Source organism: Notamacropus eugenii, chromosome 2 (assembly GCF_028372415.1).
Source record: "Notamacropus eugenii isolate mMacEug1 chromosome 2, mMacEug1.pri_v2, whole genome shotgun sequence".
In the NCBI taxonomy this organism is placed as follows: domain Eukaryota; kingdom Metazoa; phylum Chordata; class Mammalia; order Diprotodontia; family Macropodidae; genus Notamacropus; species Notamacropus eugenii.
Window position 1 is genome coordinate 515,625,434 of NC_092873.1, and position 242,052 is coordinate 515,867,485.

General features: G+C 41.6%; 2 long non-coding RNA genes and 1 pseudogene across 2 annotated transcripts; 2 read left to right on the top strand and 1 right to left on the bottom strand.

The window, feature by feature from the left end:
- Positions 1-662: 662 nt before the first annotated feature.
- Positions 663-1,685, top strand: LOC140524225 (uncharacterized). Its single transcript, XR_011973616.1, has 2 exons — positions 663-807; positions 1,065-1,685. It is a non-coding gene; the product is annotated as an uncharacterized lncRNA (long non-coding RNA).
- Positions 1,686-65,316: 63,631 nt separating this feature from the next.
- On the bottom strand, positions 65,317-70,789 carry LOC140530205 (uncharacterized). The gene is made up of 3 exons (XR_011975846.1): positions 70,683-70,789; positions 65,861-65,930; positions 65,317-65,395 (listed from the first exon to the last, which is right to left on the bottom strand). It is a non-coding gene; the product is annotated as an uncharacterized lncRNA (long non-coding RNA).
- Positions 70,790-95,826: 25,037 nt separating this feature from the next.
- On the top strand, positions 95,827-209,998 carry LOC140523239 (2-amino-3-ketobutyrate coenzyme A ligase, mitochondrial pseudogene; annotated as a pseudogene).
- The last annotated feature ends 32,054 nt before the right edge of the window (positions 209,999-242,052 follow it).

Here is a 242,052-nt window from a genome sequence, read left to right on the forward strand (position 1 = left end):
TTGAATGTACAAGCTGTTTGAATGATCCCTCTACCATTGCACTGAGAGCACCTTGATGGTGGGCCCATCTTTTTGCCTTTTTTTGTGTCCCTAGTACTTATCACAATGCCTGACACACAGTAGGAGCTTAATAAATGATTGTTGATGTATCAGAAATTAGCTGCTAACTTATCACAGAAGAGATTCCTGCATTGGATGGAAGGTCCAATTAAATATATACTTCCTTTTAGCTCTAAAATTCCAATTTATTGGTTATCTAATGGCTGGATTGTTCAGGGGAATAAATTCCTCAAGGCTACTGTAAGGGAGAGATGGAGCTGAAGTAGGAAGGCTGTTTGCCTGCTTCTCAAGTTAAGGCTTTTCTTCTCATGACACCATCCCATTCATCCTTTCTGTTAAGCCTTACCTCTGGCCTTGGTGACTGGCATACACACAATGTGCACAATGGGTGGGCCAAGGCTGCTGATTTATGGGCCTGTTTGGGATGTAAAATTTTGCCAAGTCTGACCTTTTGGCCCTGACCCAGAGGAGGAAGGATGTACAGGATTGTTGCAGGACAAGTACCACCATGGTGGGCTCTGTGGGGAATCAGTATGAAGGGCTCTGGCAGGGAAGAGCTGAGACCCAGTGCCCTGAATCACTTCAATTTTTCTCTTCTTTAGACATTCTGGGTAAACCCCGTACCTGCTGCTGACATGGAACAAGTGTCTATTTTATCTGCTGTAGGGAGGAATGTCTAAATAGAAATCTGTCAGATGGACTTGAGTGAGGCTCTGAGCTTCTGAAGACAGGTGGTGGGTGACCCAGGTCTGTGATTGCAAATCAGGAAAAAACAATGAAAACTTGGGGAGGGGGGAGGGCGGAAGGGAGGGGGGTAGGGGAGGAGAGAAATCATAGAGGGAAGGCATGAGGGAAAACATGGTTAGGGTCAGCAAATCTTGGAATGTTCAACAGAGGGGAAAACAGGCACTGGTATCCAGAAGAGTCATTTTAGGATTTTGGGAACCTTGGACTTGACCTGTAAGGTTCTTTCCAGCTAGAAATTGAGTCTGTTTATTTTACAGATGAGAAAACTGAGGCTCAAAGATAAAAAAATGAAAACTCTGCAAAGAACAGCAAACAAGGAAGATACTCATCGAGGAGGCATGGCTGAACAAATGGTGGGGCACAGTTGTAATGGTATGTCAATTACTGGGCTATAAAAAGCAGCGAGGTGGCTCAGTGGATGGAGTGCAAGATCTGGAGCATGGTGACAAGGGAAATGCATGGAAAGACATACACACACACACTGATGCAAAGTGAAGAAAGAAGATCTGGGAAAATGCAGCGATGACAACAAAAATGCAAAAACAAACAACAACAACAGAGCAGTAGAAAAGAAATACTTTGAAATTCTAAAGAATAAGCCTGGCCTCCAGAAGAGGAGTGAGAAGTCCTGTCTCCCTGCTTCCTTCACAGAATTGGGTATCCACGAGTGTGGCATATGGAATTTGATTGCAGCTTTTCATCTGATACTTATTTTTAGTGATTTTTCCTTCTCTTTTTTTCTCTTTTCTCCACTTTCTTTGAAAAGATCCTTAGTTGTAAACAAAGTCCCTCTGTGAAGGGACAAGGCTAGAATATAGTGGAGAATCTTGGCAATGTAAAAACAAGATATCAATAAAATATGTCATGATTTGAACTCAGGAAGAGGAGTTTTATTGACTTGATACACTATGGTGACACCTAGCTCATGAGTTCCAGGTCTTCAAATTCTAAGCCCAGAAGTCAGGGCTAAGTCAATTCGTAGATAACCAATTCACACTTGTTTATATCAGAAGCTCCTTGATTCTATTACCTTAGCTTCTAAGATCTTCCCTCCACAAATTTACCTTACATATATTTTGTATGTATGTATGAAGATCCTTGAAGGTAGAAACTTTTGATTTTGTCTTGGTACTTAATACGGGTCCTTATTAAGTGCTCATCAGTTGATTGATTGTATTCAGTTATGTGTGTATACATTATTCTCTGCACCCTGCCCTCCTGCCCCTATGCACCAACAGAACGGAAGCTCCTTAAGGCAGGGACTTCTTGACCATCACTGACACCAGTTCCCACCATGGTGCATAACAGACCTTCAGTAAATGCTTATTAATCAATCAGTTTCATTGGAGCATGTCTTCTCTCTACCAGTACAGGTTGTCATCCTTCCACAAATTAACAGATGAATCCAAAAGCTGCTATGACTGAGAAAATAATCCCTGCTCTTAAGCGGAGTGCCTGGCTCATAGTTGGCACTTAATAAATATTTATTGAATGATAGATCTAGCAAGGGCACAAGACAAATATAAGTATACTACTCAGTACTAAAAATAACTGGTGCTTATGTGACCTATTAAGATGTTGGAAAGCATTTTATATATAGTAGAATATCACTGAAATCTCATAATAACATTGCAAATTAAGTTGGAAGTTGAGTCATTTGAGTCATCGTGACCCAATGGAAAGTTCACTGCCTTGAGAGTCAGAGAACCTTGGTTCAAGGCTCTTCCCTAATCTTCTGACATTATTACCTTTGGGAAATAGAGTCATCACTGTAATTACTATAGATTTGACTTAATTCATTATAAAGACTCTTCTAATACTGCATGTTGTTTGGGAAAGCTTTTTCAGCACTAATACCGGGACTTGAAATTCTGAGGCAGGGTGGCTAAGTGGTTAGTCTCAAGATGTTCAGATACATCAGTCTTTCTTTTAGATCCAAATAAGAAAAAGGTAATAAAAATAGCTCTACAACTTCCAAAGTCTTTCCTCACAACCACCCTTTTGGGCAAGGATCGCCTTCTTCATTTTAGAGATGGAGCCCAGTATGGGAAAAGGACTTGACCAAGGTCACAAAGATCATTGTCAGCAGGGCCAGAATTTGAACAAAGATCCCTTGAGTCCAGGCTTAGTGACTTTACTAATTTTCTTGTGTAGGAGTTCACTCAGGTACTTAAAGGTTCAAGATTGTCTCAGCTCTGAGTGGTCTAAAGTAACCCTGCACTTGGCTGGAGAGCTGCCTGCCCACTTGGGAATCCTGGTCACATTCCCAGAACAGATCTGGGTGGCAGTATGCCATGTGTGAGAGCAGAGGGAACACATGGAGAGGTTGTCTGCTTCCAGCAGATTGGGTCTGAAGCTTGGGAAATCTTCCTTATCCATCTACCCTTGGGCTGACTCTGATTTTGGAATCTTTTTCAAAGGCAAAACACAGGAAGGCTATAGAATTAGCTTTGTTAGCCAGGATGAGAGAAGCTTTTGTCCTGGGGAGGAAAGGACAGGTCTCCATATCCAGCACAGATTCATCCAGGCCAGGGTGAAACATAAATTAGACTGGAAGACAGTAGGCGATGAGGGAAATGAACCCAGTGGAGAGCAATGACAAGTCTAGTATCAAACTGAACTCCCCTCCCTTGAGAGAGATCTGATATAGTCATCTATCCATAGAGACATAACCTCACAGAATGTCAGAGGCAGGAGGGACAGTGAAGAACAATTATGAGAGTGGGTGTCTGCTGGCTCAGTCACCCAATCCCATTTAAGGTAACTAGTAAGTCTTGATACCTTGGTTAAGTGCTAATACCTGAAGGGAAACAATCACTCTATCAAAGGCCTTAAACTCAGAGAAAAAAGGAAGAAAGTGCTTACAAACACTGATAAACAAAATGGTGCCACATAGGAAGTATATTGCCTGGAGAGATTCAGTCATGTCTTCTGGGGGGTTTAGCTGTCTGACTCTCCATGACCCCATTTGAAGTTCTCCTGGTAGATATACTGGAGGGGTTTGCCATGTACTTCTCCAGCTCATTTTACAGATGAGGAAACTGAGGCAAATAGGGTCAAGTGACTTGCCTAGGCTCACACAGCTATTAATTGTCTGAGGTTGGATTTGAACTCAGGTTGATGAGTCACCCTGATTGCAGGCCCAGGGCTCTGTGCAGTGTGGGGCCCTTAACTGCCCTTCTATTAAATAGGAGCTGCCAGTTAACCCTTTGCCACATGGGCTTCCTAAGTCAGAGCCACACTCTCCCCTAGACATTATTTGGACTTGTGGGAAGATATAGCTCACACTTTGGGGTGGTGGAGATGTGTTGTACCAATTGTGCTTCTAACTTTAGCTTAGCAAATTCTTGTTTGTAAATGTTAATTAAGTCTGGTTTGGACAATTGATATCAGCTGATAATCAGAGGAGATGGGGACACATCAGCTATAGTTGGATGAACCCTTTGGGCTGTTATCCTGACAAACCTGAGGGGAGAAATAGCTAAATGCTTTCTTGGTAGCCAGCCTGAAAGTGGCAGTAGAATAGCGAGCTAGGGCTTGTGAGGTACTGCGAGTGTCAGAGCAGGGAGGGGCCTGAGAACAGGGATTGGCAGTGCTGGACTACTGGATCTCAGAGATTATTGAGTCCAAACCTTTTATTTTATTGATAGGGAAACAGAGCCCCTGAGAGGGGAAGACACATGCTGAAGGTCTCCTGACTCCTGGTCTGCCTAATTTTGTGTTGTCTCTGGCTCCTTCCATCCCTCATGGGAGGACCCAGTCTCAGTCATCCTTGTGTAGCCAGGCCAGTGGGAAGGCCTGTCTGGGACTGCCATGGAAGCTGGGAGGAGCAGTAACAGTCTGTTTCTCTGCAGAGCTTGGCTTCCCTGGATGTCAGGCCTGTGGAAAAAGCAATTCCTCATTGAGTAAACAAAGATAATTTTACTCTGCTCCTGTGTTTTTACTTTAAAAGGGCACAAAGAGTGAGCTCTCCAATTATGGGAGGACAGGAAGAACATCCAAGCTTCCCAGAACTTGGGGACGTGGCCTGGCTCACAGTAGACCCAGGTTGTCTGACCTTGACTTGCCACTCATGGCTTCTCCACTGGGTGATTTGTTTCCTGGCACACGCTCCACTGTAGTGATTCCAAACCTTCCACCTTCTTCCATTGTCCCCTCCAACTCTGCCCCTTTCCCCCAGAAGCCTTCCTTTACCCTTGGAGGTCTACTTTGGCTCATAGTTCAATAAATCACTGAGCAGGACCTTAGTCCAACCCCCTGATTTTACAAATGGGGATAGTAAAGTGCTTTGCCTGAGGTCACACACGTAACAAGTGGTGGGGCTGATATTTGAGCCAGAACTGGTACTGAAAGCCAGGTCTGCCTGAAAGTCCAGCATGCTTTCCTCTTTATCATGGTGGTTGACTTTTTAAGCCATCTTCCATGGGTGCCTTCTCTCCCTGCCTCATATTTCCACACACTTCTGTACTTGTACCCGCCCTTTCTCTTCTGTCTTAGAGGAAGAGGGATCTCTCCTTTTTGAGATGAGCATATTCGTCTGGGGAGAAGCATTGTGGGGGAGTTGAAAGGGCCCCAGACTGGGAGTCCAAGGGCCTGCTCTGGAATCCTAAATCTATGACTTTCCATGATCTTGGGAAAGTCTCTCCATCTCTCTGTGTCCAACATGGGGTTGGATGAAATGCCTTCGAGGTCCTGTTCAGTTTTAAATCCACAAACCTGTGATCCTAGGTCCTTTCTTGGACTTCTCAGATTCCTCCTCTGTAGGGTTGGCACAGACTCCCCCAAAGTCTCCTCCAGCTCTGTCTTCCCACGGTGCTAAATACCTATTTAACGTATAGAGCGATTGCCAGATTACAACGTAAGCTCTTTGATAGCAGGGCTGCTTTTGCTTTGACTTTATATACTCAGAAATTAGTGAGAGATTAATAAATGTTTACTGACTGGCTTACTGTCTTCCCCCTCCCCCCACCACTGAAAGTTCATTGTCCTTGACAGACAAAAAATAAAATAATAATCTAACACTTCCTCGTCATGTCAGGAGTCATCATTGTCTTGTTCACCCTCAAACAATGATCCTGGTCCTTTTTGGATGTTCTTCTCTCCCCCAGTATAGATGAGAAGCCAATAAATATTCCCAACAAATCCCCCACCTCTTTTGTCATCCTCTACTTTCCTTGCTGTCCTCAGCTCATTGCCAAGTATGGGAATATCCATCCTATGTTACTGTCTTTTCTTCTGTCTTCTGTACTTATCTTTTCAAAAAATTCAGCTGCCTATTTTTGAGTCATTTCACTTCAGGTCTCAGTTTCTCCAACTGCTAAGTAAGGGGGGGGTGTATGTGTGCTAAATGGCCTTGTCTTCTTGTCCACGATCCTAAGAGGGTCCTGGGATGCCTTTCAATCATACAGAAAACTTGTGCAAAAGTGTGAAGGTTGGGGTCTATCCAGAATGGATCCTTGAGAAGCTTTATGAGGGGGAGTGATGTGAATCAGTGTGGAGATGGCTGGCTTGAGCCAGATTGTGGAAGTCCAAAGGCTGAAAAGTTTGCCTTTTACCTTGAGACAAGAGGAATCCATCAAATCATTTTGAGCCAGGAAGCTTATTTTGACTTCTTTACAGAGGATGCATTTGACAGGGAAGAAGAGATTGGAGGCAGAGAGACCCACTGGGAAGTTGTTGAAATAGTCCAAGGATGAGTTGATGAGGGTAAAAGTGGTTGTGTGAGAGAAATAAACACGGGAAGGATATTATGTGCATTGATTCAACAATATCTATTGGCAATGAAAGCAAAGGAGAAGGGAGACGGTGACCGTGAACAAATGGGACAAAGGTAATGCATGGAACAGTAATGAGGAGCGGGTAGAGGTGTTAAGATCAGAAGTTCCATTGGGATATATTGGATTTATTAGGATGCTATGGGACATCCAAGGGAAGTAGATGGTAATTTGGGACCGGTACTCAGGAGAGAGTGGGGACTGGATGTATAGATTTGGGAGTTATCTGCGGAGAGATGATTGAACCTATTTTATTGTTCAGCCATTTTTAGTTGTGTCTAACTCTTTATAGCCCCTTTGGGGTTTTCTTGGCAAAGATCCTGGAGTAATTTGCCATTCACTTCTCCAGCTAAGATAAGGCAAACAGGGTTAAGTGACTTGCCCAGGGTCACACTGCTAGTAAGCGTCTGAGGCCAGATTTGACCTCAGAAAGATGTGTCTCCTGATTCCAGGCCCAGCACTCTTATCTACTGCACCGCCTAACTGCCCTAAACTGAACCCATAAGAATAGACAAGAACCTGGAGAGAGAGAGAAGAGCAAATATAAGACATAGTAAAAATATTCCTTATATCACCTATTTTTTGTCATGAATTTTTGGAAAGCAGATCTGTACATTTCCCCCTTCAGTAATGGATAAACAGTCTTTCTCCACATTTCTTTAGCATGTGAATTATAATACAAGGACAAAACTGGAAAAAAATGGGAGGAAAAGAAATATTGGTTTCAAGAATCCATTGCCTGGCCCTCTCTGTGCCCCCAGGTCACCAAGACCCTGTTTTTCACCCATTATTTTCTGGGAGGTCAAGAAGAGTGTGGGGAGGGAGACAAGAATCTGGGGAGTGAACTCAATTTCCATTCCTCAGAAGGACACCGGCTTCTTTTGTCATTGTCTCTGGACAATATTTCAGAGCAATCAGTTGCGTTCACTCTCGATTTAACCATGACCCTCAAGCCACATGTATCTTTCTTCTCCAGGGAAGGGCATCTGTTCTTTCCTTTCCACAGCAGAATCCTAGTCCAAGAAGGGTGGGGGAGGTGGGATTGCACAAGAAGGTTGGGGTTGATTGCACAACAAGATGACCAGGACTGATCCAAAGCTTAGGTGAAGCAGACACTGGCAAGCAAGACTTCTTCCTAGTCCCTGGATCAAAAGTCTCTCCCCAGCTAGTTTTGCTTCAAGTGCCCAAGAACTATTCTTTTAGGCAAAAAGGCAACATGGTGAGATGGGAAAGAGGCTGGTATTTGGAGTTAGAGGACCTGGAATAAAATAACTCTGCTATTTATTACCTGTATAACTTTGGGCAGGTCATTTTAACCCCTCTTGGTTTCAGTTTCTCTATCTGTAAAATGAGGAGAGTGGACTAGATGGCCTCTAAGATACCTCCCAGCTCCAGATCTATGATCTTATGAACTTCCAAAGATCCCCATTCTCATTTTTTGGGCAGCTCTAATTGTTAGGAAGCTCTTTTCACCCATAACTAATCCTTTTCCTCCAAGACAATCCTTCTGGGACTTGAAGACAGCTCTCATGCCCCACCTAAAATTTCTTGTTACAAATTTCCCACATCAATGATATATAGCAGGTATAGATGATCTCTCAAGAAGCCGATCTAGTACAGAGGAAACAGTCATGCATCTGAAATCAGATAGTCTGAGTCTAGATTCTATAGATTCTGTGTTTTATACTAAGTTGACATGAGGTCTGTGGAGAGATTTCATAGGAAGTCTGTGAACCTGGATAGAAAAAAAATGCATCTCTAGTTTTACTAATCTCTAACTGAAATTGAGCATTTATTAGAGTTATGAATATAGGTGACAAGCCATGATTGTGAGAAGCATCTGGAGGCTTCCCTATATTAATTATCAAAGGGATCCAGAACACACATAATATTAATAACCCTCAGTCTAGAACTTACAAACTCCAGAATCCTTCCCAGACATCATTCTTTCTTTTTATTTCTGAACAAGAACTTCATGAGCCTTGGGGTGCTATAGAAATGGAAGGAGTTTCTGTGGTAATTAGTATCACTCCTTCTCAGATCCCTCATTGTAGTGGGGCAGTGGCACTGGGGCTCAAGCTGCACATGTTTCTACCAGTCTGGGAAAGGCTTTAGGTCTGAGGCCAATGACAGTCTGAGGACTAACCTAGCTACATTTGGAGAGTATCACAGCACAGAAATGGGTGTTTCAGCTATGGACACTCTTGGAGAGTATCTACTAAGTTCTAGAAGGATGACAACCTGTCCAGGTGAAAGGTTGGCTTACATCAAACAAAAGAGCAAAATCTTGAACTGTTAATGAGTATTATTAGAAGTATTTTAATGAAGGAGCTTCAGGAGGCAGGGTAGTATAGTGGATAGAGTCATTCTCGAAGATAGAGAGTCTCACCTCTGATATACACTGACTGTATATTGACACCTGGTAAGTCACACTTCTTACTGGCCTGGGTAATTCTCTAGGACTATAAGTTATAGACAAGGTGCTAACCTGCATCAGTAGAGGGACTTTGCTCATAGGGGAATTTTCCCATGCCAATGACATCAAGGGTATAGACCCTGTATTAAGAAACTAATCTAGTATAGAGGAAATAGCCCTGGATCTGGAATTAGATGGTCTGGATCTAGCTTGTGGCTGTTACTTACTAAATTCTGTGACTTAGGCTAGGTACCTTGTGGTTGGATGAACATGGCCAGACCCCTAGGGCCCCGGGCAACTCTTCCAAGACTAACTTACAGGGAGTGAATGATCCGTGCCTGTGGAGGCATTTTCAGTCCCAAGAGTTTCTCTGTAAATGAAATTCTAGGCCTGTACACACGTAAAATGCAAGACTGTGTGCTGAGTGCTGGGCATGCAAAGACAAAGCAGAGACCCAGGTCCCAAGGACAGCAGCAACTAGAACAATAATAACGATGGGAAATTAAGTAGTACTTTCAGGTTTGCAAAATTACATATGTGTGTGTGTGTCTGTGTGTGTGTGTGTGTGTGTGTGTGTGTGTGTAGACACACACACACACATATATATTTGTCGGTTTCTTTTAGTGATTTCAGTTGTCTGACTGTGAACCCATTCAGGGTGTTCTTGGCAAAGATACTGGAGTGGTTTTTGCCTTTTCTTTGTCCAGTTCATTTTACAGATGATGAAACTGAGGCAAACAGGGTGAAGTGACTTGCCCAGGGTCACACAACTAGTACAGTCTCAGGTCAGATTTGGTCTTCCTGTGTTGCAGGTCCTGCACTCTATCCACAGAGCCACCTAGCTGCCCTATGTATGCATACACAGCTTTATAGATATGTAAAAATGTGGAAACATAATATACACATATTTAAAGATAGAAAGATAGATGGAGGGAGCTAGTTATTTAGGTAGATTGATCCACCATTGACTCAGCACTCACCATGACCCTGGCCTTGTCTAATCTTTCGATCGTGAGCTCTGTGAGATCAGGCTGTCTTTTGTCTCTTTTGGTATCCTCAGTGCTTAGCATGGTGGATGGCACACAGTAGGTGCTTAGTAAATGTTTCATGACTGATTCATTAAATACAAACACAAGTCATCAAGATATTCCCACCCTCAAGGATCCTGCATTCCAATGAGGGAAGATATCCCAGGAGTAGCTGGAAAGTTGGCAAGGTTAGTGTGGGGGGCATGAGCAGACACATGGCTAGAGATGCCCATGAAGTAGTAGGGGAGGCCTGGAATCCAGCCAGACAAGGCTAGAGCTGGTTTAGGAGAGGTCGAGGTGGCAAATTTCTATTCTTAAGTGATGCAGGGAAACCCTCGAGGACAAAAGATGCTCTGGAAAGGTGACACAACAGGTGTGCCTGTCATGAATGAGGAAACAGGCTCAGCTAGGTTTAGTGACTTGCCCAGGGCCACGCCAAAGAGAAGGGCAGGCAGTTCATTGGGAGGAGAGCTCTGTGCAGGAAAAGCCCCTTGTCCTGTTTACTCTCAGGGCCAGTCTTGAGACCTCCTCCTGCTGAATCTGTAATGGCAGCAGACAGAGGGAGCCCTCCTACCCTTGGCCTTGGCTACTTCGGGAGAGTCCATGAACCTTCTATTCACCCAGAAAGGAGGACACTTGGGAAAGTAGGCCAGGAAAGGAGGAGACTCCCTTCTCTGAAAGGGATGTTTCTCATTATCAGACCCCAGTTGTTGCCATGTCTCCAGGGAGCCAGGTTTCCTGGGGTGCACCCCGGGTCACCCATCTCTGGAGCATCCGTGGGCTTGCAAGGGACCTTCGGGGGACCCGCCTGTCTGTCTTGATGGTTGTCAGTGAGCTTGGACTAGGGCTGGGATCTGAGGTGTAAACAGGATCCAGGTAAACAGGAGTGATGTCCTTCAAGATTGTTACAGGAAGAGAAGGTTTCTCTTTGTCCTGCTTGGTTCCAGAGTGATGGGGGGATGTCATAGAAGCACATCAAGTCTGAAAGTCAGGCAGACCTTGGTGCCAACCAGAGCTGTCTCCAGGTAGACAAGGGAGCTGCCCTCCCAGAAGGTCTCCAAGCAAGGTCTGGGGCACCACTTGTCCAGCAGCTTATGATGAAGATTCCTTTTGGGTCCCTTTTGGCTTTGAAACTCTGATTCTGAAAAGTCCTTTATAGTTAATTCCTTCACGATTATGAAACCTCTAATGTATGCAGAACAACTGTGTAAGGTGCTGGGGAGGGAATGGGCACAGGACTGACACAATAGCTCACATTTATATTTTTATAACCTTTAAGGCTAGAAAGCATTTTCCTCCCCGTGCCCTGGTGCTGTTGGCAGTACAAGTGTTATGCATGTTTTCAGGAAGGATCAGTGACCTGCCTGTGGTCACACAGGTGTGGAATATTGGAGAGGAAACGCCACTCTCCCCTTCCCCCAACTTGTAGTTTAATTAGATAATAAGACACACAGTAAATCCTAAGAATGGGTAGAATGGAGATATGGTGGAATTAGCCCTGGCTGTGGAGTCAGAGGACCTGGGTGACCTTGATCTTGTAACTTGACCTCTCTGGGCCTCAAAATGAAGGGGGTTAGACAAAATGGCCTTGGAGGTCCCTGTTGGTTCCAAAGCTCTGCTCCAATAGGGCCAGTTCTCTGACCAATTTATACCCCAAACAATCCTCACTGCAGAATTGTGATTCGGAGTATTAAGGCAGAAGTATTCTTGGGAGGCACACAATGCTATCCGACATCTCCCAATGAAGGTTATTACTGCCTGGTAAAGCAAGGCAGGCATCCAAGATGAGGCAGCATGTATCAAGGTTCCGTACAACCACTTAGTGCACCATTTGTTACTGGACCAAGGCCTTAGATGCTTAGAACTGAAAGGGATTTTGTGAGGCACCCTGGCCAATCCCTGCATCTTACAGAAGAGGAACTGAGGTGCAGAGTGCGTGGCAGAGCCAGGGTTCAGAACCAGGTCCACTGAGTCCAAGGTCTTTCTGTTCCACTTTGCTGTGTCCCTGAGTCTCAGTTTCCTTGTCTCTAAAAAGAAGAGTTCAGAGGAAATGCTCTTCAGCTCCTTCCACCTCTCAATGCTTTGATTTAAGCTTTCGTACATCTTTCATAATTTCTTATTTATTATTTTGCTATTAAGTGGTCCCATATGGAAAAAGAAAGTCAGGGGTTGACAAGGGTGGAGGCCTCAGTCTCATCTTTGGCTGTAGCAAGTCCAGCGTTGGCTTGGTTGGGACCTTCAAGGCCAGAGGAGGCCCCAGCCTGCTGGTAAACTCAGGAGCAGCATGGCTGTTCATGTGATGTCATTATGCATCCTTCCCTCCTCATGGTGGCAGATTTATGGCTTTTCCCCTCATAAAATCCCTGATATTCTGCCAAAATGGGGCCAGCTGGAGCTTGGGGCAAAAAAAGGAAAAGATTTAAAGAGAGCCTAGCCATTTTCAAGTCTTTGATTTTGTTGGGGCTAGTGGAAAGAGACCTAGCCTAGGAATCAGGAGACCCAGGCCTGCCAGTAACGCAACATAGGATCTTGGACAAGTCCTTTGCCATCTCTGGGCCTGGGTTTGATAAAATGAAAGTGGTGACTGATGTGAATTTTGAGATCCCTCCCAGCTCTGACAAGCTTCATGGCCGCTCACAGAAGAGAGGAGCTGGGAGTCCCTGTTCTGCCCTCCTTCCTCCTTTTCTAAAGAGCCAAAATTTTTGGTCTTGGTTCAGGTACTTATCACTAAATGACCTTCCCTATGAAAAGTTCTGTTCTGGAGAAAAGATCCTAGAAAACGTCACAGAGAACAAAGGTCGGCAGGGCCCTGTGAGATTCAGGCCCTGCCTGACATTCAAGGCCCACTATGCTTAGCTTTCCAGCTCTATCTTATATTAGTTTATAATAATATACGTATTTTATAATAATATAATTACACAGAATGTAAAAGTTGGCAGAGTACTTCGATACCATCTTCTACTTGGCATTCAAGGCCTTCCATAACCTACCTTTCCAACTCTATCTTATATTAATTTAATCACCTGGTCAATGTTGTTCCTCCCAGGAGTATTGATAATATGGAATCTGACTTCCAGTCAGTCAGTCAGTCAACAAGCATTTATTAAGCACCTAGTTTGTGTCAGACCCTGGACATACAAAGTCAGAAATAGTCTCAGACCTCAAGAAGGTCACATTTTAATTGAGTCAATGACGTGCCAACAACCAGGTGCATAAAAATAGAGAGTGACTGGAAGGGGTGGGTGGGGAGAAGAGCTGGGGTATGAAAGACCTCTCCCAGAAAGAAGGGATCTGAGCTGGGTCTTGAAGAATGTCCAGTTTGATAAGAGGTCCAGTAGAACATTCCAGACTGGGGAGGGGGGCAGTCATGGAAAGATGCAGAGAGCAGAGGAGTCTGTGTAGGGAAAACAGTAAGCATATCAGGGAAACTGGATCTCAGAGGACATGGAGAGGTCAGAGGGTCCATGCCTTGAAGGGTTTTAGAAACTCAGCTGAGGCTTTTACATTGAATCCTGGAGGCGATACTCCCATGTGGAATGGGGATAGGGGTGACGTGATCAGATGGGCACTTTGGGAGGATAACTTTGGCAGCTGAGGATGGGGAGTGGAGAGACGTGACTCACGTAGCTGTTTCCAGAGAACTTACCATTACAGCAAAGGGTTCTGGGTAGTCTAGACACTGCTACCCTGGAGAGTGTGGGTATGGCATCCCTTAGTGTTCCTACTCCTTGGCTTTTATAGTTGTAAGAAATAAAAATGTCTCGATGAAACAAGAAGATGCAAGGTAATTAACCCATTCTTTAATGAAAGTCCTTTGTCCAGTCCTGTTCAGGTCTCTGAGTGGGCAGAAGTGCTGAGTGTCAAGCTCTTCTATGATGCTCAGAGAGCCAGCAAACTTTCTATCCCTCATCTCTGCCTCTGGGTACTGGGCAGTGCCAAGTTAGTGGCAAAGATTGTATGGATTTGTGCATTGACTCGGTCAAAATCAGCTCTGATCTCCCACCTACTGAGTAATTCCCACACCGCCATGACTTGTGCTATTTCGTTAAGTCTCAGTCATGGAGACCTTAGTTGGCATCACCCTCATCTCATTAAATAGCTGGTATTTAAATAGCAATGTAAGGCTGCAAAGTGCTTTACAGATGTGATCTCATTTTAGAAAGGAATTGACTTTCTACAGAACAGAGAGGCATGCTTAGATACCGTATGCAACAAGTTTACCCAGTGTAGAATCTCTAATTAAATAGCACACACCAATAAGGGAACAATGAATGATAAAACATCTACTGAGTAACTGTGAGTCTTCCGCCATCCTTGGCAGCCTATGGTATCTTGTGAGAACTGGAACTCATGAAAATTGGTGTTTCTTCTTCTCTCTTGAAGGTCTGGTCACTGACTAGATCCTTCTGACCACTCCCTGTATCCTTTAAGGTTCTACTCAAATGCTATCCTTCCTGGAAGCCTCCTCTAATCACTTCTACCCCCCAGTGCAGTAATGGCCTCCTCCTCATGTCTCACACAGTACTTTCTCAGTCCCTCTCTAATGGACTTTTCATGTACCATTGTTAATGCAATAAACTCCAGTGATTTCTCATTATCTCCAGCATCAAATATAAAATCCCCTGCTGGGTTTTTTAATGAATCCCATAACCAGTTCCCTTTCTACCACTACAGTCTTTTTATAATTTTCTCCCTTCCACGTACTCTACAATCTAGTGATGCTGTCCTCCTTGCTGTTCCTTGAATGACACTATCTCCAAATCTGTGAATTTACCCTGGTTGTCCCCTTGTGGTCCCCCATGCTCCCTCCTTGTCTTTCTCTCTCTCTTGGCTTCCTTCAAGTCCCAAATGAAATCATGTTTTGTCTTTTTTTGTACCCCCAGAGCTTAGCACAGTGACTGGTACATAGCAGATGTTTCATAAATGTTTCTTGACTTGACTAATTGGTTGACATTTTACCCCTCTCTGAGACTATAAGTCATGGGAGGGCAGGGAACTATATCTGATATAAACTTTTTAGACTTCTCCTGAACTTTGCATATTGTTCAGTACACACTAGGTGCTTAACAAATGTTTGCTAAAAGGGGCTAAAATCTCCATTCCCTCTGAACCAGAGAGCCCCGGGTGTGTCAAATGTTACAGTGACATCAAGGACAAAAAAGAAAGGTCTTTAAATATTTATAGCTGTATTTTTTTTTTTTGCAGTAGCAAATAATTGGAAGCCAAGTAGTTGTCCAGTGATTGGAGAATAACTAACCAAGTTGTGTAGTTACATGAATGCAATGGGATTACTGAGCTGCAAGAAACCATGGCCAAGAAGAGGGGAAAAACATGAATGGATGCAAGGAATGGAACAACTTATAATGATTGCACACGTGTCAACGGAAAGAATTTTAACAAACACCCCTAAATAGAATCCTGTGTAATGATTATAATGAGCAAGTTTGTGCCAAAGCACAAGGGATTTGATTTTCCATTATGAGAAAATGCATCTTCCTTCATCCTTTGAGGACATAGGGAGAGGAATTCTGGGGTGGCACATTGCATGTGGTGTAAGACTCAGTTGAGGTGTTGGTCAGTTTTGCCGAGTTCATTTTCCCTGTCTCATTCTTTGTTACAAAGCACTGCTCTCTGGGAAGGGGAGGGAGGAGGGACACACTTGGAAAGGAAAGTGATGTAAACCACCAAGGATTTCAATATGAATTTTAAAAAGAGAAAGTCAGGGACAAAAATCACATAGGGTGAGAAAACATGTAAAGGAGAGGAGCTCCATGGAGAGATAGACAGTTTATCCAGAGTGATGATATCATGGATCCCTTGAGACACTGAAGTAACTCATGAAGATCCATGTATGAAGGCAGGGAGGGGCAGAAATCTGGACTAGAAGAGGGAGGGAACGCCTGAACCACTGAAGTCATAGATTGGGGCATAAATTAGCATGTTTTTATGTTTTGACTATCCCCCAGTTGTTGCTCCCTTCTTCATCCGTTTCAAAATGTTACCTGCATTTTGTTATTTTTTTATGCTCTGAAATCCCATGACTTTAGAAAGTTACAGCCCCGAGGCAGCCACAGTACACTCAGGTGAATGGGCTCACAGGCACGCACTCACTCCCTTCTTTGAAAGGTCAGTTTAGTCAGTTTCTTGATGGCTCCACTCACCACCCCTGTGACTTGCCGGACCAAAAGACCACTCTCTGATTATCCTTTCCCTTACGCAGAGTGTTCCAAAGTACAGTTTTAAGCTATTAAAGTTTCGAACTGTACTAAGACCTTTGGAACTCTCTCTCTCTCTCTCTCTCTCTCTCTCTCTGTATGTGTGTGTGTGTGTGTGCGTGTGTGAGAGAGACAGACAGACAGAGAGAGACAGAAAGAGAGAAATAGAGACACAGAGACACAGACAGGGAGGAGGAGGAGAGAGAGAGAGACAAAGAGAGAGAGAGAGAGACAGAGAGAGAGAGACAGAGAGAGAGAGAGACAGAGAGAGACAGAGAGAGACAGAGAGAGAATAGAGAATCAAAGAAGGGATAAGAGTTTTGCTTTGGGGTGGATGGGAAAATGATAGCTGATGATGGAGAGAAGGCAGAGTACCCCCAGTCTCATATCTTATCTATTCCCACCACAAGCTGAATGGCCTTGGTTCTAGAGATAATAAAACAAAAATGACTTTTGGGGAGTTGAAACCCAAGGAGATTTGAAACAAGTGCTCGGCGGCCATTGTTGAATCCAAATCTCCTGGCCCAGATGAATGACAGCTTCAGGTCCTGAGACACCTGGCTGATGTAAAGGCTGAACCTCTGTCAGAGCTGTTTGAAGAATCATGGGAAAAGGGAGAAATGCGGCAGCATGTAGAAGGGTGCTCCTAATTTTGGAGGTGAATAGAATAGAGGCTGGATAACCCCATGTCAGGGATGCTACGGTGGGCATCTCTTCCAACTCTCTGATTGATTCTAGAATTCTGGAGCCATAGGTCCTCTGTCACGACTGTTGGTTGGATGCCTACACTTGGTTTGCTCATAAGTATGTCCAAAGGGAACTCACCATCTTTGCCCTTACAACTGCTCGTCTCCAAATTGCTTATTTCTATAGCTGCAATACTATTCTCTCAGTCCCTCAGGTTCATCAATTAGGGTCTTAATCATAGTGTCATTTCTCTATTAATTTTTGTTGTTGAGTTGTTTTTTAGTTGTGTACAACTCTTCATGATCCCATTTAGGGTTTTCCTGGCAGAGATAAGGGAATTATTTGCCATTTCTTCCACCAACTAATTTTACAGATGAGGAAACTGAGGCAAATTGGGTTAAGTGACTTGCCCAGGGTTACACAGCTAGTGTCTGAAGCCAGATTTGAAATCCTGACTCTATCCACCATCCAGCTGCCTCTGTTGATTATATCTTATTAATTCTGTATGTAGCATGTTCATATATAGTTGTTTGCCTGTTTTCTCTCCCACTAGATTGTAATCTCCTTGAAACAGGAACTATCTTTTGCCTTTCTTTGTATCCCTAGCACTTGGCACAATGCCTGGTACATATATTGTAGGTGCTTAATAAATGCTTACACACTGATTGTATTATATTCCCAGAGGAGAATATAAGTTCCCTGAGGGTAGGGTCTGCTTTCTTTTTGTCTTTAAATGGTACCCAGCACAGAATTAAATGTATTGTTAGTGTCTGGCACACAGTAGGCACTTAATTCTTGCTGACTGATTAATTAAAGGAGAGATCACTGTAACTAGTGTGGTCTGAAGAGATTTCCTGAAGGAATGATTCCAGCTAGGTTTCTGAGAGGAGATAGAATTTTTCTCAGAGACGTGTCTCATATACATGTATATGTGTATGTATGTGTATATACATCCATATACATATGTGTATATATGCATGTATATGTGTGTATATATACACATCCATGTATATATGCACACACACATATACTCTTATATGGAGTCAAGGGTTTATTCTTGTTGTGTGGGCCTGAATATCTTTCTTCTACACATTTACCACTGGTTTTCCCAACTGCATACAACAATGACCACTGCAATTTTTCAAAAAAAGATCTACATGTTTCCAGTTTGATTGAATAATTGGAATACCGAGCCACACCCCAGGAAAACAGGAATTTGCTGAAATAAACTGTTTTATTTGGAAAAATATCTCCAATGTCGATATGGATTAATTGTCAAAAATCCTTCAAAAGGCAACATGGCTTATTGTTAGGAACCCTGGACATCTGAGGTTCCAATACTTGCCCTGATACTTACTAGGAAAGTCATTTCCCTCTCTGGTTTGCAGTTTTCTCATATACAAAGTGATGTTCAATGACCTCTAAAGGACCTTCTTGTCTGTGAAATCATAAGATTTCAGTGCCAGACAGGGCACAATTCCATATATGACCTTGGTCAAGTCCCTTCTGTTTCTTAGAGTTTAATTTCCTCACCTACAAAATGAGAGCAAAGATCCCTGCTCAGCTTCCCTTCTGGGGTGTTGTGAGGAAAAATGAGATCATGATAGTGGACATCTAGACAAAATATGGGTCTGTTGTGAAGCAGTGTATGAATGGGAGGGGTTATTAGCCTTTTTAGAATGCCCACATTCTTATTTGTTCATTTTACTATTCATTTCTTAAAAAGACAGTTCTGAATACTCTCCCTCCCTCCCACTGCTCCCCCGCCCACTGAGAAGTCAAGCCAAGTCAATCATCAATTATACAGGTGAGACCATGCAAAACATGTTTTCATATTAACCCTATTATAAAGCAAAAACAAGAAAAATAAGGACAGGAAAGTATGCTTCAATCTGCGCTCAGATCTCTTCAGTTCTCTTTCTGGAGGTGGATGATGCGTTTTTCATCCTGAGTGCTTTGGCACTGTCTTAGATCTTTGTACTTATCAGAGTAGCTAAGTCACTCACAGCTCATCATCCTTACAATATCGCTCTTGTTACAGACGTAGATCTCCTGGTCCTGGTTCCCTTGATGCTGCATTGGTTCATAGAAGTCTTCCTAAGTTTTTCTGAAATTACGCTGCAGTTTTTTATAGTACTGTAATACTCCATCACAATCAAACGCCGCCACTTGTTCAGGCATTCCCCAAAGGATGGACATACCCTCAATTTCAAATTCATTGCCCCCACAAAAAGAGTGACTATAAAAGTTTTGCATATACAGGTAATTTTTCCTTCTTTTTTGATCTCTTTGGGATATAGACCTAGTAGTAGTATTTCTGGGTCAAAGGTTATGCACGATTTTATAGTTCCAAATTGTTCTCCAGAATGACTGCATGAGTTTACAACTCCACCAACAGTATGTTAGTGTCCCAATTTTTCCATGTTGAGGGATCATTTTTCTTAAAGACAAAAGGTTGTGTGTGTGTGTGTGTGTGTGTGTGTGTGTGTGAGAGAGAGAAAGAGAGAGAGAGAGAGAGAGAGAGAGAGAGAGAGAGAGAGAGAGAGAGAGAGAGAGAGAGAGAGAGAGAGATCCAAACAAATAGCAGGAAGACACTGAAATAAAGGAGGAAATTCTGAGGATGCTACAGTTTGGAGGCCTGAGAGAACTCTATTGGGGAATTGATATCAAGCGTTCAAGCCAACAAGGTATATCCTTTTCTTTCTTTACTTGTGCTACAAATTACATTTTACCTAGAAGAAAAAGGAAAAAAGGCACAAAGAAAAAGGGAATAGAGAAGGAAGGATGAAAAGAATGAAGGAGGAAGGAATAAAGAAAAAAGAAAGGAGGAAAAGAAGGAAGGACGAAGAGAGAAAAGTAGGATGGAATGATTGAGGAAAGGAAGAAAAAATCAAGACAGAAAGTAAGGATTGCTGAAGAAGGACTGATGAAAGGAAGAAGAGGATGAAGAAAGAATGATAAGAAAAGGAAGGGAGAAGTAAAGAAGACTTCAACTATGGGAGAGGCATTTCAGGTTAGTAGAAACAGGGAAGGGAGTCAGGATATCTGGGCTCTGGTTCTGTCTCTGTTACTAAGTTGCTTTGTGACCCTGGGAAAGTCCCTTCACCTTTCTGGGCCTCAGTTTCTTTATTTGTAAAATGAAGGTCTGAACAAGATAATTTCTAAGGCTCCTTCTAGTTGCAGCATTCTGCAGTTTTCTACCTGGCCTTTTCATTCCTCCATTTCCCTTTCCCCCAATAAATAAAAAAAAGCTTGGTATACTTAAAAGGGGAAATTTAATCAGAATTTTTCTGATTCATATATACTTAACCAAACAAAATCTTGCTTTCTAAGAGCCCTTTGATGTCTGAGCTGACTCAAGGAGCTTTTTTACGGGTGTTTGAAAGTCTTTTTTCTTCGAAACAGGAAACCAAGTTTTGGCAAGAGAGAGAGAGAGAGAGAAATTAAAACACCCAAGGGCTGGGGGGTTGGTTTGTTTGGAAAATCGGAACCAAATCTGGCAAGAGGTGCCCTGGACCTCCCTGGACCAGGTTGTCTGGAAAGGGGAGCTCTCACTGGTTTGCCAGCTCTCACTGCTGGGATTCTGGGCCTGAGTTAAGAGAAAGCAGGAGGCTCTCAGAGGATTCCTGAGCCATTTTAGGGTCAGTTAGAGGTATTTTGTGCTCAGCTTCTCATCTCAGACCTGCCCTGTTCAAGATGGCTGGCAGCCCAGGGCTCCTAGTGATCACTAATAAAAATATTTTTCACAAGAAGGTTGGCTTTCTCTTGAAGAGTAGGAACAGGAGGGTAAAGTTTCAGTTCACATTTTGAAACATTAAAAACGTTCTTCAAGCCAGGTAATTTTAGAAAATAAACAGTCTCCAAAATTTGCTGACCTCAAGAATGGGGTGGAGGTCACCTGGGTCAGTTGACTCTGGATGATGCTGAGAGTGGTAGACTCAATTTTTAGATACGTCTCTGTTGCCTCTGCTTGACATTCAAGGCCTGTCAACAACCTGTTGCCATCTTACCTTAGCCCAGAGAAGTCCCCCTTCACAAACTCTACAGGCCAGGCAAACTGAAGAATTCCTTTCTCTGGTCCAACCCCAATGGCCTGTCTCGTAGAACACTTCCATGTTTCTAAAAGCAATTTACTTACATTATTGACCTCCCAGCAATCCGTGAAGGAGGTGCTGTGATGATTCCCACTTTACAGATGAAGTTACATAGCTAGTCATTGTCAGCGACAGGTTTTGAACCCAGAGCTTTTAGACTCCAATTCAAACATTCTGTCAACTATGACATAGTTTCTTTTGTGTAGATCATGACTAGTTTTGTTTTCTCTGTTTCTCTAGTATAAACTCTTTGAGGTTGTGCTGGGTCTTGTTTTGTCTTTTTCTGGCCTGGAATTTCTGTTGTGTTGGGAAGGGATGGTCCTGTGACCCAGACAGTGAGAGGCTGAGATTTTTCCAGAGACATACAATCAGAATTTATCAGGGGCTCGACTTGAACCCAGATCATCCTGAATTCAAAGCTGACCCCCAGCCCCTCTGCTGCTGCCTAACATTAAAATATAAGTGGGTCTGCAGGAAATATTTGTAAAATGACTTCCTGATCCAAGGAAGTCTGTTTCAGGACAGATGCCCACCTCCAGACAGAGAATTGCTTCATGTTCAGGGTGTGAAAAATGAGACCAGAGGCAATGTTTTCAGTTAAAATTTTAGCAATGCACGATGGTGGAAAGTGAGAAAGGCTTTACCCCGCTGCTGTTTGGGGTAAATGGATCCCATGTGTGGAGCCCACCCGTTCCTCTTCGTGCTCAGCCAACACGATTTTCTAAAGAAGGGGAAATCTAGAGTTGCTTTTGCCAAGTCAGTAAATTCAAGCATTGGGCCTGAATCCTTATCTGTCTTACTGAGTGTGTGACCTTGAGCAAGTCACTTGTTTCTGTCTCTCATTTTCCTGCTCTGAAAAAAATGAAGGCATGGGGCTTAATTAAACCCCCCAAAGCATTTATTAAACATCTGCTATGTCCCAGACATTGATACAAAGGAAAAAAAATAGATGGGTCTTGCTTTCAAGGAATGTCTATTGTATTTGAAGAAACAACACGAACATAGATAAATAAATATGCTATTATATACAAAGAATTTTCCAGTGGGAGGCAAGAAGGCTCTAGGGGCTTTTTGAAGGGAACCATGTTTGAGGTGAACTTTAAAAGAAGTAAGGTTTTCTAGGAGGTGGAGATGAGGAGAGAGGGCATTCCTCAGAGAGTATAATAAGCCTGGAAATCCAGGCGGCAGCCAGATGGTGAAGGACTAACATGAGATCCCAGTTTACCTTTGGGCTGGAGGAACAGATTAGGACTGAAAGTGCTTCGTAAACCTCTGAGTGCTGCATCAATGCAAGGAGTCCTGAAGGGTGCCAGAGAGTTCAGGCAGAGGCCCTCACCTCATGCAAGCCACCTGCTTGCATGCATCTTGATGTTCAGTGGAAGGCAGGTGTACATACATCAAATGCAGGTCCCACCCAAGCACCCTACACACCAACTGCCATCCCATGCCCTTTGAATTAAATGGAATGGCAGACATCTGGCCAACCTGGGTGATGGCCAGCTGTAACACTTTGAGAACGGCCTTCATGAGCTCAAATGGTCCTCCAGTCGCCAGTCTCTCCAGCTTCTGTGTGTCATTGCTGTTCAGTCATTTTAGTTGTGTCTGACTCTCTGTGAACCCCTTTGGGGTTTTCTGGGCAAAGATCATGGAGTGGTTTGCCATTTGCTTCTCCAACTCCTGCTACAGATAAAGAAACTGAGGCAAGCAGGATGAAGTGATTTGCCCAGGGTCACACAGCTAGTGAGTGCCCAAGGCCAGATTTGAACATAGATCTTTCTGACTCTAGGCCCACGGCTGTACGTACTACGGCACCGCCTAGCCACCCCATCCTGCTTCTACTGCCAGGGCAATCATTCGAAAGGACTGCTCTGGTCAGGACCCTCCCCTGGATAAAAACTTCCCTGTTCCTAGTGGAAAAGTCCAAGCTTCTTAGGTTGTTGTTCAAGGCCTCCAAAATCCAGCCTCAAAATCTTTTCCAACTTTATCTTCCCTTTCTTCCACTCCTAGACTTGACACAAGAGCAAAGCCTCACTTGAATCCATGTCACACTCTCGTTAAGACATCCCCCTTGTGATGTCAGTGGTCCTTTTAGAGGATGAAGGATGAACAACCAACCAAGCCAAACTCTACAGCCCACGGCTCCATGGATTGGTTGGTTGGATGTTGTCCTTTGCCTTATGACCAAAACGACATCACCGTGATAAAGTGAAATTCCAGTGTGTCTGACTGTGGCTGCTCAGACCAATATGAACTCAGAATGCTCTACCACAGGTTGGGCACAGACAGTCTGTGTGAATATCTGGGGTGGATATCCCAAATTTGTGCATCCTGTGTTTACTTTGTGATGTCTCAATTCTGCTTTGCTCGAAGAGCACAGCACCCTTCTTGATGTGGGCATGCCATGCTGAGAGGTCCTGTGTCAGTGTCTCCCATGTTGCACAGTCAAATCCAAAGTTCTTGAGAGAAACCTTGAGGTAGTTCACCTGTGATTCACCCAGGAGAGGCAGAGGGCTGCTCCTAGAGATAGGAAGACCTGAATTCGTCTTACTTCTCACATTTATCAGCTGTGTGAGCCAGTATAAGTCCCTTAATGCCTTTGAGTCTCAGTTTTCAAATCTATAAAAAAGAGTGTACTAGGTATCCGTGGAAGCTATGTCACAGGGTCATTGCAAAGGTCAAAGGAGATAATGTGTGGGATGTGCTTTGAAAGCTTTGAAGCACTAGACAATGTGAATGTAGTGGTATGTGCCTTAATGGTGTAAGATTGCACTAAGACTTTTGGGACACCCTTTGTACATGTCAGCTATTGTAATTATTCATTCCCCCACACCTTTCCTCTACCCTTTGTCTCTACCTGCAACATTCAGCACCATCTCTACCTATTGAAATACTGTCCATCCTCTGAAGTCCAGCACAAGTGACCAATCAGCCTCCAAGACATTCCTCTCCCCTTAATTGGGAAAGAGCTTTTCTTCTTTAGACCTAGAACAGCCTGTCCTAGCTTTTAAATTTGTATGATGTGGTATGATCCATCCAACATTCATTCATTCATTCATTTGTTCATTCATAGTAAGCTCTTTGAGGGTAGGGGCTGACATGGTTTTTGTATATTTTGCGTTTCTATCCCCAGTGATTAGTGAGATTTTTGGCACATCTTAATAAACGCATTTATTTTCTCCCTCCCTCCCTCCCTCCCTTCCCCTTTCCCTTCCTTCCTTCCTTCCTTCCTTCCTCCCTTCCTCCCTCCAATGCTGATTAAGTACTTCTGGGGTGCAGGATACTGTGCTGGGTGCAGGAAGGTTAAGTAAGACATGGTCCCTGCTTTTTTGTCACTTACAGCCCACTAACATCATCCTCTGGTGAGTAATTGGGCTATGGAGGTAACCCTCCATTTAGCAGTGATGTGCCACTGAAGCACAAGCTCTGTCAGACCCTGACAAGTTGGAAAGTCTTAGGATACAAGCCTGTGACAGATTGTGTGTGTGTGTGTGTGTGTGTGTGTGTGTGTGTGTGTGCGCACCTGTGTGTCCATTTTGGAAAAGCTCGTCATAAGACACTGGACTGTCAGGGGATGATTAATCTCCCCCTCCTTTTCCCTCCCCTGTCCTTCCCTGCCCTTCCCTCCCCCTCCAGGAAGAGCTACTCAAAGCTTTCTACGAAGATCTTGAGGGTGGTGGCTCTATTGGAATCCATGGAATCCATTGATGTATTTCTTGCAGATGAAGGGTCATCTCCACAGTCCTATGAGTTGATAGAAAATGTTAGTGAATTAATTTGAAGGAAGGGTATGATGAGAAAGAATCAGAGGGTCTTAGATTCAGATGTATAAGAAACCTCAGAGATCATCTGGTTTAATTCCTTCACTTGACATAATTATATCCCGCCCCGCCCCGCTGCCCCATTCACCTACTCGATAAATTCCAGTGGCTCCCTATTACCTCCAGGATCAAATTCAAAATCTTTTGTTTCGATATAAAGCTCTTCCAGGTGTGTCCCAGAGCCAGTCTGAACTGGTTACTTTCAGATAAGAATTTATACTTCCGAAATGGACAAATACAACAAATCTGGCCTTGATTTATTGTTTAGTTGGTTGTTCAGACTTAAGAAAATGTGGAGAAAATGGTAATGGCGCAGATTTAACTTAAAAGTGTGCTGTGCATGCATTTCTTTTTAAAAGCTGGTTGTTAAACATTTTCCAGCCTACCCTTCCTGGTACCTTTCTAACTCCCTTATCTTCTTACATTTTATTTCCCTCCACCAACTCTATGTTACAGTTACATTGGCCTTCTTTCTGTTCTTCACATGGCATTCCATCTCCTTATTTTTGTACCACTGTCCCCCCAGGCTGGAATGCTCTCCTTTTCCCCTTCTCCTCTTTTCCTAGCTTGCTTTAACACCTGACCCAAAGGCTACCTTCTCCCAGAAGTCTTTGTTAAGCATTGCGAGTATCTTTCCCTCTGAGACTGCCTTTCATCCACTCTGGGCATAAATCTTAGAAGTGCCTATTTATGCCTGTTCTCTTACATGTTAGAATGGAAGCCCCTTATGAGCAGCGATTATTTTTACCTTTCTTTCTGTCCTTGGTGTTTAGCTCTAGCAACACAATAAGGAATCAGTAAATGCTTGTGGGTTGATCAAAACGTTGAAGGAGGATAATTATTTGTTTCCCTTCCTAAGCTATAAACTCCATGAAGGCAGGACTGCGTGCCTTTTTAAAATCTTTGCATGCACCTCTATGCATGTGTTGCTTAGCAAATGCTTATTTAATTGAACATAATTAGCTATGGATTTGAGCTGAAATAGAAAATAACTATTAGCCTTTTCAACAATGGGAGAAACTTTTCTAGGATTAGGTATATTGAGAGAAGCTTAACCTTTAACAGGTTAAGCTTGGATTACTGTGTCTGAGTATAGTAATACTGAGATGGCCTCTGACAATGCCACCCCTTTAAAAGACAGAAAGGGTTTTGGGCCCTGATATGAGGGGACCCACCTGAATGTGTCCCAGGAGGGACAGACTGTCAATCTACCACATCTCTTTGACCTTTTCAATATATCTAATGATTTTCTAACTTTTATCCTAATTATTGCTGTATGACTTCCCTTCCAGTAGATTGTAAACTTCCCAAAGTAAAGGACTGAGTGAGTCATTTTTTCATCTTTGTATCCCTAGCAGTTTTTCACTTAAGTAAGTGCTAAGGTAAGTGTTAAATACCCAAGTAAGTACTTAAGAAAGCATTCTATACATAACGTAATATTTAATAAATGTTGTTGACTTGCATGCAGAAGACATGAGGGGCAACCATATAAATTCATCTACAAACTTGTAAGACAGAGTATGTATGAAGGGCTTTAGAAGCTAAATGGAGGAGTCTGAATTTTATCCTGATGGTTGTAGGCAGCCCTTGAAGCTCATTTTGCAAAGGAATGATGTGGTCAGACTTATATAAGTGTATAAATAACAACATGAGAAAGCCCAAGTGTTCAGTGAGGGGTACAGACAGTTAGGCTGGTAGTGGTTCAAGGGAAAATCCCTGTGAATTGAAGTAGTCAGGGCACATTTCCTAGAGGAGGTGTGACTTGAGCTGGGCATTGAGGGATAATAGACTGAATTGGATGGGATGAAAAGAACTATAATGTATGTGGGAGGAAAGATGTACTACAGAAAGAAAGATACGTGGTCAGCAATGGAAGTGAGCTGACCAGCTTCCTTTGCTTTGTCCCAGATGCTTTTAAACTATGTTTGGTGAAGGGGAGAAATGATGGATATTCTAGATCACACGTGTGATCTATTTCTATGTGCACAACATAACTTCTTTGGAGTCAGGGGCTGTTTCTTTTTTGTTTTTGTATCTCTAGAACCCAGCACCAAACCTCCCTTTCAGTAGATGGGAAATAAATGTTTGTATAGTCAGAGACGTGGTTGAGCCTGGATTTGAATTCAGGTTTTTGTCTCAAAACCTAGTGCTTATTCTTCTACTTGGCATGCTTCTCTGGTTAGCACTTTATTATTCCTGACATCTTCATTCTATTTTCTGTTTCCATGGAGCCCCCATTGGTCCCATTTATCCTGGGACTGCTTACTCTTCTTGGCCATTAACCCTTGTATTCTGATGATCTAATGGGGTGACATGAGAATTGCTATGGGGAAGGAGAATTTGCCTTGATGTAGCACCAGGCAGGTGGCAAGGAACAGCTGGATCTTGAGGATGAAAACTGAAAAACACATGTATTGCAAGCTATTGGATGCCATTGCTCTCATATAACCCATAAAAGTCCCTATTTCTTCTCTTACTGAGCAAAAAGTTTTTGTTAGGACCCATGGTACCTTCTGGAAGTCTACTTATGCTAGATCCCAAAGCTAAATGAGCATGGTGGCTTGAAGTATTTTTGCCTACTAACTAGGAAGCTATTAAGTGATTTCCTAACACTTTTTCTCTGCAATAAATCCAACCCTAGTCAGAAAGTGAGCCTGAGAAGGAAACTCTGGGTTTTTATAGGCAACAAAGCCCAGGATCCAACCTTTAACGACTACAAGAAACACCAGGAAAGGAGAATAACAAATTAATTCCTCGCCCACGCTGCCAGCCGCCTTCGATGGGATGACATGGAAGTTGTAGGTATTCAATGAAAGAGAAAAATCAAGATTTCTTAAGTTGAGTGGGAGCAAGGAGGTGGATCTGACTGTTCATCATCAGTTTTTTTGTATTTTTTTTTTTTTAACAAAAAGAATGTAGAGCTTTAAATTTGGAGGGAGAGGACTTGAGTTTGTCTTTTGGGTATTAGCTTTGAAACCATAAGCTTAGGCTCCTATCTGTAAAATGGGACTAATATCTATACTACCTATAGAGCTCTTATCAGGAAAGTGCTTTGAAACTAGAAATGCTTTGTGGAGGTAAACTATCATTACTTCTTACCATTTCCACTGTCTTCTAAGAATCCTACTTTATTGTTTAAAAATAATTTCTCAATTGTTTATTGAAATCTATCATAATTAATTATATATAATTAATATATTTATATAATATATTTTTATAGATATAAAATTTATATATATAATTTATATATAATAATTGATACATATAATTAATAATTATAAAAATTATTAGTGGTCTTTTACAAATATTCAGTCGTTTCCAGCTATGCTGCCATATCCTCCATCTCTTCCCTTGTAACAATGAAAAATAATTAAATAAAATTAATCAACATAGCCACTAAGCCTGTCTGCCATGACTCCTGCCATGTTACACACCCTTGGTCCCTCATCTGTTCAGTAAAAGGAGTATGGTTACATTTCCTCATTTCTTCTTCAGGGTCCAGGTTGACTGTTCTAATGACAGAACACTTTGATTCATTTTGTTACTCTTTTTGTTTATATTGTTGCTAAAATGGTTTAGCTATTTTTCCTTATTCTTCTTACTCCACTGTGCATCAGTTAAATCAGATCTGACCTCTTTGGGGTAAATGCCTTGCAGCTCAATTGCTAGGCTAAGGATAGGTAGGTAGAGCTGTACACTGGCATCACGGAAGCCAGCTTGAGAAAAGCCACAGAGACTAGGGAAGGCAAGATGAGTGAGACATAGTAATGGAGAGGATGTAGCAAGGTGGAAGAGTGGATAGGCTGCTGAACTGGGAGTCAGGAAGACCTGAGTTCCAATCCTCCCTTTGATACTTTCTAGCTATCTGACCCTGGACAAGTCGCTTCATCCTCTTTGTCTCAGTTTCCTCATCTGCAAAATGAATGGAGAGGGAGATGGCAACTACTCTAGTAAATTTGCCAAGAAAACTCCAAATGTAGTCACTGAATCTGGAATGAGTGACCAACAATAACAGTGGATTGGGATAGGGAAGACTTGAGGCAGGGAGTCTAGTTACATGGCCAGGTAAGTGGTGATGAGAGACTGAGCAAGAATCTACAGGCATGTAGAGATGTTGTGAAGGTAGGAATGATGAAGTTGGCCACTTGGTGGATATGTGAGGTAAGTGGGAGAGAGGTGTCAGGGAGGATGATAATGTTGTGGATCTCAGTGATGGGAAGATAACGGTACCTCTGACAGAAATAAGGGGAATTCAGAAGTGGGGGGACAGATTTGGGGGAAGGATGATGAGTTCTATTCTGTACACTGAGATGCCTACAGGGCACTTCCTGTTTGAGATGTTCCCCAGGATCAGTTGGGTATCCGGGATGGGAACTCAGTAAAGAGCTGAGGGCTGGATATATAGATATGGAAATCATCTCCAAAGAGCTGATAATGGAGCCCATGAGAGCTGATGAGGCCATCAAGGGAGAATGTATAGTGAAAAAAGAGAAGAGAGAAGAGGAGAGAAGAGAAGAGGAGAAGAGAGAAGAGTAGGGGAGAGGAAAGGAAGGGAAGGGAGAGGAGAAGCCCATCAGGAATTAGGGAGCACAGAAGAGGCATCAAACCTGCTGCCTGCATGTCAAAGGTCCCAGCAGCTCTCTGCCATGTGGCTTGAACTAGATTAAAATGTAGTTGGGAAATATTGAACAAAATAAGGAAAAATGCAATAAAATATAAAAAATATTGTGTTTTAAAACTCAGTCGAGGGATCCTTTTGTCTGGATTCACGTTGAGTTTGTTGCTGCTGATGAAAAGGACACTTGTGTCATATGCTGTTGTTTTCTTCAGCCCCATTCCTAGAATTATAACATGGGTAAGGTAATCTTCTCTGAGGCTCCTGTTGTATACACACACACACACACATATGCATACACATGGATGTATATGCACACACATGCACATATACATGCACACACACTGGAGGGAGAAGGGTGGAGAATAGACAGAATAATCTAAAAGATTCTTCCTGGTTCTAAATTTATGTTTCCATGGATTTCCCCATATTTGCACCTGTACTGCCTCCCTGCTCAGTGATCCAGAAATGATGAAACTGTTTTAGCAGCTTTGAGACAGAAGCGTAATAATCTAGGAGTGGTCTTAGAACAGGGGAGGTCAGGGCTGGGAGGGGCCTGAGGACAGGGGATGTCAGGGTGGGAGGGGCCTGAGGACAGGGGATGTCAGGGTGGGAGGGGCCTGAGGACAGGGGATGTCAGGGGTGGGAGGGGCCTGAGGACAGGGGATGTCAGGGGTGGGAGGGGTCTTAGAACAGGTGATGTCAGGGGTGGGCGGGGCCTGAGGACAGGTGATGTCAGGGCTGGGAGGGGCCTGAGGACAGGTGATGTCAGGGTTGGGCAAGATCTTAGATTTATAGAATAGACTATGATGACTGAAGTCGCTGGCATCTGTGAGATCTAATTTAACTCTCCTCTACTGTGCAGACAAGAAAGTTGATGCTCGGAGGGGCAGTGACTTACCTGAGGCCATATAGCCAGTCTTCAGCTGACCCTTATTCTTCTAACTCTCAGGCATAAGAATTTACAATGAAGCCCTTCTGGGAGAGCTGATTTTGCTCTCTCTCTCTCTCTCTCTCTCTCCCCCCCCCCCCCTTTCTCTCTCCTTCCATCCTTATTAACTTGTTACTCTTGATAATGCTGTCTGTTTTTTAGATCTTTCCCTTTCCCAGTAACTGTCTGACCAAAGAGACAGGAGACAAGAGAACAGGAAAAATATGTCTCCCATCTCCTGTCTCTCTTTGCCTCCCAGGGTCGGGCAGCTGGCTGCCTGCCTCTGGAAATGAATTAGTAACTTTGAGATAGGCAAGCTGGATAGGACTCATGGTCCCATCTCTGCCAGGTCAGGAGAAAACAATGCTCTCTCCTTGTGGGAACAATTACTTCCCACAGAATTTCAATTAAAGCGAGCAAGGAGAAAGCTGGACTCCTGAGGGAGGGCCCTGAACCTTTCCTTGTTGCTGACAGCTTCTCCTCAGTGCCAGAAGGGAATGGCCCCCATCTGGTTCGGCCTCGCCAGAACTCCACCAGGCTGGGGTGCATTCTAGTCCTGGTCAGGTTTGCTGATTTGTCTCCTCAGATGGGAAGCCTCCCACAGCCTCCATGAAGAGAGCTGAGCTTGTGTAGCATTGGGGAATTGGGGAGTTTGCAGATTGGAAGGGGACCCAAAGAGGCCCCAGTCTGATACATTCTCTCTATTGATGTGTAAGCTGAGGCCCAGAGATGGTGGACAGCAGGGCAGAAGTCACCCAGGGAGTAACAACACAAGACAAAGGCTCCTGACTCTTCATTACAGCACACAAAAGCCAGGTGAACTCTTGTTGAGTTGTTGAGTGTTGAGTTGTTTTTCAGTCACGTCCAACCCTTTGTGACCCTATGTGGGGTTTTCTTGGCAGAGATATTGGCAGGGTTTGCTATTTCCTTTTCCAGCTCATTTTACAGATGAAGAAACTGAGGTCAACAGGGTGAAATGGTTTGCCTGGGGTCTCATAGCTAGTAAATGTCTGAGGCCAACCTCAATGCCCAGGAGGGGTGAGGGCTCTTAGGGACCATCTAATTCAACCCTCTCATAGTTCAGATGGAAACAATAAGACTAAAAGAACAGAAGTCATATGGCTAGTGGTGACAGATCTGAGGCTTGAACCTTGCTTTCCAACCTAAAAGTCCAGTGAGATCAGCATAGGCATCACAGCAGGGGACCTCAGAAGGCATCTCTTCCAAGCAAGATTCTTGTTTGCAAATAGGTCCCACAAGTGGTCATCGTTCAGCCTCTGCCTGGAAGTGTTCAGGGTTGGGGAACTCACTACTAGCTGAAGCAGCCGATTTTGTTTTTGATCACCTCTCATAATTAAGAAGGTCTCTAAAACTTTTCCCCATTGGTCTTGGTTCTGCCTTCTGAGGTCAAGCAAAGCTAGTCTAACCTTTCCACATACCTAAAATACAGCATCTAAAGAGGACCTAAAGATGGCATAAGCTGGCATGGCTTCTTGTAGTGTGTTCTTGAAGAGGACCAGTGACATCCAAAGGGTGATCATGTCTTTGACTTGCAAGTGAATTGGATGTAAATGAGGCAAGACTGCAGCAAAGGCATCGGTCTCACTCTCCTCCAGGAACATCTGAGTCCAGTGGCAAGACAAAGGTCAGGACAACTGGAGATGATCTGAGATGCAGCAGAAGACCTCAGCCTTTTTGAGCTAAGGTCTTTCCCAGGTCTCAGTTTGTCTGAGGGAACTCCCATTCAGTGATTGAAGGCTAGGTAAGAAATGAGGCAAAAGATGGTCTAGTTTGCTTACTCAAAAAAAAAAAAAAATCAAACTGGGAGAGGAAGACATTCTGTGTATCTGGCCAGAACAGAAAAAATGGTTATTTCTACTCTGACCCATCTAAACTGAAACAATCAACGTAGTAATTAAGGATTTAATGCATGAACAAATGAATGAATGATGAAGTATTTATTAAGTGCTCAACCAGGTTCTATGCAGAGTACCAGGATTTTAGGACACTTTCATCCCGGAATAAAACAAAATGTAAACAATCCCTGTGCCCAAAAAGCTTTCATTCTGTTGTGTTGGGGGTAAGGGGACAAAACATGTAAAAAAAAAATGCAACATATATTACGGTCACACTGTGTGATCCTGGGCTAGCAGCAAACTTGCAAAGGTTTGCAAAATGTTGCAAATCAAGCAACAAACCCTTTTTAGTAGGGTAGTGACTGAATAATAATTACTCAATACTTTAGTAACTAACTACTAAATATAGTAATTAATTGGTTATTAATTATAACAGATACAGGAGGCACTCAAGGAAAAAAATGGAGCAGATACTTCCCTCAGGGAGCTTACATTTTCTCAATAGGGAAAGTATGAAAAAATATACATATATTCACATGCACACGTGTACATTAAACATATATTAAATACTTTATATTAAACACTGGGTAATATTTTCTTTTAGAAGGAAGATACTAAAAAGTAGGAGATCCAGGAAGAACTCCCTGTATAAGGCAGTGTTCAGTCTGAACCTTGAATACAGCTAGGGATTCCAATATGTGGAAATGAGGAGAGAGAACTTTCCAAACATAGAGGAAAGCCTGGAAAAAGATCAGAGACCCCAGAGGAATTTTGTGAATGAGAAATAGTGAATAGAACAGTTTGGCTGGAACACAGAGTGAGTGAGGGGAGTGGCGTGATAGATCTATCCTAGACAAAGAGAAGTGATGAGACATGTCTAAGGTCACACAAATGGTAAATAGGAGGACCCAAGTTCTCTGACTCCAAACCAAGGGCTTTTTCTACTATAGATCATTGGCTCTCATTCTCAAGCTAGATGTGACGTAAATATTTAGGCAAAATCTTTACTGTTTCCAAAAGGCTTCATTTTTAAAAGTTGTTGTTCCTGGCAAATAGTAGGTGAATAATAAATGTTTGTTAACTTGACTTTCTTCATTCAAATCTAACTTATTTGGGGAGAAGAGAAAACTTTAATTAGGATCACATGTGAGGGTCGGACAAATTAGCCTCTAAGGTCCATTCAGTCATCCGATTCTGTAATTCTGTCTGTGAATGAATGAATGAATGGAAATCACCCATACTGAAACACCACATTCCTTCCTCTGTGTTGTTTTTTTGGCCCTTCTGTGTGTGGTTTCTCTCAAATTTTGACTTTTGCTGTTCAGTTGTTTTCAGTCACATCTGCCTCTTCCTGACCCCGTTTGGGGTTTTCTTGGCATAGATACTAGAGTGGTTTACCATTTCCTTTTCCAACTCATTTTATAGATAAGGAAACTGAGGCAAATTGGGTGAAGTGACTTGTGCAGGTTCGGACAGCTGGTAAATGTCTGTGGCCAGATTTGAACTCTCTATCCATGATGGCACCCCCAACTGCTTCCCCTAGCAGCTTTTGACTAGCAGTTGGTAAACATGGATTCTACTTTAATCATGTCTTACTAGTTGTGAAATTTCTGAATTAGAGTTTGATCAGCATGATATCTTGAATTCCTGACTCCAGTTATGTTTTCAGATCCTGTCACCCAAGTTTCTCCTCCCAAATTATTTAGTTACTTATACCCTATGGATTAAGCTCTCAGCTATACTATAAGTTTTATTAGAATCCCTACTGTGAGGTGAATGACAGCACATGTTTATTAAATGCCTATCCTGTATAGAGCTCTGAACTTGGTAGGAGAGGAGATAGAATGAGGTCTCTCCCCTCATGGATTTCATAGGGAGCTGTACAACTTTGTGGAATTCTGGAGCTAAGAGGGACCGCAGGGCCCATCAAGTCTAACCCTCTCATTTTTACAAATGAGAAAACAGAGACTAAGTGAGTGGTAAAGTGACTTGCCCCAGACCACACAACTGGTTAACATTGGAGGCAGGACTTAAACTCAGCTCTTTCTGATTCCAAGTTCAGCAGTCTGTGTGCTATTCTACCGAGGTACCCTATTACACAATAGATGCATTAATCATTAATAACTCCTATTTCTAGAGCACTGTAAGGTTTGAGAAGTATGTTACACATCTTGTCTCATTCAGTCCTTATAACAACCCTGTCAGATTTATTTCCATTTTATGAGGAAATTGTGACTAAGAGAAGTTAAGGCAATTGCCCCCAGGGCATTACTCATAAGTATCTGAGGTAGGATTTGAATTCACATTTTCCTGACAACAAAACCAGCACTCTAGATGATGTAACACTTGGAAAGACATCAGAGAAAGACTGTGGGAGACAGTTCATGAAAACATTGTTACTGATTGAGGTCAGTGATTGTTTTGGGCTTTATAAGATGGGAATACAAAAGACAAATAGGAAAAGGGAGGATATTCTAGATACAGGGAATGTGATGAATAAGGTGTGTACATATAGGGTGTTTGAGGAGAGAGTGAAAAATCCGTCTTGGCTGAACTTGTAGAAGGGAATCATATGAGAAAGATGGTGGGGATGGATACCTGTGGAGGGCCTTGAATACTAGGGAGCATTGTCGAACTAAACTTGATATGTGGACACCAGGAAGGCAGGGAAGTACTTTAGTACTTTGAGCAAAGGAGTGACAACAATGTTGTTCTTGCAGCCATTAGACAAATGGGTTGGAGAAAGGAGATAAAGGAAGCAAGAAGGAGGTAATCATAATAGTTCAAGCATGTACCAGTGAAGTAATGTACTGTGGTGTGGTAGATAAAGTGGGGGCTTGGAACCAGGAAGACCAGAGTTCGAATCCCACATCAGATGTGTGGCTTATGCTCTCTGACCCTTAGTTTCCTCATCTGCAAATGGGGATTCATTTTTATGATTTAATGTTCTCCCTTTCAGCTGTAAGTCAATACTCTTTCCTTTTCTCTGGCTTCAGAGACACCATCCCATCCTTTCCTCCTTTGTTCTTATCTTCATATGAACATCCTGATTGGTGAAGGTGAGAAAGGAGAAGAGGGGATGCATCCAGAGATGGTTCAGTAGGGAAATCAATAGGACTTGTAATTGGGGACTTGAATGAATTGATGCAGAATGAAAAAAAAGAACTAGGAAAATAATCTATGAAATTACTTTAGTTGTAGAAATGAAAAGAGATTGAATATTATACAATTAAAATGACCCATCCTGGCACTGGAGAAAAGATTTCCTTTCTTTGGAGAGGTGGTGGACTCTGGATGCAGAATGTTGCACACACCATCAGATGTATAATGAACTTAGAACCCAGAAGGCTTGAGTTCAAAACTCACCCCAGATAATTAATACTTGTGTGACTTAAACTCTCTGACCTCATGCAAAATGAAGAATTCCAATTCCTTATTCCTGGTGATTTTGCTAAACTATTTTTCTTTAGTTCAAGGGCAATAGTCATAGGATTTTAGATTTAAAACCAGAGGGAACCTCAGAAATTAATCCAATTCACAGCATTTTACAGATGAGGAAACTGACTTGTTCAAAGTGATCCTGGTTGTAAGTGTCCTATGCTTCAGCCCTGGACAGCTCTCAGCCACTGCCTGCCAGGATATGTGCGTCCCTCATGGAACACAGTAGTGCTTGTGAGGCTGAAAAATGCACCTTTTAATCTCCTCTGAATCCCTGCTATCTTCTGCCCTCCATGGACTCACTCTGGTTGTATTATTGCACTATTATATATTTCACATTTTTGTTTCCAAATAGAAAAGTAGTGGCACCGAGTGACATGAATCTCTTCAGATACCCAGCAGCAGGGACTGTGGGCTGAGATGGTCAGAGAAATATTCATGGACACATGAACTAGGTCTGGTGAAGGACAAGTGAGATGGGAAGTGGGAAGCAGGTGAGTAGAAGCTAAGACGTGGGGAAAAATAATAATTGCAGCAATAATAATCATAACACTATTGACAATAATTTACATTGAAATACTGATCTTTAGCTACAAAGAGTTTTTGCCTGTGGTATTTAACTCAATTTATAACTCATAGACACAGGTCTGCCTAACCCTGCTCTTCTAAAAATCATCAGAGGTTCCTTACTGTTCAACCAGGAAAGTTCATCACCCTCTGCCTAGGATTCAATGGTCTCTACAATTTGGGACCCCATTTTTCTCATGAGACTCCTTTCCACAAACACATTTTCCAGTCAGACTGCAGTCCTCATTGTTCCCCAAGTATACTTGGCACTTTACTGCATTCATACTTTAGTCAATATCCTCCAAGATCTGGAGCCATTAGAGAGTGGTAGAAATTGAGCTATATCTGCAGCTGGAAGACCTGAGTTCAAATCCTACTCTTGGAATTTATTACCTGGATGACCTTGGGCAAGTTAACCACTCTGGCCACTGTTTCCTTCTCCAGAAATAAAGGCATTGGACTAGATGACTCCTGAGGTCCCAATCTTTCTGACTGGGATGCAGGCAGCCAGTTCAGGCTTTGTCAGAAGCATCATTACACAACATAACTAGAAACTTCGTGCCTCCTCCATTAGACCATGAACTCTGTGAAGATAGGGACCATACTTTTGCCTTTCTCTGTATCCCTAGCATGTAGCACAGTGCCTGGCACTTAGCAGGTGCTTAATAAATACTTGTTGCCAGGCCATGATCCCACTTCCTTAGCCCAGCTGTTTTGTACCCTGTATTCTCATCCTTTGATGGCGTTACTCAGTCCATTTTTCTTCCTGGGATGTCCTTAATCCTTCTCTTCACGTGTTCACATGCTCCCTGTCCTTTAAAGCCTACTATCTCCTCCAGGAGCCTCCCCCCATTACCCTGCCCCATCAATAATGGCCCTCTTCCTCTTCTCTTACACAGTACTTTATAGCTCTCTGATCCACTTACCGTGTAATGGGTGTTGTCGTTGTCTATGTGACCAGGCCTACTGGGCTTATTGATCTATATTGGGAAGGGACCTCAGGAGCCATCTAGTCCATGAACCCAGGCCCTCTTAATTTGTAGGTAGAATACTGGGCTTAGAATCAGGAGGACTCATCTTCCTGAGTTCAAATCAGGCCTCAGACCTAGTAAGGGTCACACACTTACTAGCTGTGTGACCCTGGAAAAGTCACTGAACCCTGTTTGCCTCATCTGTAAAATGGGCTGGAGAAGGAAATGGTAGATCACTTCAGTACCTTTGCCAAGGAAACTCCAAATGGGGTCACAGAGAATCGGACACAGCTAAAATGAAAGAACCACAACCACCTCTGAATTCAGTGCCAGCTCTTTTCTCTTGTACCATTCTTCCTCCTTCTGCCAATCTTTCTTACAGCCTATGATTCGGGGACTCCCTCTTCTTGGCATCTGTTCCAACATCTAGATTGATGCTAGTAGCAAACAGGCTCAATCCAATTGGACAGGCATTAAGTTCCCACTATGGCAGGTACTGCATTAGATGCATAAGTACAAAAGAGTTTCCTCAAAGAGTTTCCAGTTTAGTTGGGGAAGAGAACATGTGATCTGAGAAGTATAGACATGGCTGAGAAGGGAAAGGGCACTAGAAATGGGGGTGGTGTTCCCAAAGGTTGCCTGTAGAATGTGGACTATGAAGGGAGTCTTGAGGGAAGTGAGAATTGGGGAAGATCATAGATTTAGCTCTGGAAGTCAACAAGTTATTTACTAAGGGCCTGTTGTGGGCCAGGTACCAGAGATACAAAGAAAAACAAAGTAAAACAAAAACATGTCCCTGCCCCCTGGGAGCTTGGATTCTAAGAGTGGAGACAAAACCTCTTGTAGAGAGGAAAGAGTTGAGCCCTAGAGAGATGAAGCAATGTACCTAAAGTCACAGGAGTGACTGTTCTTGGTAGGAGGATTCAAACCCAGATCCTCTGGTTCCAAGGCCAGGAGATTTGCTGGTACACCACCCGCTTCCTTTCTAAAGATGCTCTTCCCAGATCCCACAAAGGGCTATCTAGTTTTGAGAGAGACAAGCCAACACATGAGGTATGGGTCCTGTTGGGGACTGTGGTATGGGGCTGGGAACTGGACAGCACTTGGGCCCAACCAGAGATGCTGAAGCTCCCCTCAATGTCTAACGCTGGACATGTTTGAGTTTTCCAAATGGTGCAGACCATGGCCAAAAAAGGGGGGTGGGCTGTCTGGAGGCAGGATACCAAGGAGGGAGCTAGCTGCGAGAAGGTATTTCAATAACCACCAGCTGCTGCCTTTGATTAATCATTCCAGAAAGAGCTGACTAGAGACCAAAGGGCCCAGGGGACTCTGGAGCAACATTCACTCTGACAAATCAGGGAGGGTTGAAGAGATAAATGAAGACAAATTACAGTCTCCCCCTTTCCCCTCCCTCCTTCCCTCCCATTACTCTGCAGCAGCCCCTTCCCCTCACTGCTATAGGCTGCAAGGCCAGGAGTTAGCCTTTCTGCCGAGGTGATGGAAACCAGACCTTTGGTGGGAGGGAACTGTCGGCCAGCCTGCTCTTGCCAACTGGAAGCCAGGCAAAGCTCGCCTTTTTTTGGCTTCTTAATTAGTTTTGTTATCTCCTTGTTCTTGCTGTCATCATAAACTACACCCCAATTCCCCCTGCCCTGGAAGTGGTTGAGAGGCTCTTATTGCTTTGCAGGCACCAAGGACACCCTCTCCTTCCAGGCCCTGTTCTCCCCAGGCAGGTAAGATGCTAGCTTCCCTTAGACACCACTTTGGAGGGTCCCCTTCCTCCCCCAAAACATTCGTTGCTCTTTTTTCCCTCACTCAGGATGTCCCTGATTCCTGGAAGCCTATGGAAGACATTTCTGCTTGGCATGTTAAGACTTCTTTAGAAGGATCCCTAAGGCATTGAGTGGGATGGAGAGCAGGGCTGAATGTCAGGAAGAGCTAAATGTGAATCCTGCCTCTGACCCTTATAGGCTAAGAGACTCTGGGCAAATCACTCAGGCTGTTTGACACTTGGGTAACTCCCTAAAACATATCTACTAAGCTACAGATGGAGTTGCTATTGGATCTCCACCAATAAAGTCACAGAGTCTTAACTTAATTAGGATGACCTAGCTCCGTTTTGGTCTTATCTCCTAACTCTTGGTTTTCAGACTGTCCTCCTTGACTGGTGCAGTTTCCCTCCTCACCTCATCCTTCCCTGGATTTCTTTAAGGCTCAGCTAAGGTTCTGCAAGAAGCCTTTCCTAACCTTAGTACTGACTGATTACATCCCATTTACTCTGTGTGTGCGTGTGCGTGTGTTTATGTGTATACAATATTTTTGCATGTTGTCTCTCTTATTAGTTTGTGAGTTCCTTAAGAATCAAGGAGATTGGATTTTTAAGAACCCTTCTTTGTATCTATCGTACTTAGAGCATAGTGCTTAGAACATAGAAGGAATTAAATAAATTGAAATGGCTTGACTGACTGGTCCTTACACTTCAGCCAAATGGGTCTTCTTATCATCTCTTAAGTAGGTCGCTGATCACTCATCACTCCTCTTGCCTGAAATACCCATCACCCTTTGCCTTTTTGAAACTTTCCAGTCTCAGTGATGTGTTACCTGCTCCCCAATCCATGACCCCTTGGTCCTCAATGTCTACACTTTGTGCTTGGCATTTATACACCATCCCAGAACAAGAGCTGGAAGAGCCCTTAGAGATTATGATGGCCAGCTTAGTAAAGTTTCAGATGAGAAAATGGAGGTCCAGAGAAGTTACTTGTTTAAGTTTACAAATTGTATGGAATGATGATGATAACAGTGATGACTGGAAGGCCTTCAGCACATGGAACAATCTCCATGATGAGCCCATGGATGGATGTGGACAAGAACTGGAGTGGTCATGAATCTGCATCACTAGAAAGACCAGCCAGATCCAGGAGATTAGATTCATTTGACTAAAGCATAAAGTGATAATATCAATACGGATAATTGGTTTTCATATAACACATCTAAATTATTGATTTCTTTTTATACCCAGTTATCTCTCTCTCCCACAGAACCTTCTTTCCTCACATGAATGAGAAAAATAATACCTAACATTTATACAGTACCTACTATGTGCCAGGTACTGTGATAAATGCTCTACAAATATTACCTCGTTTGGTCCTCACAACAACCCTGCAAGCTGGTGGTGTTAGTACCCCCATTTTGCTGGTGAAGAAGCTAGTTAAGTGATTGTCCAGGATCGCAGTTAAAATGTTTGAGGCACAGTTTGCTCTCAGATCTTACTCTAAATCTTGATTCTATGTGACCTCCCACCTCCCTGAGGGCTTCAATACTCTTACCAGTAAAATGAGGGAGTCATGTTAAATGGTTCTAAGGTCATTTCCAGTCCTAAATCTCTGATCCCTTGATCCTGCGACCTTGGCTTAAATCTTGACTCTTTTACCTACTTCCCATTTGGGTCTAGGCTGCTCACTAAGACCGGCAGGCCTCAGCTTCCTTTCTCCATTTCAGAGAGTGTGACAAATCTTAGAGATCATTGAGTCCAACTCCAGCATGTTATGATTCTGTTGAGAGAGAATGACTAAGACACGGCTAAGTCTGATCTGCCCAGATAGACTATAACCTTCCTAAGGGCAAGAACTTTGTTTTTATCAACTCCCAGTGTCTTGGGGGGAGAGGTACCTTCATATAATAATGATGGTTCAAGGCTCAGCTTGGTGGTGCAGTGGGCAGAGAGGAATTTGGAATTAGGGAGACCCAAGTTCAGATTGTGAGAATCAAATGAGAAAACGTGTAAAGTGCTCTGCAGAGCTTAACGTACTGGATAAATGCTGCTTCTTCTCCCTCCTCCTCCTCCTCTGAGGTAGGGTTCTCTAGCATGAATTATCCCTCCCCATCCAATGGACTAGCTGAGGCCCAGAAAAGTTCTCTGACTTTCCCAAGGTCTCAAAGCTAGTACATGTCCGAGACCTCATCTTGTGTTCTACCCCTCTGCCCCTACTGTTTGCTCTCTAGCTGGAGAGACCAACCTGACCCAGACACAAAGGAGTTAACCATTGGCTGTTATTACAATGTTATTCCAGTGTCAGAGTGAGGGGCCCAGGCCAGGAGCACAGCACAGTGCAGGGAAGGGAGGGCGTCCAAATCTTTCTTGCAGAGAGGACAGGAAGTCAAGGTCCCATGCTGATCACTCCTCTCCTCAAACACAGCTGACAAACCAATTGGCCCTGAAGGGCTGGGGGATTTGTGTGTGTATGAGAGATGGGGGATGGGGAGGAGTAGAAATGCTCCATTTTTCTTTCCTTAGAAGCGCACTTCTGATCAACCATTCCAGCAATTCTTGTTTGGGGTTTTCAAACTTTAGAAACATGTAAACTCTCAGGTCAAGCTTTGCACAGACCCCAGTGACTGAAGTATTCTTTTAAGTTCTGTTCATCCTGCCCAAGTCAGGAGTCCCAACAATGCTGCAAATTCATTCTGTCACCTTAAGCAAGTCACTTCCTCCCTTCGTGCCTCAGTTTCCTTCTTTGCTAAATGAGGGTTTGGAACAAGTTGACCTGAGTTGGGAAGAATCAGAATTCAAGGACTGAATTTAAATTTGGCCTCAGATGCTTATTAGATAAGTCATTTTGAACAAGTTACTTAACTGCTTGCTTTCAGCCTCAGTTTCCCTAACTGTAAAATGAGAACACTGATCTTTCTGAATTGCAGTGAGGATAAAATGAGATGATGTTCATAAAATGCTTTACAAACTATAATGTGCTATAGAATTATTATCATCCACATTCCAGCACTAATTTGCTGTGTGACTTTGGCCAGTCACTTTATACTTCTGGGTCTCATAATATCTTTACTATCTCCGTCAACATCTAGGGATGTCCAAGGGTTGGATGCGATACTTAAGCTGCATTCTTAGCATCAGAGAGTTAGAACTGGGAAATACCTTTAGGAATCTTCTTTTCCCACCAGCAGAGTGAGGCATTGACTTGCACAAGGTTAACCATATTGTGTATTTTTAGAATGTATATGCCCGCCCATTTGCCTCCCCCAGTTTCACTGTAAGCCCCGTGAAGGCAGGAATTGTTTTTCCTTTGTGTATTCCCAGCTGTTACCTTAGGGCCAGGCATATAATAGGTATTTAATAAAAGCTTGTTGATTTATTGATTTTACTTGATGATATCATAGCTAGAACCTTTTCTCACTCAGAGTAAATAATATGAAACATGCCTTCATTTCAATTTAGATGAAAGTAGAATGAAGAATCTGATTTGGGGAGAAAATATCTTTTTGTGGTGAGGACCATCCTTCGTTGTCAAAGAAAACCATGCCATCAGAGAAATGATGAAGACTTGCACTTGACTTTGTTTTGAGTGAGTGAGGGCTGTGCAAGTCACCAGGCTCACTTCTCCTCCAGAACCATCTGAATCCAGTGACCAGATATTCATCAGGATGACTGGAGATGACCCAGGATGAGGCACTTGGGGTTAAGTGACTTGCCCAAGGTCACACAGCTAGTGAGTGTCAAGTGTCTGAAGTGAGATTTGAACTCAGGTCCTCCTTACTCCTGCATTGGTGCTCTGTCCACTGCACCACCTAGATGCCCTCGAAGGCCATGAAAGGAAGGTGAAGGTGGTCTTTTTCAGTGGTATACTATTTTTTAAAATTAATTAGGCACTAAGTTGCTAAAAGTCCCCTATGAATTTAGCAGCCTAGACATAGTCCTGGTTGCCTTTTGCTAGGTATAGCTTCGTACCTGAGTTTTGTGTAATTTCTGCTATATTACTCTATGGAGGTCATTGTAACACATGAACCATGATGTTCTTTCTTTCTATTGGGATTGGAGTGAGGTGGGATGGGAGGGAGGAACTTCTTGGAGTCTCCCCAATACTCTTTTCTCACATCTATCCCTCCTACCTACCCCCACTCCACTTTCCTTACTCCCATCCCCAGTTGTGTTTGCTGGAGATCTAAGATTATTTTCAGTTTCTAACATAATATGTGATTTTTCCTGAGACTTTGAGTTCATAAAGAGCTCTGAAATCCAAGCCTGGAGCCCAGGTGGTTTCACGGATGTTTCAAATGCTCTATTTACTTTGAGGTAAGAGGATCATTCTCATCTTTTAAAAAAATCATTTCAAGCCTTGGCCAAGTCCTGGACACACAAAAGAGAGAACATTCTGGGAGAACCACAAGTAGTTATGGTTTACATCTTGGACTGAATCAACTCCCTACCCAGAGAGGATAATTTGGAGGAGTCAGGGCTATTTCCGACAAGAGAGGAGAGCTCTTGACTGTGGGGAGCAACTGGGGAGACCGCCATGGCCACCTGCCTCCTTGGAAATGAATGAGGAAAGGATGTCTCCCAGGACTCAGCCTTTCTGCCATGCCAGGCTCTGCTGACTCACAAGCTTCCAAATGATGTCAGGGTTGATGAGGAATTACATCCTGAGGACTGCTCCTGGCTTGCAATCACATTATGGGGGAAAGTGGGATTAGAAGAGAGAACCAGAGATTGGTTTTCCTTGATAAAAGGAAAGAACTTCCCAACTGTTCATTGTCCCAAGACAGAAAGGGCTGCCTGGGAAGGTAGTGAGAATACCAGCACTGGGAGTCTCTAAGCAAAGGCTGAATGGCTTTGGAGTGGACTGGGGGGAGAGGCGGGATTCCTGCTCAGGTATGAGTTTGACTGGATGTCCTTCAGAGCCTTTCCACCTTGGAGATTCTAGAATTCTTTCTTCCCATCTCTTAGTCACGGCTCAGAGCTCATGGGATTTCTTTTTTTCTCTTGAAAATACCCCCCAAAATAGCATCTTTCATTGTCATATCCGTTCCTCCCCCTTCCCTATTCAGAGAGCTATTTCTTTGCCACAAGGAAAGAGAGAAAAAAAGAGGTGCTTTTTACATGTTTGATCTCATCAGAACTCCACAACTACCTGTGAGGTAGGTGATGCTATTGGGATGTCCATCTGACAGAAGAAGAAACTGAGATTCATTGAGACTTATCCAGGGTCACAACTATTAAGTTTCAGAAGCAGGTTTCAAATCCAGGTGTCCCAAAGATGCCAAATCCAAAGCTATCTCCCTTACCAACACAATAATCAAGTCCCTCATCTAAGGATTTTCAACAAAAGCTTCAGTTTCAACTAAGGGTTATCCCACAGGGATCCAGTCAGCTCAATATTCCCTGCTACATTCATGCTGAGCAAATTGTCCCATTTCTCATCTGGATTTCTGTAATTAGTGGTGTGAGAAGTCAATGGTCTGGTGACACTGAATATATGGATGAAGCTTCTGGGAGAAGTAGGAGTTCCTAGGCCACTGCCCATTGCATGACTTCTCTGCTGCCTCCATTATTTGGATGTTTAATTATAAGCTCAGTTAGGTCTGATGTGTCAGGTCCTAACTCATCTCAAATGCTCACTGAGATCTCACCTCTTAAAAATTCAGTTCAACAAAGATTAATTAGTAGTCTCCTGTCTGAAAGGTACCTTGCAAGGAGCTGGAGATTCACTGATTAAAAACATCACCAGCCTACCCTTGAAGAGTTTATGTGTTAGAGTGGAAGGGGAGATATGATACCTGTCTTGTATAATATTTCCATTCTTGGGGAGCTTCCAAGTGTGGCCTAGCAGCTCTGACACCTCTAGCCTGAGTGAAATTTTCTTTGACACAATGAGAATTTCCCAATCCAGGTAAAAATGACTTAGGGGCCACAGCTTCTATGTTAGAACTTTAGAATTGTGTTGTTAGAATATAGGCTTTCAGAGAACAGAGAGAGGAAGGTGTTTAGAATACATTGTCAGAGCTGGTTGGGGACCTAAGAGCATAGAATGATACCCAAGAGTATAGAACATCAGAGTGGAAGGGTCCTCAGAACAGGGGATGTTAAGTCTGGAAGGGGCCTGAGAATAGGGAATGTCAGGGCTGGGAGAGGCCTTAGAACAGGGAATGTACACTCTTGGAAGGACCTTATAACTCAGGGAGTTGGGAGATACTTTAAAATATAAAATACAGCCTATTTGAAGGAGTTTGTTGGACATCAATCCAAAGAGAAATCATTCTAAGTCTGTCTAAATATCTGATGACAACAGAATATTTAGACATAAACATAAGTGGAAGGGGTGCCCTCCATGCACTTCTGGGCTCTCAGTCATCCTTCCCCCCACTATTAGCTGTAGCGACTATCTTAAGTGAACTGATTTCCTCCAAGACACAGGCTTAGCAAAATGGCAACTTTGGACCTTGGTGTTTGTGACCTCAGTCTCACGATCTGATGATGTTGAGGTGGCAGCTCAAAGTCCCAGGACCAGCAGATGACAAGTAATCGACTGAATGGCCAAACCTACAAACTCCTGATCTGGGAGGGGCTGAGGCCGAGGGGCAATGGAGAGCCGAGGTTTCAGTGTTCTTGGGTTCCCAGCTCCCCTAAACTTTCTGCTCATACTCAGTTATGTCAAAAGGAGATCAGTGAACATTAATCCTTTTATTCATATACAATTGCTTTTCAGGATACCTCAACTGAATTTGGCTCTCTGGTTCCTTCCTTCCTGCCCCTAGACCCTGTGCTGTGGTTGTGGGGGCTGGGGACAAGAGAACTCTCCCCCCACCTCCCTTATCCATCCCCTAGCTCTGTATCATCCTGCTTTCCCCAGCTTTTCCTTCTCGTGGCATTGCCCCCAAGCAGGTTTCCCAGGGACCAGTGACAAAGGCTGCTTTGAGGTCCAGGCAATTGGCCTCCCTGCTCTATTGCTTATCAGTGAGTGTGTCTCACATTAGCGGCCTCAAATTTCTCATGGATCCAGTCCCAGTTTGTTCTCAGCTGGAGTCTGTCACCCCTGACAGACGCCCTGGCCTTGCTCAGAACTGCCCAGACAGAGAGGCTGCAAGCTTTCAAAAGTTTCTTTACCAGGTTTGGGGAGGAACATCATGAGATTCAGCGTCTCATGTAAGTAAGGTCAACACTAGATAGAATCCAGAAGAGCAGAACCAAGAGCAGAAAATGTCAGGGCTGGGAGGGGACTGAGAACAGGGGATGTCAGAGCTGGGAGGGACTTTAGAACATAGAATGTCAGAGCTGGGAGGGGTCTTAAACAGAGAATGTCGAGATGGGAGGGACTCTGGAATACAGTATGTTAGAACTTAGAATTCCAGGTGTTGGGAGTGAACAGAGGTCATCTAGTATTTGAAGACCTTTCATGTGGAATAGGAATTAAATTTGACTGCAGAGATCAAAATGAGGACCAGTAGGCAGAAGTCCAAACAATCCTTTAATCGTTAAAAAACCAACCCCCTAAAACCATTAAAGCTACACAAAAGGGCTGTCTCAGGAGGGAGTGAATTTCCCTTTATTGGAGGTCTTCATGCAATGGCAGGGTAACCACCTGCTGGTTGTGCTATACAGAGGATTCCTATTTAATGAGCTAGCTATTTGCTCACCTGCCCCCTTCTCCCCATATTTTTCAGACTCACTATATTCTAGCCACATCTTAGACTTGTGAAGCTGTTTTTTCACTGATGACTCCAGCAGGAGTTCCAAAACAAGAATAAAAACAGAAAAGATGCATTTGTACTTTTGTAATGATCTATTATACTGTATGGTTGCTGGGGTGGAAATGATGAGAATCTTGGGTAAGAGAGATCACTTCATCTTAGAATTTATAATAGAAAAAAGAAAAGCTGAGAAGAACCTGTCCTTTATCCCAGATTTGAAGGGAAGAGATTTCAAATGGATCAGAAAAAAAATAATCAATAAAATCCCACGGACTAAAATTCTAAAAGGAAAGTCAGTCTAAGAGGGATTGGAAACTCTCAATAAGAGGAAAGAGAAACAATTTCTCATGGAAGAGGAAAAGGCAGATGTGGATGTACCTTTGATTTTTAAAAGACAGGTACAGAGGATGGAATCAAAGGAAATTAATGGAAGAAGAACACATCATGATCCTACAAGAGTGCTTCAAGACTGTTAGTGTTGGGAGTAGGGGGCCAAAAAGGAAGAGTATAGGCAGTCACCCAGACAAACTCTCTCATCCTTCCCCTCCAAACAACTTTAAAATAACACATCAAATCAAATTCTGGAGTGGCAGAGCCAATAAAAGGTCAGGGTAACACTTTTTTTCCCAGCCTAAGACAACTTCAGAGATCAGAAGGGGAGATCTGTGATACTGGGGTGGAGGCTGGCCCAGAGGACACACAGCTGTGGCATTAGGAGCTGAGCTTCAGGAGCTCAGCTAGAGACAGTTGGGGGGGGGTCAGATAAGTGGTCAGAAAGAAATTAAAGGGGACCCTGAGTTGGCAATGGGCACAAGACCCTGTTGCATTGCTCAGTGCAGTTTCAGGCCTCAGTTCAAGGGCTGAGAGGAGCACTAGCACTTGAAGCTGCAGGGCAGCAGGGGCTCTTCCTGGATAGAGACCAGACCAGAAGGGAAGTGATAGCACCACCTAGGAAGCACTAAAAACTTATAAACTCCCAGAACTGGCTCTGAAAATAGAAGCATGAAAAAGTCTGAAGCTTGGGGTAACATTCCCCCACTCCTACCTTAGGAACAGAAACCAACATTAACATAAAGTCAAAAGTCAAGAAATAGTCCAGAAAAATTAGCAAATGACAAAAACAGAACTTGACAATAAAAAGCTAATATGGTGACAGGGACAACAATGTGAACATAGCTACAAGTAAAACCTTAATGAAAAATGCAAATTGGATAAAATCCTAGCAAGAATTTCTGAGAGAGCTAAAGAAAAAGATGAGAGTGGTAGAGGAAAATTTGGGAAAAGAAAAGAAAGTGGTACAAGAAAATTATGAAAAGACTTTTGGGGGCAGAGCCAAGATGGCGGAGTAGAAAGACGCACATACGCTACCTCCGAACCCACTGCCCATAAAATATATATAAAAAAAGAACCACCTGCGAATTCTGGAGCAGTAGAAGCCACAGAACAACAGAGCGGAGGAGATTTCTGCTCCAGAGAGCCTGAAAACCTCTCGCAAAAGGTCCCTCACTCCCCGGACCTGGAGCAGAGCCCAACCCTGCCTCGGCAGTGAGCGCCAAAAGGAACGGATCCAAGCAGGCTTCAGGGATGGAATCTCCAGCAGCCACGCGGGTCCCCCACCCACAGGTGACAAGGGTTGGTGAGAGGGTCTCTTCGGCGGGTCAAGAGGGGTGTGGGGTGCCCCCATAACTCAGGCCCCCTCGGGAGGCAGCAGTGGAGGCGGGAGCAGACCAGGGCTCCCCAGGCAGGCAGGAGCCTGGATCCATTGTTGAAGGTCTCTGCATAAACCCCCTGAGGGAACTGAGCCCATGAGGCGGCCCTGCCCTGACCTGAGCAGCTGAACTTAATCTCACACTGAATAGCAGCCCTGCCCCCGCCAAAAGCCCTGAGGCTGGGAAGCAGCATTTGAATCTCAGACCCCAAGCGCTGGCTGGGAGGATCTGGAGGCAAAATGGGTGTGAAGAGAATATTCAGAAGTCAAGTCACTGGCTGGGAAAATGCCCAGAAAACGGAAAAGAAATAAGACTATAGAAGGTTACTTTCTTGGTGAACAGGCATTTCCTCCCTTCCTTTCTGATGAGGAAGAACAATACTTACCATCAGGGAAAGACACAGAAGTCAAGGCTTCTGTATCCCAGCCCACTCAATGGGCTCAGGCCATGGAAGAGCTCAAAAAGGATTTTGAAAATCAAGTTAGAGAGGTGAAGGAAAAACTGGGAAGAGAAATGAGTGACATGCAAGCAAAGCATGAGAAACAAGTAAACACCCTGCTAAAGGAGACCCAAAAAAATGCTGAAGAAAATAACATGTTGAAAAATAGGCTAACTCAATTGGCAAAAGAGGTTCAAAAAGCCAATGAGGAGAAGAATGCTTTCAAAAGCAGAATTAGCCAAATGGAAAAGGAGATTCAAAAGCTCACTGAAGAAAATAGTTCTTTCAAAATTAGAATGGAACAGATGGAGGCTAATGACTTTATGAGAAACCAAGAAATCACAAAACAAAACCAAAAGAATGAAAAAATGGAAGATAATGTGAAATATCTCATTGGAAAAACAACTGACCTGGAAAATAGATCCAGGAGAGATAATTTAAAAATTATGGGACTACCTGAAAGCCATGATCAAAAAAAGAGCCTAGACATCATCTTTCATGAAATTATCAAGGAAAACTGCCCTGAGATTCTAGAACCAGAGGGCAAAATAAGTATTCAAGGAATCCACAGATCACCGCCTGAAAGAGATCCAAAAAAGAGAAACTCCTAGGAACATTGTGGCCAAATTCCAGAGTTCCCAGGTCAAGGAGAAAATATTGCAAGCAGCTAGAAAGAAACAATTCAAGTATCGTGGAAATACAATCAGGATAACACAAGATCTAGCAGCTTCCACATTAAGGGACTGAAGGGAATGGAATAGGATATTCCAGAAGTCAAAGGAACTAGGACTTAAACCGAGAATCACCTACCCAGCAAAACTGAATATAATACTTCAGGGGAAAAATTGGTCTTTCAATGAAATAGAGGACTTTCAAACATTCTTGATGAAAAGACCAGAGCTGAAAAGAAAATTTGACTTTCAAACACAAGAATGAAGAGAAGCATGAAAAAGTAAATAGCAAAGAGAAGTCATAAGGGACTTACTAAAGTTGAACTGTTACATTCCTACATGGAAAGACAATATTTGTAACTCTTGAAACTATTCAGGATCTGGGTACTGGGTTGGATTACACACACACACATGCACACACACACGCACACACACATAGAGACAGAGTGCACAGAGTGAATTGAAGAAGATGGGATCATATCTTAAAAAAATGAAATCAAGCAGTGAGAGAGAAATATATTGGGAGGAGAAAGGGAGAAATGGAATGGGGCAAATTATCTCTCATAAAAGAGGCAAGCAAAAGACTTATTAGTGGAGGGATAAAGAGGGGAGGTGAGAGAAAAAAACATGAAGTTTACTCTCATCACATTCCACTAAAGGAAGGAATAAAATGCATACTCATTTTGGTATGAAAACCTATCTTACAATACAGGGAAGTGGGGGATAAGGGGATAAGCAGGGTGGGGGGGATGATGGAAGGAAGGGCATGGGGAGGAGGGAGCAATTTGAGGTCAACACTCATGGGAAGGGACAGGATCAAAAGAGAGAACAGAAGTAATGGGGGACAGGATAGGATGGAGAGAAATATAATTAGTTCCTACACAACACTACTATTATGGAAGTCATTTGCAAAACTACACAGATTTGGCCTATATTGAATTGCTTGCCTTTCAAAGGGAAGGAGTGGGGAGGGAGGGAGGAAGAGAAGTTGGAACTCAAAGTTTTAGGAACAGCTGTCGAGTACTGTTCTTGCCATTAGGAAATAAGAAATACAGGTAAAGGGGAATAGGATGGAGACAAGGGCAGAGAGGGATGATAGAAGAGAGAGCAGATTGGTGACAGGGGCAATTAGAACACTTGGTGTTTTGGGGTGGGGGGAGGGGACATAAGGGGAGAAAATTTGGAACCCCAAATTTTGTGAAAATGAATGTTAAAAGTCAAATAAATAAATAAATAAATAAATAAATAAATAAATAGATAAATAAATAAATAAATAAATAAAATTATGAAAAGAGAATTAACAGCTTGCTAAAAGAGGCAAAGAAGATACTGAATCAAATAATACCTTAAAAAACAGAATTGACCAAATGGTAAAAGAAGCACAAAAACTCATGGAATGAAAGAACTCTTTAAAAAGTAAAAAAGACTAACTGGAAAAAGAGGTACAAAAGATCTCTGAAGAAAATTACTCTATAAAAATCAGAATGAAACAAGTGGAAACTAAAGAATCTGTGAGACATCAAAAAACACCAAAACAAAATAAAAAAATGAAAGAAGAAAATGTGAACTATCTCTAGAAAATGTGAAATATCTTTAGAAAAACATCCAACATGAAAAATGTCATTGGAAATATCTCATTAGAAAAACAATTGACTTGGAAAATACATTGAGGAAAGGTAATCTAGAAATCACTGGGCTACCTAAAAGCCATGATCAAGAAGAGAGCTGAAACATCACATTTGGAGAAATTGTAGAGGAAAACTGGCTGGATCTCTTAGAAGAGGGTAAAATAGAAATTGAAAAAAATCACTGATTAGCTCTTGAAAGAGATCTCAAAATGAAATGCCCTAGGAATATTTTAGACAGATTCCAGAGCTCCCAGGTCAAGGAGAAAGTATTATAAACCAAACAAAGAAGCCATTCAGATACCATGGAGCCATGGCTAAGATCACACGTGATTTATCAGCTTTCACTTGAAGGAGCAGAAAGCTTGTAATATGATATTCTGTAAGGCAAAGGAGCTAGGATTAGAACCAAAGATAAGCTACCCAGCAAAACTGAGTATAATCCTTCAAGGGGAAAATGGACATTTAGTGAAAGAGAGGACCTTCCATTATTCCTGATGGAAATACCGAAGCTGAATAGAAAATTTGACATTCAAACACAAAACTCAAGAGAAATATACAAAGGTAAACATGGAAAGAGAAATCATAAGGGACTTAATAAAATGTTTACATTCCTATATGAGATGACACATGTAATTCCTAAGAACTGTTTCATTATTAGGACAGTCAGAAGCAGTCTACACAGACAGATAGCATGGGAATGTGTTGATTGTGCTGGAATGATCTAACAAAATGAAGGGTTAAGAAAGAGGGATGAACTGGGAGATGGGAGAAGGGAGAAGAATGGGGAAAATAATCTTATATTCAAGAGTTATGCATGGAAGAGCTTTTTACAATGGAGTGGATTAAAGGGTGTGCTTAGAGGGAAACATTTTAACCCACTCTCACTGGAACTTGTTCAAAAAAGAAATAAAATACTCACATACACACTCAGCTGGATGTAGAAATCTAACTTACTGAATGAGCAAGTAGAAGAAGAAGAGGATTAAAAGAAGGGTAGGGGAGATAGGAGACCAGGTTAAGGGAGGCAGTGGTCAGAAGCAAAACAGATTTTTGAGGAGAAATGGGGTAAAAAAGAGACAGAGATGGATAAACAGAAAAAATAGGATGGAAGGAAATGCACAGAGAGTAATCATAGCTGTGAACGTGAATGGCTAAAATCACACATAAAAAGGAAGTGGATGGCGTAATGGATTATAAAGCAGAATCTAACAATGTGCTGTCTACAAGAAACACACTGGAAACAGAAAGACAAACATAGGAAAAATAAGGGACTGAAGCAGAAGCTCAAAAGTATGCTATAGCCGAAGTAAAAGGCAGGAGTAGCAATCAAGCTCTCAGATGAAGCAAAAGCAAAAATAGACCTAATTAGAAAAGATAATCAGGGAAAGCACATTTTGCTAAAAAGTATAGACAATGAAGTAGTAGCAATACTAAATGAGTATTCACCAAATGGTAGAGTATCCAAATTCTTGGAAGAAAAGCTAAATAAAAAAATAGGAAAAAAAGAGTAAATCTATATTAGTGGGGCACCTCAACTTTCCCCATAAAATAATTAAGAAAGAAGTTAAAGAGATGAAGAAAATTTTACAAAAGTTAAATATCATAGACCTTCAGAGACCTGATCATGCATTAAAACATAAAAACCTCACAAATGCAGAGAAACAGAAATATTAATGCAATAAAATTACATTCAATAAATGGCCTTGGAAGCATAGATAAAAATTGGTACAAAAATATTTATAGCAGCTTTTTTTTTTTGTAGTGGCAAAAACTGGAAATTGAGAGGATGCCTGAACAAGTAGAAGTATATTATCATGATGAAACACAATTGTGCATAAGAAATGATCACCTGGATGGTTTCAAAAAAAACCTGTGAAAACTTATATGAACTGATGCAAAGTGAAGTGAGCCGAACTATGAGAACATTGAACACAGTACCAGCAATATTGCAATGATGATCAACTGTGAAAGACTTAATTACTTTGATCAAAATAAGGATCCATGACAATTCTGAAGGACTCATAATGAAAAATGCTCTTCACCTGTAGAGAGAACTGATGGAGTGTGAGTATAGATTGAAGTAAAATTTTTTCACTTTCTTTTTCTTGCTGCTCCCCCATATGGCTAATATGAAAGTGTATTTTTCATAATTTCACACATGTGATTTATATCATATTGCTTGCCTTCTTAATGAATGATGGAGGGAGAGAATTCATAACTCAAAAGTAAAAACATTTAATGTTAAAAATAAATAAATAATAAATTCATATAAAAAAGAGTTCTAGTGGTCAGAATGAGCTTGGTTGATGAGAAAATTTAAGGATAAGCAACAGTGGTGAAAAAAGGAGGATGAAGGAAGGGGTAGATCTTCCAGAAAAGGCTGAATGATTTACTTTTGGGGATGAAGAAAAAGATTCTTACTGGATTCCATGTTTCTGTTGGCCTTTACAATTCTGAGATGCTTAAATACAAAATAGGGGAAAGAAAAAGAAACTTATTATAAGCTTCTATATCATAACAAATACAAAATAAGAAAAAAGAAGAAAAACATGTCATGTGCATGGCAGAATGTAAGAGATGATTCAGAATACATAACAATAAATTTCCACTTCAAGAAAGCCTATATAGCAAATACTAAGTGTTGTAACAACAGCTTCTTTTCTTTGTTTCCTTGCAAGTTTTCTTTTGTTCTCTGCTGTGCACTTTTTACTTTGTTCGATTTTCCCTCTTCCTTCCCTCACCCCAAAAGGCTACAATTAAACATGGATATACACACACACACACACACACACACATATACACACATACATACATTGACATATACTTTCCCTAACAAATTCTACTTATGATCTTTGTTTTTACATTTGTGTCTTTCTATTATTTCCTACCCCTCCTGACTCCTCTACTTTACTTTTACCTACTACCTTACCCTCCTATTACTTAACCTACCCCCTCCTCCAAGGATCCTTCCCTTAATTTCTCATTCCCATAAATCTAAATACCCTTCCATACTCCCCACCCCTCCCCTCTAGATATTCTTCCCTTGTCCTCTTCCCCCTCCTATCCCCTTAGCATTTTCTTTTTTTTTTAATATAGAAGACTTTTTTAGAAGGGGTGTGTGTGTGTGTGTGTGTGTGTGTGTGTGTGTGTGTGTGTGTGTGTGTGTGTTATTCCCTCTTGAACCCATTCCCAATGATAGTAGGTTTCCAGAACTAGCAGCCCTCCTCCCTCATCTCATTCCTCTGTGTTGGTTAATCCTCTCTCTTTTCATTAGATAATTAAGGTAATTACTGTTTTTAGCTGTTCTTGTATAATTTTACTTCTGAAAGTCGTATCATACTCAGGTCTACCCCAATCTTTCTTATGAACCACTCAATTACTAATAAAATCCTAGACAAACATTTTACATATATAAAAGGTAAAAAGGACAAACATTTTACATTTTACATATATAAAAGGTAAACAGTTTGTCTTTATAGAATCCTTTGAAATTAGTCATTGGTATGTACCTTATATTTTTCTTGGCTCTTGCATGTCAAATCTTCTATTAAGCTCAGGTTATTTTTTTCAAACAAAGTCCTGAAAGTCTGACAAATTCATTAAATGTCCATTTTTTTTTTTTTTTGTCATTCAGGATTATACTTAGCTTTGCTGGGTAGGATATTTTTGAGTGGAACCTCAACTCTCTTGCTCTATGATATATAGTATTCTAAGATCTTTGTTCTTTTAATGTAACCACTGCTAGGTCTTGTGTGATTCTAATTGTGGCACCACCATATTTAAACGGTTTTATCCTTGAGCAAGGGGTTTTGGAATTTGACTATGATATTCCTGTGGGTTTTCCTTATAGGATCTCTTTCAGGTGGTGATCAGTGGATTTTTTTATTTTTCTACTCTCCCCTCTTGTTCTAGTACTTCAGGACAATTTTCTTTAATTATTTCTTGTATTATTGTATCAAGATTCTTTATTTTGTCATAGCTTTCAGGTAATATAATTATTCTTATGTTCTTATCTTTTCAATCTGTTCTCCAGTTCAGTTATTTCTCTTATGAGATGTTTTGCATTCTCTTCGATTTTTTCATTCTTTATATTTTGTTTTATTATTTCAAGATCTCTTATAATTTTGCTGGCTTCTCCTTGCCCAGTTCTGATTTTCAAGGAGTTGTTTTCTTCCTTAAGATTCTGAATCTCCTTTTCTAATTGAGTGATATTTTTTTCATAATCTTCTTGCTTTTCTTGGATTAGTGTTAACATTTTTTTTAGTTTACCCTCAATCTCTCTCATTTGATTTATGTCTTTTAAAAGTTCTTCAATGAATTTTATTCAGGCAAGTGACCATTTGATGTTACTTTTCGAGGTAGAAGAAGGTTTCTTTGCTTCAGCATCCTCCTCTGAAGATGAATCTTTTGGTTCTCTATTTCCATAGTTAACTCTATGGTTGGACTCTTTCTCCTTTACCTGTGCATTTTTTTTAAATTTGTAGTCACTTACCTTTTATAGTCACCTCTAGTCCTGGAATATGGTGGATGGTGCCTCTGGTCTCAGATCTTCCTTCAGTTTTCCCCTCTGCGGTGAAACTGAAACCAAGACCTCCAGCCTCCTTGTAAGCCCCCACAGAGAGCAGCATGCCTGTCCCACTGCTTCTGCACTCATTGGTGTGTGCGGGTCCCTTCTTGCCCCCTCGTTCCTTCTCACCTCTGACTGTGTCTCAGTCTTTGCAGCACAGGTGGGGTTGGTGTTCCTTGTCAGTACAAGTTCCCTTAATATTCCTTGGCCTAGGTTCCCAACTCTCCCCACTGTCCTGGAAGTAAAAAGTTCTTTAGGCTGGGAATGATGCAGAATCCCCACCCAGCTAATCCCAGGGTTTACTGATTGTTGTTTAAATTGGTTGATTGTTGTCCTTCATCTTCAAAGAGGACCAAAATGACATCACCATGAAAAAGTGAAATTTCAGTGTGTCCAACTGTGGCTGATCAGACGAAGATGAGCTCAGAATGCTCTACCATAGGTTGGGCACAGATAGTCTATGTGAATATTTGGGGTGGATATCCCAAATTTGCACATCCTGCCTTTACTTGGTGTTTTTTAAGTTGTCCTAGCCTGGAGGTGCATATGTTTCACAGGGACCAAACCTATCCTGGAATTTTTCTTCAGATCTTCTTCTGCATCTACTTTTATTTATTTTTACTGGTCTGTGTTTGCCCTGAGGTGCTATTTTTCTCTTTTGTGAGGGAAAATCTTGACAGCATGGAATTTTCTGACCTACTTTGCCATCTTCCCAGAATCTTCCCTATAATTATTTAACTTAGACCTCAACGTTAGACCCTGATATGCTCTAAGAGGAAACTGAAATGGCAGTTTATAAAGATTAAGGCAAGAAGAACAGTTGAACTCAGCCAAGTACATGCATAGGACCTCCATATTGCAGCACCATCATCTGGAAAAGCATTGGGGGGGGGGGTGTCAATTCACTAGATATGTCCTTCTGGAAAAGGAGAATAGCAAAGGAAAGGGGAAAAATCCCAGGTGATATTCTTGCATAAAAATGGTGATTGAGGGTATATCAGTAACTATTGATCCATAAGCTTCCTTTCTCATCTTTTGTTTGCCAATCAAATGGCATCTATTTATTAGTCAGAAAATGACAAAGTAATAGACAGACTTTTGTGAACAATTTTTCTACAGCTGACCATATCTTTACAAACATATAATTGACTTAAAAGAAACACAGGAGGTGAGGTCTTGTTTATTGATTAAAAAGGAAAAAATGGTATTTTACTTGGTAGAACAAAACATAGCCTGGAAAGCTATCTGCAGATCAAGGGTCTTTTGTGCATATCTTAATGTCATAAAATAACATTTTCAATTCAAGCAGAGGTAACTGAAGTAATTCTTCCCCAGCTTGGGCTCTTCTTGGAACTTCATCATAGTTCCTTGTCTCCACTGCTTCTAAATGATGAATAGCTTTCCTTTGGCCAAATATGGCAGGGGTTGACCCTGGGGATTGTGGGATTTCTCAAGTACCTATGTGTTTCCACTCCTCACCCCTTCTCCTACCATCACCTTTTATGGTTCTTTGTAGGACACGAATGTGTCTAAAAGTACATGGGTCATGTGATAGACAACGGATTCTCCCTCTTTGGAGATCTTCAATAAGAAACTGGATGGTTATTTGTCTTCCCCATTCTGAAAAAACCCTTCCTTGAGCCTTCCATCCCCACGAACTATCATCCTATGTTTCTTTTGCCATCTACAGCTGAGGCCCCCAATTTCTCTCCTCTCACTCTGTTCTTAACCCTTTACCATCTGGCTTCTGACCTTAGTGTTCCACTGAAGCTGCTCTCTCCAAAGTTACTAACGATCTCTTAGTTGCCAAATTCCAGAACCTTTTCTCATTCCTCATTTTCTCTGATCTCTCTGCAGTCTTCAATACTGTTGACCACTCTCTCTTCCTTGATACTGTCTTCTCCCTAGGCTTTCAGTTTATGATTGTCTCTCTGACCTCCCCTGTCTCCTTTACTGGATCCTTTTCCAGATCATGCCTCTGACTGTAGCTGTCCCTCAGGATTCTGTTCTGGACCCTCTTTTCTTCTTCCTCACTATCTCTCACTTCCATCCCCATATCTAAGCTGCTGCCATTTCATTTCACCTTTGCAATATCTTTTGCATATACCTCTTTCTCTCCTCCAACACTATCATTATTCTGGGCAGCTAGGTGGTGCAGTAGATAGAGCAGGAGTCAGGAGGACCTGAGTTCAAATCTCACCTCAGACCCTTGAGACTCACTAGCTGTGTGATCTTGAGCAAGTCACTTAACCCTAACTGCCTCATCCTGGGTCATTCTCCAGTCATCCTGATGAATATTTGGTCACTGGATTCAGATGGCTCTGGAGGAGAAGTGAGGCTGGTGACCTGCACAGCCCTCCCTCACTCAAAACACAGTCAAGTGCAAGTTATGTCATCATTTTTCTGATGGAGTGGTCTTCTTTGGCAACAGAGGATGAACACACACTACTATGATTCTAATGCAGGACTTCATCACTTTATGCCTGACTTTTGAAGAAACCTTCCTGATGTGTCTTCCTGCCTCAAGTCTCTTCCTCCTCCAACTTATCCTCTATTCAGATGCTAAAGTGATTTTCTAAAGTGCAGGTCTGATCATGTCACCTCCCTACTCAATAAACTCCCATGACTCCCTATAGCCTCCAGGATCAAAAATAAAGAGCTCTGTTTGGCACGAAAAGCCCTTTTTAACCTGGCTTCCTCCTATCTTTCCTGTCTTTTTATATCTTACTGCCAGACACCTACTCTTTAATCCAGTGACACTGATTTCCTAGCTGTTCAATGAAGAAGACACTCCCATTTCTCCACTTTGGGCATTTTCTTTGGCTGTCCCCCATGTCTGGAGCTTTCTCCCTCCTCTGCTACAGTTACTGACTTCCTTGGCTTCCTTTAAGTCCCAACTAAAATTCTACTTTTTACAAGAAGCCTTCCCCAATTCCTCTTAATTCCAGAGTCTTCTCTATGTTAATTATCTCTTATTTATCCTGTCTATAGCTTGCTTTCTAAGTATTTGTTTGTATGTTGCCTTCTGCATTAAACTATAAGCTCCTTGAGAGTAGGGACTGTCTTTTGACTCTTTTTATTTTTGTAGTGCCTAATAAATGCTTACTTAGTGATTGACTGTTGGGAATACTTTGTATGGATTTTAAACTAGGTGGCTATTGAGGTCCATTCCAATTCTGAAATTCTATGATTCTGTGTCAATTACCTCTACATATGGAGCCTTGAAATGTGATTATTAAAAAAAACAACTCTGGATATGATTCATATTGGCAGATGACAGGAACACTAGTACAGTGTGGATAGAGCTGTGGATTATTCTAGCTATTGTGAAAAGCAATCTGGAAGTATGTGAGAAAAATCACTAAATAATTTTGACCCTTTGTGCCAGTGAGAGATGGGTGTATATCCTGAAGACAGAGAAAGAAACTTTCATATATACCAAGATGGGAGTGGTTGTTTGTTGCTACTGCTTTTGTTTTCAACTCTTCATGACTCCATTTGGCATTTTCATGACAATGATGCTAGAGTGATCTGCATTTCCTTCTCCAGCTCATTTTACAGATGAGGAAACTGAGGCAAACAGGGTAAGTGACTTGTCCAGGGTCACATAGCTAGTATGTATTTGAAGCCAGAATATTCATAGCAGCATTTTTTTATGACAGAGCTGGTGGTGGGGACTGAGAATAATGTTGGTGATTTATTGATAGGATATGTTGAGCAAATAGTGATACGTTATGATACATTACTGCATTGTAAGAAATGTGAATGTGAAGAAAGGAGAAGATGAAATACTGCAGTGCAAAGGAGGGAGAGCTAGGAGAGAGCATACATAATGTAAATGACACTAGAAGGAAGTAGATGGGCAGAAAGGTAACGGTACTGCAAGACAGTTGATAAAATCTCCCTCCTCCTTTTAGAGAGATGAGAGGCTCTGGATACTGAATGTTGCATATGTTGTCTGAGATGGCCACTATGTTGTCAGTCAACCAACCACAGCCTCTAATTGGTGGATTTCGCTTGATTGTTTCTCTTGATGGTTTTTGAGAAGAGATTATGTATGCCCAGGCTTGCATGAGCACACATAGGTAGGATCTACAACAGAAAAGTCATGTAAAAAAGGCATTAATAGGAATTAAAGACAAAAGGCACTCAATATGCTAGGTTTCTACTTCTAGCACTGGAGACACCATGATAGGTACATAGGGAAAGCACTAGATTTGTCTTAAGAGGGACTGTAGTTGATTCTTGGATCTGGTGCCATGTGTGACATTGGCCAAAATGATTAAACTTTTTACAATTCTGTTTCCTCATTTATGAAATGAGAGTTCTCTTCCAATTTAAATGTTGTCGAAGGTTAAGGAGCTACGTCTCTCCCCCAATCACTTATACCCCTTTTCTTTTGTGAGATGAGGGGATTGAATGCGTGTCCCTGGCTTAGGCACTCAGCCCTCTCTATGCCATCTACAAAATGAGGAGGTTGGATGCCATGGATCCCTGGGTCCCTTCCAACTTAAAATCTGGGATCCTATGATACACTTGGTTCCACAAGCAAGACCTTCAAGAACCCAAGGGCACTTCTCTGAGGGGCTCAATGAATACTCAGAGGAAAGTTTTAATAGAGGTAGAAACTCTACAAACATGAGACTGAAGATTCACATCAGGTGAGGAAGTGGTGGAGCCAACCTTCGGGCAGCACTGAATGATGCTAACAACTTCTCTGAAGACTTCAGAGTTATGAGCTGGATCAAAAATCCAATCTCAAGGATTACTTCCTAAGCCAGTCTTTTATGTTCTGGGGCTCTCTCTTGCTCCCTCTGCTAAGGGGATCGCTGGCTCTGACCTATTTTTCTTATGTCTCTCTGTCTGCCTTCTGTCCAAAAGAAACCCTGCCTGATTCTCCACTGACCTGAACCTGTTGGATTTGATCTCTGCTGGTGTTCAAGTAACCAGACCTGCTACGTAACCTTATCCTTCATTAGAGTTGCGCAGCAAGCAGCAGCTTCTGCCATTGGGATAACGATTTATTTTTCTTTGGTGCTCTCAGGAAAGGGGATACTGCAAACCAATTGCAGGGGGAGGGGGAAGGGACTCTCTCCATACTTCAGACCCTTCCACCCTCTTTCTTAGCCAATACTTCCTTCAGGGAATTGCTATTTATTATTATCATTACTTTTTTGCAGGAAGAGAGGAGGAGGGGGCTAGCTGTGTGATTGGGAAGAATCCTCTCCCTCCTCGTGTTTCCCCAGATCCCTTTGTCTGAATCTCAACTTTGCCTTCACCACACTATTTTATAGCTAACTTATTTGGGCAAGTGAGACAGGATGTTGGGGGAAAAAAAAATCTCCTAACAATTACAGTTGCCCAAACATGGAACAGGCTGCTTTGAGATGGAGTGGATTTCTCCTCTCTGGAAGTCCTCAAGTGGAGACTGGATGACCCTTTGTTCAGAATGTTGTAGAGGGGACTCTTTTTTATAAATGAATTGTATCAAATGGCCAGGAGGGCCCTTGTAACACTGAGATTCTGTGACTTTTATTCTGTGATTCTGAGACCATCACCTGGCCCTATTCTCATTAGACTATAAACTTTTTAAAGGCAGAAACTAGAGGGTATCTGAACAATTTTAAAATTAATTTTATTGATACCATTGGTTTGGCGCCACTTACACTTTTCCAAGGTATCCTCTTTCTTCCCAGAAAGCCATTGCTTATAACAACAAAAAGATGGAAAAAATCTGTAAAATGTAAATATCACAAAAATCTAGTGTCATAGACTGTTCTCCACATCCATAGTCCCACAACTATGAAAGGAAGTTGGGGAAGGTGCTTTCTTGTATCTTTCCTTTTGGATTAAGTTTGATTATTATAATTTTGCAAGATTTAGTTTTGATTGTTTTGTTCCTGCTAATCTTTCCATTTATATTATTGAATCATTCATATCAATCTTCTCATGCTTTTTTGTCTTCACTGTATTCATCATTTCTTATAAAATAGTAACATTTCATTCCATTCATATACGTCAACTTCTCTGGTCATTCCCCAGTTGATGGGTATTTCTGTACTACTACAAAAATGCTGATACCATTTTTTTAATCTATGTGGGGGCCTTGGTCATTGATCTCCTTGAAGTATAGACTGAGAAGTGGAATAAAAAGTGAAAAGATGTGGGCATTTCAATCATTCTCTTCTTATAATGTGAACATGCTTTCCAGAGTGGGTATACCAATGAACAATTCCACCAACAATGCAATCGTATGCTTATCTTTCCATGATCTCTCCAAAATTGATTCTTCCCATTTTATTATTTGTCCATCTGTCAAGTGATGAATGCCAAACAAAGCATTTCATACTTGATCCTGGATGCAATGGGGAGTCACTGGAGTTTATTGACTAGTGGGTGCCATAGTCAGGTTTGTGCTTTAGGAAAGCCATTTAGGTGTCTAAATGGAGTCTAGATTGAAGTTTTATCCATCTCTCTTACTACTTCGCTGGTCTACCTCCTTTTCATTTACATATTTCCATGATACTATCTCTTATGATCCTTCTCTTATAAAAATCATCCTTGGAAATATGCTGGGAACTATCTGTGCCCAGTGTCCATTTCTTTATTGCCTATAATACTTATCATTTGAATTTTTGAGAATTATGATGTTTTGAGATTTGCAACTATATATCATTGGGAGAACATTTTGTACCACACACACACACACTTTCTTCTACATCTGCCTGGGAGCAAATTGGCGTTATTTAAAAGACTGATCCAACCATTTTGGAGAGTGGTCTGAAATGCTCAAAGTGTTATTAAACTACTAAACCCTTTGACTCAGCAATAGCACTACATGGTTCATTTCCAATAATAATTAGGGGAAAATGAAAAGAACTTATATGCTCTAAAATGTTTATTACAGGTTTCTTTGTGGTGGCAAAGAACTGGAAATTGCAGGCATGCAATTGGGGAATGGCTGAAGAAGTTATGGTACATAATTGTGATGGAAAACTACTCATCAGAAATGATGAGCTCAATGATTTTAGAAAGAACATAGAAAGACTTGCATGAAATACTAGAGAGCAAAATGGGCAAAACCAAGAGAACATTGAATGTATGTAATGGCAACATGAAGAATAACTTTGAATGAATCAGTTATTATTGTGTACTATTATAAGTACCCATGTTAACTATAAAGGACACATGAAGAAAGATGCTTTCTCTATCCAAAGAAAAAACTGATAAATAAAAGTATGCATATAATTATATATACATATATATATATATGCATATGTATATATACATGTCTAACAGTGGCCATCTCTAGGGCAGGGTGGGGAGGGACAACAAAGAGGGGGAAAAGAAATTTACATGATAATTTTATTACATATTTGAAAGGAATAACAGCTCATGCACAGTAGATTTGCAGTTTCATCTTTTTATTTACTATGTTAAGGAAAGGCTTGTTTTATTTCATAAATTAAAAATAAAATATATTAAAAAATACTGCACAATTTTCCAAATCCAATTCCAAATTAATTCCCCATTTCCACCATTCTTTTCTTTCTGTTCAACTCTTGACCCAGCTTATAGTTCATCAGCAAATATATCTGGGATACATAATGGGGATGTGTAAGCTCAATGGACCAACCATGGTCTTGGCCATGTTATTGACAGTCATAGGAAGCAATTAGGTGTCATAGTAAATAATGCACTGAACTTGGAGATGAGGAGAACTGAATTCTGCCTCAAATATTTCTAGTTGTGCAACTCTGGGCCGATCACTTAACCACTGTTTACCTTAGTTTCTTCATCTGTAAAATGGAAATCATAACAGTACACTTCATAGAATTGTTGTGAGGATCAAATGAGATGATACATTTGAAGCATTTTATAAGCTTTAAAATACTAAGTGCTAGCTGGTATCATTATTATTATTATTGACAATAGAGAAAATGCGCTTTATAGATTAAAATGTCTATTTAGGATCTTGTGATTTTGTATGACTTGTTGGGCTTATCTGCTTTGAGCAATTACGTATTACACAGAATGGGGAGGGACTTAATTCAATCAGCCCTGTGTCATCTGCAAAGGGGAACATCTGAAAGAGTTCACTTATGACACAATCCCTCTTCCATCTGGAACCTGGGTAGGATATTCTCCATAGCAGTAGAAAAATCTGAGGAAGGCATCTGTTTTCTTGTTGTTGGTTTTTTTTTTTGGCATCTATTTTCTTGAATCAATAATCACAGGATCTCTGTTGTTTCATTTAAACGGGTTACTCTCATGGTCTTACCACATACATGAGAGACTTCTTTTGGGTAAGAGAATTTAAGGCTGCCATTTTGCTCTACAAGGTCAAATGCTTTTTTGGCAGGGGGAGGAAAGAGTTATTGATAGTAAGATCTTGTGTTCTTTAAAACTTTGAGTCAATTATTCACTTTTAAGATGTGATGTGCTATAGAGAATAATTTATGTAAGCCACCCAATGGCCTCTTCATATTTTTACCAACATTCTCATGAGGACTATATAAAGATAAAGGTAGGGGAATGGGGTTGTCTTGCATGAAGAGTTAGACATTACTGAAATGACTGAACAGCAACAGCAAAGATAACGGTTGGTAGATGTTGATGCTCAGGGATAGTCTCTTGGGATCTCACTATAATCCATGATATTCTCCATTATTTTAACATATGTCCATCTCTGTGACATCTTGTTAAGTGATCCATAGATGTTTTAAAGATTCAGTCCCTTAGGAATTTTGGATTTGTTCAGTTTGTGCTTGGTCGGGTCCAGCCACTATTCTCAGCTTCCTGTTTTTAAATGTTATTTCAGCTTCCTTTTATGTTACACATTGAGGAGAGAGATGTTAGGGTCTGCATTTGGGATGTTCCATTGTTGAGGAACATGTGTTAGCTGTATCTACTTCATCATCAATTTTCTAACTCTCTGTTGTCCACTTGACAGTCAGATAGTAATTTTATAACACCAGCCTTGCATTTAATAGATATTTTGTACAAGTTTGTTGAGTTGATTTGGCTAAGGTGACAGCAGGGATGAAAGACAGCAAGTCAGATACCAGCTCAGGGGATTTTAGAGTATGGTTCCTGTTTTATAAGATCTTAAAGTACCAGATATAGAATTGACCTTAGGGTATAAAGTATCAGAGTTGGAAGGGATCTTAAAACACAGAACAATAAGTTAGCATTTATGTAGCTCTTTAAAATTTAAGGTTTGCAAAGCACTTTATGATTATTTCATTTTATGCTCACAAAAATCCTTGGAGGAGGTAGGTGTTATTATTATCCCAACTTAATAGGTGAGGACATTAAGCCAGACAAGGTTTTAAGTGATTTGCCCATCAATGACATAGTGAGTGTGCTTGAGTTTGGATTTGAGCTCAGATCTTCCTCATTTCAGGTCTAACCCTCTATCCTTTGAGCTATGTGTTGGCATAGAATGTCAGAGCTGGAAGGGATGAAGAATATAGAATATTAGATGCGGGTGGATATTAGGACAGAGAATGTCAGAAGTGGGTCCTTAGAACAGAGAATATTTTAGAGCTCATAAAGGTGAAGTATGCTAAAGGTCACATAGGTAGTAAATGTCATAGGGAGGATACAAACTCAGGTCCTCTGATTCCAAATTCAGTGGTCTTCTCCCTCCTTGCTTGTAGAAGGCAGACACAGCACAGGTTATTTCTATTCACAATGCGAGAAGACTTTTTTAGTCTTTCAGAGTAAACCCCAGAAATCCTCTAAGGAAGAACCATATCTAGGGTGGGGTGAGTAGGGCTTTGCACCAAGATGCTGAAATTTAGAGGATGAGGACATTTGATATCCTTTAGAAGCAGAGAAACAATGGATTTTAGCACCCAGTTAGCAAGAATAATTAATTGAAATAGGAATCTACCAGTGTACAGACCAGCTAGGTAAACTTGTCCCACCTTCAGCATTGTCCCCTTCTCCACCTCCTCCACCACACCACTTCCCCCAGTCCTTCCTTGTCCTGCTTGGGATCCCTGGAATGCAGCTGTAACTAGCCCCTTTTGCATACAAGTCAGCAAAAGGAGGTTAACCTGGCCTTGTTAGGGCCAGCTTCTATTTTGCTTTCACTTAGTAAAATGTGGTGTTCAGCCATCACATAGTTTCCCAGGCCCTTCTCACCTTCAATTGCCTTTTTGAGTTCACTCTTGGAAGGCACTTGGTGATTCTTTGAAGTTCATTCCAAAACCTGCTGCCAAGAGGCCATCATTAAAACATGAGATCAAAATTTGGAAGGAGAAAAAAAATAAAATTAGAGTTAGTTTCTTTAAACTGTTCCCATCCCCTTCCCTCTTCTTTTTAAAGAAATGTAAAACCTGATATGTCAAGGATATAGAGTAGTGTATTGGAAAAGATCTCTGGTTCTAAAGTCAGAAGAAATGGGTCTGGCTCCTGACTCTTCAATTTATTGATCTATATGATAAATTTAGCAAATCAATTCCTACTTGCAGTAGAAAGATAAGATTCATTCTCCTGCAAATCTCTCCAACTGATCTCTTCCCATTTACAGGGGACCCTTCCTAGTACAGGTGACAGAGAGAAACCCTATTCTATCATGTTCCCTCCACTAGTTTCCTGGCCTCACCTGGCTGAAAGAATGGGATATAAATAACATTTAATCAATTCCCCCCATTGGTCCCCTCACCAGAGCCACTTTACACCCTGAGAGAACTCTACCCTGAAGTCATTCCCCCCAAATGCTGGTAATTCACCTGAACTAATTTATCAGTGGTGACCAAAATCTATTTGGTCCTACTCTCCTCATCTGTTGATTCTGAATCTTTGGCTGTCATTATTCAAGTCTAATTCTCTGTCCTCTACTAACTTCTCTCTTATTTCCAGCCCCTCAACCTAACACCTCTAATGTCTCACACCTTCCACTGTCTTCTCTGGAGTGCCTGTTCTATAGACAAAAATTGCTTTCCTTGCAAATCTTTTCCTGTCCCCCTCCTTTTTCCTCCTGGTACTCCACGAGATGTGGCTTCCTCCAGATGATATAGCCTCCCTGGTCTCTTTTCTAACACTAATTATGCTTTCTCACTCATACTAAACTCATGTCCAGTCATGAAAGGGGAGTTGGAATACTCCTGGCTCCCCATTGCCATTTCCTGGCTCTCCCTCTACCACCGTCACTTATTAACCTCTCCTCCTTGGAGGTTTACTCAATCCACGTCTACTACCCAATCAAGATTTTGGTAGATATTGCCATCAGACCTTCATGAAACTCCCCTTATTTCCTCAATGAGTTCAGTGCTGGACTCATGGTCTTTCCTAACTCCTGCCATCAAATGTTGATAGTCCCTCAAACACCCTAAACTCCCAATCCCTTTACTCACTTCCCATAAGTACTCCTCCACCCTACGTCAGCCACACGCAAAATTAGTAATACCCTTGGCTCCTTGCCATCATCTGAAGATCCACCACATCCACTTTAACGAGCTCTGAAATTCCCTTCGATGATCAAAATCTCTTGTCAACCCACCTCTCCCTCTTCATTTGAAGCCCAACTCCCTCTTCTTTTTCCTAACTGGGACTTTCAGTCTCTGGTTCCCTCAAGTTCTTTCCCAGGCCATTTTTCCTGCACTGTCTATACTTTCCTCTTTTCCTCATCTTGACTCCTTGGTGAGCCAGTTCAACTCTACTCTGTCTTCTTTGCTTGTGCTCCTGGATCTCTTATTTTGTTGCTGAACTTGCTGGGCAAAGCCTTAGCCTTGGATCATTGCCACCATCTACTGCCCTCATTACTGTACAAATCCTGCTGAATGTATATGGGGAAAATGCTAGAGCTGTGCTGAGACTACTATACCTTTCTGTTAAATGACCTCACTGCTCCTTGTCAATCCTACTGTTCCTCCCTTATCATCTCACTAACCAGTCACCACATCCCAGACCTTTTCATTCCTCCTCAAATCTTTCATGACTCCTCCTCCTCCACCTTCTCAGTGGAGGGCCTTGCCTCATATTTTATGAAAAAAAAAAACCTGAGACCACTTGCTGAGCACTCCCCCTCTTTTCCCCTTTCCTCATCTCACTTCACCCAGATGTCTTCTGTCACTCTCTTCTTCATCTTTGTCTCATATGAAGAGGTTGCCTTTCTCCTTGCCAAGGTAAATCCCTCTACCTGTACAGGTGATCCCATCCTCTCTCCCTTCCCATCCCATCTTTTCTGGAAGATTGTCTCCTCTATCATCCTCATTCCCTTATCTTTATTCTCTCCCTGCCTATTGCTTACAAATGTGATCTTGTCTTCCACATCCTCAAAAACAAAAACAGCTCATCAACTGATCTATCCATGCCCATTGACTAGCCTTCTATATCTTTCCACCATTTTGTGACTAAACTCCTTGAGAAGGGCATCTATCCTCACTCTTATTAACTCTGTAGTTTGGTTTCTGATCTCATCCAACCAAAGTCACTTTCTCCGAAGTTACTAAAGATCACTTAACTGTCAAATCTATTGGCCTTTTCTCAACAGTCATTCTTCTTGACTTCTCTCTAGCCTTTGGCATGGTTGCTCACTCTCTTGTCTTTGGTACCCTTTTCTCCCTAGGTTTTTATGTCACTACTGTATCCTGGTTCTCCCCCTAATTATCAGACTTTTCCTTCTCAGTCTCCTTTGCTGGATCTTCATCTAGGTCATGCCTGATAAAGGAAAGTACCTCTCACGACTCTGTCTTGGGCCCTGCTATTTTCTCCTTTTATACTTTCTGAGTGACCTTATCAGTTCCTATGAGTCCAGTTATGTAGATGATTCTCAGATCTATTTAGTCCTAAACTCTCTCTGGACCTCTGGCATCTCTCTAACTGCCTATTGGATGTATAAAACTTGGAAATTGTGAGTTCCTTGAGAGCAAGACCTATTTTTTTGTCTTTTTTTCTTTTTTGTGTCCTTGGTGATTAGCATAGTGCTTGGCACATAGTAGGCATGCAATAAATTATCACTGACTGATTGGTTAGAACTGGATTGTCTTCCTGGGCTTAGCATAGGACTTGGAACACAGTAAGCACTTAGTAAATGCTAATTGCCTTGACTTGACTTGAACGTGGGATGTTTAAGTTGGAGGAGGGAAGACAAGTGGGACTTATCTTCAAGTTTTTGAAAGGCAATGATGTGGAGAAGGAACCAGACTGGCTGTGTCTGGTCCTAGAGACCAAAATGAGGAGCAATGGGGAGAAGTTGGATGTGAAGTCAGAGGATGTGGGTTCTGATTCTGCCAAATGACCTTAAAAAGTCATTTAATGTCTCTGTATCTCAGTTTCCTCATCTGTAAAATGAGGAAGGTCAGACTAGGTGACTCGTAAGGTCTCCTTTAGCTCTTCAATCCATTATCCTATAATCTTATAAATGATAAAGAGTCTAACTTAATCATGATGTCAGAAAAAAATTCATAATAATGAGAACTACCCCACAGTAGAATGAGTCATCTTGGGAGATGGTGAGCTTCCTACCACAATGCATGCAGAGGCAGACATAGACACATACCACAATTCACAGAGGTATACACGCATAAGTGGTATGTATATCAGCAGAGGTACTCACCAACATATAAAGACTTGTTCATGGATGTCTAGTGACATACCCCCCTCCAAGTATGTACATAGATTCATAAAGTCACACATAGTCACACAAACAGAAATGCCCCAATCTACCCACATGTAAATAGATGAAAACCCTAGAATAGATGACTTGGTTCCACGAGCTTAGGAAAGTTAATTGAAAACTGCTGCTTTGATGTTTTATATTGAAGGAAGTGCCTCTAATGGGGGTAATTATCATTATTATTAATGATTATCCTCCTATAATCTGGGGACATGCCATATTTCATTTCGAATGTTACAGAGGCTGCCTTAAACAAGATGGGACAAAACCTGCATTGGGACCTTTCATAGCAGAGGAGGAGAGGGAGAAGCAAACCAGAGGATGGAGATCAGAGAACGCGATTGTAAGGGAGAAGCCAGGACATCTCTGTTCCATAGTTCAATTGGGAGAAGAGAAACCAGAGTGGGGAAAATGGCTGCAGTGCTCAAGGGAGTGCACCGAACTGTTCCCCTCTTCCATGGTGCTTATGTTCATGGCCTCTGCGCTCCACATCTCCTAGATCCCCTCCTTGCTGTCTCTTTCTTTCTGGATCCCCTCCTTATTATCTCTTCCTTTTGAGAGACTCTAAGGAGGCCAGGTCTTTGTCATTCAGAACCAGATGGTATGGAGTACACAATCCTGCCTTGTCCTGCCTCATCCACCACCCCAATCCTGGGATCACCATAACGAGAGGATGTGGAATTCAGGACAGCCACCTGTGACTCCCTCAAGCTTGCACCAAACCCCAGCACATCCTTTGGGGCTTCATCTTGCTAACTAAACACGTAAGTATTTTCTCATACTAACCACAGGGTTCTAAGTGCTGGACAGTCTTTCCACATGTGGTTTGTCATAAACACACTCTGATTCCTGGATATGAATCCCAGGGCTAACTCTGCTCTCAACAATCTGTCCTCCCCCCCCCCCCAAAAAAAACCCAAAAAACATTCTTCTTGCCCTAAAGCCAGTTTCTCTCATACAGAATCCAAGTGCCAATGCCTCTTAAGTACGTCCACAAAATCCTGGGCAGCTGCATCCCCTTCTGGGCACAGCTGTTCCCGCTTTCAACTTAGGAATCCTCAGACTTGTCCCTGGGATACAGAGGGAGAAAAAAGGGTGTTCTGGACTCTCCCCCTGCCACCCCCCACCTCTCTATCTCTCTCTATCTATCTGTCTTTCTCTCAGGAAGCAAGAATAAGCAAGAGGGAGAAAACAGCTTGGAGCTTTAGCCTTGGGAAAGAGTGAAGCCAGAAAGAGGACATTTTGAGGAGGGGTCATAAATTCAGTTTTGGACTTCACCAAATCTTTGAGTGGGAAGGTGCCTGCTCTCCACAGCATCCCGGAAAAGTGGTCACATAACTTTACCTTGAAGACCACCAGCGATGGTGAGGCTCCCCGATCCCCACTCTCCTGAGACAGCCCACGCCATTCAGGATTAATTCTATTTGTTGGGAAGTCGTCCCCTTCCATCAGTATGAAATCTGCTCCTTTACCAACTTCTCAATTCTGCCAGCTCTGCCCTGTAGGGACAAGCAGGGTTTTTGTAAAAGTAGCATGATCTTCAGGAAGAGTAAGAATTGACATTTTGGGAGCACTTTGTAGTTTCAAACGGTTATTACTTGCCTTAAGACTCCTTGCAATCTCTTGAGGTAGGAGTCGAAGGTATTAGAATCAGTTGCTTCTTCACAGGTGAGGAAACTGACTCTCCAAGAGGCTATGTAACTTGCTTATTACCACGCAGGTCATGTTAGACTTGATAACAGCTGAGTTCAAGTTCTACCTTTAAATCTAGTGCTTTATCTCTCATGTCACATTAATTTGCCCTGGGTTGCATCGTCTCTATAGCCCCCAACTCCATAATCACGTATTTTCAAGGTTTGGTCAGCCAGCTAGGTGGTACAGTGGGTAGAGTGCTGACTTGGAGTCATGAAATTCAGTTATTTCAGTTATGTTTGACTTTATGTGACCCCATTTGGGGTTTTCTTGGCAAAGATACTGGAGTATTTGCCATTTCCTTCTCCAGGAAGACCTGAGTTCAAATCTGACCTCAGACACTTACTAGCTAGGTGACCTTGAGCAAGTCACTTTGCCCTGTTTGCCTTAGTTTCCTCATCTGTAAAATGAGCTAAAGAAGGAAATGGCAGACCCAGTATCTTTGCCAAGAAAACCCCAGATGGGGTCATGGAGAATTGGACATGACTGAAATGACTCAATGATAGCAAGATTTGGTCAAGGAAGGAAAGAAGAAAGAAGGAAGGGAAGAAAGCAAGAATTTATTGCATGCTTACTATGTGCTATGTGCTTTACAAATAATACCTCATTTTATCTTCACAACCACCCTGGAAGGGAAATCCCCATTTTATAGTTGAGGTAGCTGAGTCAGACAAAGGTGAAGTGACTAGTCAAGGGTCACACAGCTACTAAGTGTTTGAGGCTGGTTTTGAACTCGTCTCCCTGACTCCACTGTGCCACCTAGCTTTCAAGAATGCGCGAGCTGAAAGAGCCCTTCGAATTCACCCAGTCCAACTTTCTGTTACTGCTGATGAGGAAACTGAGGCTTATAAGAGGTTTGAGATGTGTCCAAACACACACAATGAGGAATTTCTGTTAGACTTTCTATCACTGAGATATAATAGACTTATTGCACATTTCAGATTTATGTTGGTGTGAATTCTATTTCCTCAAAGCAATCATATTTGATTGTCTACTGGAGATGTTCTTAAAATGGACAATTTGCCTTTAATAGTATCTCAGTGAGTGTTTACATGTGGATAGAGAAAGGCAGGGACGATCCATTCATAGAAGTCTTCTGGAGGTAGAAGTGTATAACCCAACAACCCTCAGCCCCAAAGATCTAACCAACTTCAAGGCCAGCCTATGTAGCCCACAAAATGGTCTTTACCAAGAAAATCAGTCAGTTAATAAGCATTGACTTATTGTTCAGTAGTTTCAGTCATGTCTGACTCTTCATGACCCCATTTGGAGTTTTCTTGGCAAAGAACTGGAATGGTTCGCCATTTCCTTTTCCAGATCATTTTACAGATAAGGAAACTGAAGCAAACAAGGTTAAGTGACATGTTCAGGGTCACACAGACAGTATATATCTGAGACCAGATTTGAATTCAGGACTTCCTGATTTCAACCCTGGTGCTCTCCATCCATGGCACTACCCAGCTGCCCAAGAATTTATTAATCACTTGCTATTTGCCAACCACTGTCTTAGATAATAGTGATACAAAGACAAAATGAAAAGCAATCCCTGTCCATAAGGATGTTACTTTGTGACTGCTGTGTGCGCAGGCTTTGTGACCTTGAGTCTAGTGGTAAAATGAGGGGATTGGAGCAGATGCCCTCTTTGACCTCTGCCAGCTCTGCAGGTCTAGGATGTAATGATGCGGTCAGGCCACTGCTGGCATCCTGACATCGCTACCAACCAGCCATGTGGGGCCTCATGCTCCTCTCTGATGGAGGAGGAACCTGAAGCCTGAATGAGAGATCTGACCTTGATGCTCTCATTCTGTGTCTGTGTTTTGAAGTTCCTCTGCCATCTGGCATGCCATGTTCTCCAAGTCCCTCTCAGCCCTTGGCAAGGGTGGCTCTTTTCTCGAGTCCTAGCATACTTCCACAGGATGGGGTCCCTAAACTCAACTTTTCTGTGACTCAGACCCCCTGAGGGACTGAAGTCACTTTGTGCTGTGGAATGGAGCCTTGACTTATTTAAGGCTTAAGCAGCCCTTTCTAGAAATTTGAGTGCTCCCGTCCATGTTCCATTCTCTACCCTCGTACCCCCACTGGAGCTTTGGCTCTTCTTGCAGCGCAGCTGAGCTCCAAGGCTAACAGATGATAGTGAAGGAAGACAGATTTAAGGGGACCCTCACAGAAAAGTGGGGCATGGGATGCATCTGGCAGCCCTGGACAGCTTCACTTATGGGGAGGCCAGAACTCTGAGAACTGAGAGTTTGCTGGTTTTGATTTTAACGGTGGTGGGTTGAGAAAGTTGGGCAGCAGCAGGCAAGTCCCCCCAGTCTCTAAAAGCAGAGCCAAGAGCACTCAGCTGTTTCCATTTTGAATCAGGCATGAGATTCCAAGTCAGGGCATTGGAAATTCACTGATGCATGGCAGCTCTGCCCAGCCCATGGCCTCCGTGGGAGTGTTGGCTGACCGATTCCTTTTGCTCTCTGGAGCAGGAAAAGGGCATGCTACCCCCAAGTCCCAGCGCAAATTGGATTGTAGTCCCATTCAGAATGCCAGACTAGTGACAGCCCCTAGAGCATCCATTCATCAAATCCCCAACCTCACAACCTTCAGGCTAGGAGTCCGTCCGTCCGTCCGTCCGTCCATCCATCCATCCATCCATCCGTCCATCCATCCATCCATCCATCCATCCATCCATCCATCCATCCATCCATCCATCCATCCATCCATCCATCCATCTATCTATCTATCTATCTATCTATCTATCTATCTATCTATCTATCTATCTATCTATCTATCTATCTATCTATCTATCTATCTATCTGTCATCTCCATACATATACTGCAAAACCACAGAAGAGAATACTTATTGAATTACAATGGGAAGTGAGTTCATGGACCATTTAGGGAAACCTATACACGAAAGGAATCTCCTCTTGTACAATATACCTGACAAGCATCTGTCCAGTCTCTGCTTGTAGACCTCCAGGTAGGAGGAACCACCACCCCCTCCACAGGTGGTCCGTTCTAGGTTGAGAGAGCTGAAAGTGTGATGAAGGTTTTACTGACATCAAAAGCCAGAATTCATCTTTTTGTAACTTTCCTCATTGACTTGTTTTGGTTTCTGGGGCCAAGCAGAGTGGGTTTAATCCATCTCCCACATGACAGTCTTTTAAATACTTGGAGACCGTTATCGTGCACCACCTTACCCACAGTAGGTCATTTATTCTCCAGATTCCATATTCCCAATTCCTTCAATAAGTCTTCACGTGCTGCATCATCCTATTTACTCTTCTCAGGACATTCTCCAGTTGATAACATTAAAAAAAAAAAAAAAACTAACTAGGATACTCAGAAAAGCACCCAGCCCTCTAGATTGGGGCTAATGAAGGTAGAGTACAAAGCAACCATTACCTCTGTGATCCTGGAAGCCATGCTTTTCAATGCAGCCTCAGGTTACTGATACTTTTCATAAAAGAGACACACAGTGAACTTGTAGCCCATTAAAACCCCCAGATCTTTTCCAGAAAAACTACTTTCTAAATAGATTCTCCAATATTGTGTTTGTGAAGCTGATTTACTTTTTATATTCAAATGTAAGAATTTACATTTTTCTCCATGGAATTTCATCTTATTTGGTTCAGTTCAGTGTTGCTCTTGGTTCTTGATGATGGAAGGAAAGAAAAAAGGGGAAAAGGAAGAAAATGAACATTTATTAAGTATCTACTATGAATGCTCAATGCTTTACAATTATTATCTCATTGGAGATTCTCTATAACCTTCAGAGGTAGAATCTACTATCGTCCCTATTTTACAGATGAGGAAATCGAGGCAGATTGTGTTTAAGTGACTTGTCCAGGGTTTCACAGATGGTAAGTGTCTGAGACTGGATTTGAGCTTGGGTCTTTGTGACTTCAGGTTAGCAGATCACTGCTATCCACCGTGCCACCAGCTGCCTCAACGAGGGACGCCATTTATATGGGTACATAGATACATAGACACATCCAGACATGTCTGTGTAAACAAATACACCCACAACAGGGAGAAGATAATCTGCAGGGTGTGGAGAAGAGGCTGAGACATGGCAGGGAAAGCCTGCCTCAAATGTAGGTGGCGCTTGATCTGAATTTTGAAAGAATTTAGGAGGATTCTCAGGGATGAGAGGACACTGGGGAATCATGCGTACAGAATCACAAGAAAGACAGTTTGGCTGGATCTTCGACTACATGGAGGGCAGCGATGTATAACAAGCCTGGAACGGTATGATGGAACCAAGTTATGGAGAGTTTTAATGCCAGTTAGAGGGCTTTATAAATGCTCCTGGAGATAACAGGGAGTCAATGAGGGTTGAATTCCCTGAGCATGGTGATGATATGGCCCTGTCGTGCACTTTAGCCAAATCAACCTCTTTGGCAGCTGTGGGGAGGACATAGCTGAATGGGGAGAGATTACAGGTAGAGAGATCAATTCAGAAATGCTTAGAATAGTCCTAGTGAGAGAGAATATAAGCTAGGCTTACTGGAAAGAAATGGATGTCCGTGAAAACGGTTGTCGAAGTAGAAATAGGAAGATTTGGCAGCTGATCTGATATATCTTGTAGAAGTGAGGAGCTGAGGATGAACTGAAAAGAAGTGAGTCCTGGGTAATCGGGAGGATGATGAGGTGACTAGTGGTGGTGGGGGATGTTCAGAATCAGGATGTGCTTTGGAGGAAAACAATTGTTTGCCTCCCTCACAGAGATAGGAGGAGAGCCACGACGGAGAAATGTGACAAAAAGCCTAACGCCGAGGGAGTATCCCAGAAGAGAAGGTGGCCAATAGCATCGAGTACTTCAGAGAGATTGGGAAAGATGAGGATTGAGAAAAGATCGTTAGATTTGATGATTAAAAAATTACCTCGGGGCCCCAAGTACCATGCTCTGACCCTTCCTTCAATCATGGCAGTTCCATGGGTTGGTAATGGGTCTCCAGAATTCCTATTAAATACACATGTATGGGGGAATGGGGGGGTATGGGGGTAATAGAGAGGACTTTAGTTCAAGAAACCAAATCTGATGGGAATCACATGTTGTTTGTGGAACATAAGATTTCAACTGAAGGGCACCCTTTCCAAATGGTAATTAAGTAACCAGCATGAGATCTTAATGGTCAGCTGTTGGACCCTTTAGTGTGTGCAGAGGAAGAGCCCTCCAGCAGCTCGCTGTGCCCAGCCCACAGCTGTTTCTAATATGAGGATGATTTAGAAAAACAATTCAAATGAAACCTTGGAAATTTCAGTTGCAGAGCCCTTCAGTACCTGAAAGATAGAGGCCATCTTCAGGGGCTGGTGGATTTGATTCCAAACAAAACAAAAGCCTTTGGATGGTTCCTATTCCCCTCACGTATACTTGAGTCCATGCTTGGCGACTTCTAATGATCAGCTCCACAATGGAAACAAGTGAGAATGTCCATTGGCTTAGCCTGGGGTGGGGAGAGTGGAGCCACTTTCTTAACAAAAGTTTCTTGGGCTAAAGATGAAGTTTCTGAGCCTAGTATAACTCACAATAAGAAGAAAACAAGGAAGGAGAAAGTCTGCTTTCCCTGGCGAAGCAAAAAATATTTAGTTACTGTCAGGTCATAGAATATTGCTTTACTGCTTTAAGGAGCTAGGTGGAAAAAGGCAGTAAGACTGGTCTTGAACTCAGGAAAACATGAAGTGGCCTCGTATGGTGGATGTGGGGCTGCACTTGGAGCCGAAAGGGCTGGATTCAAACTCCACCTCAGATACTTACTAGCCCTGGCGACCCTGAGCAAGTCACTTAACCTGCCTATGACTCAGTTTCTTCATCTGTAAAATGGACTAAGGGCCTCTAAGGTTCTCTTTCAGCTCTAAATTTATGAGCCTGTAATTATCACCTCTCCTTGGTTTCCCTGGCTTCATTCAAGACTTAACTAAAATCCTACCCTATGCAGGAGGCATTTCTCCATCTGTCCATTCTCTATTTCCGACTTCCAGGGCCTCCTTCAGAAGGACATCATCTTTCCCATCAACTTTCTATGTATCTTGTATGTATCAAGTTATTTACATGATGTCTCCCTCATTCCCTGAGGGCAGGGACTGGGATTTTGCCTTTCCTTGTGTCCCTAGTGCTTAGCTTAGGGCACAGTAAATAGTAAATTTTCCACAAAAGCTTTTTGACTTGATTTGTATATGAAACTATCACCCTGATTCAGCCACTTTCTAGACACTAAGCAAGTCCCTTAGCCCCTCTGAACCTTAGTTATAAAATGAGGATAATCATATCACCCCCTTCACAGGGTCGTTGTGAAGATTAACTCTAGTCATCATACTTTAGTTAATTCTTTGAAAAACTCAGAGAGGTACATAAATGTTAGCTAGGTTTTGGATCCTGAACCATAGACATTAGAGTTAGAAGGAAGGTTCCATCTAAGCTCCTGATTTTACATATGGAGAAACTGAGGAAAGGAACAGGGGAAGAGACTTGTCCAAGATGGCATAGCTTGATGCTTAACAAGAGGTCCAAACATCCTGTAGATCCCTCTTAATTTCAGGTAGAGAAACTGAGCCCCAGAAAAGTGACTTGCCCAAGGTTATATAGTTTGGTGCTTAAAAAAAAGTCAAAACACCCTGGGTGTGTGTATGAAGATACATACATATGTATGTCTATATCAATGCCAATGTTTATATATGTATAAGTGTATGTATTAGCATACATATGTGTTCATGTGTGTACGTATTAGCTCACATATGTATGTATAAAGAGTTTGTGTATGTGAATGAATGTATATATACATACTTATGCACATATGTTTATGAGTATATATAGGATAGGGATAGAAATTGTGCCTGTGATTTCTTAGGTTTGGGGCTGTGGTTTCCACTTAGTGGCTCAAGAACCCTTTGGGAGTTTATGATGATGCACCAAGGAGTTCAGGTATAAAAATTCTTTAATGATGTCTTAAGCATTAAATAATTGGGTTACATGTTGTAAATATATTTTTCTCCTGTGACAATAAGGATGTACCTATTAGAGTCACTGTAGGTTTGCTTCTGCCATATTTCAAAACCAGCCTAACCATGTTTTCAGTTGTGTCCTAGTCTTCGTGACCTCATCTGGGGTTTTCTTGGCAAACATACTAGGATGATTTGGCATTTCCTTATCCAACTCGTTTTCCAGATGAGGAAACAGGGTTATGTGACTTGTGCAGGGTCACACAACTGGTGTTTGAGGCTAGATTTGAACTCAGGAAGATGAATCTTTATGACTCCAGGTCCAGCATTCTATCCACTGTGCCACCTAGCTTCCCCATAATATCCTAATAATCAGATTTAATATATACTATGTTGTCATTCTATATTACAATAATATATATCATGTCATTATATAATAACATAATATATCACATGGAATATTATTAATACATATTGATAATCATACTTACAACAATGTGGTTATTCCTATAATCATGACACCAAACTGTATCTAAATGCAAAATGTCCTTTGCATTTTTCAACTTGTCATCAAATTTTTTCTAAACCATGACAAGGTTTTTAACATTCAAGTGTGAACTGATTCTCAGCTGAACTGTAAGATACATACACATACCCTCATTTGCATTTTGCACACTGCACTATAGAAGTTTCCTTATTCTCCTCTCTTACTCTGTAATTAAACCTCAGTTATGGTACAATCATATGTTTAGATGTTAGGAACAAGTATCTTCTTGCAGTACAAGAGTCAGGCTGTTTGAAAATCATGATCAATAGACATCATCCGCCATCTTGAAGCCAACGTGAACCATCACAAACATTTTGTTGAAACAAAGCTTAAGACGAAAATCACCAAAGTGATTTTTGTAAAGATTGAGTCCTTGCATGTCACCCACTCCCTCCCCGACTCCATAAATTCCTCTAGCATCCAAAGCTCTTCCTTTGCTGCCTAGGACCTGTGTGTCCTTGGCCCCTCTCTTGGCCTTGTTTTCTTCAACTGTAAAATGAAAGTGCTGGAGTCTATTTTGTGACCCTTGTGACCCTAACACTTGTAGAAGTCACTTACATTTCCAGTAATGACATAATTCTGTTTCTATTTTTATCCTTTGTCCATTCCTCTTCCAAAAAAATACATAAATATCTCTCTCACACACACATACACACACACACACACACACACACACATACACACACAGCCACACACCCACACACCTAACAGTGGCAGGACTTCTTTGAAGCACAGAGTGCTCTAAGAAAAATAATCAGCTTTAAAATTAGCACATCCAATTAGCAATGGCTGAGCTTGGCTGGTGGATTGGAAAATCCAGAACTTTCTGGCATGTTCCTTTGGCAAAGCTTCAAAGATAGTGCCTTGAGGAAAGCTGGCCTAGAGGTGAGGGGAGGACAGGAGCTGGAGGAGGGGTGCCCCCCAAAAAGCAGGTGTGGGCAAATTGGCAGGAAGTTCAGGAGGGGTCCAGTCAAGCTTCAGGGCTTTGGGTGTAGAATCTCTCAGAATATTTCCTTGGGCAGTGGGCAGTTAAAGTCTCCCTTTTGGTATCTTTTTTTCCTTTTTTCTCTTGATTTAACACTTGGAAGGGGGTGAGGAAAAACCCCACATGCTAGTTACATAACAGACTCCCTGCCAAACTCCACCTCCCCAGGCTGTGTGAATCTGAACGACAGGTTTCAGCAAGGACCAGTCTGGCAGTGGCCCTTGGCCCCACGGATTGGAAAAATAGTGGGTATTGGGTTTCCTGCCTAAAGACAAAATGTGGGAAGGATTTTGCAGGGGTTGGGGAAGCTGGCTGGGTTTGAGGATGCATTGTTCTTCCTTGGGACAGTCTTAGGTGTTCAAATGTTCTATGAATTCCTCATTAGCCCTCCCTCCATCAACTGTGGGGAAATTAAATGACTATACCTGCCTGAGGAGTTTTTGAGCAGAGAATGAACTCGCTCTTCCTTCTGGCTGTATTCTCTTGACACATGGAGGGAATCCAAAATAGAGACCTACTTCAGGAGAGGAAAAGGGAGGTGGCATTGACCTAGAATTTCTAAAGATGGGATTCCAGGCCTGGTTCTCTCACTAAGGTGCTGTGAGACTTTGTGTAAAACTTCATCAATCTGGGTTTCATCTGTAAAATGGGAGTGGAGAGAGAGAGAGAGAGAGAGAGAGAGAGAGAGAGAGAGAGAGAGAGAGAGGGAAAGGGACAGGGAGAGGGAGAGGGAGAGAGAAGAGGAGAGGAGATGAGAGAAGAGGGGAAGGAGAGCAGAGGAGATGACTACTATGGATTAGATTAGTTGGATTAGATGATTGCTATGGTCTTTTTCAGCTCTGACACTATCCTTTAAGGTCCCTCCCAGCTCTGACATTCCCTGTTCTAAGGTCTCTTCCAGATCTGGCATTTTCTGTTCTTAAATCCCTCCCAGCCATGACATTCTCTTTCTGAGATACAGTACACTTCTAACGCTATCTAGGCCAAAGGAAGATTTGGCCCAAGCCCTTTACCTAGGGGTTGCCTGAGGACTCCAGATCCTAAACGCCCTGACTTACTCACAAGGCCCCATGGGTATAAGGCCCTGCTGAGACCCTGAGGCGGAGCTGAAGAAACCTCTCATAACTGGCCATCTTCAGTGAGTTTGTTCCTGACCACCGCTATCCTTGTAGCTCTCAGGTTTCCACCATTTGCTGTTCTTAGAATATTGGAGACACTAAATTTCAGGCTACCTTAGAGTGAACCACTCCATTTCCTGTTCTCTCAACTCCTGCTTCTTCCATGTCCTCTTCTTGCAGTTTGCATATATATGAGCGTGTGAGTGTATGTGTTTACATACACACATACATTCATTACTTCAGTATATACGTAGATATTGCAATGTATATATTTCAATACATACATGCATATATTTCACACACACATATATATCTATATACATATCACAATATTTATTTGTGTTGATCCTCCTTGAAACACTCTTCTTTCTTCGCTCTATCTCAGTCATTCACAGGAATGACAGACACCCTGTGACCAACACCCTGGACTCAACGTTCCTCCTAAGTATTCTTCCTTGATCAAAAGCTCTTAACATTCCTCCATCTGACCACGCCATCCTGTTCCATTCTCTCCTATGCCTCGCTCCTCCTAACCATAATCTTCATTCTCATCATGGCACCTACTCTCTCTTCCCACGAGCACTTTCTCAAATCATTGTTCTGACTTGATTTCCATTCTGTAGCTGAGCAGATCAGCCCCCACGCTGTCCTCTTCGGTGACCCTTGGCCACTTGTCTTACTGTTGATTCAACTTTACTGTAGCCCAGCCCTGGATTGCTTCTATCATCTGCCTTCTCTGTTCCTACTCAGCTCCTGCTGAATGGATGGATGAATTAATAAATGAATGAATTAAAATATAGTAAGTACTTCCTCTTTGAACAGTGTTGGACTAAGCTGGGGATATGAATTGAAAAGGAAGACATCTGCTGCTCTCCCCAGGCTTACGTTCTGCTTGGGGGAGACAATATACATAGAAGGTTCATCTGAGGCATGAAAGGCCCAGTGGGCCTGGAGCTGCCGCAGTAAAGAAGAGAAGGAATGCATTGAAATTAACAAATTAAGTCTGTATCACTTTAAAAATTGATCCTATTTAGTCAATTGCATTTGTCCCAGGTTTGCCTAAGTCATGGTTCTTTGTCTTTGAGCTTAGTTCAGAAATCCAGCTGAGCTGTCATGAGCTAAATTTAGAGATCCAGTTCTTTTACTAATTACCGTTCTATTCCTGCCTCAAGGAAAATCTATTCTCCTTGGGGGTATCACCAAGGCATCCTTCAAGGATGTCTGATTTATTTTCTAAAGAAGTCTGTTCACTATCTCTAACCTTTCAGGTGGACTTGAACAAGGAGTTTTTCTTAGTCACAGGAGGAAAGGTGGGGGCTGTTGCTAATCCCTTGTTCCTAATTCCCTATCAATCATGTTGTCCTTACTCCCATGATGCTGCCAGCCCCATAACCAATTGTATTATTTCCTCACCTACCCTCTTTTGCGTTTTGTTCTTTATTTAGTTTTTCTAAGCTGCATCTTGGTTTAAGGGTTTTTGGTTTAAACTGAGGCAGACATTGACCCACTCTATTGGCAGGTCTGGGCCCTGCTAATAAACTATTATCTCACTTGGAAAATACTTGTCTCAGTCTACCTTTATTTAAATGTCACTTGTGACAGCATCTTCTTTAGGGTTATTTCTAATGAGAAAATCATATCCATTTCTGTGCTGAACTATTTGATAGGGCCAAAGACATTGGTGGCAAAAACTTATTTTTATGGGTCTCCAGTAGATGTGGCTGCTGAGGATATAAGGTAGCACCTAAAGAGGCAATTGCCAGGTTGCAGTTTCCAATGGTTGATCCCCTGGATGATGGCTCTTGGAACAGCTCTTCCTAGGACTCTTGGGCTTACATACCTGTGATTGACAGATGGTCAACAGTTGTTATTGGTAGCGATGGTGATGTTGGATCCCTTATTGACAAGGGCTATTCCTTTTAATATGGCTGAAAAGTTGAGCTGGAATTAGGGCCAGTGGTCTGGAAGGTGCTGCTTATTCCTGGGGTTCTGGAGATTTTCTGCCCATGAGCGGTAGTTGGTTAGCAATTGGTGTTGTTGGTGGCAGGGTTTGACTTACTTGGCACATTACAAATCTGTCTCTCTCCCAGAGTATCTTGTAGGTTCAACAAAACTGACTTGCCTACTGGTTGATGTTGGTTGGCAGATTGTATTAGTGGTAACAGGGATGTTGGGCCCCTTCCCAAAAAGGTTATCCTCTGACCTTTGATGGTTGTTGGGATCAGGCAGGAAGTAGACCTGGTAGTCTAGAGCGCACTTGGAGTCTGGAGATTATCTAGGGCTTTGGACTCTGGATTTTAGGTTGAGTTACTGGTGGTGAAGGAAGTCATACAAATGAGCTGAAATTTATGTTATCTGACCTCAGTGGGGTCCTCACTGAAGCAAGGAAATCCTGTTTGCTACTCCTCACTATTGTCACATTCCCTCTTTTATCCCCTTATTCCCAACCTTCCCCTCTCTTCTCAAACCTCCCTTCTTTCCCTTTCCCTCATGCTGATCCAAAGACCTTATCTCATACATACTTCAGAAATAGAAGCTGTACTCACTGTGACCTCCATGTTCTCCCCTTCCTATTGTCCCATGACCCCTTTACATCATCTCCCATTCTTCTCTTCCCTCTTTCAATCTCTGACGAGACTTTGTCTTCACTAAGGGAAGCCCCTTTGACGATGACCTTGATATCGCTCCTTCTGCTTTCCCCAGCATATTGCCATCTTAACCAGCCCATATGTTCTGTAATCTTCAATCTCTCCTTATCTATGGGCTTTCCCCCTTTTTCTCCATGTCAGTGTTTGTCAAATGGGGGAATTGGATGAGATGATTTCTATGATTCCTCCCAACTTTAAATGGCATGGGGACCTTAGAATACCACTTTCAGGATGCTGCTCTTGGGTAGGAGATCCCACCGGGTCACCTTGGTTCTCTCCTACTGGGCAGAACATAATGGGGAGGTGAGGGCTAGGGAGGACATAAAGTCTTCACCAGCTGCAGCTGCCCTGAGTCTCAGGAGAAAGCTGAGCAAAGGATTTTTCCAAATTAACTCCACAGAAGACCAGAGGGGAGTGGTCAGTTTGGGTTGGTTTGTTATTGTTTTTTTCTGAGAGTCTTCTTTGCTTTAATGCCAGCGAGCTGTCCTTGGCCTGATGTCCTTGGCCTTGAGGTCTGTTGCTTATTGCTACAGGATGATAGGGAGAGGCTGGAGTCAGGGTGGGCAGGCAGAGGCTGTAATAGCAACTGGACTGCCCTGCCAGAGTGTGGGCAATGGTGGCAGAAGACATCCCCGCACCCTAGGAGAATGCTAGCAGTTACTGATCGGTCTATTCTGCTGTTAATTCATCAGGTTTGTGTCTTGTTTGGGTTCTTTGGATTTATTTATCAATATACATGTTATTTATCTCTTCTTTGGAGAATATAAGCATCCTGAAGGTAGAGATTCTTTAATTTTTTAATTTGTATCCCCAGTACCTAGAATAGTGCCAGGCACATTGTAGGCACTCAATGAACACTATTTGAAAGTTGAATTAATTTTAGCTCCAGCAGCTTTTGAAGCTATCTGCTAAAGAGTGAAAGGGCTGAGTTTAGTGTTCATTAGAGAATATCCACATGGCTGAAATTAGGAACTTAAAAAAATTGAATGCCTCTTCTTGATTCCCTAAATAACTGGGGAAACTCTCAAGAGGAACCAGACTGGCTTCTAAGAAGCAATCATCAGAGGGATAAGTGGACCATAGCTCTTGGAGACCTGGGCAGGAGGAATTTGATCACTCAGCTGAGCAGACTTTGGAGATAAAGGCTTGGGATGTTCAGTTCCTGCTTTCTGGGTCTGCCAGGAAGCAGGGGCCCTTCTTTCTAACCTCCTTAGAAATAACAGAGATAAAGCTGACTAAATACACATCTACTCTATGAATGGAAAGGGCAATGCTTTTATTGGACAACTATTAAAATATCAAAAGCCCCAAGGAAGGATACAACCAAAGTCCTTTGAAGTCCCACAAAGACCACTTCATCAGGAGTGCTGATAGGATTTCAGGGCGCCAGGGAAAGGCAAGCTCCTTCTGTGTCATTCCCCGTTCATAAAGGGTGCTTTATGCAGAGAGGGAAGGCAAGTTCACCATAGGACAAAGATCAACCTTGGAGAATCCAAGCGTCCCCACTCTCCCAAGAACAAGGGAGGCTAGGAGAGTCCAGCACATCCTGAGCATGCTTTCCCAAATTTGGTTTGTAATAGAGATCAATGTATTAATGATGAAAATAGTAGTCACTGCCTCCACATGCATGCAGTGTTTGTTGGACAGTTGGCCAAGCCTAGTCATCACAACAGACTGGTGAACAATTATCTGAAGGTCTGACAAGTGGAAGAGGGATTAACCTTGTTCTACAGGAGCCCAGAGGCCAGGACCACAAACGATGGGTGAAGATTGTAAAAAGGCAGGTTTGGGCTGGATGATGATAAACAATTTCTAACATTCCAAAGTGGATGGGGGAGGCCCTGGAGGCAGCAGTCTTCCTTTCACTGGAGGTCGTCCAGAAGAGACTGATACTAGTGGGAAATGTAGAGTGATGCTAGTTCTCCTGTGGATTGAACTAGAGATGGCTGCTGAGGTCCCTTTAGATTTTGCCTCTTCTACCTCTGAAATACCACAATTCAATGAAAGTTTGGAAAATTTTATATCTATATCTACATATACATAAAAATATATTTCCATTTATATGTGTATTTATATTAGTATATAAATATATATGTATATACATATGTACATATACACACATACATACGCACACATATGCACACACACAGAGTGAGGGGAGGGCTTTTGAGTCAGGAATTCAACATTCAAATCCTGCCTCAGGCATTTACTAGCTCTGTGATATTGAACAAGTCAGTTTACCTCTATGGGTTCAGTTTCCTCATCCACAAAATGGGGAGAATACTTGCATTCCCTGCCTTCCAAGGTTGCTGGAAGGGAAATGCTTTGAAAATCTTAAGGCACTTTAGAAATGTGAATTTGTTATATGTGAACTCACTGAAACATTGAAGTGTACTGGGCTTGGAGTCAGGAAGACCTGAATTCAAATCCTGACACTTGCTAGCTATGTGACCCTGGGCAAGTCACAGCCTCTCTGGGTTTCAGTTATTCACCCATGTGTAAAAAGGGGGGCAATAAGAGCACCCACTCCCAGGGTTCTTGTAAAGAACAAATGGGATAGTAGATGTGGAGCACTCTGTAAACTGTAAAGTGTTATGGAAATGCAATTATTCTTATTCTTATTAAATTCCAGAAGTTGGTTTCCTCAACTGTTAATGAATATTGTACCTACTGAACCAAAGGCGTTGAATGTGGTAAGGGACTTGTCCATGGTGCTAACGTAGCTAGTAAGTGCCACACAAGAGTGTTGGGTTCACAGGTCCCTTCTTTTGGTCAACTGGCCTCTGAGTTCCTTCTGTAATTTACCTGGCTTTTAATTTTGCATATATTTTAATAGGTGGATTTTTAATCTCTTTATAGGCTTATGTTACTTCTCCTGACAGCTCCTGACCTCAAGAAACTTACTTTCTGTTTCCCATTTGCTTTGTATCCCCAAAGTCTCAGAATACTGTGTAGCAGACATTTAATAGAGTTGAATTCAATTATAGGGAGCCTGATGTCAAGTCCAGCAGGCATTCTTTCTCCTACGCCAAGGCTCCCTCTCCCATTGTCATGAATTGTATCAGGAGGGCTTTCTTTGAAACCAACTCATTGGGTTAGCATTTTTGTTCAGTTGTTGTAGTCATGTCCAACTCTTCATGACCCCATTTGGGGTTTTCTTGGCAGAGGTACTGGAGTGGTTCACCATTTCCTTCTTCAGCTCATTTTATACATAAGGAAACTAAGGTAAACAGGGTGAAGTGACTTGCCCAAGGTCACCCAGTTAGGAAGTGTCTGAGGCTGGATTTGAGCTCAGATCTTCCTGACTCCAGGCCTGGTGCTATATCCATTGTGTTACCTGGGTTAATATTTCAAGTATTAATATCTTGATTCTACAAATTAGAAAATGGAGACTCCAAAGAGAAATGACTTCCCTATTGTTACATAGCAAGAAAATTGTGATCAGAACTTAGCACCCTAGTAGTAGTAGTAGAAAGAAAGCTGGATGTGGAGTCAAAAGGTCCAGGTTCAAACCCCACATCTAACACTTACTACCTGGTTGACTTTGGACAAGTCACTTCATTGGGACAAATCACTTCTCTTGACCTCAGTTTACCTGTCTATGAAATGAGAAGATTGGACTATTGGGACTCTAAGTTCCTTTCTAGTGTCCAGTTCACAAACCCAATGATGCTTTGACATCCACAGACTGTAGAGTCCTGTGTGACATTCTAAGGTTATATATATGGATATATAATATGGATATATATATATTTATATATGGCTCTATAAGGATTATATTCACTATTATACAACTTTGTGAGATGGTCAAGATAAGTATTTTAAGAGAATTGGGGTATGGTGTCAAGAGACATGAATTTACTTCCTAGTTCTATGGCCTACTTTAAACATGACTTGGAAAGACTTCCTGGGTAACACAATGGCCTCTTTGGTCTTCATTCTCTCATCTGTAAAATGAGAGAATTGGCTTAGATGACCTCTGACATCCCTTCTAATTCCACATCCACAATCTTGTTTTTCCCATTTTACAGATCCACTGAAGTTCAGATATTTCATAAGACTCACTCAGTTTGGGCTCCAGTACATGGCTCTGAACATTATACCATGCATCCAAATATACTCAATACAAGCAATGAATTGTCTACTACCTAAAATGAACTGAAGAGGTCTGGCCCCTAAGGGAATAATGCTTTGGCTCCAACAAGTCTTGATGCCATTCAACACGGGGATCAGGCAGGGGGAAAACCCAAGCTCTGTGTCAGGGAGGCAGGAGAGCCCGCTCTACCCCCAGAGGAAGCACAGCTCCTTTGATTTACTGAAGCAGAAATAGAAGTCATAAAAAAGTCTCATTACTTGGTAAAAGCTAACATCAAGGCTCACTTTGAAAAGACTCACCATTTCCATACTCCTGGGCTTACATCCCTGCTGAGGAAACATGGCCTCCATTTTTACAGGGTGAGGTTCATGAGTATTCATCACTGTTGCTGGGTTGGTCCAATTTTCCCATCATTAACCAGAGCTCAGGCTGAAGGACACAGATCTGCTGCCATCTCCTCAAGCCCCTGTGGAGAGCTGTCCAGGATTAGTTCAGTAGTTTTCCAGTTGTGTCTGACTCTTTGTGACTCTATTTGGGGTTTTCTTGGCAAAGATACTCCAGCGGTTTTGCCATTTCCTTCTCTAGCTCATTTTACAGATAAGAAAACTGTGGCAAACAGTACGAAAGTTACTTGATTTCATTTCTGAAGATGTTAGAGATGGGTTTCAGTCAAAATGTGAGCAGATCCAAAGGGAAAAATTGGTGAATTTCATTAGAAATCTGAGGTAAAGGCTTCCAAATAAAGATTATAAAAAGTGTAAGGATGAAACAGAGAAAAGAAGGAAGAAAGACAAAGAGAATGGGTAAGAAGTATAAAAAAAAGAAAGAAAAGAAGGAATGAAGAAACAAAGAGAAAAAAGAAGGTAGGAATGTAGGAGAAAGTAAGGATGGAAGAAAAAATAAAAGGGAAGGAAAAAAGAGAAAAAAAGAAGTTAGGAAGAAAAAAGAAGGGAAACCTGATAGAAGAAAAAATACATGATTGAAAGAGGAGGAAAGATAGAAGGAAAGAGTGAGAAAGAACAGAAAAGGAGGAGAAAAAGAGGCAAGTGGTAAAGACTAAGAGAAAGATGCAGAAAGGAGAGAAGAGGGTGAAACAGAACAAAGGAAAAGACCCAGGAGAGAAGAGGTAAGATCTAGGTGGGTTCTTTAACCTCCTGACATTTGTTACTGGTGATCCGGGCCTTAATTAAAGGAGCTGTGCTAATTAGCTGCTCCCTCAGTGTGTGTCTGCCTGCCTGCGGAGTTTATACCTTGGCAAGGCACTCCAGACTACAAACTCTGCTCCTTGGTTTATCTAAACCAAGGTTAAGCATGAGCTCCACCCCCGCTGGATCTGCTGTCTTGGACCACACAGAAGAGTCCAGAAAGGCTCCTACCGGTAGACATCTCTGCCCTGGAACAGTGGCTGTCCTGGTGTGGAGGCTGGTGTGGAGCTGGGTTAGAGCGGCAGCCAAGCCCTCCCTGGTTTTGATGCCAGAGCGATGTGGGGGCCTCCCCTTCCTCCTTGTTGGCAGTGGCTGCCCCATCTGTGAAAACACATCTCTAAGGCAGAACAAATTGGCTTTGGGTGGGCAGCCTTTATGGCCTCCTAGCAGGCCTGACTCCCACACAAGGCTGAAAGCAGCTCTGTGGCCTAGGGGAAAGGCCAGGAACCTTGGACTTGGCATGAAGGGCCTTGAGCTCCAAACCAGGTTCTGCTACTGATTATCCAAAGAACCTTGGCCAAGTCACTTGATCTCTGGGGTTCCCTCCAACCTTGAGAGGGAAACTGAGGCAGAGCTGAGAGGAAACCCTTGCATATTTCTATACATGGACAAAAAGGAGTTAAGAGGAACCTGGACTGGCAACTTTCCTCTGACAGATAATTAAGTTGGAAAAGTAAGGATAAGGTCAGGTTGTGCAGGATTTTAAAAGTCAAACATGGGAGTTAATAGCTGATCCTTATCGAATAGTGCATTGACACAGTCAAACTTGCACTTCACATAAATCATTTTGGCTGCTATCTGGATCACAAATTGGACTGGGGGAGACCTGAGGCAGCTGGTGGTGCGGTACGATAGGGCAGAGAGAATGCTTAGCCCAGAGTCCGGAAAACCTGAGTTCAAATCTGGCTTTAGATATTTACTAACTGTGTGATCCAGGACAAAGTCTAAGACAAAATTTAGAAGTGTAATAATGATAATGATAATTTTTAAAAATAATATTTTATTTCCCTCTAATTACATGTTAAAATAATTTTTAACATTTATTTTTTTTAAGTTTTGTGTTTCAAATTCTCTCTCCCTCCCCTCCCCCTCCCTGAGACAGCAAACACTTTGTTATAGGTTATGCATGTGTAATCATGTAAAACATTTTCTGATAATAACAATAACTTAATTATGAAAATAATAATAGACTCCTAGATACTACAGTGGATAGACTGCTGAGTCTGGAGTCAGGAAGACCTGAGTTCAAAATCAGCCTCAAACACTTACTAGTTATGCGATCTTGGGCATGTCACTTCATATGTTTACCTCAGTTTCCTTAACTGTAAAATGAAGGTAATAACATCATCTACCTCCCAGGGTTAGTTGTGGGGACCAAATAACTGATATTTATAAAAAACATTTAGCATAGGGTCTGGCACATTGTAGGTGGTGTGTGTGTGTGTGTGTGTGTGTGTGTGTGTTTATACCCTTCCTGTTCCTGAGGACTAAAACCAGAATGAAGAGAGTTTCTAAGAGAAGAAGGAGAAAGGCACTGGAAACCATGGGGAGACAACTTTTGCCAATAGTTTGGTTGAGAAAGGAAGGAGAGTTTGTAGAATGATGACTTCAAGGGGAGGTGGGGCCAAGTGAGGAACTCTTACCAGGATAGAGGAGACCTGGGGGTGTTTGTCAGCAGCAGGGAGGGAGTCTTAGCAACCTGATTTTACTTTGAGGTCCCATTCTTTTCTGAACACATCCCTCCTCTTTCCACTACTCATTGAGCCATCCCTTGTCACAAAGATTTGGAAAGAGAAGCAAAGCAGTCAATTGAAAACTAACCAAGATATCGGCAGTCAGACTGCATAAGTGATATTCCACATACACCTCCACCTTCGTTGTGAAGGGAGGGAGAAAGAGACCTCCCAGCATTACATCAATTCTGGTAATAATAATAATAAACAATAATAATTCTCTTGGGTCAAACTTGGTCATTATAATTATACAGGGTACATTTTGTTGTCACTCCTATCAGTTAGTCAACAAGTACTTACCGTGTGCCAGACGTTGTGTTCACATTGTTGCAGTTACTGTGAATATTGCTTTCCTGGTTCTGTTTACATCACTGCATCAGTTCATAGAAGACTCCCCATGCTTCTCTGTTTTTTTCTGTATTCATCCTTTCTTACTCCTCATTGACATTCCCTTAAATTCCTGTACCCTGATTTGTTTCACCCTGCCCCAAATGAAGGTTATCTATTTTGTTTCCAGCTCTTTTGCTCCCACAAAAAAGTGCTTCTATGAAATTCTGGTGTCTATGAAAGCTTTCTTTGTGTCTTTGATCTCCTTGGGGAAAATGCCACATTGTCTATGCTCTATTTTCCCTTAAAGTTCTCACATTTGTTTGTTCTCTGATGGCAGAGGGAGAGACTAGTTGGGAGTCTGATGCAATCAATTAGGCATGGGTCTTGTTGATCTCCTGAAACAACATCTCCTAGAAGAGCTCCACTTAGTTCCAAAGCCACTCGTGTGTCTTTTCCCCTTCTCTGAAGTCAACAAGGGAGGAGGAAGTCAAGGCTTCTGCCCCTGGAGCACCATTGGTCCCCCGGACAAAGCTGTTGATTTGCTGGGACCGCAATGCCATTTGCAGATGTGCGCTACCTCCCAGAAGTGGTGTGTGAGGGAAAGCATCAAAGAAAGGCAGGTACTTGGAAACACAAGGGAGGTCTTACTTACCAGCTCAGGTATCTGGCATTTCCTGAACCACCCACATCTGCTGAAAAGGGAGATAAACCAGCCCTTAAAAAAATCACACACCTTAATTATTATCTGGGTCATCGAACCATAACTCTGCACCAGCAGAGGGTTTTGGCTCCTTTCTTGACAACTGAAAGAGCCCCTCGTTCTTGTCTTCATACTCCAAGTTTCACAGCTGCAGGTTTCTAGCCAGAAAATTCAACTTCACAGAATCATGGAACATTAAAACTGGAAAAAAGCATGGAAGGTGGAAATTTTGGACTTGGGAAGCAGGATTTAACCACAGCATTCTGTGTTCTAAGACCATTTTCAGGGACTAATAATGACTCCCGTTTCTATACTACTTTTAAGGTCGACAAAGCACTTCACAAATTTCGTCTCATTTTATTCTCACTACAACCTTTTGAGGTGGGTGCTACTGTAATCATCCCCATTTTACAGAGGAGGAAACAGAGGCAAACAGAGGTGAAGTGCCCGGGTCACACAACTGGTAAGTGTCTGAGGCTGATTTGAACTCAGGACTTCTTGACTCCAGGACCACTGCACTTGGACCAGTGTCTGGTACATAGTAGCCACTTAACAAATTTTTATTGGCTATTGACTATCAGCTGCCCCCAACTCCAACATTCTATGTACTTGTCACTTAAAACTCTTAACATTCTATCAACAAATCAATTATAAAGCATTAATTAATCAACCACTGTGAATATACATCGGTGAAAGTAAAAATTGTCCATGCTTTTTGAGGAGCTCACAATCTAGTGAGGGGAGATGACATGTATCACAGAGGTATATATGATATGGATCAAGGTGCTTTGGTTGGGTGATGCCAATAATAGCTGGGAGGGATGAGGAAATACTTCATGTAGATGGTGGTGCTTGATCTGAGCCTGACAGTCTAAGAAACAGCTGGAAGATGACTTAGAACCTGGTATAGTAGAGATGGATAGGACCTTAGAAGTCCCACAGAAAAAGGTACAGGAATTGAAACCATAGACCCAAGGATTTTCTTCCATTTCTGGCTCCCAGTAATGCAGTGGGTTTAGTATATAGCATGTGGTCCAGAAGTCAGGAAGACATGGGTTCAGATCCTACCTCTGAACCCACCTCTTCTGACTTAAGAGGTAATACTTTCCCACTATTCAACTGAGATTTAGGCTCTTCATTTGTAAAATAGAACTAATGAATGGTTGGATGGATAGATGGATAAAAAAGTGTTTACTCAGCACTTACCATATGCAAAGTACTGTGCTCAGCACTGGGCATTCAAAGAATTCCCATGAAATGATACATCTAGGAAGGGGCAGCCATAAGGCAGGAGGAAAGGTCCCATGGTCCTTAGAGGACAACAGCAAAGTGGATGGTTCTGCCCCTTTGGGATACCCTTCCCATTGGTAAAATTAAGTCAGTTTCTGATGTTGAATCATTTGAGGTTTTTGGGGGTGAGGACTTTCTTTTCCTAGTCCTCAGGAGGCTTGGGCTGCAGAACTCAGCTGGCATGTCACATCTCCACGGGCATTGCTTTCCTGGATGATGCCTATGGGACCTGAGCTAAAAAGATGGCATACTGCCATAAGCAGGGCTCCTCCAACAGCTGGATTTGGTAGTGGTGAGGAAGGGGGATCTCTTCTTCATAGTGATTTCCCTGTATTTTCCTGTTACTAGAGGCTTCCAGGCAAAGGTTGAATGACCCCTTGTTGGGTCAGTGGTAGCTGCAGAAGTTGTGTGGGAAGCAGGGCCAGAGGTCTGGAGGGTGCTGCCACTCTGGGGAATCTATAGGGTCCTGGGTTATCTCCGCCAGAGTCCCAGTGGAGATGATGGTGAAGGTGGTGGTAATGGTGGTCTGAATTGTCTGACACCTCCCATCTCCTGTGTCTCCCTCAGGGTGCCTGATTGGTGGTCTCATAGGTGGCAACTGGTCCACATTTGGTGGGGATGCTTTCAGGGCTTATACTAGGGCCAGAAACTCAAATCAAATAATGTCTGTGCCTCTTACACTTTAAAAATGTCATATAATTTCACTTGTTACTGTGATTACTTCTTTCCTTCTTTGAATCCATCTGTGGCCTGAAGCCTGACTGAGATGTCCGGACAGACTCATTCCTCACATAATTTTCTGGCAGTTCAGGGTGGATGACGGAGACATCAATTTACCCGTAAGGTACAAATTGGGAAATGGGTGGGGCACATCTGCTGCCCAGGATGCTTAGCCTGGGGAGGAGAAGACTCTAGGGGGACATGATAACTCTCTTCAAATATTTGAAAGCCTGTCACATGGAAGAAGGATTAGATTTGCTTTGTTTGGCCCCAGAGCACAGGACTGGGAGCACTGCATCAAAGTTGTTTTGAGACAAATTTAGGATTCATATCAGAAAATAAAACAATCCCCAAACCTAAAATCCTAACCTTGAGAGATTCCCTATAGTGGAATGGGCTGGTTGCCTTTAGGAATAGTGGGCTCTCTGCTACTAGAGGCTTCCAAGCAAAGGTTGAATGAACCCTTAGAGGGACTGTTGTAAGGTAGGATTCCTTTTCCAGTATGGATCAGACTTACGGCCACCAAGGTAAGTTCAAAGACTGAAATTCTTTGATTTGGTGATTCTGATCCCTGCCCTCTTGAAAGACATTTTAAGGAGGTTAAGGCATAGCATTATCTGGGTGAGTATGTGAGGAAGGACAATTTAGTAGCAACTGAAATCTTTAGTCTGAAGAAAAAAAGATAAAGAGGTTAATGAATAATGTTCTTAATCACCAGGGCTCATGAGAAAAAGAAGCCTATGTCTTCTGAGGGGTTCTGCCAAATAGAAAAAAAGCTCAAGTGGAGATAGCTACAGGGAGGAACATTTTGGTTTAGTATGAGAAATAACTTCCTAACAATCAGAGTTTTCAATTTCCATAGAATGGGCTGCTTCATGAAGGAGTGAGCTACCGAGCAGAAGTGGTATTCAAGCAAGGAAATTGAAGAGGGGATTCCAGCAATGGAAAGGATGGTGGATTATGTGATTTTTAAGTTCCTTCCAACTCTAAGACAGTATGATTTACAGTATTAATCCAATTAGCTAATAACAATCCCACAAGAATTTATTAAGCACCCTCTGTATGTAATAAGCTAAATTTATATATAATATTAATTATAATATATACATACATACATACACACATATATGCATGCACACACACACACACACACACACACACACAGAGACAGAGAGAGAGGACCAAGGAAGTTCAAGAGAGGGGATGGTTTGTGGGGAAAGATGATGAATTTTGTTTTGAACCTGTTGAGTGTGAGTTGTCTAAAGGGTATCCAGTTGGAATTGTCCAATAGGCAGTGGGTACCATGGGTCTGGAACTTAGCTTGGCAACAAGGACTGGAAACATGGATCTGAGCACGGTCTGAATGGATAGTCATTATGGATGGGAGCAGGTGAAATAATGAGTCTTGTGTTCCAAAGCCCCAATGTCTTTTGTCTACAATGGCCCTAGGAAGAAGGTTGCACCTAGATCATCAAACTCCTTTCACAGGTGAGGAAACTGAGGCTGAAGGGAAGTGAATGTCCTACTTTTACTGACTCAGCTCCCGCATCATGCTGGCCACCCTGACAAAAGGCATCCGCAGACTCTCAGGGGCTGAGGCCAAACTCTTGTCAACGAGAGTTTCAGTGACTGGGGGTTCGCTCTCCATCTTCTGGGTCAGCTGAAGCACGTCCTGCATGGTGTCATTCAGAGCATGTCGTCATTTGGAACCTGTTGCCTCTGCCCATCCACAGAACCTGACATGGAAACTTCAGCCAGAAGGTCGGAGGCTTTTGAGCAAAGCTTTGGATCCTGGCTGTGCTTGGGGGAGGCGAATGTCAGGGATTGCAGATAGATGATGTCATCATGGTTAGCACTGAGAGGATTTTTCTCCCCTTTCATCCAAATCTCTCTCCTGCTTATCTCTGTTTACAACTTTAGCCCCTTCTCCCTCCCCCCACCCTCCCCAAATAACTGGGACTTCATAACTCTCCAATGGAGAAGTTCCATGTGAGTCAGAGCATGATTTAGAGCTAGGAGAGACACTGTGATCTTGAGTTTTGTTAAAAGGGGCAGAGTGATGGCCAGAATTAAGGTGGTGACAGTAGTGTTGACTCTTCCCCTCTAATGAGCTGCTGGTGGCACAAGGATAGAGTGTTAGGCCTGAAGGCAGGAACACCTGAGCTCAAATGACACTTACTAACTGTAGGACCCTGGGCAAGTCACTGTATCCTGTTTACCTCAGTTTCCTCATCTGTAAAAATGGGGATAATATCAGGACCTATCTCCCAGAGTTGTTGTGAGGATCAAGTGAGCTTATTTATAAAAATACTTAGCACAGGGCCTGGAACATAGTAGGTGCTATATAAATGCTTAACCTTCCCTCCCTCCCCCCATCCCTTTAGATCCCATCCAAAAGTAGAACGTCTGTATTCGGATTCAAGGCACCTACTTCAAATCCCAGCTTGAATTCTTTCTACATACATGACCCCGGGCAAGTTAGTGAATTACTATGGGCGTCTGCTTCTTCATCTGGAAGATGAAGGTGTGGAAAATGACAATCTCTAAGGTCCCTCCCAGCCCTAAATCTATGATCCTAATTTCTAGTGAGGAAATTCTTGTAGAGCCTTATAATTGTCCAGTAGATTCTAATCTTCCAGAATTGCCTGGAATACTACTGACCTGGATAAAAGGGATTATTTACTATTGCCTATGCGTGATCTTAATGGAATTGGCATTTGGCAGGAAGGGAGTCAAGCCTTGTCTATATGGTATTTTTCTGTTTATGGGATAGGGATCAGGAGCACAGCTTGAACCTAAAAGTTATTTTTTCCTAACCCCACAATATCCAGGAGTGGCCTAGCTTCCAGTGCCCCTTCTCTGAAGAGTGCAGAGTGGTCAGCAGCATGACCCTACTCTTCCATTCCCCTTCTGCTAGAATATCAGTTTCCCTTGAAGAAGGGTGAGTGGAAAAGACCCTAGAGATATATACATGTCTCCTTATGAACCTCAGCTAGATAGATCTATGTGCACACACGTAATTTATATGGGCACCAGATACACATACACACACACACACACACACACACACACACACACATACACTCATACACTCATACACTCTTCCAGTGTTCCAGATTTAATCTTTCCATTATCCTGGGCTGTCCTTTACTACATAAAACCAATCAGTTGCCCAAAGTGTTATATCTATCTACCTTTCCAACCTCTCTTGCATAGGGCATCAGGCCTCAGAAGGCCTAAGTTCATATCTAGCCTAAGACACTTACTTGCTATATGATCCTGGGCACTTACCAAGGCCCACAATGATTCATTGACTTCACCTCTGTCTGCCTCAGTTTCCTCACCTCTAAAATGGAGATAACAGCCCCTATTCCACCAGGTTATTGTGAGAATAGAATGAGATAATATTTGTTGAGTAGTTAGCACAGGGCCTTGCACGTAGTAGGTGCCAAATAGATTCTCACCTGTTTCTTGCATCTGTTCTCTCCATGCACACACAGAGCTGCTACCTTAGCCCTCATCACCTTTCACCTAAACTATTCCAGTGGCCTTCAGTTGGTTTCCTAGTCTCAAGTCTCTTCTCATTCCAACCCATTCTCTGCCCAGCTTCCAAAGTGATTTTCCCAACCCCTGCATCCTCCTCCTACTCGGTAACCTTCACTAGACTCTCTATTGCCTCTGGAATCAAATATTTTTTCCTTTGTTTGGCTTTTAAATTTCCAGCCTTGTTGGATGTAACTCTCCTTCCTACAATGGTCTCTTCTCCTTTCCTCACACACCGTTGCATCTCCTCCTTCCTTACTTCCACTGGCCATCCCATGTGGTGGGAATTCGACCCTTCCTTAGCTCCACCACAGAGACCCTCGTGCCTTGAAGATGCAACCCAAGCAGCACCTTCCACAAAATTCAGAGGCATCAAACTCACAGCTCTGGAGACAGAAAACTCCCAGGGCACTGGAAGTGTCAATCCGTGGGTTTTTAAGGCAATCTGCAACCTGTGGGGATCATTTTGATTTAAGTTTGACAAAGATGAAACCTTTCCTGATTCTCCCCCTCCATCTCCTCCTTCCCTATCATATGCTTACCCTTCTTTATTTTTTCTTTTTATTCATCCTGCATAGACTTCTATAACTCCTTATTGTTTCCCCCATTAAAATGTGAACTCCTTGAGAATAGGGACTGTTTCATTCACTGTCTTTGTATTTCTAGTGCCTAGTATATAGTAGGTACTTAATAAATATTTGTTGATTGATTTACATTTCTTGTTATAAAAAATTTCATCTTTTATTCATTTATTTAGATTTCCCCCCACTTAGCAGTATTTTATTTTTTCAAATTACATGTAAAGAAAATTTTCAGCATTCACTTTTATAAGATTTTGAGTTCCAAATTTTTTTCTCCTTCCTTCCCTCCCCTTTCCCCAAGATGGCAAACAATCTGATATAAGCTATACATGTATGGTCATATTAAATATATTTCCACAGTAGTCATATTATAAAAGAAGAATTAGAATAAAAGGGAAAAACCATGACAAAGAAAAAGCAACAAAAAAGGTGATAATAGTGCTTCAATCTGCATTCAGACTCCTTAGTTCTTTCTCTGGATGTGGACAGCATTTTCCATCATGAGTCTTTTGAAATTGTCGTAGATCATTGCATTGCTGAGAAAAGCTGTCTAATAAAGTTGTTGTTACTGTTACAATGTTTCTGTTACTATGTACAGTGTTCTCCTGATTCTGCTCACTTCATTCAGTATCAGTTCGTGGAAGTCTTTCCAGGTTTTTCTGAAGTCCTCTTTCTCATCATTTCTTATGGAACAATAGTATTCCATTACAAACTTATTCAGTCATTGCCCAGTTTCCAATTCTTTGCCACCACACAAAGAGCTGCTATAAATATTGTACATGTGGGTCTTTTTCCCCTTTTTTATAATCTCTTTGGGACATAGACCTGGTAGTGGTATTGCTGGGTCAAAGGATATGCACAGTTTCATAGCCCTTTGGGCACAGTTCCAGACTGTTCTCCCAAATGGTTGAATCTGTTCACAACTCCACCAACAGCACATTATTAGTGTTCCAATTTCCCCATATCTTCTCCAACATTTATCATTTTTCTTTTTGTCATATTAGCCAGTCAGATAGGTGTGAGGTGGTACCTCAGAGTTCTTTTAATTTGCATTTTTCTAATCATTAGTGATTTAGAGAATTTTTTCAGATGACTATAGAGAGCTTTTATCATTAGAAGACTGCCTGTTCATGTCCTTTGACCATTTATCAGTTGGGGAATGACTTGTATTCTTATAAATTTGACTCAGTTCTCTATATATTTTAGAAATGAGGCCTTTGTCAGAGACACTGGCTATAAAAATTGCTTCCCAGGTTTCTGATTTCCTTCTAATCTTGGTTGCTTTGGCTTTGTTTGTGCAAGAACCTTTTAATTTAATGTAATCAAAACTATCCATTTTGCATTTTGTAATGTTCTCCATCTCTTGTTTGGTCTTAAATCCTTCCCTTCTCCATAGATCTGACAGGTAAACTATTCTTTGCTCTCCTAATTTGCTTATGGCATCACCCTTTATGTCTAAATCATGCACCCATTTTGGATTTATTTTGGCACCTGGTGTAAGATGTTGGTCTACACAGAGTTTCTGCCATACTGTTTTCCATAAACTTTCATCTTGTTGATACAGCCCAATGCCCCACCTTGCCAGTATCTTTTTGTAGGTTACCTTTCCCTCCTAACTTTATGTCATCTGGAAATGTCACAAACATGTTACATTGTCACTGATACTATATCTATATCTAAATCTATATATGGCTGTACATTGCACTTATATATAAATACACATATGAACATATACACATGTATACTGTATACATATGCTATCCATGTCAGTGGACTCATTTATGTACTTATATATTATAATGTGCATATACATAGTCCTATAACACACATATGTGCATATAATACCAATATACATATTAACGATATATAGACATATTAAACTACTGAAGCTTAATGCACACATATACAACATATAATCTCTATCTCTACATATACACAGTAATATATGTATTAGGTTTTACTAGCACTAAATCTGCACGAAGACTTTTGGGACAGTAACATTTCTGCATGCATATGTTTATACACTCATGTAACAGCACTGGGCCAAGTGCAGGTCTCTGGGGTACTCTTCCCATAGGCCTCCTTCCCACTGGATATTCCATTACTGTAACAACTATTCCTTGGGAATAATTAGCCATTTATTCAGTTCCAAATCCAACTCATTGTCCTCCATTAGGGGAGCATGGGAAACTTTTTTTCGATGGATTGTTAAGATTTAGGTAAATTATATTTACAGAATTCCCCAATCCTCTACTGAGAAACCCTGTCCATAAGGGTCAAAGCTCTTAATTTTCTTCAGGGCAGAGAGTGAACCTTATAATTTTCTTTTGCCTTCACAGTCCCTTACTCAAGTGCCCATCTACATCACATTATAGGGACAAGTAAACACTAGCATGAGAGAAGAACAGCTTATGCCTGGAGAGGGCAGGAAGGTCTTGGCTTGAACTGGTATCCAAGGAAGTCAACACCCAAAGCCCAGGGCCTTTGTACCAAGGCTTCTTTGTGGCTTTAGTCCCTAGGAAGCCAAAATAAATGGAGGGGATGGTCAGTCCTGGTTAAGGAGGTAAGGGGTAGTGAATGTTGGAGAAGGTGACTGTCCTTGAATAAATCATGTCATCTCTCTAAGCTTCAGTTTCCCCGTCTGTAAAATGAGAAGATTGGACTAGATGACTTTTGAGGTGCCATTCAATTCCAGGGCTAGGATCACATGATTGCCCTGGAGTTATGAAGTTAATAAACATAAGAGTCAGGTCTAGAATTTGGGTCTTCCCCATGGTTGTTTATGAGACACAATTTGAAATAATGGGAAGGAAGCTGAATCTCCTGTTAGAATATGTTATTACAACATTTCACCATTTAACATATCTAGGAATATCCAAGATGTTATGGTGGGGGAGTTAGGCCTGGAGGCAAAGATGGAACAAAAAAAGACCCAGTTTGGAGGAGACAGTCAGACAGTGGGAATTTTGTCTGTCTCCTAGTGTGTAAGGAATAAGAGGCAGCCGAAATCCCAAACCTTGTCTTGAGTTGCCATTCCTTCTGCTAGGAGGTTTGCTTCAGAAGGGCAGCCATGGTTGAGTACAAAGGAAGAGCATCAGGGGAACAGGGGATGAAGACAGTCACAGAATGAAACAGATCTAGAGAATGACAAATAGAGTGGTGAAGATCCGGGAACCGAAGTCCATTTGCTGAGTGGTTGATAGAAGGATATTTAACCTGTGCAATGAAAGTCTTGTGGAGCCTGGGGAAAGGAGTATGTGGATGATCGGTATCTTCAAGTCCACAAAAGGTTATCCTGAGGGAGGATTAGCTATGATCTGCTGGGCTTCAGAAGCAGAACTAAGATCAATGGGTATAAGTTGTAGGGAGACAAATTTGACAGATAAAGAAAAACTTCCTAAAAAGATGAAGACTGTCTCAAAGTGGAATGGGCAGAAGTGGGGAACCTGTGTCCTTGAAGCCACATGTGGCTCATTCTTGAGGATCTAGAGGGCCACATGTGACCTCGAGATCTCAGGTTCCTGACCCCTGGGCAAGGCCATGAGGCAGTGAATTTTACCATCAGTATATTTGGAGGCTGAATATACCATCATTCAAGAGGTAGCTGAATGACCTCCTTTTTTATATATTGTAGAGGGGAATTCTTGAGTACGTATGGTTTGAACCAGATGGGTTCTGAGTTCCTTCCAACTCAGACTCTGTGATCCCATGAATCCCAATTCTGACTGTGTGGCTCTTGTGTGGCTTATGGAAACCCAGAATCCCAGAAAGCCAATGCAGTCCTGCCTCTCTCTTTCCTCATCTGTATAAAAAGAGGCCATAACTGATATCCTGCTTCCCTTGCAGGGCTGTTGTGAGGATTTAATGAGGTTATTTGTGTCAAATACTTTGTCACCCTTAAAGGGCTTTGAAAAAAGTCTGGTTATTGGAGTGTGGGGGCCTCATGCCTTCCCATTCTGCTCTTGACAAGCACAAGCCTTTTCCCTGTAGAAGTCCTTTCTTTTTAAGGTTGCTACCCTCAGAAGGAGAAGCCAGGCTGTAAAAGAGTTTAAGAGTCATCAGTAAAACGCCTAAACTAGAAAGGATGCTTCAGAGGTACTCCACCCATCATTCCTCACAGGTCTCCTGGGTGGATTCCCTTTGTCATCTGCTGTGATGTGCCAGTGAATGAGGTCAGTGGTGAGAATTATGGAGAGCTCCAAATAATTATGGTTCAGGGACGGGATCCCCTGTCCTGGCTACAGACTGACCGGCTCCACTCTGACTGACTCTTTTTCTGTGGCATCCAGCCCATCTACTTCGAGGAGTGGCTATCTGGTGGCGGCTACTTTTATCATGTCAAAGGCTCCTTTTGGAGCCACTACCTCTGTCAGCTTGGTTCCTTCTCCTTCAGTAATGCTCCTTCCACCCCTAGTCCCCCATGTGAGTGCAACATTGGCATGACCATTATAGGATTGGACCCCTTCCCCATATCAGAAAAATTCAAATAGGTATGCATTCTATTCACCATCAATTCTCTACCCAAAGTAAGGATGTTATCATTTCAAATACCGGTATCGCCTTAAAGGGCATCTTGTCCAAACTTCATGTAAACACAGAACCCCTCTGTACCATTTAAGGGGAGTGTTTGAAAATGATGACCTGGAAAATCCCTTCGATCACTGCATTTGTCTATGATCTTATCAGACTCTATCTCTGATGTCTGATCATTCAGACTCCAATGGGAGAATTTACCTAAGGTAGACCATATCCCTTTGGGACATCTGTCAGCAACTAGGATTTTCTTCATCAATGAGGCAAACTTCCATCGAATCAAAATAGATTTTTCTGTAACTTCTACTCCCTGTTCCTTTTTCTCACCTCTTGCATCAAGCAAACTGAGCATAATCTCTTTTCGCCACAGGAAAGTCCTTTAAATACTTGAAGACAGTGATGTCTCCAGGCTAAATTTCCCTAATTCTTCAACTAAGTGAAGTGGAAAAATCACTTCATCTTTCCTGGACTCAGTTTCCTTATCTGAAAAATGTGGCTGTCTTACCTACTAGATATACTCAACCATCCCCTTTAGCTCTAGTATTATCCAGCCTGGATTGAAAATAATTTGTTCCAAGGGTCATGAAGGTGTCTGCAGCAGGTGCTGCGGAGGGCTGAGAGCTTGGTCAGACATCCATTGCATCCCGTGCTCCTCACTTTTGTCCTGCCATGAAACTTTAATGAGTCTTGAAGAGATAGTGAGGCTGATGACTTTGTACAGCTCTGCCTCACTTAAATCCAATTCATGCACAAGTCAAGACATCACCCCATGATATCATTGGTCCTCTTCACAAATGAAGAATGAACAACCTGATCTATGATCTTATGACATGGGGTCATCATATGTTAAAGAGCAATACAGTACATCCATCATGAATACATGTTAAATGAATTAATGGGTATAAAATATTTATAGTAATGATAGGGATATTTAACCTGGAGAGAAGAAGAGTGGTGGGAACGAGGTAACTGCCTTCAATTATGCAAAAGCATGGACTTCCTCTACTTGGCTCCTGAGGGCAGAACCAGAAGGAATGAGTGGGAGTTATCATTTCACTTCCATCTGAGGAATAGCCTAGCTAATAAGGGTGGCTACAGTGGCTCATGGGGCTTGTCTACTAAGGTGTGAAGATAGGCAGATACAAGTTTTCCCGGTTCCTTCAAGGCAAAAGCTCAAATCTTGTCTTCTTGAAGAGGACCTTCCCTGGTTCCCCCCAATAAAACTAATGCCTTCCTTCTGAGATTACCTTCCACCTACTCTGTGTTTATCTCACATGTTCCTCTGCATGTTATCTTCTCTGTTAGAATGTAAGCCCCTTGAAGGGAGGGACAGGGTATCTGTCCTTCTTTGCATCAGTTGAGCACAGTGATCGGTACACATAAGAACTTAATAAGGACTTGTTGGGTGAGTGAACGAATAAAGTGCTTCCACTTCATTTACGTGCACTTATGTTTGCATGTTGTGTCCCCCTCCAACCTCCTCATAGAGCAGAAGACCCTTGAGGTTAGGGATGCCTTCATTTGCATCTTTTTATTCCCATCACTGCCAGTTAGATGGTACAGTGGATAAAGTGTTGAGCCTGAAGTCAGGAAGACTCATCTTCCTCGATTCAAATCTGACCTCAGATATTTACCAGCTGTGTGACTTTGGGCAAGTCACCTAATCCTCTGTTTCCTCATTTGTAAAATGAACTGGAGAAGGAATGGCAAACAACTTTAATATCTTTGCCAAAAATCTTCAAATGGGGTCATGGAAAGTCGGACCTGACTGAAAATTGATTGAACAACAACAAATTCTTATCACTTGGTATAGTGCCTGGCACATAGTTGGTGCTTAATAAATGCCTATTTAATTGAATGAAGTTCAAATAATATAGCTATAAAGTGACAGGGCTGAGCTTCAACACCCATATTTTCTGATGGACTCCACCCAGTTTGGAGTGGAGGGCCGTGGTCTTTCCACTGCCCCACTTTGTTTCATTTGATTCTTAGCATCATGATAAAGTATGTAGGAAATATTATCACTATTCTGAGATGAGAAGACAGGTCTAGAGAGGTTAGGCCACTCATCTAAGGTCATAAGGAAGTTACTTATTGAGCCTTTAGATCTGAATCTGTTCTCCTTATCTGCTAACACAGTGCTATTATTAATAAATTATCATTGTCATTAAATATAAATGGAATTGTGGAAGAAGAATTCTGCTGGAATAATCATTCCCACAAGAAATTTGTGGAGTCAAAGAATCACTGAGTTCATGGTTGGAAGGGGGCAAAACAATCCTCACCACAGCACACCATCTAAGGGGTCATCCAGCTCATTGCTTGGTGACTTCCAAGGAGTGGGACTACGGCAGCTTCTCCCGCCTTGGGGTGCCTCTAAATTGTTGAGATTTTTTCCCCTGCCCTCCAGCCTAAGTTGGCTTCTTTGAAGTTTTTCCTCCATTGCTCTCAGATTTGCCTTTTGGGGCCAGGCAGAGTAAGTGTAATTTTCACAGATTTAGAGGACTCAGCTGAATCTAATAATATGAAATTCAACAGAAATGTATGTAAAGTCACAGTTGTATACAAAAATAAATCAACCTTATGAGTACAAGATGGGGAAAGCATTTCTTAAAAAATTATGAAATTTGGAGATTTTACTGGTCTGCAAGCTCAAGTTTTGGAGTCTGATACCAGTGGCTGCCACAAGTGGGATTGTGATGTTGGCCCTTAAGAGGGACCTAGACTAGCTATCAAACACAGGAGGGTGGTGGTCCCATTTTACTCTAGCCTTATCAGACCTCATCTGAAGTGTTACGTTCAGTTCTTTGGACTGTGGTTTCAGAAGGGTGTGGCTAAGTTGGAGAGTTTCTGGAGGACAGCCCAAGATGACGAAGGTCCTTCAGTCCATGTCATTTGACTATGGGTTAAAGAAACTGGGCATGATTGACCTGGAGAGGAGGAGACTGTCATTATAGATCTATCCTCAAGTATCTGTGGATGGGGAAAGATTGACCTGGCTTGGCCCCAGAGAGAAGAGCTAGGATAGACATAGGGAAGTGGCAAAGAGAGAGAGTCAGGAAAAATAAACCAATCTTCCTATAATATTGCAGCTGTCCCCCAGTAGAATGACCTGGTGAAGAAGGGGTCAGGATCTCCTCCTTGGATGTCTTCATGCAGAGGTTGAATGAGCACTCACTGGGCATGTTATAGGATGGATTCCTTCTGGGTATAAGCTGGACGTGGTGGTTACTGAGTTCTCTTCCAATTTTCAAATACTGCAGATGACTCTGATCCATTTTCCATATGATGGCCCTTCAAATATTTGAAAATAGCTCTCATGTCCCCCTTGAATCTTCTTTTCCCCAGGCTAAACATCAAGGTCTAAAGATGTGCTCCACCCATTGCCCAACGCATGCTTTATGGATGAATTGATCTGTTGTCATCTCCTTGAAGTGCCAGAGAATGAAGTCAATGATGAGACTGTCCTGGCATCCCCGCCTGACCCATGGCCGCAGCTGGACTCAGAGGAGGAAAGAGACTATCATCCTAAAAACTGACAACCACTAACTCTTTAAGAGCTACCAAAAGCATGCATCATTTAGTTTGAGCCTCATTTCCCATTTTATAGATGAAGAAACTGAGACTCCCCAAAGTCAAGGGGTCTACTGATGATCATAGGACCACCAAAGATTAATGTGGAATTTGAGTCCTGGTCTTCCTGACTCCAGGTCCCTCTAACAAAGCTATTGGATGACTAACTTACAAAATTGAGAAATTCAACCAGATGCTAGATACTGATAGAGTCATCACCGACTAGATATGAATCTGTTGGTTCAGTTTCAATCATATCTGAGACTTTGTGGCCTCATTTGAGTTTTTTTTTTTTTTTTTTGGCAAGAATACTGGAGCAGTTTGCCATTTCCTTCTCCAGCTCATTTTACAGATGAGGAAACTGAGGCAAACAGGATTAAGTGACTTGTCCAGGGTCACACAGCTAGTAAGTGTTTGAGGTCAGATTTGAACTCAGGAAAATGAGTCTTCATAAGATCATGGAATGTCAGAGCTGGGAGGGTCCAAGAGCTCATCTACTCTCCTCCTCCTCATTTTACAGATGAAGCAACTCAGGTATAAAGGGAAGCCACAGGATCTCAGAATTGGAAAGAACCTCAGTCATCATCCAGTTTAGTAAACACCTGAACACAGATGCCCTCCCTCTAAATCATCTTCTTGGAAGTGGTTGTTCAGCCTTAGTTTGAAGACACCAGAGCAGGGGGAGTGACTTGGTTAGGGTGACACAGTAAATGAACATCAGATTTCAGCTTAAAACTAAATCACATTTTCCGATTCCTCTCCCAAGGCTGTTTCTATGGAGCCATTCTCCAGATTGGAAAGAGACTAGGAAAATGACTTGTCATTTGTTGGATTTGGGGAACTCCCTTTTCTGATGCAGGCTGGCACCTTCCCTGCAACTATCAGCTTAGAGATTTGTTTTGAGCACTGAGAAGTTAAGTAATCGGCCCAGGGTCACACAGTGAGTACATATCCCAGCACCAGTTGTGCCAAGTCTACCTAGTTCTGACTCTAGTTCATTTTCCTCCCTATGTGTCTAATATGTGACTATTTGTGGCCCCCACACACCTGTGGGGCCCAAACTAGATTAAAATATAGTTTTTACCTTATTTTCCTACATGGATATGTTAATAATAACAATAATATTAATCATGTGTGGTTTTCTAAATTAGTATGTGACCTATAGGCGTACTTAAGGATGATTCAGTGGCCCCTCTTTCTATCTGAGTTCAATGTTACCATCCTCCACCATCCTGCCTCCAACAATGTCCCCACCACTGTCACTAAAATCCCACCTTGACAACATCTTTCCTTTGTCTTTTGTCTCTTTTTGTATCCCCAGCACTTAGCGTAGAGCCAAGCACATAATAGGTGCTTAATAAATCATTATTGATTGTCATTCAGTGGCATCTTTTGGTCAAAATGAGAGGCAACCAAATGGTAAAGTGGAGAGAGTGCTGGATCTGGAGTTAGGGAGACCTGAGTTCAAAGCCTGCCTCAGTCATTTAGGAATTGGGTGGCCCTGGGCAAGTCCCTTCACCTCTATTTGTCTTGGTTTCCTCATCTGTAAGATGGAAATAATGACGGCACCTATTTCCTGGGGTTACTGTGAGGATAAAGTGCACTAACACTGGTAAAGCAGTATGTGAACTTTGAAGTGTGATAGAAGTGCTAGATATTAATATTATGACTATAAATACTGGATTGAGACTTAGATCGGAAGTGAGGCGGGGCTGGCTTTAATCCCTACCATCCTGGAAATGTGTTTCATTGTATTTTTCATCCTCCTAAATTAGAACAGGTGTCTTTATCTTGGACGGAGGCAGGGGAGATGGAGTGTAACTTTGGGCTCAGGATCATTGCTAGGAAGGGAAGGCCTTGGAGAGGAGGTTGGAAGCAGCATCTGGGCACTAAGATGATGCTGGAATACAGTTCCCCTAGACTCTGCATGAAGGAACCGTATATTTAACAGACTTTCATGGAGTACCAACTGCATTCCCAGCTCCTAGGTTCAGAGACCAAAGAAAGTAGACATGTATGTGATGTTGTCTAATTCCCACAGAAAGTTGATTGAATTGTTGGAGAAGGAAAAAGAATCATGAGTTCACAGATCAAGCTGGAAAGGAATCTCAGATGCCATCTAGCCTTGACTACAACCATTTTACAGATGAGTAAATTGAGGCCCAGGAAGTGAAGTGACTCATTTATAGTCATACAACTCCCGAATGGCGGATTCAGGACCTTAGCCTAGATCCTCTTGATTAGGGATTATGTGGCTTCCCCAAATCAATCCTAGTCTGATTGGCTCTTCTTGGGTAGGAACTCTACCCAATGTCATGACTGAACAATGCATGAACAAGGACTGTATGCTCAGAGGGCTACACATTTTGAGCTTCAGGGAACCTTAGTGTTGATCTGGTCCAACACTTTCATTTTGTAGGGCCAGAGAGATCTATTGACTTGTGCAAAGTCACATGGTTAGTATCAGAGGAACAATTTGAAGTCATTCCCTTTGACTATGGAACTAGTGAGGGAGATGAAGGAGGATCAGGAGGAAAAAGAGGCAGAAAGTGAAAAGAAAGAAGAGAGAAGGATTTGGGAGGGAGAGGAGGACACAGCTGGAAACTCACAGTAGGAAATGACCCAGAATCCCTGAAAACTTGGATCAAACATCTTGGAATGCTTTGTGGCCTGTCCTCGCTTAGCACTCAGATAGATGCAGGGGAGATGAGATGGCTGTTAGCATTAGTGGTTGGAAACTTCCCTTTCTCCTGTCTGTCCCTATCGTCCCTTAACTCAGCTTTGGACTCTTCTCTGCCAAGGTATACTCTTGAGGTGCTTCTGAATATGCTAGGCTATGCTTCTCTGTTAGGAAGAGGGGGCCCCCTGGGTCCTGTGGCTTCTAGGCATGGAGAATTCTCTTCCCCTTCCTCTTTTCCTTCTCCTTTCCCCCTTTGCCCCTTCCCCTCCTCTTTCCCGTTTCTCTTTCCCTTTCCTTTCCCCTGCCCCCTTCCTTACCCTCTCTTTCTTTCCCCTTTCTTTCCCCTTCCCTGACACTCATCCCTGCTTTATTTCCCATGGGGGAACCCTACCCCCCCACACTCTAGCTTTTTCTTTTTAGTTGAGGGATATTCAAAGGGGAAAGAGGCAAATACAGAGATCTAATTGAACTCTTGGGCTCTGGAACACCTTGGAGGAAGGGTCACCAATTGCTCTTCATGGCCCTCCATCCCCTTCTCCTGCCTGGGCCTCAGTCAGGCCTTCTTGGAGCCTGGGAGTTCTGAGGCTGGGCCAGTTATGCACCTAGCCTTCAGTGTATGCCTTCTTTCTTTGCAGAGGGCTCAGCTCTTGGAAACTGATGGCCAGTGCAAATGCTCCAGCATGAGGAAGGAGAAGTAGAGTTGGAGGGAAGCTAAGGGTTATTGCAAAGCTACTAAGGACAACTACCACAAGACGAAATGCACAAACAAACAAAAACAACAGAGGGTTAGGAAGGAGGGGCTCCCCTGGAAACTGAAGGTTTGGGTGTGGATGTGAAGGGAGAGCACCTGAGGTCAGTTCCTGGTTCTATTTCTTGGGACATCCCCCATTCCTGCAAGTCAAGGCAAGAAGCATTTCTTCAGCACTCACTCTATTTCAGGCACTCATGAAGTCACTCTGATGGATGCTGGTTTAGTGAACAACAGTTCTACCCTAAAGGAAATCACATTCTAATGACTGAGACAGTCAGTAAACATTTATGAAGCACTTCTCATGTGCCAGGCATGCTGCTACAGTGCTGAAGGTACAGAGAAAGGCAAAGATAAACAAAACAAAGTACATACAGACATACACACACATACTGGTCAATCTGCAAGCCACCACGAATATACAAGATGGATACGGTGTAAATTGGAGGAATCTCAAAGGCAAAGCACTAGCAATGAGGAAAACCAGGAAAGCCTTCTTGAGGAAGGTGGAATTTTAGCTTAGACTGGAAAGTCAGGGAGGTAGAGATGAAGAGGGAGAGGTTTTCAGGTATGAAAAATGGCCATTACAAAGCCTAGAGTTGGAAAATGGAGCACGTGTAGTAGCAAGGGAGCAAGAGTCAATGGATTGTAAAGCATAAGACTGGAAAGGTAGGGAGGGTCCAAGTTGTAAATGTCTTGGAAAGCCCAACACAGGAGTATATATTTGATCCTGGAGGTAATAGGGAGTCACTATGGTATATTGAGTAGGTGAGTGACATGGTCAGACCTGCACTTTGAGAACATGACTTCAGCATCTGACTGGAAGACATGAATGGCTGAAGAGAAGTTGAGAATCATGATGATCAAGAAATGGTCAAAGATTTTTACAGTGAAGACATCTTTGGTAACTTTGGAGAGAGCTTTTTGCAGTTGAATGATGAGATCAGAAGTCAGACTGCAGAGAATTTAGAGGAAGATGAGAGGAAAGGACTGTGGACAGTCTCCTCAAGGAGGTTGGCTCCTCAAGGAGAGATATGGGAAGATAGCTGGTGGGGATGGTCAGGGAAAGTGAGAGAGTTTGAAGGATGTGAGACATGTCCTGATACTCATTCATCTATTGGAATTCTTCATTTTCTTAACGACTTAGGCCAAGAACCACCTTGAATTCAATGATTTGCAAGATCAGATCCCTCCCCATTCCACCTCTCCAATCAAGTGCTCTTTCTCTCTCTTTCCAAATTACCTTGTAGATTGAGTTTAGTCCTGAGGGTGCCCACGTTCTAAAGAGGGATCAGGCTTTTTTCTCAATTTCTGGCTCCACAGAGCAGCTCTATAATGGTGATCTTCAACAAAGCTTAGAGTTCACACAAGTGGAAGGAAGTTTAGAAGATCATCTCAATGGGTTTTTAACCCAGTCTGTAAACTTTAAAAAGATATTTTGGATAGCTGGGTTTCATTATAATTGATTTCCTTTGTAATCCTATGGGTTTTATTTTATGAATTTAAAGACTTTTTTTGAGGAGTTTATAAGTTTCACCAGACTACCAAAGGGGGCTAGGACACAAAAAAGGTTGATTCCCTGTTTTTATCCAACATACCTCCCCTTTAATTCCCTCTATCACACTCCTGCCAAGTGGTCACTTAGCCTTTGCTTAAAGACTTCTAATAAAGGGGGAACTATAACCTTCCAAGGCCCCCATTCTGCTTCGAGACAGTTCTCATTGTTAGAATTTACGTGCTTTACCCCAGCCTTATTGCCATTTCTTCTCACTGTTCCAGGGTCTGCCCTTCTGAGCCAAGAAGACCAAGATTTAAAGGATTGTCACACAGAAGAACTGTTAGTTTGTTCTACCCTCCTTTCTCTAGGGTAAATGTACCCATTTCCGTTAACTGATTCTTATATGAAGTGATCTTTGAAACTCTTCCTCCTTTGGGTTGTTTTCCATCTTATCAATATCCTTGTAAAAATGAAACACCCAGGTCCACCCAGCCTAGAGAAAAGGACAATGGGAATATCCCCTTCTAGAGCACCTAGGGGTGCCAATGCTGGGCTCTTTTCAGTATACCATGCAATCAGTTACTTGCCCTTTAGGAGCCTTAATTCTTTCAGTAGGTAAAGGAAGGGCTAGACAAGATGAAGAAAAGGGGTAATTGGATTTTGAGCTCCAGTGGCTCTTGGGAGTTATTTAATATCTCCTTTCATATGCCTCTTCATGGGGTGAGCATGTCCCTGGGGATTTAGAGACACTGCCAGTAAATCCCAACTCCGTCAAGTCCTTCTGTGCTAGAACACTTTCAAGTGGTCAGGCCCAAGGATGGCGGTCTGTCATCTGGGGATCATGGTATAGTAGAGTGCCATATTTGGAGTCAGAAAGAACAGTTAGATATTTCACAACTAAGTGACTTCTTTAGATCTGAATTTCTTCATTTGTAACATGAGGGAGTGGAATGAGATAAGATCCCCACCCACCTACCCCAAAAGTTATGATTCCATGATCAACCTAGTTAAGACTGGGAGAAATCTACACTAAATGCTTGGGCAATGAGTACCAAATTGTTCTAGCCACTGCAACTCACATAATGCTAAGGGGTGGAACTAGAGGGTTGCGATCTGTATCAGGCATTGCAAGCACAGGAACTGGCAAAAAAAAAAAAAGTACTTAATAAAGGCTCGCTCATTCATTCATTCATTCATTCGTTCATTCATTCATATCCATGGCAATTAAACCTCTGATCTTGTGAAATGTCAACAATAGCAGAAGAGACCTGGTTTCAGATCCTGCCTCTGTCACTTAATACATTGAGCAAATTATTTAGTTTCTATGAGGCCCAGTTTCCTCATCTATAAACTGAGAAGGTTGGATCTTGGGTCACTTTTGCCTCTAAATCCATGATTCCTGACTTTCTTCTTTGGGGCTAAGGAAAGGTACCTGAATAGTTCATAGGAAAGACCTGGAAATGCCTTTCCCCTCTTTTTCCTGTTAGATTCCAGAGACAATGGATTGGATCATGGCTGATGTGTAAATGGAAGCCCTCTGACGCCATTTTGCCAAGCTCCAACTACTTCTTGGGGGCCATGCCCTGGTAGCTCTGACAGTCAGAATCATAGAGTTCTAGAACTTGGAGGGGTCTATTTTGATTCTCTTACTCTGCGAAGGAGAAAATGGAGCCTAAGAGATAGGTAGGCATTGTGCTAAGTGCTTTATAATTAATACCTCATTTGATCCTTCAAACAACTCTGAAAGATAGATACTATTGTTATCCCCATGTTACAAGTGAGGAAGCTGAGGCAGACAGTGGTGAAATGACTTACCCAGGGTCACACAGTTAAGTGTCTGAGATTGGTTTTGAACCCTATCTACTGTACCACCTAGAGTGCCTCTCTTCAGAGAGAATTGATTATGTGTAGATATGACTTTAAGGCCCAATAGGGCCAGTTTCTAGCTAGGTGACCTTGAGCAGATTTCTTAGTTACCTAGAGCCTCAGTTTCCCTAGCTATAAAATAGCAGTCATAATATCTGCTGTCTTTCCCTACAGTTTGGTCCTCACCATATTGCTGTATGTGAAGCACATTGTAATGGAAAAATACTCTCAGAATGTGGGCTGCTGGAATTCTTTAGGCTTGGTGCAGTAGTCATAAGGCTTGAGCTTATAAGCCATTCTGGCTCCTTGTTATCTAGGAGACATTCAGGGTCTCAGTTTCCCCATCAGATAAATGAAGTGCTTGGCTAGCTGACGTTTAAGCTCCTGTTGGCTCTAAATTTATGGTCTTACGATTCTATAACCTGCAATTTCACCTGTGTGAAGAGGTCCTTTGTGGGGACGCCTCTGACTGAAGCATATTTGTGGAGGTTCTATGGTGCTATGTGGTTCTATGTGGTACCATAGTGTAACAAGCAGTGGACTTAGAGACAGGGAACTTGAGTTCCAATCTTTATTCTACCGTTTATTATTTTTCTAATCTCGGGTAAGTCTTCTCACTCTTTTAGACCTTGGTTTCCACATAAAATGAAGGACTGAGGTTGGATTTGAATTCAGGTCTTCCTGACTCCAAGGCATGCCCCATCTCCCTTTCACACTGACTGTCAAATGATCAGGATGACTGATAATGATTTCCCTGCTGGGGCAGGCTCCTGACAGACCTCCCAGGAGGGAAGCATCATCAGCATCTTCCTCCAGAATGCATTATCTGCTGAGATGTTTTATAGGCTTGAATGTGGGCCTCGAGGGCATTGGTACATGTTTGCTCATGACAACTTCACACTCTCCTGATGCCAGAGATTTGGTCAGGATAGAGACCTGCAGATTGCGGGCTCAAGTGCTGGGCTCCAGGCTTGCTAATGATTCACATCCTCTGCTAATGACTATTGATTGCAGTGGAAAAGCTGCCTCATTCCTGGGAGATGCTTACAACTCAATCTCCCTTGGGTCCAAAGCAGCCTTATAGATGGGGGTGACTCATTTCTGGAAACTTAGGGAGAAACGATGACATGGTCAGTTTGGCTACCAACAGCAAGTATCTCTGGGGAAACCAATGTGTGAATATGTATGGATGGTGCCTCTCTCCATGCAGAAGATGTCTCACTCTCTTCTTTCTTTCCTCCCTCCCTTCCCCTTGTCCTTTTCTCTTCCCTCAAGTGAAATATCTGTCAAGCATTTGTCACAGTATCTGGCACATAGAGGTGTTTAATAAATACTGTTCCCCACCCATTTCCCCCCTTTCTTGTTTCTCTCTTCACTCATCTCTTTTTGTCTCTATCTATTTCTTGATTTCTTTCTGTCTCTGTCTTTTTCCTCTCTGTCTCTACCATTCTCAGAGGTAATAAATGCTAGAAAACTATGTTTTTTTTTAAATTAAGAATTCGTATAAGTCCAGAATACCACACATTCATTCTCTGTCAATCCAACGGGAACATACGGGGACGCTTAGATGGAATATGTCAAGTTTGATGAGACCTTAGAGATCCTTGAGTTGGGACTTCTCATTGATAGAACAAAAAAGGTAGGACCCCAGCAAGAAAGTGACTTCTCCAAGGTCGTGTAGCCAGTATTCCAGCCCAGGTCCCCCAACTTTTAGAGGAGGGATTATTTCAGTCTTTGTACCCAGTATCCCCAGTGCCCAGCACATAGCAGGCATCTAATGAATGATTGTGGATTGATTGGCTCCAAATCTAGTACTTTTTCCATGGCGCTCCATTCTTTGATCCCAACAGTCCTTTGAGGAAGATGGTAATAATATTCACAGTCATGGTTATCTCTCAAAAGAGACATAATTGGTTAGAAAAATCCTAAAAGCTGAACTTGTCTTATTATACAAGCACAGAATTCAGATTCAGAGAAACTCAGAGTTGGAAGGAACCTAAGAGATCCCCCTCATCTGAATAAAATTCCCCTCTCCAACATGGCAGATGCACAGCAGAGATCCCTCTGCTAGGAGACCTCCATAGGTGGGGACTCTGGAGATAGATCATTGCACTTTTAGACATCTCAGATGGTTGGTTTTCTTCACATTGATCCCAATAGGCTTCTCAGTACCTCTCAACCATTACTCTCAGTTTTGCCTTCATTGGCCAAGAAGGATTCATCCAGATTCCTTTTCTCAACAACAGGCTTAAAATAGCTGAAAATAGACATTATGCAGTTCAATTCAATTGAAAAACACTGATAAATTCCCTACTATGTGCCAAGCACTGTGTTTGGCATTGACCATAGAAAAGCAGAGATAAACAGCTCTTGCCCTCAAGAGGCTTATATTTTACTGGGGAGAAACACCATGTACACTGATATAAATGCAAAATTTGGCTCCTCTAGAGTATGTAAGGTTTGCATCTCATTATCTGAGATCCAACAGGTATTTTCACCCTCACTTTACAAATGAGGAAACTGAGACTGATATGTGACTGAGGTAGAATTCCAAAGTCAAGTCTTCTTGACGGTGAGTCCATCATTCTGTCCATCATGCCACTTACATGCTTCTTTTTAAGAGAATCACCATCCAGACTTTGACTGAGTACTTATTGGCAATGTGCAGGAAGGTTACTGAGGTCTGGATGGGGCTTTAGGGACAATCTCAGGAGAGCTGCCGTGGATGAGTACATTCCATCAAGATCGGATGAACAAGCACTGGCCAAGAAGACAAATGAGTCACTGGATGTGATCTCTGAAAGACAGTGGAAAATAGAAGAAATGGGGCAAATTCAGGGAGTCTCTATAGGACAGTGAATTTGACTTCAGTTCATGGAAAAACTTGAGATTGCTTTGTTAAAAGGTTGGTGGTTAGCAATCACCTAGAAGAGAAAATGGAGAGCACAAAGTAATTTGCTCACAGTTTCACCAAAAGCAGGCTAAGTTCATTTTCTTTGCAGCCCAGATTACTAGACTGGAATATCAGTGGCATTCTGCAGCCATGGGGCTATGGTTAGGGCCTGGGTCTTGGATTTCATTAGCATGGGAAAATTTTAGGTGAGGACATTCTACCTGCTCCAGGTCATCCCATTCTCTGCAACTGAGGGTCATAGAGAGGACAGTTAACATGTCAGAGGCAGGACCTAGAGGCCCTTGAGGCCCTAGAGGACCATATATGGGCTCAAGGTCACAGGTTTCCCACCCCTGACTGATCTTGGTCTTCTGGTTTCCAGGTCTGCTTTCTTTCAACTATGACTTTCTCATTCTTATGCTACAGAAGTAATTTACTCCACTTTGGTGACCATTTGGCAAAGTTTCTTGTGCTATTCATAAGACAGAGTTAGGGATGGTTTGGTGCTGCTGGTGGATACAGCGTAGGTTGGCTAAACTTAAAAAATAGTTGGAAGGAGATCTATTGGGGTGTGCCTCCTGGATTTGTGCTTTGCCTCGGCTTTTCAATGTTTCTGAAATAATTTGTCTAAAGGCAGAGATGGTAAACTTCTGAGTTTTGAGAAAGGGGAGGGAGGAATGAGGGAAAGAAGGATTGAAAGAAGACAGTAAGGAGAGAAGGAAGGAGTAGAAAGAAAGAAAGTTGAAAGTTAGTTAAAAAGGAAAGGAAGAAAGGGGGGAGAAAAGGATGGGAGGGGAGAAAGAAAGAAGGAAGGCAGGAAGTAAAGAATGTATAAAAGGGAGAAAGTCAGGGAAGGACAGGAGGAGGAGAGAGGGATAAAAGAAATGAAAAGGCAAGAAGAAGGGGGAAAGAAAGAAAGGAAAGAGAAAAAGAAAGAAAAAATGAGGGAGAGAGGAAAGAAAAAGGGGAAAAAAAGGGGAGAAGGGAAAGAGGGAGGGAGGATCAAAGTTTGACCAAGAGCTATGGAATACTGAGATTGTAGAATCCTAAAAGCCAGATCTCCAAATGCTAGTTTTCGCCCTCGTTGTTTGAATTGTCAGACATCTGAAATAGAAACATTTTTCATCTCTCTTTTACCCTTTGTCAGGACTCCTAAGAAGCTGACATGCTCCAGTCTTCAGCCAAGGCCTCCTGCATGGCGAGCTTGCCACACCTGCCAACAGCTCCCTTGCATCTGGACAAGGCTCGCTCAGTAGAATGGAGACCCAGAGGCATCCTGGGTCCTGAGGAGTCTTTCATCTCTATGGCTATAGGACCACAGAAGCAGAAGGCTTTGAGTATGTCCATCGCCTCCCCCTGAAAGGTACTCCAGCAAAGAAGAAGATCAGGCTTTCCCAAGCAAGGGAGTTCTCTGTCTCTCTGCGTCTCTTTCTCTTAAAGTAACTGTCATCTGCCTCAGTTTCCTCAACTGTTAAATGGAGATAATGATAGTACCTGCCTCCTAGAGCTACTGTGACAATTAAATGACATTTTAAATTACAGACCTTCAAGCAATATATACACATATATGTCTAGATGTATTAGTGTTACATACACATATACATATATATACGTAGTTTGGTATTCATATACAGTGTAGTATATGTACTATGTAGCATAGTATATGTGTATATATACATACATGTAGAGAGTATATGTGTACATCTATGTATATACATATTTATATATAACCATTACTAATGATCATTTGTTTCATGAACAAGGATTTATTAATTTCCTACTGAGTGCTTGGGGGGGGCAGCAGCTAGATGGCTCAGTGGATAGGGTGCTTGACCTGGAGTCAGAAAGACTTGAGTTCAAACCCAGCCTCAGACACTTACTAGCTGTGTGAGCCTGAGCAAGTCACCTAACCCTATTTGCCTCAGTTTCCTCATCTGTCTAATGAGCTAGAGAAGGAAATGGTCAGCCCGTCCAATATTTCTGCCAAGAAAATGCCAGGTGGAGTCACAGAGAATCAGATACAACTGAAATGACTGAGCAACAACACTGGGTACTAGGAGCTGCACCAGGGGCTGGTGATGCCAAGACAAGAATGAAAATAATCGTTGACCTCCAGGAGTTTGTGTTTTCTTTGGAATGATCGAGGGCAGTGACCACTGGGGGCTTTGATCACAGGAACAAATATCCTCTCAGCTACAAACTTCTCAAGTTTATTGTGGGGAACAGTCATGCCTCAATGGCACCAATAATGTACCCAGGTCCATTTAAACAAGTCTGTTGGCCTAGAGTCTTAAAAAAAAATAGACTGGGGCCCAAGGAAACTAAGGAACTTTACTAAATGATTTTCATATGATTCCTAGGACAGATACAATATTTCTTCAAAGTAAGCCCATGGGTCACCCCTAGCCAGATGAAGGAAAATGCTGAGGAATTCTTTTAGCCTCTCAGAGAGACTGAGTTAGGCAATCCATAGACAGAGGTCTTTGGACTGAGAAGTTGGATTTCTAGCTTGAGGCAGAGCAGCTGGTCAAGGAGAGCTGGCAGGGGCATGGAGCCAGCCTGGTCTACTCTTCCTCTCCTCTTCCCTCCCACCTCTGCACACGTACTTGCATGCAAGGAATGCCCCAGATTCCCATTATGCAATAGTCATCAGACTTGAGGTGTGAACTGCTGACTATAGGGAGAATAACTGCCTGGAGATATTCATTCTGATTGTTTTCATTTATTCACTAGGGTTTTAGATTTGGGAAGGCCCTTAGAACAGAGAAGGTCAGAGCTGGGAGGGGCCTTGGAACAGGGGATGTCATATCTGGGAGGGGTCTGAGAACAAGGAAGATCAGAGCTGGGAGGGGTCTGAGAACAGGGAAGGTCAGAGCTGGGAGGGGACTTAGAACAGGAATATCAGAGCTGGGAAGAATTTTGGAACATAGGATGTGAGAAGGAAAGTCCCTGAGAGCCTCTTGTTAGGTTGCCCTTAATTCTACAGCATCTCCTAGGTGGCAGTCTGTGTGCTAAGTGCTGAGGATATAGACAAAGTGAAAACAAACAAACAAAACCAACAGTAACAAAACTCAGTCCTTGCCCTGGCCCGTTTACATCCTACGGGGAGACAAGTTGTAAATATGGAGATGTGCACAAAACGTATGGAGTCTGTGAAGGGGACCTGAAGGGGAAGAAGGTCATTAGCAGCTGGGCAGACCAGAAAAGGCTTTGAGCTAAGTCTTGAAGGAAGCTCAGAAAGCTAAAAAGAAGTAGTGAATGGATGAAGCATTCCAGTCATGAGAGACAACTGGGAGATGGAGATGGGAGATGGAGCACCATTATTGAGGAACTGCAAGTGGACCAGTCTAGGTCAACCGTGTTAATTATCGAGGAACAAACTGAGACCAGGGGAGAAGGCAGTGGCTTAGGATTCCATCCCAAGTTAAGAGTAGAGTCTCTCCTCGGCCCCCATCTCCATATTTTTCACTTCATTGTCCTACCTAACCTGATAACTAGCTCTCTATGATAGGAAAGAATGTACACTTCCATTTCCCTGGGGTTTGTTTTCCTGTCTTTCATAGGGTTCATGATGTTTTCCTTCAACAAGTTGCTGGCTTGGACAAGAAGTTCTCCAGATGCCAACGGTTACCTCATAGACGTTCCTTGTGAGAAATGATTGAGGGAGTCGAGAGGCAATCATCAGCACTCTTGGAGTAACCCCTCCTGGGAATGTGCATTCCTGTGTTAGAAGTGGGATATGGTGAGCTGGCAAAGGCCCCAGTGTCGAAGGATGAGTTGAGAAATTGGATGGCAAAGAGGAGAATCTTGCTTGACAATTGGCCTCTGGGATGAGGCTGGGGACTCGGCCAAAACTTACTCTGGGAAGGCTGATTGGAAGATGACAGCTTAGTGGCTTCAAAAGCTGAGGTGAGGTGGCCCAGGGCCCACTGACTGTCCCGTAGAGACTTCTTCAATCTTTATTGCTAGAGCATGGGAAATCCATGAGGAGACAGGAATGAAGAGCTTTGTTTAGTCTGGGTTTGTCCAGCATGATGGAGGCAATGTAGAAATAAAGTTGCCTTGAGCACAGATGAAAGATAAAGGCATTATAGACATGGTGCAGCCCAGGTCTACCACACAACCTGTTGTCAAAGGCTTTGGGGTTACTGGTGGGGTTCTTTTTCCAATCCTCCTACACCCAATCCAGTGAGACAGATTCTCTTTGTATGGGAAAAGTCTCATATGGAAATCTGTCCACATGTCAATTCATGTCAACCAGCCTGCATTAAGCACTTACTATGTGTCATTCACTGTGCCAGGCCCTGGGCCTACAAAGACAAAACTGATCATAGATTTAAAAGCTTCAGGGGATCTTAGAAAACATCAGGTCCAACCCATCATCCTAGAGGTAAGAAAACTGAGGCACAAAGAGGTTTAGTGACTTACCAAGGGTCACACACAAGGGAGGGAGGATTCAAACTCAGAAATTAAAAAAATAATTACATACAGGTTGAAGAAATATCAATTAAATCACTCTTATGTCTGAGAGAGAATATGTCTTATTCATTTTTTATCTATCTGAACTACAAAGTCTAGGATACTGACCAATTCCCAAAACCCTTATTACACTCTATCCAAGTTGCAAAAAAATGATGTTCTGAAAGTCCAGATCCAACCATGTCCCTCATTAACTCAGGAAGCTTTCATGAATCCCTCTTGCCTCTAGAATGAAATGTAGACTCCTCTGTTATTTAAAACAATGTATAATCTGTTAGCTGCCTGTCAAGATTTAGCAGTCAGTCTCCTGATCTATCTCCTAGAACCTGTGTCAAAAATAATATCACAGGATGATAGATTTAGAGGGGAGCTTCTTGACCTAGTGTCCATGAACTTAAAAAAAAAATATTTTGAGGGGGTGGAGCCAAGATGGTGGAGTAGAAAGCTAGAGCTAGAGCTCTCTCCCTAAGCCTAGTCAAATACCTGTAAAAAATGACTCTAAACAAATTCTGGAACTGCAGAACCCACAGAATGATAGAGTGAAGCAAATATTCAGCTCAAGACAGCCTGGAAGGTTGCCAGGAAGTATCTGTCACTGCGCTGGGAGCAGAGTGCAGTCCAGCATGGGCCGTCTGGGCATAGACAGGACCTGAGCAGACCTGGGGGGCTGAATCTCTGGCACCTGTGATAGTTTCCAGACTTCATGACCCCAAAACATCAAGGACAAATTGGAAGGTCAGTGGAAAAAACCTGGTCTGGCCTCAGCTGGTGGAGGGGGCAGAGGAGCCCACAGCACCGAAAGCCGTGATTAAAAAAAAAAGAGCCTAGACAACATCTTTCAAGAAATTATCAAGGAAAACTGCACTGATATTCTAGAACCAGATAGTAAAATTGAAATGGAAAGAATCCACTAATCACCTGCTGAAAGAGACTGCAAAAGGAAAACTCCTAGGAATATTGTAGGCAAATTCCAGAGCTCCCAGGTCAAGGAGAAAATATTGCAAGCAGCCAGAAAGACACAATTCGCATATTGTGAAAACACAATCAGAATCACACAAGATCTCTAGCAACTTCTACATTAAGGGACCGTAGGACTTGGAATATGATATTCCAGAGGTCAAAGGAGCTAGGATTAAAACCAAAATTCACCTATCCAGCAAAACTGAATATAATACTTCAGGGGAAAAATGATCATTCAATGAAATAGAAGACTTTCAAGCATTCTTGATGAAAAGACTAGAGCTGAATAGAAAATTTGACTTTCAAACACAAGAATCAAGAGAAGCATGAACAGGTAAACAGGAAAGAGAAATCATAAGGGACTTACAAAGGTTGAACTATTTACATTCCTACATGGAAAGATAATATTTGTAATACTGAGACTTTTCCTAGTATTAAGGTAATTGAAGGGATTATATACATATAGATGGAGGGCACAGGGTGAGTTGAATATGAAATTAAAAGATTAGAGAGGAATAGACTGGGAAAAGGAGAAAAGGAGAAATACAGGCAAGAAAAGTTTTCTCAATGGAGCATGGATATATTTATATACACAGATAATATAAGAAAGAAAGAGAGTTAGAATCCCAGTGTGGAGTGTAAAGAAAACAAAGTCAGAAAAATAATTGGATCAGACCAAGTGTATGAGTGGCGAGGTGGCCCAGTGGGCAGACTTCTGGGCCTGACATTAGGAATATATCTTGAAGTGCATTTGAACTGTTTCGTGATGAGAAGAATTGAAAAGTGTATGTAAAAGTTTCAGAAACTTTCCCTCTGTCCCAACCCATATCTATAGTCTCTTGGTCCTAGGTCACCAAAGAAAAGACCTCTTCATCCACAGGGCTTTTAGACTCATAACAGAACAAAATGATTACAACTCAGGGATTGGGATTTCAGGTCTGAGTTCATATGAATCAGGATCATTCTTAAGACCTTCCAAGCTCTGTCCTCACTCAACTGGAAATCTTCTGCTCCCTTCCATATAAACTCCTAAGACCAGCTCCTCCATTGCAGATGGGGAAGGTGGGAAGCTGCTCACTATAAGACATTAGTTCTAGAAGGGACCATAGAGAGACTACCTAGATCATTTTGTAAAAGGAAATTCGTGTGTGTGTGTGTGTGTGTGCATAGTCTGTAACACCTAAGTTCAAATCTGGCCTCAGACATTTACTAGCTGTGTGACCTTGGGCACAAACACTTAACCCTGTTTGCCTCAGTTTTCTCATCTGTAAAATGAGCTGGAGAAGGAAATGGCAAAGCACTCTGCCAAGAAAACCTCAAATGGATTTTTGGAAACTGAAATGACTGAACAGCAGCAGAAAAATATAGGAAGGACCTTAGTACAGAGGATGTCAGAGCTGGGTTGGGCTTTAGGACAGAGAATGTGTCATGCTGGAATGTAGTAAGAACTGGAAGAGACGTTAGGGTATCTCTTCTAACCTAACAAACTACATTCTTTGTTCCAGCATTCTATGGCCCCTGGCTTCTCTCATTGTCTGTGTTCTTTGGTGTCTTTCAGCTCTGATTTCTAACCACCTCATTCTACAGGTTACTAAACTGAGAGTAGAAAAGCAAGTTGATCCATCCAGGGTCCCACAGTTCACTAGCAGAAGATACAGGTCTAGAAATACAGTGGTTCTACCATGAATCCTGCTGCTTGTAACTCTCTCTCTTTCTGTCCTCTTCTCCATCCCCTTCTTCTAGCTCTCTCCAGGAGAAGAGAGAAAAATCATATTCTTTGCTATTCCAACTCTTTCCTCTAGGAAATCAGGAAAAGATTATTTTCCTGCCTGTGGGACAGCTGGGGGTCTGTCCGACTTTGAACTCTTTGGGATGGTGTGGTTGATCATCTGGAATAATAAATCCCAGGCTAGTGGCCCCAAGGAGAGGGCAGCCCTATGGGGCCTCTGGACAGCTTTTCCAGGTTATGCTAACAATAGGAACATGCCACCATGTCCCTCCTTCTAACAGCAGACAGCCCTCAGGAGGCCTGCCTGGTGTGAAGGGTCCATGCCTGGTCCTGGGCTTTACAAAGTCAATAAGACCAAAGGCAGCCAAATGATTCCTCATGGTGATGTAACATTAACACAACTTGGGGCTCTTAAAAACGTGGGGATTTTGAGCTTCCAGCTGCTTCAAACGGGAAAAAAAGAAAGAGAGCTAGAATCCCAGTGTGGAATTTATTATTTTCAGGGACCTAATTACTAACAGCTTCTAAAACACTGTTTATGTGTGCACCAGATAACCACATGGTACCTCATCTCATAAGGAGAGATAGGCAAAGATTGTTCAATTTAGGTCAATAAATACTGTAGTATCCCTGCCATTTGTAGGTCGCTGTGTTGGAAAACAGGGATAGAGACAGAGGTAAATAGGGAGAATGGTTCAATGAAAAAAGAACTAAATTTGGAATGTCAGGACCTGCGTTCAAATCATGACTGTCAAAAAGACAAGTACTCCTTACTTGTCTTTAATTTCTCTGAACCTATTTCCTCATTTATAAAATGAAGAGATTTTACAAGATGGTTTCTGAGGTCCATTCCACCTCTCAATCTAGCACCCTGTTACTCTAAGGCAGTCTTTGACACCAAGAATCATAACATCCATCATCGCCATTATTGCTTAGATATGCCAATGTATCTTGATTCTTATTGATATCCTGTTCCCACCAATGGTATGGTCCCCAGCCCCTTCAAGCCTTCCCAGGACTGTTGTCTATAATCTTCCACAAGTTTGCCACAGAGGGTCCATCTTCCTGACCTCACAGGAATGCCATGGGGCTGGCCACTGCTTCTGTCTTGCTCCTGACACGTGATGAGTCCTCTTGTTTTACAAAAACAAAATTCTTCAGCATATCCTTCATTGCTTTGGTAGGCTCTTATTTGTTATATGTTAAGACCACTGTGTGTCCAGTGCTTCCTGGGTGGTATTCAACTTCAATTATTTGGAATTTATAAAATTTAAGACATTTGTGTTCTGTATCTTTATGGTCATATACTAAAACTGGGAGAATAGGTGAACCTTTTTCTTTTTGAGAATCTTGGAATCATTTATGCTTTCCAACTTCCTAAAGGAAGTCTTGCCTGCATGCTACCTACTTTAATTCTATGCTCAACTCCTAGTCCACATGTTGTTGTTGCTCATTTTTCATTTTGAAGAGGATCAGTGATATCACAGGGCAGCGACTTGACTTGTGTGTGAATTGTATTTAAGTGAGACCAAGTTGTACAAAGTTGTCAACCTTACTCTCTCTTCCCGAGTCATCGAAGGTCAGTGGCAAGACAAAAGTTAGGATGACTGGTGATGTCCTGGGATGCCATGGATGACCTTGGCACTTTCAATGCATGACCAAGCTCTAAGAGCTCCACAGAGTGCCTGATTCTGCAGCCTTCAAGGTCATTGCAACAGATTGTATGCAGCTACCTATTCTATCAGTAAAGTCTTCACAGGTTTGGGATAGTCAACCCCCCCCACTCATTGATGGGTTAAACCCATCTGCTGAGATGGTTTTACCAAGATGTGGCTGCTGAGCATGGGTATATTTATATACACATATAATATAAGAGAGAGGAGGGAGGATAAGAGAGAGAGGAGAAGGGGGGAGAGAGGGAGAGAGAAGAGGAAAGGAAAGCGGAGTGGAGGAGAGGAGAGGGATACAGAGACAGAGATGACAGAAAATGGTCTCATTTCTTACTCCTGAATCTTATTCTCCAACACATTTATTCTGTTCTTTCATGCCCCTTTTACATTGAAGTCTTTCAGTATTAAAGAATATATTAATTTAACATTAAGAGTTTTCTTTAACTCTTCATAGAATTTCTCTTCCCCTCAACCACCAATGTAAATGGATTAGCTGCATTTCTTTTCATGGTAATCTCCTTTCACATACTTATCATCAGCCCTGCAGGATGGGGTAATTAAATGTCCAATGACATGGTGTTTCTTCTTGTCTTTGGAAGCATGATAAAAAATAATTCTGCCAACTCCTTAACTTTCCCTCTCCAAGGAGAACCTGAGTCATCATTCCATTTGGCTGCAACTTCCTTTCATCTTCTGGTTTCTTTCACAATGCAAATGTCAAGATTGACATGATACAGCAGTTCTAGAAGTATGTCTGCTCTTTAGTCACTGGGCAAGCATTTTACATTTAGTACTCCAACAGCAAAGTCAATGTTTATAAATTGTCTAAAAACTGGGCGATTCCCAGAATGCTCTGTCCTGTTTTCCACTACTTTACCAATGCCAATGCAGAATCAGAAAGAAACCACGTGAGATTGGGTGACTAGTTTTCTTTGTTTTGTGAGTTGTCACAACTAAAAAATTCCTCAATCCGTTGGTGATGAGTGCCTTCATTCTTTGCTTCCCAAGGAACAGTCTACATGACATAGAAAAAGTGCTGGGAAGGGCACACGGGGCATATCGATTACCAAAAAACACAGAAAGAAGAAATCTCTTCTGTTTTAGCAACAAAGAAATGAAAGAAAGAAACGGTTATTGAAAGGGAAGTCTTTTCTAAATCATCTATGACAGCAGAGCATCACGTTATTGAAACAAATATAAAATCAATACCAAAGCAGCATAATAAGATTGTGAAGATGGGGCATGGAGTTGACATTAGTCCAACCTTTTCTCACTTTTCCCTCATTAAAGCTGGTCCTGTTTTCTCCATCACAGTATTTCTTCCTTCCTACCAAATTCTCCCTTGTAATAATGAAAAACTAATAAAGAAAAAGAAGGGAAAAAGCAACCATGTGGGGCAGCACACACAACACTCTACTCGTAGCTTCCCATGTTTCTATGGAAAGAGGAAGACACATTTCACCAACTCTGAAACCAGCATTCAGCTGTTTCTAAGTGTTACCTTTATTTGCATGACTGCAGTCATGCAGTGTCCTGTCCTCCTAGTTCCATTGTTTTTTCTTTCTGTATCATTTTAAAGATGTCTTCTCACATTTCATTGAATTCCACATGCAACTTATTTCTTTAAAATTCTATCACATTTATATAAAAAATTTTCTAACCATTTACCAATGAATGGGCACTCATTTTCTTTTCAAGATTTTTTGCTTTTTCTATCACAAAAATGTTGCTACAAATATACGTACATACATACATACATTATCCATACACATACATATGTACATATAACCTATGGGACCTCTCTCCGTCACTGACCTGCTTGTACTACATTTCCTGAAAATTGTAAATTACCACATGGCAAAAACCGTCTCAAATTTGTGCTTGGGAAATGGTAAGTTGTTAATAAATGTTTATCTAATTGAATGAACACATTTTTTAAAAAAGCTTTTATTAAGAACTTAACTCTCTCATATGAAAAGTTGAAGAGGAAATGTCTTTCTTTGCATCTCCAAAACTTAGCCCCAGTTCTTGGCATTTCCTAAATTCTGAATAAATGCTTGTTTACTGACTGGCTTGATTGACTTGCATTGGTACAAGGAGCTTCTGTATTCATTAGTTCCTTATGCCAAAGAAACCACAAGTCTCATCCTTATCCATGGACTCATTTATTTCTCTTAATATTAGAATTGACATTTTTCTTTTCCCTTTTTATTACAATCTTTTATACTTTATACTATTTTGTACTTTGTAATATTATACTATTCATATCCTCAGAGTATTTATCTATGAAGGAATAACTTTTGGTCTTATCTCCAGTAAAAAACTTGATATCTAAGATATATAGGGAATCAACACAAATACATATTTGATAAAAACCTCTCCTTCCTCTCCAAATGTTGACTACTTCTCTTCTAACTGAAGCTACTTTCCAAACCCTCCTTCACCCCAAATATTTTTCTTGCGAGTATAGACCTTTGGTTCCTTCAAATTTACTTAAAATTTTATCCAATTCTATAAACTTGGTAACTGGATTTGTAAATTAGTAAAGCTGTAACTTAGGTAGCATTTGGAGTTTTTATTTTATCAGAGCAGCCCAACCATGAACAATGAATCTCTAGAATCTTTACTTTGGTAAGGAACATTTTATAGTGATTTCCATAAGTGGATCTTTTTAAGCAAAAAGATGATGTTGAAAAATGAAAAACAATGATCAAAGAGCAGACTATCATTATTTCCACAAGAAGATTAGCCACTGTCAACTATCATAATGAAAAGACCTAAAAGATCTAGAAACCACCTTAGCCAGCAAATACTCAACTTCCTTGACAATCAGAAAGATATGGAAATCCTGTATAAGAATGGTTGAGAATATAAGCTTACTTGTGAAATAAGTTTTTAATTGTAAAAAAAAAAAAAAAGAAAAAGAAAAAATCTTACGGAAAAGGATGGAAAATATTATGAGCAATACCTTTATATACAATAGTAAAAATCAATGGAAGGAAAATAAGTTCATACTAAGCTTGGCAAGTGACCCAAATAAGCAAAGTCACACTTCTTTCATTTAAAGTTGGAATGAGACAGACGATTTTAAGCTAATTAAAGTGAAGATCTGTAAACAAATGAAATTTTCATCATCAAGGACTTTGTAGCCTCCACATGTGAATCCTAACATTGATCCTCTTTGAGAAGGAAGAAACGACAACAATGACATCCCAGGACTAGATTGTCGAGGTTTTCTCATCTTCTATGTCCTTTGGTGTCATTTTCATGTTTTTAGGTAGTGCAAATATGCACAGAAACATTCTCTCTGTGCTGAAAATGACCAAGATCTGAGGCCACTGAGCTGAGAACAGCCTTGATCTAACTCTTGGTTGGTATTCTGAGCAATGTAGCCTGGATTGTTGTCGTCTTTTCTCTTTCCTTCTCAAAGAGGACCAATGATATCATGAGCGTGATGACTTGAATGTGAATTTTATTTGAGTGAGGCAGAGCTGTGCAAAGCCATCAGCCTCTCTCTTTCCTCCAGTCATTGGAGTCCAATGGCAGGGCAAAAGTCAAGATGACTGAGATGGCCCAGAGAGCAGTGAGTGACCGTAACCTTTCTAAATTAAGGTCTTTTCCAGGTGTTAATTTGTCCTGTTGACTGTAAAGCTACAGAAGGAAGGTAGGAGAGAGGGGAGAGTGAGCCCCAATGTCTCCAGAAATAAGAGGGATTTTCATGACTATTGAGGGGCAGATACAACAGTCTGTTGCACATTTTAGAATAAAACCTGTCTCGTATCTAATGTCTTGTCAACCTGAATGCTGATAGGGTACAGGTCAAATTCTGATATTTCTAGAGGAAAACCATGCAAAGTCTGCTCCCTACCACTTCTAATGTTCTGTGTTCCACATTATACAATTATGTCTTGTAAGGTTTCTTTTATTTCAGACATTCAAGTTTCTCTTGGTGTCTTCATAGCAGATATGATGTGAGAGAAAAGCCAGTTAGTTAGTATTTGTTGAACAGGACAGCTAGGTAGAACAGTAGATAAAGTGCTGGGGCCTGAAGTCAGGAATACTAATTTTTCCTGAGTTCAAATCTCACCTCAGACGCTTATTAGCTGTGTGACCCTGGGCAAGTCACTTCACTCTGTTTGCCTTAGTTTCCTCATCTGTAAAATAAGTTAGAGAAGAAAATGCAAACTACTCTAATATCTTTACAAAAACACCCCCCAAAAGCCAAATGGGGTCACAAAGAGTTGTATATGACTGAAAAGCAATTGAACATGATGTAATGAACATATACTATGGGCCAGGAACTGTGCTAAGCACTGGGGATACAAAGAAAGGCAAAAATCAATCCCTGCTCTCAAAGATCTCCCAGACAACATGCAAATAACTCTGTATAGCAGGATATATAAGCATATATCTATGCATACATATACATATATGCAGACACAAATGCATACTATGTCTATATATCTACATATAGTAAGCTGGAGATAAACTCAGAGGAAAGGAATTAAGATTAAGGAGAACTGGGGGAAAGCTTCTTATTTCCACAAGATGGGAATTTAGTTGAGATTTGGAAAATGTTAAGGAAGCTTAAGAGGCAGAGATCAGGAAGGAGAGAATTCTGGGCATGAGAGACAGCCTAGAGCCTGAGAGATAGAGGGTCTTGTTCATGGGCCAGCCAGCAGGCCGATGTCACTGGATCCAAGAGTTCATGTTGGCGAGTAAAGTGTAAGAAGACTGGAAAGGCAGGAGGGGCTTAAGCTACAAAGGACATCAAAAAGCAAACAGAAGATTTTCTGTTTGCCGTTGGAGGCACCAGGCAGACCCTGGCATTGATTGAATGGGGAGTGGAGCTCCGCATTTCAGCTGAGTGGAGAATGGATGGCTTGGGGAGAGGCTTGAGGAAGGTTAGATTCAGCAACTATTGCAACTGGACAGGTGGGACATGAAGGTCGGCAGAGCACACACACCAAAGTGCCCACAGCCCACAAAGCCAGAGCAAACTCCTGTGGTACAGAAATAGTGAGCTTGGCTGCAGTCACCAAGTTCAAGGAAGCAATATCTCAGGCCAGCCTGTCAGCAAGACCTAATCTACCCCATAAACCTGCCAGAAGAGCCTCTGGTCTCAGACCACCAAATCTGAGGTGAAGTTGGGGCTTTTACCCAAAGAGGGGAGTCCCTTGGGGCCAGGGCTGGCTTGGTGAAAGTCTCCTGCATGAAGGTGGGCAGACTCCCAGGAGGAGAAGCAGTTAACTTGCTGTTTGCCACCACAAAGTCCATGCTTTGGCCAGAGATCAAAAGGATTCAGTTTTGGAAACTCTGAAATTGATGGCATGACATTCCTTCTCTACCACAAACACATACACTTTTCCATTGATGTTTAGCAGGAAACTCAGGGATGGTTTTGATGCAGCATTTCCTTACCTGATCTCTGGGGATGAGGCTGGGAAAGGAAGTAAAACTTCCATCAGCTAGAAATAACCCCTCTTCTCCATTTCAGGACTTCCTCCTTTGGAGAGCAATGCTGTGAAAGACAGCCTGGCGTTGTGGATTCTACCCTTGACTCAGGACCAAGAGAGACTGGATTCAAATCATTGCTAATTCAAAGACTCCTCAGCTATGTGACCAAGCTCACTTAACCTCTGAGTCTCAGTTTTGTCATCTGTATGTAGGGATAGGATGATTGATTTCTTAGCCGAACCCAAAGTACACGAAAAATGCCCAAAGAATCAAGATCATATACCTTAGACAAAGAGGGAAGAACTTTTTGAATTGGAATGATGTTCACAGAATTGTGTTAGAATGGGCCAAGGAAACTTGGCCCTGTCCCAGGACCCATCTGTAAATTATCAAGCAAGTTGAGAAGGGTTACATTTGAGAAGTTGGAACAAGAGTGGCATTCCAGTACACCCCCCAAGGACCCTCCAAGATAGGACAGAGCTGTGGCAGTGAGGGGAGATACTGAGGAAGATTATTTGTTCTATAGGTATCTCGGAGCAGAAGACCTGGGTTGAGGGAAGTCCCAAGAATAAATCCATTTTCCCCAACTTTCTTTCCCCAAACCTATCTATTCACAGATTCTATAATATTATAACTTGCTTTTCACAACCCTAAACCTTGCAGTAAACTGGAAAACCACAAAGATTCCAGAGATTAACTAGATTTAAGTATAAAGACAAAGTCAGGCAGAGAACCGAACTTCTGCCTAAATAGGAGGAATTTTCCTACCTAGGGGCTTGAATCAATTGTAATGGAACTAATAATTTTTCATCTAAATTAGACTCCCTAAGAGTGGACTTTAGGGGCTATTTTATTGCCCCTAAACTCAAAATGAGCTAATTACTATAACAGAATGTTACATGGAAAATGATGACTTTATTACATATTTAAGAGGAATAGCAAATTGTACATAATAGATTCATACTTTTACGTAGAATCATCTTTTTAAAAATAATTATACTATGTTAGGGAAATGCTTGTTTCATTCCACAAATTAAAAATAAAGCCTAAAAACAATTAAGAAAAAGAGAAAAATGATGCAGTTTAGCTTTGATGGCCTCCAAAGTCCTTTCCAGCCCCATATCTGACAAATGACATATGCTATAGACAATGTTATAGGAAGTTAGAAGGGGCCTTGGAGACAATCTAATTTAAAAAAAAAATAACTTATGTTGTAGTTTAGGTAACTGAGGACCAGAAGGAGAAAGGGACTTATCCAAGGTCACAGAGTTATCGAGAAGAAGATTGAACCCAGGCTCTCTGGCCTGCTCTTCCTACCACAAGGAGCTGTACATGATCTCATGGGGGCTGTGAATTACCTTCCAACATTCAAAGAACTGTCACATGGAGGAGGTATTGTCATTGCTCTCCTTGGCCCCAGAGGGGAGAACCAGAGAAAATGGGTGGGAGTTGGAAAGAGGAAGATTTAGGCTGGATGTCAAGAAGACCCAGCCTGATGGAAGCTTCCACAGAATTCATGCTCTCTAGAAGTACAACGGGGCTGCTTTGGGAGGGAATGGTTTTCTCTATCCTGGACTCATCTTCTTTGCTCTTTTGCAGAAGATTCCATCATCCCAACTGTTCTTAATAATCACCTCTATGCACATGAAACCCAGATCTCTATTTCCAGCTCTAAACTCTCTCCTGAGTCCAACTTCACTTTTTCACTTTGTTGCTGGATGTATCTATATGGAGGTCCTAAAGACATCTCACACTCAGCATTCCCAAAGAGAATTATTATCTTCAACCTCCTTACCCCTACTACATACTGTTCTTTCTAATTACCCTGTTTCTATGCCGAGTACCACCATTATAGATATTCATGGATTGTGAGCCTTCCCCAGAGAGGAAAGATCCATGTGAGAGCATGTATCTCTAACTCTAACAAAGGAGATCCAATGGGAATGGTCCCATATTCTGTGTACACTTAGGACCACCATTCTTCCAGTCATCCAAGTTCATCCCCATGGAGTCATCCTTGACTCTTCCTTCTCCCTCACCTTCTAGTTGCCAAGTGTTGTCAATCCTACCAGCTCACATCTGTCCCCTTCTCTGAGTTCATGCTATAGCCATCCTTGCTCAGGCTTTTACCACCTGTCATCTAGACTGTTGCAATAACCCCTATATGGTCTCCCTTCCTTGGATCTCTCCTCTCCCCAACCTGGCTTCTACTCAGCTGCCAAAATATTACTGCTCATCAAGAGTGGGTCTTACAAATTATTCCCCTTCTCCAGTAGATTACCATTGTTTATGGGGTGTCTAGGTGGCAAAGTGGATAAAGCATCAGGAGCTGGAGTAAGGAAAACCTGAGTTCAATTCTGACCTCATATACTTACTAGGTGTGTGACCCTGGGCAAGTCACTTAACCATATTTGCCTTAGTTTCCTCACCTGTAAGATGAGTTGGAAAAAGAATCTTTGCCAGTAAAACCCCAAATGGGGTCACAAAGAATTGGACATGACTGAACAACAACACAAACTCCTCTATTCAGCATTTAAAACCCTTTAAAATCTTGTTCTAGCCTTCCTTTCCAGACTATTTACTTCCTGTCATGGACCCTAACTGGTCTACCTGCTGCTTCCCTCCCATGAACATCACTCTATCTCCTGTTTTCATGTCTTTGCACAGGTACAGTCCTGTTCTCTTTGCCTGGAATACTCTTCTTTATCTCTATCAGTTCTCATGAAAAATCAAGTCAAGAAACATTTATTAATAAGGTACTAAGTGCTGGAAATACAAAGAAAAGCTAAAAAAAAATTCCCTGCACACAAGAGCTCACAATCTGAAGGAGCTTGGAGTCTGGTTGGGAGAAGAGATATACGTTACTTTGAACAGTTTGAAGTATTGAAAAGAGCATGGAGAGACCTGGATTCTAGTCCTTCCTCAACCACTAATTCTCTGTGGAAACATAGACAAATCCCTTCCTCAGCTTCCATTTCTTTTTCTGTAAAATGAAGGAATTGAGTTTGATGATATTGCAGTGGCTTTAGAAAAAAGATAGCTGGTCACCAGTCCTTCTGCCCCATGTATTCTCTGCAAGACCTTGGGAAAGTCACTTAATTTCTCTCAATCCTAATTTCTTCATCGGTAGAATGGAGACAGCAGTAGCCATTGTACTTCAAGTAAGATGATTTATGAAGTGATTTGCAAATCTTAAAATATTACATAAATATCAGATATGCTTAGTGTTATTTTTTATTGCTGATAATAATACTTGCATGATCTCAGGCACGTCTCTGACCTTCAGTATCTTCATCTGTAAAAAGAAGAATGTCGGGCAAGATGACCTCACTTTGGAATCCTAAGATAGTGGTATAGATAATGTCCACGAAAATTGTGAGGGAGAAGATCCCCTGGTGACCCAGGGTGGTCAGGAAGGCTTCATTGAGGCAGGACGGGAGGTCTTCAGTTCAATTTAACAAATTTGTGACTGTGACTGGGGAAGCAAAGGTGATAAATTGAAACAGGAAGAAGAAGAGGAAAAGGAATAAGAGGAGGATGGTCAGTAAAGGTAAGATGAGAGAGAGGGGGAAGAGAAGGAAGGAAAAGAAGAAAGACAAACAGGAAAGGGAAGAAGGAAAGGAAGATAAGGAATACTGAGGAAGGAAAAGAGAAGAAGTTGAAAAGAAGGAAGAATGAAGATTAAAATAATCTCACTCCTGTTGTCCTTTCTGTGACTGGAGTTATACCAGGATACTTGCAGTGAGTTACAGACAATGCGCTCAACCCAAACATTCATTGTACCCATTGTGTAAATAGTCTGTAGATCATTAAATATTAAAGAATAATTGAGAAGAGAATGAGTATTATCATAACATTTTACATGATGCTGGTGATGACATTCGATGAAATTTTTGAGGATGGAGAGCCAACAAGAACTTGAACATTGGTTTTAGCTGCTGAGCTTGAATCTGAAGGGAGGGAAGATGAGCCAAGGGAAGAGCCATGGAGATGTAACAGTGAGCACCTCAACATACAGGAGGGGCTGCTATGACAGGTTCTTTGATCTTCTTCTCTAAAAGGAAAGGCAACATTTAAGGGGTTAACAATCACTTTAATCAAGCACATATATTACTCACCTAGTTCAGGGGAGGCAGCATGCAGAATTTCAAAGAAAATACAGAGAAATCAAGGATCAACAGACATGGTTTCCTCTGCCTGAATTCAACAGACAGGCCCAACTGTCTGACCATAGTTACCAGAGAGGGAAGCACCGACATCTGAGTTTTCAAAGCTGAGGGGCTACTTAGCAGCTTCCCAGAGTTCTCCTCTGGCCAAACAACCACTTCCAGTAAGTCCTCAAGTAAAAATCTCAACTCAGATATTTATATCTTTTTAGAGTCAGAGGGCCTCACAACCCTTGAGAACCAGGGTCTCATTAACAAAAGACTTGGGCCTTCCCACAAATCTTCCTAATCAAACTCCCCTTAATGTTTCTAGTTAAAGATACTCTTGTTTCTGTACTTTATTCCTAAGTAAAGACTCTTGATTAATAAAGGCAAAATTCAATCAAAGGCACCTGATTATACTAAAACAAAAACAACCAAAGATCCTATTTGGCCTGCCATCACAGGAAGTGGGAGAGCAGGGAGACAGGAGATTCTAGAGCTTGGTATTCTCACTTTCCTTCTGTCTCTGGCAAAGGATGGGAAGAAAGAAAGAGGATAGGATCCTTTGGTGGGTGGGGCCTCTGAGGTCCTTCCATTATTTCCTGTCCTCTATCTCTTAACCACTCTGGGCAGGTTTGTGTGATGCTATGCTAGTGCCAGAAATGAAAAGTTTACCTGCAGTCTGGGAGAATGTTTTGTGTTTCTCATTCCCAGGTTTGGGTGCCTACATAATCCAGGTTATCCCCAGACCTCCACACCTCACCCTCTATGCTTTCAAATGGATGTAACAGCTTCTATTCTTTCTTTTACCCAAGGTTAAAGAGTGGGGAAAGTTTCAAGGTAACTCTATAGCAGCCCCTAATTGATTAGCCTTATCTCTGGCTCATCTTCCCCTTCCCTGGATGCAGGCTCTAGTCTTTTCCTGGAATTGGCCTTAAATTCTGGCCAAAGTCAGTGAAACAGAAAATCTTCACTCATTTACTTGACTCTGAAAAGTTTAATAGCGTTGGAGTTTAAAAAAGGAAAAGGCACATGGCTTGAGAGTTCCTTAAGAGACAAGAGGCTGCTCTGCTGAAATTCCAGGGGGACTGAGAGTTTGGATCGTGGACAGCAGCATGTTAGGTCACAAAACTGGCTGAAAGTCATCAGTCTGTTGGGATTTGGGCAGCTGGGCTCAATGTTACAATCGTTTTTTGATCCCTCTGTGGTAAACAATTTGTCAAAATGTGGAGGATGGCCTGGCTCATGACTGCATGTCTGTTAAGCCTCTCTGAGTCTAGGAGATGGGGGAAACCAAACTGGGCTTGGAGTCAGAAGGTTCTGAGGTTCTACCGTCTGAGTGACCTTGGCCATGTCATTTGATTTCTCCTGGCTTTCTATTCCCTCATCTGTACAAAATCCTTATACTGAATGGTCCCCCTGGGCACCCTTGCTAACCCTTCTGGGTCCTGGCAGTCTGCCTTTGGGTATATAGAGGTCTCTATCTTCCTCCAATAGGGAGGTTAATCAGCCAACCCTGACTCGACTCTGCCTTTCTTTTGCTTCTTGTCCCCAGTACTCATCTATTCTCTCCTGGTTCTCCTTCTCCCTCTCTGACCACAGCCCTTCTCAGACTCAAACTTTACTAGGCATGAAACTTTTCTGTCTTAGCACATTCACTTTAGGCAATCTCACTAGTTCTGAAGATCTTAGCTAGTCAGTAAACATTTAGTAAACACCTACCATATGTCAGCAATTGTGCTAAGCACTGGGGATTTAAAAAAGGCAGAAGGCGATCTCTGCCCTCAAGGAGCTCACATGCTAATAGGGGAGACTGCATGCAAACTAAGGTGTAAAAATAAGCTCCATGTAGGAAAAACAGAGAATAATTCCAAGAGGGAAGGCACCAGAATAAAGAAGGCTGGGAAAGGCATCTGGTAAAAGGGGAGATTTTAATTGGAATTTGAAGGAAGCCAGGGAGGTCAATAGTTGGAGTGGAGGAGGGAGAGCATTCCAAACATGGGGAATAGCCAGAAAACATGCCCAGAGATGGAGTTTGGGGGTGACTATACAGCCCTCCTCCCTCCCTATCACCAACTTCCACTTTCCATCTTCACCTCTGCTTCCCAAAGGCATCTTGAATGACCATGATTTAAACCACCAAGAGGATTATTTATTCAGTATGAGAACACATAAACTCAGTGTCATCCTCAATTCTTCCTCTGCTTCATCTCCCATTCCCAAAGAGTTGTCAGGCTTTGTGGATGATCACATCATAGCTGTCTCCTCTCCAGTCATGGTCATCACTCTCATGCCCTTATCACCTCTTACCTGGACTATTGCAACAGTGTCTTACTTAATTTTTGGAGCTTTGGGAGCAATGGGGTAGAAGCCATAAAACTGTCCTCCCAAAGTCCAAGTCTGGCCACATCACTCCCTAGCTTAAGAAAATGTAACGGTTCCTTGCTGCTTCAAGGACAAATTATAGTCTTCCCAGCCTGGCATTCAAAGGTCTTCTCATCTGGTGCCAGCTTCAACCTTTTCAGGCTTATTTTCCATTATTCTCCTTCACAAATTCTGTATAATAGAATGAATGAGTCAAAGAGCAAAAACAATCATTTATTAAGGTCTTACTAGGGACCAGGAACTATGCTAAGCATTGGGGATAGAAATGTACAAGAGAGATTTATCCTGTCCTCCAGGACAATATATTCTAATGGGAGGAGACAAGACATGAAAGGCATTGGTGGACAGGGAAGCATCAAGTCACAGGGCTAGTGACAGGAGCCATAGAGCAGGACAGTCACTGGCCTGGACTCTCCAGAAGAGAGCCAAGGGGGGAACACCTATAGTAGTAGCATGACTTGATGATGTTCATATTTTGGGGATCTCACCAATCAGCCCTATCACAGGGTGGCAAACCAAACAAATTGTCTTACATGATATTTGCCCAATCTAACTTTTATTCCTGACTCCATGCTTTTTCCTTCCATTGGGGGGAAATAGCCTTTCTATTCTGTGTCCTCGTTCCATAGTACTACCCATTAGGATCTCTAGCTCCCTGGCTACTTCCTATGGGCAGACCTTCCTGATTTCCCAAATAGCAAAGGCTCTCTGCCTCCTCAAATGATCATGTACATAAGTCTCCATTTGCAAGAGGCATCCCTCACATAGAATGTAAATTCTGTACAGGTAGGGGCTGCTTCTTCCCCTTATGTTTTCTCTTTACCTAGCCGAGTGCTTAATGAATCCTTGTTGGACAGGCCTGGAAGCTAATGGCTAGTCCTCCGGGATGAGCCCCTTCCTATCTTCCCCACTACCTTATAAGTGTCCTCTGATCTCCACTGGATGCCACCTTCCCTGTCTCCTGCCTAGTGGGTAAAAAATTAGTAGTTATGGCTCTGGAATCTTTTCTGCTCTAGGTCCCATGTCTGGACCATGAGTCGAGGATACTAAATGACACAATTTCTGTCCTCAAGGAGCTCAAAAGTATGACTGATGGCAAAGAAGAAATACAGGCAAAGAGTTGAAGGATAATTTGTGGAGTGGAAGAATTCCTAGGATGAAAGTTCTTTGAAGAAAGGGGTCTTCTCTCCTTCATACATCATACAGTGCCGAGGACAGGGATGGATAGATAAAAGAGTCTTTCACTAAAGACCTTTTGACTTGAACAGAACTCTGTGTATGAAACCACAAAAATGACAGGCTCATTCCTAATGCTCAGTAAGAAAGGCACAGGCTCCAGCAGGAGCTCCTTCCCTTGGGCATTTGCAGCTGGCCCCTGGGAGCTATCAGGGGACTGACATGGAGATGCAGCTGATCAGCCTTGGAATGTTAAGGGAGATTTATCTGGAAGAACGATGAATGGGAAAAATGCAGGGAACGATGGCAAGGGGAAATGGATGAATGACTTTTTTTTCCAGGGAAAAGGAGATGAGCATAAATCAAGGTTGTTTTCCAGTTTTTTCTGCTGACCTGTCACCAATAGAAAACGTATGAGGGATTCAGGGGCAGAGTGAGGGTGAGCTAAGGAACTTGGCCCCAGACATTAGGACATCAGCTCAAGTCCAAATAATCAGGGCTTCAGAGTGGCAAGGGACCCAAGAAAGCAAAACAGCCCAGTTGTGAAGGTTATGTGAGTCAGCCAAGAAGCATTTAGTACACGCTTACTCTGTGTAAGATTCCGACTATGTTAAGGCAAAAACACATGATCCCTGCCCTCAAGGAGCTCATAGTCTGATGAAGGAGACAGTAGGCAAACACCTAAATGCATGTAAGCAGTATATACACATATATGTATATTATGCACACACATATACATACACGCACACACATGTGTGCATATACATGTACACATATGTGTATATACATACATACACACATATATTGTATATATTTATAATATATAATATATATCTGTTAAACATGTACATAAATAGTCATGTTGGGATATATGAGATACTTACAGAGATGACAGAGGGGAGCCCTTCTGGAGAACGATCCAGCACCTGAGCAAGCCGGAATGAAATGTCTTTGGAGGAGAGAACCTGGGGATTCTGGGAGACAGAAATGAGAAGGGGGAGCATTCCAGGCACGGGGAACAGTGAGTAGAGAAACACAGAGATGAGACAGAGGTCAAGGGACTCAGACAGGGAGAGGTCACCCCCTGCTTCCTCAGTGGGAAGGGCTCAGAAAGGAAAGGCTCCGTTGGACACATCTCAAGCACACACTCGCCAGCAGACCTGGGGCAAATGTACACCATGGTCCAGTCCTTTCTATGACCTGATATGGTTGGGGGTTAGCTCACCCCCTAACCAATAGACAACAGGGATGGGGCCTGACTTTACAATAGAAGCGTTAAAAGATGCGTCTCGGGGCTGAATCTGAGAGAAGGATATCCTTGTGCCCAGAGAAAAGGAGATGATTGATCCACAGTGTTTGATTATCTGTAGCAGAGGGCACATGCTTCTATCCCAACATTGCTAAGATTTAACATTCCAAGGACATGGTTATGAAGCCCTTTTCTTTAGAGATGAAAGACCTTGGAGAGTTGGGCAGTTTGACCCTAAGGCTAATCCTATTCAGAAGCGTTCCATTGGGGGGTTGCTCTGATTCACTTCAAAAATTGTCATTTAAGGCCTCATTTCTAAAATACATGGAGAACTGAGTCAAATTTACAAGAATACAAGTCATTCCCCAATTGATAAATGGTCAAAGGATATGAACAGGCAATTTTCAGAGGAAGAAATTAAAGATATCTATAATCATATGAAAAAATGCTCTAAATCACTTTTGATTAGAGAGATGCAAAGCAAAACATCACACCTATAAGATTGGCAAACATGACAAAAGTGGAAGATGATAAATGTTGGAGAGAATGTGGGAGAGTTGGAACACTAATTCATTGTTAGTGGAGCTGTGAATTGATCCAACCATTCTGGAGAGCAATTTGGAACTATGCCCAAAATGTGCGTACCCTTTGACCCAGCAATATCACTTCTGGGACTCTATCCCCAAGAGATCATAAAAATGGGAAAGGGTCCCACATGTACAAAAATATTTATAGCAGCACTCTTTGTAGTTGCCAAAAACTGGAAGTCAAGGGGATGCCCATCAACTGGGGAATGACTGAATAAATTATGGTATATGAATGTAACGGAGTACTATTGTGCCATAAGAAATGATGAACAAGAAGACTTCAGAGAGGCCTGGAAGGACTTATATGACCTGATGCTGAGTGAAAGGAGCAGAACCAGGAGAACCTTGTGCACAGCAACGATCACAGTGAGCGAGAGTTTTTCTGGTAGACTTGGAACTTCGTAATAATGGTAGAACTTAAAAAAAAACAACAATCCCCAATGGTTTTCTAAGGCAAAATGCCTTCCACGCTCAGAGAAAGAAATATGGAAGTCATTCGCAGAATGTAGCAGATCATGTTTGTGTGTGTGTATGTGTTTGTGTATCATGTTTTGATTTGTTATATGATTTCTTCCATTTATTTTAGTTCAACTACATAGCATGACTGCAGTGAAAATGGACTCAATAGGAAAGTATACGTGGAACCTATACAGAATTGTACACTGTCATGGGGAGGGAGGGGGGTAGTGGGGGGTAGGTGTGGGGGGGATAAAATCTTAATTTTATGGCACTGATTGTAAAACATTAAAAAGTAATAAAAAAATAATTAACAAAAAACAAAAACAAACAAACAAAAAAAGAATTGCCATTTAAGAGGCAGCTAGGTGGCACAGTGGATAGAACACTGGGTCTAGAGTCAGGAGGACTTGAGTTCAAATCCGGCCTCACACATTTACCAGCTTTGTGACCTGGGCATGTCATTTAACCCCAATAGCCTCTAAAAATGCTAATGATAATAATAATGAAAATAATTGTCGTTCAACAAACATTTCTTAAGAACCTACTATGTCCAAGGCCCTCTACTGGGTGCTTGGGAGTCTAACTAAAGGGAAGAGGTGTCTATGTCGCCTGGATTCAGGAAGACCTGACTTAGATACTTCCTAGGTGTATGACCCAGGGCAAGTTGCTGGACTTCCGTCTGCCTCTGCTTCCTCAGTTGTAAAGTGGGGACAACAATATTACCTATCTTGCACGGTTGTTGTAAAGATTAAATTAGATCATATTTGTGAAGCGCTTACATTACTGTTGTTCAGTTGTGTTTGACTCTCATGCCCACATTTAGGATTTTCTTGGCAAAGATACTGTGCCCTTTCCTTCTCCAGTTCATTTTAGAGATGAGGAAACTGAGACAAACAGCGTTAAGTGACTTGCCCTGGGCCACAAAGCTGGTAAGTATCTGAGGCCATATTTGAACTCAAGTCTTCCTGACTCTATACCGGGCACTTTATCTACTAAGCTGTCTAGCTGCCCTGGCATATAGTAGACACTTGAATAAATAAATGCTTATCCCCTCGCCTTCCCTTCCCTTCCCTCTTCTCCAGACTAAAACAACCTTGGCTCTTTCAATCAGTTCTCATGTGTCTTGACCTGGAAGCCCTTCATCAGTCAGGTCGCCCTCCTTTGGTGTCTTGGAATTTCTTCCAACATCTCAAGCATTTGAGATTTCAGTTGTGACTCATAGTCCTTCCTTCAGTGCAGAGCACAGCCTCTTCCCTACTTTCCTGGATCATCTTTGCAGTGACTGTGGCTTTGATGCGTTCTCTCAGGCCTTCCCGAGCAGATGAGCTCTAGAATCCCTTCCAATTTCAGGTCTCTTCTATTAAATTGCAGTCGCGGCTTGGCCACTAATGTCCTATGTGAATTCCAGCACGTGTTTTTCCCTTCCTGAGCCTCGGTTTCCCCCTCAGTAAAACAGAGGTGACAAGGCTCAGGCTTTCCACCTCTCAGGGATGTTGTGAGAAAAGTGCTTTGTAGATTTCCCTGTGCTATAGATAACAGACCTATGATTGAAATCCCATGATTTTATTATGTAAAAACTATAGTAAGTACAAAAACGCAGCTCTGGGGAGGCTGTCCTTTCGGAAGCCCTTGCCAGGGGGCCAGATGCAGGGAAGCAGCCTTCAGGCCCAGGCTGGGGGTCTCCTTCCCCCTGTCCCAGCCTCTCAATGGTCCTCCTGTGGGAGAAGTTCACTTCCTGTCTTGGAGTTGTGGTCAGAGCAGAGGCAATGACCCAGGGCGCTTCCCCCACTTGCCCAGTGGTCCCCCGTGGTCCAAGACTTGAACTTTACTACAATTTCCAGGCCCGTGGCTTTAATTATTTCTTAATCAGAGCTGAGCATGGGTGGAAGGGGGAATGGTCGAGGTGGGTGGGGTCTGGCCTGCTGTGGGCCTGGCTCTGAGGCAAGGGGGCTTAGCTGTTTCTATGTCCATTCCAGGAAAGTCTTCCAAGGCCAGGGGTCTAGCAGTGTGCAACAACCAACAGCTGGGCTGGGCTGTCCAAAGACAATTGTCTTTGGCTGGAATAAACAATACACATACACACAAACCAACACAAGGTAGTAACAGCTGGATCCAGATGAAGGGGGAGACAGACACACTTTTCAAACTCCTTCAGTGATGGCAGGTCTGAAATGAGAGCAACAGCCCCCCTTCTGCAGGCTTCAAAAGTACTTTCCTGTAGCCCCATTCTACAGGGAGGAAAACTGAGGCTCATAGGATCTAGTGCTGATGGGAAGAACCTGAGATATCACCGGGCCCAACCTTTTCAGTTTACAAGGGAGGGGTTGGGAGTACAGGGAAGGGGCAGATTGAATCTCCCAAGGTCAATCAGCCAACAGAGAGGAGAATAGCAGCCAATGCCTCATTCTCTGGCTCCAAAGCCAGTGCAATTTCTACTGTGCCACATCAGGGGGCTTGGGGGCAGAAATTAGCCTCCAACATTGGTCACCAACTCTCTGTAGGATTTTCTGCAAGTAAATTCACCTCCCAGAGACTCAGTTTCTTCCTCTGCAAAACAGGCCAGCTGCTGAAACACCTGGCTCTCCAGAAAGTTCCCCTCCATCCAGGAGCATTTCACCTCAGTACAAGTCTCTCCATCCTGGCAGCATAGAGGACAATATGGTGGTGATATAGCACCAGACAAGGGGTCAACAGGTCTGGGCTCATCTTAACTTCTTTGTATATCCTTGGAGGAGTCATAGCCTTGAAGCCCCCTCTATCCCCATTTTAGAGAAGAGGAGCTTGAGGCCCACAGAGGTGAAATGATTTGCCCAAGTTCACCAAGGTAAGAGAGGGCAGAGCCCGGATTGGACTGTAGCTCTGAATCCCAGCCTAGTGCCCCTTATAAAGCTCTAACAAATGCTTGTTTCCCGTGCAAAGTACTTCAAATGATCACACTTCATTTTCACAACACCACAGTGAGGTAGATTTCACTTTTCTTCTCACCTGAAAGAGGAAAAAAATGAGGCATAGAGAGGTTATATGGCTTGCCAACACTAGTATCTGAGACAGATTTTGAACTCCTGTCGCTCTGTCCCTTGCACCACTGTGCCCGGTGGCTCAGATTGGGGGGCAGATGAGCAAAAAGCAAGCACGTAGTTCTATTTATTTCTATATTCTTTGAGCATCGCTGGAAGCCATCTTTAGCAAACTGAGGTTTAGTACAATGCAGATTTTGGCCCAGCTCTTACTGCAGCTGGGCGCTAGTGAAAGAGAAAAGAATTAGAAGCCAGGTCTCTTGCCCTGGCATCCTTTCTATGACACCAGCTGCAATTTATTTACTTCAATCTACTTTCTAGCTCAAGCCATTGACCCAGAGAGGAACACACTTGATAGATAGTCCTTGACTCTGGGGCTGGAACCACCACACTGGTTTGAGCTACAGCAGGAGACAAAAAAAGAAAAAAAATCCAGCTCCCTTCCCTCCCTCCAAAAGTAAACATTGCCCTCCACTAAATGGATGACCTCCAAGTCACACCAAGTTAAATAAAAACACCAGTTACCAGGAGCTGCTGCTGCTGAGGGGCATTCTTTAGAATGAGAGCAAATAAACACATCTTATGTTAGCAAGAAAAACTTGTCTTGGAAAATACTTATTCAGTTATCTAGAGAGAGCATGGCTCGGTAGAAAGAACCATGTTTCTGACCTTGGCACTTATTAGTTGTGGAGCGCTAGGCCTCAGTTTTCTCATCTGTGGAATAGGGAGAAAATAGCACTGAGAAAGGAAGATCACTCACAGAGGTAAGAAAGTACCTGATAGGAAAAAAATGTTGACATTGGTAAGTAATATTTGAATGATCTAAGAAAAGAAGCATGCTGCCCAAACATCGGAAAGGGGTAGATGCCTAGATTTTTAACTCGGAGAAGAGATGGAGTCAGCAAACAGTAGACCAGTGAGTTTGAGTTCCATCCTGGATGAAATTTGCAAGTGGATTATTAAAGGGATGGTTAGTGAATATCTAGAGAAGGAAGTCATGATTTCAAAGGGCCAGCTGGGCTTCACCAAAAGCAGCTCTTTGTCAGGTTCAGCTGATTTCTGTTTCTGCCAAGGTGATTATACCACTCTACAAGAAGAATCATGTAGATGTAATTTAGCCAGATTTTAGAAAACTGTTTGAAAAAAATCTCATTTTATTTTTGTGGAAAAAAATGGAGAAATCCGAGCTAGACCATAGTAGTTGGGTTGGATTCAGAGTAAGTAAGAATGATCAGACACAAAGAGAGTTTGCTGACAATACAATTTCATTTGATAAGCACATTTATCTTAGTAAAAATAAATAATAAATGAAAAAATATCTTCTTTCCTTCCTCCACCTTCTGGTTCTGCTTTTGATTCTGGGTGTTTCTCCTATGCCACAGCTGCCTTCTCACCCAGGAACATCCTTTTTTCCCATTAATGAGTTCCTCCTGTGGTTTCCATTTTGAATCAGAACCTAAGTGGACCACACTTCTTCACCTTGAGATTCTGCTTCTGAGTCTCTGGTCTCTTCTTTGTAGGCACTTCACTCCCTCTGTTTTAAGCTCCTTTAGTACATAATCTTCCCCCATTAGAATATAAGCTCCCCGAAAGCAGGGACTTTGTCTTTTTTTTTTTGCTTGTATCTGAATCTCTAACACTTATCTCTGTATCTGGCATATAGTAAGTGCTTAATAAATGCATATCACTTTGCCTGTTACCATGTCCTACTACGTGTAAGGTACTGTACCAGGCTCTGGGGATGTAAAGGCAAGGAGTATCAGCTTGAAGGGGTGTCCTTGGAGTACTGTAAATCTCTTCCCTGGCAGCCCAACATTGTTATCAGTGACTTGGTTGAAGGTGTAGGTGGCACACTTATCAGATTTGTAGATGGCACCAAGCTGTAAGAGATAACAGGGATGACAAGGTTAAATCCTGTAGGGCAATATGTGCCGCACTGTGTACTCAGCAAAGTTTTACTTAATTAATGGGTGAGAAGACCAAGCTTTCATTAAGACAACTAGGTGGCATGATAGATAGAAGGCTGGACAGAATGTTTGACTCATAATCAAACAGAGCTGAATTCAAATTCTACTTCAGACACTAGCTATGTGATTCTGAGCAAGCCAGTTACACTCTCTGGGCCTCAGTTTCCTCATCTGTAAAATAAAGATGTTAGACTTGATGGACTTTAAGATTTTTCTGAATTCTAAATATTTGACTCTTTGACATTGTGAATGCTAGATGTGGAAGACATGAGTTTGAATTCCATCTCAGACACTTAATAGCAGTGTGACCTTGTTAAGGTAACTTAACTTTTCCTAGTCTCAGTTTCCTCTTGGGTAAAATGAGGATAACAATAGCACCTATTTTATAGGGTTGTTGTGAGAATAAAATTATATCTTATTCCCTCCCTCCTTCCTCCTTCCTTCCTTCCTTCCACAAACCTTAGTCTTGTCAAGGTGAGACATAGACAGCATAAGGCTACTAAGAAGAAAGCTGTGGATTGTCTTGCCTTATCTTGCCCAGACTGGGAGTGCAGTGGTCCCTTATAGACCTAACTTCATTGCTGATCCACATGGAGGCTTTGACCTGCTCCATTTTTGACCTAGACTGATTGCTCGTCCTTAGGCATCCTGGTAGCCTGGACGTGATTAAGAGGAAGACAACCCACAGAAATACTTTGGGAAAAGTTTGCATCAGGCCACTGAGTATAGAATAAAGGCTGAAAAAGGTACCTATAAATAAAGAACTGAATTATTGAATGGAAAAGATCTTGGTTTTCTACCAGAAGGTGCCTATGAAACAGTGAAGATCCAAGAGTTAGATCCAAAGGCCCTCCATGGATGACAGTCTTTTGTTTGTTGCTTCCGTAATGGCCTATTAGTCATTGTGTTTATGCAGATGAGTCATGGAGAATCGTTTATAGAAACAGAGGGGCTCACAATGTTGATTCAAGACTAGTTAAATACCACCAAAAGATTACAGATGAATTATCTCTAAGGAGACTAGGCATATTGATCAATGCAGGCTATAAAAAAAGTAGAAATAGAAACAAATCACTTCAGATTGAAAAAATTTAGTACTTGAAGAATACTGGGTAAGAAACAGCCTCATGACTAGAATTATATGTCTTTCTTGGTATCTTTCATACATTAATGGACAACAATCAATCCCCATACTATAAATACTCTTTTGGATTAAAGATTAAATTCCCTACTTTGGTCTCATTTACCATATCCAGTAACATGGATTGGAACCATCTGTCCCTGCTTACTTGGTGGGATTCTTACCCATGTCTTCCTGTAATTTCATTATGGGGGTCTGCTGAAGGTGCTAGAAGCTTTTCTCACTTTTTCCTGACACCACAAATATACTAATGGAGACACTGGCAATCTGTCTGTCATTGCTCTTAACAGGTGACCAGTATGTCTTCCCTTCCTACAGTGCCATTCCTTGATGATTATAAAGAACCTAAATAATCCTTGAAAACTCAATAAATAAATTGTGCTTGAACTGGAGGATCATCACAGACAAAACTGTTGCTCACCATTGTTTGGATGTCCCTTCGATCCTCAATATTTAAGAATGAATCTAACAGATGTTACTATCCTAAATCCTCTTAATCGCTAAGTTATGTGGAATGAAACATTTCCATACAGAGACAGTTAACAGAATAAATCAAACTCCTGTGTGAATAGGACAATTCACCCCTGTAAGGTCTACTACTGGAATGGTACCCAGGATGCTTTCAGGGAATTCACAGAGGATGAGCTCACACCAGCAATACTGTTATTCAACTACAAAAAGCACTTCTTTTATCAACTTGTGAAAAATTCTGCAGAATGTTAAATGTGAGGGAATCATATCGGAATGGCCAGTCATCCCAGACCTGTTTCTATCTGAACTCCATCCAAAAAGATGAGAACAAAATCAATGTTAACAATAATAATGTATATTTCATTCCCATTGTCCTGCTTGCTGCTTGGGCATTGGTAAGCCTAGACAAAATGAGGTCATCTCCTTGTGTTTTCATTCTATTACATACAGCAGTTGTTTTGATTACTCCTGTAATACTCTGTAGAATGCTGAATATAAAGGAGAGGGGCAAGGATTTAAGTGCCTACTATGTGCCTTTTTACAGATAAGGGAAACAGGTAAACAGATTTAAGTGACTTGCCCAGCTCATACATATCTGAGGCTGGATTTGAACTCCAGACCCAGTGCTCTGTGACACCACTTAACTATGGAAGAGAATAGTGATTTGTCCCATAATAAAATGAGTTCTGTGTCCCATTGAAAAAAGATGAGAAATTATCAGCGCCATCTTAGAACTGGACTAGACATAATGTTGTATTTGCTTCTAGGCTCTTCAAGCCTAGAGTAATGGCTCCCTTCTTGAAACCTGCCTCACAGGCAGACAGCAAGGCTGGGAGGTCATCATGGAGAAGGCTACACTGAGCAGGAATCTCAAGTGTTCCTGTGTTTATGCCTACCAGAATGAGTGTTCCCTGAGGATGTGGAGCACGTCTTGGAGGAAGCATGGTACAGTGGAAAGAATGCTAGACTTGAACTCTCAAAGACCTGACCTAATTCTAACCATCTAACTCTGACATTTCCTACCCAGGTGGGCAATTCCCTTCATTTCTCTGGGACTGATCTGTAAAATGTGGGGCTTAGAATCCATGATCATTCCAGATCTAAATCTCATCTAAATTTTGTGTCTCCCCCAGTGCCTAACACATTCAGTTCTTACTGAACAAGCATTGCATGGAAATGGATTGAATTTACTGTGAAATATGGGAAGGACGTGAGAAAATGACATCTTGAGTGGTTCAGAAAACAGAAAGGCTTGCTATTGTCTTCCTTAGGATACTATCATCAGGAGAGTTTAGTGGGCACTGCCCCTTCCTGGCAGCTTGCATTGCCCATTTCTGGTAAATACCATAGAAGATGGTCATGTCCCTAGTCTAAAACATCAATAAAAATTAGTGAGTCATTATTACTATTGTTAATGATTAACAATAATGTATCTGAATTAATAATTAAGTAACAATTATACTTATATCAATAATATAATTATAAATTGAATAAGTCAATTATTTTCAATAACAGCTAGTATCTATATCTGTTAATTATTTAAGGTTTGCAAAGCACCTGCCATTTAGTACTTCCTTCGAGCCTCACCCTATGAGGTAGGTGCTTTTATTTTCTCCATATTAACAGATGGGGACACCGAGACTTGAAAAGATTCAACAAGTTGTCCAGGGCCACCCAGTTAATCAGTGTCAAAAGCAGAATTTGCACACAGGTCTTTATGACTCTGAATCTGCCTCAACATATACCTACCAAGTACTGAGTTTTGTTTTTTTTTGCAGAAGGCCACATCTTACATCTTTTAAAACAATAGCAGCAATTGCTAGATGATGAATTTGGCAGGGAGAGAGGTAGCAGTGTGGTGCAGTAGCTAGTAAGGTGGTCTCTGAATCAGGAGGATTTGGGTTCAAAGGTGGTCTTGGATTGTAGACAGTAGTACTGTCTGCGTGACCTTGGACAAGTTATTTAGTCTCGAAGTGCACTCAAGCTGGTTGCAGAGTAGTTATAGATCTGCATTGGTAGAGGGAATTTCCTCACCAGGAATACCCTACAGTCACCTAATGACAGGTCCAGACTGCTGGGTGGGGCTCTGTCCTCGGTACTAGGAGAGACATGAACTTTAGATAAACTAAGCGTAGATAAACCTTGTCCTGAGAGAGCCCACAGTCTAGGAGGGAGATAAGGACAAAGAATGATGGCCAACAAATTTCCTGGACAAAGCACTAGAAGAAGACAAAGCAAAACGCTGGGAGTTTCCTGGGGAAGTTATCACCAACAACTCTGATCAGGGTAACTGAGGAGAAAGCGGTCTTTAAAGAGGTATTCAATGAGCAGAGGAAGGGAAGGAAGATGTTTCTGGATGAGGAAGTAGTCTGAGGGAAGGAGGCAGAGGGCACTCACTGGGTGCATATGATGAGCCATCCTCAGCTTGCTCCTGGAGTCCTGCCTCTTGAGTTGAATCAACAAGAATTAAGCAAAGAGGTGGGACAAATTCAAGAGCTCCTGGCACCCCTGTGCCTCTTCCATGGGCTGGTACAGGTGACAGATAGCAGCAGGCTGACCACTTCCCACCCAACTCCACTCCTTTGGACTTTTCCATCATGGTCAGGAGCCTCTCTCTTCCTGCTGCCAGACCCCTCTAGCCCTGGTGCCTGGTCAGTATCCTCTACCCCCAGGCCCTCTCCTTTGAATTGGAGGAAGAACCCCCATGGAAGGAGGGGGCCCATGCCAGCCATCTCTCCATGTCTCACCAGGCTGCTGCCTGTTGGCTCATGCTCTGAGAACTTCTTAATCAAATCTCCCTCAGCCCTGGAACTCTCACTTCATCAGCTCCCCTTGTTTCTGGGCCCCTTTCTCCCTCAGATTGGAACAGATTGGAACTCAGAACCTCCACTTAAGGAGGGCTCCCAGAGTGGTTCTCTCTTGTGTACTCTGGATCTAATCCTTCGGACTTTTGCATCATACCATGTGCCTTCCCTCTCCCCCTACCTCTTCAGCTTCCCTCTGTCTGTTGTTTTCCTCCATTAAATTGTAAATTTCCTAAGAGCAGGAACCATCTTTATATTCTCAGAGCTTACCACAGTACCTGGTGCATAACAATAAATGTTTTTTGAATGACGTGACCAGTTCTAAACCACTGCAGACCGAGGTCTGGGGCCTCTCATTTAGAGTTTTTATTTTTTAAGTTACACATGTATCTAAATTCTGGGATCCCTTCAATACCAGATTTTGAATATAGCTCTGATGCCACATGAGAGAGTGGGCTAGGGGACGAAACAACAAAATCAGTCACTGCATTGTGATTTCAACTTATTACCAAGGACACCCATTGGATTGGAGTCTAATACTTGGAACAGAATTTTTGGACAGTGATGTTGGAGGCAAAGTCCAGAATGATTTCTTCATAGGATTACCCACATTTTGGAAAGGGCTGTTTAACTCTGCCTTCATTTTGCAAACCAAATGGCCCAGCACTGATGAATTCATGATAAAATGATTTAGCTTCATTTGTAGAAAATCCCCCCCTCCTCCCATTCTTTCTCTCCCAAAACATGGATTCAAGGCCTAACTTCGCCTTGAAAAATATGTCTTTCATTAAACTAGATCAGTCCAGACCAACAAAAGAATCTGATTTTTCCAATCTGGACAAGACAGGCAGGTTCTAATTAGGGAGTATATAATTGGAGAGGAATACAAGCCTAATGATTATAGGAAAATTGTTCACTGATGAAATAACGAGGAAACATTATATGGCGATGAGATTAAGGGGAAGACAAACGACCCCGTTATCTAAATCAAAGCAGACTGTCAGGGATCTTAATTTTACCAACCATTAGCTCAATGCCATTTTCAGAAGGCAACAACCCAGATGAGAGATTACCTTAAGGAGAACTTGAAAAGTAAGCACCATATGAGCAAAAATACATTTCAATTTCATAAATTTGTAGCTTTTTCCTTTCCTTTAATATTTCAAGAGATTTAGGATTTTACTGGGGTCTACCTGTCACTGACTCTCAACACAACCCTTCCTTGAAGTAGTACATGACTTTTTCTACATCATGGTGATTATAAAATAAACAAGCAAGCAAATTAATTAAGTCATTCCCTGGTGGACCACCTTCACATATAGAGATGTTCCAAAACTATCTAGGCTGACTTTGGATAACAGACACACAATTCACCCAACAGCTCATAATCAAAATATTTCCAGCTCAGAATCTAGAATCATAGAAGCAATGGAATCATGGAATCATGGAATTTCAGAATTGGAAAGAACCTTGGCTACTATTTAAGTTCATGCCCCAAAAGAATACCCACCATAGTAGACCCCAAGAGTGGTCATTCAGCCTCTGCTTAAAGAGGTCAAGAAGTGGAATGCATCATCACTTGAGACTTCCCATTCTAATCTGGCCTCTCTCTTCTTGCTAAAATTTTTTTAAATTCCCCCCTCCATCTTTACAAATCTTCTTTGTAAATTTTCTCCATAGTTCCTAGGTCTGCCCTCTGGAGCTTCCTTGATTAGAAAAAGCCTAATTTCTATTTCACACAGCAGCCTTTCAAATGTCTGGAAATGTCAGTTATGACCCCTTCCCAAACACTTCTCCAGACTAAATATACCAGCTCCTCAGCAATATTCATATGGCTGTATCGCACATTATATCTCTAGTCATCAAATCATCAAGCATTCATGAAATGCTTACTATTTTTGCCAGGTGCTGGCAATACCAAAGGGGGAAAAAAGAAAAGTAGACCTTGTCTTCAGGGAGATTACTGGAGAGATGGTATATACATTAATGGGTAAAGTAAATGGGTAAACATCCTGTTTATCAACATTTGCATGGTCTTGAACTTATTCGTGTCTTTCCTAAAATGTGTCATCCAGAATTGGAGACGATGATGTCAATGGAGTCTGACTACGCCAGAGTATATATCAAAATCCTACACTCTCCCTCCATAAAATTGTCCACTCTGACTCCTCCATTCACTGGCATTCCATTGAAATGAACTGTGTTCTGTTTTCTGAAAGGACTAAACATTGATGCTGATTGTGTAATAATACATATTGGCCACATTTCTAAAGTCCCTTAGAGGTAGAAAGTACTTTATTCCTCAAAATTACCCTTTAAGGAGGGAATTTCAAGCATTGTTATCATCTCTGAACCTCAGTTTCCCACTCTGTAAAATAAGGGGGTTGGACTCTGTTTCACCAGCTCCCAATCTCTGATGTTATGATATGTGCCTTCCTTCTGAGATTATCTTCTATTGACATTGTGAATATCTTGTACATATAGTTACTTACATCCTGTCTTCCCCCTTGAGTCCCCTGAGATCAGGCACTGTATATTTTTTTTCTTCTTTTCCCATTCTTTGTATCCACAGCCCTTAGCACAGTGCCTGGCACATAGTGAACACTTAATGAATATTTGTTGACTGACTGACCTTGAACTATTTTGTATAAACAAAAGATACAGCCCTAAATGGAGATATAATAACTAAATTCTAAATGTAGAGTATATGGAAGAATTAATTGTAGAAATGCTAACTATGTAAAAGACAGTGAATGATGTGACAATATATTAAAATTTCTTGGATGCAGCTAAAATTATTCTCAGAGGTAAAATTATAGCCCTAAGAACAAATATTAGCAAAATATTAACACAGATGATTAATGAAATGAATATATATTTCAAAATCAGATAGCCGACACATAAAGTCAAAATACCCCAAAATATTGAAAATTAGAGGAGAAATAAATAAATTGGAACGCTAAATAACTATAAAAATGATAAATAAAACTAACAGCTGGTTCTATGAAAAGACTGACAAAATTAATAAACCCTTGGTCAACCTGATTTTAAGAAAGAAGGGAAAATAAAATTAACTAAATAAAAATGAACAAGGTGAAAATTTAAAATCAAAGGAAATTTAAAAAAATCAGATCCTATTATATACAATTTTATATGAACCAGAGAGAACATTAAAAAATAGGGATTTCTGGGTCATGTGACCAACAAAATGGCTGACTAGACATTTTTCTGACTTTCATGATCTCTTGAACTTCTCAAAACCAGAAATTATTCAATAAAGATAAAGCATCTCCAGTTGTCTCCATGGTCTAGGATAACCAGAACCCAAAAGAAGCTAAAGAAGCAAACCAAACCAAACTATAAACTAATATCAACCTTGAATTCACTTAGCACCCCTCCTCCCACTACATTACAGGTAGTAAAATTGTATTGGCCAACCCAAAGACACAACACGCTAGCTTGCACCAAAGCCCAAGCCACAGCCTGATGGTTCCACCCTCTTTTTGCATGGACATCCAGGCTCCAAGATGGAGAAGTCTTCAAGGCCTTAGTGGCTAGAGTCATGGTAGTATTGTGTGCAGCAAAAAGATTTCTGCATGAGAGTGGAATAAGACAGGAAAAATGTAGAACATGTATCTGGAGCTCAACTCCATACCTCAACACTCCTCTGCCTGCTCCCAGAGCCTTGGAGCTACAAACCCTGCACAAGAGAAATTACCCAGCGTTGCACTGGTACCAGTGTAGTGGAGTGCTGAATTGCTGGGCCAGAGAACTGAAGAACTAGGGATGCCATGCAGGGCTGTGTGACACTCCACCAAACCTGAGACAAAGAGTCTAGTGTCTAGCCGAGTCAACTCTGTCATCCCCAAAATGGCAGAGATTAGGCTGGTGGACTGTGGATTATCCAGCATGGGAGAAGGCTACGATGCTTGGAGACCTAGTTCCTAGAGAAACCACCGTCTGAGAGGAGAGAATCGGAAAGTGAGCAATAAAGGAAAATAAGGGGAAAAACCCTAAAATTATCCAAGATTCTGAAAGAAGAAAACTCAAAGACTTTGAACATAAGCAGGTAAATCAATAGGAAAAACATTAACAGCAGAAAGAAATTTGGCCTCCATATCTAGTAAATGAGTTCAGGCATCTATGAATAGATATAGCAAAACAAAGGAAGATGATCCAACTCTTGATGAGCTGGTGGAGGACCCTGTGAAATGTGAAGAGAAGATGGAACAAACTCTCTTTTTTTTTGAGTGGTTTAAAAGATAAACGAGAATTAAGAGATCAGAATTTAAGGCCTGCATGGCAAAAATAATTGGCAGAATAGAAAAACTTCAGGCTGTGATAGTAAGTTTAACTAAAGAAACAAAAGAAAGAACAATTGATTTGGAATGCAAATACATTGAAGCAAAAGGCAATCTAGAAGAAGTAAAGCAAAAAAAAAAAAATAACACTAAAAGAAAATATGTTCTTTATCCAAGAAAAACATACCGATCTTGAAGACAGGATGTGTGGAGACAACCTAAGGTTTATAAATCTCCCAGAAAAAAATAACAAGTCAAAAAACCCATGTTTATTGAAGTTTGCAGCCATTTGTTTGCAAACAAAACTGAGAACATAGAGGAAATAGAATACCTTAAAAAGTATGAAACATCTAAACTACCAGAAGATGAGATAGCGATCGTAAATATCTTAGTCTCAGGAAAGGAAATAGATATAGCTGTAAAGGAACTATTAAAGGGAAAACTCTTGGCTTTGATGGAATAACAGGAAAATTCTAATAGAATTTATAAATTATTCTCAAAAATTGAGAAAGAAAGCACCCTACAAGAGGCCTTCTATGAAACAAATGTAGTCCCAATATCTAAACCAGGGAAAGATAAAGCACAGAAAGAAAACTATAGGTCAATATCATTAATGAATATTGACTAAATTTTTTAAAACAAAATCCTGTCAAACAGACTACAGTGATTCATCCAAGAAAGCATTCATTATGATCAAGTGGGATGTATGCCAAGTATGCAAGGATGAATCATCATTGTTGAAATAATAAACATAATTAATCACATTAAAAACCAAAACATTTGAACCACAAGATTATCTCAATAAATATAGACAAAGCCTGACAAATTACAGTATTTTATGCTAAAAACTCGACAAAGCAAAAGCATAGGGGGAACTTTTAAAAAAAAAATCATGAAAAGTAATTATCTAAAACCAAAATCAAGCATCATGTGCTTGTTATAAATATGGGAGTGAAGCAAGATTTTCCACTCTCCGCATTAGTAATATAGTATCTGGAGTGCTAACAACAACAATAAAAGAAGAGAAAGAAATTAAAAGCATAAAGATAAGTAAAGAAGAGATTAAACTATCCATATTTGCTGATGACTTAATGGTGTATTTAGAAAATATTAGGGACAATTCATAGTTTCAGCAAAGTTGCAGGCTACAAGATAAATCCTCAAAAATCAACAGCATTTCTATTTAATATTTTATTTTTCCCTAAATTCTATATAAAAATAATTTTAAACATTCTCTTTTAAAAATTTTGAGTTCCAAATTTTCTCCCTTTGTTGCTTCCTCTCTCATTTGGAGGGAGAGCAATTTTCTATACATTTTATATGTGCAGTCACACAAAATACATTTTTTTTAATCTTTTTTTTATTTAAGATTTCAGCATTCATTTCCACAAAATTTTGATTTCCAAATTTTCTCCCCATCTCTCCCCTCCCCCACCCCAAAATGCCTTGCATTCTGATTACCCCTTCCACCAACATGCCCTCCCTTCTAACACACCTCCCTTCCCTCATCCCCATCTTCTCTCTTGTCCTGTAGGGCAAGATAAATTTCTATACCCCATTACCTGTATTTCTTATTTCCCAGTTGTACACAAAAATAATTCTCAACATTTGTTCCTAAAACTTTGAGTTCCAACTTCTCTTCCTTCTTCCCTCATTACCCATCCCCACTGAGAAGGCAAGAAATTCAATATAGGCTATATATATGTAGTTTTGCAAATGACTTCCATAACAGTCATGTTGTGTAAGACTAATTATATTTCCCTCCATCCTATCCTGCCCCCCATTTCTTCTATTCTCTCTTTTGAGCTTGTCCCTCCCTAAAATTTTTTTACTTCTAATTGCTCCCTCCTCCCATTTGGCCTCCCTTCCATCATCACCCCCACCCTGCTTATCCCCTTTCTCCCCTACTTTCCTGTAGTGTAAGATAGATTTTCATACCAAATTGAGGGTGCATGTTATTCCTTCCTTGAGCCAAATGGATGAGAGTAAGCTTCACTTTTTCCCTCTCACCTCTCCCTTTTCCCCCTCCATTAGAAAAGCTTTTTCTTGCCTCTTCTATGAGAGATAATTTACCCCATTCCATTTCTCCTTTTCTCCTCCCAATATATTCCTCTTTGACCACTTAATTTTATTTTAGATATAATCCCTTCCTATTCAACTCACCCTGTGTTGTTGTTGTCTCTCTCTCTCTCTCTCTCTCTCTCTCTCTCTCTCTCTCTGTTTGTATAATCTCTCCAACTACCCAGATACTAAGAAAAGTTTCAAGAGTTATAAATATTATCTTTCCATGCAGGAATGTAAACAGTCCAACTTTTGTAAGTCCCTTGTGATTTCTCTTTCCTGTTTACTTTTTCATGCTTCTTTTGATTCTTGTGTTTGAAAGTCAAATTTTCTTTTCAGCTCTGGTCTTTTCATCAAGAATGCTTGAAAGTCCTCTATTTCATTGAATGACCATTTTTCCTCCTGAAGTATTATATTCAGTTTTGCTGGGTAGGTGATTCTTGGTTTTAATCCCAGTTCCTTTAACTTCTGGAATATCACATTACTAGCCCTTTGATCCCTTAATGTAGAAGTTGTTAGATCATGTGTTATCCTGATTGTATTTCCACAATACTTGAATTGTTTCTTCCTAGCTGCTTGCAATATTTTCTCCTTGAACTGGGAACTCTGGAATTTGGCTACAGTATTCCTCAGAGTTTCTCTTTTTGGATCTCTTTCAGGAGGTGGTCTGTGCATTCTTTCAATATTTATTATGTCCTCTGATTCTAGAATCTGAGGCAGTTTTCCTTGATAATTTCATGAAAGATGATGTCTAGGCTCTTTTTTTGATCATGCCTTTCAGGTAGTCCCATAATTTTTAAATTGTCTCTCCTGGATCTATTTTCCAGGTCAGTTGTTTTTCCAATGAGATATTTCACATTATCTTCCATTTTTTCATTCTTTTGGTTTTGTTTTGTGATTTCTTGGTTTCTCATAAAGTCATTGGCCTCCATCTGTTCCATTCTAATTTTGAAAGAACTATTTTCTTCAGTGAGCTTTTGAATCTCCTTTTCCATTTGGCTAATTCTGCTTTTGAAAGCATTCTTCTCCTCATTGGCTTTTTGAACCTCTTTTGCCAATTGAGTTAGCCTATTTTTCAAGGTGTTATTTTTTCAGCATTTTTTTGGGTCTCCTTTAGCAGGGTGTTTAATTGTTTTTCATGCTTTGCTTGCATGTCTCTCATCGCTCTTCCCAGTTTTTCCTCCACCTCTCTAACTTGATTTTCAAAATCCTTTTTGAGCTCTTCCATGGCCTGAGCCCATTGAGTGGTCTTGGATACAGAAGCTTTGGCTTCTGTGTCTTTCCCTGATGGTAAGCATTGCTCTTCCTCATCAGAAAGGAAGGGAGGAAATACCTGTTCACCAAGAAAGTAGCCTTCTATAGTCTTATTTTTTTTTCCCTTTTCTGGGCATTTTCCCAGCCAGTGACTTGACTTTTGAATATTCTCTTCACCCCCACTTCACCTCCAGATCAGCCCAGACAGCACTTTGGGTCTGAGATTCAGATGCTGCTTCCCAGCCTCAGGGTTTTGGGCGGGGGCAGGGCTGCTATTCAGTGTGAGATCAAGTTCAGGTGCTCAGGTAGGGGCAGGACCACCTCAAGGGCTCAGTTCCCTCAGGGGGTTTATGCAGAGACCTTCCACAATGGATCAGAGCTCCTGCCTGCTTGGGGAGCCCCTGTCTGCTCCCACCTCAGCTGCTGCCTCCTGAGGGGGCCTGAGTTATGGGGGCACCCCACTCCCCTCTCGACTCGCCAAAGAGACCCTCTCACCAACCCTTGTCACCTGTGGGTGGAGGGACCTGCGTGGCCACTGGAGATTTCATCCCTGAAGCCTGCTTGGATCCGCTCCTCTCGGTGCCCTGGGGCCAAGGCAGGGCTGGGCTAGGCTCTTGGGTCCGCAGTGCGAAGACCTTTTGTGAGAGGTTTTCAGGCTCTCTGGAACTGAAATCTTGTCTGCTCTGTTGTTCTGTGGCTTCTGCTGCTCCAGAATTCGCTGGGGGTTCTTTTTTACAGATATTTTATGGGCTGTGGGTTCGGAGCTAGAGTACGTGTGTGTTTCTACTCCGCCATCTTGGCTCTGCCCCCTCATAATTTCTTATAGTGCAATAATCACAAGCATGTACTACAACTTATTTAGCCATTCTTCTATTGATGGACATGCTCTCAGTTTTCAGTGTTTGCCACCATAAAAAGAGCTGCTATAATATTTTTGTATACATAGTTCCTTTCCTTTCTGTTTTTGGGATACAGACCTAGTAGTGACATTGTTGGGCCAAAGGATGTTTTAGTCATTTCTGCATAGTTGCAAATTGTACCCCAGAATGGTTGGATCAGTTCACAATTCCACCAACAGTGCATTAGTGTCTCATTTTTCCTACTTCTCCACCATTTGTAATTTTGTGTTTCTGTTATATTAGTCAGTCTGATAGGTGTGTAGTGGTACCTCAGAATTCTTTTAATTTTAATTCTTTTAATTTAATTAAATTTTTAAAATTTAATTGCAAACATTTCTCTAATCAATAGTAATTTAGAGCATTTTTATATGATTATAGATAGTTCTGATTACTTCACCTGAAAATTGCCTTTTCATATCATTTGACCATTTATCAATTAGGGAATGACTCAGTTCTCTGTATATTTGAGAAATGAGGCTTTTATCAAAGAAATAATTTTTTTCACATTCATGATTACTGTGTATTTCCCTCTACATTATTTTCCCTGTTTCTCATATTCTCTCTCTCTCTCTCTCTCTCTCTCTCTCTCTCTCTCTCTCTCTCTCTCTCTCCTCTTTCACCCTGTCCATCCTCAAAAATATTTTGTTTCTGAAAACTTTCTCCCCTCATCTGCCCTTATCTCTCCCTTCTCCTTCTCTCATCTTCTTCACCTCCTCCTCTCCTATAGAGTAAGATAAATTTCTATACTCAAATGAGTATGCATGTTATTTTCTCTTTGAGCCAGTTCTGATGAGAATTAAGGTTCATATCATCCTTCCTACCTTTCTTACCTTCCCCTCCCTGTAAAAGCTATTTTGTGCCTTTATGTGAGATAATTTACCCCATTCTACCTTTCCCTTTCCCCAGTTCATTCCTCTTTCTCACTCCTTCACTTTGTTATTTTAGATATCATCTTATCATATTCAACTTATACTTGTGCCTTTTCTCTATCATCTTCCCACTGAGGAATGTAAACAATTTAACCTCATTGAATCCTTTATGATTGTCTTTATGTTTTACCCCTTTTATGCTTCTCTTGAGTCTTGCATTTAAAAGTTAAATTTTCTATTCAGCTCTGGTCTTTTCATCAGGAACACTGGAAAGTTCTGTATTTCAATGAATATCCTCTATACCTCCTCCTCCCCCCTCTAGCCCAAAAAGTATTATGCTTAGTTTTGCAGGACAGATGATTCTTGGTTCTTATCCTAGCTCCTTTGTCTTCAGGAATATCATTTTCCAAGACTTCCAATCTTTTACTGTAAAAGGGGCTAAATCTTGTGTTATCCTCACTGTGAGTCCATGTTATTTGAATTGTTTCTTTCTGGCTGCTTACATTATTTTCTTCTTGACCTAGGAGCTTTGGAATTTGGCCGTAATACTCCTGGGAATTTTCATTTTGGGATCTCTTTTAGGAGATAATTAATAGATTCTTTTAATTTCCATTGTACCCTCTCGTTTTAGCATATCAGGGAAGTTTTCCTTAATAATTTCATAAAAGATGATGTCTAGTTGCCTTTCTTTTTTTGATCATCACTTTCAGGTAGTCCAATAATTCTTAAATTATCTCTCCTTGATCTATTTCCAGGTCATATTCCAATTCTATTCCAATGAGATATTTTACATTTTCTTCTATTTTTTCATTCTTTTAATTATTTTATTGTTTTTTGTTGTGGAATAATTATCTCCCACTTGCCCAATTTTAAGTGATTTATTTTTTCAGTGAACTTTTGTACCTCATTTCCCTTTTGACCAATTCTATTTGTTGAGGAATTCTTCTCTTTAATGAATTTTTGCATAACTTTTTCCATGTGGTCAATTCTTTTTTTTAAGGTGTTCTTCAGTGGATTTTTGTGCCCTCTTTACCACTTGGCCTATTCTGTTTTTAAAGTGTTGTTTTCTTCACTTTTTTTGTGTCTTCTTTACCAAGCTATTAACTCTTTTTTGCATTATTTTCTTACATCACTGTAATTTCTTTTCCCCAATTTTTACTCTACTTTTCTTACTTGATTTTTACAATTCTTTTTGAGCTCTGTCATTGCTCAGACCAGTTCACATTTTCTTTGTGTCTTTGGATGCATCGGTTTTGACTTTGTTGTCTTCTTTTGAGTTTGTGTTTTGATATTCTCTCCCTATCACCATAGTAATTTTATATAGTCAAGGTCTTTTTTTTTGTTTGTTATTTTTCCAGATTATTTCTTGACTTTTAACTTTATATGTTCAGGGTAAAGGGGGCCTGTCCTAAGCTTTAGAGGTTTTTTTTTTTTTTTGTGTGTGTGTGTGTGTAGCTGTTTTCAGAGCTAGTTCTGGGAGTCTATTCTTCCAAGGAGATATGACCTAAGTAGAGCTGGGTTTACTACTCTCCTGATCCATGTCTGTGAGCAATCACAAGCATTCTTTTCAGCCCTGGAATTGTGACTAGTGTCCTTGTCCCCCTGAGGCCACAAGCTCTGCTATGTTAGTCTTCCTCCTCACCATGGAACTGCAAGCTGTCAATATCATAGAGTCCTGTCCCTGGTGCTGGCAAAGGGTTCTCTGTAATTTTCTCCTGATCACCTGTCTGACTACATCTGTGGGCTGAGAGTTCTGGAGGTTGCCACTGTAGCCACTGATTCAGTCTCCCCAAGGCTTCTGGTTTTCTGGAGTATGGCCTGAACTAGTCACAACTTGTACTGGAGCTTTGTGCTCCACTCTCACCCTAGCACAACTGACTTTTCCTGTCAATCTTTCAAATTGTCTTGGGCTGGAAAATTGTTTTACCCATCTTTTTTTGGGTTTTGCCACTCCAGATTTCATTCTGAGGCATTGTTTAAAGTTGTTCAGAGGGGAATTTGGGAAAGAGCTCAGGCAAGTCCCTGCCTTTTCTCAGCCATGTTGGCTTTACACCCCAACAATATTTCTATACATTAATAACAAAACCCAAGAAACAGTCATAGAAAGGGAAAGCCCCTTTATTTAAAATTTCTCTGATGGCCTCCAAGGCACATGAGCAATAAATATACATGTGTGTATGTAGCTATGTGTGTATATAGCTATTAGCCATTCTCCAATAGCTAATGTTCAAATGATATGAACAAATAGTTTGCAAGAGAAGAATCACAAAGTGTTTATAACCAGCCCATAAAAGATTTTTTCAAAGTATTCATCACTTGTGCTGAGTTTTTACATCTTTGTTTTCTTTTTCTTTTTTGTCTATAAATATCATTTGTTACATGGAATGGCTCTCTGGGAGAGGGAAAGGAAGAGATACAGAGGATAAGTGTGATGATGCCAAATACAAAAGACTTCAATAAAATTTATTTAAAAAAAGAAATAGAAGCTTATGTGTAAAATGTTAAAATACCCTAATCAACGGAATGCCAAAAAGAGATCGTAAATGATCTGATCTCAGAAAAGGAAACTGACTTAGTTGTATAGGAGCTACCAAAGGGGAGGGGAAACTTCTGGTCCAAATGGATTTACAGTAGAATTCTATCAAATATTTAAAGAATAATTAAAACACATTCTATAAAAAACATTCAAAATTATGAAAGTATTATATGAAACTCCTTTTCTGAAAATATGTTTTTATCTTCATTTGTATCTACTGGGCTTGGCACAAGGTATGCTTTTCATAAATGTTTGTTGACTTGTAAAATATGGACCTTATACTCAAATCATGAAAGAATAAAGTAAAAAAGAAAATGATGAATGAATGTCAACAAATGGATAATGATTCAATTTTTTTTTAACAAAGTTCTCTCTCTCCCCCTCACCCAAATACTAAAACAAAACTTAACAAGTTATTTTTAGCTGAGAAAGTATTCACAATGAGAGCTGAATTTACATCAGAGATACGAGGGTGGTTCAATATTAGGATAGCAATTAAAATAATTAATCATAATAAAAACAAAAATCATAAAAATACATGATTATCTCTGTAGATAAAGATAAATCTTTGGAAAAGTATAACATTCAAATTTATATCAAAATCCTACAAAGTATATTTATGAATGGCTACAAAGGATAAGATTAAAAACTTTTTAATATGACAAAATTATCAGTCTAATAACAAACTAACAGTATATATAATGGGAATCTGCTAGAAACTTTCCCAGTTGGTACAGAAGTTAAAAGATGTCCCTGTTTTCCCACTAGTACTTTGTATAGTTCTAGAAATATTAGCAATAGCAATAAGGCAAGGGAAGGATATTAAAGGCATAGAGATAGGCAAAAAAAGGAGAATAAATTCTTCCCATTTGCTGATAACATGGTGGTTTACTTAGAAAATCCTAGCAAATCAGCAAAGAAAATTTTCAATTGTTGTCCAGTCACATCTGACTCTTCACAACTCCTTTTCTTGAAAAAGATGTTGGAGTGGTTTGCCATTTCCTTCTCCAGCTCCTTTTACAGATGAGGAAACTGAGGCAAATAGATTTAAGTGACTTGCCCAGGGTTACATGACTTCAAGATCAATCTGCATTAAATTTACAGTCAGTGTATATTACAATAATAGAAAAGTATGTACCCTTCACAAGAACTTCACAAAAACTATCTGGGAGCCAATCTACCAAAGTGTTTCAATACTTGCATTCTTAATTTATAAAATACTTTTTTAAGAAACCAAGAAAAATTTAAATATCTAGAAGAATGTTCAGGGCTCATGCCTGGGCTGTTTCAATATAATTAATATGATAATGCTATTAAAGCTAATTTACCGATCTAGGACTATGCCAATAAAACTTCCAAGGAACTACCACTTTACAGAGTTAGACAAAATAATGACATAATTCATTTAGAGGAACAAAAGATCTTGAATATCAGGGAAATGGTGAAAAAATAGTAATGATAGGGAATATCACTTCCAGACCTGAAATTATATTTTAAACAGTAAGCATTAAACTTCTTGGCATTTGATTAAAAAATAGAGAAGTAGCTCAGTGAAACAGACTAGACAAGGAAGAATCAGAAATAACTGACCTCAATAACTGAGTGTTTGATGAATCTGAAAACACAAATTACTTAGGAAAGAACTCTCCATTTGATAAGACCTGCTGGAAAAACTGAAAAGCAGTCTGGTAGAAATTAGTTTTAGGTCAACATTTTGCACTATATTCCAAAATAAATTGAAAATGGATACATAATCTGCATATTAAAGATTTTATCATGAAAAAAATAAACAGAAGAGAATTAGATGATATCTCCTTCCCATCTGTGGGCAGGAGGTAAATTCTTAACCAAAGAAGAGGTAGAGACAATTACAGATGAGAAAATAGATAATTTTGATGGCATGAAATTGGAAAGTTTTAGGTACATAAAATGAATGCAACTTGAATGAGAAAGGAAGCCATTGAATCAGAAAAACTATGTCAAATGTCTCTGATGTGTCTGGGAAGTTGCTATCCGGTTTGAGATTCAATTTCCTCCCCCATAAAATGAGGCAGGGGGGTGAGATGATTGATCTCTAAGATCTTTCTTTTCCAATTTCTAACATCTTATAATTTTCTCTGTTTCTCTCCCATGGGAGACAGCAGGGGATGAAAGAGCCCAGGGCTGGAAGTCCATGGCAGAAGGAAAACTCTAGCCTTGAGTCATTATTTAACCTAGTACAAGTCCCTTTCTCTCTCTGGGTCTTAATATCTCCATCTGTCAAATCAGAGGGTTGGCCTCAATCTATAAGGTCTCTTCCAGCTCTTAATGGTGATCTGCTTTAGTGCATGACATCACCAGGCACAGCTGTGGAGGCTGGGCTGAGAGGTCTACACTCATTTTTCTTCTTACTGGAATACAAGGATGGACAGCTCTCAGTGGGAAAGTGCGCTGTATGGGCATTTGAGAGGGAGCTTGACACTTCATTATCAGGCTAGAATTCCTTCCTTTCATGACCAAATTTGCTTTCTCAATGCATATGGTGTATACGTCTTGTCAATAGTCAGTTGCATATTTCTTGAAGCCTTGAATGTATTTTTGTTTTTGTATTTTTTTAATGAAAAATGTTATTAGTTTTTGAAGCCAGAAGCTTACCAAAGCTCCTTAGGCTACATTGTTGATATAAAGCAAATGTAACAAGGTTAACTTGGAAACGTCTCAGTGGAAGTTTAATTATGTGAAACAGCCATAAGAAGCCCCTTGCAGCCATCTGCTCCGTTACTGTTGGTTGGAGCTTCCTTGGAGACTGTTCCTCTACTGGGGAGCTCCTCACTCCATGGGGTGCTTGTTGATCCTCTTTCTGGCAATAGCTCACACACACAAAAACATAGAGAAGGGCAGGGAAGGTGGAGACAGCAGCCTCAGCATGAAGGTTTGGCTTCCATGAGGAGTGAGGGGTAGTTGTGTTGGAACAGGAGGCTAAAGAGAAAGGGGATCGGAGAAGGTAGGCAGGATGGAAGGATGGGAAGAAGAAGGGAGGGAAGGAGGGAGGAAAGATGTGAAGAGAAGTTTGGAGAAATGAAGAGAGAAAGAAAGAGGAAGGAAAGAAGAAAGAAAAAGAAAAAGAAAAACGAAAAAATGGTAGAAATAAAAGATGTAAATAAAGTATGAGTGCTCAAGGGAAAAATAAAAAAAGAAAAGAAAAAGGGAAGGAAGGAGAGAAGAAAACGAGTCAAGAGGCATAATGAAAGAGATAAGGTAAGAAAGAAAAGGAAAGAATGACGTTGGAAGAGTACACAGAATGAAAAGCAAAAAGAAAGAAGAAAAATGAGGAAAGAAAGAAGGAAGGGAAGGAGGGAAAAAGATAGGAAAAGAGAAAAAACAAAAGAAAAGGAGAAGTCCAAAAAAAGAAAAGGGGAAGGAAAGTAAGAAGGGAGAGGGAAGGAAAGGAGAAAGTAAGAAGGTGAGGTAGGGAGGAAAGGAACAGAAAGGAATGAGGGGGAGAGGTAGCAAACAAAGGAAAAGAGTGATGGAGGAAGAAAAGAAAAAAAGGGAGAAAGAGAGGGAAAGAAGGAAGGAAGGAAGGAAGAGAGAGGAAGGGAATGAATGGGGGAGAAAAGGAAAGGAAGAAAGGAAAGGAAGAAAAACAGGAAAGAAAGAAGAAACAAAGAAGGAAGGAACTCATTCATTATAATATGCCCAAAGAGGAGGACTAGGGTTGACCTCAGGGAAATGTGGGGAGGAGATTAAGTTGGCCTTCAGTGCTCTTCTGTTCTTTTTTTTGGGGGGGGGGAGAGAACCTCATAACTTTACCCCATCTCTTGCCACACATTACTCCACTCATGTTCCAGGTGCCACACCCTTCCATCTTCTTCATCAGTCCTAACCAGGTTCACAGCTCATGAAATAGAGAGTAATGGAGGTACCCTGGGAAGTTGGATGAGATGTTTTCTCACTCACTCATTTTCCAGCTCAGACACCTGAAGCTCCAAGGAAGGGGACACATTTGTGATCTGGGATGGTAAAAAGGGTTGGGTTAGGACACAGAAGGAGAAGATTCAAGTCTTGGCTCTGTCTCTGACTTTCAGTATGACTCTAGCTAAGTCCATTCTTATTTCTGGGCCTCTAGGGACTTATCTATGAAGGAGGTGGTTCTAATAGGAAGGACCCTTGGGTACCAGTCATCCACTCCAGTTTCCTATGCTTTTACTCCGTGTTAGACTAGGTTGTTGTTGACTAGTAACATCCAAGGCTCCTTTGTAAAACAGGAGAATGGGCTGTTGAACTAGATAAGGGCTGGTTTCTTCTAGGTTTGATTTTAAGGACACAAACAGGATGGTGGGGATACTTGTCCCTGTGGCAAGTACCTTCATTGATGCAAATCAACAATTGGCCAGTAACTGATCCAAGCTAAGTGAATAGCCTGGGGGATGATGAAGAGATTAAAACCTTTTGGCCACAATTTCATGGCTAGTATATTCAGAGGCAGAATTAGAACCCAGGTCTTCCTAACTCTGAGAGCCATGATGCTTCTCTTATGCTTGGCATCACAGATGGAGAGCTGGCAGGTATCTTAGAGATCATTAGTCCAACCTTCTCGTTTTACACATGAGCAAACTGAGGGAAAGAAAAGTGAAGCGATTTGCTTGAATAAACACAAATAGTAAGTGGTTGACCAGGTCCTGCATCCTAGCATGGTGGATAGAGCATTGGACTTAAGAATCAGAAAGACCTGAGTTTGAATGCTGATACCTGTGGGACCAGGAGTGTGGCACTCTACTACTCTGTGCCTTTGTTTCCTCCTCAGGAATACTGAAGGAGTTAGATTCGATGACCTCTAAGATCCTAAATCCATGATTCTGGTACTCAAAATTCAGGGCTGTTTCTACTTAGCAAACATTTATTAAGCACTTACTGCATACCAGGCACCATGTTGAGCACTGGGGATACAGAAAAAGGCCAACACTTAATGTATCACCCTCTTATTATTATTTAGAATGGAATCCTCAGCTATACTCTTCCTCTGATGCCTCATTGAAACATGGAAGTTGTTAGAGATGGTATTCAAAGACAAAGAGTATAATAGAATTACAGAATAATTGGCCATGGAGAGGTTATGAATTCAATTTCACTGAAGACGCCTGGGCAGAGTCAAGGACCTCTCAGGTTATCCAAATAAAAAATAAATCACCAAGGAGAGCTATGTTCTGTTTGAAAGGGAGCCGCCTTAGTGACAGAGGCCACCCATCCAGCCTCCCTTGTGAGGTGGGCTACTGGGGGAAGGGGAGGGATGAGGTAAATACCATCATCATTTCATTCTAGTGGATAACCATTCCCATTACCCAGAGTAAGGGGCACATGTGACCCAACCAACCCCTCCCAGCTTCCCTGCTGCTCTTCAGCTGGCTATGGGCCTCCGTTGTCTCCAAGGTTGAAGATCCAGGCTTATTAGCAAGCAGCTGCAAACCATCCAAACCCCCATTAGGGGCGAATAGGGCTGTGGCCTTTCCAAGAAGGTGATTGATACAGCCTTATAGCTCCCACACCTGCTCTTTGAAAACTGCCATAAAGTGTCAGGAGGCAAGCCAGAGAGAGACTGCAGCAGGCCTGCCTGGCCCAAGCCAGAAGGAAAGAGAACCACCAGGGAGGAGGTGGGAACGTGGGAGTGAGGCTACTGGACAGATCAAAGCAAACATTCCCCTGCTTTGATCAGTCCTGGAAGAGGGAAGCTGCGAGGGCCAGATCTCATCATGTTGAGCCAGAAAGCATGGATAATGGTGGTGATCATTATGCTAATGATGTGTTGCTATAGGTCTTTCCTGCCAACAGCCTTGTGATCCAGGTAGTACAAACATGGTGCTCCCCACCCCCACTCTGGGATGCCCTCTGTCCCCAACCTGTGCTTGTGTTGGTGTTCTGGGTTCTCTACAATTTGACCACTGCCTTGGATTCTAAGGTATGCCCTACTGTGGATTACGAGCCCCCAGTGGTGTGCTTCCCATTAATAGTGACCAAATGAAACACATTTAGCTCTTAACAAAGGCATTTACTAAGATGTCATAGTAAAGACAGTCACAAAACTATCTTTCCCCCCCATAAACTTTGGACACATCTTCCCACCAATACAGCATCCATGGGAATAGAGGACACAAAAATGAGAATCAGGCATAGTGGTAATGAGACACACAAGTAGGGAACATATCTGGATACAGCAACTCAAAACTCAGGGACTGCTGGGTCTCAAAGTCCTGTATTTCTTAGCACTGTCACAAACCCAGCCAGGCACAGTACCTCTGATGGTGAGGTCACTCAGTTGGGTTTCCAGAGACTGTTTGTTGAAGGGTCATGTGCTGGCTGTGAATCCCTACCTGGATCTGTGTTTTGCTACTGGGGTTATAATCCTTGAGGTTGCTTCTTATCCAGTGACTGCCTTTCTGCACACATGTACATGTGAAGGATATGTCTACTCCTTCAACTATGCCCTAAACTCACCAGAACTGACAAACTCTCATGCTAAAGGATGGGGTGAGTACCTCTATTGTTAGATACTATGAGACACTTGATACTCACTACCTGTGTGACCTTGGGCAAGTCACTTAACCCCAATTGTCTCATCCTGAGTCATCTCCAGTCATCCTGATGAATATCTGGTCACTGGATTCAGATGGCTCTGGAGGAGAAGTGAGGCTCGTGACCTGCACAGCCCTCCCTCACTCAAAACAAAGTCAAGTGCAAGTCATGTCATCATTTCTCTGATGGCATGGTCTTCATCGGCAATGAAGGACGAACACACTATGACCAAGGTCAGAGAAAGAAAGAAAAACACTTTCCAGGACATGAAGAGTTCTTCTTCCCCAAATGATAGCTCTCAACTCACCCAAACTGTCAAATTCTTGACTGTTTCCAGGACTCAGCCACCGAAAACCCCCATGGAAGCATTGCTAACTCTTGTCCATACGGTGACATTATTCCCTTCTGATTCAAAGGGGCAGAGAAAGAGAGAGGGACAGGGAGAGAGGAAAGGGAGGGAAATGGAGGCAATGAATATTAACCAAAATTGGAATGGGATTAGGAATCAAATACTCCCTTATACTAGGAATAGTACTCCAGGGTTTTGTTTTTTTTTTTATTTTTTTTATTTTTTTATTTTTTTACTGTTGTTGTTACAGATAAGGAAACTTAGCTCAAGAAAGGAAGTGACTCACCCAAGGTCATATAGCTAGTAAATACCAAATAGAGATGCTTTTAACCAAGGTCCTCTGATTGCAAGTTGAGTGTTCTTTCAAAGGATCGCAGGATTTAGAGGTGGATAGGACCTTACAGGTCATCTAGTCCAATCACATCATTTTAAGGAGGAGAGAACAGAGGCAGAGCCCAGTTTGAGCTGAGGTAGATTAGTCTCCACCTCTCCAGACTGGTAATCATGAAAGTTCTCACTATCAAATAGGGGGGAGTTTGCAATAAATGAATGGAAATAATTGTTATGACCCGAGTTTTCTGACTTTCCCTGAGCTCTTTAGGGCTCTACATAAATGAATGGGCAAATGAATAAATGCCAAGCTATTTATTGTTTTATTTTATTATTATATTTTTATTATTATATAATATATTATGTATTATGTATATATTACATAATAATATAATACATTATATTTTATAAAACAATGTATTATATTTTTATTATTACATAATAATATATATTATATTACATATATTATATAATAATATATTTTATAAAAAAATGTATATACACACACACACACACAAACATACACGCACGTAAAATAATTCTAAACATCTATTTCTCAATTCTTTCTCTGGATGTAGATAACATCTTTCTTCAGAAATGCAAAGATATTTATTAAGCTCTTGGTAAGTGTATTGTATCTGTGCTGGGAACAGGCATGACATGAAGATGGTCATGCAGTAGCACCTAACAAATTTAATGAAATTCAACAAACATTTATTAAGTACTTATTGTATGCCAACAACTTTAGAATCATGGGGATTTAGAGCTGGAGAGGACTTGATACATCATCTAGTGACTAGATGATTGTAGTCCAGTCCCTTCCCCATTTAAAAGTTGAAGAAGCTCAGGGCAGAAAACATGGTTGCGTCGCTGAAAGAGTCAAAGGCAAGGAGGCTGCTGATAAAAGTTTAACAACCAGTTCTCTGAAAAAAAGTTTACCCAACACACTTTTAAGTTTAATTTGCTTTATTAACATTATTTTCTATCACTTTCTCAAGTCTAGGCAATCAACAAAACGAGAAATGTTCCTGGCATTGGCTGATTTTCAAAGCGCAAATGTTCACACTGAAAATTTATCACTTGGCAGTAGAACTGGCTCTAGTACATCCTTGCCTCGAAGGGTCACACCAAAGAGATGTTCTAACCCAGGTTCTCCAACTCCAGACCCAGGGCTTTCTAATATATTTGGCTAAGAAAGAAGTCAAGCTAAGCATGATGACCAGGGTGGTGTGTATGGATTTGGACTCCATCCTTTAGACTTCAGGCCAGATTGGAGCCAGTCTCTTGCAGGTAGCTTCTGATGGATTTTCCTTCTTTAGCAGAAGATTTATTTATTTGAGATTCATGGACCAAAGCAAAGTTAACTTCACTTAGGGCCCTTCATTAGCTCTCCATTTATGTCCACGAGGAAAGACAACCAAATCCCCTCTGATCCTGCTCTGAAAACTGCCCAAGTGACCCCCTCCTACTGACAGCTTTTTCTGCCCCTCCCCTTAAGCATTTGGGGTGGGCCAGGACTTTTTTTTTTTTTTTTTAACATTTTTATCTTTTCTTGTATCTCTGGGTCTTACCACAGTGCCTGGCACCTATTAAACTCTTAATAAATGCTTCTTGGTTGATTGATTGATCATCTGCATAAAAACAAATGATGGTATTTTCCCAATTAGCAGTTTTCCTGGCAGCTACTTCAGGTGACCCCTTCTCATCAGGTTTCTAGAAATTAGCATCCAACTGATCTCTTTCCTCCCTCCAGTCTGATGTTTGGCCTCTGCCCAGGCAAATGCAGTGATATGCATTCATTCTGAAAAGGCCTCCGACTATTATTTCTCCCAGAATGTACATTTAAAAGCACACGTAAATAGAACATGCTCCTTAAGATCTCAATAAACACTTGACTGGCCCCAGAAGGGTGTTTTATAGGCAGGAAACAGCAGGGTGTAGTACGGAGAGTCACTGGATCTGGAGGCAGGGACCTGGTCCAAATCCTGGCCAACGCTGCTCCTTACATCCTGGCTTGGTGACCCTGAGTAAGTCTTGTCCTCTGCCTAGGCTTTTGTTTCCTCCTCTATAAAATGAGGTGGTCGGCCTGCACAACTTTTCAGGGCCCTGCCTGCTTTTACATTCTGGCTTGGCACCACCATTGGTGTAGAAAGGTGTAGGGTAACAAAAGCATAGATTTAAAACAAACCTCTCAGTGGGTAGAAGGGGGGAGGGGGACGCACAACCCAAGGATCTAAAAATACCTCCAACCTTTCCCCATTTATTATTCTTCTTTCTCAAATGCTGGCTCTGGATAGGCTCCCCCATGCCAGGGTCCACCCGCTTCTGCTGCCGAATACCTTGGAATGGGAACCTGAGTGAACCACAGGCCCTGGTGCGTTGGATATTCATCAAAGGCCGAGCTGGGCCTGGATTCCTAAGGAACCCAGAGATCCCAGATTCCAGCTCCTGCTCTAGCCGCCCACACAACCTAGCCCGTTCTCCTTGTTTATACCTCAGCCACCCACATGGCAGTGCTTCTCACAGGATTTCTTGCTAGCTGGCCTGGAGGAACACAGGTTAGAAGCAAAGGAAGAGCCAGAAAATCAGATAGATCAAGGCCTTGGAAAGACTGTTGGAGTAGGCATTGCTGTTTGAGATCTGCAATCAAACCCTGGTTTTACCTGCTAAACAGTTCTTCAGGCCACTCAGGGGCACATCCCATTAGGGGTGGAAAATACATATTCGTAGCCAATCCTAGTTTTTGCAGACAAGGAAATGCAGGCCCAGAGATAGCGATTTGCCTAAAGTCACATATCTAGGAAGCAGAATTTAGAGCTGATTGGATCTTGATTTTCTCATCTGTAAAGGCCAATGGTTAAATTCGTCTGATACCCAGAGGTTGTATCTTGCCTACAATCACACATCTACCATCTATTGATACTGTGCCACACACACACTGCACCTGAAGCCTTACTAACCCCGTAACTGGGATTTGCACCCAGATTCTCTGACTTCAAACCCAGTGTTCTTTGCATAATATTGTGCTACTTTCACTCAGAGCCTCACTTTCCTGCTTTGTAAAATGAATGGGTGGGATTAGACAATTAATCTCTGGGTGGTCTTTGGAGAAAATTCTTTTGGTCAAATGAAAGCCAGAATTTTCTGGTTCTGATTGAGTACCACTGTCTGTTAGGCAGACACCAATCCCATGAATTTTTATACATACATATGTACATACATTATATATAAATAAAATTTTAAAAGTAGAACGGAAAAAAGAAACCAATTTTAGGATAATCCAGCATATTCTATTAAATCCCCTAAATAGGCTCATTTGTCTTCACTTGAGCCTGAGTTCTCAAGGAAGTAGTGTGATATATGGGAAAGAACAATGAATCTATAGACTTCTTTTCAGTTCCCAACTCAGGTACGTACTGTCCTGGTGACTTTGGGTGGGTCACTTTCTTCTCTGAGACTTAGTTTTCTCCCCTGTAAAATGAGGGATTTGGACAAGCACACAGCCAAGGTTCTTTCCAGTTCCAGTTCCCATGATCTTTCACTCATGGCATCTGAGCAGAATGCCCATCCAAACACAGAATTCCCTCCAGATCCTTGGTCTGATTTATGGGCAAAGTGTTCTGAGATTTTAGCATTTGGCATAAAGGGGTGTGGATGTTGGAGAATGCTTCATGCTTTCCCTGGTTTTCTGAAGCTGGACTATTCATCCTTTCTTTCTGTCTGTCCCCCACCCCCACCCCAACCAAATTCTGCAGAACTAATGAACTAGATGACTAGCTTCTCTGATTCAGTAATAGACAGTCCTCTGCCCCAATCGGGCATCCTGTGAATATGTGGCTTCTGATGATGAAGTATTAACAATAGGGACAGTATTAATAATAACTAGACAGTAATAGTAATACAGTACTAGTCTACAAAACAATTTGCATATATTAATCTCATTGATTCTCACAATAATCCTGTAAAGTAAAAGTTATCATTATAACTAATTTATAGATGAGGAAACAGATCAAAAGAGGTTTAAAGGGACTTGTCCAGGGTCACACAGTTGGTGAATGCTGGCAACAGAAGTTGAACTCAGGTTTTCCTGATTCCATGGCATCTAGATTGCACAGTGGTTAGAGCACACTGGGGTTGGAACCAGGAAGATTCATCTCCCTGAATTCAAATCTGGCCTTAGAGACTTACTATCTGTATGACCCAGGGCAAGTCACTTAACTCTTCTGCTTCAGTTTCTCTGCTATAAAATGAAGTGAAGGAAATGGCAAATCACTCCAACTTTCTGAGTTCCAAGTCCAGCACTCTGTGTACCATACAACCTAGCTGATTCAGAGGAATGCTTGGAAATAAGGCTAGGAGCAGCATGTGATGACTATCCAACAAGATGGTGAAAAAGACGATGTCATTACACTCAGTGCCAGGAAATAGAGGAAAGAACTGAAGATTATCTTTCACTGGCTTTTTGCACCCTTCCTCACTCATAGGAACAGACACACCAGGGGCTGCCTCAGGAAGTAGTGCAGTTGCCAACCATCCGTGGAGGTTGTCAGGTGATGTTTGACATGTTGTAAATAACTGATTGACTTTTGAGAGTTTTGCCGTAGCTTTCTAGGATCCACAGGGCTCTTAAAATTCTGAGATTCTAAGGTCTCAAATATCCTAGTGGATTGCCGATGGAATGTAATGTTCCCAAGGTGGATATCCCCTCCAAGGATGAAGATCATAGCCCTTCCAAGATCACCCATCTTAGGGTATTCTTTTCCATGTCTTCCCATAGAAGAGGTCCATTCAAAGGGCCAAGAGCTTCCCCTATTTCTTCTAACTTCATGAAGATACCAATGGAACTATATGACCTGATCATCTGGTGAGAAGAAGAGGTAGTTGATGGTCAGCCCACTTTTGTTGCTTCGTATTTTCCTGATGCCATTCTTTTCTTCTCCTCTTGTTTTCTATTTCTCTCCTTTCCTGTCCAAACTGAGTCTCCCTACCTTGCCCAGGCTGGAACTCTAGTGGCCAGATCCTAGCGCTGATCAGTATAGAAACTTGAAGCTGTTTTGCTTCTGAACTCTGCAGGTTTACCTCCCCTTAGACATCCAAATGACCCTCTTCACCCAGAGGCTCACTATTTTGATGCCAAACTTGGGACAGACACTTGATCATTCCCTTTTAGCCCTACTATAGGATAGAACCCCTGAGCTCAAGTGCTCCACCAGCCTTGGTTGAACTCCAGATTTTATTCATTTTTCTTCTATTAATTTTCCTTTTTCCATATTCATCCCCAAACACACTCAGGATCTCTTTGTTTAATGTGATCTCTCAAATTTTTTAAAAGGAGGTTTTACCTTCCCTTCTTTCTATAATTTTTGAGATGATAGTAACTTATAAATCTTCAACTGTCTATCGTAAGAAAATTTCACATAAGGCTTTATATTCTAAATAGTTCATGCCTTTGAAAGTCACTTTTGCTTAGCAAATAAGTCAGATGTTTTGTGGCTAATGTGCTTTTTAAGCTTTTTTTTGGTCACCTTGCCAAGACATTTGTCTTACAAAATATCATTATAGATGAAATTTTTAAAAATCCATGTCCCTTATCCATTACACAATTTTCATCATCAATAACTTTGATAAATTTACCTCTAGAATCATACAGCTTCCCCTGGCATCTAAAGACTTCCCTCCCTCCCTTCTCTCCTCTGTTATTTCCTCCCTCCCTTCCACCCTTCCTCCCTCCCTTCCTTCCTTCCTTCCTTCCTTCCTTCCTTCCTTCCTTCCTTCCTTCCTTCCTTCCTTCCTTCCTCCCTTCCTTCCTCCCTCCCTTCCTTCCTCCCTTCCTTCTTTCCTCCCTTCCCAGAAGGAGCAGATGGTAGTGGTTAGGGTGATGAAAGCAGAATCATGAAGACTTAAGTTCAAATCTGGCCTCAGACACTTAACTTGCTGTGTGACGTTGGACATGTCACTTTATTTTTATGAGAGTCAGTGTTTTCCTCTGTGGAACAGACGTAGGACTATATAATTCACAGAGCGAATAGGAAACTCACATGAAATCACACACCTACACAGCATGACCCAAACATCTTAATGTAGCTGTAATATCTTAAAACTGTTCTGACTTTAGAGAAACATTGTATTTAAAACACCTTATAAACCTTAGTTACATAAATCCAGTTTTTTTAAAAGCCATTATTGCTATCTTCCATTTTTTACATCATCATGGTGATCCTCAGTATCCCTCTCTCCCTCAACTCTCCCAGGAAGACATTCCATTTAACAAATAATATTTCAAAAGACCAAAATAAAAAGTTAGCACAATTCATCAATACATTGAAAGAGTCCCCAAACCTGTCCAACGTGTAACCCCTGTGGACCTCCTACCTCTACGAAGGTGTGGGTTGGAGGTGTCCTCTCTGATCTTTATAAATTTTTACATTCACCTTTGATTTTTGGATCTTTCCATTTACGTTGTTGTACTCATTGTGTGTATTGTTCCCTTAGCCCTACTTTCCCCAATTCTCTTGATTCATCACATCATTTTTTGCAGTAATATTCTTTAACATTCATGTACCATAATTTGTTTAGCCATCCCTCAGATAATGTTTCCTTGTTTCCAATGGTTAGCTCCCACCAAATTTGCTGTTACAAATATTTTGTAGAATATAGAGATTTTTTCTTATCTACCATCTCTCTCCCTCCCTTCTCTCTCTCTCCCTTATCTGTCTATTTATCTTTCTATCAACAGGGGACTATACAATAAGGAAAAAAGTTTTACAAGCATGGACCCTTGAGGAGCCTATTTCTAGAGGTTCATGATGGTGTGAAATGAAAAGGACCCAGCTCTCTATTTTAGCTTAAACTCAGGAGTTCTGTGTTTCTTGTCAATTACTGAATTGACATGAATGTATTTATGTCTACATTTTCTATCTAGCTACACAGATATTGGTCTAAGACCATGATTTCATGAATTCACTTGCTAATATTTTCTAGCTCTTATCTAATTTCTCATCTCATCTGATTTCTCACCTCATTTCTCCAGTCTATTTAAAAAAAAATGAATGGGGTAAAAAAAAAAAAAAAAAAGGTTGATTGGGGGAATTCCTGGTGTGGAAACTTCTTCTACCAGTACATATTGGCAGCACCTATAACTTAGAAGGTTACAGGTTAGAAGTTAGCCTGGGACACTTGCGAGGTGAAGGGACTTGTCCATGGTTATCTAACATAAGAAGTGAAATTTTTAAAAATCCAGTTTTTCCTGACTCCCAAGTACAGTACTCTGTTCACTACTCCACACTGCTTCTCACTTTATATTGTGTGTCAGGCAACACTTTCGGCCAGATGCTGTTGGAGGAAGTGACCTAGGGGGAAGGGAAAACCTGAAAGTGTCAATCAGTCATGAAATATTGATTAAATGCCTATTAAGTTACAAACGCTGAGCAATGCAGTGTGGATATAAAGAAAGATAAAAGATGGACTGACTGACTAGGAGCAAGGAGAATCAGACACATTCTGCTGGCAGGAGGTCTTAGGGACAACAAGGGGTTTAGAGTTTCGTCAGAGATGAGCCAACTAGTTGTTGCATCCCTCAGCTCAGACATTCAGGGTAATCTCTTGCCTCAGGGCTGAATTGTCCCAGAGCTGAATCATCCTACCTTCTGGTACACAACTGGACTCGCTGGCCGTTGTTCAGGGAGGACTAAAAGAATGTAGGAGGAAAACAGAAGTTTAACCAGCCTTCAGCCCCTTCCTGTGTTCTGTAGCTAAAGGAGATCCACGTGGCAGCTCACAATCGCTGGTGCACTTGAGTCCCCACAGAAGGAACGGGTGACAACTCGATACAGAAAGGGGGGCCAGTGAGAGAAGCAGCTCAAACTGTTCTTTCTACATATGATATATTCTGGGCTGCTAAACCTGGACCGTCCCCCGTCCATCTACTCCCTCCATGGTACCTGGCTGCGCCTTGTTAATATCCTGCTCACTCTTGTTCACATTACAATCTGGAACTCGCTGCCTCATTCTGTTGCCATAATCCTCAGGCCTTGGATTTAACCACTCCAGAGTCTCTTTTAAAGGGACCGCTGATTGACATTTTGACTGCATAGATTTCCTTTCCTTGGCACCCCTGGGAGAAGGTCTTCTGGAGCACATTCATCTCTTCTCAGGGGCCCAAACGCCTCTATAATCCATAAGCTTTGTCCTTCCAGGCTTAGGAAAGAAGCACTCTTGCCCTTTGGCCTCGGAGACATTCCTTCAGTGGGTTGGCTGTCCTATTTTCCTCCAAGACTCAGGTTCTACCTATCTAACAAAGCCAACCATTAACCAAAAACCAGATGATGTCTGACAGCAGTCTTAGAGGGGGCCAGGTGCCTTTTTCTATTCTTTCATCATCAAGCCTTTTTCCTTGGAAGTGGGCTAAAGCTTTCTAAAGAGTGATATTGCAGGGACAGGGGGGAAAATTGGTCTTGATTTATTTATTTAAAGAATATAATATTTCTCCCTGCCTCAGTGCTTCACTGATCCTCTACTGTTTTCCAACTCCTGTCTGAAAAACCTGTCTACTCCATTCCTTTAAAAAATTATAGGAGAAGGTAAAGGACATTATGAACTCCAGTTTTAACCCTTGGTAGGGGAAATGTGGGACCTGCCTCCCTGAGTCCAGATCTGGTTCATGGATCACAATCTATTTATCACCAGCTTATTACCCCCTTCCCCATCCAACACTTAGAAGAAGCTGCTGGGTCTACAATCCAACCCTCACCACTATGAGATCCCTCCTCTCCACCACCACATCAAGATGGTCTGCCCACAGTGGTCACTTAATGGCTATTTGTTGACTAAATCAAAGAATCTCAGTGCTTAAGGAGATCTAAGAGGTCCACTAGCTCTACCTGTACCCATACATTCAATGATTCTCTTCCATCGCTAACATTTGGGGAGTCATTTCAATAAGTTTAATCTGAGAAGCACAGTCACGTTCATGGCTGTCACTGACCTTGGAGATCATTTAGTACAAAGCTGTCAAAATACATAGCCTGGGGGTCGGTATGTATGGTTTGAACCATGTTATTATTAAATATTTAATAGTTTAAATTAAAATTAAAAAGTGATTGGGAAGATTTAGCAAACTCAAATACTGCTTAATGTTGATTTGTGGTTTTCTAAGTCAGCGTACAGCCAGTAGGGATTCTTATAAATGGCTTAGCAAGCTTGCTTCTATTTGGATTTGACCCTGCTGATTTCATCCAATTCTCTCTCTAGGTCTGTAGAATTACAGATTCTCCATGTTGAGTAGACAATTTCTGTTGTCATCAAGTCTGATCCATACCCAGAAAAATAGCTGAAGTGACAAACTAAGGCCCAGGAAGAAGTCTCTTGATGAAGGTCACTCAGGGAGCGAGTAGCAGAACAGATTTGAACCGATGCCCTCCAGACTCCAACCCACTGCTTTTCCCCACTATGGTAGGCTGCCATTTAAATGCCCCCTTTACATGTCCTTCCTTTTAGAAGTGGTTGTCGGGAGTCCCCAGCAATATGGAACTCCCAGCAATGACACATCTGACGTTCCCTAATCATAGTTTTCTGCCACAGTGGTTGCAAGAATTAAAGTTTCATCCACAAGCAGCCATTTCCTTGATTCATGGGGTGGAAACTCAATACTGTTCAGCTTTCAACATTCTGCCCAGACTCGTCCTCCCCAGAGACAGTCAGATCCTGGCCAGCTCCCCTCTCTGAAATCTCCCTTCTCCAGTTACATTCTCACAGGTTAGTATTCTTTACAGGTCCCAGCTTCTCAAATGCATCTAACTGGTCCTGGGCTTGGGCCTTTAATGCATCACAGGTGTCCCACCCCCAAAACTTATTCCAGATGCCCCCCATTTCTGAGTAATCATACTAATGCATGGTGCAGATACCACTTCCATGTCCTTTCCAGGCCCATCAGCCCACAAGGCAAAAGGCTCCCTAGGATAGGAGGCAGGAGCCCCAGGTTCAAGCCTTGTCTCTGCTATAAACTCCCCATGTGACCTTGAACAAGTGACTTCCCCTTACTGGGCCTCTGTCTTCTTCTCCATAAAAAGAGGGGGTTGAAGAGGATGGAGCTCAATGTTCTATGAGGTTGTAATTCCACTCCAGCTCTGAGTCTATAAAGACCCATCAGCTGTTTCCCCAAGGCTGTAAATAGGAATTCAGTGGGAAAAATCCTTTGAACACTATTATTTCTCGAGCCCTTTGGACTGGAGCACTGGCAATAATGGGTGTATTCACAGGGTGCAAAATATGAGCAAGGCTCTCAAAGGCTTCTGTACTGTGGGCCCCATGAACTTGACATTCTGAAAAGGCAGCTGAGCTGGGTCACTGAGCCAACACAATAGACTCATCTGTGCCGGTACAAAAACATCTTGGGTTAAGAAGGCATTCTTCTCCTCCTGAGAGGAGGCCCCATTGGAAACCTCTCTAATTACTGGTTCAGGGCCATTTGCCCTTGTATCCTTCACTGCAATGGCTACAGTGCCACGCGATGACCCACAGGGCTTTTAACTCCTTCACCAACTGCCTGGAGCCTCTAGGGAGGAATCCACCAGAACAGTGCTTTATTCCTTGGTTTGAAAAATATATTTTTTGTGCAAGCTTGGACCAAAAGATTTAGGACTGGAATGGATCTTATGGAACGCATAGCCCTTGTTTTATTAAGGAAGAAACTCAAGGATCATGGGATCATAGATGGAAGATTATTCAGAGCCCACCTAGTACAACTGCACAGCCTTCCTTCACTCAAAACAAAGTCAAGTGCAAGTCATGTCTTTATTTCTCTAATGGCATGATATTCTTCAGCAATGAAGGATGTGCACCCACAAGTCCATCTGCATGATTATCAAGATGAAGCCCCAGAGAGTAAAGTGACATGGTCATAGTCACACAATGATCAAGCACCAGAGCAGAGGTTGAATGCCTTCTTATTTAGCCAGCAAACTTTTATTGAAGGCCTGCTATGTCCCAGGAACCCAGATCTAAGAATACAAAGAAAGGCCAAAGCCCCCCAGAACAACAAAATCCCACTGACAGCAACAACCCAGGTCTCGCTCAAGGAGGTCATGTTCTAATGGTGAGACATGTAAACCACTTTGTACAAACATGATGTAGACAGAGTAGATGAGAGCTATCCATCCAAGTTCCCAAGCAGGTGTTTTTTTAGTATCCTGCCTCTGGGGTACCCCCCTTCTCCACACACCTAGTCCTGTTCTGGGTACATCATAGGTACTTAATAAATGTTTGACTTGTTTAGAGAGGAAGTGATTTATCCAAAGTCACAAAGCTGCTAAGTGGTGAAATCTATATTTTTATTCCATTTTTCAGTGATCAATCACCCTCCTCTTTACTCAGTTTCTGTCAGGGAGCCCACCGTCCCTCACAGGGCAGATTCCAAGGTAAGAAAGCCTATTAAACCATCACAACAAAAAATAATAATAACAGATCTCTCAATGATCAAAATTATGATGATAATTAAGGCATCGTGTGATATGTAGGAAGAAGACTGGCTCTGGAACCGTAGACCTGGGTTCAAATTCTTCCTGTGATGTGCATTTCCTGTGGGACTTTGGACAAAGCACTTAATCTGGCCAGCTCCATGTTCTTTCCTCTCTCTCCTAATTCCAGACTTTTCCAGACTTCCATGTCCCAGCAGCCTTTTTCACCCTGGAAAATGACTGCGTCTTCAGCCATCTCCCCTAGAAGATGCCCTTCTCTCCTGCAGCCTGGCACTTTCTTTTCTTTTTCTTTTTGGAGGCAATTGGGGTTAAGTGACTTGCCCAGGGTCACAGAGATAATAAGTATCTGAGGCTGGATTTGAACTCAGGTCTTCCTGACTCCAGGGACAGTGTTCTATCCGCTGCACCACCTAGCTACTCCTCCCTGAGCTCATTGATGAGTTTCTCCTGGAATTGCCATCTTGAGGAAGAGCCAAAGCTCACACTCATTCCTCTTCCAGCTGAGGTCCTGTGTTTCTCCCCTATTCCCCATCATGGGCACCTTCCCCTCCAACCTTTTTAGCTCCTAATTAGATGTTGCCTTCTCTTATCATAATGTAATGTCTTTGAGGGCAGGGGTTGTCTTTTGGTTTTTGCTGCTCTGGAATTTCTAGTGCTTCCCTGGTACACAGTAAGTGCTTAATACGTGTTTGTCGGCTTGCCTTGATTTAATTTCTCTGGGCCTTGATGTCTTCTTCTGTAAAATTAGAGCTTTGGACTCATTGAGGTCTCTTCCAGCTCCACACTTAGGACTCTCTAATCCTAATGACAAGGGTAGAGCAGTGATCAGCGGTTCTGCTTCTCAGAGGATGAGGGGAGCAGAGTTTAGGGAGCCTCCCTCTAATCCCCAGGCTGACTACACTAGCTGATGAGCCTTGTCTACACCAAATCTTGAAGAGGATCTCCTGTCAGAGAGGCCATGGTTTCTGGGGGCAGAGTAGTACACAGCACATGCTTCATGTAGACTTCAAGACTCGTGGAAATTTGATGGTGAGGATCATAGGCCCCCTTCTTTGATCCTTTAAAGCTAATTGGTGACCTTTCTCCAAAACTACCATGGGAGGGATATGGTGCAAATGTTATCAACTCCATTTTACAAATGGGGATACCAAGGCACAGAGAGTCAGAATGACTCACACCACAAGAACAGCTCACATTTGTTATTGGCTAAAAATCCATCCTTATTTCACTTTGACATTCATTGGTGATTTTAAATAAAGCTTGTCTAAGTCTTCCATTCAAAGACTTTTAATAATCTTTAAATGATTTTCAGTCAGCCATATTGCTTCATGACTGCTAGGTGGCTCCATCAATAGAGTGTTGGGCCTGGAATAAGGAAGACCTGAGTTCAAATTCTACAATGGACCCTTAGTAGCTGTGTGACCCTGGGGAAGTCATTTAATATCTCTGGGTCTCAGTTTTCTCATCTGTAGAATGGGTATAATTAGAGGACCTACCTTGCAGAGTTGTTGTGAGGACCGAGTGAGGTAACATATGTGAGGAGCTTTGCAAAGCTCAAAGTGCTTTAAAAATGCTGGTTATCATCATTATCTTCCCTGGTGCCATGTTGATTCCCTGTAATGCACCAATATCCTCAAACACAGAAAGTCTGAATTTTGTCATAAAATAGCATCGACCAATACTTTCTTCCTGAAACAAACAAAAACAACTAATTATTGTCTTGGATTACGGATCATACATCCTTCCAGGTAGCAGAGATGTAGGTGACTATTAAAAGACAATGTTGTATTATCAGATTTGGTCAATGTATCGGAAATTTGTGCTAAATTATTTTTCTTTGTTATAAAGGAAGATTCAGTTTAGAAAGGAGGACTATATAAACACATTTTTATATTCACATATATAAGTAAATATGTACGTATATGTGTATGTGCATTTAGGATTTCTATATTCATTCATTAATGACCAGTATATGTACCATAGGGCAACTAGATGGTGCAGGGAGAGATACTGGTGAGTTTGGTGTCAGGAAAATATGAGTTCAGATCTGGTCTCATATACTTCTGAACTGTGTGACCCTGGGCAAGTCACTTAACCCTGTTTGCCTCAGTTTCCTCATCTGTAAAACGAGCTGGAGAAGGAAATGGCAAACCACTCCAGTATCTTCAGCAAGAAAACCCCAAATGGGGTCACAGAGAGTCAGACATGACTGAAATGATTGAACAACAATGAATGTACTAGTCATGGCCCCAAGTGCACTCATGTGCATCCATACCTATACTTACTGACCACTGAACTCCTTGACCAAGGGTTATTCTAAGCATTTTGGGGGATATACAAGTAGTGAGGGCACATTTCTTATCAACAATAGCAGCTGCTCTCTGCAGTCAGCAGGGCAGACACAGGGAGGAGAGTGCTTTGGAAACAGTCAAGTGCTTTAGAAATGGGAACTAAGGGCTACTCTTTCTGGAGAAGGGAACTTGGTCTTACAAAGATGAATGATTTTCTGAAAAGAAAGAGGACATTGATGAGTGTATGGGAAACATCACAAACTTCACATGGAACTATGACACTGTAGTGAAGGGAACTTTCTCTGCCAACAGGACAATAGCTTTTAAATCCTTAACTTGCTTTAATGATAATTTTCATCTTTCAAAAGGTAGAAGAAACAACGAAGAGAAATATCCTTCTGGATGGGATTCTCATGAACAAGAGACAAGTCAATGGATCATGTGGGAAGGGGACCTTTGGGGGAAGTGGTGCTTCCATTTTTGTATTTGGGATATGAGAGAGGAAAGCCAGGCATGGTCTGATACGAGTCTTAGATTTGGGGAGAATAGATTAGTATCAAAGGTCCAGAACTAGAAGTAATGGTCCAGCCCAAACCTTAGATTTTACAAAAGAGACAACTGAGGCTCACTGTGTGATTTCCACAAGTATCCAGAAGTAAAGGGCTAGTGAGTAATGAACCACAAATGAACCACAATTCTTCTCAATGAACCACACTGCCCTTTTTCCCCATAGGGTTTAGAGAAATAAAAGAGAGATACAATGTCTTAATAGATGCTGAGTGATGAGGGCCCTCCACATCCATCTCATTGAACCCCTTCATGTAACAGATGGAGAAACTAGGACCTAGAGAATTTAAGTGATTTAAACTGAAAGTTGCACAGTAATTGACATACTATGGCCTAGCATTCAATCAACAGAATAAACAAAGTATTAAAATACTTTCCCATAACCTCATCACTAGGACTCCATGTACGGATACATCCTCAGTCAATCTGAAAGAATTGTAAGCATGCTGGTTATTGAATGAAGGGCACAGGAAATGTCTTGGGATTGACTGAAAGGATCAGACATACCATACATGAAGCATCAAGCCAGTTCAGAGTTGCCAAATCTTGTGGCAGGCCAGCCAGTCAAGTGGTCAGTCAACAAGCATTGCCATCAACAACAAAGCTAACAAAAACCACATGATTATCTCAATAGATGCAGAAAAAGCTTTTGACAAAATACAACATCCATTCCTACTAAAAACATTGGAGAATGTAGGAATAAAGGGAACTTTCCATAAAATAATAAGCAGTATCTATCTAAAACCTTCAGCAAGCATTATATGCAATGGGGATAAGCTAGATGCATTCCCAATAAGATCAGGGGTGAAACAAGGTTGTCCATTATCACCACTATTATTTAATATGGTACTAGAAATGTTAGCTGTAGCAATTAGACAAGATAAAGATATCCAAGGAATTAAAATAGCCAAAGAAGAAACTAAGTTATCACTCTTTGCAGATGATATGATGATTTACCTAGAGAATCCCAGAGATTCAAGTAAAAAATTACTAGAATTAATAAACAACTTTGGCAAAGTTTCAGGGTACAAAATAAACCCACACAAATCTTCTGCATTGCTATATATTAGCAACAAAGTGCAACAGCAAGAGATAGAAAGAGAAATCCCATTTAAAGTTAGGGTAGACAGTATAAAATACTTAGGAGTCTACCTGCCAAAACAAACCCAGGGATTATATGAACACAATTACAAGACACTTTTTGCACAAATAAAGTCAGATTTAAGTAAGTGGAAAAACATTAGTTGCTCATGGGTAGGCCGTGCTAATATAATAAAAATGACAATTCTACCCAAATTAATATACTTATTTAGTGCCATACCAATTAAACTATCAGACAATTACTTTCTAGAGCTGGACAAAATAATATCAAAATTCATTTGGAAAAACAAAAGGTCCAGAATATCAAAGGGACTAATGAAAAGAAATGCTTAGGAAGGTGGCCTAGCGCTACCAGACCTCAAACTGTACTATAAAGCAGCAATTATTAAAACCACTTGGTATTGGCTAAGAAACAGAGAGGTAGACAAGTGGAATAGACTTGGCACTCAAGATGCAGTAGGCAAGGAATATAGCAACCTTCTGTTTGATAAACCCAAGGACCCCAGCTTCTGGGATAAGAACTCATTGTTTGACAAAAATTACTGGGAAAACTGGATAACAGTGTGGCGGAAATTAGGCATAGACCCATACCTGACACCGTACACAAGAATAAAGTCCAAATGGGTACATGATTTAGGTATAAAGATTGATACCATGAATAAACTGGAGAAGCAAGGAATAGTGTATTTATCAGATCTATGGAGAAGGGAAGAATTCTTTACTAAAGGAGAGATAGAATGCATTATGAAATGCAAAATGGATAACTTTGATTACATTAAACTGAGAAGTTTTTGCACAACCAAACCCAATGCAACCAACATCCGGAGGGATGTAGTAAATTGGGAAAGAATTTTTACAGCTAAGCTCGGGGATAAAGGCCTCATTTCTAGAATATATAGAGAATTGATCCAAATGTACAATCATACAAGTCATTCCCCAATTGATAAATGGTCAAAGGATATGAACAGGCAATTTTCAGAGGAAGAAATTAAAGCTATCTATAATCATATGAAAAAATGCTCTAAATCACTATTGGTTAGAGAGATGCAAATCAAAACAACTCTGAGGTACCACATCACACCTATAAGATTGGCAAACATGACAGAACAAGAAAATGATAAATGCTGGAGAGGATGTGGGAGAGTTGGAACACTAATTCATTGTTGGTGGAGCTGCGAGCGCATCCAACCATTCTGGAGAGCAATTTGGAACTATGCCCAAAGGGCTACAAAAATGTGCATACCCTTTGACCCAGCAATATCGCTACTAGGACTATATCCCCAAGAGATCGTAAAAATGGGAAAGGGTCCCACATGTACAAAAATATTTATAGCAGCACTCTATGTAGTTGCCAAAAACTGGAAGTCAAGGGGATGTCCATCAATTGGGGAATGGCTGAATAAATTATGGTATATGAATGTAATGGAGTACTATTGTGCCATAAGAAATGATGAACAAGAAGACTTCAGAGAGGCCTGGAAGGACTTATATGACCTGATGCTGAGTGAAAGGAGCAGAACCAGGAGAACTTTATGCACAGCAACAACCACAGTGTGTGAGAGTTTTTTCTGGTAGACTTAGATTTTTGTAATAACACAAGAACTTCTTACCAAAAAAAAAAAAAAAAAATCCCAATGGAGGATCTCAAGGCAAAATGCCTGCCACACTCAGAGAGAGAAATATGGAAGTCCCTCACATATTGTAGCAGATCATGTTTGTGTATGTGTATGTGTTTGTGTATCATGTTCTGATTTGTTATACGATTTCTTTCATTTATCTTAGTCTGACTACATAGCATGACTATAGTGAAAATATACTCAATAGGAAAGTATATGTAGAATCTATACAGAATTGTATGCAGTCATGGGGAGGGAGGGGGGGAGTGGGGGGTAGGTGGGGGGGATAAAATCACAATTGTATGGCAGTGACTGTTAAACATTACAAAATAAAAAAAAAAAACAAAAAAAAAAAAACAAAAAAAAACCCAAGCATTGCATAAGCTCTTACTCCAGACAGTTGGAGCCTAGACCCTGAGAGGGAAATGTCCTGAGGAAGAGGGAAGGAAAGCTTTTCTCTCTTTCCTTTTATTTATTTATTTATTTTTACATAGCAACTATGATACAGGAGAAATGGGACCAGAAGGAGTAAACATGTCAATCTGGGAGCATAGAGACACATACTAAGAACAAAGTCTTCTGAGAAAGGGAAAGGCTATACACTTCTGTTACCCCACCTCCTGCCTGGTAGATGGATCTCTGTAGAGATTCTGCACTAATTGCCCTGAGTGAGCTGAAGTGGTAGGGTGACTGTTTCCCATCTGATTGTTACGTATTACTGAACACATGGCATCCTGTTTCTTTGTGTTTATTGTTTCCTGATCTTAGGAGAACTGGTATTCTAAGATGCAACTACCCAGGAAACCTAGTGAATTCAGGAGATCCAGGGGTCCCATTGTAGAGCACCAGTGCAGGAGTCAGGAGGACCTGAGTTCAAATCTCACTTCAGACATTTGACACTCACTAGCTGTGTGACCTTGGGCAAGTCATTTAACCCCAACTGCCTCATCCTGGGTCATCTTCAGTCATCCTGATGAATATCTGGTCACTGGATTCAGATGGCTCTGGAGGAGAAGTGAGGCTGGTGACCTGTACAGCCCTCCCTCACTCAAAACAAAGTCAAGTGCAAGTCACGTCATTACTTCTCTGATGGCATGGTCTTCTTCAACAACAAAGGACAGACACTTGTTGACTAGAAATAGTAGCAGTGGTGACTTGAATGGTAGAGGCCAATTAAAGAGGAAACACCTACAGACAGATATGGAGAGACATTCACCTGAGGATGGTGACAGCTGCAAGAAGTGAGACCCTATGTGAAGAGAGAGGTGCCAGTTGTGAACTCAGCAGAGCTACTGACACTCAAATCCTAGCCAAGAAGTATACCCAAGGAGAACTTCATGATAATTCCACAAAGGGAGAAATGCACTACAAATATCAGGACTTGTGACGGGTTCCCTTTGTTTATCTCTCTTCCTCTGTACGTTATATTTCTTTCACACTCTTTGCGTGTTCAGTAATTTGGGGGGAATGTTTTATATTAACTGTTCTTTCTAAAGAGCAGGTTTTTTGTTGTTTTTTGTTTGTTTTTGCTAAAGCACTAGTTGCTGGCAGATTATCAACAGAAAGCACACTAGTAGGGGCTCATGAGCAGTGAAATGAAAATGTTGCTCCTCAGGATTACCTCTAGAACGTGGAGGGCAGTTACAGCCTTGCTCTGGGGGATACAACTTGCCACGTAAATGGGAATCAATAAAGTTAGCCCCAAAGGGGTGCTACATTAGGGAAAAAAATTCTTAGTAGTTAGAACTATCAAAAAGAACAGGCCAGGACTGGCCAGTGTGTACCATACTCCCCACTACTGGGAATAGATTGCCTGAACTCTGGTGCTTTGAATTGCAGTAATGCTAAGCTGATAAGATGTCCTCACTAAGTCTGGCACCAACATGTGAAACCCTTGGGAGGGGTGGGTCATCAGGTAAACTAAAGATGGACTAGCCAACCTAGGCCAGAAATAGAACAGGTCAAAGCCCATGTGCTAACCAGTAGTGGGACTGGAACCATGAGTGGTCACTGAACTTCTGACCTGGTCAAAATGAAAAAAAAAAAAAGATAAAGGAAAAGAAAAAATAAGAAAAGAAAAGAATGAAAAAGAGAAAAAGGTGGAACTGGATGCCTTGGCAGTCATCAGTTTACATTTTTTGGAGGTCTTCAAGGGAAGGATATATGAAAACTTGCCAGCTATTCTTTGTGAGAATTCTTTCTCATGTCCTGATTGGGAGAGATAGCCATTCACATCCTCACTTTCCTCCTCTATAAACTAGGTATAATAACAGCACTTATCTCCCAGGGTTGTTGTTAGGATCAAATATGTTAATATTTGTAAAGTGCTTGGCACAATATTTGGCACATAATAGGAGCCTCACAAATGCTTGGTCCCTTCCTTTACATGCTTACCCTTCTCTAGCTAGGTAGTGAGGAGGAAGGTATGTGTTCTAGTACCCATCCTTGACTAATAGAAGTTCCTGTTCCTGACCCTTTTCTGTTCCCACACTCATTATCTAAAGGAAACAGACCAATGTAGTAGGCAGAGTGCTGGATTTGGAGTTAAAAGCCCTGGGTTCAAGTGCTGGCTCTGCAATTGACGAACTATGAAATATTTAGTTTCAGTTTCTTCATCTCTAAGTTTGTTAAAAATTGTTTTTGTTATTTTTCTATTTTTTTCTTTTGTATTAGAAAGCAGAGAAGGTTGAAGGGAAAGAAAATAATGCTTGTTAATTAAAAATAATTTGAAAAATGTGGAAGATGAACTAGATGGTCTTCTGACTCTGAGATGCCTTGAAGTAACTAGAAGGTTCAGTGAATAGAACACTGCTTTGGGGTCAGGAAGACCCAAGTTCAAATCCAACCTTACACACTAGCAGAGTGACCTTGGGCAAGTAAGTCATTTAATCTCTACCTGCCTCCTTTTTCTCAGTTGTAAAATGAGGATAATAGCACCTATTTTGAAAGATTATGGTGAAAACCACTTGAAACATGTGTAAAGTATCTTGTAAGCCTTATAGTACCTATATAAATGTTAGCTATTTTTGTTAGTCCATGTCTAATTGTCTGATCCTAATAGACTTAAGATCTACTCCTGGCTTTTCCAATTAATTGTGTGACTATGGGCTTGGTGTCTTAATATCTCAAGGCCTCAGAGATCGTGGAGTCTATCCCTTGCATTTCACTAATAGGGAAGAAGGATGGACAACTCTTTCCTGGGTGGAGAGGGGCCCAGAGGCCATTTAGAAGGAAGGGACAAGGGTTCAGACAAAAGTACATAATTCTTTGATGGGGGGGTGGGCAGTGAGTCATCTGGTCTGGCTTGGTTCAAGGGTCTGTCAGGGGGAGTCACAGGAGACTGAGAAGAAATCTCTGGGTATCAAGGATGTGTTTAGTCAAAGCTCAGCTCCTGCTGATTTCCAGAGAAGCCTTTGAGTTCCTCTCCTTGTCCTTAAAGAAGTACAGTCATTGACCTGGGTTTATTGGAAGTGAAAGGTTGAAGAGACCCAGAATCAGCCTTTAAAGGAACTGTTAGCAAATTAGAAATGTAAATTGATCACCATGGATCCCCTGAAACCCATAATTAAGCATCAAATATGAAAAAAGATAGTTTTCCATTCATTCCCTTTGTGAGTCCTCTCTGGAGGGCAGCTGTTGGACAAGATTTAACACTCCCCTTCCAACCTAACAACAATAATACCTCCCTTTTGACTAGCAATTTAAGGCTTACAGAGCACGTTCTTCCAAACGATCTAGCCAAAAGCATTTGTCAAATGTGCACAGGTATCCTTGTTCTCATCTAACAAATCAGGGCATGGAGTCAGAAAAGGCCATGGACTCAGAGCCTGACTCCTTGCTTAGGTGAAGTTCCTCCTTCTTGTCTCAATGTAAGTATCAAAGTCCAGGGTTAACAGGTAGACATGTCACAATGAAATGTCACCTAGAAACAGTAAGATGACCTTCCAAAGAGCCACGTATCAACCCAGTCAATCAATGAGAATTTATCATACACTTACTAGGTGCTAGGCAGAGACTACGTTAAGTGCTGGTAATATGAAAAAAAAAAAAAAAAGCAGTGGTCATTTCGTGACCATGACCTACGATCTATGACCAGCAACATCTGGGTTGGATGGGGGATATTTTAAAGGGGGTGGCGGCTTTTTCAGATCTTCCATTTCTGAGCATTTAGGTGGTGTATCTGCTTGGACTAACTTGTACCAGAACGGAGGGAAATAAATACAATCAATGAAGATGATAGCTTGGTCCTCAGAAGTGTGAGCCCGACCTTCCCTTCATTTACACCACCCAGCACCCCAGCCCAGTGAGGAACGTTCACCATCCTCCTCACAGAGTTTGTCCTTTGTCTGCAACAGAGGATCATTTACCTCAAGGGCCCTAGGTTCCAGGCAGATTGATCTCCAAACAAATAAACAAACTTATTGCCTGTTTTCTCAAGTCCTTCCCTGCTTGGGGGTGTTTTAGAGATTATCCAGACACTCTCCAGGTACAGAGAAGGCTACAGCGCCATTCTTCCAGAGTCCAGGGTGTATTTGGACAGGGGCAGACCGTGGGCCAAGGAGCCGTTGTTTTGCCCGAGAGCTGGAGTTCTCCTGGCTGGCCTGATTTGATGACTGTTGTGAAGTCAGAGTTTGGCTCCTAGGCCCAGAGAATAGATTTTCCCCTCTTTTCCCCCCATCTCTGGTTCCTTGGACACACCTCCTGGGCTTCTGGGCTATGCTACAATTTTAAACCTAGATCAAACACATGTAATCCCAGTGGGTTATGCAATCAACTGCTTTGGCAAGACTCAGAGCTATCCAGAGAAGAGTTGTTTATACCACATGTGCGGAGGTGCACATGTGGCTTCTATATTGTTTGTAAGTCCTCACTGAGCACACATCAGCCTAAACACCCTAAGAGTAACTCTGGCCCAAGAGCGGAGACACAGAGTGAACAGAAATCACGTATCAGGACTCAGATAAAACTTCTATGAAGTGCCTAGTTTCTGCAAGACCTTTTCAAGGTGAGGGGGAAACAAGAAAGAAAGATGATGGGTGTCAGAATGGCAACTCCTCAGAGCTGGGAGGGAGCTCAGAGACCATCTAAGTCCGGGGTGGGGAACCCGCAGCCTCCAGGCCACATGTGGCCCTCTAGGTCCTCAAGTAGAAATCCTGGATTCAAAGGGCTGCACTTGAGGACCTAGAGGGCCACATGTGGCCTGGAGGCTTCAGGTTCCCCACCCCTGATCTAATTCAATCCATCCCCCACCAGGAATTTCCTCTATTACAAAAGTAAAATGAGCTAACTTGGGAGGGATAGTAAGGGTCCCCATCAGTTGATATCTAAAAGAAGAGGTTTGATGACTACTCATTGTGTATGATGTAGAGAAGATTCCTATTCATGGACAACAGGTTGGACTAGAGTTGGCTGTTGAGTTCCCTTGGAACTCTGAGATTCTGTGACTATCTCAATCAATGGCCATCCGGCCTTGGTAGGACAATTCCAAGTGAGGGGAAATTACTGCTTCTCGTTTCCGTTTGATGTTGAACAATAAGAACTAAGTTGCACCTTTAGGCTAGAGGGAAAGAAAGACTCCCTGTTATTTCTAGCTTCATCCCATGGGGCCGTGATGAACAAGTTGAATTCCTTTTCTATGGGGACAGCTCCTCAAATTGTATAAAGCAGCTATTATATCAGTCAGTCAATCAAGCACTTAAATGTCTCCTGTGCGCCAAGGATGGTGGTGGCCATTGTAGCTTCCAAAAGGAATGGGAGACAACTCTAGGTTGAAGGAATTAAGGATATTTGTCAGGGACTAACATCGATGTAGCAATGTGGGGTTGACAAATAATAACCAATATTTTTGTAGTGTCTTGAGATTTGTAACACACTTCACAGATATCTCACTTGATTGTCATACACAACCCTGAGAAGTAGGTGCTATTGTTATACCCATGTTATAGACAAAGAAACTGAGGTAAACAGAAGTTAAATGTTCAGTCTAGGGTCACAGAGCAAGTAGTAGAGGTAATATTATTCTATCTACTACATATCTACTATGTCTTTCCTCTCTCTCGCTTCAATATATATTGAATTCCATATTATAATCCAACATAAATATTGGAATTCCCTTCTTCCTAACTTTCATTCCCTGACTTGCCTGGCTTCCTTCACATTCAAGCTAAAATCCTGCCTTCTGTCAGAAGCCTTTTCCAGTCCTCCATAATGTCTCTAGATAATGTCCAATTTATCTCATATGTAAATTGTTAGTGTTTCCCTCTAGATAATTTCTGACTTATCTTGTATATAAATTGTTATTTGCATGTCATCTCTTTACATTAAATTGTGAACTCTCCAAGGGCAGGGCCTATTTTTGCCTTCCTTTATATTCCCAGGGCTTAAGACAGTGCCAGGCATATAGCTGGCATTTAATAATGGCTTGTTGACTTGACTATTACCATCATACAGCCCACCTATCTCTATCTTTTTATTAAAACTTCAGTGGGCTTTGTGACATCTTAGAACTAAACATAATAATGAAAAGTCTTTGAACTTCGCATCAGAAGACTTGACTCTAAATTCTGCCTCCCCCTGTCAGTATTTGTGAGTTGGCAGGCAAGTCATTTAACACCAATGGGCCTCAATTTTTCATCAGTAAAATAAAGGGTACGTATGAAATGGTCCCAGAGGTCCCTTCCAGATTGAAATCGTATCTTACTAAGACATGGGGCCATGCCCCCCAAAAGATAAGAATGCCTTACTCAATCCAACAAATAAGGCTGTGTTTTTATTATGGATGTCAATGTTTAAAACATGGAGTCCTTCTAAACATGCAAAATGAGACATATTTTTGACATGGTCATACAGGAATTTGTTTTACTTCATTATGCATACTTGTTACAAGGGATTTTTGTCTCAGGGGGTGGAGGGAAGTAGGATGAGAAAATAAATGCCTGCTAATTAAAAAAAAAAAAAACAACAAAACCACTTGGTCCCTGTTGTGAAATACAAGATGTGCCGAATTCAGACATACTTGTGCCTATGAGTCAGTGGCTACATCTGGGGATGTCACCTTCTTTCCCCTGTGGGACAATGTTATACAGATGCATTCATTTTAGGTTTCACATTCCTACTTTCAAATTGACTACTTTGCAATTTAAATACTGAATGGAACTTCACCCCCTGGCATTCAGAGGCCTTAGGCCTGGAGCTGTCCCTTTCCTACCTGGGTGACCACAGGCAAGTCACAGTACCATTCTCAACCTCATCCTGGTTTTTTCGACTAAGGAAACTAATCCTTGTCTTTCCCACCTCAAAGAGACATCACATAACAGATGTCAACGTGAATCATCAAATCAAGAGCAACTCATTTTTAATTGCCACATTTCAAACATAATAGTAAAACTCATTTCTTTAGTATGTTATATTTACAAAGTCCTTTATATATAACAGTTCATGAATCAATAAACATATATTGATCATATCCATGCTAACTATATATCATACATATGAGTTGTTTTCTTTCCCATAACCACCACATTGAGAGAGGTCAGGCAAGTATGATTTGTTCCCAATTACAGATGAAGAAACTGAAGCTGAGATGGTTAATGGATGTGTCCAAGGGCACCTGCTAGGATGGAGCGTAACCTCAGGGGCCTCAATAAGGACACTGAGACATAGCGAAATCAAGTCATTGGCACAAGGTCATCCTCAAAGGTCAGCTTCAGAGGCGAGATTTGAATACAGGTCTATAGCATCAAGCACCCTGACTCACCCAGGATGGCCTGCTAGCACAGGTTCTTAGATCTGTTTTTCTAAAAGGAAAACAATTTTGGAGGGGTCAACATACACCGAGAGGAAAAATACAAGCAGAGACATATTTATTTATTTAAAGGCTAGCAGACAAGGCTTCTGTTTGACCATAAGCAATGCAGACATCGTAGATCAACAGACAGATCCAACTGTCTGACCATCACATACAAACATAGTAACCAGAGTAAGAAGCACTGACATCTGGGTTTTCAAAGAGGGGTGGGGGTGGGGTTCCTTAAAGGCTACCCAGAGTCTCATCTGGTCACATGTGAACATTCTTCCAAAGAGTAAGCCCCAATACAAAACCTCACCTCAGAGTGTGTACACACACACACACACACACACACACACACTTTTCAGAGCCTGAGGACATCAGGATCGTCATGAGCCAGTGCCTCATTAATTAACAAAAGGTGTGGGAGTTCCTACAAAACAAGCCTCCCCTAATCCAGATTCCCTTAATGGGCTCCACCTGAGGTCTATTAACAGGTGGAAGAAGATCTTTTACTGGCATTACAAGATCCTGAGAGTTAGATAACCTCACTTTGGAATTAAAGTCTATGCCCTCCACATGGGTGGGTGAGGGAGGTGATGGGTGGAGGAAAATGGGAAATTCTCTCAAAATGGAGGAGGGATGGTACATTGGGATCTGCAATCATATTCATTCAATCTCATGGGTCTTGTATAACATAGTAAACTAGTTCATGATAAGTGGCTGGAAACCCAGAAGAGAAAATAGCTCTAGCCAAACCCTTGTAAGGGAAAAAAAAATTACTGAGTGTTGACTGGGAAGAGGGGAGCTTTTGTCTCCTCCCTCCTTGTCCCTTTGACCAGAGAAGCTCCTCCTGACCTTTGAATAGTCAGAGAATTTGAACTCATTGTTATCCCAGTAGTACAAACTTGAGGAAATGTAGCCTTGGAGGACTACACGGTATGGGGAAGAGAAAATCTACGGGTACCTCACCAAGTCTCTATAAAGGAGGAAATAGAATTTCCAGCATCTTTGGACTTTGAACTTTCCCGTTTGTCTGTATATACTTATGGGAGAGTGAATACCCATTTTGGTGGATAATGGAACCACTTTTTTTTTTTTTTTGCCATAAGACCTTAGTAAATAACATTTCACAAACTACGTCTGGCTGGTTAATTGGTTTCAATAAGAGGAAACACACTTGGGGCCTCACAAGGGTCTTGTGAGATACTGTACTGGGAAAAACCATGCCCCAGACCCTTAGGATGCTATAGAGCTCCAAGGGGAGGAGTCATAACCTTGCTCTGAAGAGCCTGCCTGTAATTCTGAATAGGACTTGCGACAGGAGTCCCATGGTCTGTGCTAAAATGTTTATTTAATTCAACTGGCTTAAACAACAAAAGTTACATAAGCAAGGTGACGCTTCTCAGGGATCTCCGTTCAGCTGATCTTGTCATTTGCCTTATTTGAGGCCAGTTAGTCTCCATTTGGAGGTAGTTGGGTGACTCAGTGGATAGCGCACTGAGCCTAGAGTCAAGAAGACCCGAGTTCAGATCTGACCTCAGATATTTACTAGCTGTATAATCCTGGGCAAATCATTTAACCTTTGTTTGCCTTAATCCACTGGAGAGGAAAATGGCAAAGCACTGGTATGTTTGCCAAGAACATCCCATGGGCAGTGTTAGTAGCTGTAGTCCATATAAGAGTCTCCATTTTATAGACAAGGAACTAGAGGAGCTGGAGCCCAATGTGGCTCTGTTCTCCACTCACCTGTCAAACCTCAGTCCCTGAAGCTCTGTGGCTTCGTCTCCAAATCTGGGGCTCTTCCTCATGAAGAATAGGCAAACAGCAATAGAGAGTCCTCCATTTCTGTTTTATATCCCATTCCCAGCTAGGGAAAATGGGGCAACTTATCAAATAAGAAAGGTAAGGACCAACATGCCACTCTTGGACTTGAACCACAGAGCCAGAACGAGTCATCAGAATTTGGGGGGAAAAGAGAGCTAAAGAAAGCAGTTACAAATTCCTTTTTAATTTCAAACAAATGTTATATGTTCTAACATTCTCTGTACTAAGCTCCCTGCCAGTGTATTCTGTGTTTTTAGATTCTCTTTCTTATTACAAATTCAATCACCAACAAAGGTTTTGATAAAGGAGAACAAGAAAGTGGAATAAGAAAAAAATAAGCTTTTCATGGTATGAGATTTTTTAAAAATGCACACATATAATTCAGTAACAATTGTTCTTTGTGTACCCTTATGTAATTTAAAAGAAATGAACTGATGAAAATAAAATTACATTTTAGAGATGCCTGTGTATCATTGCCCAATGACCTATACCTCTCAACATAATGAAAATTACACACTATAATTAATTTATAGATTTTATGCCATATCAATCAAGGGATTACTTTATAAAACTAGGCTAAAATTTCAAAACTTTTCTGGAGCCAAAAAAGTTCAAGAATCTCAAAAGAAATAATGAAAACAAAAGAAAAGGACCTAGAAATTCTACAAAGCAGTTATCATGAAAATTAGTTATCATGAAAAAAGTATAAATGGAAAAGATTAGCTAAACAGAACTCAGCAACAATCCAACATAGTAGCACTGCATTCACTAAACCCAAGGACACTCATTACTGAGGTAATGCCTTCTTGTTTGACAGGAACTTCTGGGTAAACTGAAAAACCTACCAGAAATCAGGTAGGTTTTTTTTTTTTAACCAACAACTTAAATCATATGCCACATTAGCCTCCAAATGGATACATGACCTAAATAGAAGAGGTCATATTAAAAAACTGAGGAGACAGCAAAGAGATGTCTGTAATATTCTACAGTATAAGGTCCCTTTTATTTCTGATATTTATAGATTCTAAGATCCCTCCAAGTTCTGACATCCTACAATCTAATGTACCTATTAGCCCTAAATAAATTCAAACCTCTTATTCCATATTAGGGGTTCTTAATTGGGGTCCAGACTCTAAGAGGTCTACATAGAGATTTCAACATGTCCATGAACTTGAAAAGGTAAAAATACATCTTTATTTCAATATAATTGGCTCCCTTTACAATTGTAGCTAGATTATATGAATCTATTTGGATCTGGTTGAATTAGATGAATCCATTTCATTTATCTAAAATTTGTTTTTCCCCAAACAGAATCCACAGGTTTCACCAGATGGTTAAAAAGGTCCATGACACAAAAGCAGGTAGATAAAGAACTGCTGCTCCAAGTGGTTTTTCTCAACTCCTACAAAGCCTCACTAAGTGGGTACGCATAGGACTGTGAGGCTGATGGGAATTACTTCGTGCTCCAGCCAAGCAAAACAAAACAAAATCCTTTCACCCCTTATTTCTGGGTCATGTTTTCATTGAGGAAAAAACTCCTCGTTTATCAGGATGTTTACTGTTACTGGAAGCATGGATAGCCCTTGTCTTTCCATCATGCCTACCCCTAACATGTGGCAGTTGGGATGCCCAACTTGTCTGTGGTTCTCAGAGGGTCCTTCAGCTCACAGTTGATCAGTCCTCTGGGGATCCCACGGGAGTTGAGGGTTAGGGTCCACGAGTGTGTCATAAGACTCAATGGCAACCTTTAACTTCACACTGACCACAAAGTGCAACAAAGCCTGTGGAAATGTCTCCTCGTCCCTTCTAATAAATGGCAACATTAAACTATCTCACATTCGTTCCTTTCTCTTTATTCTCAGGGTCACCGGCTCCTTGCCTCATGCCAAGCTTATGGCAAGAATTGTCTCCTTCTGGGTTGGCCCCCTGTCCTTCTGCCTCTCTACTCCATCCAGCATGAGTTCCCTTGAGTCTGACAGCCCCCTATTGGTTATAACAGGCATGATTGTCCCCATCATACAGATGAGGAAACTACATTTGAGAAATGGAAAAAAATTGTCCCTCATTAAAGTCATGAGTAAGTGCTGGAAGTAGAACTGACATCTATTTACCTGACTTTTGCCATTTGTTGCTGATGACTTTGGTCAAGTCTCTTCGCATTTCTGTGCCTCAGTTTCTTCCACTGTAAAAGGAGGGGGTTGGACTCAGCCTTTGAGTTTTCTTCCAGTTCTAAGGCCATGATGTGAGGATCTTAAATGCACCTGCTGGGCTCCGCTCTCTCTGGGTGAGACCCATCGCCTCCCTGGGCACTCTGATTGGGGGCCTCCTGGCACCAGGTCACGTCCAGGGACACAAATGAGATGTCTCCTTAAGGCATCCTTCATCTCATCTTCCAACTGCCAGGTGACAGGTTGCGAATCAGAAATACCTAGTGATGCATGGCCCTATTTATTGCTGAAAAAGGTAAAATACCCTGGCCCAACATTGGGCAGTAAAGGCCAATCGGATCAAGAAAAGCCTAGGAGTGTTTGGGGAGGAGGGCAGTGCCTGGCTTCCTGGATACTGCAACGCATGGAGAATCTTCAGGAGAAAAGTCTCTCATGAAGCTTGGGAGTTACAGTCAGAACAGCCTGTGTTCCTGTGGGACTCTGAGGCCAGCCAAATTCACTGTCTGACTCATCGGAGCAGACCTGAGGTGAGGAAATGGAGTTTCATTATCCCCATTTCTGAGAAGAAACTGAGGTTCAGAGTCAGAGGCTTGCTTGTAGTCACATGGCTTGTATGTGTCAGAGAGGGGATATAAACCTGGTCCTGATGGGATCTCATTATCAAGCCCCGTTCGGCATCCAAAGCCTTTCCCAGCCTAGCACCTCATCCCTCATTTTCCAGGCTTCTTACATCTTGCCCTCTCCCCTTTTACTCTTACTCAGTGATGCTGGCCTCCTGGCTGTCCCTCCCACAAGACCGTCCCCCTCTCAGGCATCTTTACTCTGGTCTTCCCTCACACCCAGAATGCTCTCTCTCCTTAACTCAGCCTCCTGGTTTCCTTCAAGTTCCAGCTAAGATCCCACTATCTACAGGGAGCTTTTTCAAATCCTTTGAACAACACCCTTTGTGGATTATCCTCTCTAGTTTATTGTTCATAGTTGTTTGTATATTCCCTCCTCTTCCCCCATCAGGCTGAGCACAGGGATTGTGTGTTTTTCCTTTCTTTGTATCCCGGGTGTTTAGCACACTGCCTGTTACATCGTAAGTAGTTAAGACACATTCAGAGAAATTTCAGTGGATGTCTAATCCAACCTGAAACTCAGTCAACAAACTTGGAAAATTCCCTGCTTCTGGAATTCTGCCGTTTCCTATGTACTTGAACAAGTGGTCCCTGGATCGCTTTTCCGCTTGGGGGTCCCAGTTTTCTCCTCTGTAAAATGTAAGTGATCTCTAAGGATCCCTCCAACTTTACCGTATCTTAGCTGTGATGTCCTACACAGGGCCAGGCCCATTCCAATGATTCATTTCCATTTCTGTGCCTTAAAAAATATTTAGGCTACATGTAAATACTTACATGCATACCTACATATATGGTCATGGGGATTTGGGTACTAGGGGAAAAAAAAGTCAGATTAACAAGTGGTATTGTTTCTACTGAGGTAGAATTGTCTTTATGGATAGTGAGGGTGCTCTCGTTAACTTGGCCTTTAAGTGAATGCCAGCATGTGTGCTGTAAATCTAAAGCCCCCCACATTCCTGTAAAGTTTGTCAGCCATCCCCAGGGGTTTTACAGGCTCCTGTCAGATTACCAATTGGGCTGCTCTGGCATCACCAGACACAGACTCTATCCATCAGAGAAAGAGGATTAAAGAGGACTTTATAGGTTGCCTTGTCTAATGATACAAACCCTATTACTCATGCCTCCTTCCCCTGACTTAGAAGGGAAGATGCTTTCTGGTGACTATTAGTGTCTTGAAGGGGCATAAGGGGTGTTCAGGGAGGATCAGTACCTTTGATGTGATGGCTGCCGAGCCCTTTTCTGGGTTCTTTCTACCTTTGGTGTCCACCAGTTCCACCCAACTTTGACTCCAAGAAGCTGGAGCATGCATATAGGCCACATACCGGGTAAACTGTTTTGACAGACGTGTCAAACTAGGTTGAGGGTAACCAAACCTTTTGGTGAGTTAGGGGGGTGTCTACTCCAAGTATGTGAAGACTTCCTCTGATGGAATGGGTAGATGAGAACAATTTGTTCCAACTGTCACGAAGGCAGCTGAAGCAGGCGATGTGGAGCACTTAGAGCTTGGTTAGACACTGAAGATGCCAAGGTCATCCATTGCATCCTGAGCCATTGCCAGTCATGTTGACTCTGTCGTGCCACTGGACTATGACTCTGGAGGAGAGAGTGAGGCTGACAACTTCGTGCAACTCTGATCACTTAAATCCAATTTATGCACAAATGAAAAGACACCACCCATACCATTTTACTGTTATGTCTCAAAGTCCTGTGTCAACAAGCAAGTGATGAAGCAGTAGCAGGGGCAGATACACTGGGAGCTGTAGTCATAACCCTGCACACAGGTGGCCCAGGCCATAGAGTCATTTCTCACTGGAAACAGCAGTGGGACTCGGCAGTCTCCTAGGTGTCCGAGTAGCCTTTTAAGGATCACACTACTCACTTCCAGGTGTGAGGAAAGGGCTAGAAAAGGTGCCCTAAAAATTGTCTACTTACCTAACCCTGGCCTGATCACCATGGCAGGTAAGGAATCCCACTCTGTGGTTGAAACACAAAAAAATGCACAAAATGTCCCAAACATCTGCAAATATGAATCCACTCACCATTGGCACATGAAACATGCACACACTTAGAGACAACATAAGAGCCAATAAACCTGAAAGATGAACTTCTGTTGTTGCAAGAGTACTCAACAGGTATCACATCCAAATGACAGCACTGAGTGAAACAAGGCTGGCAAATGAAGACCAACTTACTGAAGTTGGAGCTGGATACACATTTTTCTGGTGTGTCCACAGTGAAGGAGAATACTGCGAAGCTGATGTGGGCTCTGCAATCAAAACTAATCTAATCAGCAAGCTGGTATGCCTGCCAAAAGGAGTGAATGACAGGCTCATAACAATGCTATTGCCACTTGTAGGAAAACACCATGCCACCATCATCAGTGCCTATGTTCCCATCGCGACGAACCCTGATGAGGTCAAAGAAAAATTTTATGAAGACCTAGAGACCCTTATCATCAATGTACCAAAAGAGGACAAGCTTATAATTCTGGGCAACTTTAATGCTAGAGTAGGCTTAGATTACCAGGCTTGGCAGGGAGTCCCAGGGAGGAATGGAGTTGGAAACACTAACAGCAATGGTCATTTACTGCTGAGGACTTGTGCATCGCATGACCTTCTCATCACCAACACTGTCTTTTGCTTACCTAAACGCAATGAAACTTCATGGATGCACCCTCACAGCAAACACTGACATCTAATAGATTATGTGATTGTAAGGAGAAGAGACAGACACGATGCGAGAGTGACAAAGGCAATGTGTGATGCAGATTGCTGGACTGATCATAGACTTATCCAAGGTAAATATTCTCATTCACCAAAAGTGCCGCCCCCAAGGCAAAATGACTACCAGAAGAATAATGTCAAAAAATTAGAGTTCTTCTGAGAGTGAATAGTTTGTTACTAACTTGCAGGGAAAGTTGAGTCAACACACAGTTGGCAACAGTGGAACAGAAAAGGAGCGAGCAGCTCTCAGATTAGGTGTACAGCACTGCATTTGCTCATCTGGGTCAGAACACTCGCAAACATCAAGACTGGTTTGATGGAAATGATGGGGAAATTCAGAAGCTGCTAAATGAAAAACAAGAACTCCACAGGATTTACCAGCAGGACATTCATTCATCTCTAAGAAAGCAGTATTTAATTCCATCAAAAGAAACATTCCAAAGCACTTTTATGATTCCATGAAAGCTATTTATGGACCAAAATTCTATGGTGCATCACAACTACTCAGTGCTTGTGGAACCACACTGATTAGTGATAAGGACATGATCCTAGAGAGAAGGCCTGAACACTTCCATAGTGTTCAACAGACAATCATCAATCAATGCTGAGGTCATTGACCATTTACCTCAGGTTGAAGTCAATCCCTCCTTAGCTAAAATTCCAACTGAAGAAGAAGTTTTGAATGCCATTAGGCTCTTTTCATGTGGCAAAGTGCCTGGTGCTGATTCTATTCCAGTTGAGATCTACAAGGTAGTGGGGATGATTGCTCATAGAAAAGCTGACTTTTCCAGATTACTATCCCTCAGATGTTTAAGGATGCCTCCATTGTCTATCTCTATAAAGGTAAAGGGAATAGATTGTCTTGAGACAATCACAAAGGGAGTCTCTCAGTCATTGCTAGCAAGATTCTTGCTAAAGTCCTCCTTAATAGGCTGATCCTTTACCTGGAAGTTGGTCATATACCTGAGAGCTAGGGTGACTTCAGAAAGGGCTTAGGAACAATTGATATGGTGTTTGCTGCCTGACAACTTCAGGAGAAATGCCAGGAGAACAGAGGTCTGTACACAACTTTGTAGATCTGACCATAACCTTTGAACCTGTTAGTTGTGAGGGCTTATGGATGCACAAATTTCAAGTAACCACCCCAAATGTTCACACAGACTATCTGTGCCCAATCTGTGGTAGAGCATTCTGAGCTCATATTGGTCTGATCAGCCACAGTCGTACATACTGAATCTTCACTTATTACGGTGATGTCATTTTGACCCTCTTTGAGAACAAAGGACAACAATCAAGTGTCTCGAGACTCTTCCTGGGACATTTGTTCCACTTCCTCCCTCCCTCCACCCCCCCCAATCCATTCTGAGGTGAGCTGAGACAAAATCATCTCCACAAGGTGGAGAGTAAGGGTAGTCATTTGGGAGTCATCAGAATTCCATTGTCCTTCTCCATCAAGAATCACCAGTGAAACCACATCAGGTGACTGGTTCTAGGTACAACATGGACTCCCAGAAGCACAGAGAAGGAGGATGAAGCATGGGAAGAGGGCTCTTGCTCTTCACCTGGGGATGCTTCTTCCCCAAGGTCTCTCTTCTCCTGAGGTAGCCCCCTGGGTGAGACTTCCCCCACCCCCCGCCGACCAGTCATGTTGTTTGTCCTGTCTCCATCCCTCACTCTCCAACTACCTTCCCTAGTGTGGGACTGCCTCCCTCCCCAACCTTCCCTCACCCACATACCCTGCTCCCTGGTGAGACTGGGCTCCTTGCTGCTCCATGTAGTAAATGAGCTCCACCCCCTGCTGCACACTATTCCTGGTTTGGGAAGCATGCTCTCTCTTTATATGTCTCCCTCCAAGTCCCCAGGTAGCTTCCTGCTTTAGCTGGAGAGCACCTTCCTCCCAGAAGCCTTTGCTCCTCTCATTCACGCTGTTAATATCTCTCCAAGCACTCTGTATGCTTTTTTTTTTTTTAAACTTAGGCAGCCTTATCCAGGAATGCATGAATCCAGTTCTGTTCCTTGAAAAGACCCTAGGCAGCTTGGGTCTCTAGGCAGTTTTCTAAGGTCTTAAGTGACATAGAAGATGCTGACCTCCATTGGTGGAAGGGGTGACCTCTGCAGGAGCTCTCTACCCCAATGAAATCACAGGCCCATTGCTGCAGCAGGCATAAGCTTATGGAGGGTAGGAGGTTCTCTTTTGGGCTCCATGTCTAGAGAGCTTTGCCTACTACACACATGCCTGACAAACTATCCTTACTGCAATCCTGAGGAGGCAGGGCTACCCCTATATTTAAAATAAGGAAATGGGGTTTCAATCAGGGCATGTGACTTATACACAAAGCCAGGAAGTGAGGTTTCTTGGGGTGGGAGCCAAGGAAAATCCCTTAATGAGACAGAACGGCCCTTTTGGTGATACACCTCATCCCTTTAGGAAGGCTCTAAGAAATGGGAGACAAATGCTGTAAACATCATTGGAGAGAGCTTTAAAGTAAGATACTGGGGAAAGCCTCAGTTTCTTAATTTGTAAATTAGGGTTAATGTTAGTAATTCTTACACAGGGTTGTGAGAACTCCAGCATCCTATTTATAAAAGAAGATACCTCCTGTCTGATCTCTAGACCTACATCTAGGGGCTTTCTCCAATGAACATCCCCTCAATACTCAAAGCTCAAACTTGTCATTGGACAAGCTATTCTCTCTCTTTCCTCCAAACCTTTCTCCTACTTATCCCAAATTCAATACACTTTTTACTATGCAAGAAATCACACCCTGAATTTGAATGCAGGTCTTCTCAGTTTACTGGGAGACCTTGGGCAATTGATTTCAGTTCTAGGTAAAAGGAGGAATTGGACTAGATAAACTTGAAGAAACAGATGATGAAATTAAGGTCCTTTCTACCTCTATTTCCTGTGGTTATAAACCTATTGGTTATTCAATTCTTTAGCTTTCAAATCTTGAGGATATATTTCATTGAACATGAGAAATGACGCACAGAAAACAGGTAATTAACAAAACCTGTTGATTCTACTTTTCAAGATGTCTAGAATATGACCTCTCCTCTCTTTTCAAAGTCAGTCACCCACTGCATCCTGGGTCATTGCCAGTCACCTTGACTTTTGTCTTGCCACTGGCCTCTGATGACTTCGTGCAGCTCTCCCTCACTCTGATCCAATTCATGTACAAGTCAAGACATCCCCTTCCTGATATCATTGGCTCTCTTGGAGAATGAAAGACCAATGATCAACGTCATTGCCCAACTGGAGAATGTCACTGCCATCCACGTTATTTCCTAAAGGCTCCTAACAAATCTCCTGGCTTCTAGTCTATTTGGTGAACTGCTGTCAGAAGAATCTTTCTTACCCGTAGATCTAATCATGTCACTCCTCTCCTCAACAACATTCTGTGGCTCTATTCGCAATCAAGCGTAGTTCATACTAATTTGCCTGTCATTAAACGTCTTCCACATTCTATCATCATCATCTATTTACAGTCTTCATACGATCACAGAATCAGAGACACACTAGGAGGGAACTTAGGGGAACCTTTGATCCAACCTCCTCATTTAATGGATAAAGAAATGGAAGCCCAAGAAAGTTAGTTTGCCCAAGGTTGTATTTATCTGTAGTAGAATGCCAGTGCATGTTTTTTGCCTCTAGGGGCAGCACGGTTCCCATTGGGTCATTTCCTCTTTAGAGCATATGATGGGGAATACTGTGAGAATACTACGTTCTATTCAGATTGGCTTGTCCTCAGTTCCCAAACACACCTTATATATTCTCATCTCCACACTCATGCTCATGCAGTGCCCTTTTCCTCTTATGCCTCTCCTTCCTGCTGAATCATTACCCATCCTTGATTTACTGAGGGGATCAGGGAAGGCCCAGTGGAGGAGGTGGCATCATCTTACCCGGATGAAAACAGCCCTCACTATCCTCCCAAGTTCCCATGGGGTCACTTAGACCACAAGATCTTCTCCCCATTGGTCAGTCCATGCTTATTTTCATTTCTCTTATTCAATTCGATCCTGGGATAGAGTAAGCAACTTTAGGATTCCAAATCAGTCAAGTTCACTAGTACTACTCTTAACTCACTTAAAAACCATTTATCAATGCCTGCTATGTGCCTAGTACTGAACTAGGTATGGAGATACATTGACAAAAATGCCAACAACCTCTATTCTCGAGGAAGATGTTATATCATCAATCCTCTGCTCACTAGCACATACCTAGGCTGCTAGTCTCTTTCTTGTTGCCTGAGCTGACCCCTCCTTGAACCAGACCTTCCTAGATCTGATAGTAGACAGACTTCTCTTAGGTGTAGTAACAGGTTCAGCAGGCAGGGATTCTTCATGTGAGGAAAGAGGTTGTGAATAGATTCAGGGAACCTATGGACTTGGATGGCAAAACAACCCCAACAGATTCCTGTTTTTATTAACATTTACCTAAAATATAGTATTACTTTCAATAAGATTCTGAGAAGATATCCACAGGTTTGTGTTCCAGGACACAAAAATGGTGAGAAATTCTTGGTCTAAGAGCTGCCTTCTGGAACTTTGAAAAGTGGCTCTTTGAGGATCCTTTCTTTTTTAAAGACTCCAGACAATGAGGATGACTTGGAGCCAGGAGGGGTGATGGGAATGGCTAGGACTCATAGGGTCCTTCACATCCATCTTTCTGCCTATTACAGGGTTTCTCAGAATGAAAACCTAGCTATCGGTTCTGGAGAGATAGGAATCAAACTCTCCAAACAACATCATCCCCCGGCTCTTGGATGGAAATGAGAGAGACTGTTAGCAATTGGGAGGGTGATTGGGGTGACTGGAAGACATGTGGGTAACAAATATGTTGAAAAAGGAGATCACGAGCTAGCCTGCTCTCATTTCTAACATGCCAGCACTTTCAGGAAAGACAGCTTGTCTCCCAGAGGAGGCAAGCTATTGAATTTCAGGTGAACATGATCTGGGTTCAGGGGACATATGTGCACCTTGACCTCAGGAAAGGTGACATTGTATATCCCAGTACAGAGAGTCAGCAGCTGGACTGCCATGACCTTGCTGCTTCCCACTCCTCCTGGCCAGCCCTGTCTCTTGTGGCACCTTCAATCTGAAACAAGATTGAACTGAGGGCCTCTGACCTCTGCCTGTCTACAGACAATACCTGGAGTCCCTGGGCCACCCACACAACACAGGCAGGGTGACAGGGGTCAGGGCAAACAACTCTTTTCTCCATAGGATCAAGGCTCACCAAGCTTCACTCACTAGGGCCACTCTTGCTGACCTTCTGACCTCCTAGAATCTGGACCAACATGATCCCTCCTGGGCTACCTTGTGATTCTTCCCACACACAAGCTCATAGGATCACATCTCTTGCTCTAAAATACTCCCCCCCCCTTCCCTCCCCCCACCCTCTAAGTTCCTGACACTTGAATTCCTGTGCTTATCATCTCTCTTCCTCAAAATTCTCTCCTCGAAACCAATCCCCTAGATACCTTTTCCAGTTGTTACATGGACTGTTTCTCAAAACTCTATACACTGACTTGGAACACCTAGGAACTTTTCTAACACCAGAGTCAAAATGGAAGGGGATGAGGAGTTGTCACTAGCAATTGCATCCGCCTCTGAGAACTCCCATTCTTCTAGGCATTGCTTAACTCATTTAAAATATTGTAGTTTGGTACTATTTCAAAGGCTGTTCGACACGCTATCATCTCTGGAAAATGGGAAATGGATTAAGGTAAAGACATTGAATCTGATTCGTCATCACTGACTACCAAAGTTTAACTAATAAGGAGTCAGCACCATTTCTGGGCAAATACTTGCTCGCTGCCAAGGAAAACACATTTTTAAGGGCACAAGTATCTTTGTTAAACATTAAAGAGGCAAACAATTACAAGCAAAATTGTCTCATGAAAAAGCAAAAAGCAGTTGAAGGAGAAATGAATCTTGACTCTGTCTTGTACCACCTATTTGGTTTTAGGAGAATCATTTACCTCTCTGGGTCTCAGTTTCCTTATCCCTAAAATGAGGTGAGGATGGGATTGGGTTAGTGTTAGACTTAGGATAAGGAGGACCTTAGTTGGCATCTATGATCCTATGAGCTTGCAAAAAGAGTGCTATGAGACCCATAAAAGTTAGATTATTATAAGGGCATTTACGAATTATGCTAGAAGACAGAAGATAAACTCTAAATGGAAAAGACTGATGAAAGCCTGTATTCAACATGGATAGTAGTGGAAGCATCATATAACACCTCAATTGCCAGTACACTCAATAAGGAAATGGAAAGGGCATTTGTAAGAAATAATTAAGAACAATTCCATACTCCTGGAAAACTATGAGAAAACAACAATTTTTTTTTTGCAGAGATGGGATACTATAGGTGTGGAACTATCATGTAATGGCAGACTGTATCAATGTGTTGGTTAGTTTTGCTGAACTTATTTTTTAGTGCAATAAGGCAAAATGACAGTGTATATCCCAGTAAGAGAGCCAGCCTTGGGATGATGGCACTGATGGTCCCAACTCCTCCTAGCCAACCTTGACTCTTATGGTTCTTTCTGGGAGGGAATAAAGCTGATATGAAAACTGAAGAAGATATCAATGAGTCAAGAATAACAGTAGATCTCAGTTCACAAAGAACAAATCCACATTGGAGGTGTTCTTTTTTGTCCTTGCTATTTTTATTTTCCCCTAGTTACATGCAAAAGCAATTTTTAATGTTCATTTTGAAAACTGAGTTCTAGGAGGTGATAGCATTAGGCGAATGATTTTTAAGACATCTCTAGGAAGAGCTGATACCAAGATAAGACTAAGGCGTAAAGGTGGGGGCATTAGTATCTATTATCAAAGAGGCAACCAAGACAATAGCAACAATTTCTGATCTGAGCCTCCTTTTCTCAACATGATGAGATATTTGAGAAGTGTTTACAAAGATAAGGAATGTTTTTGATGAAAACAAGAGCAAGGAAGAGGCAGGTGTTCACAGGTGATTATCTATAGTTTATTTTATCTTCATAGCCAATAATCGATTGAAATATGTCAAGAATACAAAGTACTGTTTCATATATTGTCAATTATTTTATAAGTGAGAACAAAAGGAAAACTGAGTGGGGCAGAAATCAACTGTAAAGGCTCTTCTTAAAAAAGATCCTCCTCCCCCCTGCCCCTCTTTCTCTCCTCCATACAGGTCATATTCAATAAATAGGCATTACCTCACCCTAAGTAAGTACCTGCATAGACTTTGGCCTAAAGGGGTCAAGGTCTCCTAGTGCATCCTGGGTCATCTCTGGTCACCTTGATGAACATCTGGTCACTGGATTCAGATGGCTCTGGAGGAGAAGTGAGGCTGGTGACCTGCACAGCCCTCCCTCACTCAAAACAAAGTCAAGTGCAAGTCATGTCATCATTTTTCAGATGGCATGGTCTTCTTCAGCAAGGAAAGATGAACACAACCCCTTCTCCATGTATAAGCTAAAATGATACAAAGATTCCTTGATGAATGCAAGAGGGATTATTAATGAAAGCTTGTTGAATAATGATTTCTTCATGCTATGATGTACTCCTTCTGGATTCTAGTGGCTCCCTATTGCCTCCAAGATCAAACAATTACAAGCAAAATTGTCTCATGAAAAAGCAAAAAAGCAGTTGAGGGAGAAATGAATCTTGACTGTCAAGATTCTTTTTTTATACAAAGTCTTCTGTTTGGCATTGAAAGAGTTTTACAACCTAATCCCACCCTACCTATCTATAGAGTCTCATGTTCTGCTCTCCTGTATACAATATGCCATTCAGCAATCCTGGGTTTGCTCTTCCCTGCACAGAAGTCTTCCTCTCCCATGTCCTTGTGGCAGGACTGGTTGTTCTCTATGTATGGAATTCCCCTTTTCTAATCTTCAACTCTTGGGTTGTCTGGATTCCTTTAAGACTCTTTTGAAGCAAGGTTGGCTTTCAGCTTCCCCATTGGCTCCACTGGGCCCCCTTGCCTCCCAACACAGGATACTTTACATGTGGCTTCAGTGAGCACAGCCCCCCGGTCTAGTGTGAGCTCACTCTAGCCTCTGTCCATTTCAAAGGGGTAGGCTGCCAGGAGCAGTTGGCCCTGGCTCAACTCAAGGGCATCCTGGAGAGCCAGTTGGATGAGATCCAGGGGGTGGGCATGTGGAAGAGTGAGAGAATCATCACCTTCAAGCAGGGGCCTCACATTAGTGTGGAGGGCAGGCCAGGAGGGATCCTTAACTTCTGTGCCAATAACTGGGTCTTTCTAGGTACCCAGAAGTAATCCAAGTGGGTCTGAAGGCCCTGGAGCAGTTTGGAGCAGACCTCAGCTCCTTCTGACCCATCTGTAGGACACAGAACATCCCCAAAGCCCTGGAAGAGATCACTTGCTTCCACCAGAGTGAGGATGTCATCCTCTATCCAAGCTGCTTTGATGCCAATGCTGAACTGTTTGAGGCCTTGCTGACCCTGGAAGATGCAGTACTATCTGATGAGCTCCACCACACCTCCATCATTGATGAAATCAGCTTCTGTGAGGCCAAATACCAACAACTATCACTACCTGGACATGGGGTATTTGGAGACCAAGCTGTGGGACACCCAGAAGCATTGGCTGAGATGGATGGTCACAGATAGGGCCTACTCCATGGATGGTGACATTAACCCCACTTTGAGAGATCTGCCAGCTGGTTCAGAAATACAAAGCATAGGTCTTTATAGATGAACGTCTTGCCACTGGCTTCCTTGGACCAGTGGGCTGGGGCACTGATGAACTGCTGGGAGTAATGGACCAAGTCACCAGTATCAACTTCATCCTGGGAAAAGCCTTGAGTGGAGATGGGGGAATTCAGAGGGCTACACACAACAGGGTCTCAGAATCTGTAATGCTAATGAGAGTTAAAGATCTTTCCATCCATTAATGGGTCTGCTCATTAAGGGAAGCTTGATTAGGGGAGAATTTTTTTTTTTTGGAAGGCCCATACCTTTTATTAATCTCTAATGAGGCACTGGTTCTCAAGGATTATGATGCCCTCTGGCACACAAACCTTCTTCTAAAACCTAAACCCTAAAACAAAAGCTCACCTCGGTATACATACACACTTTTCAGAACCAGATGAGACTCTGGAAAGCCACTAAGTAGCTGAGTTCAGATCTTGTCCATTCACAGGGAGGAAGACACTGACTGCTGTGTGAAGGCTTTCATGGAGGTGAGAAAGTAGCATGGAGCCATCCCATGAGGGACTTCTCAGGGCCTTCCTGGCATGCCAAGGGATGGACCGGATCAACACTGGGGAGCCTGGGAGCCCCTTTGGAGGGTAGAGGATCAGAGGCATCAACCAACTCAAGCTCCTTCCACCCTTCCCTCTATTGCATCTCAAACCAAGTGACTGGGAACTGAATATTGACCTTTTACATTTTCTATTTCCTGTACCTGTTGAAAAACACCCTTTGGATTGGGTCCCTGGGGTTAGAACTGTTTTAAAAAAAAAAAAAAAACAGACTGCTGAAGCACCACTTTCTTAAGGAGGCCCTTCCTGGACTCCCTATGTGCTGAGCTGACTTAATTACATTGGTGTGCTTACACTCCCCTTTCCTCCCCTTCTCCCAGCCATCCCTTAGTAGTTAGGACACTGTCCATCTAAGGTTATGTTGTTCCATTCAATTTGTATTCAGCTTATATGTTCTCACTTCTATTAGAATGTGAGCTCTTTCAGGGCAAGGATTCAGTTTTTGCCTTTCTTTGTAGCCCTAGGACTTAGCACAATGTCTGGATACATGTTGTCTTTCAGTTATTTTGCACAGTTATGTCTGACTGTGACCCCATTTGGGATTTTTCTTCTCCATTTCCTTCTCCAGCTCATTTTGCAGATGATGAAATTGAGGTAAACAGGGTTAAGTGACTTGCCCAGAGTGATACAGCTAGTAAGTGTCTCAGACCAGATTTGAACTTGGGTTCTCCTGACTCCAGGGCCAACACTATCTACTATGCCACTTAGCTGCCTCCTGGCACATAGTAGGTACTTATTAAATTTGTGTTCATTGATTGATTGTTTACCTTAGGTGTCGGAATGGTACAGAACCTCCTCAATGAAATCAATGCAAGGTTACTCAAAAGAATCCAGTCTGATGAATTACAAACACAAAGAAAGAAAAAGTTGATGACATTAATTTTGTAATATTATGACATTCCACTGAATGGGAAGCTGAATTAGCACAATAGTATATGTATCCTAAACTGGTGTTCCAGATAGATAATGAAATGAGCCCAGAATTAGAGGGGGGAGAGTACACTGGCTTGTTTTGGGGAAATTGTGTAACACAACCCATGATTCTAAGCTCCTCCCCAACCCATGCCATCTTTTTCGCAGCAGTATTCTTCCAGAAACTGTAGGTGGCTGTGAACCACAGAAAGTGAATATTTCCAAAGGATCAGAATTATGAGTGACCCAAAGTCTAGCATTATGTTGGGTGGACGTAGGCAACACTTTATTGGCAAAGATGATATGTGAGCAAGGGGCAGCATAAAAAGTGAAACATTTCATAAATGTACAATAAAAGAAGAGCATGAGCCACTATTACAGCAGAAATGGAGGATGACACATGGATAGGCTAAGCTGAACAGTGGTGCCCACAAAATATTAAATAACATAGAGGGAATTTTCTAGGGAATTGGGCAGCTTCTCTAGAGATGAGTGATGGGAGGACATGGGCCAGAATCACCGAGGGTAATCTGCAGGGGAGGGGGTACCAACATTAATGGCATCATAGGTTGCTTAACATTTTGACCTAAAAGTTTCCAGAATGAGTAGTAAAGACAGGCCTTTCTTCCTAAAAAATCCCACCTCCTCCCAGGATGGGAGGCGAGGTTAGCTCTGGTCTGACCAAGACATTGAGAAAACTGGATTGCTTCTAGAGAAGAGTGACCATGATGGATGGAAACTAGAAACCATAGAATAACAGACCTCAGGGTCATCTAAGTCTGACCTTATTTAATAAGGAATTTCTCTCCACTGTCCCTGACAAGTAGAAATATATGATCACACCATGGAAGAATTAGATGAAGGAAAAGATGGTTTTGGCTTTTGCCTTTGAATTCCCAGTGCCTGACACATAGTAGAGATTCAACCAACACACGTTTATAAAACTGATGATGCTGAATCTGGAGATGGGAAGATATCCAAGTCACACAGTGACTATATATCCATGTAATTGATCCCTCTTGTACATGACAGATTTCCAGACTTATTCTGATTGGCATCTGGCAGCCAAAAGAGGAGTGATGAGCAGAAATTGGAAAAGTTCCCTTCTAGAGAGCTGAAAACTGCCTAAAAATTAATGAGAGTGCTCCTCCTCAGGCACTGCTGTGTTCCTCACCAGATCTGGAATCAGAGAACTGGGTTGCAATCTTAAGTCATATCTGCTCTCTGGGCCTTAATTCGCTCATGTACAAAATGAGGGGGTTAAAAGTTAAATCAAAGATAGGATGCTTTTTATGAATTCAAAATACAGAACTTAAAGTTTCAGGCTAAGTTTTATACAATCCTAGGGGCTCAGCTTGGGAAGGGAAGTGAGCAGCTATCTGAGTTCAATCCATTCCTATGACATCCCTGAAAAGTTGCTGCCTCACCTCTGTTTGTGCAGGGGGAAGGCCCCAAGCATATGCCCGAACATAATATTCACTGAAATGCTTGATTAAATGATTGATTTTGTTCAAATACAGGTTACAATACTAGATGGTCATTATTCCTGCTCCATCATTTTTCAGATATGGATACTGAGGCCCAGAGATGGGGCTTGACTTGACCAAATACCCAGAAAGGGAAGTGTATGCACAACCGTGGGCCACTAGACATAAAGCCCTGCACTAGGAATCAGGAGGACTCAAGATGAATTCACATCTGGCCTCAGACACTTACTAGCTTTGTGACCCTGGGCAAGTCACTTTGCCCTGTTTGCCTCAGTTTCCTCATCTGTAAAATGAGCTGGAGAAGGAAATGGCAAACCATTCCAGTACTTTTGCCAAGTAAACCATGAAATGGGATTATGAATAGTTGGACACAGTTGAACACCACTACCAACAGCCACTCTCTTATGGGCAGTTAGGTGTCAGAGTGCTTTGCCTGGAGTCAAAAAGACTCGTATGGCCTCAGACACTAGCTGTGTGATCTTGGGCAAGTCACTTAACCCTCTTTGTCCCCATTTCCTCATATATAATGAACTGGAGAAGGAACAACACGTACAACCATCCTCCCCACCCTACCCATGAGAGGGCAGAATTTTATTGAAGAAAATCAACCCAGGAGAGTTGGTTTATCCAATTCATTCTTTACGATGTTTATGAATTCCAAAGTAAATGTCCTTAGATTGCGTCTTCTACTTCAGCACCTTAGACTTCTAACGGTTGGCCTTTCCACTTCCCATAAACAAAACCCTCCCTTGAGTGTGAACATCTTGAGAGTCTGCTGGACAGATGAAGGAGGGGGAGATGTTGGAGAACCAGAAAAGAGGTCATCAGATACTATTGAAGAGGTTACTTGAGAGGTTCCTCTAGAGCATATGCTGGAATAGGAAGGTGATGATGAGGATGATGATAATGACCATGGTAAGTAGCTAACATTTACATAGAATGAAGACCCCCAATTTGTGGAAGGACAAAGGAGAACATATACCTCCCCCATCCCTGGACAATTAGTATAGAAATTTTCTGCCCTCATGGAGCTTATGCTGGGTTTCTTTAAAACAAAAAATATTGTTACTTCCCCCACCCTCCATAATTTCCATTTCTTAATATATAACCTCCTTCCCTTCTGTATCATTATCCCCCACAAGAATAAAAAAAGAAGGTGGGGGTGGGAGGATGGGAGTAGGAAAACTAACCAAGACCCATCCACCAAGTCCAAAGTTACATGCGACGTTTCATAGCCATATTCTGACATTGCAGCAATGATGATATTTTTGGGGGTGGAGGTTACTCTGAGTCTCAAATGATACCATATGTAAAGTACTTTGCAAACTTTCCCTCATATGTAAATGTTAACTGCTGTCCTCCCTTCTCCACCCTTTCTTCCAAACAGAAGTTTCCCTTGCACTTGAAGGGAGAAGCAGCACAGTGATTCTCTTTCACTCCCCAAATATTTCTTTCTCCCCCTTTAGTTTGAAGCAAGTTTGTGGCAATTACTGGAGGGTCTTTAAATCATCCCAGCAGAACTCCCAGTTCATGTGGAAAGAAATTGGTAAAAGACAGACCCAGAGGCTCCAAGTTTACATGAGCTGACAGCCTGAGTTTATTTTTAATGCATTACTCTTAAACGTTGCCCCTTGGTTATTGACACAGTTGGAAGATCGAGCATATTGACTCCAAAGGAGAGAAGGCTTTTGAGGCAGAAACGAATCATACAGAAAAACAAAAGTTTAACTATTTATAATTAAAAGTCAATATGAGATGAAAACCCCACAGGGTTGGGCACCACCTGCCCCCCTTTCTGCCCAGGTACAGGACACGGCTGACAGAGAGACGTGCACCTGGTTGAAATTCTCCACGGACCATGACTTTATGAGCAAGCAGCCCAGTGGAGCAGAACTGTGCAAATTAAATTGGATTTACATTGCCAAGTGGGTATGGAGCCCAGGCATCTCGGAAATGTCTGCAGGAGAATTTAAGGCAATGGCTTTTTTCCCCACTTTGGTAAACTTTACATAAACACAAAGGGGTCTAACTCTACTAGAATAGCAATAATATTGCATATCCCTGTTTAGTTGCCCTGAAGGCATGGAAAGGAGATCAAGTCAACAGTTATTGATAGAAATAAACACCCCCTTCCTATATAGAAGATCTCTGGGTAAGGATCTAGGTAAAGTGGGTTCTGGTCCGAAGTCTGAATCACTTGCTTGAGGATCTCGTCATCTAGGTTGGGCCTGCCTGGTCCAATGCCTTTTTTTAATTTTTTAAGTCAAGGAAAAAGTTTAGGTTCTTTCTAAGCTCTAGAACCCTGATTTGAAAACAATGAAACAAGGGAACCCATAAGAACCTTGACATTTGAAATGGATGGAAGCTCTTCTAGGGACCAAGACCTCCATGCACTTATGTGGCAATCAGTAGGCAGCCTTAACCCTAACCTTTGCCTTCTTGAGAATGACAACAGCTCAGAGAGTCAGAACATGTAGTTCCTTTAGTCCTACATGCATAGGAGCAGGATACATATCCCCAAGAAAACCAACCAGCGTCTGACTGAATACCTCCAGTGATGAGAGAATCACTACTTTCCAAAGCATTCCATTTCTTAACAGCTCTAGCTCAGGAAGGCAGGGCAGCATACTTTAGAGAAGGCCAGCTTTTGATCAGAGACCTGGGTTCAAGTCTGCTTTCTGCTATAGACTAGTTTGTGAATTCCAGCTGCTAGTAATCTTATCAACTTCTTTCCTCCTCTCTGAACTCCAAATTATTCTCCATCACCTGTCAAATATGGGAGACAGCTCTCACTCCTTACCCCACCCCTCAAGTCTTCTTTTCCCTACTCTCCACTTAATCCCTGGACTTTCAAGTTAGTGTCAACGTCCTGAAAATGGAACCAAATCAAGACAACATCCCAGCAGTGGAGTGATGACCAGGGTTCAAAGCACCCAGGGATGATCACTGGGGCTCTTTCCACAATGCTCCTTTTCATGCAAACCAAGAGGCCCTGCTTTCTTTGTCATCATTGGTCACCCTGGGGACTTACAATAGATAGTTACTTAGTCATATCCCTCCCATCCTGGACCTGGGATGTTAATATTTTTCAACTCAAGCATAGGAAATTCTGCCTTCCTTGTTCTTATGTTACCTAAACATGGATAATTACATGTGTATTGCTTCCATGTGCTGTGTATTATCTACCTACAGACTGGAGCTGCTGAATGGGAGAGAGTCTGATGTTCTGAGAATGCCACTTGTTTGGTGTAATCAGCTTTGATGACGTGTAAGACTCAAACCCCATTACCCTTCAAACCCTGATCTCTTCCTCTGATACCTTTTTGGCTCAATCTTTAGCCAAAAAAATGCTTGTTTATTTCCTAGAACCATGCACTAGATGGGGCCTAACAAAAGGGTTGTTACTGACAGTGCCCTCAGTGACTTTTCAAATACTTCGTTCTCACTTCCATATTTCTGTTAAGGGAATTGCAATCCTCCTAATTATTCCCTGGGATTAAAAACATAGCATTATTTTTTAATTTAAGAGGTGAGGGGGAGAGAAGAGCTGCAAAGTTATAGAGTTTGTTTCTCTTCAATCTTTCTCCCCTTCATCCCCAATTCTTTGCTCACCTGGATTTTTACAGTGGTCTCCCAACTGATCTCCCCAATGTCATTTTCTGCTGTCTCCTTCCTACCCATCCTTCACACAGTTGTGAAAATTACCTTCAGAGGGCACAGTTCTGGTGCTGTCTCCGAGTTTAAATTCCAGCTTTTCCCCTTCTAACTCTGTGACCTTGGGGCAAATTAGCTCACCTCTCCAGGCTCCAGAGTCTTCATCTGCAAAACTGAAAGGTTTTAGAGTAGGGAGGGGCTAAGGTCCTTTCTAATTCCAAATCTATGATTCTATGTCAGTTTCCTGGCCCCAAACCAACAATGGTTCCCAATCACCTTTAGAATAAAGTTTTATGTTTAAGGGCTTTTATTGTCAGAATCCCACCTTTTTTCCTATTGTTTTATTGCAGTGGGATTCAGTGGAGCTTGGATGACATAAATTGTAGTGGAAACAGCATTATGGGATTTCCTCACCCCCAGTTCTTTTTAGCAACATGTAAGTAGGAACAAGGAGGTAAGAATAAGAGTAATACTGGCATGGATTTTGGCCAGGAATGAATAGAAAAGAATGAGAGAGAGGAATGGTGGACAAGGAAACCAAAACTAGAGGGCAGTGGAGAGCTGAACTCATCTACTCTAGGTTTAAGGTTGGGAATGAAGCCAGAGCAGGACTGACGTCTTCGAAAAGTACAGAGGTTCAAAATATTGGTGCTCGTGGTAAAAACCTAGAATAGATTTAGAAGGGATAAGGCATAGGGAAAAGATGAGATGACAGCATTGTTCATTATGGAAATCAAACATTGTGGGTGACAGTGAAATCACAGATATGGCCATTCTGCATGTGGCTGAGCTGACAGGAAGGGAAGGTCATGGAACATGAAAATGACATCAGGGTGATTGATGAACGTTAAAGACCCTGAAGAAAAGGGCAGAAGCTGAATTGAAAGACTGCTCCAGGTACTGAATTTCTTGAGATAGAAAGGACAGTGACCTGGGGATAAGTAGACAACAGTTGCCAGGACCTGGACTGGGAATCAGATTGCATTGCAATGTTTTGCACATACTTAGATACCTTAATTCTTCACTGGGTCCATGATCTCATTGATGTAGGCACTCTTCCCAATGGTGCCTATGGCATCCATTTGTTTCTTAGTGTCATTTTATCTATGTTTTCCCATGAATCTTGTATAGAAGATATCCCCATCATATTGGAGGCACATTTTTTTCATATCAGGGGTTAACTTGGGTTTTTAATTTGAAAGAATTGGTTTCCTTTGATCTTATGTGTATTGTTTTATGCATTTAAAAATGAGATTCTCAGAAGGAGTCTCCTGAACTTCACCAGATTGACTGGCAAAAGGGGTCTATGACTCTGAAAGGCTAAGAATCCCTATTCTGGACCTCAACATTTGATAAATTCCAGAGGCATAGATAAGACCTGTTTGTTATCCCTATATGTCAGGGCATATTAACTAGTTTAACTTCCTGTCTAGTATAATCTTGTCAATGACCTCCTTTCCTCTTCTGCTTAGTTCTTGGTTGGTGATACGATAGTTACCATTTATATAATGGTAGGTGCTATTTACTATTATCCCTGTTTAACAGATGCAGAAACTGAGGCAGAGACTCGCTATGTGATCTGCCCAAGGTCACATAGTAAGTGTCTGAGGTCAGATTAGTAATTCTCATGCTGATCCTATCAACTACCCTTAAGGTGATCTAAAATCATAATTTTCAAAGAAATAATATACCATGACTCATATCTACATGGTTATCAAGAAAGCACATGGATGTTAAAAAGAAAAAAAAAGGGGGTAGGGGTCCTTTTAGTGGCAGAGCTCAAAATTGTTTTTCATGCACCTTTGAGATCTCTTCCTCTTTTACATGTTGAGAAATGAAACTTTGATGCCATGAAAGCTATTTCCCTGATGTAGGAACCTTCCCCCCCTCCACTCCAGTCTAGTTCAATTTCTAGTCTCAACTTTGTTTTCATCAATGTCATTTCCACTTCCCTACTGAGAATCTCTACCTGATCAGTCCCACCATCCCTGATGATGGAGAGACAGAGTGGAAGAGACCTGTAAAGATTATTTTCTGTTAACTTGGTGAGAAACCCAACTAAAGGAAAGTCATCCTGAGGGCATTTAACAATGAATTGAGGGAGACAACTCTCTAAACTTGCTTCTCCCACCAGTCCTGCTTACCTTTTTATTAGGTGATACTGCTGATAGTCTTCCCTTGTGCTTCTCTATAAAATTTTTACAAACAAACTTATATTTTAAACCATTGCTGCTCTGGGCTGCCATGTCTTTCCTCTTGCAAGGAGGAGATCCAGCATTTGCTGGTTACAGCTGTTCTAGGCTCTTTTAGTCTCCTCCTTTTGGTACAGTAATAACTATTTCCTGAAGAATTTTAACTTATATCAAAGTCCATCCCTATATCTTAGATTTTTCCTTCCCCCTCCCCAACATCTTGCTAAAGTAGGTCAGGTTAGTGTTATTGTATTTACAAACCAAGCTAAGAAAGACTGCTGATTTAGTCATCTACCGCTTCTACTCTTTTGGAAAGGGATTTTGGGTTACATTGGAAAAGTGACTAGGTTTTTCATAACCTTTGAGCAAGATTATCTCTCATCAGGATTATGTACCATGGAAACTGGTGGCAAGAATAGACTCATCTTTACAACAATGTTTAGAACATCACTATTTGTGATGATTGAAAATTGCTAAAAAAAAAAAATTTTTATATTCAATTAATGGTGCTATTTCTACATAATAAAGAATGTTAAAAATTAAGAGAAATGTGGAAGAAATTGAGGTTTTTCACTGGACAAAATATGGCACTCAGCAACACCCTTTGTTACTAGCTATTCTGCACAATAAGATCAGGAAGAGAAGCTAGATGAGTTAAGAATTTGTAGCTAACCCAGAAAGAATTTGAGGAATATTTCAGAGTGTTTAACCATAAGTTAGACAGCTTTAGCAGAAAGTTTTTGACCTTGTTCAGATAAAGGAGTAAAAAAGGAAATACCTACCATTAGCCCTACTGGCTAAGAATGATAGAGTTTGAGTAGGAGGATTTGAAACCAGCAAATGCTACAGTAGATTAAGGCTTTATTTGTTTTGTTGTAGACTTAAAAAAGTAGTGGAAAAACTTTAATAAGACAGATTAAACTTAAAAAGACTGCCCTTAACAGAAAGGTTTTAGCTACTATACCCTAACTGACTAAAGTGGCTATGGCTTGTCTGGTATTAAAGAGATTTCAAGAGTTTCAGCTGGGAATTGCTTTCTGCTACAACATACATACATACATACATACATACATACATACATACATAGCAGCTACCTAAGTAGTGCTAAGGTAAGAACCATAAGATGACATCCCTAAAGAGACGTGGAAACCAGCAGAATGATGCTTGAAATATTACTGTGTGCAGAGTGGTCATAATGAAGACACTGGAGATTGTAGCAAGACGAGCAGGGCTAGCCTGTAGAGGGATACTATTATAATGGCCCTAGCAATGAGTGGGCTCTAAGATGGCAGAACAGTGACATCATTAGCAGATAGCAGAGTCTAAAAGCAGAAGTATTAGTTACCCCTCAACGCATATTCCTCCCTGATCCATACATATATAATTCTTCTCATTGATGGGGTGTGTGTATATTAAATAGTATTACATGCAGATACACACATCATAGAGGTATGGATACATGTAGATATCACATATATGAATTAAGACATGTTTATGAGGGTGAGGAAAAAGTCATCTTGCCAATCTTAATTATTCTTTTTCATGAAATAACTTTACTTTTTCTCTAAGTAGGTAAAAGAAACAAGGAGTTCAAAGCAAATAGCAGCAGGGCCTTATAAGCCATAGTTTTGAGTATCGCTCTGTAAGTGACTGAGTATCTTGATCTAAAACTAGTTATTCAGGGACCCCATGTTTTTGGGGGGTCACTTAACCAAAGTGCTACAGAAACATAGGACAATTTGCATCAAATGGTACAGGGTGACGAAAGTAGTCAGAAAATCCCATACAAAATGGTAGCTACACCGCTGAGAAGGAATATCACTTTATAGTAGAATATAAACATTTCTGACAATCAAGGACACATTTCTCCTCATTGTTCACAAGCAAATTTTTTTTTCTTTTTTAGAACATATAATATGTAGGGAAGTGTTGTGGAAACTTGTCAAGAAAAAAATATCAAAGTACTCTGAAATAAATTAGACCAAGTCATGTTAGTACAATCCATATATCAGATGGTACAGTGGAAAGAATGTTGGATTCAGTTTGTAGGCCAACAAGAATTTATTAAGTTTGTGTGAGAGAGAGTGCTAAGCACTAGGGACATAAAGAAAGGGGAAGAAACCCAACATGGTCCCAGACAACAAGGACCTCAAAATTTAATGAGGAAGATTATATGAAAAAAAAAAGGTGGACATACAAGATCCATACTGTTCAAATGGAAGACAGTCTTGGGGGACAGGGGGTGTGTGAAGATGGACTTCAAGTCAGAAAACCACTTCAAATTTTGTCTCCATCATGTATTATCTTTTGTACCTTGAACAAGTCCTTCTTTTGGGGGTCAGTAGTTTCATCTGTAAAATAAGGGTGTGGTACTTAATGGAACCTTAACCCCCCAGGCCCATTCCACTTTTAAAGATGAGCAATCAAAGCCCAGAGAAGGTAAATGACTTGTCCAAAGTCCCACAGAATTCAAGCAGCAGAGAGGATTGGAATCTGGATCATTAGATTTGTACACAAAGACTGTAAAGCATGAGTACTGGATTTAGTCATAGAATTCTAGAATATTAGAGCTAGAAGGGACATTAGAACATAAAGTTATAATCATCACAGACAACAGATGGTGACATCCCTGCATTTCACTCCAGATGAAAGTCTTCATGCTAACCCAACATCCCTCATGTTATGAAATAATTACATGTTTAGAAATAGAGCCCCAGAATTCTGCTAGTGGGTTTTTAGAATTTCCCTTTAATGGCTCCACCACAAAGGCAGTATACCTCATTAGGAGTTACCACTTACTGCTGCAAATGGCTTGGAAGAAGAAGCAAGAGGGAGGAGGGGGAGGAACCAACAGAGAGAATTCAGCTTTGGAATGAGCAGTTGGGGCAAAGTCATCAGCTCATCTAAAGGACGGTCAAACCTTTGGTGCTTATAGATTCTGGGACTCATTCTCTTTAAACACACTTGTGGAATTGGTTGGGTCCCTGGAGCATAGCCATTGTTTCTGCCCCTAAAGTTCTCAAAGTTGAGGTGTCTGATATTGTTCAGAGTACCTGCCATATTTATAAATGCTTGAATCACTAATCATGGCCTCCTATATCCAATGTATTTCTCCCAGTATCGCATTGATTTGTCTCTCAATTGACAAGTATGTCATCAACATTAACCAATTAACATCAATTAGTTTTTAGCAAGGAGTGAAGTATAACAGCCTCCCAAAATGGGAGCAGTCTTTTCTATCAATAACAGTGTGGTTCTTGGGGAAACAGGAAATAATTTCAAGTTCATTTATAGCAAACATACCTGGGGGATGAAGAGAGGAAGAAAGAGGGGGAAGGGAAAGGAGAGGACCTGTTTGAGCTTCTTGTACAAATTTCATTCCGGCTCAGTCAATTAAAATGCTTTTCTCATCACCAGGTAGGAAGCCAACAGGAAACAGAAGATCTATAGAAATTTTGAAGCACTTCCTCATTGGATCATTCCTGTCACAAATAGGATAACTCCCCTCTCCTTTCGAGAGCACAATTGCTTCATCTGTTACAGGAGGGGATCATGTTTATTCAGCAAATACATTAAGTGACCAGTCATTTGCATTCCTGCCAGTATAAGACAACAGAGCAGAATCTTGACTGCCTTATTCATCATTTCCCATGGCACAAGTCATGTCACTAAGAAGTTACATCACTCCAGGACAGAACAAGAGTAATAGGGATTCAGGAATGTGGTAATTTTCTAAAGGAAAGATATTTGGCATACAGAAATCAATTGGGACCCCAAGCATGGGGAAAAATGGGCATTTTCCAATGACATATCACCCTTGAAGACCTTTGATATCAGAACTAGAAAGCTATGTGGGTCCAGGGTGTAGAATGCTGGATTTGGAGTCAACAAGTTCTTAGACATAAGTAGTGTGACCCCAGACAACTCAATTGCCTCTCAGTTCATTTCCTTTTCTGTAAAATGGAAATAATAGCATCTACTTCATATGGTTATCATGAAGATCAAAGCAGATAACAGAGTGCTTTGTGAAATGTCTAAGTACTGCTATTATTCAACCCAGAATCTTGCCCAACTAGTCTTTTGTCACCACAGTGGCCAACCAATGACAGAGCATGAGTATATTTCATAGCATCTGAGGTGGAAGGTACTGAAGAACCTATTTTGTTTGATCAAAACCTGAAAGAGAATCCCTTGTCTAACAGAGCAGTGGCCATCCTGCCTTCACTACAAGACCTTTAGGGATCCACCATATCCCAAAGACTGCAATGCCACTTTTGAACAGCTTTCATTGGTAAAGATTTTCTTGAAAACAAACCCAAACTTATTGCTTTGCAACTTTCAGCCATTACTGACAACTATTCCATGGAAGGTTCCCAAATGGAAGAAAGATTATACTCATTTTGCTTGGCTCCAAATATATGGAGGCAGGTATTCTGTCCTTACGATTAAATAAGTTTTGTTCTTTCAAAAGATACTCATAATGCACAAAGTAAAAATCCTTCTCAAACACAGATGGTAGAAATATGCCTAAAAACAATTAGTTTTATAAAGATCTGGGCACATTAGTTGCACGCAAGCACAAATAAATCAACAGTGGGATATGGCTACTAAAAACATGAATGCTGTTTTAGGTATCATGGCATAAATTGGGAAGTCAGAATCCCACATTATTTTTCCTTGGTCAGATCATATCTGGCTTATTGTTTTCAGTTCTGGGCACAGCATTTCAGGAAAGACTGAAGATAGGGATCTTTCATAAGAGGGTAGCTGAGGTGATAAAGCTAATTTTTAACCCAAGAATTCTTATTTACATGTACTAATGTTTGTCTCATTTTAATTTTGTTTGTTGACATCTTTTCTTGGCATGGGAAGTGTTGGCTCCACTCAGTTTTGTCTTGCATTCTGTCTGTGCCATTACTTAAATCACTGATAAAAGTGTGACAAAGCCTAGAGCCAAGTACAATCCCTAGAGCAACCCAATGAAGACCCTTTGACTGGACCCAAATCTTTCAATTTTAGCTTGTCAACGGACTGATGTGTTGATTCAAATTGTGCTATCATCCAACCCACATAGCTCCATTGTCTCCATATAATTATGAGAGATGGTGGCAGATGCTTTACAACAACTCAAGTAAAATCTGCTTCCCTTTTTTGGACAGCATTACTACAATGGTAGATCAAAATAATGCCAAAAGGTAGCATTAGTCTCCTATGATAGTATCAATTTTTAAAAGTTTTATTGATCCCTTAACACCATGTTAATTTTCCCCATAATTCATGGCATCAAGTCACCCCATTAAATTAAGGTAAAGAGTAGACTAAAATCTACAAATACAATCTTTGCACCTCGCAGAGAAATCTACAGTTCCCTGCCTTTTTACTGAGAAAAAGTAAGTGTAATCAGATTTCTTGGTCCTTGTACAAAGCTACATAGAACAGAACAGGAAAAAGCTAGAAGCAAGATGAGTCCTTGCAGTTAATATGCCAGAAGCTGCTGTTTAATGTAGTTGGCCTTTGTTACAGTATTCAGTGTATACTATTCTCCTGGTTCTGCTTTCTTTACTTTTCAGAAATTCACACAATTCTTCCTATGTTTCTTTTAACTCAGTCATTTCTTATATGGACTGAAACCGAGCTCATTAGTAGAAGGAACTCCCAGGCTAGAAAACTCCCCATTGCCAATGCGGATTGGCACATTTTCAGCAATTTATAGTCTCAGGGAGTTGCCTGGGGCACTGAGAGATAACATGATTTGCTTTACAAAGCCAATGTGGGACTTGAGTTCAGATCATTCTGGCTGTATCCAGTAAGCTACGCAAGGTATCCTTTGTTTTACCCAGCACAATAACGTTCCCTTATATTTCTGCAACATAATTTGGTTAGCTATTTCACAATTAATGGGTACTTGTTTCCTTACTGCAAGAAAGGAGACTGTTACTAATGTTTTGGCAACTAAGGTACTATCACCTCATTGAAATATGCCCCATAGGATCAAGGGAAATGATCTTAGTCCCTTTTCTCATGTAATTCTGCCTGTAGCCTCCTTCAGTAGTGACTACACATCCACCTTTGATCATCTCTGTCAATTTTCAGAATGTGAAGTGAAATCCCAGAGATTTTAGTTTGTACTGCTCTTACTATGCGACAGCAATAGGTATTATTCTTACTGGAGAGAAATAGCCATCCCACAAGACTTTTCAGGGTATTTAAAAATCATAGTGAGAGAGAAAAGCAATGTCTGGCATCTATAGGATTAGAAATCAAATTGCTTCAAGAAGAATTAATGCATACAAACATGAGAGTCCACTGCATAATAAATATGGGGGAAATTTCCAATAAAGTGATGGGCACTGAAAAGCGTACACATTGACCCAAAAGCTAAAACTGAACAAAGGAATAATTTTGAATTCTAATAATTCATAAAGAAATGATGGTTGCCAGTATTATCAATGAATCTACTCTATTTTGCAAGTCACATCTTATGAGTCATTGATCTCATAACAGAAATATAATTTGAGCTAAGAACACCCTGAAAAAATGACTCAATGAGTAAACATTTAGTAAAAGCCTACTACACAGGAAGACTAAAACGAAGGGTGAGGGGGGAAAATGCCATAAAAAATTTGTACCCTTTTTGTAATTTATGATCTTTTATCTAAAGCACCCAGGTAAGAAGTTACATACTGAAAATAACAGTCAGTAAGTTGGGATGGGAGGTGGGTACTTAGCACTAAGTATGTCTTACTGACAAAGGTCACCAGGATGGCTCCAGGAAGGGGAGAACAGGCCACAGAAGGGGGAGTTGAAAGAACTGAGAAAAGCCAACATGAAAAATAAAGATCCCTGATGGATCTCAAGATGATCCACGGTTCTTTCCAGAATCTGAAGGGTTGTCATTTAGAAGGAGTTTAAACTTGTTCTGCTTAGTCCCAAGACAGAATTCAAAGCCATGGGAAGATGTTCTGAAGGGACCAAGTTAAGCTTTATATCAGAAAACAAACAAACAAAAAACTTCCCCCAAACTTGAACTATACAAAAGTGGATTGGGCCACATCCAGAGGTGATGGTACCCCCCTTTCTCCAGGAAGTCTTCAAGCAAAGGCTGGATGTCTACTTGTTGGGATACTGTTGGTCAGCTGGGAGTTGGTCAAAATGGGCTCTAACTCTGAGATTTTACAATGCACATACTTATATTTATTTAATTTGTTATTGGTCTAGAAACTGATTTCCTTGGTGTAGGGAACTCTGCCTGTGGAAACATTCAGCTGCCAAAGCATTTGCACCTCCTCTATAATTTAGTCGTAGAGAATAGCCCAGGGCACTGTGAAATTAGAGGACTCAACCAGAATCACAAGGTCAATATCAGTCGGAGGTGAGATTTGAACTCATGTCTTCCTGACTCCAAGGCTTGTTTCTCTATCCACAAGGGCATGCTACCCCTCATCCTTTTATTATGTTAAGAAAACATGAAAAGCACTTAAGATTTGCAAAGCAATTCACAACCACCCTACCCTACCTTCCCCAAGCAGGTAATTATTCCCATTTTACATGAGGCAATAGATAGAGTGTTAGGTGCAAATCTTTCTTCTAACACTTTTAAGCCTTGTGACAATGGAAGAGCCACAGCATCAGTTTGGATTTCCACCCTTTGTCCCATCATGCCAACCCTAATTGTAAGTTTTATTTCACATTCAAAGGGGATCTAGTTAGCTAGGGCTTTGAAACTGACTTTAAGTTCTGCCTTTTTTCTCTCACTCTCGGTTTCAAGATTACCAGATTTTCTTCAGCTACTACTGAACAGGGCTGAGAAGGGAAACAGGTTCTCTTCAGAGTTCACCGCGATGGGATAATTAAACCGCATCAGACGAGCCCTGTCGGAGAATCAAGTCCTCAGCTTTCTTGATTGGTCTTTGTGAAGGTTTTCCATTTGATCAGTCTAAACAGGACAAGCAGTTTTCGGCAGATGGAACCCATCAGTTTTTATAAACGCAGTAATTGTTTGCAAATCGCATTTTTCAGAGTAAGCAAAACTGTTGCCAGAGGGAGACACACGGATCTCAGACACGCTCAGTCGAACGTTCACGTTGCCTCCATTTCTGTCCTGGGCGAAGGTCCACATTGGCCTGCCCCGGAGTGTTCTCTAACTTATCAAACCCAGAATTAAACAACAATTATCTCTGACATCTCTAACTCATCTGCACTGCCACGTTTCAAAGGCTTTTCTCATCCTGAGCTTCTGTGACATAACAGAGACGCACATGCTGGATGCTAGCCAAACTGGACGTTTCCATAATGAAAACATGGTTCCTTCAATTAACACAGGGTATAGACAGAGTTTCCCCTCTTCTGTTTTTTTAAATAAAGATAAGTAGTTCTTCCTTGATATTCTGAGAAATGAGCTTATGAACTAGCATCCAAGGAATTTTACAGCGATGTTCTGATGATTAAAATATTTAAGTAATGTGTTTACTCACATACACCTCCCCCTTTACTCCAAAACATGCCATACTCCAGGCAAACTCAGTTTTTCTTCATCCCTTCCACGTGTCCTGTCTTTTCCTGCCTATCCTCATTCTTCTCCCTTTGCCCAGCATGACTTTTCTTACCTTCCCTCCAGCCTCTGTTGGCTTCCTACCCATCCTTAAAAGCCTAAATTAATTGTTACCTCCATGAAATGAAGCTCTCTCTCATCTCCTCAGCCAGCTGTCCTTGGACTGCTCAAACAATTTGCATATGCCTGTGCATTATTGAGTATTAAAGGTTTGGGGTTAGCTGTGCTTGTATCTTCTTCTATTAGATTTTGATGTCTAGGAGGACTGACTCTTTCCTAAAATTAATATCTACCTCAATACCAACTGCACTGCTAACCAGCCACTCCCAATGGGCACTTATTTTTTATAAAATGAATGGACAATGTAATGCTAACTAGAAGAAGGGGAGAGGGGCATAGACGTACGACTGAAAAGGTCTTGTCCAATAGGTGAGGAGGCTATGGCCCAGATGGCTTGATTTGTCCAAGGTGCCAGATAATAGGCGGCAGAATTGAGATCTGAATGTAATTAATAACAAAAAACAATCATAATGACAAAAATAGTCAGAGCTAGCACTTGTATAATACCTTGAGATTTGCAAAGCATTTTACATGCATTATTTCATTTAATCCTTATAACCCTGCAAAGTAAGTGTTATTGTTAACCTCATTTTAAAGATGAGGAAACTGAGGCAGACAGATGTTAAATGACTTGCTTGGGGTCACATAGCTAATAACTGTCTATCGTGGGCTTTGAACTCAGGTCTTCCTGGGTTTGGGTCTAGTATGTCACCCAATTTTCGCCAATTCTACAAGTGTTTATTAAATGTCTACAAGACATTTGTCTACAAGACTGGAGTACCTAGAACAGTTACTTCTCAGCACACCCATGCCAGCTACTTTGTGGCAGATAGTGAACTAGGTCCTCTGCCTGCAAAATCAGTGTTCTTTTCATTCACCTCGGCCATCAGTGAGAATAACAAGAAATTTAAAATCACCACAGTTGTGTTCTAGAGTAGAAACTTGCCCTTGAATTTTTTTATGGCATAAACAATGCTTCTGACCTGTGCAGGGTCACTCTTGCCTCTTCTGATGCTCCTGTGAAACTTTCGGAGTAGCCTTTAGCAGCACCCCACCCCACAACTACATGACTAACTCACTGGGTGTGGCAAAAAGTGGGGAACAGAGATAGTGGTTGGCTTACCTGATTGTGCATTGGACCAACATATGTGTGCATGTGTGTGTGTGCATGTAGATTTTCCCTCTAATGCAGATTGCAATCTTTCCAAGTCCATGGCCACTCAAGAAATTAATGAGGCTGAGGTCATGAATGCATCTCTCTCTCTCTCTCTCTCTCTCGACATACTTACATTCTAAAAAGGCAGACAAGATTCTCATCCATAATTATTTGTTGTTCTTCAGTCATCATTTAGTTGTGTGGCTCTGTGACCCCATTTGGGGTTTTCTTGGCAAAATATGCTGGGAGTTGCTTTACCACTTCTTTCTCCAGCTCATTTCACAGATGAGGAAACTGAGGCAACCAGAGTTAAGTGATTTGCCCAGAGTCACACAGCTAGTGTCTGAAGCTAGATTTGAGCTTGGGAAGAGGAGTTTTCTTGATGCTAGGCTTGGCATTCTACTCACTGAACTACCCAGCTGCATATACTTATATACTTAAGAATATAAAGAATACTAAAGGACTTGACTAACATAATCCATTGGAGTATAGATCTGGAAATGGGAGTGATCTCAGAAACTATCTAATGGACCCCTTCATTTAAAAGATAAGGAAATTGAAGTCCATAGAGGTGAGGTCACATAGGATGGAATCAGAGGACATGAAAATTAGTTACATCATGAACTGATTGACTCTGGGTAAGTCACCTAATCATTTTGTACACCCTGGCAAACATCTACATCTCAGGTAGAACCTGAAACCAGATATTCCTGACTCCAAGGCAAGCCTCTCACAAGATGGAAAAGGTCTTTCTCTAGTTTTTAAACCTCCCAGGAATGGCTAGTGAAAGGAATAATTAATAGTGCCCACCTTTCTGGGGAGATATTTGGGGTGCCAGGCAAGAGCAAAGAGGGCTGGTGTAAAAAGCTTGGCAGGAAAAAAGACTTATTATTTGAGTGAAAGAATGTTCAGGAACCGAAGTAACATGAGGTGTCCCCCATTGCCATGAGAGGAAGACAGGTAAGTCCAGACAATGCTCAAGGTTCATCTTGTTAAGTTCCACATCAAACTTTTGGAAAGGAAATTGGTAAAGTCGAGCATGTTTGGACGATGACGCCTCCAGGAAGGAGTTGTTAGAGAATGCATCAGGTGAAGATCAATTGACTCCACTGGGAATGTTCGTTTTGGAACTAAGTAAACTTGGGTGTCTCAGGAACTGTTTTCAAGGATGTGGGTGGCTGTAATGAAGGGAGATTTGACAGGTTCTACTCAGCAGTAGAGTACAGAAGTAAGAGAAGTGAGGGGCAAATTTCAAACAAGTATATGGAGAGATTTCTTTAATAATTAGGACAGTTCAAAAGTGGAATAGTTCACCTTAGGAGATAATAATGCATAGAGCTTCTCAACATATGAAAGGACCTCAGAGGCAATCTTGTTGAATATGTTCCTAAATAAGATTATTATTATTTATAATATTTTAAAAAGATTATTCAGATTTTGTCTCAAAGATCAGCAAGGAGAACTACCACCTTCCAAGGCAGCCATAGCACTTTGGGACACTCCCATAATGAAGAAGCTCTTCCTGATATCAAGCCTAAATCAGTCTCCTGTATATGTGTATCTTTGCTCTTAGAAGCAAGCTACTGCAATTTTATTCAATAGACAAGTGATGTAGGCTGGTGTACAGATACATGGGAGTGGGGAGTGATTTTTACTAGGGAGATCAATACAGAGTGTTTTAAAATTGTTCAAGTTCTAGAGGTCCTCGACTGCATTGGTGGCTGAGTGGAGGAAAGGGGATGGACATAAGAGATGTGAAGGCAGATATGACAAGATTTGGCAATTGAATGGGTATGTGAGTTGAGAATAATGTAACCTGCCCTTCAATGCTTCAATGCCTCTAAGTAGGGCAGAGATGGTGAAAGCTTAGGAGAGAAGAGAGTTTCTAGTCTCTCATTTTCTAGCTTTAAGGGAAGCTACGGGTTCCAGACTCTCTCTTCAAGTCTCTGAAAGGAGAAAAAGGCTGGGGAGAAGCCAAGGTGTATAGGACCTAGAAACTAACTCTGGTTATGAAGAAACTGAAGTGCTCTGATCTAGCTTTAGAAAACTTGGGCAGGGCTAGGAAAGGAGGTCATCACAGACCCCTAAGGATTGTCACATGGATATTAATTCCTTAAAGACATATTCTACTTGGACTTACAGTAGCTCAGGTACAAGTGATAGCAAAAATAAAAAACATGACCTGCACACTGGGTCTCAAGTTACCACCGTCTTCTAATCTTTTTATGACAAGTATTTGGGTAAAATATCCTTAAAGTCTATGAAAAGGCTTGGACTTGCGTTTTAGTCAAAGACTATTTGTACCCGAGATACAACAAGGCGAGCTTGAAATTTCCCAAGGAAGTTGTTTGTTTCAAAAGGAGAGTAGGTACTGTGGTTCTGTTGTATTCAGATCCTTCAATACTCATTGGAGTGGTATTACTGATTGGGGAAAAAAGTTTAAGTTCCTCCCCCCCCCCCAAATTCTAACAGGATGCTGGAAACAAACTGGGATTCAATATCTGCTCTGTTTCATCATCTATATAAGCTGTATGGAACACCATGGGAGCCCTAACTTATTCACCCTTTGAGCTAAATCCTGAGGTATTAGACTTTGGTGACTCACCAATACCACAAGAGTTGATTGAGACTAGAACCCAGCAAGAGGAAGTGTGTTTTCAATGCATGAGTGGTATGTGCTAGTGGGGCAACACAAAAATTTACACCTCAGTAATCTCCAACTATTTAGAGAAAGATTTATAATTATTCTACTATTAAAGACAGATGTACTCAGAAATAATCTCAAAGAGATACTAATGGCATTATCACAGAATCCAGTAACCCTTATGTATTACTCATAATGGTGGTGCACAATAAAAAAAAAAAGGAAATATGAATATGCACAGATTACTGAACTTGGAAAAAAGGACCAAAGTGGACCAATGCACTGTGCCATGGGTGTAAGATGCTCTGGCACTTGCAAAGTGGTTACTACCAGGTAACTATGTCTAAGGAATACAAGAAAAGTTCGCTTTCATCTGTCCATCTGGATTTCACCTATTTGAGCCAATACCCTCAGACATCTTAGAAACACCAGTCATTTTCCAAAGGCTAATGGAAAATGTAGTTGGGGGTATGAAGTGTCTGGAAGTGTTAGTGTACCTGGATGGTATCAATGTCTTTGGTAAAATATTGGAGGGGTACAAGCAGAGATCCACTGGAGAAATCTGGGCTGATGCTGACAAAATGTCAGTTCTGTAGAGTTTCTAGTAAGTAGGCAGGCCATCTCATTTCTCCAACAAGGAGTGATCAGAGAATGGAGAAGCACTTTAAATAGTCATGCCCACAAAATCTTAGGAATCTAAGAACTTTGGAGATAGTTGTAAAAAGGTGAAAAAAAATCTTCAAGAACGTAATTGCCTTACCCATGCACTGGTATTGGCCCATATAGACACAAGTAAATCTTTTATTCTTCACACTAATGGCAGCCTTAAAAGGTTTGGAGCTCATTGTACCGAAGGAGAGCTGACCACCAGAGGTCAATTGCATTCAATAGCAGAAGACTGACCAATAGTGAGTTTCATTACTCTGTCTACTATAAGCTTGAGCTCTTGACTATGAAGTGAGCCATCACTGAGATGTTTAAAGGTTATGTATGTGGAACAAAATTCCAAGTCTTAAAGTCAGACCAAGAATAATTCATTGATGTGTCTTGCCAAGTTGGATGCTGCTTGCCGAGGAGGTCACTAAGAGAAATGACAAGAAGTGCCAGTCATATTGGCTGGTGGATGGGCAACTGCCCTCGACTTCTCAGTCATGTGATTCATTACAAATTGTTCCAAAGTTGGAAACTCAAATAAGCCTCATTTTTCTTTTGTTTTAAAGGAGAATTCAGACTCATTTTAGACTCTGTTCCAAGTAAGTAAACCATCCAGTAAATACTCTACTCAACTAATAAGATAACTGGTTAGCACAATTTTGGAAACTTGGATATGGTCCCTCCACCCCCGCTTCATAAATATTGTATTTTATCTTCATTATAATCCCTGAAAGTAGGTGCTATCACCTTCAATTTCACAGATGAGGAAACTGAGAGAGAGATTAAGTGACTTGTTCAGCTACAAAGCTAGTGTCTGAAGCCATATTTGACTCAAGTCTTCCTGATGCTATGCCTTACTGGTTCTAATCACTGTACTATGTGACAGAAACTAGAGGGGAACACCAGAAGATTCACTAGATTCTACTGAGAAAGGGAGAAAGTATGAAAGGAGACTTTTGGTGACAAAGGGAGACCAGGATGGCTCATTCATCTGTAGAGGATGAAAGACACTGTGGGTCAATTTGTTTCCAACAGATAAACATTTTCCTTCCTGCTGAGTATCAGAATGAAAGGCTTACTGAAGGTACATCAAGTCTACTGCTTGGTCTTTGAAGTCAGAAATGAACCTTCCTCAGATCAGCCCCATTGCTGTATAAAGCATAACCTACAATGAACTGTGTTGATATTTATGGAAGGAAGAATTTAATTCAATTAAACCCCAGTCTTTGAGGAAGCTCTAAATTAACTGAGGAAGTTACCCCCAGGAACCTTATTCTCTTAGTGTTCTGAAGTAGAAAGTGTCTAACTTCTTGTTCTCTATCATCTGTCCAAAGTGACTGGCATGGATCTCTCTCCCACATGCAGAACTGTATAAACTTTGAAATAGCATTTTTCATGAGTCCCAGTGATGACCTTGATATTGAAGTGAATTGTAAAACAAACAAATGTTGAAGAAATTGTTGCCAAAAAGGCATGTGAAGATAAGTGGGAAAATTCAGGCTCTCTGTGAAACTCATTATCCTCGAGGTTATCCTTGAGGAGTCAGGAATCCCATGAGAAGCTATTATATGGTCAGAGATTAGATGAGTACAAGGTGGAGAAGTACACAACCTAACAGGTCATTCACAATTATAAGCTGAAGGGCATGAATTTGGGTCACCACTTTCTTATTTAACATTTGACCCTTGGGTAACCACGTGATGGCAATCATGGGTTTAAGCTGGTTAAGGGTGATCTATTCTTGGACAAGAACAGACATGTCCAAGAATACCAGTCTGACAATGTCTCTATTGGTCAGGGATACTCCTAAATTCCTTTAAGGAACAACTTTTTGGGGGTAGGAGATAGAGTGCCCATTAAATAACAAACTTTGAAAGCTAAGAGGGCAAATGAGCTTGTAGGGTCCTTGAGGGCAAAGACTCTTTTGTTTCTGTTTCCTTAGTGCTCAGCACAGTGCTTGGCACATAGTTAGCAATGAATATTGAAGAGGAATTATGGCTCCTGGGAAAATAAAGAAATCAAAGGCATAATCATGGATAGAAAAATGAAAAATATTTCTGAAAAATGTCTAAAGAGACAGGGGCTCAGGCTTCAGGAAACGTATGGTTGTAGACAGAATATGCAGTAGATGAAGGCTAAACCATCTGAGAAGATAACTAAGCTATCTGTAATTCCTGATATGGATACTTAGAGAAGTGAAACCTATTAAACTGGGCAACTAGACAACCATCCGAGCCAAGACTAAGGCATGGGTCTCCTTGAACCCTAAAATTCATATGTCCCAACTTTCATCCCCTAGTTCATTGAATACCAGCTATATCTTCCTTAGTACTCAATTAGAATTTCATTCATTTTCAATGTTTTCAAGTTCTTATGGCAGATATGCCTATTTTAAGAAAGTGCGGAAGAAATGGACAAAACCTGTTCTGTGAATTTGGGGAAAACATCTTCCCAGAAATAGTAACCTTGGAGGTCCAAGGAATATAGCCTGTTATGGCTGTGCAAATAGACAGGCTCTTAGTCTAGATTCCATCTCAAAGGAAGGCCTCTACTTCCTTCTATCTCTATCCCAGAAATTTTGAATGCTGTGGTTAAGTCCACTTACCTTGGTAGTGTACTTTCCAGGGATGTACACTTTGATAACAAGGTTGATGCACTCGTTGCCAGAGCTTGCTCAGTGTTTGGGAGGCTCTGAAGGGAAGTATGTGTGGAAATTCTGTTTTTTTCTATAGTTCTAGGTGATAAAAGGTTGCTACCTAGCATGGACAGGTTAGAGGTTGGAAACTAATGTGCAGCCTCAATGAGCTGTGTGAGGAAAAGTCTATCAGAGAGAAGAACATAAAGTCACATAGCCAGGGGACAGTATCGCAGGAGATCCAAAGTTCGGAAAACACTATATGAAGTCCCATCTTTATGACCATGTTGTAGTAGTCCTGTAACCTTACTGAGGAGGTTACCCATCCATTTAGGGGGAATGGACATAAAGACTAATAAAGGCTTTCCTGATTTCACAACAAGTATTGTTCTTTAAGGTAAGCATGTTTCTCATTGTTGGGGGCTTGTTAGGTGAGCTCACTTCTAACATATGGGAGAGAAGAGGTATTAGACTGACAACCAAACTGAAAGTCTACAGAGCTGTTGTGCTGACCTCATTGTTGTATGCCTGTGAAACCTGGACAGTCTACCAAGTGCCATCCCAGGAGATGAATCACTTCCATTTGAACTGCCTTAGGAAGATTCTGAAGATCACCTGGCAGGATAAGGTAACAGACACTGAGGTCCTTGGTTGAGCTGAACTGCCAAGCATTCAAACTCTGATTCAGAGAGCACAACTCCAATGGACTGGCCTTATTTTTCGAATGCAAAACATATGGCTTGCAAAAAAGACTATTTTATGGAGAACTTGCTTAGGGAAGGTGATCACATGGGTTGTTAGAAGAGGCAATACAAGGACACTCAAGGTCTTTCTCAAGAACTTTGGATTTGACTGTGGGACATGGGAGACACTGGCACAGGACTGCTCAGCATGGCGTGCCCACATCAGAAAGGGTGCTGCGCTCTATGAGGCAAAGTAGAATTGACACAGCACAAAGTAAGTATAGGATGTGCAAATTTGGAGTAACCAGCCCAGATGTTCAAATGTACTATCTGTGCCCAATCTGTGGTAGAGCATTCTGAGCTCGTATTGGTCTGATCAGCCACAGTCAGACACTAAAACTTGACTTTATTATAGTGATGCCATTTTGGTCCTCTTCCAAAAGGAAGGACAACCACCAATCTCCATCCTACCTAGACATTCTGATGAGGTAAACTAGATACTTGCCCCACCAAGAAAGTCTAATGAGATTACCTGGAAACATCTAAACCATAGGGGTCTACGCAAGGTTAGAGGTTACAACTCCAAGGTTAAGATATTCACACTCCACCCTAAATCACCTTACATCCTGTCCCTATCACCGAACCTCCTCATAATAAGTAGCAGAGTAGCCTCCCTTAAAAGATTCTTTTAGCCACTTTCTGCAGGGAAAAAAAAGTTTTTTCATTTACTAATATTTTTTAAACTCAGCTTTATGTGGTTAGAAATTGTCTAACTCAAAATTTACCATAGAGGTGCTGCTGACCTAAGAGGTGCTCCAGGGAAGATACAGATGGTTGCAGTGAATGCTCAGAGTCTACCTACCTTTTTGGATCTACTTAAACAGCTTGTGTTTTGGGTCCACCCAACAGTTTGACTTCCATAAAATTTTATTGAGTTTCTATTTGCCTGCTGATACATATTTTCTGTACCCTTTTCTATGTACTGGCAATCCAGCTGCTTGTCTTCATACCCTTGTTTGAACTCCACGTAATATGAATTACAGAGAAATTCTGGAGGAAGTCACACCTTCTTCTGGCTCTCTTCTCTGCTAAGTGACATAAAATTAATTTTCCTTTTAGAGATTTGCTCTTAACCAACACTGTGCCACATCTCTAAAACCCTATACATGTGTGTATTTTTTTTTTCCTGTAGAGTGGGTACCAATTATACTTTTTATCATCTAGTGTTGTCTCTTATTTTCCTCTGGTCCAGTAGACCAAGGTGAAATCTCCAGGAAGATCATGGTACCTCTAGGTTGACAAATTCCCAACAGAGGGTACAGCTTTAACATCACCCTCCATAGGGCTTTAAGAACAATGGTCCAAACCCAACCTAGTCACAAGATTGTCTCTTGCTACACTTTCTCAGGAGACATTAGAGAGTCTCACAATAGACATTGTGGAACAAGAGTGGAGGTTTAAAAAGGGCGCTAGTGATCATATGGCATGATTCATTCTATGAAGGTCAGGATGTCATCAGGACACCAAAGCTCTCAAAGGGGAATGAGCAGAAAATGTATCCAGGAACAAAGAAAAAATACAGGCATGGAAGACTAGAAAAATAAATCTCTGAATAGATCTTGCAGGGTATATATTCATATAATTTTTAAAATATACATAATATGTAGTATATATTTTCTTCCTTCAGGAAAGCAGCTAGTTTCTATCTATTTTAGTCTTGCATTTAGGCTTACCTCCCCCCCCCCTTTGCTATCATGCTCAGATCTTTCTTTTTTTTTTTAATAATGAAAACTTTCTACAAGATTAAGGAGAAGAATGGAGTAGTTTGGAGAGGATGGAGGCTAATTTCTAACATGGAGTCACTCCTGTCGAGAAACCAAGGGGAGATCCAAGGCTATTTCATTTTAGAAAATAGCTGCATTATCTATCGCTGAACTTCTCCCAGCAAAATGGGAAAATTCCAAATAAAGGAAAAAGGTCTTCACTCTAGAAGGACAACAATCTGAAATGGAATTGTGATAAATTGGATTCAGAACATGGAAGATGTGCTCTATATCTTAAGAATCTTATTCTAACCTCTGGTTGGGAGTAACATCAAAAACTTCAGGCAGACACAACTCCCCCAAGCAACACCTATTATCAATGAGAAGAGTACACAGGTAAAGGCAAACATCTCAGCATTCCAACTTAAGGGCATAAAAAATAAAATAAAATCTGAAGAAAGGGTCATGGATTAAGTATTTTTGAATTTCAGGTGCAAGTCGGTTTGTGGAAACTGGTACAAACCAGAACATACAGGGTTCTTGTGGTGGCCCAAGGGATTAATCTAAATCCAAGGCTAACGCTGTGGGTTTGTTCCAGGAACCAAGGCCTGGGCACAAAAACTGAAGCCCAGGGTTTCTTGGTAGGTGGCTACCCAAGGAAAGATCTAAGAGACAAGATCACCATTTGTGTGGAGATTCCTTAGGAGACAAGACTGATGAAAGAGTGATATTGGTCTTATACACTTGCAAGTTCTGAGACCTAGGATTGCAGTCCTCTCCCCCTCCACAAGGATGCTCATTTTTTTTATGAAGCATACCCTCCCTTTTTCTTTAGTCTTAAGTCAAGCCAAACAGCATTAAGTCTCCACCAGGGACCCAAGTTTATCTTTATTGTGTCCCTCCTTTGGGCTTTTAAAGACAGAAATGGTTTCGGGGAAAATGGTCATTAATACCTGCTAGGATAAGTTTTCCCCAATACATAATATGCCTACTTCACTTTCCTGGTTCAGTATTCTATGGGAGGACCCATAGTCCCAGATCTCAGCCCTTGGACCTGCCAGCACTGGCTTCTCTTTTCTGAAAATCATCAGAATTTTATTCTTTTTTATTTTATTCTTTCCTTCCTTGGACAGAGGAGCTGAGCTGTGTAGTTCTTTAATTTTTGAAATGCACAAGAATTTTCTTGAAGACATAGTAATAGAAGAAGCTATGACAACAGCTGGGCAAATTTGAATTTTGGAAAGAAATGATATTTTTTTTCAGCACAAGGTAGTCAATTCCTCTCTTAGCTTTGAAGACCAAGGAAAAGTAATTGACAAGTTCTTGAAATTTACTTGAACCCCCTCAAAGGAGGTGGCAGCCTTAAATAAGTTTTTGATATGCAAAAACCCAGACATGAAAATAAAGGGAAATTCTCTACCCAAAGTAGAGAGGAAGATCAGAATACACATTCAGAATATACTTCTTTTGGGTAATCAGTGAAAGACACAAATAAGGCTTTGGGAGAGCCCAAGCAGAAGAAAGGAAGACAGAAATATCTCCACAGTGGGCATCACAAACAGAAAACAGGATAGAAGACTGAGGCGGAAACTGGAGTGGAAAGGGAAAAATCCTTAGTTAACATTCTCATTTTCAAAGAGGGAAAATGTGAAGAAATGAGTTATAAAGCCAAATATACACATATGAAGATATATATACACATACACATTTTATATATATATATATGTATATGTGTGTGTGCACATATATATATATGGGGAGAGAGAAAAGGAAGAAAGAGGTTTTACTAAGTGTCTTGTAAGCACAAATGTTATTTCAACATTACGTGTAAACATATGTAAACAACTTTGTCAAAAATCAATAAACAGTATGGAAGAGGATAAACCAAAGTTTAATTATGGTCTCTCTATATTTGGTACTCCTAGAGAAAGTGTTGTTTATTTTCAGTAGGTACCAGGCCTGGCTTTTATTTAGTCTGCTGATTAATTCAACTATATAAAATTTAGATTTTTAGAAATATTAACCAAAGTTTTGCATTTCAGCACAGTCAAAAAAATGAGGAAATTCAGATACAATTATTGATCAAGGAGTCTTGGACTGGCCTCCCAATGTAAGCTCTATGTGTGGCAGGTCTAGGCTGCTCTCATCACTGTTGCCTTAGAAAAAAAATCTCCATCTTCTCAGAGGGCAGGAAGAAAGGGGCAGAGATGGAAGGAAAGGGTTGTTATCTGGCAACTGGAAGGAGGAAGACCTAAGCCCTTCCCAACCCAATTGCCCTATACATGCACCACTGCTGGTTATAAATTTAGAACTGACAAAAGTAATAATGATTAAAAGAAAAACTAAAACAAAAAAAACCAAAACAAAAAACCCCCCAAAAAACCCCAAAACAAATAAAAACCCCCCCAAAAACCAAAAAAAACCCCCAAAACCAAAACCCTTTCCTGTAAGGGGCGCTGACCACCACGTCATCTGGGATGCCACACTGACGGACATCAGGTAAACTGAGTCTGGTGCAGGGAAGGGTGAACAAGATGGCGCTGGAAGGGATGGCCCCACCCCTGGTTTGTGTTTGTTACTATAGTTCCAGCTTGTGTTCATTACTATAGTTTCAGTTTTGTTTGTGTGTGTTACCATGGTTCACTGGGCTCGCTGGCAGAGACTATATATCAGAGTGCTTGCTTGAATAAATTGGAATTGCTTCATGACCCACTCTCCCGCCTCATTCTTTTACTCACAAGGCTCCACAGGAGGACGAGCAGCCTGCTGGTCAGGCATAAGGCTTCTTCCTCTCGGTATGCTATGCCGTCACCATAGCACTTTCCCACAGCTATCTCCATTCCTCTGCCTCAGTGCTGTCTATCCCCTCCATGACTGAAATGTTCTACTTCCTTACTTTATTCGCTTTTTAGATTCTTTCTTCAAAGCTCTGCCCACAAGTCACCTGAAGCTTCTCAGTTACGTGAAGGATGGATTTTCCCCAGAACCCCTGTTAACTTCTGCAGGGCAGGGAATCTCACATTTTTGTCTTAACATGCCCAGTACCTGGAACATAACAGGTGCCTAATAAATGTTTATTTTGGAAGTGGTTTCTATTCTTAAGTTTTTTTTTTTTCCTCATGCACTAACAAAGTGTGATGGAGAGCAGTCTGAGTTCCTTTTCGTAGTAAAATCTTTCATTTCATCCTACGAGTGTTTAATATTCCACCTTATACATCACACTTTTCCCAGAGGATAATTTAACCTAAATTATTGTCTACTATGATTTTCCCCTTGAAAATCCCTGATGATTGCCTTGTCTGCATATGAGAATGTTACCTGTCACTGCTCTCACATGTAAGATGCAGATACTAAATGTAGCCTCAGACATCATACCAAGAAACTTCAACCTACATGCTTGGGATGGAAATATTCAAACCATGTATGAGAAAGAAAACCTCCAGAGTTCACTCTTTGAGGAGGTAAAGTATATTCTACGTTAGGAAAAACATCTGCTTTCCACATACGTAAAGAGTTGTGAAAGCCAGAACCATATCTACGAATTTTGGTCCTGAGGGCAGATTTTCTCAAGCAGCCAGAAGTGAGGACTCCTAAGGTATGACCATTCTTGTGTTACATTGAAGTCAAGTAGGTATGAGTCCTTGCATCACTGAGACGTCTGTAAACTTGTAAAAACTGGAGTTGGTCTGGAAGATCAGCCATATTGAAGTCAAGGCAGAGGGAGGATAGCATGGAGGTCAATACGTAACAACAACCAAATCATGGAAAGAATAAAATGGAGTTTGTAAAAGGAGCAATGACAACAGAGGGAGGGACTGAAATAATAATATCAGCTCATCTTCCTAGCCTTATCCATCAGGATATGCAAGAAGTGACCAATTAACCTTGGAGTAGGTGACAAAGGAGGTGATACCTTTATTCCAATTGTTTCAAAGAGTCAAAGATGATGGAGGGCATGAAAAGGAAAGCTTGAGGGTCATAAAGTTAAAGAAACTTTAGAGATCGTCTACCCTACCCTCATTTTACATTATGAGGAAACTGAGGATCCAAGAAAAAAAAGTGGTGACAGAGCCAGCGTTCAAACTCCAAATACAATAATGTTTCTTCTCTACTACAAAAGAGTCATATTCTAGAGGCAAGGAAGAGAGTGAATAAAGGAGGGAAGAGGTGAGGTCACTGCTGCAGGATAGCAGATGCAGTGGTCTCCATGATCAGTGATGAGCCATCCCTACTGTTGTTCCTTTCACCTGGTTTATACCAACACTAAGTCACATGGCACATTAGAGGAAGAGGGAGCATTCAACTGCCCTGGGTAGGAAGATACCCAGAGAGAAAGGTATGTCAACTGAGGACACTGGAGAGGAGGGGGAAGAGGAATTCCTATTTGCCACAAGATGTGGATATTTGGTGGCACAGCCTAGGAGCCTCATGTTAACTCTAGCTTTAGCAAAAGCCCATTCAAACAAGATTCTAGGCAATCCATCCCCTAAGTTCAACTGGCTGTATGACAATCCTAACTCATCACTACATTCCCATTTTCCATTCTCAGTTACATCTAGTGAAGTTAGACTATTGGATTCAACATCTGATATCTTCTGACACAGTCACTTTGGAGTTCAAAGAGGCCTCAGTCATCTGGTTCAATTTGTGGCACTGTCTCTGCCCCCAAGAATAATCCAGTAGAACTGGATGGGTCATCACACAATTTTGAGTAGCTCAACATCCATTATCTTATTTCTTCCCAGAAATTCTCAAACTCCTAGAAAATTGGGTAGTGATATGAGAGAGAGAGAGAGAGAGAGAGAGAGAGAGAGAGAGAGAGACAGACAGACAGACAGACAGACAGACAGACAGACAGACAAAGAGTGCTAGAGAGCAAGAGCAGGGATCTAAGGAGAGGCTATCACTTAAGAACTAGAAAGTGGAAGTTATCAACATTTCTTGCTCTGAGGGACTTCTAATTCAAATGAAATCACTCACGAGAGGCTGCAAGATGAGCAGCTTCCATGAAAATCAGTATGAATTGTATTGGATTTTTCCCTAAAATGAGAAATGATAGAAGTAGATGGCATGATACACCAAAGATGCAGTGACCACAAATACCTCTAATTAAAGGATTTAGGATATTTTCCCCTCCTTTCTAGAAGGTGGGAAGACAAACAGTCAATGGAGTGAAATGAATAATGACAAGGAATTAATTAATAATAGGAAGAATTAAATACCTAAAAAATCAGCTCATATTACGAAGTGTAGTCCCAGAAGATAAAACTGACTCCTGGGCAGAGGGTCCTTAAAGGACCTATAGTCTATCCTATTTAATCTCAGCACTTGGAAATGACCAGATGAGGGAATCATGCTGAATTACTGTGAATTCTAGAATAGCAGATTGGACTAGACTTCCTGCTATCAAATAGGACACTTTCATTTTTTCAGAGAAGATGTATAAAAACTTGAATAAAAGGTCATCCATTGTGGGTAAAAAGTACTCCATGAAGCTTGCCCTATGGGACCCAAAGTGACTTATTGTTTGTACTTTAAAGTTTGTTAAGCACTTTTCATTTGCTATCAGCTATCCTCTTCCCTGAGGAGAGGACAGCTCAAATCCTATGATCGGTTCTGAACACCACCGTTTAGGCAGAATAGTGAAGGAGAGAGGCCCTAGGAAGATAACCAAGATGCTGAAGGTTGTTATATCCTATCTCCTGAAGGTAGAGGATCAGTGGGTCCCATCCACCTCATCTTCTGAATCAGTGGGTCCTAAATAACAATCTAATACTTGGCTTCACATAAAACAAGGATTGCTTTTCTACAACTTCTTTTACTATAACTGTGCAATGTTAATGGGAGTTGAAGACATTCCCCCATCCATTAATAAGCCTGACATAGAGCCCAAAAAGAAAAGTTTGATTAGGAGAGACTTGTTTGTTGTAGTCTCATACCTTTTGTTAATTAGGCACCAAAGCATGGGTATTTTGATGCCTTATGGCTCTCTATATAAGGTTAGCATTTTATTTCATGGCTCACTCACTGGAAGAGTGTTTGTGTGATTTGGACAGATGAGACACTGCCTCCACCTGCCACCACCGCCCTGGGCTTTGAAAACCCACATATTG